The sequence below is a fragment of the Hydra viridissima genome, unplaced genomic scaffold (genome assembly GCF_058129835.1).
Source record: "Hydra viridissima isolate aposymbiotic clone 2 unplaced genomic scaffold, HvirCarnegie_v1 scaffold_2, whole genome shotgun sequence".
Classification (NCBI taxonomy): domain Eukaryota; kingdom Metazoa; phylum Cnidaria; class Hydrozoa; order Anthoathecata; family Hydridae; genus Hydra; species Hydra viridissima.
In genome coordinates, this window is record NW_028324301.1 from 10,106,174 (window position 1) to 10,308,672 (window position 202,499).

At 28.8% G+C, this 202,499-nt stretch overlaps 19 protein-coding genes and 2 long non-coding RNA genes across 47 annotated transcripts; 11 read left to right on the forward strand and 10 right to left on the reverse strand.

Moving 5' to 3' along the window:
• Nucleotides 1–6,199: 6,199 nt before the first annotated feature.
• LOC145180197 (isoleucine--tRNA ligase, cytoplasmic-like) lies at nucleotides 6,200–22,290 on the reverse strand. Of its 2 annotated transcripts, XM_090077772.1 has the most exons (35): nucleotides 21,860–22,290; nucleotides 21,284–21,359; nucleotides 20,822–20,902; nucleotides 20,602–20,634; nucleotides 18,516–18,602; nucleotides 18,227–18,309; nucleotides 17,688–17,739; nucleotides 16,938–17,022; nucleotides 16,678–16,806; nucleotides 16,347–16,434; nucleotides 15,946–16,006; nucleotides 15,648–15,746; nucleotides 15,417–15,539; nucleotides 15,157–15,248; nucleotides 14,869–14,967; nucleotides 14,627–14,753; nucleotides 14,073–14,146; nucleotides 13,879–13,968; nucleotides 13,540–13,644; nucleotides 12,955–13,041; nucleotides 12,647–12,730; nucleotides 12,242–12,386; nucleotides 11,988–12,108; nucleotides 11,455–11,546; nucleotides 11,176–11,375; nucleotides 10,081–10,183; nucleotides 8,244–8,327; nucleotides 7,969–8,104; nucleotides 7,787–7,872; nucleotides 7,603–7,665; nucleotides 7,371–7,466; nucleotides 7,079–7,270; nucleotides 6,614–6,814; nucleotides 6,427–6,490; nucleotides 6,200–6,326 (listed from the first exon to the last, which is right to left on the reverse strand). In XM_090077772.1, the coding sequence occupies exons 1-35, from the start codon at nucleotides 22,057–22,059 to the stop codon at nucleotides 6,262–6,264; spliced, it is 3,603 nt and encodes a 1,200-aa protein (XP_089933898.1). In that variant the 5' UTR covers nucleotides 22,060–22,290; the 3' UTR covers nucleotides 6,200–6,261. The 2 variants fall into 2 exon arrangements, with proteins under 2 accessions (XP_089933898.1, XP_089933899.1); XM_090077773.1 differs by lacking the exon at nucleotides 21,860–22,290 and having other exon boundaries at nucleotides 18,804–20,634; nucleotides 21,284–21,343.
• A 2,757-nt stretch (nucleotides 22,291–25,047) lies between these two features.
• LOC145186791 (neutral alpha-glucosidase AB-like) lies at nucleotides 25,048–37,375 on the forward strand. 7 transcript variants are annotated; one of them, XM_090079515.1, is made up of 19 exons: nucleotides 25,048–27,108; nucleotides 27,295–27,336; nucleotides 27,520–27,756; nucleotides 27,930–28,151; nucleotides 28,573–28,636; nucleotides 28,720–28,777; nucleotides 28,951–29,047; nucleotides 29,282–29,612; nucleotides 29,774–30,196; nucleotides 30,354–30,594; nucleotides 30,683–30,784; nucleotides 31,395–31,453; nucleotides 32,997–33,181; nucleotides 33,376–33,437; nucleotides 33,773–33,846; nucleotides 34,127–34,204; nucleotides 36,390–36,512; nucleotides 36,770–36,891; nucleotides 37,007–37,375. In XM_090079515.1, the coding sequence occupies exons 1-19, from the start codon at nucleotides 27,050–27,052 to the stop codon at nucleotides 37,215–37,217; spliced, it is 2,790 nt and encodes a 929-aa protein (XP_089935641.1). In that variant the 5' UTR covers nucleotides 25,048–27,049; the 3' UTR covers nucleotides 37,218–37,375. The 7 variants fall into 7 exon arrangements, 4 of the variants coding, with proteins under 4 accessions (XP_089935641.1, XP_089935642.1, XP_089935643.1 ...); XM_090079516.1 differs by having other exon boundaries at nucleotides 28,954–29,047; XR_016450022.1 differs by lacking the exons at nucleotides 36,390–36,512; nucleotides 36,770–36,891; nucleotides 37,007–37,375 and having other exon boundaries at nucleotides 33,025–33,181.
• A 14,607-nt stretch (nucleotides 37,376–51,982) lies between these two features.
• On the forward strand, nucleotides 51,983–61,521 carry LOC145195238 (calcium uptake protein 3, mitochondrial-like). 2 transcript variants are annotated; one of them, XR_016450278.1, is made up of 15 exons: nucleotides 51,983–52,399; nucleotides 52,694–52,938; nucleotides 53,757–53,791; nucleotides 53,925–54,003; nucleotides 54,191–54,238; nucleotides 54,355–54,437; nucleotides 54,537–54,575; nucleotides 54,679–54,776; nucleotides 54,860–54,899; nucleotides 57,226–57,363; nucleotides 57,739–57,847; nucleotides 58,143–58,232; nucleotides 59,871–59,938; nucleotides 60,094–60,237; nucleotides 61,383–61,521. XR_016450278.1 is itself a non-coding variant. In XM_090080479.1 (14 exons), the coding sequence occupies exons 1-14, from the start codon at nucleotides 52,242–52,244 to the stop codon at nucleotides 60,166–60,168; spliced, it is 1,305 nt and encodes a 434-aa protein (XP_089936605.1). In that variant the 5' UTR covers nucleotides 51,983–52,241; the 3' UTR covers nucleotides 60,169–60,344. The 2 variants fall into 2 exon arrangements, 1 of the variants encoding a protein (XP_089936605.1); XM_090080479.1 differs by lacking the exon at nucleotides 61,383–61,521 and having other exon boundaries at nucleotides 60,094–60,344.
• LOC145182731 (inositol polyphosphate-4-phosphatase type I A-like) lies at nucleotides 61,370–81,307 on the forward strand. 3 transcript variants are annotated; one of them, XM_090080476.1, is made up of 33 exons: nucleotides 61,370–61,549; nucleotides 62,967–63,031; nucleotides 63,653–63,737; nucleotides 63,861–63,951; nucleotides 64,502–64,565; nucleotides 64,734–64,772; nucleotides 64,910–64,994; nucleotides 65,094–65,209; nucleotides 69,037–69,147; nucleotides 69,330–69,409; nucleotides 69,527–69,572; nucleotides 71,959–71,997; nucleotides 72,130–72,158; nucleotides 72,249–72,296; nucleotides 72,505–72,579; nucleotides 72,705–72,762; nucleotides 72,873–72,978; nucleotides 73,105–73,209; nucleotides 73,287–73,407; nucleotides 73,602–73,657; nucleotides 73,759–73,880; nucleotides 73,983–74,130; nucleotides 74,386–74,474; nucleotides 74,560–74,620; nucleotides 74,740–74,915; nucleotides 78,370–78,493; nucleotides 78,614–78,681; nucleotides 79,260–79,306; nucleotides 79,523–79,663; nucleotides 79,788–79,885; nucleotides 80,309–80,421; nucleotides 80,518–80,672; nucleotides 80,796–81,307. In XM_090080476.1, exons 1-33 carry the CDS (start codon nucleotides 61,426–61,428, stop codon nucleotides 80,929–80,931), a joined length of 3,021 nt encoding a protein of 1,006 aa, XP_089936602.1. In that variant the 5' UTR covers nucleotides 61,370–61,425; the 3' UTR covers nucleotides 80,932–81,307. The 3 variants fall into 3 exon arrangements, with proteins under 3 accessions (XP_089936602.1, XP_089936603.1, XP_089936604.1); XM_090080478.1 differs by having other exon boundaries at nucleotides 61,509–62,228; XM_090080477.1 differs by lacking the exon at nucleotides 80,796–81,307 and having other exon boundaries at nucleotides 80,309–80,429; nucleotides 80,518–80,643.
• A 276-nt stretch (nucleotides 81,308–81,583) lies between these two features.
• Nucleotides 81,584–88,790, forward strand: LOC145182775 (vacuolar protein-sorting-associated protein 36-like). 2 transcript variants are annotated; one of them, XM_090080482.1, is made up of 14 exons: nucleotides 81,584–81,740; nucleotides 82,257–82,325; nucleotides 82,967–82,998; nucleotides 83,097–83,211; nucleotides 83,316–83,402; nucleotides 85,018–85,134; nucleotides 85,295–85,372; nucleotides 86,152–86,207; nucleotides 86,368–86,446; nucleotides 86,547–86,612; nucleotides 87,550–87,614; nucleotides 87,701–87,785; nucleotides 88,130–88,206; nucleotides 88,325–88,790. In XM_090080482.1, the coding sequence occupies exons 1-14, from the start codon at nucleotides 81,606–81,608 to the stop codon at nucleotides 88,419–88,421; spliced, it is 1,158 nt and encodes a 385-aa protein (XP_089936608.1). In that variant the 5' UTR covers nucleotides 81,584–81,605; the 3' UTR covers nucleotides 88,422–88,790. The 2 variants fall into 2 exon arrangements, with proteins under 2 accessions (XP_089936608.1, XP_089936607.1); XM_090080481.1 differs by having other exon boundaries at nucleotides 81,593–81,740; nucleotides 82,928–82,998.
• Nucleotides 88,791–88,933: 143 nt separating this feature from the next.
• LOC145182755 (maternal embryonic leucine zipper kinase-like) lies at nucleotides 88,934–98,608 on the forward strand. Its single transcript, XM_090080480.1, has 23 exons — nucleotides 88,934–89,139; nucleotides 89,229–89,278; nucleotides 89,360–89,401; nucleotides 89,520–89,636; nucleotides 89,825–89,878; nucleotides 92,878–92,967; nucleotides 93,146–93,172; nucleotides 93,302–93,401; nucleotides 93,494–93,528; nucleotides 93,932–94,030; nucleotides 94,123–94,159; nucleotides 94,371–94,402; nucleotides 95,370–95,462; nucleotides 95,628–95,714; nucleotides 95,993–96,114; nucleotides 96,263–96,284; nucleotides 96,384–96,675; nucleotides 96,758–96,809; nucleotides 97,232–97,340; nucleotides 97,516–97,572; nucleotides 97,646–97,767; nucleotides 97,962–98,050; nucleotides 98,135–98,608. The coding sequence occupies exons 1-23, from the start codon at nucleotides 89,046–89,048 to the stop codon at nucleotides 98,215–98,217; spliced, it is 1,905 nt and encodes a 634-aa protein (XP_089936606.1). The 5' UTR covers nucleotides 88,934–89,045; the 3' UTR covers nucleotides 98,218–98,608.
• A 3,715-nt stretch (nucleotides 98,609–102,323) lies between these two features.
• LOC145189420 (uncharacterized) lies at nucleotides 102,324–109,978 on the reverse strand. 4 transcript variants are annotated; one of them, XM_090079687.1, is made up of 5 exons: nucleotides 109,772–109,895; nucleotides 108,984–109,210; nucleotides 106,072–106,209; nucleotides 105,713–105,895; nucleotides 102,324–103,561 (listed from the first exon to the last, which is right to left on the reverse strand). In XM_090079687.1, exons 2-5 carry the CDS (start codon nucleotides 109,189–109,191, stop codon nucleotides 102,384–102,386), a joined length of 1,707 nt encoding a protein of 568 aa, XP_089935813.1. In that variant the 5' UTR covers nucleotides 109,192–109,210; nucleotides 109,772–109,895; the 3' UTR covers nucleotides 102,324–102,383. The 4 variants fall into 4 exon arrangements, with proteins under 4 accessions (XP_089935813.1, XP_089935814.1, XP_089935815.1 ...); XM_090079688.1 differs by lacking the exon at nucleotides 108,984–109,210 and having other exon boundaries at nucleotides 109,772–109,978; XM_090079689.1 differs by lacking the exon at nucleotides 108,984–109,210 and having other exon boundaries at nucleotides 106,072–107,513; nucleotides 109,772–109,911.
• A 1,749-nt stretch (nucleotides 109,979–111,727) lies between these two features.
• Nucleotides 111,728–112,876, reverse strand: LOC149891838 (uncharacterized). Its single transcript, XM_090078012.1, has one exon. The coding sequence runs from the start codon at nucleotides 112,874–112,876 to the stop codon at nucleotides 111,728–111,730; it is 1,149 nt and encodes a 382-aa protein (XP_089934138.1).
• An 88-nt stretch (nucleotides 112,877–112,964) lies between these two features.
• On the reverse strand, nucleotides 112,965–114,677 carry LOC149891839 (zinc finger MYM-type protein 1-like). The gene is made up of 2 exons (XM_090078013.1): nucleotides 114,305–114,677; nucleotides 112,965–114,124 (listed from the first exon to the last, which is right to left on the reverse strand). The coding sequence occupies exons 1-2, from the start codon at nucleotides 114,675–114,677 to the stop codon at nucleotides 112,965–112,967; spliced, it is 1,533 nt and encodes a 510-aa protein (XP_089934139.1).
• Nucleotides 114,678–116,393: 1,716 nt separating this feature from the next.
• On the forward strand, nucleotides 116,394–124,915 carry LOC149891840 (uncharacterized). Of its 2 annotated transcripts, none has more exons than XR_016449798.1 (2): nucleotides 116,394–116,832; nucleotides 124,757–124,915. It is a non-coding gene; the product is annotated as an uncharacterized LOC149891840 (long non-coding RNA). The 2 variants fall into 2 exon arrangements; XR_016449797.1 differs by lacking the exon at nucleotides 116,394–116,832 and adding an exon at nucleotides 124,326–124,497.
• LOC149891841 (uncharacterized) lies at nucleotides 119,295–121,213 on the forward strand. The gene has a single exon (XM_090078693.1). The coding sequence runs from the start codon at nucleotides 120,362–120,364 to the stop codon at nucleotides 120,989–120,991; it is 630 nt and encodes a 209-aa protein (XP_089934819.1). The 5' UTR covers nucleotides 119,295–120,361; the 3' UTR covers nucleotides 120,992–121,213.
• On the reverse strand, nucleotides 121,784–124,044 carry LOC149891842 (uncharacterized). 2 transcript variants are annotated; one of them, XM_090078691.1, is made up of 2 exons: nucleotides 123,291–124,044; nucleotides 121,784–123,187 (listed from the first exon to the last, which is right to left on the reverse strand). In XM_090078691.1, exon 2 carries the CDS (start codon nucleotides 123,090–123,092, stop codon nucleotides 121,800–121,802), a length of 1,293 nt encoding a protein of 430 aa, XP_089934817.1. In that variant the 5' UTR covers nucleotides 123,093–123,187; nucleotides 123,291–124,044; the 3' UTR covers nucleotides 121,784–121,799. The 2 variants fall into 2 exon arrangements, with proteins under 2 accessions (XP_089934817.1, XP_089934818.1); XM_090078692.1 differs by lacking the exon at nucleotides 123,291–124,044 and having other exon boundaries at nucleotides 121,784–123,270.
• A 1,312-nt stretch (nucleotides 124,916–126,227) lies between the features above and the next one.
• On the forward strand, nucleotides 126,228–135,494 carry LOC149891843 (uncharacterized). Of its 3 annotated transcripts, none has more exons than XM_090078694.1 (4): nucleotides 126,228–126,807; nucleotides 128,790–128,927; nucleotides 129,372–129,554; nucleotides 134,256–135,494. In XM_090078694.1, the coding sequence occupies exons 1-4, from the start codon at nucleotides 126,345–126,347 to the stop codon at nucleotides 135,431–135,433; spliced, it is 1,962 nt and encodes a 653-aa protein (XP_089934820.1). In that variant the 5' UTR covers nucleotides 126,228–126,344; the 3' UTR covers nucleotides 135,434–135,494. The 3 variants fall into 3 exon arrangements, with proteins under 3 accessions (XP_089934820.1, XP_089934822.1, XP_089934821.1); XM_090078696.1 differs by lacking the exon at nucleotides 134,256–135,494 and adding an exon at nucleotides 130,416–130,553 and having other exon boundaries at nucleotides 126,292–126,807; XM_090078695.1 differs by lacking the exon at nucleotides 126,228–126,807 and adding an exon at nucleotides 127,091–128,303.
• Nucleotides 135,495–141,343: 5,849 nt separating this feature from the next.
• LOC149891844 (uncharacterized) lies at nucleotides 141,344–144,970 on the reverse strand. Of its 5 annotated transcripts, none has more exons than XR_016449767.1 (5): nucleotides 144,308–144,961; nucleotides 143,328–143,423; nucleotides 142,070–142,327; nucleotides 141,852–141,951; nucleotides 141,344–141,680 (listed from the first exon to the last, which is right to left on the reverse strand). XR_016449767.1 is itself a non-coding variant. In XM_090078523.1 (4 exons), exons 1-4 carry the CDS (start codon nucleotides 144,360–144,362, stop codon nucleotides 141,923–141,925), a joined length of 435 nt encoding a protein of 144 aa, XP_089934649.1. In that variant the 5' UTR covers nucleotides 144,363–144,962; the 3' UTR covers nucleotides 141,344–141,922. The 5 variants fall into 5 exon arrangements, 2 of the variants coding, with proteins under 2 accessions (XP_089934649.1, XP_089934648.1); XR_016449766.1 differs by having other exon boundaries at nucleotides 141,344–141,723; XR_016449768.1 differs by having other exon boundaries at nucleotides 141,344–141,951; nucleotides 142,070–142,353; nucleotides 144,308–144,970.
• A 1,548-nt stretch (nucleotides 144,971–146,518) lies between these two features.
• LOC145182765 (V-type proton ATPase subunit S1-like) lies at nucleotides 146,519–154,416 on the forward strand. Its single transcript, XM_090078524.1, has 7 exons — nucleotides 146,519–146,745; nucleotides 148,959–149,076; nucleotides 149,477–149,839; nucleotides 150,512–150,753; nucleotides 152,048–152,092; nucleotides 153,096–153,321; nucleotides 153,715–154,416. The coding sequence occupies exons 1-7, from the start codon at nucleotides 146,618–146,620 to the stop codon at nucleotides 153,922–153,924; spliced, it is 1,332 nt and encodes a 443-aa protein (XP_089934650.1). The 5' UTR covers nucleotides 146,519–146,617; the 3' UTR covers nucleotides 153,925–154,416.
• Nucleotides 154,417–158,172: 3,756 nt separating this feature from the next.
• On the forward strand, nucleotides 158,173–170,554 carry LOC145191743 (centrosomal protein of 95 kDa-like). Of its 2 annotated transcripts, XM_090077703.1 has the most exons (19): nucleotides 158,173–158,211; nucleotides 158,926–158,983; nucleotides 159,091–159,219; nucleotides 159,476–159,733; nucleotides 159,819–159,928; nucleotides 160,241–160,395; nucleotides 160,774–160,810; nucleotides 160,891–161,086; nucleotides 162,853–163,140; nucleotides 163,283–163,338; nucleotides 163,568–163,748; nucleotides 163,864–163,968; nucleotides 164,057–164,256; nucleotides 164,406–164,577; nucleotides 164,732–164,970; nucleotides 165,096–165,248; nucleotides 165,326–165,459; nucleotides 165,571–165,655; nucleotides 170,121–170,554. In XM_090077703.1, the coding sequence occupies exons 2-19, from the start codon at nucleotides 158,953–158,955 to the stop codon at nucleotides 170,286–170,288; spliced, it is 2,697 nt and encodes an 898-aa protein (XP_089933829.1). In that variant the 5' UTR covers nucleotides 158,173–158,211; nucleotides 158,926–158,952; the 3' UTR covers nucleotides 170,289–170,554. The 2 variants fall into 2 exon arrangements, with proteins under 2 accessions (XP_089933829.1, XP_089933830.1); XM_090077704.1 differs by lacking the exons at nucleotides 158,173–158,211; nucleotides 165,096–165,248; nucleotides 165,326–165,459; nucleotides 165,571–165,655; nucleotides 170,121–170,554 and adding an exon at nucleotides 158,229–158,661 and having other exon boundaries at nucleotides 164,406–164,581; nucleotides 164,732–164,884.
• On the reverse strand, nucleotides 167,139–169,409 carry LOC149891845 (uncharacterized). Of its 2 annotated transcripts, XM_090080365.1 has the most exons (2): nucleotides 168,646–169,409; nucleotides 167,139–168,542 (listed from the first exon to the last, which is right to left on the reverse strand). In XM_090080365.1, exon 2 carries the CDS (start codon nucleotides 168,445–168,447, stop codon nucleotides 167,155–167,157), a length of 1,293 nt encoding a protein of 430 aa, XP_089936491.1. In that variant the 5' UTR covers nucleotides 168,448–168,542; nucleotides 168,646–169,409; the 3' UTR covers nucleotides 167,139–167,154. The 2 variants fall into 2 exon arrangements, with proteins under 2 accessions (XP_089936491.1, XP_089936492.1); XM_090080366.1 differs by lacking the exon at nucleotides 168,646–169,409 and having other exon boundaries at nucleotides 167,139–168,625.
• Nucleotides 170,555–171,176: 622 nt separating the features above from the next.
• On the forward strand, nucleotides 171,177–173,467 carry LOC145196942 (methyltransferase-like protein 27). Its single transcript, XM_080073731.2, has 2 exons — nucleotides 171,177–171,595; nucleotides 171,837–173,467. Exons 1-2 carry the CDS (start codon nucleotides 171,247–171,249, stop codon nucleotides 172,154–172,156), a joined length of 669 nt encoding a protein of 222 aa, XP_079929857.2. The 5' UTR covers nucleotides 171,177–171,246; the 3' UTR covers nucleotides 172,157–173,467.
• Nucleotides 173,468–173,570: 103 nt separating this feature from the next.
• On the reverse strand, nucleotides 173,571–187,253 carry LOC145182724 (leucine--tRNA ligase, cytoplasmic-like). The gene is made up of 28 exons (XM_090079018.1): nucleotides 187,091–187,253; nucleotides 185,530–185,637; nucleotides 183,913–183,932; nucleotides 182,634–182,721; nucleotides 182,423–182,503; nucleotides 182,143–182,232; nucleotides 181,885–181,976; nucleotides 181,713–181,788; nucleotides 180,273–180,385; nucleotides 180,108–180,171; nucleotides 179,140–179,207; nucleotides 178,961–179,057; nucleotides 178,654–178,873; nucleotides 178,196–178,545; nucleotides 178,026–178,111; nucleotides 176,910–176,975; nucleotides 176,627–176,709; nucleotides 176,390–176,528; nucleotides 176,213–176,305; nucleotides 175,849–176,093; nucleotides 175,537–175,649; nucleotides 175,358–175,428; nucleotides 175,069–175,231; nucleotides 174,868–174,936; nucleotides 174,558–174,692; nucleotides 174,005–174,223; nucleotides 173,821–173,925; nucleotides 173,571–173,720 (listed from the first exon to the last, which is right to left on the reverse strand). Exons 1-28 carry the CDS (start codon nucleotides 187,190–187,192, stop codon nucleotides 173,622–173,624), a joined length of 3,255 nt encoding a protein of 1,084 aa, XP_089935144.1. The 5' UTR covers nucleotides 187,193–187,253; the 3' UTR covers nucleotides 173,571–173,621.
• Nucleotides 187,254–189,618: 2,365 nt separating this feature from the next.
• On the reverse strand, nucleotides 189,619–192,309 carry LOC149891846 (uncharacterized). Of its 3 annotated transcripts, XR_016450330.1 has the most exons (4): nucleotides 191,761–192,117; nucleotides 190,811–190,952; nucleotides 190,040–190,155; nucleotides 189,619–189,814 (listed from the first exon to the last, which is right to left on the reverse strand). It is a non-coding gene; the product is annotated as an uncharacterized LOC149891846 (long non-coding RNA). The 3 variants fall into 3 exon arrangements; XR_016450332.1 differs by lacking the exons at nucleotides 190,811–190,952; nucleotides 191,761–192,117 and adding an exon at nucleotides 192,139–192,309; XR_016450331.1 differs by lacking the exon at nucleotides 190,811–190,952 and having other exon boundaries at nucleotides 191,761–192,101.
• Nucleotides 192,310–193,376: 1,067 nt separating this feature from the next.
• On the reverse strand, nucleotides 193,377–197,596 carry LOC145194017 (nuclear receptor subfamily 2 group C member 2-like). Its single transcript, XM_090079212.1, has 4 exons — nucleotides 197,396–197,596; nucleotides 196,448–196,827; nucleotides 195,436–196,308; nucleotides 193,377–193,771 (listed from the first exon to the last, which is right to left on the reverse strand). Exons 1-4 carry the CDS (start codon nucleotides 197,431–197,433, stop codon nucleotides 193,530–193,532), a joined length of 1,533 nt encoding a protein of 510 aa, XP_089935338.1. The 5' UTR covers nucleotides 197,434–197,596; the 3' UTR covers nucleotides 193,377–193,529.
• Nucleotides 197,597–202,499: the final 4,903 nt, after the last annotated feature.

Here is a 202,499-nt window from a genome sequence, read left to right on the forward strand (position 1 = left end):
CCAAAAAATTATTTCACATTTCGTAGATTAAATTTTTAATTTATACATCAATTATTAGAGATTTTTTAGAGTATGATAAAGTAACAAAATAATTTTTTCTGTGTGGAATTTTTTGCATGTAATTTCTTTTGATTTTAGGTCTTGGATATTTAAAAAACTATTTAAAAAAAATATAAAGCCAGCTTAAAATTATATATAACCATATTTAAAATATAATTCGCACTTCAAATATGGTTTTTAAGATCAAAAGATGGCATTTCAAAAATCTTTATTTGGTGTAAAAAAAAAACAAAAAACAAACAATAGAAACAAAAATCAATTTATTTATAAAAGTATTATAAATATTACCATTTCAGATTTGAAAGAAATTTGGTATTGTAAAATTTAAGGTTTATCTTGAAGAAATATATTTTAATTAACGATTGGCTTAAAATCTAAAAAAAAATTAACAACGTTTAAAATATAATTTTGTTATAACCGAGAGATAATTTCTTTCTTTGATTTTATATTTGGCCACTAATGACGCAACCGCAAACAACAATAAAAGCAGTATTTTTGATTCCATTACGCGTTTGATTCTTTTTATTTTACTTAAATAATTATTATTATTAAGCTTTAATTCTTGAGAAAAAATTTAAAGTAACTTATACAGCAGAAATTTTGGAAAACGCCATCAGTTCAAAAATAAGAAGTTATCCATAAAAAAAACCTCATGAGAAAAAATGGGGCTGTAGAGATGAGCCAAAATTGGAATTCCAAATTCTCGATGCTGCCTATGAAATTATAAAACTATCAAAAGAGCCTATACGGGAATTCAAAAATAACTTCTTTCATTCCAACAGTTGTTCAATCCATTTAGATCTCGTTATCCAGATGATAGAGATCTCTCGATGATAGTGTAGGAACTCCTCAAGTTGTTTATAGACAGAACCCAAATGTAATTTGATGTTAATTCTCATTATGATGGCGAATAAAGCTACATTTTTGTAGCTTTATTGGCTATCGAACTTAAGATTAAAAAAACAACGAAGTTAATTTTTTTTTTTAGAACGAAATTGTTTCAGTCTTTTATTGGTAAAATTCTGTTTTATTAAATGTTTTTTTAAATGTTCCCACGTTTAAGTTTTGTTAAATTTTAGAGTTTTAGCAAACTGTGACACATTAGTCAATACGTGTATGACTCAATTTTATTCAAAAATAGCAACGTAATAAGCAGTTAAATCTTTGCCAGTCTTCGCCACAACCACTTACTATCAGTCGCCATCGTTGATAATTGCCTTTTAACTTTTTATAAATCATTATACAACACTGTTTTTTGTTTTAAAATTAATTAAAGAAAAAATTAAAGCATATATTTGAATAGTTATAGTATATTTTTAAATTAAATAATTAAATAGTAGTTGTCGTCGTCGTATAGAAATATATTTTTTTATCTTTTGATTAATAATATGTTAATTTTCTATTTTCAGACTTTCTTAACAGGTTTTGAACAATTTTAAAACCAATTTTACATTTAATACTTGGTGCCAGGCTACTAAATTTAAACTTGCAACTTATTTAAACTTCAAATATTTTATTTAAATAATCAAATTAAAGTTGAATAAAAAAAGATGTAGCACATCTAGAATGGCTGATAGAGATGGAAATACTGAAGAAGATATAGCGTCGGGTGTTGCGGATGTAAAGAGATAAGCTTAAACTATCTTTGCCTTTACGGAATGTCTTAAAACTACTTAAACTATATTTGCCTTTACGGAAATAAAAAATAAAGTTTGTATCTTCCTAGTCAGTAACAACTTATAGCAAAGGTTACTAGATAATAGTAACCTTTAACCTTTTTAACCTAATAACCATTGCTATAAGTTCTTACTGACTAGGAAGATACATACTTTATTTGTGATTTTTTCGCGTTTTAAGAAGCGCAACTGGTGCATCAAAGCATTATGGCATTCCAAGAACAACCTTGAGAGACAAGATTTGTGGAAAAGCGCCTATGGTCTAAAAAAAGGACCCCTGCATTTTTTTGACCGAAGCTGAGGAGCAAGTGTTGGTTAACTATATAATCAATGCACAAAGGAGAGCTCATCCGGTCACCTAACACCATCATGTCTTTTTTGTCCCGTCTATAGTCAGATGAACGTTTGATGGGGAAAAAAAACAGGAATAGGACTAGACCTTATCAATTTGGTAGATCAGGGTCATTAAAACCTGGAGATAAATGGTAATGTGTCACAACAAGCAATTAAACAGTGGTTTGCGGACATTAGAAGCTACTTGGTGGAGAAAGACTATTTAGATATCCTATATGAACCCACGCGCAATTTTAACTTTGATGAGCCCAGGTTTCAATTTTCACCTAAAGCTGAAAAAGTCTTGGCTGAAAGAGGATCAAAAAAAATTTCCTTAAGCCAAGGTAGCTAAGGGTTATATAAATCACAAAGTTCTCTTTTTATACAACGCTTTTTACCAGTGGCTGACATAAAAATACCAAAAGAAAAGTTATTGTTTGGACCAACAAACATGAAAGTTGGATACAATTTTATTTAGTGAAGACGCCAGCAGATTTACAAATAATTTTTATCCTCAGTCCAACTAATAACACTCATTTCATCCAGCCACTCAACGTACAACGCTTTCCGCCTTCCCAATCCTAATGAATTTTTATCCTCAGTCCAACTAATAACACTCATTTCATGCAGCCACTCAACGTACAACGCTTTCCGCCTTCCCAATCCTAATGAATAATTTCCAAAAGAAAATTTCACAGGCTAACCAATGGTGACAAAAAGGAAGCTAATGTTATCAGCTAAACCTTAGGATAAGCTTAAAAAGAAAAAGCCAGTTGTGTAATACACTTCTGATTCTGGTAAAAACATATTTAATTTAACTAAAGTCTAACTACCTATCTGTTCTTTTATAACGTAACATGAAAATATCTAGAGCTTCAGGCTAGCCCAAGCCTATCAATTATATGCATTATTGACATAAAATTTGTTAATTAAATTAATCTTTATTTTTCAGGTGATACGATGTCATTGAGCAGGTACAACAAAGATTGAGCTGGTGAAACTACATGAGTAAGGATTAAAACCAAATTTCTAGGTGTAAAGCATACAAATGTAAAAGTTTTTTTTTTAGATATCATTTTTTTTTTGTTTGTTTTTATAAACTTTAAATATATTCAAGTTAAAAAACGTCTGAAAGAATATATTTAAAAAAAACAAAAAACGTATAGGCAAACACTGGCGGAAGTTCAAATACGTGGTAGGCAAACATAGGGAACACCCAAGTGGCCGCCGTTTTTGCTTTTCGTGGGCTATACCTCTCTTATTTTTTATCGGAGGTCATTCGTCCTAAGGGCATCGTAAAGAGCAATCTTTTCTCTATATGATCAAACTTCAAGATAAATAATTTATCAAAAAGCGAGTGAGAAAATAATTTTTGTATCGGACTAGGTCGAAAAAATCGGCAAACATTGGGTGTGTTTACCCTATTATCGTAACCCTAGCAGTAGCGGATCCAGGAAAAATATTGCCTGTAGCAAAAGTAAAACCAGAGAACCACAGCAACAGTGGCGTAGCTAAGTAACGGAGGGCCTTTTTTTTTTTTTTTTTTTCCCTAAGATATAGATACCCTTCAAAAATTTAAAAAGTTTTGCAGGCAAAAATTGTTTAATTCGGCGGTGTTACAAAATTTAATCTGATCTATTAAAGAATGATTGTTTGCTTTTAACGCTTGATACAGCTCCATTTCTTTCATTAAAAAAGTTTATAAACCATATATAAAGTAATTTTAATTCAACCAAATACAATTTTGGTTTTTTGCTACACTTGCTACAGGTTCTCGGTTAATGACTTTTAGTTCTCATATAAGACCTCCTTGTTAATAAAAAGGTGATACTAAATATGTATTCAATATTATAAATGCACGGGGGTAAGCTTAGAGTTGTTTGAAAACATGACAAACAGGATTTTGCTACAGTTGCAACATAATTTGACATTTTATTTCACTCCCAGTCAAAATTAAGTAGCTACGCTGCAAAATGTTTGACATTCTTACAAAACTTTACATGAGAGACAAAACCCTATATAATTGATCATGAGAGACAAAACTCTATAAAAACTCGGGTTTTTTTTAGCGAAAATTTTATTTTTCGATTTAGTAAGATTAGTTAAGCTACGACAGCGGCCAAAATTTGATCTAAAATTTTTCTGTTATTTTACATAAAAATATTTATTTTTTATATATGTGTGTAGAAAATAATAATAGGGGTTTAAAGTTTAACAAATGTACAATAATATCAATGACCAAAGTAATTCTAATTAGAGGTAACCATTTTTTCCATTTAACATAATATTAAATATATTAAAACTGCAAGGATTATTCTCCACACTCAATATATTACCGCTCAAAAAGTCCACCTTCTTTTTATGTGAATTCCATCAGTTTTATTTAAATTAAGAATACTGAACATGTTCACATTATTTTTGGTCAATTATCACTATCATTAAATACATGACAATTATTTAAGATAAAGTTGTAACAGGTCATGATGCACAACATAAGGTAAAATCATTAGCAAGCATTTTGTTTGGTAATGAATTATATAATTGAATTTTTTTGAAAAAAAAAAAAAAATAAAACTTTTAATCTTAAAAAAACAATAATTACCATGCCATGACTAATTTGTTACTAACAACTTAAATAATCTTATCAATTTAAAAATCATATATTTATATAAGTATTAATATATTATAAGTGCATTTATTATTATCATTTATTTTTATGTTTATATTAATAAAATTATATGTATATAATCTTATCATATATATATATATATATATATATATATATATATATATATATATATATATATATATATATATATAATGTTAGTGTAACTATATATAAGCTACTAAATATACTTTATAAAACTTAGAAAGTGTAAAGTAATGAAGGAATTTAGAGGAAACTCAGATGTTCACTGTTTGATCTTCATCTGTAATAAATTTATGTAATAAATTCATCTAGTGTAGATAAATAAAGAGGAGTAATATATTTCGTCAGGTTAGAATTATTCTGTTCTATCTCCCATTTTAAACGTTGGGAGAAAATGAATTGTTAATTTTACTAAGTAATGATCACTTTTAAAATACATTTTATTTAAAAAAAAATTTTTTCTAAATAGTTTCTTTTAACATAAGTCATTTTAAAAATAAGTTATTTTTTAAAAAAGTAATTCTAAAATTTTAAGTAATCTTTACTTATAGAAAAAAATCAAAAACTTTCTTTCAACGTTTAAAACGGGAGATAAAACGAAATAATTCTAACCTGACGATTTGCTTAACATTGACAAATTTAGATTAAAAGCTGGAAGTCCATGTTTTGAAAATAACTTCCTGCAACGCGGATTAAAGAGATTTCTCATCAGGAGCTTTTTACAAAATTTAAGTTAAAAATGGTTCATTTCTGGAACCGATAACAAATTTCTAATTGTTCTTTTCCAAACAAATTATTAGCTTTCTCCGGTAGATGGAAACTGTTTAAATCAAATGGAAAGTTACCAAAAATAAAAACTCTTGTCTTTTAATTATGTTTCCATGAACAATATATTGGTTACTGTTTATCAACTTTGATATTTCACTCTAGGAAATAAACTTAACGATGAATGAAGTGAAATTGCTCACAAACAGCTCAGCAACCTTCTTTATCATAATTGGTTTACTAAAAAGCTGTATTGGTTTTAATCCGTGCATGCTCAATATAAGTGTGGATAAATCACAAACTGAGGGAACAAAGGTACTGGATTAAATGATAGAGTAATGATCTAATAAATAGCCATGTTAGTCATGTCAGCCATTATACAAAGTTATTAACAAATTTTAAACATTTCTTTTTTTTCTTTCGTAAAGTGGAGTAATTAAGTAAGAAGACAATATTCGAAAAGTGATTTTTCATATAAATAAAATACTAAATAAATCCAGTTCAAAATTGCTGTATTTTCCCTATTTTAGCTGTATTTCCCACCTAATTTCAACGAAAACTAATTAAATTTAAATCTCATATATATGTAAAAAAAAACCTAAAGAGTTTTGTGTTTTATATTAATGGGTTTATAAATTTTGCGACTATAATGTGATAAAATATTAATGCAATTGGATATTTCAAGCACTTAAAACTAAAGTATAAAATAAACTTGTTTTTAAATAGTTATTTCGTAGCACCTAAATATAATTATAGATAAATAAGAGCCAGGAAGTTTCATTTGGTCAATTTTCCTACGTACAGGGTCTTCCCATGGTATTGAGTTAAAGGTTCTTTAACATCTAAATAGTTATCAAGAATAGTAATAATATCGATTCGTTTGTGTTTGTACTATTTAAATGCTAAAAGATTTTTCTGAAAAAATTATCAGACATTATTTACCTTCTATGAGATTAGCACTAGGCGATACCTTAGATATTCCTTGAAGACCAAATATGTTACCAATCTTAAATAAATTTATTTGAGAGAAATATGTTACCAATCTTAAATAAATTTATTTGAGAGAAATGTTTAATTTAAGAAATTTAAAACACTATTGTGAATTGTAAAACCAACAGCAACAACATACCTGTTTTATCATTTCACTTTTAGTGAGGAAAAAAGTGTTGCAAGGGTTTTCTAATAATAACGTTGCGCGACTGGATTTTGCGTTTTCTTCAAAACTATTCACTAATTCTAAGTTGATAAATCTACAATAAGGTTCTTGTTGATTTAAATTTTCCTTTTGTCGGCCACGTAAAATTTTTAAATGGAGTTTAGCTCCTTTGCACTAAATGAAAAAACCTTTTGAGGTAGATTAATTTTAAAATGCACAAATAATAATAATAATAATAATAATAATAATAATAATAATAATAATAATAATAATAATAATAATAATAATAATAATAATAATAATAATAATAATAATGATAATAATAATAATAATAATAATAATAATAATAATAATAATAATAATAATAATAATAATAATAATAATAATAATAATAATAATAATAATAATAATAATAATAATAATAATAGAAACACCTACGTCAACCACTTCATTTATGATTTCTTCCAGTCCTGAGGGTCCTGGTGCTAGAAGAACAGGCTGTTTAATACTATCAACCATATACTCTAAGTGTGAGTTAGCAACAAAACGTAGTTTGTCAAACGCGGAAGTGTCTTTATCAGCTATTATTTCCAAAACAATCGTAATCTCTTCAGTCGGAACGAGACCTGCCTGTAATATAATCAAAATTATTTTATTTGCAAAACTTTTTAAAAATAATCTGCAAATAACGCTCCTGTAAATACTCAGAATAGAAAAAGATATTGCAAACCTTTTTTCGGAGCTTTTGCATTCTATTAATAACTTCTCTTGCTATCCCTTCATCAAGCATTGATTCATCGGGTGTAGTATCTAACAGAACAACTACCTAAAAAACATTTTAAAATTTAATTAGGACTTTTGACCTCTTCAACTTGCCTTTCACAACAACTTTCACAGCAACTAGTAAAAAGCATCTGAATTTGTTCAAATTTAACAGACAGTATTAAAAATATTCTACTGACCTCTCCATCAGAATGGGGTTCAAACATATGGGATGTTTTGTTATTACTAAATGAGTAGTTGATCTGAAAGAAGTATTTTAATACTGCATAAAACTGTATAGTGTCATTTCACATTTTCAAAAATGGTTAATAGAACAAAATACTTTATAATAGATACAAATCAAGTTTTGTCAAAGAAACAGACCTTAACTTCATTTTCAAATAACTCATGGCCAGCAACAAAAAGTTTACCAACAGTTTTAAAGGCTTTAAGCTCATCTTCTGTAACATCTGCAAAAAGATTTTATGCTCAATTTAGAAAATCTTAATAGACAACATAAAACAGATAACAAATTCTAAAAGTAGTATATAATGGATATGTTATACCATTTATGGCTTCTTGAACTTTCTTAAAATCTTGCTTTAAACGCTTGCCAAGAAGTTGAAAGTCTAAATCAGCCTTAAGTCGAAGTCCAAATAATTCCTTTTCGTTTGAAGTCGTTACTGTCTTGACGTTAAGTTCCTATTGTTAAGTAGATTTAAATTAGACAATTATACCCCTAAAATATTTAATGTTATGGCTTTGCCTATTCTCTACTATAATTCTCTTGTTTATTTGTGTAAAAATAACTCATTTTATAAACCTATTGGGTAAATAATACCTCACGAATATATTGTTGTAGTGACAAAATATCTTGCACATATTCTTTCTCACTATGGAGTATTACAATCGATGGAAGCGGATACTGAATCAAAAAAATATGTAGCTTACTCAAACATTCTGAGAAATTCCAACAAAAAATAAAAATTCAAAAAAATAAAATAGTTGAACATTTGTACACCAGCTAATTTTCTATACATTAGTTTCAAACTTACTAATCATAAGAGCTTAGTTTTTAAATTCTTGAATAGATTTTTAAATAAAAAAATATTTATCATTAAAAAAAAAAAAAAAATCAATATAGAATTCATATTCTTAATTGAAAACCATTTCTATTGCTGTTACAATTACTTAGGCTGTCTAATTTCATAAGTTTCTTGTTAGAAATCCCTAAATTTGAGTAATATCTACCAAAGGTACTTAAAATATGTTGTTTTTTATAAGCATAGTAAATGTTACATCTAGACACTCACTTTTCAATATAAACATTCCAATTTATAATTTTTTTTTCTTTAAACTTAAAATACTTTGTTTAATTAAATAAACATTCCAAGGAATATCATAATAACTAATTGGAAGAACCATTAGATTATTTAAACTTAATTTTATGTTTTAAGAATCTTTGGTACCTGAAGATTTCATGCTAAATATTAGATGAAATTCTAATTTTAAATATAATATTATCAGAAGATACATTAGTGATGCACTGGATATGGCTTTTTCTATTTAACATCCAGCCAGATAAAAAATGGCCAGCCAGATAAAAAATGGAAAAAGCCAAATCTGATTCATCTTTTTGAAACTGAAGTGGAAATAGTTGTTGTTATTGTATTAAAAAGTAATTTACTGTAAATTAAAAGTATGAATAGATTTGGCATGAGGATTTATCCAAATTTGTGTTAAAACTATTTTCCTCAAAAATTGGAGTTAATTCCTTTTGGTTCAAACAGTCAATAGGGAAAATGAGATAGAAACGAAGAATCAATATTAAAATTATTCAAACCTTTCTATAAAAAAAAGTAAAAATACAGAACTTACAGAAGAGTTTTTGATGTGATAAAAAGTAAAGAAAGTCAAAAAATATTAACTAGAAAAGAATGTAATTAAAAAGTAATAAAATTTTGGATGTAATACATATATCTTTATTACAATACAATTTATTGCATAAACATCAGTCAGATATGGCTAGCTTAGTATATAGCATTATTTTTTTTTTTTTATTTTTAAGCTAACTAGTGAATGTCTTGTTTATTGATGATCCAAACTAGTCAAAAGTATGGGAACAGCAGCCATTTTTAACTTAAACCCTATGGAATATGGATACAAAAAAAAAAAAGGATTAGTAAACTATTGAAAATATTACAGTTATAATATAATATACAATTATTATTACGATTATAATATACAATTAACAGAATGCATTTATTTAATGTCTATATTAAAAAAAAAAAAAAATTTGGAGTAAGTGAAATATTATTTTATTAATATTAATAATATTGTAGCTGTTATTATGCTTCTACAATTTATCTCAAATTTTCTGTTGGTTTGTAGTAAAGAGTTGCTCCTCATCCAATTTGATTTCAGCTGAAAAGTCACATTGCATGAGAAGCAACTCTTTAGTTTTTGCTAATTTAAACTAAAACATCCAACTATTTTACAATTTTTGCAAATTTAATTTTCCAAAAATTTTATCTATTAAGATTTAAAATTTTTTGAATCCCCTTTCCTTAATACAAATAATAAATACTGAAAATTATATAAAAAAATGTCGAATGTATGCAAAATTATTTTTTGTGAGAATCTAAAAAACATCAAAAATGCTTAAAGATAATAATTACTTTTAAGGGCAATGTTTTCCTGTCTCTAGTAACTCTTCCCAACTCTATAACAGTTTGCATTCGAGACACAGCTCGCTCAACATCCAAGAAAATCAGATCTTCTCTGAAAAGAAAAAAATGTGGTTTGAAAATTTTGAAAAAACTTTGAAAACAAAATTTAATTTCATAGTTTTAAAAAAAGTTTCATTCATTTATTTAAGTTTTGAACCAACTCTAAATAAACTTTACCCATACTTTCTTCAGCTGGGGATATTTAACTTCTAATACAATCTTACAAAAAATCCAATTAAGTTTGTATTTTGTGCACACAAAAAATTTAGTCTTCTTGGGGATCTAATAGTTAAAATCTTTAACCTTCTTTAACCGAACTGTACAAGCATTATTCTCAATATCAGGTAAATAACTTGGAAGGTCATAAGACAGTTTAATAATATGCAAGTCTTTAAACCTGATTTCAACATCTTTCAGTAGACTGTTATTTTTTCCTATATGAGCTTTTGCATTTCATAGAATAAAACTAACGATTTCTAACACTATTGATATAAATATTTTATTCTCCATTGGTGTAATAATACTTTGCACTGTTGTAGCATCTAATTTTTTGCTAATTGATCAAAAATGACTCCATTCACTTTTATAGCTAACTTTGATGAGTTTAATTCTATTTTATCTGTAATCTAGATTTAATGGGTATTCTTTGGAGTGTGTGCTATGACAAGACAAGAATTGTTTGTCTTGTTATAAGCAAGAGATTTTCTGTAAAATAGACACAGTTTATCTGTTTTTCATCTAACTTTTTTCTAAATCTTCTTTTTCTATCTTTAGGTAATTAATATTGTCTTGATGTATAGCAGCCTTTTTGTGGCAATCTGCAATAATTTGAGATAACCTATATAATTTTAAATAGGTTTAATTTAGTTAACCTTGTACTAGGCTAATTCAAACAGCTGCAGCTTAGTCATCCTTAGATTTCACTATTTAGGACTTAAGGAATTAAAAAGAAAATACAAAATGAAAATACTTCAGGTTATTTAAAGCTTAACAGGTTATCTAAAAGGTTATTGAAAGATAATTTTAAAATTTAAAAAAACTCACCTAGGTTGCGGTAGCATTAAATAATGTACACTTTCTTTTGTTTTTGGATCAATGCCATCTTCAATGAGAAATTCTTTAAGATTCAGATACATATGTTCTGTTAAGTATGGAGTATATGGAGCCATTACTCGTACCATAGTATACACAACATTAAATAATGTCTGCAGAGCTTGCAAGCCATCTGTAGTTCCAGTCTCACCCTAAACAAAGTAATTCATCAGTAACATTTGTAATTGAAATATTCTGTTAAATTTTTCTTAGTAAATCATAAAAACATACCTTCAACCGCTTCCTGTTTGAACGAACATACCAATTAGTTAAATTATCAATGAATTTCATCAAGCGTGGAACAACAGTGTATAAGCGATAGGCTATCAATAAGGAATTGAAAAGCAATTACAATTAATACCACTTTGAATGGCTAACATTTGTAACAATAGCTTACTTAGTTATTCTCTTTTGATTGATACTGAAAACCAATAACCATTATAAAAAGATATTCTTTGATCTTATAACTTGTTTGATGCTATTAGATATCCTGAGAATTAAACTTTACAGAAACAGAAAAGAATTCTGCAAAGATGTAATACACATAAGTCAATAAACAAAGGTCTATGCTTAAAGTGTTTTAATTTGAAACTAGATAAAGTGTTTAAGAAATTTGTGTACTGTAACTCTATTACAGCAGCATGAAAAATTTATTAAAAATTTTCAAATGAGAGCAGTTCTCAAAAATAATATATACTTTTTATAAAACCATGTTGTGGAATACCAAAGCAACATTAAATCATGAATTATTATAAGATATGTACCTGCCATTTCTTGCTTAATAAAAAGTAGCAAGCTCTGTGTAAAAGATATAATCCAGCGATCCATTATGTTTTCTGAACGCTCAACTTTTGAAGGATCAAAAACAAATTTAAAATTGTGATCCTACAAAAAAAAGAGAAAAAATTTCATTAATAAAGTAATTATTATTGAAATAAATGCGCTACTTATGTACTGGAATCAATAACATTAACTGATTTCATTATTCAAATTTGAGTGGAATAATGAATAAGCATACTTTTTCTTGAACTCGTATATTCTGCATTAAAAATCTATAGGCATTAAACCAAGGCAAAAATACATCTTTGATAATATCTCGTACTCCTTCTTCTCGAAACTTTAGAGTCTCACCACGAACAACAGGGGAATTAATAAGATACAACCTAAAAATGACTATGCTAAATAAACACCACTCACTAAAAAAACATTCAAATTTTAAAATTACTCTCTAAAAGTATAAGGGTAACAAATTTATATTAAAAAGATTTTCTCTTGTGTGAACATCAAAATATTTTGCTTTTAGTAAAAATTTTATTTTTACTTAAACTTATTGTAATAAAACTCCATACATTTAGAGCCAAAATATGCTATATCCAATCATAATAAAATTTTCAAAGATCCACAAAAAATGTAAAAAACTTACCTTAGTGCATCAGCACCATATTTATCAATGACTGATATAGGATCAGGGTAATTCTTCTTTCGCTTACTCATCTTCTCTCCATCTCTTATTAGAAAATCCAAAGCAATTTATACAAACACATGCTCATCAATTTATATATTTTATATGCAAACATGCAAACATGCAAACATATAAAACATGTATACATGTAAAAAATGCTACATATTAAAGTTTAATTTAATTATAAAGATAAAGTTATGCTTGAACACTAGTATTATAATCAAAGGATTTTAAAAAGTAAACAGAAAATAAAAAAAAAAAAAAAATACTTTGCTAAAACAAGGCCATTGACTATGAGATTTTTGAAAGGTGGCTTGTCGAACAAATGAGTGGATATAACTAACAAAGTGTAAAACCTAAAACAAAAATTTATATGAAGTTAAAGGTAATTGCATAAAATTCATTTAATTGAATACAAAAAATAAATTTACTCTAATTTTCACAAACATTCTGAATTTATAAAATTGTCAACTTTTTTTAGTTCAAAACTTGAAGACTATTATGCCCCCAGCATTTACTAACATATACCAATTTGAGAACAAGACAAATACTGCTCAGCTATTTCTACCATACTGAAATAAAATCATTATAAAAATTTTAAAATGTATAACTTATAGAACACAAAATAAGTCTATCTGAAATCTATAATATTTTTAGAAAAGTCATAATCTAAACTTTTTGGACACAATATTTTTCCTGGTGTTTTAATAAGGAAAAATGAATTGTAAAGAATTTTGTAATATATATACATATATTCACACTTTCTATTTTGATTAGAAAAATATTTTCTTTTTTTTTTTTAATTATGCATTAAATGATAACATAAATACTTATAAAATATTTGAAACACATACCAACCACGAGTCTGATCAACTCCTTCTGCTATAAAATCTGCAGGAAAAGACTGTTCAAATTCATCTTTATTTTCAAAAGGATAATGTGCTTGAGCATATGGCATACTAAGAGAAAGGAAAAAAAAAAAAAAAAAAAAAAGGAACAGTATTTTAACATAAATTGTAATTATGTTAATTTACTATATTTTTAAGCATTGTTTTAACATTTGAAAGTTTCAAACTACTTCTTCAGAGAACTTTTATTTAGAGAACAAAAGAATTTTTTTTTTTTTAATTAAAAACAATTTAAAAGTAAAGTTATTTTTCAAATAATTCATAAAAATCTTATGATTTAATTACCTGCCACTTTCAAACCAGCAATCAAATACTTCTGGAACTCTTTTTAATGTTCGATTGCCTTTTGAAGATGGTATTGTTATGCCATCAACACTAAAAAAAGTTAAACTATTCTGTTGAAAATAGAGAATTACTTTAACTTTAACAATGGAAATTTTTTTCATTTAAGTATTTAACATTTTGTATAAAAGGCCTACTTCTCTCTATGAAGATCTGTTATTTGCACACCAGAAAGCGCATGAAGCTCTTCAACTGAACCAACACAAATCACCTAAACAGAGTTTTAGACCTAAAACTTAACAAGAACTTTAAAAACTATCTTATATAACATCAATGGTCATAGTAAATTCATTGGGTTGGATATAACTTAACTTTTACAGAACAAAAAAATAATATTTTCATATTGACAATATGGGAAATACTGTATTCATTTATTATTTATTTAGATTTCTTTACATGGCAATGTCAAACTTTCACATTCTAATAAGTGAATATAAATAGTAAAGGAAGAACTTTTTTTCATAGCAAGGTTAAATGCTACCACTATCATTTTATGTCTAACCTAACTAAATTTTTTTCTAACTTAATGGTTTCAATCAGACATCTAATTGGGAAAAATTCTTCAGAAGAAATAATTCTTCTATAGTAAAGAGAGTTATTTTCCCATAAAATAGTATTTTTCCCTTGGAATTTTTTCAAACAACTTCCTATATTTTTGATAAACTTAAAAAACAAACTAACAATTAATTACCTCATCAAAGTCATCACTTGCCCACAATGGTATGGGAGTTCCCCAGTAGCGGTTTCTAGATACATTCCAATCACGTGCATTCTCAAGCCAATTGTGAAAGCGCTTTTCTTTGACAAATTCTGGAACCCTGAAAAGGTAAATGAGTTTTTTAAAAAAATTTCTTTTAATGAAAAAATAAAAAAATTAAATTCTAAACTTTTAAAAATTTGTTTATCTAAACATATTTGAAAATAAAATCTAACCAATAGGATTCTTGATTATTTTTCAATAAATTTGGAATAATATTCTCAACACGAATGAACCATCCTGGGACAGCCTTGTATATAAGAGGTGTATCTGATCTAAAAATAATTTATTAAAAAAATGATAAACCAAGCAATTAAAATTGGAATAAATTTCATCATAAAAGAAAAAGGAACTTATTGTATGGCAATAAGCACCCCAAGCTCCTGATGATAAAAATACTGCACTGTTTTAACTAGTCAATACACAAATGAATTTACCAAATTTAAATTTAAAAAAAGGTAAACCTCCAACAGAATGGATAACTGTGCTTCAGAGTACCTTGGTGAACCAATCGACCATTTTCTTTCAGCTTTTTTGCTATTAATTTATCTGCATCCTACAAATGTCAGTTTATATATTTAAGAAAGTAAAAAAAACTGGATTTTGCTTTTCTTAAAACTAATCATTTTTACTTCAAATACTTTCGAAATAATTTATAATTACTTTAATTTATTGATTACCTTAACATATTTATGTTTTACTGTTATGAAAAACAATAAATTACCTTAACATATATGTTTTTGAAATCTTCAACTTCTTCTGTAAAAATTCCTGATTCATTCACTGGACATGGCAGTCTACCACCACGCTTTAAGATACCACTTTCCAAACAAACACGGTAATCATCCTATTTATTAACCAAAAATATCATAGATAAATTAATTATACAAGAAATTTGCTTTCAAAAAAAATTTTTTTCTAAAAAAAAAAGCTCTTGAAAAACTTATATTCATACCTCACCAAATGCAGGTGCAGAGTGTACAACCCCTGTTCCACTATCATTTGTCACATAGCTATCAACAAGTATTTTGAAAGCTCCATCCGTTAATTTTAACTAATGAAAGTTATTTTTTTTAAAGAAAAAGTTTCTAATGAACTAAACATTTGAAATTATTTATGAACAATATTTATTATATTGAAAAATATATATATATATATGCTGAAAATATTTCACAAAAAACTCCATTGACCATTTTTGTAACTAAAGTTTCATATCATCCAACATGAGTGATTTAAGACAAACTGTTATTTACCTTTTCAAAATATGGAAATAGAGGCATGTAGGTCTTTCCCATTAAATCTCTTCCAGGGAACCTTTTAACAAAAGTGGGAGCATAAAAAAACATAAAGGGTTGAACATTGTGATGCAACACAACATCAACACATGAATTTACCCAGAAAAATATTTTTGGTAATTAAAATAATTCTATTTAACAGGGCTTTTTTGCTTCATTTTAATTATAGCATTGAAATTCATAGTATATCTTTGAGAACAGGAATCAAATATTGCTCATCAAATTGCACATATCCTTAACAAAATATATAATATATAAAGAAACAACAATAATAAAAAAAATCAGTGCCTAAAATATTCTAACTAGTGTATTAAAAAATTATACTAAATATACAAAAGTATATTACATAAAAACCTTACTTGTCAATGATTGTATACTCTGTCTCATTCTTGAACAGAGCTTCAAGGCGATCTTCCATCATAATGTAAACTTTTTCTGTTGACTTATCTACAAAGAAATAATAAGCAAATGTTCCTGATTTCTAATTTAGATTCATTTAAATAACAAACCAAATTAAATAATATATAATTATACTATTATTATCTTATGTAAGACAATATTACATTAGTTTATCTTTAAGTGAGAATTTAAAATAAAGAATATATTCTAATAGATGGGAAAAACCTCACATGGTTAACTATGCAATAAAAAATGTAAGAGCATAATGAAACTTGAAAATTTGATTGATACCTTTAACTTTTACATAGGTGTAATCTGGATTCACAACAAGAGCCAAATTACTAGGCAATGTCCAGGGTGTGGTTGTCCAAGCTATCATACTAACATCTGGTGATTCATCCAATGGGAAACTTGCAATAACTAAGAAAATTGTAAATAGAATATCAAGTATCAATATATTAGTTCTATCATTATTATTTTTACGTAAATAAATTCTGTGATATATAATTTGTAAATGCTTCCTTAACATGTAATTCAAATAAAAAATTTACTTGTTGGATCCACAACATCTTTATAGTTTTGGTTTGCTTCAAAGTTAGAGAGTGGAGTGTTGCACTTAGTTGAATAGGGCATAACCTGAATTCATATCACAAGTATTTCAAGAATTCTTAAGATAAAAGCAGTAAAACAAAAGCTTTCAAAACAAACTTTGATAAGGTGGATTTATACAAGCTGATTGATTGTTCATGTCAAGTTTTTGGCAGAATCAGGACTTAAAAAACCACCAGAGTTTTGAGTAAAATTTCTCTAAACCATTCTAATTTTACAGAAAAATAAATAATGGAACTAAAGATATTCTTACTACAAAATCATGCATTATCTAATTTTGATAAAAAGAAATTAAAAAACTTGTGCTTGAATTAAAAACAGTGAAATTTTTAAAATATCATCTACAACGAGAAATTTTAATTTAAGCATTAGGATTTTAGCTTTCCTTATTTATAAAAATAACAGTTTCAAACAAAAAGCATTTATTTTAAGGAAAGCTGATATTTTTAAAAGTTTTGGAGAAACAAAAATAGCAAACTAATCAAACAAATACACTGACAAATTAATGCTTTTTTCCTAATAATCACTAATCAGTGCATACTTATGGAAACATGGATAACTTAATAGTATAGAAATTTGAAACCACAGAATTGAAATGAAACATTTTAAGAAATAACACAACACTTTTTGAGTAAATTAATCCTATTTTCAAATAAATGTAAAATTACTGCTAAGGGTAAATATCAACTGACTCTGAATCCTCTGTAGACCATTCCTTTTTCATAAAGTTGCTTAAAAACCCACCTAAAGAGAAATAGAGAACAATATAAATAAAAAATAGTCATAAAAGATTATTTCATTGATTTTATCTTTAACTATATACTTAGACATAATTAAAACCATGCCTCCATTTTCTCCAAATATAAGCTAAATTTTTTTATACCAGTTATTTACAAGAAAAATTACTGTTTTTAAAATTTACAATTGGGATCAGTCTGGTAACAAACAATGACAAAATTAAGTTCTTCATATTTTGGTAAGCTGTTGTTTTGATTCTGTAGTCAAATTGTTTAGTTTCCAGCATATATTATTTTAAATAAATTAGATATTAGACATTATTCTTAAACACACAAAATAAATTACTTTTAATTCTATATCAAAAATATATATTTCAAAAACATAGGGAACAATATAAACTACAATAACTAATACTTTTTGGAGTTGGTTTTAAAACAGGAAAAATAGTTTTCAACTCATTTTAAACAAATGCTAAAAGCAAAACAATCTTTACCAAACTGATTCCATAAAGGTTGGATATAAAGTTTTATAATCATTTTCAAAATCTATCCAACGACCAAGACGACCAACCACATGCTAAAAGTAAAAGCATAAAACTGAATAAAAAAAATATAAGTCAACCTTTCTAATAACTATATTAAAAGTTTTTCCTCTCTTAATATGAAATATTTATCTACTACTTATTAATCATAATACTTATCAATGAAAAATCTTGTTTATTTATTTATTTCAAAAAAGCTTCATTTGCATCCCATCTTAATTCTATTGTAGTAAGACTTTACCTCCCATTCCTGTGCATATCGCATAACAATTGCTCTGCACTCTCTATTGTAAGCTGCTATACCCATTTTTTGAACATCCTCAGGACCCTAAACCAGAAAGAAATAATCAAATGTGTCATTTGAATCATTTCTGTGTGATTTTTAAATCTAAGAAAAATTAGGTGTATCATTTTAAGAATTAAAATTAAATTAATTTGTCACCAATGATAATGGTATTTGCACCAAAAGGCTGTTCTATGAATTAATATTGATTTTTGTTGACATTTATGAATCATTTATGTGCTTTACCTTTTTTCCAAATGATTTGTGAAAATGCGATGAAATTGATTACTAATTAGCTGCAAAATTTTCAAATTGTAGTAGTATATAATATGGTCCCCTAAATAAACCATTGTATATAAGTTACCAGATATTTCAGAAGAGAGATTTCATGAAGTTTCTCTAATTTTACAGAAATTTCTCATCTAAATCATGCAACCTAACACAATTAATATTTCAATTGAAAATGTTAATGATGGCAAGTAAATATTATCCCCTGTAATCCTAATCAACAAAGTTATTCAACAAAACATTTTTCTTGCTGATGTCAGCATAAAAATAACTTAATCACAAATATCTAAAATGGGACAAAGATGCAAGTTACTGTTATCCTTTCTTTACAACATAACTTAAAAAAAAGGCCACAACACAAAATCAGGTAAGATTTGCTTAAGATATAAATCTCAAAAAAATTTCTTTATATGATAAACCAATAAACTTCTCAATCCAAAAAATATTTACTTACAGTATTTATTGAATTAAATGTGGAATTTATGGTTAGCTGTTGAATGGAAGTGATGTAAGAGATAAGAAGATAAGAAAACTTTATCTTTTATCATATTTAATCAGTGAACAAAGTAAACCCTATTAGCTGTAATGTTGTTAATAGGGAAACAAATGCCATATATTAACTGTCTTTCCCAGACGCTAAAAAAAAAACATCTCTACAAAACCAACTAATTTATGTTTTAATAAAAAAAATCAGAAAATATTGTAGCATATCTGTCTATTACTTTTAATAGAAATTTCAGATATTAGAGGTAAAAAAGACTTTTAATTTTAAGAATTGAGATAATGGAAAATATTATAAAAAAACAACATTTTAAATTAGCTTCTACTCCATCCCACTCTCAAATCTGTTTTTAATGGTTTACAAAGGTTGTATGAAAATGTTAATGCTGAAAAGTTTAGTCATTTATTTGGGTTTTTGGTGATTTTGAGAAAATTGAAAGTTAATAAAAAAAAAAAAAAAAAGATAAAAACCAGTCAGCAAAGCAAATAAGTGGCAGATGAAATCAAGCTGAGGATGCAAACCAGTAATGAGGACATTAGTATATGGGGCTACTTTATTTTTAGTGGAGTCAGTTTGTGTTATATTTATAAAGGTTAAATTAACTTATACTCTTACAATGAGTTGCTATAGAAGTACACAATTCCATTAAAAACTATCAGGATGCACAGTCTAATTTAGGATGCTTTAATCATGCTACCCTGATACTTTTACAGCTTACCTAGTCAAACCATGGATGGAAAAAAATGATTCAATTTCTATGCCTGGGGCAGCTCAATCACCAAATTTAAATTCGTTTGACTCTATTTGGGATTGAAAAAGCAAACGATTAATCAAGATCTTCATAGACTTGATTCATAGCCTTTAGCAAAAACTATTGAAACTAATACAAATAAGAAAAACCTTGCAAAAAAGCAGGTGAGGCTATTTAAAATACAAATATTGCAGCTTTTTATTGTTTCTTTTTTTTTTGTCATTATTATTTACTTTGCACCAAATTTTAACAAAATAGTTTTAATATGATATTTTGTTGTAAGAAGGATAAAATATACTAAACAAAAAACCTTTTTACTACATTTAAAAAATTTTCAACAAAAATACTTTAATGTACCTTTTTTTTGTAAAGCACATTATACAATAAAACTTAATTTATAATAGTATTACAATTAAAACAGCAATAAATTAAGAAAAACACAACTGGAAGAGAGAGAAAAAAAAAACTTAAGTAACTGAAGCTTTAAATTTAGAAAAACAAACCTTTATTCCAAGTTTTTGATCGATTTCAAATTCCTATAAAAATATATATATATTTAATGCCAAAACAAAATCTACACTGAAAATTAAATATATATATATATATTTTGCTGCCCAACTAAGACATTTAGCTTAAGGGTAATTTTATGAAAAAATTAAAATATAGGAATTACTTTTAGGTGCAAACCAACTCAATAAAATCTAATAATAGGAATAAACTTACTACTGGTAAACCATGGCAATCCCAACCAAACCTCCTTTCTACATGAAATCCTGATTGGTGAGCATAGCGTGTTACAACATCCTAGAAAATTTCTGAAAAGTTAATCCTTAGCATTGAACAAATTTAATTCCCTTATTTCATAAAATTCACTTTCTTAAATAAAAATTATATTCAACCAAGCTGATTGCAAATAAGTATAAAACAACATTTGGGTAAAAGCAATAAATCACCTTTGAAAAAAAATGTCAGTTTTCCTGAAGAAAATTTTTTTGCCATTGAATAAAGCAAAAAAACTTTCTTCAAAGAATTATGATTTTTTTTTAGTATGTTATAAAATAAATCGTAATACATAAGTAATAAATCAAAATTTTAGTAATATTAGAGAAGCAACTTTTGTTCAATTAAAGGAAATTGTCATTTTAACTGCAAAAAAACTTTCTTAGCTAAAATTAATTTAAGTACCTTTATTGATCCAGCCAGTATATGCCCATAATGAGGAAGTCCAGTGGCAAAAGGAGGCCCATCATAAAAAGTGTATCTATAAAAAAATTAAAACCAGTAATTCTAATTTTAAAAGCATATATATATATATATATATATATATATATATATATATATATATATATATATATATATATATATATATATATATATATATATATATATATATATAATATTATGGCTAACAAAAATAAAAAATAAAAAACTAAAAACAAAAACAGAAAGTTATTTATGTTAAATAAAAAGAAAAGGCAAACTTATTTCAAAAAAAGGTATTAATAACATTATTAACTATTATTATTAAAATTATTAAGTGCTGTAAATTTTTTGATGAACTTTTTTTGTAAATGCATTTAGAACATTTAACATCAATCATGTAAATATGCAACCTCTGTAGAAAATTTATGGCAATAAAACATTATAAAAATTTAAAATTTTTACTCTTAAAAATCTCAATGGGTTAATTTGACATATAGACATGTTACAAATGTTCTTATTGATTAAAGGTAAATAAAGCCCAAATATAAATAGATTTACCTTGGTTTACCCTCAGACAGCTTTAAAGAGGTTTTGAAGGCATCAACTTTCTTCCAATATTCTAGAATTTTTTCTTCTTCCTTGGGGAAATTATGCGTTTCTCCGGGTGGATTGGTCATTTTTCTGGACAATTTTAAAACAGATGTAAAATTAAGAAATGGAAAAAGACTGGTCTTTTTACGAGTGAAAGCACATAGCATTTCACTTTAACGTTATTTCGTCACCCGTACTCGTGGTATTTCGTCACTCAGATTTTATGTATCTTTTTCTATTTTTTAATACATTTTTTAATGATACCATCATTATATCAAAACTAAACCGCAAACAAATATTTGAACAAGAAAGGAACAAAGAATTTGTTTAAAGTTTTACAGTTTTTCTGTTTTTATTTTTATTATTGATTCTAATAATAAAAATATATGAAAAACTGTACTTTTTAACGCATCAAGTTCAGAAAATCGTGAATGTTAAAGATTAGTTTCCACTGGAAGTTTAACGCATTGTGTGATCAATCGCATGTGGTTGATTAAATTGCCGTCAAACAATAGATTAATGAGAGATAGGGTTGAATTGAATATTTAAGAATAATATTATCGAATGATTTCTTTACGGATAACAAATTTACCACATAACAGTACCACCGATGGTACTAAACCCAGTTGCTAATTTTATCCCTTTTGTGTATTTCGTAATACTAGTACAGGGCCACAAAACACTTTTTAAAGTGTGGGGACCATGTTTTAAAGTGATATATGGTACAAAGTTTAGATTTTCATTCCTCATTAGCGCGTTTAATATTCTCGTCTACATCTATGTTAAATTCTAGATTTTCTTCAACATTATCTACATTTAAATATTATTCTTTTAAATCATTAATTTTATCTGATTCCATATCAGATGAGTTTTCACAATCACAATTATAAACTGCTCATAAACTTTATCTGGTAAGGTCAAATGTTTCCTGTTTTCAGTCTTCTAGTTAACTAAATTTAACTAATTAGGAGGTCTGGAGTATGCATAGCTCGAATAAATACATCAAATAAATTACATTCTCAGCTTTTTTTCTTCGCATGGTCTTTAAAATCAAGTTTATAAATTCTATCAAGACTCAGGTGCGTTTTCTCCCATGAAACCAAGTGTAACTGGCGAGCTGATGATACTTTTTGAAAAGTCTACTTGAGAAACTTCCCTGTGATATTTATATCAACTATATTTTATTAAACTGTAGCATAAAAAATTAATACTAAATATAACCCTGCATTAAAAACTTATCAAAAAGGTATTTAAAATCTAACTTCAATAAACTATTAATTCTGTCATGTTCAATTATATTCAAGCAAGTACCCCTCCTGCTGGTGTGAATTTACACAGAGAATTTTTTCACCAGAGGAGTCTCAAGAATATTTGAAAGTCTTAAATATAGATGCTAAATATATAGATGCAGCTGTTTTATGGTAGTCGCTATGCAGGGAATAAGTGCAAAAACTTTTTAAAGAATATTCAAATCCTTCAAAGGATGGCTGAAAATTCACGCACATTTCAAGCCTTTGTTGAAACTTTCAGGTTTTTTTAAAAGCGTTTTTAGTTCATGTTTTGAACAAGTTAGGTGACATTCCTGGGAAAAGTCCAACAGTTCAAGAACTCATGCCTCTTTTTGCCAATCACGCTGATTCGTTTCATGTACCAGAATTCATTGAACGTCATGACACTTAGCTTCAGTGATTATTCATGTTCAAGATCACTGGAGAAAATACAAAAAAAAGAAAAAAAAAAAAATCCTATCTAGATGTTGGATCCACGCTTTTGCAGAGCATTGTCAACTTCAACAGCAAACATTTGTGAAGTTATTGAAGACACTTTAACGATAAATTACAAGAATAACGAATAATAACAAGATATAATAGAATTAAAACACACCTAATGTTGGTGTTATTCAATGACAAGAATATATTATAATGTTAATTTACTTTTCTTTTCGGTTTAAAATCAAAAGTTTTTGTTAAACTGGGGTTTGTAATCCCGTACTATACTTAAAATCCCGGGATTTCGGGATTACATTTACCTATTTCCGGGATCTCGGGATCCCGGGATTTTTAAATACCTGTTCTTGAAAGATTTTAACACATTATTTTAGTAAAACTTTAAGAAAATTAATCACACATTCAAAGTATGTTTAGAAAAAACTATTGATTACATTACAAGGAGATTCTTTGGTTTTTTAACATTATACATGCATAATTATTAAATCATAAAGAGCTCGTTATTTTTATAGATAAAATATACATATGTAATTATTTTTGATTAATTTTAAAATACGTTTTGAGGGAGCAGAGCACATACAACCATTCGTCGCCCAGACGACTTCTTATTTTTATTGCAAAATGTTCGGCCGCAGAAAAAGCACGTTTAGATTCTGCTCTGGTAGGCTTAAAAGTCATTAAAAAATCATTCGCTCCTTGCAAAAAATCACTACGTGTTCCTCCATTTTCAAACAACAGCATTTCTTTTTTTGAATTTTCACTGACAAAGTCTCACATCGAATTGGTATGCGAGGCTTTTTTTTACAGCTTTATTAAGTTTGTCTAATATTCTTTTGCTCTTGAAGAGCAAAAGAAATAGGTTCAGATGGAGAGTCAGAAGAATCAAAAACAATTTCGAGTAGTGCCTCATTTAAAAAAGAAAGTTCAACTTCAGATTTAGACTCATAAGCTGTTAATTATGTAGCTGGATTTGAAGCGTTTAGCCTTTCGAGTAACTCAATTTACTATTGTTCTGTTTAATTTACTGTTAGAAAATTTTCTGTTCAAATAGCCAGCAATTTTAATTTAGTTAAAACTAATACTATAAAATAGTCACAAACAGATAACGTCTATTCGACATAAAAATTGTAAGAAACTTGAGTAAATGCGACTAAACACCAACAAATGTTAAAAGTGCCATTGCAATTCAATTTTATTATTATAATAAATATAATGCCGTTATTCAAAAACATAATTGCAAGAATTTCGAATTTGTAAAGTTCGAATTTGATTGCAATTGAACGAAAAAAAGTAATTCTGGAATTTTCAATATGAAAATAGTCAAATCTCAACCGAAGAACTTTTAATTTAAAAATGTTCAACCGAAAACGATTTAAAAAAAAAATCCCGGGATTAAATGCTTAATCCCGGGATTTAGGGATTGTTAAAAACCGCGGAATCCCAATCTTAAAAGTTGAATATTTTTCTTGGACAAAGCTAAAAGATTTTGATATTTTGCATAGTTACTCTACCATTTGTGTATATTCACACCTCCAAAGGGTTTTATCACTGTATAAATTAAGCCTGACATTTACAGACAATGTGCAAAGGGTTTTCTTCGCCTTGAACACTTTAATCGCCTTTAACAAAATAGATTTAGTATAATATTTTGTGAGAAGGATAAACTTGATTTTTACAGACTTGTGAAACCGTTTTTCTTTACTTTTAAAAATCGTAATTTTTTTAAACCGTTTTGTCATTTTTGATTCGTTAAACAAAAATAAACGTGGGTTTTGTTTATATTTCACTTTCGCAAACTGTTTTGTGAACTAATGAAATGGAGTTTTATATCTATTAACTAGTTGTTTTTTTTCCGGTGTTTTTCTCCAACGTTCAAATTATGATCAGGCATTTTTCTGTGTTCAGATTTTGGTCTTTTATCCCATAAATTTAAAAAACTAGAATTTTGAATTTTGTGTTTATCCACCTTAATAAGACAATGTTTTAATATCTTCCACTAAAAAATTGAGCATAATAGCTCTGATTCCTTATAGATCTAAATCATACACTAAATACTTTATGTTCTGTAAGAGTTTCTCTGAAATATATTCTTCAAGATTTTATCCAGTTGTTCTACATCTATATAGTAATTTCTATGGTCGTGAGTGCTCATCTATGCCTGCATGTGTCTATTTTCTAAAATGAATTGGCTTCGTTTGATTAATTTTGGCAGAAGTCAAATAACTTAACTTTTATTTTTTTACTGTAGCTTTCTAGACATACAAAGTAAATAGCAAATATATATAGTTTTTGTGAAGACAAAGAATTACAAGTTTATCTAGATAATAAATAATTTTCCAATAGAAACTTGAATATGGTACATTACTTCTGGAGTGCTTGATCCCTTAACTGATTCTCACTTCTAGTGTTTTTAAGGTTGTTGTTGTAAATTGAATTTGATATATTACACATTAGACTCTCCATGTTGTCTCTCTATGCTGTTCATCAACGGAGCAACATGGAGAAGCTTTTTGTTAGGCAGTCATGTAAACATTATTTGTGAGATAATAAAACCAAACAAAGTATTCATTTGTAAATTTGCAAGAAATATATACAATTGAAAATGGTTTAAAAATTTGAGATGGCAAGCTCTCTTACAGTGATGAGAGTTTTACATCATCAAATAAAATAATGTTATTTGAGGAAAGAGCTTAATCACTCTTGTAAACCTAGAATTCAGTTGAAAGAGTATTTCAGTAATAGCGTCAATCATTAGTAGATGTAAAAAGTGCATTTATACTGTAGCAGAATCTGAATTAGAAAAACTTATTACAAAGTAAAATTAGTATTTTGGTTTTATTAAAATTACACACAACTAAGTTGGTGATAACTATCTTCATTAAATAAAAATGCTGCAGTGTGTTTAAAACAAAAAGTTATTTATGGATATTTTGAGTTAGGAAAGTTTTTTATTTAACATTTAGTTTGTAGCATTTATGTTTTAATGAATCTGTACTAAGCATATGCCTGGAAGCCTAGTTTTCAGTTCAAATGTTTGTTTTTTACAAAAATTTACTAGATACAATTTTAGAGTTGAATTGTTCTAGAGCCAAGAAGTGTTTACAAAACATCAGAATATAAACAAATCCATTACAGATGTCCCACATTAATAACTGCAGTGAAACAGTAATATGTAAAAATAATTCAAGAAATTTAAAGCAGACAAACATGCAACCCTTGAGTTTGTTTCAAAAAATTAAAATTTGTGCCTAGCATAACTTATTATTATGTTTACAATAAGTTTTAAAAATCTCATGTCAGTAAATGTGGAATATGTTTAAAAAATGAAAAAAAATTAAATCTAATTTTCTGAATCTAAAACAATAAGTTTGCATGTCATTTAATAAGACCCATTAATGTTTCAGTAATTGTTGAGTTGCTTCTTCATAGAATGATTAGTAAATGCAGCTCAAAGCATTCCAAGAAAAAGTTAGTAGAACTGCGTAAAAGGTATATAAAAGCATTTTATTTTCTGTTAAAGTAAAATATTTACTTAAGATGAAAGTTAATATCTAATAAAAGTTTTGTTAATTTTGAATTGAGTTTCAAACACTTTAGCAACTTCTAAACTTTATTATTCAGTCTTAACTTATGTTGTTAATTTTCTATTAAGTGTTATTACTTTTTATACATCAGGTTTCCTCAATTTAAATTTTGGGAAGATTCTATATATTATAGGTTAGTGAATATAGCTAATATAAATTATATACATTAGCTAGGAATATTTATAATTCTAATTTAAAGTTATTTTAATCTTAATATTTTTTAGTTAAAGAAAAAAGGTGTTTATTAGTTAATACTTTTAATGTATGTGTTAGGTATGTAAATATGTTATAAAATATTCCTTTTTTCTCTACCTAGACCACAGAGGTTGTCACCTCCTGCTGTGTCTTTGTATAATATTTTATGGAATTCAGTTCATTTAGAAGATGGTCATTTTTTCTGTAAAGTTCACAACTCTTCAACCTGTGATGTATTTGATCTTCAAATTGATTTTATTGAAAAAGATATTGCACGTGTATTTTTTGAGGAATCTAAGTCTGTAAATCGATACTTGGTGAAAGATTCTCTTCTTAAAGAACCAACTTTATTTTCTTGGTAATTTTTTCAAAATTCTTTTACATCTTAAGCTTCTGATACTCTGAAGCAAAGTTAATTACCTTATTCTTAAGTAATTAACGTTATTATTCTTAAGTTAATATTCTTTTAAAATTAGGATCATATCCTAAGTTATTTTGATATATTTTTGATATAAATATGCTTATTTGTAGTGTAAAAAGATGTGTAGGAAAAAAAGTGAATTATCATTATGAAAATATTAACAAAGAAGATGTTGACGAAGTTGAAAATGTTGATTTCTGTATTGATGCTGGTACATATTATGTATCTATTAATTTTCTCCCACTGGTGATCCAGTTTTTTTCTAATGATCATTTACCAATATTGGTTATTAATGAAAGAGGTTTACTAAATTTTGGATGTGGAAAGCCATAGTAAGGGAAGTTTTCTAGTATGTAAAAATTTTTATGTGAATTTAAAAAACATTTTTTCAGGACTTAAGCTTAGACTAACCTGAACTTAATAAACAAGCAGCTATTCAAGCTTTTTACTATTTTTGCTAAATATTACTTCATCTTATGATGCAAACTCGATTCATCCTCCTAATATTAAATTTAAAGCAAGGTGTTTGAGTTTAGTTTCATCATACAAAACACAATTAGTTTAGCTTTATTATAAAACTATTGAGAAAAAAATTATTTTCTTATAATTCCTAAATAATAATAATTATATTTTTTCTAAATGATTTTTATACTAAAAAGAAATTTAGATTTTAGTTATTATCATGTGCTTCTACCATTTTTGTTTATTTAGTTTCGTTTTATTTAATATGAATAGTAATTATATATCTTTTAGTCAAAACCTGCCAGCCTATTTGCGTGATGAAGGATATGTACAAATTGAAAATGAAGATTTTGTTGTGAGATATACTTTTTATATACACTGGTTATAATGATAAATTAGGCAGAAAGTATTAGGCTGTCCATATTGTTTGATTTTAAGGAAACAATAAGCGATGATGAAGTGAAAAACAAAAAGTTTCAAGACCAAATGCCAAATGGTAAATTATTTTAGGAAACTATTTACAAATGATATTTATTTATTCAAAGCAGAGTTATGTTTGTTTTTTTAAAAATAATTACAAAAAATTATTCTATTATGTGCTCACAATTTGATTTCTTTAAGTTCAAAAAGTTAGGTTGATTATTTTTTTTGTGTTTGACTTTATTTAAGGAGACTGCTCCATTGGATTGGATGTCACATTTATGATGTCAGAACATGTCTTTGGTATTCCTGAACATGCGGATAGTTTTCATCTTAAAGATACAAGGTTTTTTATTTGTTGATTTTTAAAAGTTGAACTTTTAAAGTATTTCAGTAAATGTCCACATTAAAACTCTTTTAAAGGACATTAAAAATTCAAGGTACCAGAAATACTTGTATAAAGTTATTTGCCATTGTTATATGTGGTCTTATTAACTTCTAAAATATTCTCTAATCTAAAAATTGCCAAATCAGTTTTTTTCTTTTCTTAGAAATACTTAATGTGTTTACAATTTACCAGGAATTGTGATCCTTACCGGTTATTCAACTCTGATGTTTTTGCATATGATCTTGACAACCCTATGGCTTTATATGGTTCTATACCTTACATGATATCATCTGGCAATAACCAATCTGCAGCTATTTTTTGGAATAATTCATCTGAAACTTGGATAGATGTTGAAATTAATCAGAAGAAAGTTGCATCAAAAAGTAAAGATACAGTGTCTAATGTAAAAACTCATTGGGTTTCAGAATCTGGTGTTATAGATTTGTTTGTATTACTGGGACCAAGCATTGATCATGTTGCAAAACAGTATGCTAGTCTGACAGGATTGCCAACATTACCACCAGTAATATTTGTCATTATTAGTATTATTTGCTCCTAGTTAGTTTAATTGTAATTAATATTTGTATGGTAAAATATCCTTTTTTGGCAGATAACGTTTTTTAAAAATTTTACTGCAAACAAAAGTATTGTGAAAATCTTTATGAATTATTTACTTCTTTATAGTTGTTTGCATTAGGTTATCATCAATGTCGATGGAACTATGAAAATGAAATTGATGTTGCAAATGTAGATGCAGGTTTTGACAAACATGACATACCATATGACTGTTTATGGCTAGATATTGAACACACAGATCAAAAAAAGTATATGACTTGGTGTCCTATTTCTTTTCCTAATCCTGAGAACATGATTAATAAACTTGCAGCAAAAGGTAGAAAAATGGTTACAATAATTGATCCACATATGTCACGTGATTTGACCTATTCTTTTCATAACGAATGCACTGCAAATCAGTTTTATATTAAAAACCAAAATGGTGGGGATTATATTGGTGACTGTTGGCCAGGTATTTCGTCCTGGATAGACTTTTTAAATCCAAAAGCTAGAGAATGGTGGTCTGATAAATTCATGCTTGATGCTTATAAGGTAAAGATATAAAATAAAATAATTGTAATAGTAGCCCACATCATGATAATACTATCATAATATTGTTGTTTTTATTTTTTTTATTAAGTTGCTCTTGCATTTTGAACAAGGAATTTCTTTAAATTATTTGTTATCTTTTATGTCTTGTTGTATAAAGGGTTCGTCACTAGACTTGATGACATGGAATGATATGAATGAACCAGCTGTTTTTAATGGTCCAGAAAATTCAATTCATCGACATGCATTACATTTTGATAACACTGAGCATCGAGATGTTCACAATTTGTATGGAATGATGTTTCATAAAGCAACTTATGAAGGTCATTTAAAACGCAGTTATGGCAAGTTACGACCATTTGTTTTATCAAGGTCATTTTTTGCAGGCTCTCAAAGATATGGTGAGTATGAAAATCATTTTTTTGATTTTTATTGGAATTTTCTTTTGAAGTTACTTTTGTATTAGAAATATATAATTTTTTCATTAAGGTCCCATTTGGACTGGTGATAATCGGTCAACATGGTTAGATTTGAAGGCATCAATACCAATGTTGCTGTCATTAAATATAGCAGGAATTTCTTTTGTTGGAGGTTCTCATTTTTTATCTTTTATTAACTTTAGATAATCTAAAATAACTAGTGAAGATTTTTAGGTTTAAGAATTCTAATTACTAGCTGACATTTTTTTAGTGTACTAGGTTGCATCACCAAAAAAAAAGTTATTTAAGAGAGTGATCTTAGCATTTATTTTATATATTTTTATTTGAAAAAGATGGTATCAGGATTTTTTTAAAACTTAAATGTCTGTGGGGTAGAACCCACCAAAAATATTGTCTTTTAAATTTGCTGAAAAAACACTCTTTAAGATTGTATTTAAACTCTTTAAACTCAACTTCCCCCCCCTAACTTTTGTAATACAAAAAAACTACCCTTTTTACTTAGATAATCTTTACTTAAGTTGAATAAATGTTATATTTCACATAAATCCAAAACTTAAAAACTCAGTACATTTTTAAAAAATACATAAATAACAGGCTGTTTAAATAGACAAGATTGATTTTTAATTATTTACCTATAATGTGCAAGTTTAATTTTATATAACTTACTATGTGTTTAAACTTTATTAAGTAGCACACAATGCTTTCTGATGGTAGTTATTGAATTGCTTTTTTTTGTATATTATCATAAACATGTTTTTTAGCTGATGTTGGTGGTTTTCAAGGAGACCCTGAACCAGAATTACTTATTCGCTGGTATCAAGTAAATTTAATTTTTCAGTTTAAGTTCTTGGATATATCTTTTAATATCTCTTTTACTATATACATAAATAAATGTCAAGCTGTTAGTGGCTATCAACATAGTAATAGGTTGGGTCACATTTGCTTTTGCTCTATTCCCCATATAGACCATTTTAGCCAATGTTTTTTATTTTTAAAAGTAATTAGAGGATGGTCAATTTTAAACAATTAATGTTGCAATGTAAGAAACAAGAAATAATGTAAAATTTAGCTTAAGTTCACTGAATATATATATTAGTTATTTTGAGACTCTTTTTAACAGATGCTTTTATGGCTCTGAATAAGTTTTCCAATGAGTGCTGACAACCTGCAAGAGGTATTGCTTTTGCTTTTTGTCTTTTTTATGTAAGCGTTGAAGGTCTGGACTAATAGAACTCCTCTCTCTGCACAGTCATTAACTTCATTCATCTGCATGACAGTGCCAAGATGCCTGAAAAATACAATAAGTGTCTTTTGAAGGCTTCTATTGCTGCATCTCTAACAACATTATTGCATATAATCATTCAAAATTCTCAACAATCTTGAGTGGGGTTCTCTATGGGGTTCTTTCTGCCAAGCAAGCTTCATGCCAAAATTCTCAAATAAATAGAGCAACAAGCAGGTAAAACAAAATGATATTGGTAAAAGCTTTTTTCAAGAGCAACCAGCAGTTGTTGCTCTGAAAGAAGTCTGGAGCATTTCAACTCTTTGGTTGATTTTCCAATTAATCCTACACTAGTAGAACTTCTAATTGTTGGAGATTTAGCTGTTTTTACCTAAAAAATAAACCAGCAACCATTGTCTATTGTTTACCAATTCTATTTATGTTAAAGAAAACTTCTGGTTCATCCAAACATTTGAAAAAAATTGTGTAATGAATAATTGAAATAGCCTACTACTACTACTAGTCTACTACAGAATTATAACTCATAGTTTAACAATAGCAACTTTCACTTTGAACAATCAGTACATAAACATTTAATTCAATTTTAAAAATATCATTTACCTGGGAAACTTGGAAGAATTCAAATTTGAGACAACTGTGTGTGATATGATTAAAAAGTTAATAATTGACTTGAATAGGCATATTAGTAACAATGGAGATTTATTACAAACAATCAACCATGATAGGAAGTGAAAGCAGCTAAAGTTGACTTTAAGTCTAAGTAAGCAAAAAAAATTGCAATATAAATAATATACTTCTTTTTGAAATCTTATTTTACAATTTACTGTATTTCATTTATTACAGAATTGTTAACCATTTATTTCACATGAAATGAAATTAAAAAATGAAATAAAGTTAGGTAACCAAAAAAAAAAAATTTTAAATTGCATATTTTTTAGTCTTTGCTAAAATTGTTTAACTTTATGGCACCTTTAAATATTAATGAATCTCATTTTTGGTTTAAGAGCTCATGTATAGAAACAAGGATGATTAGGACCCAGATTGATATTGATAAAAAAACTCAAAAACAGTAGTTTGGGCTAATCTTATCAGTATAATAGTATGTAGGCTTTTGCTCTAGGCTGCTGCATTTCAACCTTTTTTTCGAGGACATGCAAATCGTGGAACTAGGCGTCGGGAACCATGGCTTTTCGATAAAAAGACAGTTCAATTGATCAGAGCAGCTATTCTGAGGCGCTATGCAATTCTACCCTATATTTATACGCAAATGTGGTTGTGTCATAAAAATGGGGCAGCCTTGATGAGGTACAACTACTATTTAGCTTGAGCAATTAGGTTAGTAACTATTTTATCTGTTCACAGAATGTGGCCTCAAAGTATAAAAGTATTCATAAAATATTGATTCCAATTTTTTATGAATAATTTTGTATACTTTATCTTTTATCTTCCATTTTTATATACTTTATCTTTTTTTTCTTTTCTTTTTTGTACTTTAACAGACCAATATGGATGGATTTTCCAGCAAGTGGTTTATTTAATGTTGAGGATCAGTACCTATTTGGTATGTTTTAAACATTGTATTAGGATTCATTTTTTAAATATTACTTAGATCTATCAGTAGGTCTTTCCAATTCTGTTCTTTATTATATTGTAGCATTATTCTGTACTTGAATAGGTTCCATGAGTTGTTTTTAAATTTTATTGACTTGGTGTTTTATTTTAAGACTTATGTTATCTTATATTTGTTACAAAGTAGCGATAAAAAGCATATATATTTTTTTTCAGTTAAGTTGATGGTATCATTTTAAATATTGATTTAAAGAAGATACAACAAGAATTTAACTCTTGTTGAAGTACATTTAAATATCATTTATACCTGTTAAACCTTTGTTTTAGGTCGTGATCTTCTTGTAAAACCTGTTACAGAGTGTGGTCAAATTGGTACAAAGATAATTTTGCCAAAACAAGAAGTATTTTTTTATTTTATTGATGACATTCATGTTCACATTTTGTTTAAGAATCAACCTTTTTTGACTTAAAAAAACGAAAAACACTTTTAAATGTGGTAAAAGTGTTTTGAGAATTGAATTTTATAACTGATTGGAAATAAGTGAATTTAAAATATTTGTTTTACAAACAAAATCATGCATAGATAGAATCTTAAAACTCAAAATGAAATAAAATTTTAAAAATAATTTACTATTTTCTTCATTCATTTATTTATTCATTTTAAGAAACAATTTTTACTAGGTTTGGTATGATATGGATACATTTAAAAAAGCATCAAATGATAAGTCTTTAGTGTATCTTTCTACACCACTTCATAAGGTAAGATATTTTCTAATTATCTAAAAACATTCAACAAGTAAAAAAAAGTTAACTGAATATCTGGTAAAGCTATAACACTACTGACTTTAATTAAAACTTACCATTGTTTTATATAGCTTTATATTCAATTTTTATATTCAATATATTTTTAAAATGTAATATTTAGTTTACTGTAACAATTGAGCCATATAAAATTTCAAACTTAGTGTTTTTCTTGCAAATTTAACAAGTATTTTAAATGTTTTAAGAATTTCATTTTTATTTTGAGAAGTTAAGTTCTGCATATTAAAAATTCCTTTCAAAAACTGATCAACTTTTTTTGTCTTTTTGGCCTTTAACAATAATTAGACCAAACTTTGAAGATAGTTTTGATGATTAGTCAAATAAAGGGTGATTGTGATCAATTTTATTTGTAAAAATTTATTTCAGACTTTGTCCCTCTAAGCAATTTACTTTTTGAGAAATGTAGAAACCATTTGTCATGGGATTTTGAAAACACTTTAACACTTGATTCAATGTAAAGTGTAGTTATATTTAGCTTGACAAAAAATTCTCAAAATGACCTCTAAAACAAAATCCTACTAGTATTCCTCAAAATAACATAATCTTCCCTTTTTATAAGATACTTTATGTTTAAAACTTGAAAAAATTTTTTTAAATTTTCAAATTTAAGTTTTTTTCTTCCTTAATCTTGTTAACTGTAATGTAAATTCATTCTAAGAACAAACCTCTGAAAATAACTATAATGGGATATTGATCAAATGATGAATTTTTATATGTAAATTAAAAAATAATAACTCATTTTGGGAAATATTGAGCAACCTTCCTATCCACCTCCCCTCCCTCCCTCCCTCCAATGAAAAAAACGTGTTCTATGTAATATTCTAATCTATTTTTAAAAAAATAATCAATTAGTCCAAAGAAATTTTATGAGTCAAAATAATTTGTAAAAGAGGTTTCTCATTACAATATTTGTAAAGTTTTTACACTTCACTTACCATATTGATTTAATCTTGTAATTGAGATTGTAGACAGCTCCTTAGTCCAAAGTTTTTAAGCATTTTATGCTCTTTAGTATTTTCTTTTAAAACAGTAGAAAAAAATATTTCTTAGGCTTATGAATCATATTCCTGATTCTTGAACCAATTATCAGACCATGTATGTGGTATAAATATGCAGAGTACAAATAATAGTTTGTGTCTTTTAGGTAGCAACATGAATGTTAAAAGTGTAAATATTGCTTCTATAATCCCATATTTGGAAGAGTTTGAGAAGTACACACTGGAATTCCAAAGGAATTTTATTTTAGGAAATGTTTTTTTCTCATAAAAACAAGAACCAAACCCTGGAAACTAAAACTTTAAATTATTATGTTAACACTAACTCAAACAGACTAGATCCAAATATTAGAGTAGGTCCAAAGATTAGAATAGATCCAAAGATTAGAGTACAAAGTACATACAAAGTTTTTTTGAACAAACTGTGCTTATTCCAAACCTAGCAACACCTTTAGCAACACCATTAAGCTAAGCCTTCTATACTTTTGTCATGAATTTAGAAATGCTATACCACCTATCCTACTTTACTTTCCTGAACAAAATAAAAACATTCCATTAATAAGAAAAAAAATTAAAGAAATGAAACTATTTCAATGGGGGAGGGTGTAGTAGTAAGTAATTAAAACTAAGTAAAAAGTAAAACTTGAGTTAAAATCAAAGAAAATTTGTAAAAGTGTCCTTTGAGTAGTCCTATTTCTATAGTAATAAGAAATTAGATTAGTTCTGTATTGTAATATACTACAGAAAGACCAAATGCCATACTTTTTATCTGGGGGTAACTTTTTTAAGATTTGAGCAAAAAGAACATTATTTTCTTCCAGGAAACTATGTTCATCTCTTAATTACAAAGGGGCATGTAAGTAAAAATGTCATCAACCATAATACTTTCTTCTAAAGTATTATTTCAAATGTATTTGACTTCTTGCCTTAAGTTTTTATGATATCATCTATGATTGGTTGTCTTGATAAGTTATCTTGTTACCATGGTTGTTTGTCTTTGATAACTTCATTTTACTTTTTCTTTAATAGACCCCCGTTTTTTTCTTTAATAGATCTTTGTTTTTTTTCTGTGATAGATCCCTGTTTTTTTTTTTCTTTAATAGACCCCCGTTTTTTTTCTTCAATAGATTCCTGTTTTCTTACGTGGCGGTTCAATAGTACCTGTTAAAGAACGAGTTCGTAGCTGCTCTATGAAAATGGAAAATGATCCGCTAACGTTAATTATTGCCTTCAGATCCATAAAGTCTAAGGTATATTTGGGTTGTATAAAAGATTTTTTTTTTTTTTTTACTTTTTATATCTACATCGTCAATTGTAAATTTCATTTTGAACTATTTTTTAATTTCAATTTTAAGGACTATACTTAATGTTATGTAAGTGAGAATTATTTGATATATAAAGCTTCTCTTGGTTGTTTAAATCTTACAACTATAATGGTTTTTATCATAAAAAACATATAAGTACTACTAACATAATGAACTGATTGTAATAACTTTTTCACTCGCAGGTTATATCTAAAGGATTGGTGTATATTGATGATGGTAGTTCAACAGAGCACGAGCAAGGCAAATATGCTGTTTTCACTTGCAGTATGATGACCTCCAAAACGTCCAAATATTCCATCAAATGGTTTGTTTTTTAAGTCTTATAATGAATGTTTACGAAACAATTTGTTGTTCCTTGAATATATATTAAAAGAAAAAATGAAAATATTTAAAAATTGATTATTTCTTTACAAATTTAGGAGAAAAACAGAAGGTAGTGAGACTTTTCAACCTCATGTTGGTATTGAACGCATTATTGTTTTAGGCGCATCGGCTCCTAGCAGATGCTTTTTATTAGACAACGGTGTCGAGCGTGTTTTAGATTTTTCATTTAGCAACAATAATTGTTTTTATGTCATAAAGAAAGTTGTAAATACGATAAACATTGATTTCAATATATATATTGAGTAAAAAAAGGGTCGAGAAAGGCAATAAATTAGATTTTAAATTATTTTTTTACAATGAATTTTTTTTATGGTCAATGTGTATTTAAAAGTTAAAAAGGGTTAATAATTAGAAGGGGTTTATTAACCAAAAACGAGGTTCTTATAAGAAATTTTACTTAGAAACCATTCGCCATTCTTTTGTTAAACTTAACTAGCTAATACTCTAAAACTTCGTTTGAAGTCTCCATAGAGCCGTTTTTCCGAAGAACGTGTTCCATTAATGAGTAATAAAATTAATTTAAATACTGAAATTGATAATTAAAAATTTGTCTTTTTCATGCGACTAATGGGGAAAAAATGTGAAAAATCGTTTTTGTCGATTTTTAAATGGTTGATTGCCTCTTCTACTTCTCAACTCTTCAATTGCGTGTGTATATCTTTTATAGCATTTTTGTCACTTTTTCTACCTAGAGGTTCCTTTTTATTTTTTACCTAAAAGTACCCTTTTTTGAATTTTCGTTTTTTTCTCTCTCAAAAAGAGTTGCAAAATATCGATTTGATTTTATTTGTTTTTTGTTGTTTGTTTTTTTTTTCAAGAATTGTTTAAAAATCTTGGTATGTTTTCCGAAAAAATGCGTTACAGTGTGTACTATTTGTAATAAATCTTTTTAAATTTGAATTTTTTTTGATAAAGAAGTTTAATTTATTACTAAAAAAATACCAAACTTTAGCTTTCCACCATTACGGTTACAGATATCAGACTGCTTTGACCCAGACCTTTTTAGGTAAATTGCTTTTAGCTTCACAACACATTTTGATACTTTTTTTCTTAATTCCTTTAGACTTATGGTCAACAAGTATGAAATTTGGTGACAGTATTTGAAAGTTTTGATTTAAAAAAAAAATCCATCTAAAATTCACGTTTTAAAAATGTATAAAATATATTTCCATTAAATACATAGAGTATAAATAAAAACTAAATAAAAGTAAAATAAAAACTTTTCGAAACTTGAGGTGCACAATTAAGTTTTAAGTAATCCTAAGTTATTAAAACTAATTTTTTTAAAAAAGTTCACTATAAAAAAAACATTTGACGGGATTAATAACCATGATTGTATTAATCTCTGAGTGATTACTTGTTCTCTTACATCTCTGCAAAAGAGTACTGAATGATGATGTAGTTTCTCTATAACCTGTTTAAAAAAAAAAATTCAAAGGGAAGGGTTGTGACGCTTAACAAATATGGTATTTGAAAAAAAAAAATTAAAAAAACGCGGAGGAAAGAGACTTTAAAACGTTCAATTTTTTCAGGATATTTCAAAACCATGCATTCACAAAAGCAACAAACTTTAATCATAATCTAACCGTAGCCACTCAACAATATACAGCCAAATTTTTGAAAAAGGTTGTAAAAGATTAAAACGCATAAAAGTTGGTGCGTAGCGTAGGTGGGAAAACATCAAAGATCAAAATTATATGGGCAACTGATCTTCCTTTTTTACATTTTTGAGTGTTAATTGATCTTTCATATTTTGTGTCATGGAATTACGATTATACCGAAAATTGCTATAATGTTAATTTAAGTTTCCACGATAAACGTGATAAACAGAATAAAATATAAAACCGTCGAACAGTCTCGAAATGGATATTTTTTGTTTCTACATGATTTTTAGTTAACACAGAAACACAAGTTTAGAGAGTTTTAAAATAGGTAACCGAGGCATCCCATTTTTTAGTTTGCCCTAAAGATGCTTGCTTTAGGCTTATTATAAATAGAACAGCGTCTAAACAACAGATGGCTTTTTTTTTTCGTTTTTTTTTTTTTTTTTTTTTTTATCAAAATGTGTTATGTTTTTGATAAAAACATCTACATAAAGGCAAAAACACCAAGTTTTTGATTTTTTAAAGTTCATTCAAGCTCATAAAGTTTTTAGAAGTGTTCCAGGAAGAGCAGAAAGCAAAAAATCCTCCCGGTGATCAATCTTAAGATTCCTTCTTTGTAGGGATGGCAATCCCGGGATCCCGGGATCCCGAAATCCCGGGATTCCGTATAAATTGTTGATCCCGTAATCCCGGGATTTTTCACAAAAATTTCCCGGGATTTCGGGAATGTAATAAAAAAAGTAAAGATAAATAGGGATTAAGCTATTAACTTATTCGTACATCATAAAGTGTCTAGTAAATGTAGCCTTTGGTAAAATACTTGTTACATAGCTGTTTATTCTCTTTGCAATATTTTAATTAGTTTAATTTCGAACTTTCGGCTTCATTTTAATTACAAATCGTCGCACGAGAATTAGAGGGTTCTATCTGCTTTTTTTTATATTTTAAGAATTTATTGATAAAAGCTGTAATTAACAATTAGTAATAAAAACAAGTTTAAAATTATAGAAATAATATTATCAGTTTGATTATGAAACATAAATAACGAAAAAAAGATGTATAGTTTTAATTATAAAAAATGACAGGACTAAAACATTTTAACTGAGATAAATTGATAGTTAAATTTTCACAACAACAAAAAAAATTAGAGCCCAATACTTCTTATGCAACGAAATGTATGCGTGATTCTAAAAAATTCTTCAACTATTCAAAGTGTTTTTTTGCAATTTTACAGTAACAGATTCAGTTTGAATTATAGATCTGATAAAGAAACGTAAATTGAAATAGTTTAAGAACTTTAGAAATTTAAAAAAAATTAGTACTTAAGTAAATATTTTTAACCTATAACCTATAAGGGTAGAAAGTGTAACTGGGTTTTTATGCTTAAAAAATCGAACGCGATTAAACGACGAAAAGATTGTCGCTTTCAGTTTTTTAAAGTGGTACTTTCAAAAATAAATAAAATTCTTGTATATTCATTTATATTCATATTATTTTTAATTATCATTTTTATTATATTGTGCTTTTTAATGAATTGTTTTATAATTTTAGTAACTTAGGTTCATTAGTAAATGAACTATTTTAGTTAACTAAAAAATGAAAAATGAATAATTTATTGTTAATATAATTATATTATCAATAAATTAATCATTTTTCAGCGTTTGATGATTACTTTGTTCTTCACATACTTCACCGCAAATGATTGTTTCTGTTTTTTATCAAATCCCGGGATTTCCCGGGATTTCCCGGGGATAAATTACTCAACCCCGAAATCCCGGGATTTAGAATGTCCGGGATTTTGCCATCCCTACTTCTTTGTTCAAATGTCACTTTTCTGAAGAAAACACCATTCAAGCTTTGTGTTTCATGTATCAAAAATGATTGTACTAAATAGAGAAAGCTTAAGAAAGCAAATAATATTAAGACAAAGAATTTATAGCAAATTTGGCTTGTTTGGATAATTTTTGACCTGATACTATTTCTGGAATTTCCTGTAAATAAGGTTATTTTCCTTTGCTGACTTTCTCATATAAACACTCATAAGTAAAACAGATAACTCATAACTTATTTATATAGCAAGTGACAAAATAAAAATCTGCCAGTTTTTCTTGTTTTTTATGTTAAAAGAAGTACAAAGAACTTGATTTTTAGGAACAGAAAGTAATGAATGGAGAAAAAGGGTATGTTTGGGGATGTAAACTGTTTTAATTCATAAAGAAGTGATACAAAAGGAGTAGTTGCAACAATTATGCCAAAGTCAGACAGTTTCTTACTCAAATATACTACAGCTGCTAGCACTGTTCTAAATGTTAAAGCTGTCATTCTGATAACTAAAGTTGTTCAGAAACCATTTTTATAACTAATGTGCCAACATCTCAAACAAAACTCCACATAAAAATTGCTTTGAAAGCATCACAGGAAAAAAAAAATTCACTAGATTTGATTAAAATCATAATGCTTGATAGACAATAATTTCAATTAGTTTCTGCGGCTAAAGCTAAAAAGCTTTAGAACAGAGAACAAATTGAGAAAAGCCCTTAGTCAAAAATATGTGAAAGATTGGTTAGAAGATTGTAAAAACATTCTGTTACCTCTAGTGGTGAAAGGTTCAATATTAGGAACAATAGCACTTACTGTCTAATTGATCCATCTCAGATACCAAGTAATGAATATTACAGTTCTGTCGGTGATGGTCAGGTTGATTGTAAAGCCAAAACAAAGTGAACAAGATATATAAAATATACAATTCTTATATTATGAATACTTGGATAAAGATTTTGAAGAAAGTAGCCGAGAAAAGTGGTGCTAATTTGTTTACTCATTTCAAGGAGAACGTGTATAATGGTGGCTATTAAAGCCTTTTGTTCGATATAAATCTTATAAACATTGTTGTGTTCTTTGTATTGCAAAAAAAAAAAAGATTTATTATTTCTTAAAGCTCTTATTTTATGTACCTTTGAACATCGCGCAGTTAAATTTTGACCATGATTTTGAGAAAAAAAATCACAAAATATTTTTTAATTTTTGTTAAAGTAATAAACTTCATCCAAGTAATTTTAAAACTATGATTGCTTCTAGCTTATAAGCAGTCTCTAAGTTACCAATCAACGAGCCACTTATTTAAATTATCTATTGTACACGTATTAATCGTATGAATATGAAATTTTTTTATTTGACAAACATGAACTCTTTTTGTTTAATTTTGTAGCTATAAGATAAGAAAATCACTAAGCGCAATTTTTCTTTTTTTTAAATTCTTTATTATAGTTTTCAAAATGATTAATAAAAAAAATCTCTCACAGCAGTTTGAATCAATTACAAAATCACACCACACCGTATTACTCGTAACTCAATCCCGTCCATTTCTTTAGCTCACGTTTTTGTAGAAGTATTTTTTTCCCGTATTTGCCAGGTTTCAGGTTTACGCTTTGGTTAAATGGAACTCATTTTGTTTGGAGATTTCCTTAACATGCAACTGAAAGTTTGTGGTTTTAACGGAAATTGGTGGAAGCTAGATCACACTCAACGAAATTTTTTATTTTGAAAATTGTTTATCATTAAAAAAGATTATGCTTTATATTAAATCACACGAATTACTTTTTTTGCTAAAAATGCCAGTATACATAAGAAATATCCATTTTTCGACTCATAACTTGAACTGCTTTTCAATGGCTCGCGAACAGTTGGTACACCGACTGGTGGAATACTACCAGCGCCAGAACCTTCAACAGGAGACTTCTTAAACTCATTAACATTGATCTCGTCATTCTCGTTTATGTAATTTTCGTCGAAAGAAAACTCCGAAAAATCATCCTCAGCGACGTATTTCATTAAAAGTATTCCAAAGACTAATGACATTATACATAACCTGGCCATTTTTGTTGTCGTGTTAAGTAAGTAACTTGTTAAATAAGTATACAAGCCGAGCTATCTACGCATGCGTCATATTACGATTACTTATTTAACGACTATACGTGTTATATAGGTTGTTCGTTAAAAAAGTAAACATTTGAACTATCTGTACACGTGTTGTATTAAAAACAGACAGCTATTTACATATCGTTCGGAAATGTTAAACTGCGCATGCGATATTTTTCGTTATCAGAAGCTATCATTTAATGTTTCATTTTTTAGATAACAATTTCAATATAAGTTCTCTCTTAAACTTAGCTCGTTCTTCAACAAAAAATTTTACGAGTTCTTGCTTAAATTCCTTGACATCAGGTTTTCCAACTGTCGAACGCTTTTTGAACGTTGAATAGGAATTCTATTAAAATTGGTATCTTTTTGTGAGTTTGGGGAGACCGGGGCTAGTTGGCTACAGTTTTAGTTTTTGAGCTATCTGCATTTCTGGGTGAATTTTTTTGAAGATATCAAACTGCAATTTAAAAGAATATGAATTTGGCAAGCTTGTTCAAGTGTCAAACATCATAAAAAAATATTGTGAAAAAAAATATCCAAAACAAAAAAAAATATGTGCCAACTTACCTCGGCCCGGGGTAAGTTGCCTATACTCTCAGGGTAAGTTGGCTCACCATATGAAAAGAGACAAGTTTAGTAACGTTAAGCATCTATTAAAAGTACATCTTTTTTTATGAAAAATCTTGATAATTTTTATCCAATCATTTTTTTTTTTACCTTAACTTTTTTTGTCCTTAACTCGATCGAATAGATTTTCCTTCTATAAAAAATAGCATCAACAGCATTTTTTGTAACATTTTTAGAATTTACAAGTTTGTCTACTTATCTTTTATAATTTCGCATTTCTATAGATCTTCAGTGTTATATAACTTAAGTGAATTTACGACCAATGCAAAAAAATGTAAGTTTTGGTTACAGGGGTAAGTTGACTCGTTACGTAAAACATGTTTGCCAACTAGCTCCGCGATCATTGTGCCAACTAACCCCAAAAGCTTTTTGCTGACAAAATGGCCTATAAATCCCCTAAAACGCAAAATATTGAGAAACTTAAAATGTGACTAGTTAGAATTAACCATACAACACTTACATCTATTCGAGTTTACTTGTAGCTAATGCGAATGCTTTTCAAAATTGAAAAAGTAATGTAGTTACCAAATTTACAAAATAAGTAAAAAAATACAAAGTTCGCTATAAATTCTATACGCATGCGCTCATAGCCCTGATACTACACTGAAAGATGAATTAGGTAAGTAGAAAGGTTCGATGTAAATTTTGGAAATTTTTGGTGGAAAATTCCAAAGTTAAACGTAGTGTGTCAACTTACCCCTGTAGCCAACTAGCCTATAGCTTAAATATACATAGATAATAGGAAACTTAAACTTTAGATTGAACAGCACGAGTTTGCGTAGAATCATTCTGATTTTTTCGCAGGAACAGTTTGGCAGAAGTAAAACTATTTATCTACTTTTCAGAAAATCGAGCTTTGTAAAGACATACGAGGTTCACTCCACAGCGGTATCACCTAAATATCACATGTTAGAAAAACTATATGTGAGCTAAATTTAGATTTCTGTTTCTTTCTGTGTAAATTGTTTTAATTTAAAACGGTGTTAAAGCAACACCACAGTTTACATATTCACCCAATTGCTTTATATAAAAAATTTGAAATAAAATCTTTAATTTTATTTCAAACTTTTTATATAAAGTGAATATATTCATATATATCCATCTCAATACAAAAATAGCTTATTAAAGCTAGCCCGTGTTAAAAATGTTATTCAAAAAATATTTTTCCAGAATATGGGCGCCATTTTTGCTTGAGATCAAGAATGACATTCTGTTTCTATCTTATATATACATCGAGTACAGGAAGTTGAAAAGCCATCAATCAAAACTTAAAAAAACTAAATTGCTTAGATATTCTTTCCTCTTGTTTAAATGCAGACATTAATCTTAAGACAGTGCTTTTTGAAACTCCAAACAATTCTGCCGTTTCTGTAGCACTACGCCTACCATATGAGAATCAACAATTGTCCTCTTTTGAAATCTGACAAGTCCATCATGATTCTAATTTTTTTATTCCTTACTTATGATATGAACCAGGGCCAACAGCCGGTGAGCTGTTGTTCCGACTCCGACTCCTTAATTTTATCATGGACCGACTCCGACTCCGACTCCGACTCCGACTCCGACTCCGACTCCGACTCCTTCATAAGTAACCAATTTTTAACAACAAATTTACTGTAGTAAAATGTTAACATTGGCTATTTCATCACCATGGTACAAATAATCCACCACTTAGTGGTTTAAACATTATTTATTAGAAAATAATTTCTGAATAAACAACTTTTCTAAACTCTTGTTATGCAATAAACTCTGATGTAGTCACTAATAAATTTATGAATTTGTCAAAATCATGTTTGAAATATTGTCAGTTGGACAGAAAGAACTTGTTCTTCTTTAAGTTCATATTCTTGAAGAATCTTTTCCACCAAGACCTGGAGAAATTCATTGGTGCCTTCCAGTTGTTGCAAACTGCAATTCCCATTATGTCTGGATATCCTACAGCTATCAGAGCATCACGGGACTTTTTTATCAACTGGAGGGCTAGAGTTTGATACTTGTGCTTTAGACTGACAGAACATAAAATTTTAATGAGTAACATCTATAAAATCCATATTAAAATTATGAAACTTTGAAAGATTTTTTTTAAGCTAGATCGGAGTCGGTACAATTTTCCGACTGCGACTCCGACTCCACTACTCCGACTCCGACTCCACAGCCCTGAACAAAAAACTAGCAGAAATAATTCATATTCATGGTTTTAAATGCATCACAAGAAAAAACTCGAATGATAATCAATTATTATTCTCTTGTCTGCATTTACAAAAATGATCACAATTAAAAAAAAAAAAAGCACACCTTTTTATGTCTAACATAACAAAAAAATCTCTTTCTCAATATATTTCAGGTAATGTTGCCTTATATCATTATGTCTCCATAGAATTAAACTTGGATCAATATAATTACATAAAGCTGTTGCATTTGTAATTGCGAAAAGACCACAATCGCTTCCATTTTTTTGTGTTTAACAATTCATTACTTCACAGTTAAAAAATTGTTTGTTCGACAATTCAAGTAGGAACATGCAGCTGTGTGCACTAATAAAGGCACATCATCTTTATTTGAACTATCAAAATCTGAATCAAGTACTGGACACACTTTGAATGTAAACCAATATCGGAGGACACATTACTTAAAAGTATTCGATGTGATTTTCTAACACTTACTATTTGCACAAAAAGATAACTTTCTAAATGAATATACCTGAGTTAAAAGAACTAAAAATACATGAAATTTGAAACTCAAATTTTTATGAGAAACTGAAATGAAAGCAAAATATGTGCAACTTCAATCAAGATATCATCTGGCTAGCCCGATGGGTTTGTTAAAATATTTTAGGCCTCATCTTTTGTGTTGTTAGCATAGAGCTAAAATTGCTGACAACAGAAATTGCATAATAAACTTCAGCAAATTCGATCTTCTTCATCCACTTTTTTAATGATACAAAATCAGATTCAGCACTTTTTAAAACACAATCAACTGGCTTCTCTTTTGAAACAAATAACATTTTGTTACTATTTTAATTGCTATTTTTCTCAAAATTAATGCATACCAAAAAACTGAAAATTCTTAGCGTGCTTCCGAAACGCTACTTCAAACTAAAACCTTTCTTAATTGTCAGAAACGCTATTTTTTTACGTTTAAAAGCTTAGGTACTTTTTTAACGTTGAGTTTTAGGATTCTCGTTTTTGAGCGTTGCAGCGTGTCTACGCATGCGCAAGACTGTTTATCTACTTATTTAATGTAACACCTTCGTTAAACTTTATTTGCTTATTGTTGCTACATCGTATTTACACGACTTTTTTTTTAGTAGTGCTTTTCATCTTTGAAGTAGAATTCACGCTTTTGTTAGATTTTTTTTACCACATCCTCTGAGCTTATAGTAAATATACTCGAAAAGTAAAAAAATCAAAAGAGAGATAATTTTAAATAGGATATTATTTCGAGAGTCACAGTTGCATATTTTTTTTGTTCATTAAGAAAAGTTCGTTAAGAAAAGTTAGTTAAGAGTTAAGAAAAGTTTAAGCTATACAATGAGTATTCTTCATTGGTCGCATTATAAGAGATTTTAATGAATGCAATTATTTAATTTATTTCTTGTTAGTTAGTTAAAAATCTAAGCCACCTTAAGTCCAACCAAAGATCACATTCATAGACTGGATTGTTTCATTTAAAATATAAAGATTGTAGAGTATAGAATATATTAGGTTATGCATACATGTATATGTACTGTAGTAGTCTGTTTAAGTATTTGAAAATCAATTTGTAAATTGATTTTGCAAGTAAATTATTTTGCAAGTAAACAGTTCAAAGTTATCGCTGTACTTACGTAGAATAGAGATCCCAAATGAATAATCAATTTTTCTAAATTGCTAAATGCATAAGTTTTAAAGTTGCAAGAGGATGAAAACATCAGTTCTGTAGTGTGACAATATTTTGTAAGTTTGAATTAATCTAAGTATGAAGTTTAAATATTAATAACTCGATAAAAAAAAAAAAATCTACTAAATTCCATAAAAACACTTTCTCAAAATATTTTTGTTTTTTTTAATTAAACAAAAGCATTCATAGAAATATAATTTTTTATAAATCTGTCAGTTCCAGAACAGATCCAAACTTTATGAAACAAAAATATTGGCATGAAGTTTGCTTTCGTAATATAACATTTTCAGTTTGTTTTTTATGGAATTGTCAGCGTTGTCTAATGGTCCCATAATTTATTGTTTGCTGCTGTTCTTGTTCAATTTTAGTTTATTTTTCGTTTTGTGTAAGATTTTTCTATCAAACACTTTTTAAGTCAAAAAATCAAAAAATACTGGTACTGATAAAATTATTGAAGAATGGATTAATAGCATATTTGTTCTGTATGTAACTTATTCCATCGTCATCTACCAGATTACTTACAAAAATCATACCATAATAATAGTAAACGCAAAAGTATTTTGATTGAAACACTAACCCATTTAATGTCTTCAACAGCGTATTGTTATACACAAACTTCCCTTTTGAATACTAGGGGAAAGGTGCCTATGATGGCATAGCGCCTATGATGGCATACTGGTCATATTTCCATAAATATTGGTTTTGGTGTATAAGTGATTAGACCAACACGTGTATATTAGTAATTCATTACTTCTGGTGAAAATTCGTCCTTCTGTCGTAAGTAATGCTTTTGTAATCAACAAACATAAATTTTCGCATGTGGTGTTGTAGTTTTAATGCCCTCAAATATTTAGGATTACGATTTTATTATACATCATACAGAAGTGAAATTTTCATGCATTTCATCTGCAGGATTTATACATTTATTAGAATACCTTTTTTAGTGCTATGTGTAGAATAAGGTAGACACAGCTTGTTTTAATAAATATAGTGACTCTTTCCTATGATGGCATACCGAGGAGTTACCATCATAGGAATGTCTGCAAAATGAGTTGAAAAAAATGCCTGAAATAAATTTTAATGCGCATAAAAAGGTGATCAGGCTAAGAACAAAAATGAAATACAAGAGTTTGAGAAACCAACACATTTATAAATGAGATCTCCCCCATCAGTAGCTTCCACATGCATTGGATCTTCTGTTTCAACGAAAGGATAAGATCTAGTATACAAAGTTGTGTCCAGTGCCTTTAGCAACCCCTAAAATTGAATTGAAAAGGGCAGGAAAACGTGGAAAAACTGGACCTCTGAATACCACACCGGATATTCAAGAATTAAAAGATAAGGCAAAAGAAAAAGATAACAAAGAAAAGGAAAATTTTGTTAGAAAAACAAAAAGAAAGACGACTGTTGAAGAAAAATGCTGCAGTGAGGAGATTAAAGGAAGTAATAATATAATGAATTTCGAATCTGATACAGCATTTTTGTATTGTTATGAACTTTATTTGCTGTCTTGCTCTGAAGAACCATGGATTTGTTGTCAAAAATGCAGATCTTGGTGTCATTGTTTATGTGCAGGCATAAAGAGAAGTAGAAAAAAATTTATATGTGAACTATGCTTATAGACCAAATATTTATGTTTGATTTTCTTTTTTTGATAAGTTGTGTTTCCATTAATAAAAAACAAAAAAGTTCTTGTTTGTCTAATTTCTTTAAAGTGTGCCATCATAGGAGCTGTTTGTTGCCTATGATGGCATACTTGTATTTTTTTTTTTAATGGTATAAACTTATAAAAAAGCAAAATAGTAAAAATTCTGAGGTTCATTATTATTCTGCATGCTAGAGGGAATACACCCATGTCAAAAATTATTTTTTAAGCTTTCAGGTAATGACTCAGAGAAACGTTAAAGTTAAGTATGCCATCATAGGCACCTTTCCCCTATGTCCAATTATTTCTTAAGCAAAAATATTTGATAATTTTTATAATTATAATAGTTTTTAAATTTACAAAGCATAATAATAATTTTTGATTTTAAAAAGTTTTCGTTTGGAATTAGGAACACGTGTTCCGAACGTACACATCAAATCTAAAAAAATGGCATTCAATTTAAAAAAGTAAATAATTTATGCTAGCGTAGACCTCTAGCTTAGAGTTAGGTAAAACAAATTTTAAAATTTAAAATTACTTTTGTTTTAATGTAAGGGTATAACATTGTGTTAGTGCAGAGTGTGGATTATCTATTTATTAGATCCTGTCTTCCTTTTTTTTTTTAATCAGTTAAAAAAAAAACCACAGTTAAAATATCATTTCTTTTTAAGTTGGAGCCAATGTCACTAATGAACTGTACAAGTTCAACTATAAGCCTCTCCGTTACTTGGCTTATTGCTCTGGGCCTACCAACACCAGCAGCTCCATTTATTATTTTTACTCTGCAAAAAATAGTTGTTTTAGGAATATTACAGCATAAAGCGGCTTCTGAATATAACATCTTCTTATTATTGATAGCCTCATACAGAGTTTAATTTTTCTTTCGCGATCTTTATTTTTTTTTTAAACTTTGACATTTTTTTTTATTAACAAACGTTAAGATAAACAAGATGTTTATAAATTCAATAAAAAGGTTAAAAGCGTTTATGAGTTTCTAAGTTAACGTTGTTAAAATACTTTTGTTAAATACAGGTGTTAATTACTTGCACGTAAAAACGCTTACTTTTGCAAAAAAAAGTGCATTCCAAAATCTGTTCCGAATTTGGGAAATATTTTAATTATGCAGAAAAGTACTGTTTTTAAGATATCTTACTTTAGCAGTCTTGTAGAATTTTTGACTTTTTTTTCAGATAAATAATCACCATCAAATTCTACATCGAGCAGTACGCAATTTAAATTGTCTTTTTTTTTTTTAAGTCGGTTTTATGTTGTTGGTTTTTCAGGGTTTTAAAAAGTGTTTTGCTTGCAATTAAAAAATTTAATGGTATCAATATATATTTTGAAAATATATTTTCATATTCTCATTACCCTAGTCTTCCAATTTGTTAATCAGTTTTCCTTTAAAAAATAAAAGATGCAACAATAAGTGAGCTAAAGATATACGTAATTAGGGGGTGTTCGGAATTAGGGAAATCTACGGTGTTATCTTGTTATTTTTACACCTCTTCAAGAAATAAACTACGGTTGCTGGCCACTCACATAAAAGAAGGGATCAAACGAATACCCTTTTTAAATGAGGGTGAAAAAGACAGTCTAAGAATTTTTTTTTACTCCGACTAATGCATACTAATATAAAGATACCCAGTGGGCATGCGTCGTCCGCACGACGTCCCACGGACGTGCTAAGGACGTCTGGACGTCTAACGGACGTCTTATGGACGTCGCGCGGACGACGCATGCCCACTGGGTAAACGATGAAAGCAGAAAGTGGTCATCTATATTTGTTAGGTAATTAATTTTAGCAGTCTTGTAGATTTGGAAAGCTCACAAAGGAAAAAAAAGTTAAACACATTAATGTTAGCACCAGAGATCAAAATCTTTGCGCAGTGCGGTGTGTGTACTACGAGATTGAAGCACTTTGTTTTTAAAAAATAAATTTAAAAAAATTATGTTTTCAAAATTGTCTCAGTAGAAGAACCAATAATCAACAGTAATCAATATAACAAGTCAGACTATTAACTTTACCAAAGTTTTAGAAAATAAACTAAATGGCATACTTAGTTTAATTTACTTTGAATTAAAATAACCTAAAGATAAAAAAAACAACCAATTTCATACATTTTAGGTTCATACAGTAATAACCTAAAATGCACGAAATCTAAAATATATCATCAGGTTAGAATTATTTTGTTATATCTCCCAATTTAAACGTTGGGAGAAAATGAGCTATTAATTTTAGTAAGTAATAATTACTTTTAAAATACATTTTATTTTTTAATGCTTTTCTAAATAATTTCTTTAAACATAAATTATTTCAAGTAAAAGTTTTTATTTCTTTAAATATCAATACAAAAACTTTAATTTTTACTTGGAAAAAAAAATCAATAACTTTTTCAACGTTTAAAATGGGAGAACAAAATAATTATAACCTGACGATATATTAACTTCCGTAGAGCAACAATTACAAACAGTTAGCGTAGTATTAAAAAAAACAAACTATAACTAATTAATTACATATATATATATATATATATATATATATATATATATATATATATATATATATATATATAATAGTCCTAATTGTTTTTGATCAACAAGAACTGTTTGTTACTAATGGAAGTGTTTTCTGTTCAAATAACACAAACCTATAGGGAAGCTGTTATAAAATAAAAATTTTCTTGCTCATTCAAAAGCGTTCTCTGAATAGTTAAAAAGCTATTTCGTATTTATATAAACTCAATACTTTTGCTAACATGTAAATTCAAACTCCAAAAAAGCAGTTAATGGCTTGATTGAAAAAAAGCCTAATGTTATTATTTTTTAATTAACGTCGTTTTCTTTGGAAACAGAAAAAGAAAGTTTTTTTTTAAATTTCTTTTTTAAGCGTTTGCTATATAAACGTAAAACATTAGGAAATTAACCGAGGTAGATAAAATATGTACATTCCTCAGAGGATGAACACCCATGCCTTACCCATATGCGACAAAAAGACTCAAAAATTTTACGTTTTTAAATTGATCATCATTATATTCTTTTGTTATGTTTTTAGACTTAGATTGATGTTCATTTGATAACGAAGATATGAATTGAATGATTTTTGTAAATTATATTAAAAAATATTTCAATCTCATAAATAAAAAAAGTTATTCTCGCCCCAATATGTTCCAACCGAGATCCGTGTGTTTCATATTTAAAATAAGAAACTATTATTGTATCAGTGTAAATATGTGTAATTGTTGTAGCAACGCCAATTTCAGAACATCTACGATAGGAAACCCCGGCATTAATTAGATGAAAAATGACCGTTTTTATTTCGATTTCCCGTAAACGTTATTAACAAATTTACAAGCGTTATATACGATATTATTCGAATTAAGATTTCTAAGCTGAATTTAACACATAACTGAACACTACATTGCTATAATACAGGAAGCCTTCATACTTAAATTTTTTTAAAACAGCAAACCGATTTAACAAAGTTAAAGAAGGTAGATCAAATAATCAAAAAATAAATACTTAGATGAAATAATAAAAACATTTTCCTATTTGCCGAATTTGCATTCAAAAATTTTTGGTAACATTGACTTTAATATGAAGATGGCTGCGCATCGACTGTCAACAAATCTTTTTACTTACTTAAAGAACAAAAACTTTTTAAAAAGTATACCATTTGTTGTTCATAAAACGTTTACCAATGCCATCAAAGCCAGCGAAAATACACCAGCATTATTGAGATTTGCTTTTCAACGGTATTTACGACACATTTATATTTACTTAGATGTGTGTGTGTGTGTTTGTGTGTGTGTGTGTGTGTGTGTGTGTGTGTGTGTGTGTGTGTGTGTGTGTGTGTGTGTGTGTATGTGTGTGTGTATGTATGTATGTATGTATGCAAACGTGTTTTTCATGCTATACAGTGATAAATGGTATGCATTGCAATAAAATACATGTATATTCATATAAGATCAAGTAGTGCAATTCTACCTAAATTACTTTACACAAGATTAAAGGTGTTTTATTTACTTGTATAAGAAATTTTCTTCTAGACATGGAGATTTTTTTTATCGGTACTTTGTTATTGGCTCAGCTGGTTTAACTTGGATATTGATAAGTGGTAACTGTAACATAAGTACAATACAAGCACAGTCTAAGGTTGATGATCAAAAAAATACCATTGGAATGTCTCGCAGAGAAAGTCGATTCAATGAGTTTGCTTCATGTGAATACAAAGGCCAAGTTGTTATGACTCCTTTTGATTTTATTGAATCTCTGATGGAGAATAAACCAAAGCGTAATTTTATTTCTTTATTAAATCATGTTTAATATTTTTTATTGGCTAAAATTAAAGAAAATGTTTAGGTTTTTTTTAAATGCTAAAATTAAAGAAAGAGAGTAAAATAAAAAAAAAATCAGTATATTTTTGTTAAAATTTAATTAATTACATAAAAAATTTCAAATTGTTATTACTGTAAAATGAAATATTAAAATAAATATATATTCAATTTGGATGCAAAGTATCATTTAACAACTTGTTTAGAAGTGTGTAAAAAAATGTGTTATAATATCCAAAAGAAAAAATACGTTTGAATGTATATACAACTGATTACATGATGAGGATTTTTTTTACGTTAAAGACAAGTATATGACATTCTACATGACATCATCATACACCTATTTTTCAATATAATTTTGTAGAATTAGGTTTATCAAAAGCAAAAATTTTATAAATTAGATAATATATTGTATTTAAACATAAAATTAATGTATAACAGTCTCAGTAACATACAGTATCACGTTATTTAAAAAACAAAAAATGAAAGTGCTATTAAATTCACAATCCTGATGCTTTTTGCTTTCATTAGGATTTTTAGGATGGATTAAAGCATTCTGAATATGCTTTTAAAAATGTTTTGGAAATGGCAATAATTTTAGCTGAAACATCAATTACTTTAGTTAAAAATATCAAATACTTTTAACTGAAGTATTTGATATTTTTCAATACATTTTTCATTAGTTTTCAAATTATTCCAAATGAGTAACTCATTTATTACAACAAGCCACACAATGTGGCTTTTTTTTTTACCATATAATCTCTTAATCTTTTTTTAGTTTCAAGAAGTTCAAAGATTCGCTTAACAGAAAAGGTGCTAAGATTCATTATATCATTATCAAATTATGAAGTAAATTATATAGTTTATAAAAGTGAATAGAGATTAAACAATGTTTTTTTTTTAGCATAGTGTTTAAAAAAAGATTTAAAAGATCTTTTTTTTTTAGGACATCAAAGCACTGAATAGAAATACTCCAGGGATTTCAAAAGGATCTCCTAATTTCTTCAGAGATTTGGATCAGAATGGTTATTATTTATGATATTTTACAGATTTATTATAAGTTTAAATTTAGTCAGTTTGATATATCAAGAAAATATTTTTTAAATGATATTTTGAGCACTCCTATTTCTGTTCTATTTACTTTCAAAGCATAGTAGTGCTATTAGCATGACAGTGTTAGTACTTTTCAAAAACCAAAAATTTGTTCCATAGGAATTATCACCTATTCAGAGTATATTTTTCTTGTCACAATTTTAACAAGTAAGTCAAATACTTTTTTATAGTATTTAATTCTTAAAAATCAATTACAATTTCATTAAATTTTTTTTTTGTCATAAATGACATTAAATTTCATTTTTCTACTATATTTTTTAAAGAGTCATATGCTGGTTTGAGTATAGCCATGAAAATGATTGATGTTAATGATGACAAAGAAATTACCCTTGAAGAATTTCAAAAGGTATACTAAGTTAATATTAAGAAAAATAGAGTTTCTTTTTTATTTGATTTAGCTGTTTGTATTTTTACCATTCATATACCTTACTTGTATAAACTTTAGATTGTTAAAATGATTGACAAGTCTTCCCACAATCATTTGGTAAGATTCCTTTTTAAAAAATATCAAAATTAATTTTTATCCAATCTGATATTTACTGAGAAGTTTTTATGATCTAAATTTATTGGTTCGCAATATTTTTTAGCAAAAAAATGAGATTACAGAGTTACGGCAAACAACATTGCTTTTACATCTGTTTGGAAAAAAAGGGGATCAAGTTGTCACATTTGATAGATTTTTTAAGTATGTATTTTTTTTGGTTCAGTATTATTTATTATATGATTTATATATGCATCAGTATGATAGCCACCATTTATTCATTCCAGGTTCATGGATGATTTGCAAACTGAAGTTTTAGAGCTAGAAGTAAGTTTATATTTTATTATGGTACTGTAATATATACTGGTTCATGTTCCAAATATCCAATGATTATTTGTTTATGTGGCAAAATAATTTGAAATTTGATCATATCCGCATGTACCAAAGATCTGGGTACTATACCTTAATTTTGCCCTTTGAGATTATCTGCATATAGTGATTATAAAAATTAGCATTATAGTGGTTGAAAACATTAAAGATCATTTCATTGTGCATCTACAGCTGAGTTATATGTGATCAACTAGATGATATATATCAGTGTAGCAAAATTGACAAGTTCTCTCAAATTATTAATTTGTAGCTGGTGGAAAACCATGAATCTGTTCCTTGAAATGACAGGTTTTAATAGAGTAGATGAACTTTGCCATCCATCATGTCCCTTAAGTATGAAAAATTCAAGATAATCATCTATGCAAATTTCTATTTTCAGAATAAGCTATAATGTACTATCTTTGAAATGTTCAACAAAGGCCTTTGAAATCTCAGTTGATGGGAATAATTGGGATAGTCAATCTGATGGACAAGTCTTAAGGAGCTCTAAATGCTCCTAATATCTTAAAAGAGAGTGGTGTTAAAGGGAGTTGCATTAAAGTTCTCACTTACATGGTGATAGAAAGCAGTCCATTAAAGGGGCATACTATATTTTTGATGAATGGTTATGCTTGCAGTCAATAGATGCCCTATATTTAAAGCCAATTGTTCGTTTACATGTCCATGGCTTCAACAAGTCTGTAAAGATGTAATCAAAAGTTTGACCTATCCATAAGAAGGTACGTCAATAATTAACCTCATTGTAAGTTCCCATTAAAATGACAATCCTTCCTGTACTAAGTGCTTGTTTAGCAAAAACGATTACTTGAAATTCAAAGAAATTGCTTATAGTTTTGGATAAACCATTAATTCTCAAAATTTGTTGTGGTTTGCCTTGCAACTTTATGCCTGGATTTATCTGTAGATGAATACAGTTCTGATACCTTTGATATGTCACCAACTGCTTCCTATATGACTGTTGAAATTTTATTGGCCTGCGGTGGTGAAAAGCGATTCACAAAAATTTTTGCAACCAAAATCTAAATTTTTTTCAAATATTTTTTGCAAGTTGAACTTTAAAAAAAATGGTTTTGACAAAAATTCCTTTTTGAATTCACAATCAATTTATGCTAACTTTAAAAACAAAATAATAAGTTTGAAGGAGCACCCCTAACCTTAATTCATCTTTAAAAAATTAAAAAATTTTCAAATTGTAACCTTTAATAATCTGAATAATTTTAATTTATACTATTCTGCTTGTGCAGAACCTTGATTTTTTCAGAGGCTTTTAAGTGCAAAGTAACTTTTTCTTGTTATGGCGTAACTTATGGGAAAGGTTTTGGAACCTAAAAATCAAAAATTTTGTATAAGACATTGAACGATGAGAATTGTAAATCTAGATTTTTTAAAATTGCATACAGAGTTTTATAAATTCTCTTCCTTATCCCATTTTAAGCTATGTAAATAGTGTCATGTGGTATTGATGCTAGTATTCCTTTAAGCTTGCAGTGATGGGTTTTAGGGGCTGATGTGGAGTTTTTGCTCCCCTCATTAAAGATTATTGTCCCATTAATATCATCATTACACTACTCTTGGTCTCAATGCTAATAACATCCTTGGTAGATGCACTTGCTAATTATTTTGACTGTCTCAGACTACTTGCTTTTCTCAGTCAGCTGATTTTAGCATTAACATCACTGAGTTTTAAGACTTTTTTATACCAACTTTGTAATCATAGGAGTATTTGCCTTAAAAAAAGAGTCTAACCTTAATGAGACTAATTTTGGTTATTCATGTCAAATGTGATTTAAAATAAACTCTTCATCTAACTAATAACACCTGACTTAAAGTTGTTAGATAACATCCAATTATCATTGCATACCCTTGAATGATCTTGTTACTAAGATCAAAATTTATTGATCTTTAGATAAAAGAAGAACTTTGTTTAGCTAGCAGGTATAGAATCAGTGAAACAAGTGTTGATGATCTTTGAAGACAAAATATTTCAAAATAATATAGAAAAGATTATTATTTTAAAATATAACAGATAATTTGGTTAAAGGAGACTAACCTCTTCCAATTTCTGGTCAACCACAAAAATATGGGAGAAATTGGAGATAGAGCCCCAAAATAAATTTAGTGATATAAATTCTTAAAAGCTCTTTTAACAACCACTCCAACATTTATAGAAAAAGGAAATGTCATTTCTTTGAAAGTTTAAAAAATAGATTATACAATAAGCTATAAATAATGTTTTTGACATTTAATTAAATTTTTATCATAGTTTAATGAATACTCAAAAGGTGTAAAGCGGATATCAGAGATTGAGTTTGCAAAAATTCTTCTTCGCAATACTACCCTCACATCTGCTGAATATTCTCAGTATATCACTCGACTTGAATCAAGAATCCAACTTGTAAAAGTAAGGTTTAACTTGCTATAATGCATTTTAGAAGTGATGGTTCCTAATATTATAGTTTGAAATATTCAATGATAGATATTGAAGAATTTCCTAATTACCTTTTTTATGTTATTATTGTTGATATTGATGTGATGGTGTTTGTCATAAAAACAGTGTGATTTGATCATGTTCATAATCATAATGTTTATGAGATTATATGATGAGATAATATAACTTAGTTTGCAATTTCCACTTTTAATCAAGCTTTCTTAAGAAGTTGTGGATTTGGAAACCTCCCTTTTTTATACAATTTTATCTGTTTAAACAATGCAATTCCTTATGACAACAAATTGTTTTGATTGCATATGTTAAAAGCTTAAAAAATTTCTTTTTCAGGGCATTTCAATGAATCAGTTTAAATCATTCCATAAGTTTTTAAGCAATTTTGAAGACTTTGTCATTGTTGTAAGCATGACAAATATGATGAATCATCCAATTGATAAAGGTAGGTGTTTTTTAGTTTTGAAACTTTTGGACATTGTCTCTTTCAAAAATTAGTTTTGCATATTTTCTCTAATCTTTTTAATGTAACATCTGTTTAAAATTAGCTTTGCATGTTTTCTCTAATTTTTTTGTTGTAACACTTAATGTTTTAATTTTATGCATGTACAAATTATTTAGTTGCGGTTTTATAAAAAAAATCTGAAAAATTCCCTGTTCTAACTTTTTGATTCAAATTTTTCTCTATTAATTCTTCAAACTTAAAGTGAGTTCATTTCAAATTAGAATTTGTTTTTTAGAACTGTTTACACGCACAGTCAAAGTTACAACTGGCGAAGATCCTGACCCTTATGTAGTAGATGTTGTATTTAATCTATTCGATGAAGATGGTTAGCAATTTTTTATCAGGATTAATATAGCTTGAAATTTTTCTTGAATCAAAACACAATTTTAAAACTTTTTTTTAAGTATTAAATGCTTAAAGATTTTGATAATTTATTACTAAATTATTTCATTTATTACCTCAATTACAATAATTAAGCCCTAATACTTATATTTCTAGTTTTATTATTTTGTTACAACAGTTTGTATTAAGTTGTTGTGATGAAGTTGTAATAAAGTCAGAAGCTTGTAAATATAATGAACAGCTTCCACATTTTTGTATCTTTATAACACCTGATAACTAAAAAACGAGACAAAATTTAAATCAATTTATGTATGCTATTCATAATCATGCAATTGAAATAAAATAGTATATTTATAGGGAATTTAAAACTCTATTAAAATTATAATATAGTTTTAAAATATTAATCAAAATGGCTCCGTATAAAACAAGTTTGCAAGAAGACCTAAGAAAACGCATTTGCCAATTTAGAAATTCGCATCTGGAAAAGCCAAAAATCTTCACAGTAAAAGACTCCTAGATGATGGATCATCGAAAGCGACCATATTTCGTGCTCTAGGACGAGTAGACAATAATTTTGGCTATCAACGAAAAAAAGGAAGCGGTCCAAAGGCAAAAAAAATGGACAAAAAGCACATAGACCAATTGAAAAAAGCATTTGATTATCATCACGGTGTTTCACAACGTCAAGTAGCTCGAAGACTCGATTGTGACCAATTGTATATATCTAAAATTCTTAAAAACAAGACAAATATTAGATATTTCAAGAAGAAAAAGATTCTGCATCGAAGTGAAAGCCAACTAGCTCTAATCAAACCTTTGTGTCGGCATAGATATCGCAATTTTAGGAATTTTGATTTTGTCTTGGATGACTAATCATATTTCACAAATGCGAATACAACATTGGCTGGCAACGATGGCTTCTATTCTAGCGACATGTCATCTACAACTAGCGACGTCAAATTCAAAAGAAAGAAGAAGTACGAGGAAAAGGTGCTAGTCTCTTTGATTATATCGCCCAAAGGGACTTCAAAACCAATGTTTTTTGAAAGTGGCCAGGCAATCAACAAACAAGCATACATCGAATGTCTCAGCAAGCGGTTAATACCCTTCATTGATGAACATTATAAAAATGAAGAGTACTTGTTCTGGCCAGATTTAGCTAGCTTGCACTATGCAAATGAAGTGGTTTCTTTTCTCGATGTCAATAGCATCAAATACCTACCAAAGGTAAAAAATCCACCCAATGTACCAGAAGCTCTACCGATTAAGGACTTTTGGGGTCAGTTAAAACGCTTAGTCTACGAGGATAATTGGCAAGCAACAAGCATTCCTCAACTCCAACGGCGTTTCGTGAATTGTCTCTACAAAATGGATCCGGAAGTGGCAAAACATTATGCCTCAATGACTTCAGTTCGTCTAGGTCGAATTGCTTTTAATGATGTTATTGAAAACCAATAAATACTTTTTTTTAAATATCATATAGTTGTTTATAAATTTATTTTAAATTAAATTAAATTTGGTAGCTATGTAACTATGGCTATAATAACAATTTTAAAGTTGTCTCATTTTTTAGTCATCAGGTGTTACTTTAGTTTTTTTATTTTTTAATTTCTTTTTATAGGGGATGGCAAGCTAAGTCAAAATGAGTTTATTGGAATAATGAAGGATCGTTTAAAACGTGGTTTTGGGGTATGTCTAATTAAACTTTTTTATCGATATGTATTTCATTGAAAAATGAGTTAAAAAAGGTCAGGAGTTTTTTTTTGTAATATTTGGGTAATGATTTAAAAGAAAGGTGATACATGGTTTATATATTTTTGAATAAATTTTTTTTTTTTTTGTAGAAATTTCCCAACCCAACTGGCTTTGATGGTTTTAAAAGCTGTTTAAAGAAAGAAATGATGAAACCCTTTGATTGAGTAGATATTACAAGAATGGATTGCGTAATTCATGACATTTGTAGCAGCTTTAATTCTTCAAGTGAAAATGTAATTTTAATTGTAATTTTTCTTTCATGCTTTTATTTTTAGGCTCAAAATTTTTAAAACTTTTTTAATGAAGAAAAAAAACAAAGATTGAAATTTAGTTAGGCTTGAAATATCTTTCGATTGAATTTTTCCTTAAAACTGTTTTAATTTTTATATTATATATATAGGAGTTGTATATTTATATTTGATAATTTTTTCAAAAATATAAAAATGCTTTTTCTTTTCTGGCTTAATGATACCACTAAAAAGAGTTGCAAAGTAGTTTTAGTAGGGTTTTTCATCCAACTGTTAAGATTTCTTGTATTATATATTTAGAATTTTATTTATAGCTGATGTACAATGTCTGCAGTTATATAGTGGATGCAAAAAATACCTTTTTTTTTAATTCATGAAAAACAACTTTTCATAATAAGTTGCGTTTTTCTTCTTAAAACGATAAACATAATACTTTCAAAATTCCAGTAGTTCTTTGGTCATTTTGTTATGAAATTAAAATATCTACAAACAAAAATTAAAACTTATTTTTAGCATAAAGTAATTTTTTTTTTTATACCAAGCACCTTAATTTATGTCCAATCTTATGAATTAAAGATTCATTTTAACTATTTTGGTACAAAATATAAAACTGCCTTGATTCAAACTGTTAGGCAGTCAACTTTGAAAACTAAATTATAAAGTTCACCATTTTTTCTTTTAAGACCAAAAGAAATTTTTTTTTAAATTTGAAGGAATTACGTTAATAATGATTAATCACAAAATAATAACAAAAAAGAAATTGTTATAATAAATAATCCTTTTTTGTTGTTGTTGTTCATTCATTAACTTTTTTTTTGGTATTTAAACTTATTTACTGTTATTTGAACACAGAGAAAAAAGTCCACATTGTCCAAAAAAAAAAAAACCAAATATTTTTAAAGCAAACTTTTTTTTTGAAGAATGTGGGATCATTCTTAATTTTACTAATCTAAGTCTATAACATTACTTTGAAATTTGTCACTAAACTACTTGTACCAGTTATCAACTTTCTATCCAGATTTGAATATTAATTTTTTTTTCTAGAAAGGCATAATTATAAGTGATGTTTATCAACTATCTGTTGTTAATATACTCAATTTAGTTTTAAATGTTTTGCAGGTTGTTTTTAGATGTTAATTAGTAATAATCAGTTTGAACAAACTAAGAAGTAGGATGCCGTTTCGTTTCAACAACAAAGATTTAGCAGTTACTGCGGTACAGAGTTCAAGTCTATTTGTTAAGGAGGGTATCTTGTGGTTCAAAGAAAAAGAGAGCAAGCGTTTTAATAAAGTTGAAAGTATGTTTTCTTTGAGCGGTCTTTAAACAATACTTTTTTTTAATCTCTAGTGCCATGGCCTACTTAAATACATGGTTTACTGCTTAAAAATCCAAAGGATAATTGGACAGTTTTACAGTGACACAATAAATATTGAATTTTTTTTTTCTGTTTAAGAATTCTCAAATTTTATAAAAATGTTTGTAATAATTGAATAAATATGTTGTTTTTCTGACTTCAAATGTTCAGACACATAAAAGAAATGCTCTTATTAGCTGAACTTTTCACTTTTTTGCACATTACAGTAACTCTTTTCATTTTTTAACATACGTTTACTCCATATTTCCCATGTCTGACATAAAAATAAAGGAGTAACCTCCATCTATTCTCTGCATCCACAGAATGAACCTTGTTGTTTAAAAATGTTTTTTTTTATTCAACAATGCATGAGAAAAACTTTTCTCAATGGAATAAAAGAAGGAAGTAAAGATGGCTTAAAAAATAACTCCCTATCTGTATTGGTTGTTGATGTAGGGTATTTTGTAAAATCCCATATATTATGTTTACTTTTTTTTTTACATATATATTTTTCTTCTGAAATATATTTTTCTTCTAAAATGCCTTATCCAGAGGACTCAGATGGTTTCCATTTATCTCTATTTGCAGACTTGATCAACCAGTCACATAAATCTACTTGAAGGTAAATTAAATACTGCTTTAGTTATGAAACCCTCTTCATTATCAGTGATTTTTTTCTTATTATTAGCATTTTATTATTTTTTTTTTGTATTTTAATCTAACCAGTTATATTTAAACACAAAAATAAAATTTATTTATGTTCCATTAACCATTGTTATAATCCATTAGAAACTTTCAAAAATTAGATCAAATTCAAAAACTGGCCCACTATTTTTTGTCCTTTTAAGGAAACCTTTTACTTAAGTAGGTCATGGCTTTTACTATAATAGAGATTATCCTGTATTTTTAGTTTCATGTATGTGTTTGTGAATTTGGATAAAAAGAATAATAAAACAAAGTTATCAATAAAATTCCTTTTTTCATAAATGATCTGTTAGATACAGTGCTAGCTATTTCAATATAGATTAAAGTTTTCTTTTTGTAATGAAATTGCTAGCATGTAACAAATTATCCATGAAAATATTTTACATTTCTTGCTTCTGAAATCTAAACCTAAACTAAACCTAATAGTTAGAGGAAAAGATGATCTTAACTTTTGACAATACTCAAAAAAATATCATTTTGATTTGTATTATATCTAAATTTCAGAAGCCTCATAATATTTGCAGACACTGTAAAGTAACATTGGCGTTTTAAAGTTATAAATTGATTTAAAAGGCTTGGTTGATATTTTACTATATATATTTTACTATAAATATAGTTGTATAAAAGGATAATTTTCTTGTTTCTCTGTGTGTAGATTACACTGAAAGATTTGTTAGACTTCGTGGCAATTTACTATTCTATTTTAAAAACAAGGAAAAGGTAAACTTCATTCATCTTTTAAAAAGAGGAAGAATCTTCTTCTCCCATGTACTATAAATTATTTTTATCATCTCAGGAATCATAAATTAATTTTTAGTGTTCAAATCATTGTAGTAGCATCTTTATGATGAATACCAGCAACAGCACATCTTTTCCCATTAAAAATTTTATGGTGGCTGATTAAGCTTTTAAAAGCAAATCAGCTCTGTTAGCTCTCTGTATCCCATGCCTTTTTTAATTAACACATCCAAATCATAGAGTTTATTTTGGACTGGTAATGGATTATTTTATTTATTTATGTGTTTTCTAAGTCTGTTTTTATTAATTTTTGTACTAAATTTTGCACAATATTTATTAAATATACACAATTTCATTAATTCTCAATAACGTTATTTGGAGAATTTTTACAGTCTTAATGAAATTTTCATGACAGAAATATTTTTTTAAAAATAGTTTAATTCATAAAAAGAGTTAATTCTTTATTAACTTACCCATAGAAAACTCTTGCCGAAGCTCTGCGCATATTTTTCTTAGTGTTTATCTAAAATAGTATTATTTTAGACATTTTTCATTTTAAAATAGTTTATCTTGAATAAGTGCAAAAAATTAACCTTTTTTTAGAACTCTGAATGTTCAGGTGTAATAGTATTAGAAAGATATAATATTGTAGAAGATACCTCTTGCTCAATCTATGGTTTTACAATTGGTATGGCTTGTATTTATGATATATTATGGGATTTCTATAGTAATAGTTTTTAGTAATTAATTTAGTTAACCTTTGTATTTAATTTCTTAAACTCTTTCTGATTGATGATATCTTACATTACAGAGTTTGATGAACCTGAAGAGCAGAGGTATGAATTTGGTGCAACATCTAAAGCAGATCTTGATGAATGGCTGGCGTTTCTTAAATCTGCAAGGTATTAAAAATTCTATTCTTTTTTAAAAATTACATTTCATCTCTGGTTTTCTATTTTAATCTCCCAAGATTTTTAAAGTTGCAATAACTTTAAAAAAAAAAAAAAAGGTTCTGCAAACGTTACCCCAAAAACCTAATTCTAACATGGCCATTAAGAGAAATAAGTGGAATGTATTAGTGACTACTGGATTCAAATGCAGAGAGTACTTACCTTCAGTGCTATTATTTAGCATTAACAATCTATTCATTAAAACATACCATGAGCATTATGCATTGTAGCATTGTATACCTCTGTAATTTGCTAAAATACAGATTCCTTCTTGTCAATAGTGTCATATATATAACGATCTCAAATGTACTTCCAAATCTGTAATCTCTTAAATGTATTCAATGCTTTGTTTTAAATACTACCTGAGATTAATTAGTTTGGATTGGATTGGAATGGGTTAATTAGCATAGAATTTTTAAAATTAAACTTAAGTTCAAATCTCTAACTTTTTCGAAACAAATGTTTAAAATTTCTTAAGAAGACTTTTTCACATTTTTTTCAGCTATGAAAAGTTACACAAAACTATGCTTGAGTTACGGCATGAAATACTTTCCAAAACTGGTCAGGTAAGAATATGGAATCATTTATAATTTATCATTGTGCATACAAACAGCCTATAGCATATTTTGATTTGTTAAATGATGGATTTCAAATGTTTGTCTATGTTAGTTATCAAATTATTGTCTATGCAAAAAGTTTAATTGTAAAACTTAAAGATAATTTTGTTCCTTAAGGATCCTTTGCCAGATTATCATCCAAGATTAGGATGTAAAGTAAGTGTAAAATCTTTAAAATAGTTTTTGTTTGATTTTCCGCATTTCATTTATGATGAGAAAAAAAAATCTTGAATATGTTTTTATCTGCAAACTGAGTGATTGTTTTTAAAATTTTTTAACATTTTTTATGTAAGGCTGCAGATATGGACAATCAAAAAGAGAATTTATTTGTACCAAGTGATAATCAGGATGACAATATTATTATGGAAATGTGTATAGGTATTAGTATAAAGAAAGGAGCCATAGCATATGGCTTCTTTTTTAAATGTAAAGTTAATATGATATTATATTTAATCATTAAGAATTAATCATCAATAGCTTGTACAAACCTGACATCTAGCAGTGAAACAGCTCCTGCTACAATGGTGAAATTATTTACAATGGAGCCTCCTTCTATTGAATGGGTGAAGCATTCCCAAACTGAAGTTTGTGAGGTATTTATATATATTTACACACACACATACACACATGTACAATACACACACTCTGTATACACACAAAGCTATATATATATATTAGGGAAAGGAAATATTTAGGTTTTTTCTAAAACCGGTTTTTCAAATAAACTGCCATTTTCAATGTTTTAAAAACCGGTTTTCTGGTTTTCTAGTGTATCTTCTTATTATGTATATTTCAGGGAAACAACAGCATCAAAAACATAAATATATATAGCAACAATGTCATATACGTACATTGAATACAATTGAGCAGCAAACAAATAAGTCTTTTTATGGTTATTTTTACGTTTCTTTAGACAATAAGCATGTAAAAAACATAAAGCATTGAGTGTTTCATCATTTAACCTTGACCTTAGTTTAGTGACAAATAGACCACTTGCAGAAAATGACCTTTCAGCCTCCACACTTGTTGCTTGGATTGACTTCAAAGCTGTGTACAACAAATCTAAGTTGCTAGTTCATTTTTTTTGTAAGCTCAAATACTGCCATTTCTTTGAGCATTAGTTTGGAAGTTGATTCTATTTTTTGTTTCTTTGGTGAAACCCATTTGACTGTCTTTCTAATGGAGAACTCGAGCTCTTCTGACAAGGAAGTAAATTGCTGTACTTGTTCCTGACTAGTTTCATTATCTGACAAGTTTTCCTCATCTATAGACTCACTTCTCTTTTGCTCAAACAAACGATTAAAGAAACTTGATGCAGTAGTAGCAATTGGATTTCTCTTTGGCATGGAATTTTTGAAAATTTCATGAGTTGCTCCATTAATGACATCAGGATTATTCAGATATTTAACTAAGTTTACTAATATAGCATTCCTCCTCTCGATGACTCTTTTAGTAAATGAGTCAACTAGCTCTTGACTAAAGGTGTTTTTCTGGCTTTTTAGATGCTTGAAAATGAACTTCAGAATGCCATCAGATGAGAGCAAGTTCGAATCTCTTCTGCAAAGTGCTTCAGCACCAACCTTGATTGGTTCTAAAGCATTTACTAGATTTTGTAAGGTGGAAAATTCAGACTCAGAAATCATAATATCGCTTGATAACTCAATCAGTGACATAGAATACATTTCTTAAGGGTAACAAATCTTGAAATCATATCTAATAAGCTGTCCCAACGTGTCTTAGAGTCTAAGATTAGCTGCAGCTCCTTTCCAAACTCAGACTAGACATGCTTTTGCAGAATCATGTCATTTTTAACTGGAGACTTTCGAAACAATCTGACACATTTTCTGACCTTGTTGATGAGTTCTGTGACATCCTCTCTGATGATTGGAAGAGCTGATGCACCTGCTTCTGCTGAAACTTCTAATCCTTCTTTCTCATCGCTGTCATCATCTTCTTGGTCCTCTTCTAGATTAGTGTCTTGCTCAGGTGTGCCATTATCTTCTTTCCTAGACTGTCTATATAGAACATCACAGACAGCCAAGTGGATTCCATGTGCAAAGCAGAGCTGATGGTCTAGTAAAATTGAGCTACCAAATTTTTTCATTACAGCAGCTCCGTCTGTGGTTACTGCAACAATATCACAGGCAAAACGTAGTCCAAATTCTTTCAGTTTCTTGTCAACAGTTACACAAAATTTCTCTGCTGGCATAGACCCATGTACCCTGATTATTCCAAGGTTCCAATAATTACCTTCCATATGAACATTTATGTTCATATATCTTCTGTTTCTGGATGAAGTATTCTCATCAAGGGTTAAGCTAAATTTGTGACTAACAAGCTTATTTTCTACAAATTGCTGCTGATAAGTTTTCTTGATATCTTCATAATGTTTCATCAGCAGAGCCTTAATCGATTTAGCATCTTTGGGCAATTTGTATGTATCTATTTTGTATATATCTTTGGGCAAGAGCTGTTCTCAAACATTGACTAGTTGAGAAAACACGAAAGGGCAGCCCATCACATGAAATAAGCTCAGCCAAAACAACATCAACAGGGTCCTTTATCTTAAAAAACGAATCAATAGGTTGATGACTTCGAGTTTCCTCTCAGGAGTAACAACTGCAACAAATGTGATGTTGTGCTTTGTCATCAGGTGGTTCCTCATGGAGCTTGTGGTTCCTCCTTTGCACTTAATTTCTTGGTCGCAGAGCTTGCACTTGGCCAATTCAAGCTCTTTTGAGTGCAAAAAGTGCTTCCAAACTGGTGTGTTATCCTTGTGGACTTCAGAAAACAACATTTTTGTTTTTGTGAAAATTTGTTTCACTTTTTTACATCACAAATTGCAGGAACTTACTGTAAAAGTTCGAATGGAAGCAAATTGAAAGTTTTCATTAATTTTCTTGAGCAACTTCACATCAAGAAAAGTGGTTTAGAATTGCCAAATAACCAAGTAAATTTTGTACAAAAGATATACAGTATAATCTCTCTAATTCGAATCTCTTTAGTTCGAAAATCTCCATAATTCGATTAAATGTAAAGTCACCGTGAAATGAGCAAAAGAAAAGTCATCTTTCTATAATTCGAAAATTTCTCTAATTCGAACTTTTATTTTTCCCCATAAAGTTCGAATTAGAGAGATTGTACTGTATATCCAAAAACCGGTTTTGAAAATAACATTTTCGGTTTTCGATTTCCAAGAATTTTACGGTTTCCGGAAACCGGTTTTCCTTTCCCTAATATATATATAGCTTTGTATATATATTATGCTATATATATATATATGTATATATACACACAGACATAATGAAAAAAGCGTTACAAACGAAAAAACCATTAAAAATGTTGTTAAAAAAGAATTGTTCTTATTAATGGCTTCCAATTAGTCTTTACTATCAAATGACGCAAACATGTATTTATATGCCTACACTTACCAGCTCTTATTTTTTGTTTAATAAATTTACGCCCCTATAGATGGTGATTTCAGTTTTTTCATTTAAGCATATGGTGCATCTTCTTGTGGTTGATTGGTAAGGTTGGCATTTTCTGATTATACTCTATTTAACTATTGGTTTATCATTCTTTTCTTTTATGCGCCACACTTCTCAGATAGTTCTGTGCCATTTTTATACCTTGCAGTATTAAACAACTTAATTTGGTTTGTATATCATAACTTAAAAGGTGGTTCACTTATGCCAATATATACTTTATCTAAATAGTTCAGAAGGTTGGAAGAAAAAACAGCTTCGTATAATGTGTTTTCAGTCAGGCAAAGTTGATTTAGGGGACAATCCAACCTGCTGATACAGTTACAGGATTTCTTATTTTGATCTGCAATTTTGTTGATGATTTTGTGATTATGCCCGTTTATTATAGATTTTAAATTCGAAATGCAACTATAACTAACTTTTAAAGTGTTTCTGTTGAATATTTTGCTCAAAATATGCTTTGTTGGAAAATGCTTGTCTACAAATCAAGAAATGATTTGCCAACTAATACAAATTCCTTAAACATTTTTGTAATTCTTTTCTTAACTCTTTCTGATTCTGGAGCACTTAACCATTGTCTCTGTAAATGCCTATAAAATCTTTATTATATATATATATATTTATGTGTGTGTGTATTCTATATACATATATACTATATATATACACTATATATATATACAAAGAATCCCCAAACTGAAGTTTGTGAGGTATATATATGTATGTATATATACCTCACAAACTTCATCTCTTGGTGATGAGAGAAATTGCTATATGGAAATCTCTTGGTGATGAGAGAAATTGCTATATGGCTACTATGGGTTCACAAGGTCAGCTGCTGTGGGAGGGCCCAAAAATCTCTGAAGTGTTACTAATTATGTTATAATGTTAAAACTAAATATTATTGTGTTGGTAATTTTTTTCTTTTTGTTATGTAGGAATCTTTTGAGCCTAATTTTTTCAAAACATTAACGCTTGCATCAAAATTCCAGCCAATTACCCGTCTAAAATTTGTTGTATTCGATGTTATAAGTAAATCAAAGAATGATGTAAGTTTTTTATAAAAAAAAAATCTTTAGAAATGACTTTTGAAATTAGTTTTAACTGTCTTATTATATTGCTTGTCTTCACTTTTATGCTGCTGTTAAATCTTCGAAAAAATTTTTTCTTTTAATTTATCTGATAATTTGTATTTTTATAATATATATAATTAAATTTCTATGCTATTGAGGTTGTACCAATTGGAAGTGCTGTTTGTACTATTCAAGAGATTCAACAAGCCAAAAACTGTCAGACAACATTGAAAATAATGTATATCAAATTGTTATCTATATCTTTTGGAGCTGTATATGAAAATATTTAATTGTTAGAATAAGTTTTATTATAAAGCTATTATTTTTTTTATAGACTTGAAGTTTTTATTTTTAGGAATATGGATATACCTTCTGGTACTATTAAAATTCAAGGTTGGATGGTATGCAAGTTAAAAGTTATATTTGATCTTACTGATCATCAAAATTAAAGTTCAGTTCCCAGAAAAATATAAATTAATTTTTAAATTCAAAAATATTAAAACCAAAAAAATTTTTTTAGGAATTCATGAAAAATCACATTTCAAATTATTGAAATCTTTTAAAAAAAGATTTTTTCTGATCTTAACATCTTGATCCTTTAAAAATGTCCCAAATTTCTGCATTTAAATATTTCTTGACATTATTCTGTATATCAAACAATACATAAAAAATTTAACAAAAAAAATTCAAATAAAAGTAAGAACTATAAGGCTGCTATTTCCCATTGTTTCCAGTTATCTTAGATGTTTTCTTAATCTAACTTCTAGTTGATGGTAATTTTATTTTTTGGCTATTCAATTTGCTGCAGACCTTTTATATCATGATTTGTCAATTTTAAATCAACTCACAAATTGAAAAGAAAAATACTTTTTATGCAATCAACTTTTTTTGGTTATATATGACATCCATACATAACTTTTTTTGGTTATATATGACATCCAATGGAAAAATGAAACAACTTAAAAAAAAAGTAAATAATTTGAGGACCACCCCAGTAAACAATCTTCTCAAATGTTTTGTATAGTTTGGGTTCTTCCTCCAGCCTTTCTCACCATCCACAACTGTTTAAAGTCTAGATGGACAGACTAGAGCCTGCCCAGTCTAGTATCGAATTCCTGAAAGTAGTATTGTTTCAACTAAGGCTACAAAATAGTAACATTTTTAAAAGCTATGTAAAACATCAAACCATTCACCTTTCAGTTTAATGAACTCTTGAATGCGGTGTTCTACAATGTAAGATAATACAGGAGATGTAACACCTGGTTTTCTGTAGCTTTGTGAGAACTTCTTAATAACTTCAATGTAGAAGTTTGATGTTTGTTTTTCAAAAGACATTTAAAATCTGTACATAATTAGCTGTTGAGATTGCTAGGTCACTGAAGGGCTTTAATGTGTTTGAGGTAGTCTCTAGTATCCAACCAACTTTTGTAATTTTACAAAAGTGTGGGTTGAGAAAGTAACCTTTTGCAAACAGTCAAAAAATGTACTTAACATCCTCTAGCAAAGAGTATTCTAGATATATGTCAATCTGAAGAATTCTATAGCTTTTGTTAATAATAGGTAGTAAAGACACTGGAATCTTGATAAATGGAATCATTGGTAGATCTGTTAGTTCTTTCACATGTGTTCATGGTTAAGAACACATGTGAAAGATCTAACAGATCTACCAACAAGATCCCATTTGTGCCAAAACTGTTTTTGGCAACTAACATTAAAAGAATTTTAGCTGTGCTGCAGCCAATTTTTAAAAGCCATTTTTAGAAATCCCAGAGAAATCCTGAGGTATTATGATTATATATTGTAGTAAAAATACATGTCAAAGAGAATTACCCTTTGATACATTCATACATTATGGTTTTTTTTTGTTTTTTTTTTAAAGCACTAAATGCAAATTTTAATGAAAATATTACCACCAATTAATCACTTCTTACAAACCTCAAAACAAAACTTGCTTCTGCTTATTAAATTATATGAATTAATATTAAATATTTCTTTTCACAGCATATTATTTTCACAGCATTTTATTAGCAATCGTCACTAAGTTTGTTAGGTTTAAAGTTTTATAATATCATCAGTTTTAAAAAAAAACTAAGTATTAATTTTGCATTTTGGAGATAACAAAGATATACATGCAAGAAACTCATTACATATACACCAAGTTTACTTCTCGTTATAGGTACTAATAATTTTTCACATCACAGATATAATTACTTAACAGCGTTTAACTCTATTTTCATCAAAACTGTGCTAAGTGACTTTTACCTCAAAAGCACCAATATGTTCTATATCCAAATTCCAGAATATGATCAATTAATTATCTTGCACTTTAATAAGAGGAAAATTGTAAAAAACAGTTCAATACTTATAATTTTTTAAATTTATTATCTTTAGTTTTATATATTTATATAAAATAAATTTTACATATGAAGTTTATTTTACCTCTATTCTTTTTAAACAATGTTACTTGCAGTAAAGTTTTACATATTTGTACTCATCCCAGACAAGTCTTTAGATTCAGCTTACTTGACAGAATTCTTTTGTGGTTCATATTCTCCACTTACATTGTATTAAGTCTTAATATTGAATTTTTTTCTTTTTTTAACAATAAGAATAGAAAAAGTTTCGGAATTGGTGATCCTGATTGTTTGTACTGAAGTTTGGTTTTGATGATCTTCTGACTAGTTATTTTATAATTGATATGAATTTTCAAGTTGGTTTTTTTATTAAAATTTTTGAATCTATAAAAATATATTCTTAATTACAACACAAAAATGTGATTATCTTTAGAGAGAAAATGGCAGTTACTCTGGCACCATGTCAGAAAATGTATGTTAACAATTTTTAAATTTTGTATTTATAAAAGGTATGTTCTCTATATTCTGAAATATATTTAAATTTAAAAATAAGCTATTTGAATTTTCTTAATTTGTGTCACTAATATCTAACTTTTTGTTTAAGCTTAAAGATGAGCTTTTTGAGCGTCCTAAGTGAGTTTAACTTTTTTTTTCATTACATTTTGCATATGACTTAAAAAGTGGCTAGATTAAATCATGCAATAAACATTTTTTAAATCTTAGAACTTATGTCACAAATGTTATTCAAAGAAGTTTCTATGCTCCTACAAAGTAATATATTATTATTCAATCTTTATTAATTTAGTTTCAATTTATAAAATTAAGGAAATTGAATCTCTTTTGTTTCTTTAGTTAACTTAATGAGATTATTTTACTATGATGTGTAAAAATCTTATCTCATTTCTTGTTATTGTTATTAAATACTATATTTTCTTTTTATGAGTAATGGTTTCTCAGTTTATTCTAAAAAATTTTTTAGGACTGGAAATGATCTAAAATTTCAGGAATTTTTAGCAGAAAGCTTACTCTGTTTCAAAATACCTTGCATACTTTTGTAAGTGTGCAAAATATTTTTATGCATTTATTTTTAGCAAGTAAGCTTTTTAAATGATTTTATTAATAGAATTTGATATGGAATTCTCATTATAATAAAGTGTGTTATTCCAATTTTTTTTACAGAAATCTTTTTATTTCGGAAGAAAAAGAATCTGTATTAGAGTTGCATGGGATTGGTCAGGTTAATTGTTTTTAAATATTCAAATATTTGAATTTCAAATTATTAAATGCATTCATTTTTCAGAACAGGTTGAGTTTGTATATAACTTTTCAAGTTGTCTTAACATATAGCTTCAATCTGAATGGGAGAAGATAAAAGAGCATGTAGTCCAGTACAACCATTTTGATTTGGTTCAACGATATTCAATCAGTTTGGCAGATTTATGTCAATTTGAAGGTAAATAAGTTGGAAGAAATGTTTTATGGAAAGTTAAGTTGAACTTTTTAAAAATTAAAATATTTCTTTTTTGACAAAAATTTTGTGCTGTACTTTAAACCTTTAAAATGTTAACTTTTTATACAGATGTCAATTTCAAACGAAGTATAGATAAGGGAAAAAAAGAGCTAGAATTTATACCAACAAATTTGCATATTCACAGGCTATGTGTCAAAGAGGATAATGCTAAAGGTAAGATGTGCTTAGTGATGAATTAAAGGATTCCAATCAAGCGGTTTTTAGCTATAAAAATAAGAGCTTTTTTCCAGAATTTTTCTATGATGTTGTTACCGTTGGTGCTCCAACAGCTCATTCCTTAAAATACAAATCTGGTGGTTTAAGAAGAATGATTGAAAATACAGACGAAAATACTCGTAAAGTTCTTGAAGGGTAAAGTAGTTCTTTTTTTTTATATAGGCTGTCTTTTTCCAAAACTTTTTAAAAAACACTGAAAATTGTTCTTAACTTACAAGTTCTATTACTTTAAAAGAGTATAAGTAAACTGTTAACAATCTACCTTAACAAGATTGTAAAACATCTACTGACCTTGAAAGCAGGTAATTGTTTGTAATGCTATTATTTAGATTTGGTCAAGATGAAAAGAGAAAAGCAAGTTATTTAAAAGCTGTCCATGCAAAAGGTAAAGTTTGCACACAAAAAGGACTCCATTTATAAAACTTAGCCTTGATATAGCAGAGCGAATGTTATATTCAGGGAATATCTATTTTCAATTCTTTCTAGATGTTTTAAGAAGATTAAAAATTGACATAATGTCTCAGATCAATCTTTTAAAATTTGTTATTGAAACAAATAGTGATGATCTTTCAAAGTTTAAAAGCTGCATCAATATACTTTCTTCAAAGGTTGATATTAAGTTGCATTAATTTCATAATTTATTTTTTTATTTGTAATTTTCTGAAGCTTTTTTTTGTCTTTTTTTTAAAATATTCATGTTATTGCTTTAGATTGATGAACTACTTGCATTAAATTCAACATTGTTTGTGCAAGATTCCACAGCTCAACTTCTGAGAGCAAGAACTAGTGGACCAGAGTTGCGTATCAAATCTATGACAATCTCCACCAATATTGATAATGTTTCATTGAGTGAAATTAGTTAGTTTCCTATTTTGTATATATTTTCTTAAACAATGCTTTTAATAACATTTTTAAAAAAAAATTATTAAAAGTTATTTCTTTGCTGTTATTTATAAGCCTAAAAAGATCTGTAACCTCATGATTTATTTTAATCCGAATGCAAATGCAAAAAATAAAACAAAAGTTTGCAGATTTTATTTGAAAAAAAGTTTATATTACAGTAATATCAGTTTTATTTTTAGTGTAAAATCAGATTTTTTCTTTTTTTTAAAGAATGGCAATGGTCTGGTACAGAATTTAAACCATTAAATAAACCATGTCCTGTAAATGCAGAATTTAAACCAGTAAATAAATCATGTGCTGTAAGTGATGTTTTCATTTTTGCTACTTCATTAATTACAAAGATCTAGCTTCATTTATATTTGAAGTTTTTAAAATTAACTTTAGGCTTTAGATGACAATAAAGATTGTGATACCTTAGAGAAGTTTGTTTCAACAATTAATTCTGGTAAATAAACCAAGCTTCATAAAGTTTATAATGTTATAAATTTATAAATGTACTGATATTTTTGATGTAAAGCATACAGATTTTTATCTAAAAATTTCTCATATTTTTGATTCTTATAGGCATAAGTTCAGAAATAAATGCTTCTTGTGGACAACTTGATACCATAACTTCATCAGTGATATCTCTTATAAATAAAATCAATGTAATAATGCGCTTTATCCAAATGCAAGATGAAGCTCAAAATGTTGGACTTGTTGAACTTCGATATCGTAGAGACATAGTCTTTTCTCAAACAGTATGTTTTTCAATATTTTTTGTTCTTAGTTTTTATCTTTTTTAATCACTGACAAGACCACTGAATGTGGTCTGATTTAAAAACAAAAGGAATTTGGTACACAGTTGAACAAAAATCCTTTTTAATTAAGATATTTTATGATTTTTTAATTATAGCATTTCTCTTAAGTGAAATTTTGAGGAACATTAAATAAAAATAGATTATGCTGTAATCTAATTAAAGGCTGTTATCTTTTGAGATAATAGCCGTTAACTGCAATTTTTTACAGTTAAAAGCTGTTATCTTAAAAGATATTTTTACTGTAAGTTCTTGATATCTTTGCCTTCACTAGTGCTTCTCTGAGATATCAGTCAATATACAAGTGGTGCTTCTTTTTGGAAATAATTTCTTGAGGGGGAGCTTTAGGATAAGGGCCAATAAGAGTAGCTGATATGTATTGTAAAGACTTAACCAAAAGTTGTTACTGAGCTAAGGAACTAGTGGAGCTATTAATATAAAATGAACTGAAGAAGATAGTGTTGATTGATTTGGAGGTATCAAATGGACTTTAGTTATAGGAAAAACTCAAAAGGGTACTAAAGACTGAATCAAAGTTGCAGACAAAACTGGTAATCAAGAAAACATTGATGTTATAAGCTGCAACATGGATTGTTGTAAAATGGTGCGATGGGGCAAAACTGTCAAAGAAACAGTATAAGTATTTTCAATATCTATAGAATGTATTGATGCTTGACTCTCATTTAAGATGCTTTATGAAATGTTTCAAGTATGGTTTAAAATTTGCAGTTATTGCTCTTTCTGATGGATGAGCATTTTTATCACATTTTTTATCTTTTTTTTTTTTATCACATTTACAACATGAACTTGAGGAAATATGACTGGTGTTAAAAATTTACCAATTGTATTAATTATATAGCATGCTGTAACAAGTATGCGATGTTCTACTAATGTTTTTTGACTAACTTGTTTTGTACCTTTTTCTGCAATGATTTTACTTGCTAAAGGTGCTTGTTACACCTGTTTCATTAAAATTGTAAATTTGACGAGGTTAAAAATCACTCAAGTATGGTATACAAGTTGTTTTAAAATGCTTCAAGACAATAACTTTCTGTTGGATTTTTAGTTATTAATGTTTAAGAATATTTGTATATTTAGGGCTTTAATATTTTTGCTCAACTGTTTTTCATGTTCAACTGAGTACCCCTTTCCCCTGTGTTTACTAAATATATTCTATCATGACCAAGATTCTAAATCTTCACATGTTTCTAAAAATTTTAATATTTTAACTTTTCTTTAAAGTTTTTCTTATTACATGTTTATAAATAAATATTATTAAGTTTTTTTTATTACATTTTAATAAATATATATTATAAATTTTTTTGTTATTACATATTTATAAATAGATATTATTTTTTAATTACATGTTAATGTATGTATATATATATATATATATATATACACACACACACACACACACAGTGCTTTTAGAAAGTATTAGCACATTCATATTTTTTTACCTAAAGCAGAATTACTAATTGTTAAATATATAAAAGATATTTCTTTATTATCATCTTGAATTCAATTAGAATACAATAAGAGTGATAAAAACAATATTAATAAAATGTGCAAAAGTATTAGTGCACTTACAGGTTTTCTAAGAAAGTTTAACATTTTATGTGACCACCTTTGTTTTTAAGGCATGCCAAGACTCTACGCGGCATTGAATCTATAAGTTTTCTGATTAATTCTTGTGGCATGGTATTCCACAACTCTTGCATTTGCGTTTTGAGCTGCACCAAGTTAATGGGTTGCTTTTTTGTAATTTGCAGTCCATCCAACTCCAAAGATTCTCAATAGGATTTAAATCAGGTGAGCGAGCGGGCCAAGGCATTAGATTCAATTGTTTTTCTTCCATTCTTTATTGAGCGTGCTGTGTGGCAAGGAGCGTTATCTTGTTGAAATTGCCAGGTGGAGTCAGCCTTGAAAATGTCCATTGATGGCTTTAAATAATCTTCTAATATCTCTCTTTATCGATGTCGATTAAGGCAACCAGTGTAAAGATGCATCAGTCAATTGCTAGATCCAGCAATTCAATCCCAAATGCCAAAATGAACCTCCTCCTCCTTGAACTCTTGACATGATAAATGAGGATAACATTTTTTGTTTTTGTATCTCCTCACAACAACCCTTTTCTTGCAATTGATAAGTTCAAAATTTGACTAATCCCAGAAAATTACTTTTCTCAATTGCTCTACAGTTCATGTAGCTCTCTCTTTGCACCATTTTCTTTGTTTGAGATGGTCTTTGATACTTAATAGTGGCATCTTTGTTGCAAGGTATGAATTGAGATATTTTTCCTTCATAAGCTTGCTAATTGTTGATTAGCTAACTTGATGTGCACCCAACGCTGTATTCAGGTCTAAGGCGATTGCGGCTATGCTCATGTTTGAGTTGTATCTGGCAAGCATAATTGCTTTATTTTCGTCCCTTTCTGACATTTTTTTGGGATGACCAGAGCAACTTTTGTCTTTGACTGTTCCAAACTCATAGTTTTTGAGTGTTGTTCTAACGCTGCATTCACTGATTTTAAGTTGATGTCCGATTTCTCGATTGCTGAGACCACTTTTGTTCAGGCCAACAACTTGCCACTGTGTCAATTGATATGCTCCTTAAACCCATATTTTTGATGTTGCAATTTTAAAGTTTTAACTAACTGTATTTCAAATGATATTTCTGCCACTTCAATTTATTCTTCTTACATTTTTTATTGACTATTATTAATTAGCAGAAAGTTTTTAACAAAAATTAACCAAAAAATTTTTTTTCAAAGGAATTAAATGAGTGTGCTAATACATTTTAAATGAGTGCGCTAATATTTTTGCATGCTTAATTTCAGACATTTTCCAAGTAGTCATTAAACCTTTAATTAACTCATAAAAAAAACAAGCTGATTGACAATATTTTTCATTATAATTAAATTTAATTGGTTTTACCTTTCATTTTAAAAAAAACTAGTTCAAAGTTAAAATTACTTTACAATTTATATTGATTTGAAGTTGTCTATAATAAAAAGATTATGAGTGCGCTAATACTTTCTGGGAGCACTGTATATATATATATATATATATATATATATATATATATATATATATATATATATATATATATATATATATATATATATATATATATATATATATATATATATATATATATACACAAATATACTATTTGCTCTATAAAATATTTTTAAAAAAATATGTATTTAATCAAGCAGTTATTTATTTTTATATAAGATTTCAATGGTATTAGCAGTTATTATCAGCATTAATGTTTTAGGGAGTTTAACCAAATTTTAGTGGTCATGCTATTACTTTTTTTTTTTATGAAATGAGGTTTTTGTGATATGAGAATTTAAATCAATGTATTGAAAAAGAATACTATTTTATTATAGTTGACTTCAGTAGTGGCAGGTTTTGTGGTAATGCTATCTCAACAGATCAATAATGCTCAGTTCTTAGACCAACTTTTGAAAGTGGGACTTTTGATCCACTTTGAGAGTCTTCTTTCAACTTATGGTATGGAATTTTAAACACAGTTTTTTTTTACTGTTTATTTTATAATATATATATATTTTATTTATTAATATATATTTTTGAATTTAAGAATTCCAAATAAAGCATATAAAATTTTTTAAGGGGATGAAATGGGGATGATTGAAGATATGTATATTGGAGTGACTGACCTGAAAGAAGCCAAATTTAAGGTGATTTACTAAATGTTTAATTTCCTGATGTTGAGTTAGGTCATGATTTGTACAGAAAAAAGCATTCACAGTTAATATTAAATAAAACTATAAAATGTGAATTTTTTTCAAGCTTTTATGAAATGTTTGTCTGAATTTCATGTTCAATTTTTAAACTTTTTCTATCTGATTTTTTATAATTAAAAAACAAAAAAGTTTTAAAAGCATATATTACTTAACAAAATAAAAGCAATTGAATTAATCATGAAAAAATGCTACTAGATTTCATTGAATAAAATGTTGTAGTTGGCACAAAAATGTACCTGAATGAACATTATATTTGGGTATTTTTGTTAAAAAGGATGCCTTTTCAAAATCCAGAACTCCTAAAGGAATCATCAAGGAATTATATCAGGAAAACATGCTTCTATTCAGAGTTAATTTTAAAGCTGAGGATGGTCATGTTGAATGAAAGTTTCCTAGAATTTTTATGGAAAAATTTAGTATTAATGATATTTTTTCAAAAAACAATAAGTTAATTACATAGTTTATGCTAAATACATTCTCTTTATAAAAAAATCTTTCCAAAACTGTTTTAGATAATTTGTTCTGATTCCAGTTCATTTCCTTCTATCAGTGGAAATAGGTAAATTGTTTTAGCTATACTTTTTATTTGTTTGAGTTTTACTTTTATCTTAAAAGATATTATTTTACTATTTAACATACCTGAAATAGCTTGTTAAAACAAACCTGAAATAAAATGTAGAAATAAGTTTGACATCAAATGGTTTTTGCTTTTCCTAATGTCACAAAATTAAACAAATTTTCCAAGAAAAATCTTTGAAGATATTTTGTTTTATAGATCAACCATTGTTGTTGAAATTCCATTTAAGTCAAAGCAGTTTAAACTATTACCAAAGGGCATACAAGATGGTTGTACAATCACTTTGCATCCTGTAATGTTTAGTATTGGAATTAATGAGTCTGCAACTTTGGCTGAAAAGTAAGATAAATCCACTGTTTTTTTTTTTTCTTAAGCAGAAGATAGTAATAAAATTGGTAATTAAAAAATAAGTTGCTGAATTATTAAATACAGGTTCATGAATTTTTCTTTTCATCAATAACAGGTTTGGCGATACTTCATTACAAGAAGATATAAACAGAAATAGTTGCAATGTATTACAGACATACTACCATTCTTTTAATCAATCGTATCCAAATTACGGTAAATGTCTTTATTAAACAATTCAATTTAAAAATTCCACTTTCATTTATCATGGCTCCATTCCATTTAGAGGATATCAAATATCTTTGAGCAAATAAAATTTAAGTAGAATGTTGGTTGTGTATATTTAGTTTTATGTTTTTTTTAGTGGAAATTTTAGGTTCTGTCAGGAATGCGTAATGCTTTTAAGTTAAGCTCTCCGATCAACTGGAGTTGTGCACACAAAAACTATAATTGTTTTTTTTGTGCAGAATCTTACTTATATTGCACACATAAGGTTTATATTTTTAACGCAAACATTAATAATGAAGTTTGATTATCAACCAACATATTTTTTTGCTTACAATATTTATGTATCAGTTATAGTTAAAAAAAGGTCCCCTTCTATGAAAACGGCTATCAATAAAATTTTTTCTATTTTAGTTAGAAGTCGATCTGCTACAAGTGCTTCATTGGGGACATTACTAGATAACCTCATCTCTTCATCAAGTAACAAAAAAAGTAAAAATTATGAAGTACTTCTTATATCAGAAGAGGTATAGATGCAAGTAGATTATTTGATTTTTAAATTATTTTTAGTATTATAAAGAATTAACCACTAGTTTATGATGCTCATTAATAATGACTTTCAGTTATGCTGGCGTATGAATGGCTTGCGTTTGACATGCTGTAAAAGTGCAAAAGATAGAACATCTATGGCTGTCACATTGGAAATGGTTAAAACTTTAGAAAGAGAGCATGATATGAATGAAAATGTGTTTAACAAAGTGTTAAGCAGTGTTCGAAGGTGGCTGTTTGTATATTTTTATAAATTTTGCTGACTGGCTTGTGTTTTTTTTTAATGTTATGCTTTATACTTATTTGCTAAGCAAAAAAGTTACGTATGGATGAGTTTTATTGAATTTTTTAGTCAAGGTGTTCGTCTCATCAACTCATACAAGAATGTTGGATTGCCAAAATATGCTTTTAATAAGGTACAAGTAAGAGCACTTCCTTTTGTCTACAGACCTCCTGAAGGAACTATAGGAAAGTATCTGCAAACATAATGTACATTTATTGCTATTGAAGACCATTAGAATGAAATTCTAGAGAATTCTTTGCTATTGTTGAACATCTAAATCAAATTAATGAGAGTTCAGCAAATTCAACAGGTCTTCTTTAGTATTCTATACAAACAGTACTTGATGCTACAAATAATATTTGTTGTAGATAGTCACTTTTTTATTATTTTCTCCAGATAACATGTTTTTCTCATTTTGTTATTGTGTTGCATGCCTGTAATTTAATTACGAGGATTAATTTTCTGAGTAAAACTAAAATAAACCTTTGGTATAGCAATTTTTTCAAATTTTCATTTTGCTTGATTATAGCACCCTTTATGTCCTTGTAAATATTTTTAATGATAAATTTTTTTTTATCTTGTATTCTTTTTTTTTTTTTTTTTTTTTTACGTCTGAAACCAGCTTTTTATCATTCAGTTGAATAAGATCTTTCAAATAAAATACCTATAAACTTTTACTTAAGACCTTAAGTTGAAATTCTATTGAGTATTTATATAATATTATATAATTTGATAATATAGTAATATGTAATATAGTATTATATAATTTGAATCAAAGTTGCAAAGTTATGGGTTTTTTATATTTTCAATTTTGCATAATAAATTTTAGCTTCCCCTAAATATTTGTATATTGAAGAAAAATTACTTAAGTATAAAATAATGTTTACACTTTTTACACTTAAGTTTTATATACTAAACAAAATGGATAGGTTTTATTGGCTGCAAGAAAAAGATGTTAATGAGAGAAATGTGCTTATTCAGAATAATGTTCGTATTTATGATGGAGATGAAAAGGTGAGTTGTTTTAAAAACTTTTTGATTATTGTTTTTTAAATTTTTTCTTTACATTTTCATTATCTTTAAAGGATTAAGACTATTGTTTTTTTAGTTTTATCACATTTCTTAGGATTTTGTTCTAGCATAAAACAAGCAAATTCCACATTACTATATTAAAGACAGTAATAATTCAAATTACATTTAGAAAAAATTTCTTGTGATTTTGATATGAAGGAGTAAATTAAGTTTTTTCCTTCCTTTTAGAAGTAAAAATTAGTTTTTAATTCAGTATTTTATAAATTTTTTTCTGTCTATATTAAGTATTCTTAAAGCATTTTAAGGGTGTAAAAAAACTTTGTCTGTGTAGTTTTAACTCATGTTATAAACATACAAAATTATATTCATTTTGTGTCTTAGTTTCTCTTATTTATTTCAAAAAATCTTTTTTGTCTTAATTACAAATAATCTATTGCTTTTTACAATAACAATGGACTATTATTTGTAAACATTTGCATGACAACATTATTTTCTCAGACAACGTTTGATAATGGTGAATTGACTTTGACTAATTTAAAACTCATTTGGAAAGATTTATTGCAAAAGGTGTGTGAAATTATTTTAAACTCTTTTTTTTTTTTTTTTTAGGATCCAATTTGTTTTATTGTGTGTATTCATTTTTTTTATTTTGAATAAATTCTACAATAGATAATCTACAAAGAGATATTTAAATAATATATAATTTCTTTGTGGTTTTTACATGAGTTCTATAAAAATTCTATAGTTCAGAATAAACCTTTTAAAGTTACTTTTTAAAAAATTGAATCATTAAAAAATGGACTGGATCACTGAATATTTCGCAATGCTTCAACTTTGATCTTAAAATGGAAGATGTAATTGTATATTGTTTGTACAGGGGAAGACCCACAGTTGTCCACTTTTTCTACTTTTGAGGAAAATGGAATTTTATGTTTAAAGACTTCCGTAGTCTTTAATGTTAAACGTTTTTAAACAGCTTGATATTGCCTGCTAATGGTGGTTTTTTGCCTGGATGTTGTCAGAAGTAATAGGTAAACACCAGTGTATGATGAAAAAGTTGCAAATGCATAACATTTGTGAAATTTGGACATCTGTGGTTTTTCCTGTCTAGTCTTTTAATGTCTGGTATCATAAAGATGGAGTACCTAGATTTTTTTAAATGCTTGCAGGAAAGAGTTCTGGCTCTTGATTTATCTTTAGTTCAAAAGATTGAAAGTGAGAGTGGCTCTTTGTTTAAAAGGTAAAATTTTTAATATGATTTTTATAGAAAATTCACCATCTTTCTGTAAATGGGTTACTTATTTATTTATTTATTTTTTTTCTACATTTAAAAATCAGTCCAAAGGTGTTAGTTCATCTCAATACTTCTTTAAAGAATAAACCTGCCGGACCAAAACAAAAAAATCAACATAACTATGTTAAACTCTCTTTTCGTTCAGGTGGAAATGAACAGGTATTATGCTATTCCCTATATATGATTATAAAAATATTTTTTTGAATGTTATTTGCTTAAAAAAAAAACTTCTCTTTTTCCACTTTTGTTATCTTCTTTTATAGTTTATAAAAGCTTTCAAAAATGTACTGTCTTCAAAAGAGTGGGAAATATTGAATGCTGCAATTGAAAAACCAAAAGAACCAGTAGAGGTACTAATTAATTTTTTGAAATAGTATATGAGTTTATAATCAAAATCTTATGAGTTTATAATCAAATTATATTAAATAATTTAAAATAATTTAATTATAAACTCATAAGAAAGTTTCATTAAAACTTTAGTTCATCATTCTGGAAAGATGTAACAAAAGATTTGGAAGTAAAGAATATAATTAATCATGGATTTTTATATTGCAGAATCCATATGATTAATTATATTCTTTATTTCTAAACTTGATGATCACAAAAACATCTGCAATGTTTAATTTAATTTGTCTCATTTCAACATGACAATATGTAATGTTCTATTTATATTTGTTAGACTCAGAGTTTCTAGTTTTCAGAAAACACAAAAAGAATTTCTATTAAATATTTAAAAATGAAGGTGAACAAAAAAACAAAGATGAATGCCAAATACATGTGTGTGAGTTTAATTTGGAAAATATAAATCCTGGAAAAATATAGATGGTAAAGAATTTCCAAGCTGAAAATATTCCAAGAAGAACAACTTATGACATAATTAAACTTGCTGAAAACAACTTTGGGCATGAGAGAAAGTGATAGAAGTAACTGTTTACCTTTTTGATCATCAAGATGGTAATTCTCAAAGGAAACTAGCTCGTAAACTCAGTATTTTGCAATCATATGTGAATAAATTACTTAAAGGCTATAAAAAGTCAAAAATTCTGAAGCAAGATAATCAAATGTTGCTGTAGACTGCCAAAATTACTGGGACTTTGAATGGATCATTGATGATGAATTGTATTTCACCTTATGTCACAGTTCAATTAATGGAAATACCTATTTTTACTCAAGTAATACTTTATTGATTCCATCAAATATTAAATACAGTAAAAAAAAAAAAAGTTTCTAGAAAAAATACTAGTCTGGATTGCAATTTTGTCAAAGATAACTCTAAATTTTATTTTTGAGAATCAGGTAATTCCGTGTTTGTCTTTTAACCAATTTTTGTATTTGGAGTATTGTATTCAAAAGAGACTCATCCTGTTTATAGAAGAGCATCATCATATTGAAAAATTTGTGTTCTGGTCAGATCTTGCATCTTCTCATTATGCCAAAATGTATTAGACTATCTAAAGGCTAAAAAGATTGAAATTGTACCAAAAAAAGATAATCTGTCAAATCTACCAGAATGCAGGCCAAATGAAAACTTTTAGCCAATACTGAAAGGACTCGTTTACAAGAATAATTGGAAAGCAAAAACACTCCAATAGCAAAAAGAAAGAATTGTCTGACCAAAGTTGACTTCAATATCATCCAAGAAATGGTAGGACGCACTAACAGTTTAATTGACCATGTCAGATGAAGTGGAGTGATAGAATCAAATTAAATATTGTATTAAATGAAATAAAAAATTCCCTATAAAATACTTTTTTTACTTTTAAAAAGTATAAAAAATAAGGAAATTATGATTCTTTAAAATTTGTGCAGATTTTTAGTGATCACCCATTATTAAATTTTAGTAATTTTCAGCAAATTGTATTGAATTATCAATCATAATGAGTTAAAATGTTTTAAACAGGTTGTGAGGTTTTCCTTAATTTGTCTTTTTTTAAAATTCTTTATGCAGCAGTTCATGTTTACTAGATTTCACATCGGCATGTGGGTATTGTAGGAATTGAACGTAAAATCCAAGAAAAGTATGATAAAACTGATGAGAATGTTGCACAAGCGTTTAAAGATCTTGATGCGCTAATTGAAAAGGTGAAAAAAAAAAATTATTTTGATATCATTGAAACATTTCTAAACATTTTGCTAATAGTCTTTTATTAGTAGTTTTTTTTAACTATAATTTATTTTTAAAAAAATTTCTTTTGCAATTTTGCTTTACATATTTTCAAAGCTTAAAAAAATAAAAATTTAGGCAAAAGATATGGTTGCTATAGCTGATAAATTCTCCAAAAAGTTACAAGAAAAAGAAGTCAGTATAACAGATGATGAGGTAAAAATATTTCTGAAGGATGTACATTTAAAATCAATCTAGCAATTTTGATTAAAATTTATTGATAAAATGAATTTCAAAATTTAATTAGAAAAACTATTTCTTCTCTATCATTAAAATGGTTAATACCCTAGTTATGGTTAATATAGTGGTTAATACCCTAAGTTATTTAAAAATGCTCTAATGCTTTTCGCTAATCACTTTTTTTCATTAAGAGCTGACTATTCAGAAATTTAGTGAATCAGATTGTATCAAAAGTTCATGCAGATTTTTTTTTTATCAGCAAAGAAGCATAGTTAAAATTTTAAGTAGAAATTTACATTGCTCAAAGCATATTTTTAGTTGGTGTAAGAAAGGTAAAGTTCATGAAAGTTAAAAGATGTGTTTAATTTCACTACCATTTTTAAACTGGCAATGAAATAAAATAGGACCATTTTTAAACTGGCAATGAAATAAAATAGGACCATTTTTAAACTAGCAATGAAATAAAATAGGACATCCATATATATGTTTACAAATCTGTTTTTTTTTTTAAAAAAAAAGTTTTTACAAAGAAATGCTTTAAACAAATATTTTGTGTGAAAGATTTTTGAAGATATTTTGTAAAAGCTAAAAATTTTAGATCAATCACAAAAATGTGAAATCAATCATAGTTAATAATAATTGTGCCAATTTTTAAAATATAGGAAGATCTTTTTCTTTTATTTTTGCTTTCTACAATAATTGCAGATTTTGAAAATAAAACTTTAAAGTAGTTTTTTTGTAAATTGATTTTCTAGACTATAGCATTCAAGTCATATTTACTTAGCATGGGAATTGAAAATCCAGTGACCAGGTATTATTCTAATATTTCAAACATTTAATTTTATAATTGTTATTCAAATAAAATATTTAGAACATTACTCACAAAAATTATAATGAAGATTTTAGTAAACATGATGTAAAAAAACTACGAATGTTCCAAATAGTTTTTTTTTATTGTAAATTGTTTTTAGAGAGACACATGGCTCTGGAGTTCGATATCATGTGGAACTAGCCAAACAACTAGCTTCTTTTCTGCAAAACATTATTGAAGTATACAATTTTGATTTAATATTTTATTTTATCTTCGCTTACAAAATTGCCTTATTTTTCCAACTTTGTTCTTTTTTTACAATTTTATTATTTATTATAGGATTCAGGAGGAGTGATGACTTTATCAGATGTGTTTTGCAGATTCAATCGTGCTCGTGGCATGGAGGTTTATTTTTCCTATAAACTTGTTTTATTTCTGTTCTGTAATGAATTTCATAATGTTCTTTGATATTGCAACAGTTTTACAATTTCCAAAACTTGTATTGCTATGCTTTCAATATTTTTATTCCTGTGTTTAAACACACTTCATAACAAACTAAGATATATTCAGTGTTATCATTTTTCAAGTCACATCCCATTTGAATGTGTCCAAGACTGTAGATTGATCGTCTTCCTATATATAAGTTTGTGGTGTGATTTTACATCTGTGGTATTTTATTTATCCATGGTATATTCATGGTATGTAAAAAATATGTAGATTTCAGAGAAGACAACAACAGGTCATTTATAGTACCTAAGTGAACAATTTGTCAGCTCAGTTCTCTTCAGTTCTAAGGTAGCATCTGAAACAAAACAATCAATACTCGAGGCATTTGAAAAACCATTTAAAAAAGGCTTGATGGCAAAAGCGTTTGTGATAACCTTCACATGATGAATCTTGATGATTTTGTGTTCAAAAGAATTCTTTAATTTGCTAGACATTGCAGTACTATTGCAGTACTTGCTGCAAATGGTGGAAAGCCATTGCCACAAATTTACAGGCATGTGCAAAACTTCTGTACTGTGTACACACACTCACACACGCACACACACACACACACACACACACACACACACACACACACACACACACACACACACACACACACACACACTATACATATTAGATATTAGCATGCAGTTATAATATCTTTATGAGCAATAATTAAAGTATTTTTGCTAGCTAAAGTTTGATTAAATCAAATACTGAATAAATGCAACTGGCAAGAAACTTATAATTTGACCTTATAATATGAAAGACCAAAAGGTTTTTCATAAGTTTTGTCACATTTATAGAAAATCATAAATTTTTATTTGAGAAAATATTTTTTCTTCTGTTGCAGCTTGTTTCCCCTGAAGATCTGGTAAATGCAGCCAAGATGATGGAATCCTTAAAAATAAATATGAGGTATGTTTTTTATGATGAAAAAGTTAAAAAAAATTTTTTTTTATTTTATAGTTTCTGTTTTAAATTTTAATCAATTAATTTTTTAGACTTCATAAGTTTGAAAGTGGAGTTCTTGTTATACAATCAATGAGTCACACTGAAGAAGAAATTATTGCTTCAACAGCTAATAAAGTACTTGCAAATATTTTTTAATGTAAAAGATATCTTTATTGCATTAAACTGTATACACAACCTTTTATATAGTATTGCTATTATTATTGATGATGCTGTTGCTGTTCTTGTTATTATTATTCTCATTATTTTTGCTGTTGTGGTTGTTGCTATTATTGTTATTGTTGTTGTTTTTATTGAAGTTGTTGTTGTTAATATTATTATTATTTTTATTATTATTACTACTTGTATTAATATTATTCTTATTAACTATTGTTTTTACTATTTGAAAGTTGTCTTATAATTGCTAATATGTTTTCTTAAAAAGGATGAATTAACAAATTGTTTTCTATAACCACCTATAGGTAAAAGATGTAGGTTCATTAACATCGGAAGAGTTTGCTCGGCTTATTGGAATTGCATTAACTTTAGCAAAAGAGAGGTTTGTTAATATGTTTTTTTGTAAATGTAAAGAAGCAAGTGTTAATTTTCTTTATCAAATCCTAATTATGTTTATAGTTTGATTTCAACGTTTATAAACATGCTTTTTTTCTTGTTAGATTGCTATTGGCAGAAAAAGCTGGTTATCTTTGCAGAGATGATTCTGTGGAAGGGTTAAGATTTTTTCCTAACAGGTTTGTCAGGATAGAAACCTGACTCCCCTTTCAAATTGTTCTATAGCAAAATTAATTTTCACTCACAAGAGCATCAGGTGAAGTGCATCAAGTATTTACTTAACTTTAAAAAGGATGACATGATGTTACAGAAGAATCAACTATAAATCATGTGAAATTAAAAAAGAATCAAGCTAAAGATCAGACAAACAAAACATAATTAAACATAGGATTTAAAAATCAGATGAAAGTTTATAAAAGTTATCTTTTCTTGTGGTATTGTAATTTCAATTTTATGGTTTACTATTAGTTTTAATCTCCACTATTTTCTGTTTATACTTGATTTAAAAATTGTATTTATTTAGTATTTTATAACGTAGAGGTTATTCTTGATTGACATTTATGTAATAAATCTTCTTTTATTTTACTTTTCTGAAATGTTTTATGGCTAGAAAAGTCAATGCTTATGAGCATAACTAATAATTCATCTTTTCCAATGCTCTAGTATTTTTCTTCAATTTTTCAGTCAAACCCAAACTATTATGAATATTTTTGCAATATGAACTGCTAACATGTGTTTTGATTTTAGTTAAATAACTATATTTTGCCTTTTGAACTTTTACATATATGTATAATTATAAATCATTAAGCGCTTTTTGTTGGAGTCATGGCTCGTCAGGAGAAATTGCAATCATTTGCTGTTAGTCTTCCGCAAGAATTATCCTGTTACTATGAAGATAAAAAGAAGGAGCTTGGACAAGGTGAAATGTTGTTTAAATCTTTATTAAAAAGACTTTCTTTATTAAAAAGTAGGAAACACATAAAAGCTTTTTGCTATTTCTTTTTAAAGGAGGGTTTGCTAAAGTTATTCTTGCAGAGCATGTTGTCACAAAGGAGAAGGTTTTCATATTATTATTTTTTTAATATTATATCTGTTAATTTACCTATAAAAGTCTTAATAGCTATAATATATTTGTGCAGGTAGCTATAAAGGTGATGAGTAAGAAGCTTCTTTCAGAAAAGGTAACTGGTTAAGAGTTTTTACATTTAGTGTTGGATTTTTTTGAAAAATTTTGTTTGAGATTCTTGTCAATGCACATGATCAGTGTCTGACTTAAGTCTTAATTTTTTTTTCTTTAAGGATGACTTACATCGTGCATACAATGAAGTTTATGCACTAAAGAATTTAATTCATCCACATATATGTCAGCTGTATCAAGTATTTGAAAACAAAGAATACATTTACCTTGTTCTTGAGGTTCAGTTTTTCATTATTTTTGCAAAGGTTTCATCATTTTATTTTTGCATAGGTTTCATCATTTTTTTAGCAGAGTTTAAAAACCTTGAAGTTACAATCAATATTTTTGTTTTATTGGTACTTAAAAAAATGAAAATATCGATTGTAAATATGAAAGACTTTCCTTAGCTTTTTATTTAACATTTTAGTATTGTCCTGGTGGTGAGTTATTTGATTACATAGTTGCACAAAAACGATTACAAGTGAGTTTGTTTTTTTTGTTTTCTTAAATATTTAAAAACATTTTTTAATGCTAATTGTTTTGTCAGTAAATCTATAATTAACCTTCAATCTATACTTAAGATATGAAACTTCCACTCTTTTTTACAGTCTTTAATAGTTTTCCAAATATTTTTGATGCAAAGAATGTTTATTTCTCCATTTCTTATTAATCTTATTAATTTAATTCTATGCAGTATGAAGAAATATTGATAAAAGTTTTTCAAGGATGCAAGGCTTTCAAATTAGGGAATGTCTGAGTCTTGATAGGAACCGAACGAGACCCAACCCGAATAGGTATCAGACACTGATAAAAAATAGTTTCATTGGACTCTGATTACCCAAACAGGTATTACCAGATAATGCTGATAAGATCAGGTAGTTGAAATTTTTCATACCCAACCCGTATCAATCTTTCGGGTAATCTAAATTATCAGTAAAGTTATTGATCCTATCAGTTCCCAAACCCGATTACCCGTTAAAAAAATAATTCCCAAATGGTTCTGTTGGGTATTCTGTGAAAGAGATCCATTTTGTTAAAAGATAATTTATGTTTCTAAAGAAATTAATATTATTATGTTTATATTCCAATTAATAATTAAAAATTATTAAGTGGAGTATAACCATAATAATCTCAATTTTTACATTTTCTATTGGCCTTTTGGTAGTTAAAGAAAATTTAGTATATTTCCTCATGCTATTCATGCAATCTGGTTAGCAAAATTACTGCATCTCACCCTTTTTCTGAAATGCTTGACTTTGATTGGTTGTTACGAAAAATTCAATGTAAGGCAAAACCAGAAATAAGCGATTTTAAAGCATCATTGTGTGTTTCCAGAATTGTTTCCCTATCAGTTTCTTGAAATGACATTAGGAAGGTTTGAAATTAAAATCGGATATGCGTAAGAGTAAAACATTTCGAAAATGTTTGCTAGCCAGTCAAGTGTTTTGTCATCACAAGGTCTAGGCAATATTGATACTGAAAATGAAGAAGGAATTAAACATGAAAAAGAAAACCCTAAAACATCTTCAGATCCAGATGACCTGCCTCCAAATGAAGGCAAAGTCAAAAAACTTGGTAATACATTGCCAATTTATTTAACTTCTTTGTTTAGTGCCTGTAAATTTTACACAGGGTACTACTTGCCTCCAAGCATTGCTTAAAATTGCAAAGATTCCAGGCAAGTCATCTATCTGGTTGCCAACTACTTGAACCCTTGTTACAAATGTGAGTGAAAAATCATTTTAAAATATTATTAGTCAAAAGTTGCAATGTAACTGGCTGTAGTCTATTTTTGTGCCAATTCCCGATCCACCATTAGATGTGTCGCTTGTCAAAAGTTGCATCTAAAGTTGCAAATATAAGTGTTACAAAAGATCTGAAGTAATGCAATCAGTTCAATCAGAATAATTCCAAAAATGCAAATAGTTGTAAGTATTAGGACACAAACTCAGTAAATATTGGTTAAAGTATGAATAAGTTTGACTATCTGCCCTTAAAGTCAGTCTTTTTCCCCATAAAAGTCAGACTTTTTTGATTTTTTCTTATATTTTTCAGATCAATTTGTTATGTGCTTGAAAGCCAAGTTCAAACAAACTAAATTCAGTCTCCAGAATTTGGCCAAGGATCCTGAAGAAGCTAACAAAGAGTTCTTGTCAAATTTGTTTGGCAAAAGTGGAGAAGACACTGATATTGAACAATTCCCTATTAACGACAGCTTTCAGCACTCACAATTTGGAAGCTTCTTTTTGAGCTTTATCCAGTAAAAGAAGCAGAAGAACAGCACAGTTGGATTGAAAGGAGAACTTTTTACCTATGAAAATGATGTTGTGGCAGTTTCTGCATGGATGGGAAAGTCAATGCTGTTCTGGGTGACAAAATGGAATGTCTATCCAATTCTTTCCAAGACTGCCTTTGTTATTCTGAGGATTCCTGCAAATTCAGCATCCTCAGAGTGCTTGTCCAGTACTGCCAGCCTAACAGTTACAAAGAAATTGCATGGATCCTCTTAAGGTTGAAAAGCTTCTCTTCATCAAATGCAACTACTCTCAGTTTGAGAGAAAAATGCTGCTCAAATTCTGCTCAGAAACCAAAAACTCTTCATCAATTCCAAATGAGGAGCCGGATGATGACATCTAGGAAGCCCATTTTTGATGCAATTAATGTTATGGAAATGTATGATGTTGAAGAAGACAAAGAATTTCTTTCAATATATTTCATGCTAAGAAACTTATGAAAACAAACAGTACATCTCCAAATTTTAAATGTTTATTTTGTAATCAGTGTTAGGTAAAAATCCAAAGGTGAAAATTCTATATTTGCCAGTGTTTTTTTTCTATGATGTTAAGAAAGTTAACTTTTGGTACCAAAACTGCATTTATTTGCACATCATTTAACCTGTTTCATTTACTCATGTTGTTTAATTAACTGTAGAATTTAGTTTAGTAATTTTTTTAAATTTTAGTTTATACATTTCACAGACTCTTCCAATTATGCTAATATTACCTTGAGCAATAACTCGTAGTAAATTATTGTGACTTTTAGTGATTTTTGCAATTTTTAAAAATACTTTACTTATTTCCGGGACCCAAACGGTGATAAAGCTAAAAACCATACAGGTTCGGGTTTTCGGTTATTAAAAAATTAAATTCTCAAACAGGTACCCAATAATTTATTGTTTAGAGTTCCTTAGCTGTCGTTGCTCAATAACCCATTCGATCATTATTTCGGGCTATTGGCTATTTAACAATGTATACCTGGATGGGTTCAGGACCGGAAAAATCTTTTGAAATTATCCGTTCGGCCGCCAAATGAGACCTGATGACATTCCCTATTTCAAATCTCTATTTTATTTTTTCACTTTTAAAAAAACCTACTTTTTACTAGAAACATTCTCAAAATAATTTAAATAATTTGTTTATACAATAGGAGAGAATAATGCTCCAAAAGGGGGATGTGTGCTTCTAACAAGTTCTTCTTTAGGAAAAAGAAGCTCAGCATCTGTTTCTTCAGATAATCTCAGCTGTTGCATACATCCATGGACAAGGCTATGCACATAGAGATCTTAAACCAGTATGTCTTTCACTTTTAATTCAGATTCGAAGTTCCGTTTTAACATACATAATAAAAAAGTGTAGATAGTATAGTATGTTCTATTTTCTAAAAGTTTACACATAATTTTACGCTGAACTGATTTTTTGTCAATTTAAATTTCATCACTAATCAATTCTTTTTTTTTTTTTTTAAACAGGAAAATATGCTTTTAGATGAAAATCAGGTATTTTTTTTATGGATTTGTTTATAAATTTGCTTTATCAGTGATTGTCAGGCACTAGAAAAATATTTTTAGTGTACAGTTGTATTACAAAAATCTACAAAATGGCAATTTTTTTGTTGTTTTATTTAGAACATAAAGATAATTGACTTTGGACTTGCTGCAAAGCCAGGCAGAGGTTTATCAACACCTCTAAAAACAAGAGCTGGCTCTGCATTGTATGCTTCTCCAGGTATATAAATTTTCTATAATTTTAAATTTAACAAATTTTTTTATGTACCTAAATGAATTTTTTTTGAATATTTTTATTTGATTCTTCTTAAGAGCTTATATCTGGTGCTCCTTATTATGGAAATGAGGTTGGTTCAATATCCTTTCTAATCTGTTTTTCATGAAGTTCTTTTTTCATTCTAATACTTAAGTCTGAAGCAAAATTTTTATTATTGGAGTTTAGCAGTCCTTGACTGCCCAGTTTTTTTCAAACTTGGTTGGGTTAAACATTTTAAATGTTACTTAAGTGTCTTGTAGGTGTGTCAACTACAAAAAATATTAATCAAATTAAGTCTGTTTCTAAGACATATTAATATAGTTTTAAGAAAGTCTTTTTGTTGTTGTCGATTAAAACATTAATTTGAAAACTATAAATTTAGTTTATGTTTGAATGTTTTGCATACATGCAAATGTTTTATAGATTTAAAATTATTCAATCAAAAAAAACTCTAATATGTAGATTTTATAAAACTTAGTTTGATGATTTTTTAGACTGACATTTGGAGTTTAGGAGTAGTTCTGTATGCCTTGTTATGTGGATTCCTTCCATTTGATCAAAAGTCAACAGAAGAGTTATATAAACGAATTAAGGTAAACAATTTATAAAAGACTTGTTTTCAAATTTTTTTTTTTTGCTTTTTTAAAATCCTTACATATGTGCAATAATGGCTTTTCTTATCTAGAAAGGTGTGTTTGCTATACCAAACTGGTTATCAACAGGTTTGAATTAACTTTCTTACTAATAATTTGTATAACAGAACTTAAAAACCAATTCAATCATTTTATTTTTTCATATTTCTCTAGTTTACATAAGTATTTGCTGTGTAAATTTAAAGTTGTATTTAAGATTGGCTTGTCTTTTTTTTAAAAGGTTCATCTTTATTTAGAGATAATGAAAATATCATAAGTTTGATTTTGTTATTAAATTTAGAAGCAGTATCTTTGTTGAAAAGCATGATGGAGGTTATACTTATAATTTTTTTAAGGCTGCTCCTAATAAGATAGTTACAAGATAATTACAGTGCGTTTCAAAAGTTTAGTAATTTTAAAAAATTGTGAAACAAATTTGTTAAACATTTCTTTAGACAATATTTAAGACAGAGTAACTATCTACCTGACTACAAATCACAATATAGCTCGAGTTGCACACAACTGTTTATGTAGGGATTATGACTTTTTAGTGGCTCTTTTGCTGAACTTCATGGCGTTTCAAAGTAAACCTGTTGTAAACTAAACTTGCAAACTTGTAAGCCTCTAAAGAAACCTAAAGCAACTTAAAATGGCTGGACATAATGATTTATGTTTTTTTTTCCAACTTGGATAAGAATGCCATCAAGTTCAACAAGCATTACAAGATCACCTTCTTTATTAAAATACACAGAGACTTTTATAGAAAATAATGCTAAATGTTAGACTGCTTAACTACAAAACTTTGTAATATTTTTTTGGCTTCAAAAATTCACTAAGGCTTAACCCCATAGAGAATCTATGAGGTTATGCCTCTTGGTAGAGATAAAACAATTGATGAGTATTAACAGATACAAAGAGTTTGGTTGCTATAAATCACTCCAGAGTTTTTCAAAAATCTTCTGTTCTATGCCAAAAAGAATGGTTTCTTCCTCAAGAATTCAGGATGTCTATGTAAATCTTAAATTTGGTGAATTCTTTTCTTTTTCTATAATTTATGTTGATATTTGCACTCATATGGCAAGTACTTCTTTTCAATGACTTTTTCATAAAATTACCTTTTAAAAAAATTTGCTAAACTTTTGAAACGCAATGTATTTTTAAACTTTAATTGATATAGATTTCTTGTTTGTCATAGGTATAATTGCTCGTCATCGTTTTGATAGACCTGTAATTCTTTTATCCTAATCTATCCTTTTGATAGATTCGTAATTGTTTTAATAGATCCATCGTATTTTGACAGGTTCGGCGTCAGGAACGTATTAAAATAAAAGATATTCTCTCACATGAGTGGTTAGTTCATGTCTCTGAAAAAAAAATTCAACCTGATTTACAAGTATTCCGTTTTCCTTTTACCTTATTTGGTTTTCTTAAAGTTCAGAAACTGTAACGAAGAAGTTCACAAATTATACTCTCAACGAAAAGCTTCTTGAAATCGAGTATTTGACGCTGTAGTAAATAATATCAGTTGAAACTGAAGTTTCTAGAACTTTTTTTTTAGTTAAAAAAGCTGAAAAAACCCATCATAGAGTTGATAGCCACATACTATGGTTGGTCAAAATCACAAACAAAGGAAAATGTTTCTCAGGTACGGTTTTATAGCTGCCGTCTTGCATTCAATATTCGAATTGTATGAGAAATATTTATGCAAGTAAGTATTTTCTAGTTTCATGGGAATGATTTTATGTTGATTTTTATTTTCTTTCCAACTAAAGGCAAATGTACAAAAATTACAAAAATTATTAAGGTTGAAGGTTGAGTTATTTTAAGAATTACGTCATTTTTCTTCCTTGGGAAATTTCTTACATTGCACTATTTAAATGTATGGCATAACTTCTAACTTGCTAAACTAAATTTATTGTTTAGTTCAAGTATGACCACCTTACAGCACTTTATCTTATTTTGTGTAATTTGAAAGACAGCCGTTTGCTGAAATTTGTCAATTCTCTTCCATGCAATATGATTTCAGATGAAAAAAAAAGGCATAGGTACGTTTCATTGAAAAGAAACTTTTACAAAGTTATTTTACATAATTGCAATATTTTTTACATAATTGCAATATTTTTTACATAATTGCAATATTTTTTACATAATTGCAATATTTTTTCTTTTATATGAAATTTTGTTTTTCTTTAGCTTGCTGAACAGCCTCCAAACGGTAAAAAAATAGAAACTTTAAAAATGAAAAGTGATAGGAAAATTTTCGTTTACTGAGCCAAGTTGTCTCAAAATACAAGTTTTTAAAATTCAATTTTAGAACAAGAATTCAAACGATAGTATCTTTGAAACTCAAACTTCCCCAAGTGAGCTTCCTGGTCCACGTGAGAAAAGAGCAAGTACTCTGCCGGATCTAGTTGATTTCATTGACAATTCTAGAATCATTGAGAAGCAAAAAGATCATCTTTTGCCTATAAAACAGAGGACAAAGACTTTTAATTCTACAGCTGACATTCAGAAGATCGCTAAAACTTCTAAAGCAAACAATAAAGTTCAACTAGAGAAAAAACATATCGCTCAAGCTATTTATCCAATATTAGGACGTCTAAAAGGTAATTATGAGAGGGATTTTTTTTATTTTGGTTGTTTAAACGAATTTCAACAAAATAAATTTAAAACTCTTGTCTTTATCAGCTGAAAATCGAGAATCAACAAAAGGAAAACCCAACGTCGATAAGTCAAAACGGTATAAAGTTTTTGCTCTTGATACTTGCTTTGTGCTAAGTTTGTCCTACTGGCTGGGTTCTTAGTTTGGGAAAGATTTTTCATGACGCTCGCAATTCTGCGATATTTGCAATTAGGCACGAAGTAATGAGTGTCAGTTTTGATGCCTTATTTTTTTGAAAATAATTTCTTTTGCGAATGATTTTTTTTATAAAGATTTTGCGAGCGCCGTTAGAATTAGCGCATGAGTTGCGAGCAAGCAGCGTTAAATATGTCGTTTATGTTCTGCCCGATTAAATGTGCGGTTTATGTTCTGTCCGGTTGCATCAAATCCTTGAATTTTTATTTTTAATGAAGGTATCTGTTTACTTAATTTTTTTCATATAAACCTTAAAAAATCACTGCAAGCTTTACTTTTTTGTTTAACTATGATATCCTCCTCAGCTTGACCAGTTCTTGCATCGATGGGTTGGACACCATAAATAGTGAAGATGAAGAGGTAAAGAAACGGCTAAAAGAGAATTTGCGTTTAAGGGCTTCTTCGATAAAAGACGTATGTTGTGTTTTTGACTTTAATTTCTTCTCGTTATAGCCCGTTTTAAAAGCACTTGAAAATTTCAAAGGTTTAAATCGTGCTATTTAGAAGAATCTATTAAAAATTTGCTTTTTTATATAAAATTGAATTTGCTGTTCTTTTATATTCACCGATTGTAAATTTGTATTTTTAGTTCACCAACAGACTTTCTGGTTTGTTCAAACAAGAAATTAAGCCTCGGAGAGTAAAGGTGCCTTTAATTATTATTATTTTTTTAAAGTGTGACGCAATAGCCCGTGACATGCAACTCTTTCTATTTAAAGGCTATTTATCACGTTGAAAACACATCGACGTTGTCGGCAGACGATGTCCGTGTTGAAATTGAAAGGGTGCTACAAATCTTGTGTGTTGAAGGAAAGCTTTCTTCTTTCTCAAATACAGATAGGTAAATTAGATTTTTGCTTTAAGGATCTGTCGAAAATACCGCTTAAAGCGGCCACTAAACGATGCCGGCATTTAATAATTAACATAAAATAATATTTAGTACAAAAATCATCACGTCACTTTTTATTGTTTGTTCGTCGTACAAGTGTTAATTTTAAGCAAAATAACAAGTTCTAAAAAATTTTTTCCTTGTAGATATCTGTTCAAGTGTAAATCTGGTACTGAGAAGAAAACTGTCTTTGAATTAGAAATTTGCAGAATTCCTTTTATGGATAGTGTAGTCGGTAAGAGAAAATTTTAATATCCTTTCAGATATAAGTTTATTTTTTTCTATATACTTTCTCTATATATACCACTATTATCTCTAGGCATACGCAGAAAGCGATTAAAGGGTGACGTCTGGCAATACAAAGAAATAATTGAAGAGGTGTTATCTATGATTAGGATATAAAAACTGTTTTTACAGGTTTAAATTTTTACATGCGTAAATTGACAGTTTTTTAAAATGGCTTCTATCGAATTCTACATGAAGTGAATATCACCATTTTGCCTCATTTCCTTTTAAAAAAAAAATTTTTTTAAAGCTATTTTAAGAATATCGATTCTATCTGCTGTGTATATTTCATTGCTATAAAATTTAAAACCCGAATTTAGAGGTATTTTAAAAATCGGTGAAGGTTGTATAATACAGCAAGTTTGATAAATATTTAATATATTATCGAAATTATTTTTTGCATATTTAGAGATAAAATTATTTTGTAATATATAATACGCGTCTTAAAAAAAAATTTTATAATTCGAATATTAGAGAATTTTATAGTTAATATATCTTCCAATCTCAATGATGTTTAATTTTTTTTCGATTCTTATCCGTCACTCGCAAATTTCACGATACTTCCGCACCTCTCGCAAATTTTTAAGCTGGAAAACAGGAAATCATTTTTGCTGTTGCTACTGATAATATTATTATTAATTGTTCACATTTAAAAAGTATTATTATGAAAATTTCATAACTGTAATATTATTGAGTTATTAACAATCCAACAAATGCTTGGCAAGTCCATCAAGTTGCTTTCAACCTCATCTACATATCAGGTTGTTTTCTGCAGGACCAGGCCTTAAAAGTCAGTGGTTCTTAAACCTATAAATAAACGATAGCAAAAAATAAGAGTACATCGAGTGCAGTTTCAGAAAACTTAGAATTTTGCTTATCAATCAACAAGCAACCTAATATTTTAAACAAAAATAATATGGCATTGTTTAGAAGATGCACCATTTCTTTTGCTTTGATGTTAAACAGCTGTTGATCCAATCATAGTTCGGTATATTCGCATTTAAAAATAACTCGCGTAAACATGATGCTTGTGTCTCAAACATACTTGATTCTTATTTCTTCCATATTTTTTAAAAAATTTTCCTTTTTTATTATTGTTATTGTATGCAATTATAAAACAAACTTGTAATCAAATCAGTTTTTTATTTTCAGCTGACAGGTGACAGCACACAGGCAGAGTTTAGTTGACAAGTGCCATTTTTCAGCGGACAAAACAAGTGCAACTTTTTTGGTTTGTTTCATTTTCTTTTTGGTTTGTTTCAAGTTTTTTAATGATTAAAGGAATTATCCAGAAGTTTCCAGAAGCATGCAGAAGCTTCCAGAAGTTTCCAGAAGAAGCATCTGGAAGCATCCAGTAGCATCCAGAAATATTTATTATTTTTATAACTTCAAGTGCAAAAATGGCTCCCGACAGTCTTGGATTGGAACTAAGAAAGAAAATTATTGGCGATTACGTAAGTGGAATGTCACAAAAAAGTATTTGTGATAAATATCGCGTGAAAAAATGGACCGTATCAAGACTATGTTCCAAATATCGTTCTACGGAGAAGTTGGCAGCAGATAACAAAGGTGGAAGACCGCGTTCCACCAGTTCTAGAGAGGATTCTATGATCGTCAGATCTATCAAGAAGGATCCCTGGATATCATCAGTCGAGATACAAAAGCAATTAGAGCTGCCTGAATCGGACCGAACAATCAGACGACGTGCTGTTGAAGCCGGATTGTTTTCTCAACGCCCTGCAAAGAAACCGCTGATTTCACTAAAAAACCAGAAGAAAAGACTCCTGTTTGCTACATCTCATATTGACTGGAATGTACAGAAATGGCGAACTGTCTTGTTCAGTGATGAATCGAAGTTCAACATCATTGGGAGCGATGGCATTTGCTGTGTACGTCGACCGGCCGGAAAACGCCTCGATTTACGTTACTGCCATAAGACCGTGAAGCATGGTGGAAGCAATGTAATGGTCTGGGGGTGTTTTTCTGCTAACGGTCTAGGTCCAATACATCGAAACAATGGAATAATGGACCGTTTCATGTATAAAAATATCGTGAAAGATGTTATGTTACCTCATGCTGAATGGAATATGCCAATAAAATGGGTTTTTCAGCAAGACAACGATCCGAAACACACTGCAAAAGTAGTCAAGCAGTGGTTTCAAGACAACCACCGATCGGTGATGGATTGGCCGCCTCAATCTCCGGATCTCAACCCTATTGAGAACCTGTGGGAGATCTTTAACCGCAGAATTAATCGTGAAGGTGTTCGTAATAAGGATCAACTGTTTGAACAAATCCAAAAGGCCTGGGCAGCGATTCCACAAAGTTTCATTGATCACCTAATCGAATCTATACCTCGAAGATGCAAGGCTGTGATCGACAACAAAGGATTCGCCACGAAATATTGATAGAGAAATACAGCTTGGTCAACATTTTGTCGAGTTGCACTTGTTTTGTCCAGAAGGAAATCAACTTTTTTTAATACTTTTGATTAATTTATTAATTTTCGTGTACAAATAATGAACTTTGTGATGAATAAAGCTTGAAGAACTTTGTCTCTAAACAGTTACATAGTTATTTCTCTAAATTGAAAAAATGCAGCACTTTTATATAAAGAAACTAAATTAGCATTATTTGGTTGCAAATGTCCTGTCCAATGCTTAAATTTTTTTTTGAAAGAAATCCCCTCATACTTTTGGGGTAGTTAAATTTGCTGCAATAGAATCTGTATTTTGCCAGAGCATATATTTATAATTGGATCTGTATTGTGCCAGAACATGTTATATTCAGTATGACAATAGTGATGCATGCAAGTAAAAATGGTTTCCTTCAGAAAAGGATTAAAAAAAGCTCGAATGTTCTAGAAACGTTTTATGAAGAAAAAATTTGATAAATATTTGACTGATTCAATATGCTGATGACATGAGCATCGGCTTTAGATAATTATCTAAAAACGAAGCATTTATAGTATTTATTTATTGTACTTATTCTTCAATGATTCCACTTTTAAAGCTGAAGAAAATATTTAGAAAGTGAAACAAGCATGACATTTTTGAAAATTATTTGAAAAATCAAAAAAATATATCAAGTATTATTTGTTAGAAAGTTATTATATGTAAAAGAGTCAGATTGTTCCGATCGTCCGAGTCAAATGCAAAAAGCAAGAATCAAGCTGAGTTTCAATTATATTTAGGTAGCCCAACCTTTCAAGGCTGAGAAATTTATTTGGAAAAACAAGTTTTAATTCTGAGAATAGATTAGAGTCGTAAAGGCGATTTTTGAATTCACAAGTTAAGACCATTCGATAATTATCACAAATAGCTTGTTTCATAAAATTGTATCAAAACACTGTGGTATTAGTGAAGGGAAGTTTTCTCAAAAATTTACTCAAACACACAAAAAAAGTTCTCAAATCAATATTTAAAATGGTTGTTCGACTTACAGCCTTCGTCGTTAATGATCCTCGATATTGTTCCCAGGATTTTGGGAATCCGGGAACTACATATATATATATATATATATATATATATATATATATATATATATATATATATATATATATATATATATATATATATATATATATATATATATATATATATAATAGGGACGATATTAATTTCAATTCAATCTTCATTGGACCTTAAATCGATTACACCTATAGTTCCCTATCATGTTTCAGCATCTTTTTACTAATAGTCAAGATTGAACTAACATCAGTTAATTCGTTTTAACTTTTAAAGCAATATAAAATGTTACTTTGTCAATTGAGTGTTAAGCTAGCATCAATTTATTATCGATTTATTATCAAGTCTCGACGATTTATCCTAAGACTTAACAATCATAAGTGTTAATTTTATTTGCGAATATAAAATCGCTCCAATCGTGCTGCCAAGTCTCTCCTTAAAACCTAGGGTGGTTTTAAAATAATACATTTCTTCAAAAAATGAACAGACGCCAAACTGCAGCATAAAATATTTGCAATCTGTAAGCTTCATTCCAGCGAAAAAAAGCTCTTTGACGGCCTTTTTATTCATCACCATTAAGCATTTTAAACAAAATTTGTTTAAATGAGTTTCTACGAACCCGTCAACAACGTCTGTAATGATTATTACCAAAGCTTGATCTCCTAACTTTTTATCACAAGCCAACACATGCAACTCATCATTATTCTACCCTGCAAACATTTAAACTTAATACCTCATAAAAAAAGAGCAAAATGCTTCAAGCAGATAAGTTAAAAAATTTTAAAAATCTCTTTACAAAAAGAAGAGTTTTAAAAATTAGATGCAAAAACAATATGGGCGTAAGTCAGGAAACTCGTTCATTATGCAACGAGGTTGATTGCCATAAAGATTTATTCTGCTAATGCTTCTATCAACAACTATTGAATTATCGGGTAAAATATCAGCATTTGCTTCAAAAGCTCCGTTACTTGGATAAACGGTGAAAACAATTTCGAAATATTGTTTGGCTACAATTGTGCTGTCATAGACAATGTCGCACGAGTCACAAATACTGTTTTTTTGTGTTTTTATAAACTGACTAACTTCGTTTCTAGGAGTTTTTAAGCCTGCCGATTTAATAGTACCAACGCTTAACCTTGCACAAAGACCTACAGCTTTTTTGTTCTCACTTATCAGCCGATTCAAATAGTCTACTACTGCTTGGGCAACTTTTTTTACCCTGGCGTCTGTTACAGGAACGTTTTTGTAGTTTAAACACGGACACCAATGATCTTTAACACCAGAGTTCTCACAGCTTCTAACTGCAGGATCGATATTGGTAAACAGACTCTGACCAATAAATGTCTTATTTGGGTAATCTGGGTAACTCAACATGTGTTGCAACGTTGCATAAACATCAAAATGATTGGTTAAAACGTTCGAGTTGTTTTTTAAAGCTGTGAACATCTGCGAGTGTTTATACTTAAAACTCGGAGGCAAGGTAATTGAAAAAAACGGTAGCCTCTCCTCTAACTTACCTTGCGTTGTTGCGCGGAAATCAGCAACGCGTGAACCATGATCTCCGAATATTATTAATACGGTATGATTGACTCTAGCGGGAGATTTAAAAAAGTTTATTACATCCAAAATGTCATCATCAATTACCTGTAACCTATTAAAATCGTCGTGTGCAATAGCTGAGTTTATAACCAAAGCCAGCTTTGGTATGTCTTCGTAAGTTCTCACAAACGTTTTAAGGAGTTCGCTGTTACATTCGACATCACATTTAAGCGATGGTGTCTGAGCCAACCAAAAGGGACGGAGATACCACGATGTTGGTGGATGAGTGAATCCATTTAAACGATAATGAAATGTACTCCATATTGGATTATCTTCACTAAACATTGTGACATAACCTGCTTTGTGGAGATCTTTGAAAATGAAATTGAATTGGTCACAAGTACCGGATTTGGTAAAACCTCGTCTTGTTTCTGGAAGGTCTTCTTCATGTTCGCCTAAAAAATAAAAAGTTAAGGCTTTAAAAACTTCAAACCAGCGACAATTAATTGGACATACACCTTAAAAGGATTTTTATCAAAAGAGAAAATGACATTTACAAATGTTACAAAATTTTAACTGAGGCCTCTTCCGATATACTTTTAATAAGATAATGGATCGTAAACCTATAATTTCTACAAAGGATTGTGTGATTGTATTAATCAGCTAAATTACGCTCGATAGCCTAGTTTCAATGAATTGATAACAAATGATTATTTAAAGTTCGGTTAGGGAGTGAGCGCAATGTAATTGTGGTATTAGTATTTTGGAAGCGTTAAATACTTAACTACATTAGAACCTTTTCCCCTCTTTCTACTCATACACCCAACGCTCTTCAATGCGTCAAAAGTGGCTGAATATCAAATCTTAATTTTTTTTGGAGCCAAATAAATATATCGGAGATTAAAATCTTTACATCAGTCATTTCGCGATGCATATTTCCGTATTTACAAACAGGTGCTAAATACAATTAGTTATGATTAATTAAGAGGAACTTTTTATAATAAATAATATGGTTCTTTTTTTGATGTTTTTTTTTTTTTTTTCATTGTAAATAATTTAAATAAAGTTTTTATGTTTTAAAGAGTCCCAATTTATTTTCAATTTTATGATTTACTTTTTTTATTTTTTATGTTTGTTAAGCTCAAACGTCCATAAGAAATCAACCAATTACCAGTCCACCAATTTTCAGAAAAATAAATATCCGAATCCAACATTAGATTTTTCAGAATATTTAATTACAATAAAACATCCACGAAAATTTCTTAAATAACAAATCTAAATACAAACAGCGCCCTCACAACTATACGTATGTAGTACTCACAACTGTATAAAGTTTTGCTACGTTGTTCAGACATCAATACAAACTTGAAAAGTGACACAATTTAAAAATGAGACAAAAAAAACTCATAAGAATGCTTGCAAAGATGAGAAAAGGAAATCAATGAAGAAGGATCAGTTTTCTATTCTTTTTTTTTTTTTGAGTGTGTAGGTCCTAATGGCACTATTTTTTTTTTTTTTTTTTTTTCAGATGTCATTAAATTTGTATTCTTTAAAAAAAATTAAATTTTTTATTAAACGAAAACGTGTAATAATAAATTTAACTTTTTATACCCAAAGTTTGAGCTTCAAAGTTACTTTTTAGTAAGAAATAACTGGTCAAAATTATTTTTCCTAAGAATTACAAAATCCTTTAACCCTAAAAACAGAAGTATTTCAGAAATCAAAATCCTTTAAAATAAATAGGAGTTTTTTTCCGTCAAAGAATTTATGATCTACGTTTTCGGACGTAAAGGACGCTAAAGTCGTGATATTATCGTAGAAACTATTGAAGTGGTAAGGTTAAGAAACACGTTCAACTCACAACTATTGTTTAAACAGTACATCAAAACGAGAATTTAAAAGACATCTTGACCAGTTAACAAAACAAATGAACTTTGCGTTCGGTAGATTAGCTCTCTTTTGTAAATACTTATTTTGGTTTTATATAAGTAGCCTGAACTTTGCATGTCATAGCTACTTTCATACTGGATTGAAATTATTTCATCAAGTTGTATTGTCCTAATTTTCCTCATATATAAATCAATTTTACAATAAATTAAAAATGGCCAAATTTGAACTTACACTGTTTTTGAACTCACTAATTTGAATGAAGTTCAACATATCTGATTGTTATTTCTTCCACACTATAGTGTTTGTTTGTATCCATAATCCAGTTTTATGTATGTAAGTAGCTATGGCTTGTAGTGCACTACAAGCCATAGCTCCTTACATACATAAAACTGGATTGAACTGACCAAGATAATAACCCTTGGTAAGGAAAATTTCTTCACTAAATAAAACTCTATTAATGTTTAGTAACGAGTTTTCTGTCACTAATTTATTAAAACAAAAACTATTATTTAGATCATCACGTTATAGTTGGAGTGTAGATCAAACTTTGGAGGCAACATTCGTCAGCATTTTCTACATAAATTGGTATAATTCGATAGACTAAATTTTTCTTCTTCAGAAATTTTTTTTCTTGTTAAAAAAAAAACTTATCTGACAGACTGCCTAAAAAAAATCGGTATGTAAAAATAGAAGACAGTAAAATAAATGCATCAGACCTATGAGAATTGCAGCTAGCTGTGCAGTTGTACCATCACCAACTATAGTGTGCCCATTTAAGATAATAGTATCTTCGTCGTTTAAAAGCTGAGGCATTGTCTTGATCAGCTGGCGGTGAAAGTTTGCATTAGATTGAGAATCGATCATTAGAAACACAACATCTAAACCTAAACCTTTGACATCTGAAACAAAAAATCAAATGAAACATTCAGAAAAAAAATTTTAAGTCTCAAATATCTTTTCTGATGCAATAAATGTGAATTCACATTTATATGATGTCACTCACAGACACCTTATTAAATGTCAGTTTGAAAGTTAATCGTTACCTTCAAATTTTTTAATGAGTTGTTGTGCTCACCTTTTCTGTTTAATGTAGTTTTCTTGATCGCTATTTGTGATCGGTTACTGACATGAGCATGAAACTCTACGTGATAAAAACCATTTCTAAACATTTCAACTCGAATGAAATCATGCTCCAACTTAAGTTTGAAAATACCTGAATAAAGATGTGAATAGTAAAAACGTATTAAAAAAAGGTTTTTCAAATGATTTTTAACTGGTATTTTATAAGTATCAGCATTTCACTACTTTCGGTGCGTGTGTATATATGTATATAAGAATTCCGGTAATTAAAACTTACTGTAATAAAAATCATAGATTCGTAAAAAGAAGTAGGGGAACATGGGGTAAGATGACGAATGGGGCAAGATGAAAACATATTGTTATCTTCAAAACTCAACTAAATATGAAATCTGACTGTAGCTGAGAGGGAAGTAGATTACATCTACTAGATTTATTTATGTTTTCTTTATGAATATTATTTTCGGAATCAAAGATAATTATTAAAAAGGTTTTTCCTATATTAAGGAAAAAAAAAAATTTATCCACTTGAATTTCATTTACTTCATCATTACATCACCAGCAAAAGGTAAGCAAGAATTTCTCATTCAGTTTGTTCAATTTGCAAGCCATAAAAGTAGTATTAAGCTATGATAACTTGTTTATGTAGAGTTCTGAGTCATTTTGAAGATTAAGTAGCCTAGGGGTAAGATGAACGCGGCAAGATGACTCGTTTGTCGTTTCGCCAAAGTACATGTTTTACCCTAAACCTGTACGGTAGTAACTTTTGTGTAGCTAAGTCATTATTAGATTGCTTTATTATGCATTAAAATATTTTGTTTGACATTTGCTTTATTTTATTGTGTTGGAATTTGCTATGAACTAATTAGTAGACTTTTTTGCATAGCCCTATATAAATATATAGTTTATTTGTTTAAAAAATTACATAACCGTTTGTATTACATATCTTATTAACTAGAATTTATGATATCGTGTTAATTGAGAAGGTAACGTATAATGGATTTTACTTTTTTTAAAGTCGTTATCTTGCCCCGCATACGGGGCAAGATGATAATTTGAGGTAACTTTGGTTAATGAGTTTTTTCTATTCTATTTTTAATTTTTATATGGGTTTTTTTTTATACATTTGTGACGCATAATAATTTTTTTCCACTTTTTGATAAAGTTTTACTTATTGAAACATTTATTGAATAAGATATAAGTGCTTTTCAAAACGTTGATCATCTTGCCCCATGTTCCCCTACTAAAAACAATAAATACTAAAAAATCCTTTTCCGAATATAAACAACGTTCTTGTAAAAAGGTCAGGAACCAAAATTTTTCTTTAAACAAAATCAATTAATGGTCTCGCTTAAATCTAAGCAAACTACTCCCTTTTTCCGTCACCAGTATGTCTCAGTTCCCATCATTACTTCCAAGCCTTCTCCACAACATCCCAGTCTAATCAGCGAATTAAAATATTCATAAACTTATTTTTTGGAGTAAACTTCGCAAAAGAAGAATTTCGACATACATTACACCTTCTCAAGAGAACTAAAGACGTTAGTAAAGAATTCAATAACACTTTGTTGTATGAAAAAACGAATATTTTAGAAACTGTGCCCTAAACACAGCTAGATAAGAATATAAAAACCCTAAAACAAGTTAATTATAATTTTTTGGTAAGAATAATGTAAATACACTGCGTAGATTGATTGGTCTGTTAAACTACTTTAAAGAGATTTCTCCTCAACGTCTCTTACAAGAAAAACAGAAACGAAGTGTTTAGAATTAAGCAAAGAATAAAATTAAATTTCGTCAAAATGGTCAAACACAATTTCCACCACAAAATTTATGAAAATGATTAATTCTTTATAAATTAAGTAATAGCGAAAATATTACTATCAAAAGCGCGACTTGAAAACCTTTAAGTTTTTTATTACTTAATTTAAATTTTTCAATAAATTTATAACTTATGCTGAATGGTAGTCAAATGTAAGTGCTCGTTCATTTCCGATACGAAGTTCAACTGAGATGTACAACTTCCTCAATCAATAGTAAAATTCCGAGCAAACCCAGAAAATTGAGCAAGTTTGTAAAATTTAAATCACGTCACGTACAAAAACACACATGGCACTAAATTAAAATTGATGAACACTTGTTAATTAAAACAAAAATACCCTGAAAAAAAAAAGTGCCTCTAAAAATATTTTTATCCTATTGAAAACTTTCAACAACTGTCAAAAATTACCCAGGGTTCTGGTTACAAAAGATGCTCGATATGTTCATCCACAAGCTTTCTGTAATCTCCATTTACTAATCCTGATCGATGACCTTAACAATAATAATCCTGATCGATGACCTTTCTGATATCGTTTACCATGTTTTACAACTTTGAGGAATTTCCAAACATAGAAAAAAAGATTGACTCATGCTTTGAACTTTAATGCAACAACTCTATAAACCTTTGTTTCTTGAAATAAAAATGAACATGTGTAAACCTATCGAGTCCTAATGAAGTAAAATTCTCCAGATTTGTGAAAGTGAAGTTTGAAATTACGAAAAAATATTTCTTGCACATATTTTTTTGTGTCAATTTGTAATTGTGACAAAAGTTTTTGTGAAAAAAATAGTTTTTGTAATTCTGACCTTTTTGACTTATTATTAGTTCTTGCAAACGTGTTCGAAGCTCTGTCCAAAACAGCCAATTTGTAACTCTGACAACGCATTTGCTTAGATTCTGACGGCTTGGTGCGGAGGTTTTTATGAGCGCCTGAACTCAACCATGCAAAAGCGTGTTATTTTGCCAATCATTTTGTATGAAGAATAAATCTAATTACCGAGTTGTTTTTTGTTTTTTTTTAAACGAAACGTTAAAAAAATATAATACCACTAAAAGTGGAGCTTTGTATTTGCAATAAAACATTTTACCTTTCTCATTGCGCTTCAAATAAATAGGTTCTGACAACTCTACAGCAAAATCTTCGTTTATGTAATTGTAGCTAGGTTTGTGCCTGTAAATATAGTAGACTTTAAGCGTAGAGATATGATCTTTGCTCAATGGCTGCAAAAGGAACCATCCCTCTTTGGTAATTCTTCCGTAACGAATTTTTGAGCATGTCATCAAACGAGTTTCCATAAAGTGCAATATATCTGAACTAAACGCATTAAGAGATGGTATTACGCACGCGTTTGAATTGCTTTTGGGTCTTTGTGAGTGGTTAAAATATTGCATCATTAAATTTTCACGAAGAAGAAACCAGTTGTCAGGTTTTATTCTTTTGAATATACTTTGATTTATCAAAACGGTAGAAACAAAGACCACAAAAACTGTAACAGATGTCCATAATTTAAAACTTCTTGCCCGAAATTTTATTCCGAATAGTACATTTTTCATAGTTATTTGCTTTGTTAAAACTCAAAATAAAAAAAATGAAAGAAATGTTTAAACAGCAGCCATTTTATCGATGGGTGGTGTAATGGAATGTGACATTAAAATAAATGAAGTGTTAAACTAAAAGCATTTAAAACCTTTTTATTTTCATATCGCTAACTTCTAATTTTTTGTTAAATTTAATTTGAATTAAATTAAAAAAAAAAAAAAGTTTTCGATAATTAAATATAAGGCAAATCTAATTCTTTATTTTAATTTTATTGAAAATATTATATAATTCACTATATGATAAATCTTCGTTTATTAGATAGCGCTTCGAAGTTACCTTAAACTATAAAGACGCAATCCACGTTGTGTTTTTGAAGCTTCTCTTTTTTGTCTTCTCGAGAATTAAAAAATTCTTGCTTCGTGCTAAATTGATAATATCAGCTGGAAAAAATGAAATGAGTCTCGATCATCCGACTTGCTTTTAGCAATTTTATTTGCTATTTATGGGATTTCAAATAGCAAAAAAAAAAAAAAAAAAAACGGTGCCAAAATGGTTTTAAAAATTGAGTATAAAGGTTTTTATTTTATCTTGATAAAAACATCTGTTTTTCAGTTAATCAAGTGAACTAATGATAGACACAATCTCATTTGGTTTTTACTCAAAAATTCATTTAACACGAAATCAAAACAATTGATGTTTTGTGAATAAGTCACTTCAGTTCTCTTTGTTTTTTTTTTTTTGCTATTGTTTATTTTACTAAGCGATGCAAATAGGACTGTAAAATCATTACGTTTTTTCCACAAGCCATGATGATGGCTGGTTTCCTCTCTCAATAAAATTCAACATTTTTTAAATTCCTGCCACCGACAGCTTTGATTTTAAGATTTCTTTATAAATAACATATGTTAAAAAATATTACTCATTTTACACGAAATGAGCCTTTGCAACTTCTCAAAACCCCTAAGTATCCAGACTCGTCAATCGGATGAAAAAGGCCTAGGACAACTTATTCTTGTAGACCTTTTGAGTCCAAGGACCGCTATAAGGCTGGGGTTGGCGGTAGGGTGACTTTTTAATCACTATTTTTGCTTCAGAATTTTTTTTTTATGAGCTAAATTTTAATTTTAGTTTTTATTGTGTGGTTAAGAAGTTTGTAAAAGAAGAAAACGTAATATATGAAATATTTATAACGCTTTTCTCCTAAATAAAAGTAGTATATTTACAAATTCATCTATTTACAAAAAACACAGTAATCGACAAAGGTCTTGTGAAAAAAAGCATGAAATGTTTTTTATTTTATCACTCCAACCGGAGGGCCTCATCCAGCATGAGGCCCTGAGCAAAATCCCCACCAGCCAGAGGAGAAAGAAAGGAAAGGTCCTCCCTCCCTCTTCTTGAAAGGGTCTGTATGCATCATTTAGACAACTCTTTGTAGATAATATATTTTTTAAAACACGAATGGTATAAACATAAATTATACTAAACACTTGTGATAAGCATAATTCAAATTTGTACTCTACATGTTTTTTATTTGTATTCCACAGTAAGTACGACAAAAATATGTTTGAGTGTCGTCATGAAAACTTATAACCCAATTTTTTGTACTTGTTAAACGCGCTGAACTATATACTGGTCGGACAGAAACTGACACAAGTGTAAATAATCCCTTAAGAATTACGACGGTTACAAGAACATGAATTAAATAGCTAAATTTCTACGAAAAATGAACGCCATAAAATAAGGTTATTTAAAAAAAAATAATAATAAAGCAAAGAAATACTGACCTTTTGCAGTTGAAGGAAAAAGTTAATAAATAAAATAAGCAGTGGCGTTGCGTGAGAAAATTCCAGGGGGGGGGGGGGGAGAGACCTTATTTTTCCCAACTGCTTAACATAGTTTTCACAACTTTTTTTTATAATTTAAGAATTCAAAAAATCAATTTTTGTCCTATTTACAAAATCTACTGATTGTTATACTACATTGCACTCACTCTCATGAATTGCCAATTATCAGTATTTATTGACTTCTTTTAACAAAACATAGCTTCCTTTACATTTATACAAAATATTCAATTCAAAAAACGTCTAAAGGTTTTACCCATTCATAGTGAAACTGTATCAGTCCAAAAAAATGTTACAATTTACAAATCCAATAAACTTTACAAACCATTTTGGCAGCATATATAGCAGTTTAAAATTTTACGGAAATGAATTAGTACAAAGGAATATGGAAAATATTATTTTATTTCAAAACTTATACGCACAATATTTTATCATCACTATCATTTTTTGTCTACTGTTTGATTTTAATATGACGTTTCTTCAATTGAACCCATCGTTTAACAAGATGTTCGGGGTTAACTCCTTTACAAAGTTCTTTTTCGCACTTTAGTAGCATGAGGCTATCCAATCTCTCGTCACTCATTGTTGTTCTCAGATGTGATTTTACAATCTTGAGTTGACTGAATGAACGCTCATTTGATGCTACACCATAAGCAGCTGTGATTACAAAAATGCATAGTTTATGGGCTTGTTTCAGTATATCCTTTAACTTCACAACATGGTACAAAATGTCTTGCAGCGTCTTAGCTGGTGTTCTTGATGACTTAAAATCTTCATGACCTTCTTCTAAGCAGATATCTATCAAAATTTCCATCTGGCTTTTCAGCACATGAACGTCTGGAATATGGTCCTTGTATCCAGGAGGAAAAAGTTTGTTTGCTTTTGTTAAGTTTTCAATACTCAAATTATCCTTATTTAAAGGAAAACTAAAAATTTTGGTGATAGGGGCAAATATTTCCTTTAATGCTGCCGAGTTTTCTGTTAAACCCATGGCTAGAGAGTCTATGACCTCTTTGAATTCTTTCCGGTAAAAAGCTTTCATCTCCATTGCTATTAATCTATGGTGTCGTTCGTAATCATTTTCTGCATCAATGTGTAATTTCCTAGAAAATATTACTGCACTTTCAATCAAATTATTCATAGCATCTGTATCGTTACTGATATTTTGTATGTTCTTGGCAGTACTTTCAATTACATTTATACTGTCGATAACATTGAAGTTTGGACTTTCTAAGATTTCTGTTAATATTTTTATCTTCTCAATGATATTCTTCATGAAGAAAAGAGTAATAATGAAATCAAAAGTTGTTACTTTTTTCAGAAGTCCCATTGCCTTAGTTCTTGTGTTAGTATCAAAAATCTTATTATTTGAGATGCTCTGAAGAAGATCAACAACCTTCTCTAAACACTGATTTAAAGCCTTAACAGATTTTGCTCGTGCGGTCCATCTTGTTCTAGACAGGTTTACAAGCTGTAGTGCACTGTCAATGTCTTCCAGTTTTTCTTTTAAATGACTAAATCTTTTTGTGCTTGACGTGAAGAAAACATGCAACTGTTCGAGGACATTAAACAATTCTCGTATTAAAGTATTAACATGCATGAATTCAATCGATTTTTTTTTTTTTTTTTTTCAATCGATTTTTTTTTTTTTTTTTTAATGGGTTTTTTTTTTTTTTTTCGATCGATTTTTAATCACTTGTTATTATCTTGATTTTATGACATAACCAACTTTCAAACACTGCTCTTGAACATGCATTGCATGCATGTTCAAGAGCAGTGTTTGTTCTGTGGTCTTGACAAGGTATGTAGGGTACATTATGGCCAACTTCTTCTGTTATATACTTTTGTACTCCTTTAAATTGTCCAGACATTGAACTCGCGTAATCATACGACTGAAAAGCCATCTTTGATGTGTCAATGCCTTCTTTATGTAAAGAATATAAAATTAGCTCAGCCATCCCTTTTCCAGTCTTATCAGTGCATTCAACGGATTTCAAAAGCCTTTCCCGAATCTCACCGTTTTCACTGGCTGTTCTCACAACTATACTCATTATGTCCTTATGTGACATATCGGGAGTAGTGTCGGCCATCACGGAAAAAAAATTGGAGCTATTAATTTCTTCTATGATCTTTCCCTTTAATTCAGTTGCAATTAAACTAATCATTTCATTTTGAGACGATGGACTTGTGTATGTAACTCTATATGGACGAAGGGCTCTATCTTCAATCCAGGCTTTTAGTGTGGGATTGTGGCAAGAGATAAGATTCACTACTGCAACAAAGTTACCTTGATTAGCACTGTCCAATTCCCTAAACGCTAGCCCTTGGCTTCCTAAAGTCTTGCATGTATCAATAAGAATTTCAACAGTTTTTCTATTCTGTACCTCTATTTTTTGCTCTTCTATAAGAGCAAGTCTATTGGATTTATCAATAAGGTGATCTATATGACCTTTTTTCATAAGAAAGTGACAGTATTCACTTAATGCAACTTTATGTGCTTGAGAGGTAAAGTGTGCCTGAAGCTTTCCAAGTTTTTCTTTCCCATAGCTTTTCATCTTGGACCAAGATCTTACCCCAACATTTATCCAAGCATCTTCAGTTTTTCCCTTCTTTCCAAATACCTTAGGGAAAAGCCGGCAGACAAAACAAAATGTGGCATCCTTCTGGGTACTGTATTCTAAATGTTCAAACTCTTTGTACCACTGGGGATTAAATCTATTTTTACCGTCACTTGAGAAACTAGCAAGTTTTGGTTGGTGTGGTCCTAACTGGATTAAATACGATTTTTGATTATCCGTAATTGTATGTGGACATAATCCTGGGTCATGGATTATCAATGCTGATGAATCTGATTTGTCAATTATAATACTTTGAGCTTTGATATCGAGTTTTCTTAAAAAAGCATTTCCCATTTTCAAAACATTTTTTGACATTTCCACCACAGAACTTGTTGCATTTACAATTTCAATCGCAGCGAATTTTTCATTTACTAATTCTTCTTTACAGTATTTTTTATAAATGTCATTACAATCTTTAAGATTATCTATTAAAACACCCAAATTCCCCATGAGCAAAGTCCAACTTGTTGTTTCACTGCTTACTTCAGAAGTATCCAAGTTAATAATATTCATGTCATCCTTTTCATCTCGGTCAGGAAACTGGTTTAAATGATCTGATTTAGAATTTAGTTCTATAAGTTTCTCTGCTTGTTCCTGGACTACAACATAACCTGAGTTTTCCCCTTTTGCATCATTATCTTGAATTTTTGAACTTGCATCCTCTTCAAATTTTTTATCAGAAGATGTTGATGTTTCAATTATTATCAAGTCTAACTTTGTATGTTCACTACTTTGTATTTCATCATCCACTTCGACATCATCACCAGCATTCTGATGTACCATTTTTCGTTTTTTTGAAGCTAAGGAGGCTAGAAAAGGATTCTCTGGGGCTCCCACTGTTTGTATATGAACCTTTCTACCACCATGAACGGATCTTTCATGACTGGTTTTATAGTCGTTATTAAATACTGCTTTGCATACGCAACATTGTAATTTATATCTTTTGCTTTTCATAGTTAGTGCTGGAAAACAAATGCAGATACTATAATTTACCGTAATTTTTAACTGATTTAATGTTTATAAAAGTTATCACTCTTAATAAGTGTGATAACTTTTATAAACATTAAATAAGACAAATGTTGAAATCAATTCATGGAAACAAATATTCACATTTCAAAGTAGAAAGTATGAAAAAAAAAAAAGAATAACTGCTTTTAGTCAAACATACAGAATAAACTTTCAGCTGCCATTTTTATTGTTGATAACAAAAAAAAAGTAGCGCGAAAAAAAAAACAACGTGGAAATCAAAAGGGCTTTTCTTTATGAATTCACAATTTATTTCGTCTTGTGGAAAACAGCCATAAGTCGTTTAATAAACGTAAAGTTTATTTGTCCAAGTCAAAAAAGAATTAGATCTTTGATGGATTTTTGCAAACATTTTAATTTTATTTAACTAGAAAATATTTTTTGATTTTATCACCGATTTCCCAACTGTCCCAACTCTCGGCAAGGAAATTCCCAACTTTTCTCTTTTTTAGATTTTGGGAGGGGGACACTCCCCCCTACCCCCTCCAAGGCGACGCCCCTGAAAATAAGTAAGAAATAAATCAAAAATTCTTCAGATAAATTCTTAAAGAAATATCTACTGCAAGTTATCATTTTCATTGAAGTTAATTTTTATTGATCACTAAACTTCAAACTTAAAAACTTTAAAATACTTTGTACATGGTTAATATACCAAGTAAAAAGTATTCCAACACATTAGCTGTATAAAATAACAACATTTAAAAGCATATCAATTTTTCCTTTAAGCTTAAGATCTCAAGTGTCAACCATTTTTTAAGAAATAAAACCAGAACGAAAAAGTAAAACACTTGATATATCTAGCAACAACGTCCATCAAGTGAATCAAAGAGAAAGCTCTTGTAGATTAAAATCCAACTGAAATATAGGAGCATTTTTTAAAAAATGCTTCAAATATCAGCTTGATGTAAAACTTGCATTGATGATTGAATGCTCGTGAATTCTTATGAAACAAACTTTATGCAGTGTTTATTGGATTTGAATATGGTTTTTTAAATATGCTATTGAAAGGAAAAAGCTCTCAGAAAACACAAATTTTTGGTTCATCTACTTTTATTTTTTCAAACAGTCTTTCGAAAAAAAAAAAAACCGCATTTTTTAAACAAAAGGCGTGAAGTTTCTAATAAAATTCAGCATCGTTAAAATTTTTCTTGATCTCAAAAAGTTTTACAAATTTTTTGTTCTTTTAAGATTAATTTCTGAACAACTCGAAGATTGTTTTTACTCATTCTCTTGATTCGACTTGAAACTGTGTTTTCCCATCGACTTCTCAAATTTATTTCCTTCGACTTTCCTCATCGCCAGTCACATTGAGGAACTTTTGTATCATCATGTATGACCACTACTTCATTAACTAACAATTTCTTGGTATCTGAATTGTTAGTTTTGCAATGAACTTGATATTGTCTTAATTCATTTAGGTTGGTGGTAGAAAATCTTTTCCAAAACTGAAATATAACTGTATTTAAATACTGCATTCGCCTCAAAGTGCTATCAGGTGTTCTTACTTGTTCTATTTGCTGCGTATTTTGCGTCCGTACATTATATGGTAAGGCGTACACAGCGGGCTAATAGAAGCCGAAGAGCAAAAGTTTTATCGTCCCGATTTTTTTGCGTGATAATTAAGTTACACGGTAAACTGAACGTGGAAAAGCAAAAATCAAAATAATTCATATGACATCTTTTTGAAATGTTCGACTTTAAACAGCTCCATTCAAAAAGGTTTCAACAAAATAATGATATTTTATAACAAAATATATTTACCGAGGAATTAGTTAAATTTACTGTTGATCAATGACCTTGTTGGCTTTAGCATGACTGACTCTCGCCCACTTCTGATTCTTCACATGATGCTAAGTTATATCTGCATTGTGGACAAAGCTTTTCACCTGGTACTATGAATTCGCCTTTATTTGTAAGTGACTTTGCTATATCCAAGTTAATTTCTTGAAGACTGGCTGTAAAATAATACGAACCTGCAATATCTATAAAAAAAAATGTTTAAAAAAAGATATCTAAAGCTGAAAGATTGTTTGATGCCTAATTGTTAAACTTTAAAAGGTTAACTAAAATAAGCAGTAAATGCAAATTTGAGAAAAGAAAAAAGAACTGCTGTAAATACTTTTCCTAGCTTTATTATGAGCATCAAATGTATTGCAGCCAGTGATATTTTCATTAACGTGAAGTAAAATAAGAAGTAAAAATAATTGATTTCGTTAATGTGAATAAAAACTAATATTAGGAATTATCTGAAGGACGAAAACTGAAATAGAATTGAATGTAAGCATCAAAAAACGAAAATAGGAATAGAATTAAGAATTATTACCGAACAAAAATTATTGAATATTAAACAAATTTTAATACGATAGTTTTTTTTTTTAATTTGACAATTAATTTACAAATTTTACATACTTGCTTTAAAATTGGCGCACATGTTAGACCATAACGATTATATTTGGAATGATTACAGAATGTATCATTGGACCACAAAACTGGTCACGTGCTTGCCATTACGTTAACTATAAACTTTTTCAAAAAAATTAGTGTCGTTAAGACTACTAATTGCTGTAAAATTTGATAGAAGTAAAATATAAACTGAATTAGTAACTGAAATAAGAAGTAAAGTTATTGAAATCATAAGAACTGAACTAAAATTTATTTCATCAGAACTGATTCAAAACAAGTAAAATTAAAACTAGAAATTAGATTAATGCTACAAGAACTAAGTAAAAATGGAAATTGAAATTATATTTAGAACTTAAATATCACTGATTGCAGCATTGTGTTACTTTAATTGCATAGTGCTTCAAATAAACATATTTATGATGGGGACAATTTGTTGATTTGACATTGATAACTGATAGCCCAGTCCTCCTCATAAACATTTCTCTGACATCATCAGAAAGGTCTTCAAGATACTCAATTTCAATTAAGGGTGTGTACGTTATCAGATGACATTCACCTCCTAGTTGAATTCCAATCGAGCACCTGTTTACTGATCAAAAATGATCAAATACCAAGTTTAAGCCAATATCTTCCACTATAACTTGAATCAATCAGGAAAAGGTACCACTAAATTGTCCATAATGGAGAACATCGGCCCAAAAAATGGGATTTTCAGTCTTATGTTCAAAAAAGCACATCTTTGTAATGTTCAAAATAGCACATCTTTGTAATATTTCAAAATAGCACATCTTTGTTTCAAAAGACCAAAACGATCTTTAATTTTAAGATGGTTTAACAATTTTCTTTTTTATCTGAAAAAATTCAAGCCCATGAGAGTTGGGCAACTCCAGGAATTAGTGAACGTATAACCCATGGTAAAAAAATGGAAAATTTGTCTTCGCCATTTTAAAATCAAGAAAAGACTGAAAAGCTTTTTTATATGTTATTTTCTCTGCATATTTGGATTCAGCACATTTGTTTTCGCCCACTAGAATTTAAATTATTCAAAAAAAGATGATGCTTTAAATTCCATCATGGCAGACATGGACAAAAAGTATGGGATTTTAGACTAAATTTCAAAACATCATAACTTTTGAACCATTTGGAGTTGCTCAAATTTTGCATTTTTTATGTTTCATTGATAAGAACCACTGATTATAAATTTAATGGAAATCTGAGGGGGGTGGGTAGAATGACTTCCCTACGTTTACATGGAATTACTCTCAAGTAAAATATTTTTTATAAACCATAAAGCAACTTTTTGATACTTACGGATTATTACCATCGTTACTAATTTAATAATTGACTCAAAATGATTCATTTAGGTGAATTGAAATGTTTTTGTTTTTTTTTTCTTTTATCTTTATTTTGCACTTTGTCAATCCAAAATTGTTAAAAATGTCTACCACTGTGTTTTATTTTAAGCATTTTTATTCGACAGTTTAAGATAAGTTTAATAAAAAAAAAAAAAAATTAAAAAAAAATAAAAGGTTTTTAAAAGTAATTTAACGCTCTAAAAGTACTTTATGGTACTTAAAGGTAACGATTTAAAAAATCATTTTTAGCGCGCTTATTTAAGTTAGCTTAGTTAGACGCGTAAGATTTTCATTTATGCAAGTTTAAACAACTGTTCATGATATTTGGTAAGACAAGCCCAAGTTATAAAATTTGTACAGCAAATCTTCCTCACCCGCAAAATTTCGTCTATGCGTTATCTTTATTTTAATACCGATATATTTCGATACTAAATGGTACATTTAGTATCGAAATATATCGGTATTAAAATACCGATAATTTATGTAAATATATCGGTATTAAAAGACCGATCTTTTTTAGTTTTTTTCAAATCATATAAGTTTTTATTTGTGTATTTTCCCGCGATTTTAACAGTAGTTCTGTAGAAAATATTTTAGCGATTTATTCAATATTTTAGCGATCATACGTATATTTTGAAAATCATGAAAACGGCACTTTTGTCGAAGGAAAATGCCCGCAAAAAAATCTACAAAAACAAGGACCACAAACACCACAGAACTTTAAAAGCATCTCAAAGCAACTCATTTAGCCATCATTTTGGAGATTGAGCAAACAAGAGAACCCAGTGGACACCCGATGTCAATCTAACATTGGAATTCAGTTAGATTGTCATCGACGACGTCAACTGACAAAATCTTAAGTTGAATCGATGTCAGATGTTTGACATTAGTTATTCCATGTTATTTCGATGTCAGTCTTTGATCGGTTGCAAGCATTTTAATTTCCCGCCAATATGAAAATTCAACTCATTTCTGCGCAACGGAAACAGTTATAAAATCAAGCAAAGTTCGTTAAAAGAAGTTTGGTTGGTTTAGTTTTTAGGTTTTATTGTTACTAAATCGCACTTTCAAGGGTGCTTTTTTCAAAATGTATATTTATTATTCAAAAGAATCACATATAGGATATAACAGTAGCTAAAGGATATAACAGTAGTAGATGGTAGCTATAGGATAAAGCAGTAGTAGATGGTAGCTAAAGGCCTTACCTACCACTGGTAGTACCTGTACCGGTCACATAGTTAGCTTTACTAAAGATAAGTGAAGCACTAATACTACGATCATATTTGTTTTATGGTTTTAACATTTAGATGTCCTACATAAATAATTGGAGAGCTCACAATCACCAACTTAACCAGTTAGTAAGTATTGCCTTACAATTTGAAAATGATGATCTGGATTCTGTTGATCTTAGTAAATCTCCGAGATCAGATATAGATGATATTTATAATGGAATTGGGAGTAGATTAAGTGATTGTATTTATTCATTTATATCAGATGTTGGCAAATCTGCTATAAGTGATCAACATAGGGTGTCTGTATCAAAAAAAAAAAATTCTTTCTGAAGAGTTAGCTTTATGGGTCACTCACAATAAATGTAAGCATGTATCTTTTGATGAACTTCTGCAAATTCTCTTCAATAATGGTCACAACGATTTACCTAAAGACAGCCGAACACTATTAAAAATGCCACGTTATGTAAACACTTTACCTGTAAGTGGAGGTGAATATCTCTATCTAGGTATCTTAAATAGGATAACAAGACTATTGGAATCTGTAACAGGAGATATAATGTCTTTAAGTCAGATACATTTAAGAATTAATATTGATGGTCTTCCTTTATTTAAAAGTAGCAATACACAATTATGGTCAATACTTGGTTCATTTCATGACTTTAAACCGTTTATTATAGCAGTTTACTGTGGCACCAAAAAACCAGATCCTGTTCATGAGTTTTTGAATGATTTTTTAGTAGAATACAAAAATTTAAAAGCAACTGGATTTAACTACAATGGTCAATCATATGAAGTGGATATCAAATATTTTTGTTGTGATGCTCCAGTTAGGCAGATGTTGAAATGTATTAAGTCCCACAATGGATATGATTCCTGTGAAAGACGCTCAGTCCATGGTGTATATGTAGAAAACCGAGTTGTATTTCAAGAACTGAACTGTCCCTTGAGAAATGATATTAGCTTTTCCCAAGGTAATTACCCAGGTCATCAGTTTAAGAGAAGGATACTTCTTGGTTACGATATTTCTTGTGTTCAGAATTTCTTACTTGACTATGCATCTAGTTATGTTAGGTGTTGTTAAGCGGTTACTGTTTTCATCAACAAACTATTCTACAAAATGGATCTGGGGCTGCTGATAAGTCAGCTGAAAATGTTCCTGATTTTTTTATTTTACAAACAAATAAAAAAATGGTCTGTTTTTTAACTTTGAAATGAGCTGTTTTTTAAAATTTGAAATGAGCTGTAGATAAACAATCTTACTTGCTTAGGGTAAATAAATTACTTAATCAACTTGTTCCTAGAATTTCAGTATTTTTTTTTAAAATTATTTATCGCCTTCAATGAGTAAACTATAATTTAAAAAATGTCAAATATATAGTTTAATGGGTTATATTTATGTAAGTATTTAATACGTTATATTTATATAGGTAGCTCATCTTTCACTGTTGTAAAAAATGACCAAAAACTACTTTGAGCTGACCCGAGAAAACTGCTTTGATAGGGTGAAACTACAATGTTTCCTGACTCCAAAAATGTAAAATTTGAAATCTAACTATTTCGTCCGAGAAAATAATTTCGATTTTTAGTTTTTAGTGCTTTGCACAATAGGGCGAAATGACAGCTTTTCAAATTTTGCATTTTTACAGCATTCAAAAACTCTTCAAAATAAGCATTTATTACTCCAAAACATAACTGTCTAAAATTCACTTGAATAATAGTTTATTCTGACACAACTGATATAGTTTTTCATTAACAAGATGGAAATAATAAACACTTTCTTAAATGATTCTTTTAGTTATTCTAAGCCAAAACACAAAAACAACCTCTTGATTCTAAACACATAAAGAGCAAATGGTACAAAAAGTAAATTCTTCTCAATATTTGATTCTTCACAAATGCTTGCTGTTGTAGTCCACAACACATGAAAGAAGCCTCTTTGCATACTCAGGATGATTGCGGTCTCTTTTGTATCTCTGCCAATGTGAGCTGAAATTATGATGCATTGATTCTGTTGTCTGCTCACTAAAGATCCCCAAGGGAGCCCTTTTGATCTCAATGAATTGCTTCACATGGAAGAAAACAGCATGAACTTTTGGAGTCACACTGATGTTCATGATTGCCAAATATGAGTCTCTGAAGCGATCAATTTTTTCAGAAAAGTCATCCTCCAGAACCATACCAAAACATGCTGTCACCACAGACTTAAACTTTCGAAGGGCATCAATGATTCCAAAGACTTGAAAAGCAGACTCAGTCTCTGCAATTCTTTGAAGGAGGTCAAGATTGCTGAGAAGCTTGTGACAGGCATTCCCTGCAAACTGCCCACCATGGTATGGTTCTTGTTGAATGTGGAGAGCTGAGGGCCACTTGACAACATTGGGCCAAACTTCTGTCATGGCTTTGTACATGTGATTGACCACACCAAGGAGAAGATGGAGTTCCATTGGTGGTATGAGCTCCAAGATGAGTTTGTTTTCCGAACCAGATAGCAAAGGTTCATGCACTACATTGCCAAAAGATCTTGCCTTTTTGATATCACCACCAGACTTAGCAAACTCTTGATAACAGGCAACAAGTGAGCCTAGTGTCCTCAAAGATCCTGATTGAGAAAGATGCTTTGATTCTGTGTTGCACCAAGAGCAAGGGTGAGTACTTGCATGGCTCTGAAGGCCACAAAGGATGTTGGCAAGTTTCATGTCGCATGAGACAACAAAGTTGACTTTGTCTAACTTGATTAAAGACAAGATCTGCCTCACATTTTCAAGGTTTTCTGGTAGTCCTTCTGATAAAGCCACAAGCATTTGACGCTTTACACTACTGTCTTTGGCAGTCCTCTGAGTTAAAAGTTTTTTCCGTGGTGGTGACCTTGAATCACAGTGAGAATCCAACTCCATGATGCCAAGAGAAACTTTCAGAAATCCTCCACCTCCATCAATTCCCAACTTGACAATATGATTCTGGAAAACTCTTCGAGAAAGCAGGACTTCATTCAAAAGCTCGGCAAGATCCTTGCAATGCACAACCACAAAGTCAGTGGAGTTACTCTCTGATAAAACTTGGATGCTGGTTTGAGTAAAAAACTCAGACAACTGTTTGCCAATGGCTTCAAACTTAGCTAGAAAACTAGTCTCCACAATCTTGGTGTCACTGACTCTGTTGATGGTTGATGCCAATTTCTTCATGCCAAGGTTGGACAGTCCTGTGTTTAGCTGAACTTGTACAAGATCTTCAGTTTTGATGCTGGGTTCAGGAAAAAGAGCTCTTGCACTTGAGCTTCCTAAAAATGAAATTATATTAACACTTTTTGTAATTTTAAGTTTTAAAATTAAAGGTATTCCCTCTGAACCTGCCATCTTTATATGTATATGTAAAAGTATCACCTGTTTTAACTCTAAGTGGTGGGCCGCCTTTAGGATGCGATATTTTGGCAGTACCACCAGGTGTGGAAGGTTTAGTAGAGATGACTTGAGTAGCTATTTGCTCTGCAGCGAGTGGATCAGCTGTAGCTAGCTGCTTGAGATTCTCTCTAAAAGTGAATGGAGTGCACTGATGTGGCAGACCTCTTCCAACTAGACTCAAAAATCACCACATCTTTGAGGGGTACAATCTTCCACAGGTTTAGAATAGTCCACTGGGCTCTTCTCATTCAACTTCAAATGTCCAACTTGACAAATAAGACAGTTGCAACCTTGATCTCTTGTTGGTGGTCTAACTTTTATAGATGAGAAAGGAAACAAAGGTGGCAGGTTAACATCTTTTCCTTCATCTTTTCTCCGAAGAATTGTTCGACATGAGTCACAAATGCCTCTTGGCACTCTGGTATCAGTCAAATCAAGACTTGTATGGTAATGTTTGAGGATCTTTTCAACAAGGAACTGTGTCAACTCTCGAGAGCACTTCTTCAGACACAAGACACAGACAGATTTCCGACAATCTTCATGATTTTTTGAAAAATTTGGCATTTTGAAATTTTTCTCACACAACTGATAAGTGAAACACTTTAAATAAACATGTTCACTGCCAATTCCCGGAATTTTTAGCATATTTACAATTTTGATGCAACAAAATGTTTATAATATAGTTCAACCATGAAATTGTAGGTAAAATTTTATCTTCTGAGTTAAAATAAATGCAAATTATACTTGCTATATAGACTGTTATGTTTTAGAGTAATAAATGCTAATTTTGGAGAGTTTTTGAATGCTGTAAAAATGCAAAATTTGAAAAGCTGTCATTTCGCCCTATTGTGCAAAGTACTAAAAACTAAAAATCAAAATTATTTTCTTGGACGAAATAGTTAGATTTCAAATTTTACATTTTTGGAGTCAGGAAACATTGTAGTTTCACCCTATCAAAGCGGTTTTCTCGGGTCAGCTCAAAGTAGTTTTTGGTCATTTTTTACAACAGTGCTTTCAAAGGTTGGTAGGATTTCTTTAAAAGATAATCTTAAAAACATAATGGAAAGGTAATTTTAAAGTGATGATGAAATTCAACATGAAAGGGACCAACTGCAATGATGAGAAAAAAGAGTGACAGTAACAGAAAAGCAAACCTTTGAAAAATTAAATCTTCTCGAACTTATTATAGGTAAAAAAAATTTCCTAATTTTAAAAGAAAATTGACATTTGAAAATGATCACTACAAAGAACGTTTTAAGTAATAGTTTTAAGTATTATTATTTAATATATAATATTAGCAATATATTAATCAACCGTTTCTTGACAAACTTGGAATTATCATAGAAACTCTTCAGGGACTCCAACTGTCATATGTTTATTTTTATAAATTCATCTTTACAACTTTTATCGTAATATATAGTTAACATATACTATATCTTTATGTTTAGCTATTGTTATAGCAGCAAAGGGAAGAAATGGCTTAGCAATTGCGGAAATAAAATGCGAAGTTCGAAAGATCTTAAGATACGCCCCTGACAAAGTTGACGTTGAAGAGGGTGGACGTCATTTAAAAATAGGAAGTTTTTAAAAATATAATTTCCTTATAATTGTTTGTTATTCTTTCTAATTTACCCCTACATATTCATATAACGCTCTATCAAAATATTAATTCGTACACATTTATATTTTGATAGAGCGATATGAATATATAAGAATTAACGATAATACTCAAAATAAGCCTGCATGTATCTATGTATGTGTATACAAAAGATTTTTTCCTAAATTTGACAAAAAATTAAATAAAGTTGAATAAACATCGCTCGAAGGTGACATCGTATTTACATCGAAATGTTGACGTCGTTTTAACTTAATTAGTTAGACGTCGACCAACATTTCCATTTCCAACCTAAATCCAACGTCATTTCAACGTAAAAGTCAACGTTGATCCAACACTGTTCCGACGTAGCTTTGCCCACTGGGAACTTCAGATTAAGTTTTCGACGAGTTGGAGCATGTATACGACAGCGGCGACGAGAATGAACAGCAACGTGGCGGCAAAACTCTAGTAGTGTTTGGTCGAATGATCAAGAATTAACAGTGTTTTTGTAATAACGTTAAAGCATATTGTTAACATGCCTCAACACTATTTCAAGGTATTTAACAATACTTAATAATTTAAAACAAAGCAAGGCACATTAACAGTATCATTAGATACTTAACGATAATTCCGATTCATAGCTGCTATCTTTATAATTTTTTAGGGCTTTTATAAATTATTCGCTTTACGATCTGAACAAATTGCGCTTCTAACCCATACTTAATAAACCACGCTTCTCCTTAAATTGTCATAAAAAGAAATATTTTAATTATTCGAAAAAAAGTACGAAATTGAAGTTCATCAAAAACAAAGTTTTTAACAAATTTTTTGAATCAGAATATAACATAAAAATAAAGACCAAAAAAAAATCTATCTTTTTAAAAATTATGAATTTATAAACGTACCCAAATGCGTCAAAACGTGTCCAAAGGTATATAATGGTGATCCTCTCGTTATCGTTTGACAATTTTTGAAAATCTAACTCTGATTGTATGATGAACGAACATGGTGACTCGATAATCATATATAATATGGTGACTCGATGATCATAGAATTAAAAAAAGAGAAAATTCCAATCATTTAACTTTTATTATACCAGACATTGTTAAAGTATTTGATGTCAACATTAGTAACATTTATCAGCCTCTCGAAGAAGAATAAAAATGCTGGACCCTTAATTAGTGACTAAAGTTACTTTGTAAATCTTCTATATTTATTAAATTTGTAAGAAATTTTTATTCAAACAGAATTTTTAATTGTTAAGATGTTTGTTTAACAGTTAGTTTCTATTGCGTTAAGTCTCCATTGTGACAAGCTTGCACGCGTTTTCTATTTTTTAAAATAGAATTGTAAGAGCTTGACTTGTAATATGAGAAAACCACATTTTTCAATTTTTTTTTTTTTTTTAATTGTAAAGACGTTGTTAAAATAAAACTAAGATGAGATTTCGAATAAGATTTAAATTTTTAAGTTTGAAACTATGGACCTCTGTTCTAATTATTGCAGCTTTTTTTATTGGATTCTTTTATTGTTGCTTTACTACGGCCTTTTTAACTAAAAAAGAAGTCAACTGGTTAACTTTACGGAAGGATTTTATGACGAAATACTTTACTAACTCACAAAGATCCAGAAGTAATTCAAACGTGTGCGTTATACCATCTCTTAATGCGTTTAGTCCAGACATATTACACTTTATGCAAACTCATTCTATTTCATGTTCTATGGTTCGTTATGGTAGAATTACCGAAGAGGGATGGTTTGTTCTGCAGACATCGGGCAAAGGCTTGTTTTCTACAGTTCAAATACGTTACATTTACAGACACAACTCTGACAACAGATACATAAACGAAGATTTTGATGTGAAGTTATCAAATCCTATTCGTTTAGAAAGCGATGAAAAAGGTTAACTTTGCATTTTTCTTGAGGAATTTTTTTGGAGTTTAAGGTTTTTAACGATTATTTAACTTCAAATAGCAATTTTTCGGAAAATAATTTTTTTTTGCTAGAAAATGCGTGGAAATATTTGAAAATGGTTGAAGTTGTTTGACTGGCGCATAAAAAGCTTTAATTATCATTCCCGATTACGTTGTTATTAGTTTTGCTTGTAAACAGATTCAACTTGTTTATTTTGTCTAAATAAATTATGAAAGCCTTTACTCCATTCCTCATATTTTATACATTACAGGAAACAACAGTTTTACTCACTTTCAAATCAAACGCATGGAAACACATTAACAAAGAAAAAGCGTGAATAAACTTTGTGGAAAATCAAAAATTTTCAAGTTCTCCAGCTGAAAATTGAAACGCAAAAAAACCGACAACAAAAGCTGTGACAGAATTACAAAATCCGAAGATTTCAACTATTTTCGAAAGCAAGTGATTCGAAGACTTAAAGCACTTTAAAAATTTAGTTTCAATACCTTTGTTAACTGCTAGAAGAAAAAAATAGAAGAAAGACTTTCTAAAAAAAAATCACAAACAAGCAATACAGCTAGTAAAAACGTTTGGTGTGAAGAATGGTTTTATAAACAACATCAACCATAAAGGGTCAAGTGGAAAACTTTTTTCTATTACATTCGATGAGTACACTAAGGAAAACCGAAGGAGCATAAATATCAAAATTTATCTAAAGAACAAGCACGGGAATTGTCGAGCTTCTGGATCTCTGCCGGCCGAATAAACGGCAAAAATTTTCACTGAAAAAGTTACAAAATTGAAGACAATTTTGTCTTCTCAGCTACGGATCAAGTTCCCACAAAGCTTAAGTTTGGAAAATTTATTCCAATTGAACATCTAACTTATTACACTCACGGGATGCATTAATCCACACACAGGAGCAAGTGAGATACAAGGATGAAAACAACAGCGATGAATCTGATACTGAGATATCTATTTTTGAACTTCCATCTTCGAAAACCAGAATAGATCATCTCTCACTATCACTGCAACCAGTTACATCTTGCAACATTTTTCTGTCCCAGTGTTCAGAAAGTGGAACATTTTTTACGAAACTTTGTTTGATTCACTTTTCACCATTTTTCAACGTAAAGCACTCTTTTGCTTCTTTAACAAACTCTTACTCAAAGCAAAGACCAGGGTTTTTAACTCCAAAGCAAAGACCAGGGTTTTTAACTCCAAAGCAAAGACCAGGGTTTTTAACTCCAAAGCAAAGACCAGGGTTTTTAACTCCAAAGCAAAGACCAGGGTTTTTAACTCCAAAGCAAAGACCAGGGTTTTTAACTCCATAGGCAATAACAGTTGATGATACCGCTTACGATTACCTGTATGTATTCTGTCAAATGTAGTTGTCAGATCAGGTGAAGCAACTGTTATTTTCTGTTTTGAGACTCCCCTGATCGAAGGCGTGGGTACTCGCGATGTACTTCCTTGTAAGATGGGTTAGTATAGTAAAACCTCTCCTAAGTTTTTCGTTTTCTGATTTCCTTTGGATGTGTTAGTTCATGAACAGCGCCTAAATAATTTCTTTGATATTGAAAAAAAACCATTTTTACCTTCCTGCTAACAACATTTGCCAGGCATTCATGTATAGAATCGAAGAAGTCATTCAAGCATTCTCTAAATACCATTTCACTTTCTTTTTGTGGTAGTATTTTTTACTTTTCAGATTTTTCAGTGCTCTTTATCTATCTTGTAATTTCACGATTTGTGTAACGGTGTTTGGTTTGGTTGGAATAATTTCCTCTCAATTGTTTCCCATTTTTAGTAGTAAGATATAAGATACGTCGTAGAACTTCTACAATTTAATTACTTTAAGTTGGTGTCCTATAATAAATAATTCTGCTTAACTTCATGAATCCTGTTTAACTTTTTAAATCGATGAATTCTGTTTAACTTCTAAAATTTCAACGTATTTTTCTGTTTAGGTGTCTTCAAGCATAAGTTGGAAGATGATTTTATTCGAGTTGAAATGTATAGAAGCGGTTTTTATCACGTAGAGTTTCATGCTCATATTACCTCACGTTCACAAGAAGCATTTAGGGAAACTGCGTTAAAGCGACATGGTAAGTAACAGCTCCTAATGAATGTTTACTAACTACAAGCCATTCTTGATTGGGAGAGAAAAAAAACTCCATCAACTTGCGATGCACAAAAAAAGTATCTGAGGTTCTAATTTTCTTATATCTTACATGTTTGTTTACTTACTTTTAATTGGCCGTTAAAATTTTAAACAATATGTGATGCAATTAAAGTGATAGCCTGAAAAAGAATTAGACACGAGTTTATCACCGAGCCCCGTTTATGTGTAAAAGCAAAAAAAGTAATTGTAAGGACATCAAGAATGTTAAAGTTTACAACAAGAAAAACTTAAAGAAATTTCAAAAAAAAAGTCTTTGGGTGTATTTTTTATCCTCATCTTGTTTTAAATGTAAGCATACAACTTTGCGTATACACATTTATATACATTTTATATGCATTTTACATATACAACATTTCTCTTGTTTTAGTTGTGAAAGGTTTAGGGTTGGATGTTGTATTGCTAATGATTGATTCTCAATCTAATGCAAACTTTCATCGACAGCTGATCAAGACTATGCCTCAGCTTTTAAACGATGAAGACACTATAATCCTAAACGGGCACACTATTGTTGGTGACGGAACAACAGCACAGCTAGCTGCGATTCTCTTAGGTTTGACGTATTTTCTTTTCTGCTGATTATTTTGCTGTTTATTAACTTTGAAATAAGTTTCTCTTTTATCAGGATTCATAAAAGTAAAATTGAAACATGTTTCTTTTTTCTTTGTGAAAATAAAACTTTGATGGCACAATTAGAATAGCTGTAAGTTAGAATAGCTGTAAGTTAGAATAGCTGTAAGTTAGAATAGCTGTAAGTTAGAATAGCTGTAAGTTAGAATAGCTGTAAGTTAGAATAGCTGTAAGTTAGAATAGCTGTAAGTTAGAATAGCTGTAAGTTAGAATAGCTGTAAGTTAGAATAGCTGTAAGTTAGAATAGCTGTAAGTTAGAATAGCTGTAAGTTAGAATAGCTGTAAGTTAGAATAGCTGTAAGTTAGAATAGCTGTAAGTTAGAATAGCTGTAAGTTAGAATAGCTGTAAGTTAGAATAGCTGTAAGTTAGAATAGCTGTAAGTTAGAATAGCTGTAAGTTAGAATAGCTGTAAGTTAGAATAGCTGTAAGTTAGAATAGCTGTAAGTTAGAATAGCTGTAAGTTAGAATAGCTGTAATCGAACAGGTCAACTTTGCCATACTGATTTTTTCCTTTATATGTCAAAATTCAGTTTCACTTAAAACAAAGCTCTTGTTAAAAGTAAGATATGCTGAAAATTTCAGACAAACCCCTCTAGTGATTCTCTTGCAATTGCGGCTGAGATTTTAAAAACCTCCAACTAAGAAGACACAAAATGTGAAAAAAAGTTTAAAATTTACAAATATACAAAATATTGCATATGTGAATTTAATTGAAATTAAAAACTTCATACTTTTTACTTTGCTTTTCTAAGGTTTTGTCATTTTTCTTCTTTTTTTTTTCAGCTCTTAATATTTGATGATGCAATTTGTTGCATGAGTTTATTCGATAGATAGACCATTTAATGCAGATTTTATCTATATTGGTCGAATTGTTTTAAAAAATTGTTCAAAGCAGTGTAACAACCTGGACTTATGTTCCGTTTTTCATTTATTGGGATCGACGATTTCATCCGAATGTTAAAATTCGCCACTGCGTAAACTTCAGGACTGTCAATAAAACAAATTTTGTATTCCGTATACGATCCCAAATTTTTTCATTGAAGGACTCGTTTGCATTTATTGCTTTACCGTGATGACATTTTCAAATTTCATCTACTTTAATGAGCTACTCAAACACAGGTCGATCTAGCATAAAATTTCTAAGGGAAGACCATGACCAGCGCTATGCACTTTGTCGCTGTTGAATCTACACCAACTACTTGCACTCTTTGGGCAATGTAGTTTGTGCCAGTTGGTAACTTTTAATGATACAACATGGAAAAGAGTGGCAAGCGCTGGTGATTTCATGATAGCTAAATCACCAGTATTCTGTCTAAGTGCCACAGTAAAAAAATTTTGCAGTCTATTAATTATTGAATCCTTCAATCTCCCAAAACCACCAAGTTCTATCATTTTTTTTTTTTTTCTTTCGATTTCCACTTTTGGGTTCCAATAGTGCCTAACACGTTCCAATTAAGTCATTTGAGTGTCATGATAAACATCTTTGGGACTATTACAGCTTTTGTTATCTCCGTCGTCCAAAAAAATTACCCAATTTAATGTTTTTTAATCAATCGTTGGAAAATGCGATTCGCTTCTTCTCTCTCCGTGCCACTTGAAAAATCAATAAACTTCATTTTACAAATATTAAAGTTTCCACTGGGCATAAACAGTAGAATCTCTTTAAGCATGATTCTAATTTAAGGAGCATCCCCTGCATACTCGATCACTTTAGAATCAAAAACTTTTCCACTGTCGGTTGAGAGTACTGCAAACACACCATCCAATCAAGATAATCATATACGCTGCTACGTGGCATCATTTGATACTCCGATATTCAAAATCCCGTCATCATTTGACATTGTTGTCATAAATCAGCCACAGCATCAGCTATTTTTCCCTGTGCGACTTCCTCAGTAATATTTGCTATTTTCAAAACAAGTTTATGATTTTTTAGACCATTGGCTTTAGCATGTTAATGAGTTTCATATATCTTTGAATTCCAGAACGTTCTATTCCAAGAGTTCTCATTGTGTATACTATTCGTTTATATCAAAGCTTTCTTTTTTACAGATTAATTTAAAGTGTAAAAGTCATTTTCTGATCTCCATTTTGAACAAATAGCTGAAAGTTTACAAGCAAGTCCTCGCTTTTTGCTTTTGTTTTCGATAATTTGCTAAAGACCTATGGAAACAAGTTGGGCAGCTCAAAGCGCTTAAAAATTAGACGAAATTGAACAGTCAATTATTTTATAATCTGTCACATCTTTGTTTTTGATACGGACTTATTTTTGTCATATTGAAATGAAAAGAGCTTCAACCTTATGAAAAGAGGAGCTCGATGAAACAAAAACGTCGACTCGATTATTTACAGAAGATTCAATATCAGAACTTAAAAAAGGGCAATTTACAATTCAACTGTCATGTAACACGTTTCCATTAAAAATCTACCTTTACATGTTTATAAAAAAAAAAAATTTCTGCTAATAAAATGCAATAACAAATGAGCTGAATCTTAACAAAAACGAGAAAGGTCTAATAAGAAAACTTTTTATGGATAACCACAATGAGTTTTGAAACCCTAAACATTAAAATATCTAAAACAGGTATAAAAAAAAAAAATAATAATTTTTGGAAAGTTTCCAGGGGAAAGTATATCCCTTATTTATTTGAAAAAATTAGTTTTGCTTAGAGACCATTTAATTGTTTTATTATGGTTTTTTAGATGAACTTAAATAAGATAAACTAGTTTTTTAAGATCATACTTGAAAGTGTATTATCCTAATAAAGTTAATGAACTTTTTAAAAAGTAGAGATTAAAAAGTATTAAAAAAAATTTATACTATTCTTTTATATTTAATGACAGAATGTGGTTAGTAAAAAAAATAGATAAAAAAAACTAACAAAAACATTAAAAATGCTAAAAATAATAAAACTAATAAAAATAACAAAAACAATAAAATCATAAAAACAATAAAAAAATATAAATATAACAAAAATAAAACTTATAAAAAAAAAAATGCTAAAAAATAATAAATAAAAAAATGTAAACAAAAAAAATAAATAAATATAACAAAAATAATGAAACCACACAAACAATAATTATTAAAATAATTAAACTAACAAAAACAGTAAAAATATTAAAAATATCAAAATTAAATATCAGTGCTTAAAATGACATTTAAAAAATTTTAGCGGAAGGGATATTGGGATTAGGTTTTTTTTTTTAATGGAATTTTTATAGGACTTGAATAGTTTTTATTTATAGATGCAATTTTTTTAAAAAAACACATTTCTCACTAAGGGTTTGGTTTAGAGCAGCAGTTACTGTCCAAGGCGTTGAACATTAAAAGCTTAAAGTTCGGAATGAATCTAAAGTCAGATTTAGGAAATAAATAAAATACAATTTTTTGATCATTGTTGCTATGAATTTCAAGACAGTCTGGTTGAATAGAAGTGTCAAAAAGATTTTATTGGCTGAAAAAATTACTTTTAAATATATTGGCAACAATATTAAAATTCACGATAAAATAAAAATGGCAGCATAGTTAAATGATATCTTTTTTAATCTTGGTGTTTTAAATCATCTCTAAATACTTGATAATTTTATCAATAAAATAAACTAAAATTATTTTAAAAACAAGTGGAATAAATAAAAAGTGAATGAAAAGTCTTTCAACATTTCAAAATAAAGAGCGCTAAAAATTGATAAAATTAGCGTGATGGTAGTTAAATCTGCTTTTGAAATCATTTTATCTTCTATATCATGTTATCAATTTTACTTTAAGAACAGTTAATGTTCCTGATCAATTAAAAACTACTTGCGTTGATGTTTAAGACAGCTGATGACTAAAGTATCTCAAATTATGTAATTTCTTTTTCATTTTTGACCGCGTCAAAAGTTTACTTAGAGCACAAATAGGTCTAACTGTGAACAAAGTTTAACGATTTTTTCGTAACACTCGAAGAGTTTTTGGGAGACGATGCTCAATGGGCAGACACAATTTTGGGAAAATAATCCAAATAAAAACTTGGGTTTTTTAGTGCATTACCAACCCTTTCTTTGAGCCCGAACACCTTTTTAAGGGAGTATATAGGGACGTTATAAATATAAAAGCTTCATTTCAATTCTTTAATTGTTACCTCTCCTAATATTTTAACACCTTTGTTCTACGTTCTCACACTGATCAGTGCCGTACTTTGATGTGATGGATGATTTATACGTTTGTAACGCATGTCAAAACCACCTTCTATTTCTTAATTGTTTATACGTCCATGAGAACGTCTAAATTAACGATAGTTCTTTGCTATTAATATAATTTTTCTGTTATCAATGCAATTTCTCCTTAAGTGAAATTTTAAAATCCATAAAAGATGCAAGATGATGCCTATGATCAAAACCTTATTACTTCAAATCTCTTCCTGTTGATATTAAGAAATGATTCAGTAATTTATTTGTCGAAAAAAAATTTATACAAATTCTAAGAAGTATTGTTGTTATTACAACGGTCACTTTGGTTGTTAAGGCTCCTAAAAATGTCTTGATTAGAAAAATAATTAATTGTCTAAATTTAAGTGGCGTTCATGCAAAAATGGAGGCGTTTACAAAAAGTAAAATATAATCATTTAACTTTTTACTTTTCAGGCGAACATGAAGAAGACCTTCCAGAAACAAGACGAGGTTTTACCAAATCCGGTACTTGTGACCAATTCAATTTCATTTTCAAAGATCTCCACAAAGCAGGTTATGTCACAATGTTTAGTGAAGATAATCCAATATGGAGTACATTTCATTATCGTTTAAATGGATTCACTCATCCACCAACATCGTGGTATCTCCGTCCCTTTTGGTTGGCTCAGACACCATCGCTTAAATGTGATGTCGAATGTAACAGCGAACTCCTTAAAACGTTTGTGAGAACTTACGAAGACATACCAAAGCTGGCTTTGGTTATAAACTCAGCTATTGCACACGACGATTTTAATATGTTACAGGTAATTGATGATGACATTTTGGATGTAATAAACTTTTTTAAATCTCCCGCTAGAGTCAATCATACCGTATTAATAATATTCGGAGATCACGGTTCACGCGTTGCTGATTTCCGCGCAACAACGCAAGGTAAGTTAGAGGAGAGGCTACCGTTTTTTTCAATTACCTTGCCTCCGAGTTTTAAGTATAAACACTCGCAGATGTTCACAGCTTTAAAAAACAACTCGAACGTTTTAACCAATCATTTTGATGTTTATGCAACGTTGCAACACATGTTGAGTTACCCAGATTACCCAAATAAGACATTTATTGGTCAGAGTCTGTTTACCAATATCGATCCTGCAGTTAGAAGCTGTGAGAACTCTGGTGTTAAAGATCATTGGTGTCCGTGTTTAAACTACAAAAACGTTCCTGTAACAGACGCCAGGGTAAAAAAAGTTGCCCAAGCAGTAGTAGACTATTTGAATCGGCTGATAAGTGAGAACAAAAAAGCTGTAGGTCTTTGTGCAAGGTTAAGCGTTGGTACTATTAAATCGGCAGGCTTAAAAACTCCTAGAAACGAAGTTAGTCAGTTTATAAAAACAAAAAAAAACAGTATCTGTGACTCGTGCGACATTGTCTATGACAGCACAATTGTAGCCAAACAATATTTCGAAATTGTTTTCACCGTTTATCCAAGTAACGGAGCTTTTGAAGCAAATGCTGATATTTTACCCGATAATTCAATAGTTGTTGATAGAAGCATTAGCAGAATAAATCTTTATGGCAATCAACCTCGTTGTATAATGAACGAGTTTCCTGACCTACGTCCGTACTGTTATTGCTTGTGATTTTTACATCATGTCATTCATTGTAATTAGATTTTAGAAATACTTAGAAAATTGTTTATGACATCTTTTGTTCAGTTTAAGTTAATTCTTATGTTAAGCCACATATCGGTAAAGTCACAGCCAACTACTTTAGGTCAGGAATTATAAGTGAAAAATGGTTAATTAAGCATTGTGTACGTGCACTGAATATTATGAAAGAAATGCCTACAGCAAACACAAAAGTATATTTTTCTTCATTGCTTTATCTGTCTAAAAAGTGCATTATGACCTAGGGGTTATTTTTGTCAAAAGATCGGTCAAAAATAGCTGTTAAGTAAAGCGTATTTTTGGGGTTAAAAACGCACTTTTTCTGTCCATTTTCAAGTTTTTCCAATATCTCAGTAACTACCATGCTTGATACTTGGAATTTTGGATTGTTGTAAAGTGTTTACTACTGTTTACTATAGATAGAAAATAAATTCTTTACTCAGTCAAGTTCTAACCAAATTATAAAACTTTTAATTCATCAGAACTATTTCAAAAAATTAAAAAAAAACTGAAACGACCTTCTAGACTGTTAGTTTTTAATTCTTTTTAAAATTTGTTTCAATTGAAGTAAATGGTAACAGCTCATAAAAATCATGAAGTTTACAATTAATTATCAAATTGACATAATTTATCATATGATTGTGAGTTCACAATTATTGCAAAAGAAGAGATATTTGAGACTTCAAATTTTTTTCCTGAATGTTTCATACATTTAATTTTTTGTTTCAGATATCAAAGGTTAAGGTGTAGATTTTGTGTTTCTAATGATCGATTCTCAATCTAATGCAAACTTTCACCGCCAGCTGATCAAGACAATGCCTCAGCTTTTAAACGACGAAGATACTATTATCTTAAATGGGCACTCTATAGTTGGTGATGGTACAACTGCACAGCTAGCTTCAATTATAATAGTTCTTATGCACTTATTTTGCTGTCGGCTATTTTTACATATCGATTTTTTTTAGGCAGTCTGTCAGATAAGTTTTTTTTAATAAGTAAAGTTATCTGCAGATGAAAAGTTTTTTCTGTTAAGTTAGGGGAAAGGTGCCTATGATGGCATACTTAACTTCACCGTTTCTCTGAGTCATTCCCTGAAAACTAAAAAAATAATTTTTGACATGGGTATACTCCCTTTAGCATGCAGAATAATAATGAACCTCAGAATTTTTACTATTTTGCTTTTTTATAAGTTTATACCATTAAAAAAAAATACAAGTATGCCATCATAGGCAACTAACTGCTCCTATGATGGCACACTTTAAATAAAATAGACAAACAAGAATGGTTTTTGTTTTTTATTAATCGAAACACAAATTATCAAAAAAACAAAGTTAATAATAAATATTTGGTCTATAAGCATAGTTCACATATAAATTTTTTTCTACTTCTATTTATGCCTACATATAAAAAATGACACCAAGATCTGCGTTTTTGACAACAAATCCATGGATCTTTAGAGTAAGACATCGTATAAAGTTCATAACAATACAAAAATGCTGTATCAGATTCGAAATTCATTTTATTATTTCTTCCTTTAATCTCCTCACTGTAGTATTTTTCTTCAACAGTTGTCTTTCTTTTTGTTTTTCTAACAAACTTTTCCTTTTCTTTGTTATGTTGGATATCCGGTGTGGTATTCAGAGGTCCAGTTTTTCCACGTTTTCGTGCCCTTTTAAATTCGATTTTAGGGATTGCTAAAGACACCGGACACTACTTTTGTATAACAGATCTTATCCTTTCGTTGAAACAGAAGATCCAATCTATATGGAAGCTTCTGATGGGGGAGATTTCATTTCCAAATGTGTTGGTTTCTGAAACTCTTGTATTTCATCTTTGTTCTTAGCTTGATCACCTTTTTATGAGCATAAAAATTTGTTCCAGGCATTTTTTTCAATTCCTTTTGCAGACTTTCCTATCTTGGCAACTCCTCGGTATGCCATCATAGGAAAGAGTCACCATATTTATTAAAACAAGCTGTGTCTACCTTATTCTACACATAGCATTAAAATAAGTATTCTAATAAATGTACAAAGCCTGCAGATGAAATGCATGAAAATTTTACTTCTGTATGATATATAATAAAATCGTAATCCTGAATATATGAGGGCATTAAAACTACAACACCACATGCGAAAATTTATGTTCGTTGATTACAAAAGCATTATTTATGACAGAGGGACGAATTTTTACCAGAAGTAATGAATTACTAATATGCACATGTTGGTCTAATCACTTATGCAACAAAACTAATATTTTTGGAAATATGACCAGTATGCCATCATAGGCGCTATGCCATCATAGGCACCTTTCCCCTATTTCAATTTATGGAGAAAATACTGGCACAAGTTGCATCCAATGTTTGATCTGAACAGTAAATATCTAACAAATGTGGCTTTTGTTTTAGTGACGGAAAATCTGTAGTGTTTAGTGAAGAAAGTTTCCTTAGTGCTAATTAATCAATAGCTATTAGTGGCTATTATTATTATTAGTTACTATTAGTTATTATTAGTTATTATTAGTTATTATTAGTTATTATTAGTTATTATTAGTTATTATTAGTTATTATTAGTTATTATTAGTTATTATTAGTTATTACTAGTTATAATAAGTTATTATTAGTTGTTATTAGTTATTATCAGTTATTATTAGTTATTATTAGTTGTTATTAGTTATTATTAGTTATTATTAGTTATTATTCGTTATCTTTTTAAAAATCATTATAAAAATTAACTTTGAAAACTTTTCCAGCGCGATCTCAACTTGAATTAACAATACAAAAATAGCAATCTTGAACATAATCTATCGGTTCTCTTTTTCCCTCCTTATTACCATGCTTAAAACAAATAAAAATATCACAAGCAACAACAAGTATTAAAAGTAAATTTTTTAAAGTTTAAATTGACCAAAATAGTCTACTTACCTTATTTAGTGCTTTTGCTTGATGCCAATCTCGGGCATGCCGTTTTTCATTTTTCTTTAGCTCTTAATGCCATTTGGCCCTACCGTCATTGTGGTGAACACTTTATACTTGATAAATGAATATCTAACATAATGGAATTTATTTATGGTCTTTTGACTGCAGTTTGTGTTTTAAGCAGTATTGATATAAAAAGTAATAAGATAATTGAAAGTTAAAAATATCCTCAGATTAAGTTGCAAGTGGCATATACAATTTCATATGCTGATTTGTGATAGGTTATTAATCTTTTAAGTATTTTTTGAAATGTAATTATTATTGATATAGTATACTTCGATTGATTTGCAAATACAAAGAGTTTACAGTATATTTATATATTATACAGATTCTGTACGTACAAATTCCATGACAAAGGAAGCCAAAAACACTGAAATTGACTCAGCAATAAAAACATGGCTGCGTGTTTCATCTGATAGAGGTGGAGGTCGTAAAAGGCGAGAGGAAACCAAGGAAGAGTTGCCTGGGATAAATGCGGAAGATTTTTTTTTAGCAATATTTATGAAGCTTCGATAAAATTCCCATTTTTTATGTTTGAGGGATGCATACTGATGCCTCCGTTTCATTTAAAAAAAGGTCTCGTGAAGCAATTGTTAAAGATTTTGTCAAAATTCTGATATTTTATAGAATAATAACGAAGAGCTTTAACCAATGGCTTTGTCGGAAAACAAATGAATAAAAACAATGGCCATTGACAAATTTTCACACCATCATAACACTTGTGTAAAGCCAAACTTTAGACAACATTAAAGGCTTGGTTCATGGTTTTCAAATAAAGCAAACCAGACAATTACAAATTTTTTCCACTATTTCATCAAATGTTGAACTTCATTGAAATTAGTGAGTTCAAAAACAGTGTAAGTCCAAGTTTGGCTTTTTTTAATTAATTCTAAAATTGATTTAAATATGAAGAAAAATAAGATTTAGGACAATACAATTTGATGAAATAATTTCAATCCAGTTTTTACGTATGAGAGTAGCTATGACATGCAAAGTTCAGGTTGCTTATATAAAACCAAAATAAGTATTTATAAAAGAGAGCTAATGAACGCAAAGTTGATTTGTTTTGTTGACTGGTCAAGATCTCTTTTAAATTCTCATTTTGATGTACTGTTTAAACAATAGTTATGTATCGAACTTGTTTAATAACCTTACCACTTCAATATTTTATATGATAATAGGACAACTTTAGTGTCCTTTACGTCTAAAGATGTAAATTAAAGCTACAAATTTAACTTCTTTGACGGAAAAAAATATCTATTTGGTTTAAAGCATTTTGATTTCTAAAATCCTTCTATTTTGAGGATTAAAGGATTTAGTGATACGTTGAAAAACTCTTTTGACCGATAGGTAATTTCTTATGAAAAACCTGCACGAAAATAACTTTTAAACTTTGTGCATAAATATATATTGGTGATCAGTTTTGACCAATCAAATATTTGGTCTAATCTTCCAAAAGTTCTCCGTGTGACTGTCTTAGAACTGTCGAATTATAGGTCTTTACTTTAAATTATCCCAGAGATGCTCTATTGGGAAAAAATCTTGTGGAGGCAAGTCGTGTTCTAGAAATCTGAAATAAAATGTGGTGTTATTACGATAGAAAAAAAAAAAAAAAAAAAAAAATGAATGGAATATTGATCCTTCTTCAATGATTTTCTTTTTCGTCATTGCAAGGACTTATAGAAATTTTTTTTTTAACAAGAGAGCAAATTTTTCCAATATTTTCAATTTAAGTACTTCAAAAGTAAACATCTGAAGATTAAAAATCTTTGAAAACAAAAATTGAAGAGGATGTTAAATTTTTGTTGCTTAAACCAAGAAGTTTTTAAGAAAAAAATGAACAAAAGCTTCTATGGGAAGTCATCGGCCCTATTACCAGCCCTATAAATCTGCTACTATTTGAAAGCTTGCTTAAAACATCGGCAAAAGACAATATTTTGCCAGCAAATATATTATCTTTTATGACCGAAGCTTTGGTCGCACATTACTTATTTTTTCCAAAACTGCAGGCACAAATGTTTTCAGCCATCGGGATTTTTCCTTTGGCATTAACTGTTTTATAACAGTTTTTGAAGATTCCATTTTTATGATAAATATGCCGTGAAAAAAGCATGTTTCTACATTTATCTGTTGGTAGATAAATTTGAGCCTGCACTAGTGGAATCCTCTGCTGTAAAACCATGGCATAATCCAATTGTTTTTAAAGCATCAAAATTTTTGAGATTTGATGATTTGAGAGTTTTATTTTTTTTAAAAATACTATTAGTTTTAATTTTATCATTTTTCTTACTTTGCCATTTTTCATATTTGTATTGACATCAGAATAGATTAATAAAATATATAGAAATTGCATAAATTTCTAACACTTGTGACGGTGCTGTTTAAATTTAAATTAGTCTAACTATTTAAGAAACTTTCGTGATTGTTTTATAATTAGTCAATATGGCTTATCAAAAAGAGTAAATTTTTTTTGTAAAGATGAGAGGAGGTTCGTGCCTCAGTATTCTTTTACTTATTTAACTTTAATTTTTGAAGGCGCTAATGCCACCTTCCAAGGTCAAAGTAGACTAATTTTTTATTTTTTGTTTGTTTTTTTAGGCTTTCGGTTTTTTTTTTGTGAGATAAGAGGGAAATGGTTGTAAAATAATTTAAATTAGAAGAAAAATGCAAACTTTAGAAGAAAAAAAAAGTTTATGGTTTTATTTAGTTATATAATTTCATTTGTAGACTTGATTCTATCTTTTGGAGGAATAGGAACTACAAATTTGTAGCCATGAGCTAATTGTAGGTTAAGATAAAAAATCCTAGGTTTATTCTTCGTTCTTGGGGCACAATTTAAGTTAACCTTTTGGTTTGCATAAACTGGGTTCAACCACAACCTGTTTTCTACATTTTAAACTTTGAAAAGATTTTAAAAGCGAAAAGGATGTTTTTATACACAGTATTTACATTAAAAGTTTAAATTACAGAAGTGAAATTTTACATTATCGAGGTTAAAAAACAGTCGCTTAAAATTTATTGCATTGGTTTATGAATATGGATTATTTGTGGTTCGTTGTTATGCAGATCGTTCGCATTCGTTGTTATGCAGATCGTTCGCATTCGGAAACATGGAAGAAACATTGTTCTCGCACAAACTGGTGAAAAAGTAACGCTGATTAACAATCCTCTCTTCAGCAAAAATGGAACTTTTAATCTCACTATAAAAGTTCAGTTCCAGTGATAGGACTAGTGAACTACTGGGAACTAGTAAATATCAACGTAGAAAATAGGACTAGTGAACACCAAACTAGTGAACAACAAAAAGTGACAGATAGAACAGTGGTTTAGAACGTTACAGATATGTAAAGTGTTTGGAAAATGAGGGCATTTGTTAACTAAAAAGAGGTCGCTGAAATCAAGTAAAATTGTTCTCACTAAATTTTTTTTCGTCTTTCAACTTAACCAAAACTGTCCACAACATATAAATAACAAATAGCTTTCGGAGTTTATAAATTCCGCAAGGCATCACTAAGACCTAAAAATATAATGAACCAACTAGTTTAATAGGTTAGCTTAACAAAGAACTATAAAAATGCATATTATTTACGGGTAACAAAAATAGTGACATGAAAAAAGATACAATTGTTACTAACTTTTCTCTATAGAATCTACCGTTGTGTTTTCAATTTTCAGCTGCTTGATCAGAGCCGTTGTCTTCAGAAGTGTAATGCTTTTAAGACTTCTTAAAGTACAGTTTACATTTAGAAGACATTCATTATAAATATTCTGGTTAAAAGGTTTTGAAGCTTGCTTTTTACATGCGCTAAACTCTTTTATCTTTCTCGAAAAAAGGGTGTTTTTATCATCCAAGAAACTAATTGCTTTTTGTAGTTTTTCCACGTAACGCTCACCTGAAGAAACATACTCCCTCCTACAACTACACCACGATATACAACTACAACACGATACATATCTACAACACGATTACAACCACAAAATAATATACAGCTACAACACGATATACAAATATGATATATTTAGGGTTGCCAATACTAAAATATATTTATTAAACTAAAAATCTCGGTATTTTCAGTTGCTTTTTAAAACCAAATGTAGCTTTTTCATTACCATTTTTTGTAAAACTTTTCTTTTAAAAAAAAAAAATATACATTTTGCCAGTTTTATTTTTGATTTCTGATGTTTTATCGTTAAAGTTGATATGTACACGTGGGTTTAATTTAGGTACAGTTAAAAAAACAAGTTGTCGGCTCTCTAATCTTGCTTAAAAGTTCGATGTATAGTTTTATTTAAATGTTATGATTTACTTTATAATTGACATATTGTTCTCTCTGTATGAGATCTTACGATATATTTTTCGACAAGGTCTTTGCTTCCACTTTGAAAATAGAAAAAATCTTCGCTTTTTTTTTTCAGATTTTATGTAAATAGAAAAGTAGAAAAAATTAAAGAACAAGAACTGGGTTTTTCACTGATTATCATGCAGTGCATGATAAAAACAAAAAAATGTTTTTCACGGTAAAAATCAAGTTTAAGCTACTGTTAAGGTGATATGTCTATTCTAATTTTATAAGTTCCATTCATACATAGAAAACTATTGCCTATTTTATTTTTTTTGGACGGGGGAGGAGGAAGGAGAACTAGGCACAAATGATCTAATACCGAGATAGTTGGAAAAAGTTAATGAAAAATATTCATCTTGATAACTAATACGGGAATATTTGTATTGGTAAGTATCGGCAGCCCTAATAAAATGAAACTATAATACTAAGTATGACAATTATCACATTAAATCAGAAAAAACAAAATATGCATTAAAAAAATTTTTTTTCAAAATTTTTTAAAATAATTTCTTTTTCTTTCTTATATATATATACTTAAGGTAATTGTCACCTGTGAAAACTTGAGATATATCTTTCTTTGTCCAATGTAAAAAGAATGTTTGTTTGTCACTTGTATTTAGTTTACAGCTGCAATTAGGTAAAACTACTGAAAAAAGAGAATATCATATTTCCCTAATGCAAAAGTTTGAAGTTTTGGGGATAAAAAAGAATTTTAGATTTTGGAGATAATTAGAAATGAATAAGATAGATCCGGTTTTAAAATTGAAACTGTTTAAAGCAAAATTAGCATTATTATTATGTTTTCGCTATTATTATCATCATCATCATCATCATCATCATCATCATCATCATCATCATCATCATCATCATCATCATCATCATCATCATCATCATTATTATTATTATTATTATTTGTATTATTATTATTATTTTTATTATTATTATTATTATTATTATTTGTATTATTATTATTATTTTTATTATTATTATTATTATTATTATTATTTTTATTATTATTATTATTATTACTATTATTATTATTATTATTATTATTATTATTATTATTATTACCATTATAGTTATTGTTATTATTTTTATCATTGTTATTATTTTTGCGTTAACTATTAATGATATAACCTTCAAGCAACCACTTCTTCTTTCTTCTTTAACTTTTTATTTAATTTTTTTTTGTTAAAAAAATATTTGCCTGATTATAATCTGTTACAATTTCGGTATATATGTTATTGTATTTTTAAGTTATCTAGTTATTAATCCAGTTATTTTGATAAATAACGAAAATATTTAATTATTTTTCATATTAAGACGGAAACAAAGAAGATGCAACTTCACATTCTTATTTAAGGAATAGTTATAGCCTACACATATTTTTAAATGCAATTGTAGATAGCTAAGTGAAGCTGATCTCTAACTCCAACTGGTCTTTGAACTTCATATTTTTACATAAAATATTTTGTTTGTTTACCAAATTAAATTTGAATATAAAGAGTATCTGTTTTAAAAAATTCTTACCTTGTGTGTACACGTATTTAAAATGAACAAGAATAAAAAGAAGGTGTAGCTTCATTTTTCTTTTGTTTTACAAAGCCTAATAAATATCTTTTCTAGAGTAAAATGTCATCAATAATATTTATGACCTGTTTCGTCTAATATAACTAAACTCAATCTTTCTTATTACATGTCAAGTAGTTATCCTGTAAATTGTTAATTTTAATCTTTCTGCTAATTTACATTAAGCTTATAACGGATATTTGGTATTGATATACCTTTTATGTTTGAATTAAATTTATAAGCTACACTTGTGTCAACCGAAAATCAAGTTTTTATAAAATAAATAATACTGAGTTGAGGCCCAAAAAAAGGTTTTTAAAAAAATTTACAGTACAAAGTTATATTCCATCTTAAACAGGATGAAAATTAAAGTAGGAAGTTTTACTTCACCTTAAACATGAAGAAATTTAGAGTGCAAAGTTATATTTCATCTGAAACAGGATGAAATAAGTGTTCAAGAACAAGAGGTTTTTAATTCAGATTTGTTAAATTTAATATAACTGAAGATCTTTTTTTTTTTCTTTGCTAAAATCTTGTTTGTAATAATGGTTTTAATCATCTTATCCATCCTTCGAGTATATTATTTGTAGTGAATGAGCGAAATCCGGATTTTAGACGAAATTGATATTGGCCGAAACTGAATTGGTCCAGTAATTCAACCGAGACCGAAATTTCCGCAAATATTCTACCAACACCGATACCGAAAACCGAACTTTTTACAAAATAGAAGAATTATTTAATTAATGATTATATTTCAGTAAACTATGTTTTGTAACGAAAGTCTGAAAAGTTTTCTTTTCAGAACAACACTTTTTTATGTTGGCTTCATATTGGATGACTTCATGTTGGATGGCTTGATGTTGAATAGCCTCAAGCTGGATGACAATAAAGTTTCTTTTGTTTTTTAAAAAATCTCTAGTAGTTGGAGATATTTTGATAAAAGAAAGAAATAGGTTATCATCAAGAAGTACCCCATTTCACCACCTGCATTGGTAAATGTAGGTGGTGAAGTAAGGTACTTTTTGGCAATCTTTTCAAAGGATTATTAAACTATTTTTTTAAACTTAAATTTCACGGGATTTTCTCATAATTCTTCCAGAATGTAAAACCAAGTGAATTAAGAATTTTTCAAGTAATTGTGCTGACCACTCACCAGTTTTATTTTAGCTGTTATTTATCTCGTGTTTGAATTGAGGTTTGAATTGTTAATTGAAAAGAAAAAGTCCTTCAACTATTGGTTCAGCTGTAAAAAACTTTTTTAGTTGTTTTTGATTGTAAAGTTGTGCTGATTCTGTCCAAAGCCTATTTTTCCCGATGGAAGTGCTCCTGGAGATCCGTAAAAGTATTTCTTGTATCCTAATCTAGGAGAGTTGCTTGAGAGCAATGCTCAGTTATATCTATTTAAGCAAACGAATTTTCATTTCCAACTTCATGTTTTAATAGGAAATATACTTTCTTGATGAGTAGCTGATGAAAAAGTTTGCCGCTAAATATTAGGCCGAACATAAACGTAAAAAAATCATTTTTGTTTAATTGTAATTAACTAATTGTATAGGTTCTTATACGTAACTAGCTATATAATTTCTGTGCAAAAACTCAGTGGGTGATGTGACGAGTGCGCTGATGACGAGTTGGTGACGTATCGAGTGTATGGCGGGTGAGCAGGTAGTGCGAATGGTGTATGGGTGCTTAGAGTAAATTTTGGGTGTGTATGCACCATAAAAGACTTGGTATCCATTTGCTCTATAGAACGGTATCTTGTAGTTGTCTTGTGGTTGTCTTGTGGTTGTCTTGTGGTTGTCTTGTGGTTGTCTTGTGGTTGTCTTGTGGTTGTCTTGTGGTTGTCTTTAGAGCTCATAATCCGGGAACAGTCTTAATTATCTTGATAATTCCTTTCGGTTTTCAGGAACAGATTTGTTAATCATAACCCGTATTCCATATAATTTAAACGACTTTGATACGTTTCTTTTTAACATTTAAATAAAAAACATATAACAAACCTCATTTCGTCACTTCTATTCGCCTTTAAAACATATTCATCACAAAAATCAAAGGTTAACCTGTTAGTTTTCCCTTTTGCAAAGCGCATTGAAACTAATCTTGTTTTACCTGTTTGATTGTCCGTAACTGTTCTAAAGTTGTCAGATGACCTGATTTATTATTGTATTGTCTTCATTTCGTTGGTTTTGTGTAAATCCAGTGACACGTTATTTCTTGATCAATGGTGCGTTGAACGATCTTTTTTTTGCTCTTGAATTAAGTAACCCAATAATGGCAGCAAGGAAGCACAACAAAATGTGGGGTTTGAATTTGGTGCTAGTTTTTACTTTTGCAATTGTTCAATTATCGGAAGGAAATTATCTATCTACACCTGTAATGATTTGGAGAAATAGCAGGAGGTATATAAAATTGATAAATGCTTGAAATTCACATATTCTGTGATAAAATATAGTATTTAAAAATAGGTGTATTTTAATTTATTATGTAAGTGATGTAATTAAAAAGATGCATATTCGAAAAAAAAGTGCTATCTAATCAGTTTTATACCTTTAGTGTTTTTGATATAAGATTTTATTTCTTATTATTATCTAGTAAAAAAATCATTACCTAAATGAGAGAAAAATTAATTCTATAAACATCAACTAAAAAGGTAGTAATTAAGTAGTTACTAAATTTATCTGTTTATGTTCTCCAACTTCTGTTATACTTTTGTTAAGTAATTATTCTTGTATGCTTAAATAGTTTGTTGTAAAAAATTTCTTAGTTCTCCCTCAAGCATTTTACAAAATTAAGTTAACTAGCTGCATGATTAAGTCATGCCAGTTAAGTTTAGATTATTAGTCAAAGTTTTCTTAAGTTACTTTTAAAGCTTCACTAAACAAGAATTTAAAAATGTTAAGTATATGTAAAATCAAATATAAAAAAGTGATATATATGTTGTATGTTAAATTAAAGATTGTATTTGTTATAAAGAATGCTACTTTTTTTTTTGTTTTTTTTGTTTTTGTTTTTTAAGAATTAATATTTTGAGATCTTTTGATAAATTATCATTAATATATCTTCATGCATATACACTATTCAAAATTTAAGTCTCTATTAACAGTATTATTATTTTTTACATTTCCTAATTTTAAAAAACTTCTTTAATTCATGATAAATTTCTTTTTTGGTATTTTTAAAAAATCTTAAATGGATTTCTGAACAAATTCCTAATGTTTAAATATCCTTAATTTTCAAACCACGATGAATTGGACAATTTGAGAAATTTGCTTGTCTCAGTCTATATAGATATTTGGTTAAAAAAAGTTTAAGATCCGTTTCTAAGGGTAACATTTTTCAAAATTTTTTGATGATTTTACATGAAATGACCTGATACTTATTCTTCTAGTAATATTAAATAATTGTATTTAACAATGGTATTTGACCAAACAACAGGTACTGAAAATATGTTAATTGTTACAAATTATTATCTAACTTTAAACGCCAAGCTTGGGATTCTTGTATATATGAATGTGTACTTTTATACATACATTTATTACGTTTATTAATACAAGAAACAAAAGTTCTTTGTATTTAACCAGTAGTTATCAGTACTCTGTCATTACTTATATTGAAACTCTTTTTCGTGGCAAATCTCACTTAATTGATGAAAAATATCTTTAAACAGTTTAAAATCTGGACACTTATCACATTAATGAACCATGTATTGTTTGTAACACATTGTTGTTTGACCTAAAAGAAAATCAATCATACTCAATGAACATGGTGTCCTGTTTCAAAATTAAAACATTTCTCAAAACTTATAACTTTATTTTCTCCATGTAAAAAGATGACAGTTATTTATACATTAATTTTTACCTCAGTTGTAAGTTACATTTTATTAATGCAAGTGGTTATTCTGCAATTTCTTTTTATGAAGTTATCAAAACTATTTAAGAAGACTTCTATAAAAAAAAAAAGTATGTGAAAAAAAAGGACAACATTTAGATATTTCTATTTAAGCTCTCTAATGAATTTATGATACAATTTTAAATTCAAAGGTATCTGTTTATTTTTGAAATGTTCTAAGTTTCATAGGTATTCTTGTATCCAAATCTATTATGAAACAAATTCTCAGGCTTCTTTTGCACACTAAACAGAGACCAAGGACAAAACAGTTGTTAAAAGTAGCAGAATTTAATTGTGTAAAGCAGATTTGAATCAAGATATTCGTATTCTTAAAACTGAAACTTTGGAACTAATATATATTTATATCTTTAAAAACTTAAAGATTAATATTGGAACCGTTTGGAGTTGAAAGTTTAAGGAGATTCATATTTTATTTCAATTTTCTAGTGTTGTAACAATCTGCAAAACTTAAGAAAAGATTGCCTTGTATGCTTGCTATGGAATATCCCTACTATAAGTTACTTCTTAGTTAAAGTGAAATAATTTTTTTTTGCCTATAATTCATTTATCATGAATGATTTTTTTTTTGAAAATTGTAGTTTTCAAGTTGTTGTTGTGTTTTATTCTTTCTTTTACTAAAAAAGAAAATGTTGTAATTTTTTGGTTTTTACTTATGGATAAGCAATCTCTTTTTTCAGATTTACAAATTTTTTATATTTTCAAGGTTTGGTGCTGACAATGTTTTAGCCGGACATTCATTTAAAGCATCAGATGTATTTGAAAAATATGTTCAACCAGAATTGAAAGAACTGAACATTGTTTTAGTGTTTGTACAAGATGAAGTAAGTCTTAATAAAAGTTAATCTTTTTAAAAAAGTTAAATATTTTCATAACTTAATGTGCTTTATTGAGGCTGTAATAAACTAATTATAGATAAATGGCTATTTCATTTTTCTTAAAAGAAACCGTTTCAATCGGTTTTCATTATTTCTGTTAAAAGAATATGTACCTTTTAATAAATGAAAAAAATGTTTTAAGCCTAATAACTGGGCGTCATCTAAGAACATAGCAAAAGTAAATACCTTTTCTCTGTCAAAGCTTAAATGGCAGCTTCTATAAACCACTAGACTCATTTTAAGAAGATTTCTACTGGTCTAACTTAGGTTTCTTTATCAGATTACATTTTTTGAACTTTTATCCATCACAGATCTCTTTTGTAATTGACTTTCTTTTAAATTTTAGCTGAGTATGGATGATTTTACAAAGTATCCTGAATCATTTAACTACTTAAAGTATGCTATTGAACACTTTAGTCCACTTTTATTGCCCTCTGTATCTCAGGATAAGCAAGGTGTTGATAAACTAATTCAAAATTATGCAGGTCAAAATTTAGAAGAGGTTTTCTCTTCTGATCTATCAGATTGGAAGTTTGACTTACAATCCAAAACACTTGTCTATATATTTCATTTGGAGCCGGTTAATGGAGCTGAGTCAAAGAAAGAAGTATTTTCTCAAAACAACAATCATATTAAAAAGATTATTAGTGCCGTTGAAGAAGCCAAAAAGCATTATACAGTTGTTTTTACCTCACAACACCCATCACAGGTATATTTTATAAAAATTGTTGTGAGAATAATTCGTCCTACAGCAATTATTATTGGTTTTCTTTTTATAAACTTTGTAATCTAGAAATTAAAAAAAAAAAAAATGATTGTTACTTTTTTTTTTCTTTTTTGCTTGCATTAAAGTCTTTTTTAATATATTGCAGTCAAAAACCATTTTCAATTTTCATGTCATCCCTTTTCAAATTTACTATAAACTTAAATTTATAGTTATGTTGTTATAACAAGCTAATCAAATTAATTGAAAGGCAAAAGACTTTAAAATACAAAATGGAGACATTTAACAACAGTCATAAAAAGTTTAAAAACTAACAAGTTCAAAATGAATATTTTTAATTGAAAACTCTGCTCAAGTCAAAACTTTTTTTGACTTGAGCAGAGTTATAAGGTGTATAGTTATATATGGTTATTGAATTTGTAGCAGCAGTTTGTATAAAATGTCAATTTTTCAAATTCACCTAAGTATTTCAATTGGTCATTTAAGGTTCTGATTTAATTCTGATTATAAATCCTGCTCAGGTTTCTATTTGGTTAACAAATTTGTTTAGCTTTTCATTCATTGCAAAATTGGTTAAAAAGTGCTATTCATAATTTACTGTTTAATTGTTTAGTATGTTTTAAAAAACAAAATCATAAGCTTCTATATTGTGTTTAGTTCATTTCAAATGTTTTGAACATGGAACAGACATCAGGATCTTCTATTAGTTCTCGTCACTTGTTAGGTCTAGATTCAGCCAATGGATCTGTTCAAACTATTACTAATGGCACCTTGTTCAATAATACTTGCGTGTATCTGTATGCTTCAAGCATAAAGTTTGGCCCACCAACTAATCTTACTGAATTTATTACATCAAATTGGAGTGTTAGTGGTTTATGCTTCAATGGTACTAATAACAGGTAGGTTATTGTAAGTTTGTTTTTCATTATCTAAAATGTTTTATATTTTTCACAGTACTCTGTATTTTATTTTAGTAATAAAAAGTTTAATTAGTTTTTAGAAAAGAATGTTATCTTTTGAATAAGTAATCAATTTTGAATTATTTTTTTGGCTACATATAGCTTTAATAATGATTAAAACTTTAGGCACTTAAGATTTGCAATATATTCTTTAAAAGTGAAATAAGTAAAAATGAGAATTTCTTAAAAGTTCTGTTTGTATTTTACTAAGCAAAAAAAATTAAATATTTACATACATATACATGGTTTAACTTAATCTTTAAAGTTAAAATAAGTAACCAATAAAAAGAAAAAGGGCTGCTCATTTAGCCCTTTTTCTAATGGAACTGAAAAGCTTTTGACAGTATTTGATTGATAAGCTGTTAAATGGCTCTTCCAAAACTCCAAACAAAGAGATTTGAGTAATACATAAGATTTGGTCAGTTTTCACTCCAGTACTGTCCTTAGATTTTCAATTGGTCAAATCAGGCAATTAAACAGGTCACTGGAGCACCCAATTTTTTTTCTTTAAACTAACCAGTTACTGTTTTCACTTTGTAATATGAGGCATTGTCTTGCTGGAGCATCCATTTAGGGTCTTTGAAAAAAAATGTGCTCATTTGGAATTAAACACTTCTCAAGTATCTCTATATATTTATATTGATCTATTCATATAGAAAGGTTAGGCCCAGGGCCTACTAAGTCTCCTTAATTGCTGTGTAGGAGTGTGACTATAAAAAGTTTAATTATGGTGTTTTAGGACAATAACTCTTTACTGATTATGCTATAATTTGGTTAATCACTAAATACTATTCCTTTTAGCTCATTTGTCGTTTTTGAGTTCTCTATGCAAATGTTGAATTGTTTTATTCCATCTGTTAGTTTTAGAATTTTCTGGTAGCAATTAGAAGCATAGCTTTTAGTCAAATAATCCTCTCTTTATTGTCTGTCTTGATAATATTTTTTTTACATCTTTAATGGTTTTTTTTTTGTTTTTTTTAAATATTAATAAAAAAAAAAATCCATCATACTTAATTTTGTTTTTTTATCTTCTATTCAATATGTTTTAGTTGATATGCAACAAAATTATTGAAAAAGGAAAAAATATTGCAATTTGAATCTTAAGAGTGCTAATCTTTTGATATGCATCATGTATAACACTCCAGCACTGTTTTGCAATTTATGTAAAAGACTGTATAAAAATCTTCACTCTTTAATCATGAGAATTTTGCTGATTTTTTGTGTGTCTTTTTAGTATTATCTTGGAGACCAAGAAGAATGGGGACAGTTTTAAAATGGAGTAAGTTAATGTCTAAAATTATATTCTTCTGATTTTTAAGATAGAACTGCTTGTTGATTTTCATTTACAACTTGTAACTTTTATAATAGCATTTCATAACTTTTAAAAGCATTTAGTAGAAATTGTACACATCATAATCAGATGACCATTATAGTAAAGGTAAGCATAGCTACTGCTATTGCAGTTGTAGCAGTTGTACAGGACTCCAGAATCCATAAGCAAGAAATTTTTAAAATGTGACCCACATGTTAAAAAAAAGTTAAAGAACAAAGATTTAAGTTAATACTTTATTTAAAAATTCATAAGTTTACTTTAGAAAATAAATTAAATTTCATACTTCTTTGTCATACTCATACTCTGCCAGGGTTTTAAACTTTCAATTGACTAGGTATGTTTATGATGGAAACCTTATTTTAACTGTACTTTTATGTCACCAACATATATGATAACAACTTATTGTCTAAACTGTAAAGCTATTTCCTTGTCGATCATTTCCTTTTATGTGAAATGAAAATCATAATGTCAATATAGTGAATCTGACCAATTATGCAGTGATTGAAGACAATTTGAGATCTTAAGACAATTTGAAATCATTTGTTATATCACTCACATAGAATCAGCAAGCTCCTTTTGAGTCTGACATGAATTTTGGTTCAAAAACACCTCCAACTCAACAATTTGAAACTTTACTGGCCTCCCTTTGTGATTATTTTCCCCATTTGCTTCACACAGTAATTGATATCCATAAACTCCACCTTTCAAATTAACTCAAAAAAGCTTCCTGCAAATTGTTTAGGCACAAAGAAAGTATGTTGTTTATATTTCAACTACATGATACATGCTGATTTTTAGCAGGAGATGATGGCGCTTTAACATGAATATAGTTACAAGATGGTCCAATGTGACTTAATGCTAATTCATCTTTTGTAAATCCCTCAAAACTCATTTGTACCTCCAATATTTAAATCATTTAATGATTTTAAGATGTGTATTTCCTTTCTAGAATTCAATTTGGCTTTGAAGACCAGTCATTGTATTGGACATGTTTGAATATAACAGTTGATGCTACAATTAATGGAACTTCCAATACTACTATATTTCCTTGTGCTTATTCTTACTTCGCAAACGATTCATATTACCCTGTTCGTGCACCTATTCAGTTTTCATACACATGTACAGACATAAAGTTCATAAGTCCAGATTTCATATTAGCAATTGCTGATTTGCAGGTTAGGTCATAGCAGTTTTTACAAAATATGTTTAATTATTCTATAAAGTTTATCTTTAAAGTTGGTTTTAAAAATGAACTTTTGGTTTTGTGATGTTTGTAATTTACATGATTTTTTTTTTTCTTTTACTTGCACTAATCTGAATTCTAAGTTTTCTCATAGTAAAAAGAGCACATACTGTAATTTGATTTCGTTTAAACTTTTGAATAAGTCAGTTACAAATCTATGCAAATGGGTGTTACAACATATAGTATTTAAATTCTCAATTAGCAGCAAAAAATGAGTTTTTAAGTTCTCTATAGAAAATACAATAAATAGTTAAATAGTTTTTAATTGGCTATTATGAATGCTAATTTACATTCATTAACACAATATAAACCTTTTTTATTTTAGTTGGAACCTGGGATGAGCAGCATTCATTTTTTTTCTACTGATTATAGTTGCACAGGTTTCTTCACGCTTGAAATCCTTACTGGACTTATGACTATTTTTGTCATGATTCTTGGACTTATTGTTGGAATAGGAATGATTTCTGCGATTCAAACGCAGGATCGTTTTGACGATCCAAAAGGTAAAACCATATCAGTACCGCTGACAGAGTAGAGATGTAAATGTTCTTGTTAGGAGGTTTATGCGGCCTAAAACTTGCTGTTTCAAATGATTTTCTTAATACTTTTATACGTTGAAATTTTTATTCTAAAAAAATATTGCGCACTTGTCTAGAAAATAAAACCAAAAAAAAAATTGTTTTTGAAAATCTTTAATTTATTAACAATATTTAAAAGAAATTTTGTTTTAAATATTTTTTTAATGCTGTTCTTTGTTATATACATACTGGCTGCTAGGACGCCTAAAAATTAACATAATAGTTTTATCTTCATACCGGCCCATAAGGTATTATCAGAGATAGAAAGTATAACGGAGTAAATCTTTATTATGAAGTTATATTCTGCTAAGGGTGAAACGATTTTTTTCTCATATTTCATCAAAAGCTTAATTTTTTTTTTTGTTGAATATTTTGTAATACCTTTGAGTTAATTTACTTTATGTATGGTAATTAGTTTTGAAATACACAAAGTTCTCTCCACTTTTAAAGAGTGTGATCTATATTTGAAGGAAATTTTTCGATACTCAACCAACTGTAATCAGCATCAATTGTAAAAATTTTTATTTTAATTGTCAAAATCTTTTTATTCAAAAAACAATAACTTTTTTTTTTGGACAGTAATGAGGCACATTTATTGGTAAGTTGAAAATTACAAATATAAGTAAAACCTAATCCTTGTTAAAAAAAACTTTTGTGACGTCAGTCAGTGCAAACAATTTAAACCATTGGCTGGGTTAATTGTAATTATAATTCATCCCATTCATCAAATATGTCTTGGCTGTTTTTATATATTTGTAAAAAATTACCAAGGAGTTGTAAGAGCTGTTTTTATTCAGATATTTGTTAGGGTTGGTTTTATGTTTGTTTTACCTTCAGAGTGTGAACGTTTGTTTTATCAAATGGTGTTCACTAATGGCTTGTGTAATGATAAACTTGTTGACTCCCAATACCTGAGATTAGCATAAAGCTTTAACAATCAAATCTTGATGCAAATAATAATAATATGCTATCTCTTGATATGAAATATGTTTATAAATAAAATTCACTGGTCCTTCTCTTTTTTAATAATAAATTTTCCAAGTATATATCTCAAATATACTCTTTCAATGCTTTACAAAAACAAATAGTAAAGCGCAACCAAGTTCTATTCAAAATATCCTCACTAAAATCTTTGGAACTCAATCCTATGTCTATCTTTGTTGTAACTACTCCCAACATAAGTTCCCTCTTAAAGTTTGCATCCTTAAAACCTTCTCTTTTAAAATATGAAGGCAAAATATTAAAATATTCTCAACCCTTTCTTATGAACTTGTGTTTATAATATCATTGTTTTCCTTCCTCACAAAAGTGAAGATAAAAGTTTATTCTGGTACTGAATGAGTATTTAAATAACTCAGCGTTTTTCATACGATACAACTTGTTTAAGAAATATACTTCTTATTTACTTGTGTAACCATAAGAAATTATATACGTTTTTTTATTAGAGTTAAAACCAAAAGAGAACCTTTATATAAGAAAGCAAACTGCCCAGTAAAAAGCCTAAGCTTTATTTTAAAAACAAAATGCTGAACGGTTTTACTGAACTCAAGCGTACGAGAACAAAATGGAAAACAGCGCAAATGCAATAAAAGTATGAAAATAATCAGTGATGGAAACACTACTGGGGAGCTGCTATTTAAAGGCTTATCGCTATTCCACAAGATAAAGAAGAGGCTTCTTGTAACAGCTCTAGCAAAAATAAAAATGTTGCCAGAACTGAAATCTTTTTTAAAACTGAAGAAGAAAATGCATCGGATGGTTTTTTAGTTCAAATGGTAGCGAAGAATGGTTAGGTTTTTATACTAATAGATTTAAAACAGAAGAAAAACGAAATTTCTAGATGGTCAACATCAATTTAATCAATAGAAATGGATTGCAATACTAAAATTAACTTGATTAATCAATTAACAATACTGATCAAGTCAACGTAGAGGACCATTTTCATGAAAGCGATATAACACGAAATTATAAATGAGCCTAAAACAATTTGAGGCTCTTTGTTGTTAAAGGATTTCGTACATTTAAAAATAACATCTTTTTTAGAACTTACTCCTAAAACACTGACTTAAGTTATAATTTTTGCACATTTTCATAAATGTTATTTTGTAAATTCTCTTTATCGGCAAATAAAAGATAAACAAAACATTTACTCTTTAAAAAAAGCTACTCTAAAAAATATTTACTGCTTTAACCTCGACAAAATTTGCAGTTAAAAGTTTACGTTGCGAAGATTCAATTTTTTAAAAACCAGATATTACGCTAAAGTTCATTTGACATGAGGTTGCATAAAAAGCATCGCTAAACATTACACTAAAAACTGCGCTAAAATGCTGAGTTTATGAAAGGCTCACGAAATTTTTAGACATTAGATTTTTTGCACCACTTGTATACGAGATTTAGCCAACTAAATATAATATTTGCAATACAAATAATGGTTAAGTTGAACATTTTGGTGATCAATACACGAATATTGACGTAGCAAATTTATCCAACAAAGACATCGTAGAGTTGTTATAAAAATTCCTGTTCAGAGCAGCCTCTAACAAAGCAGGAAAAATTGCACAAAAATTTCATTACCTACCCCCTCACTCTTCCTCCCCTCCCACCATAGTATGGGCGCAAAAATGAGTTTTATCCGAAAATTTATTTTAAGAAAAATCACTATTCTTGAATAAGAAAATATTAATCTGCGCAAAAATAGTTGTTTTTCGAATAATTAGTTTACAAAAGAATAATAGTTTTTCGAATAAAAGCCTTTAGAATGTTTTCGATGCTTTTGTGGTATATTTCGCGAACTAAAAAAAATTTCGACGCTTTTCGATGCTTTCGTGGTAATTTTGCGAAGTAAAAAAAGTCCTAATTAAAAATAATTATTAATCTTAACGTATATTACCAATAAATAATGGACTGAATGATGTAATGATAAAAATGTGTTTTATTCTTAAACATATGTGTATGAGTTTATTGGCCTACTTCTACTAGCCGGAGTGTTTCATTCTAAAACCCAAACCATAAAAGAGCTTTGGAGAATTACAGATGGTATAATTATTTTTTCTGCCTCAATACAACAAGATTGATTTATTGATTTGAGACGATGTATTCAATTTGATTAGAGAGAAACTAGAAATGAAAGGGGTTTTGACGACAAACTTGCACCTCTTCGAAATATAATGGAAATGTTTAGTACTGTAGAAGCAACTATAATCCAACTCTATATCTTATCACTGATGAGCAACTAGTTACATTTAGAGGATGTTATCCTTTTTAGTTGTTTATGCCGTTGTGAGTTCTTGTTTTTTCTGTTTTCAGAACGATTCTACTACTGTTTCTTATGTCCTAAAGAAAAAAAAAGCTCTCATGTTATTATCAATCTTTCATAACAGTAACGAAATTGGTATTGATCAAAATAAAAGATCACGCATCGTACTGGATACACGCATCGTATTGGATGTTACTATCCTTGAATTGATCGCAATCTGCTCGATCAATACAAGGACAGTAGATTAAAAGATGTTATTTGTGTTCTCGTGTAAGTGACAGAAAAACTTGCTTGCAATGTGTTTCATGCTATCATTCAGTTTGCAAGGCTTATAGCATGATTGTGTGCAACAGTTGTCTTGTTTAGGAGAAAATGTTTTAATGTTTCCTTTTTTTTTTAAGTTTAAAAATTTTTTTTTAAAAACTTATAGAAAAAAAGATTGTTGATGTCAAATAAACAATTAACTTTAATAAAAATACAAAGATATTTTTTAGTTAGAATAGTTTTATACCCCAGCCATTCATAACGTAACTTTTTATTGCCGTCCTTTATGGGTTAAAAAAGACCCGGGTATTCCTGCTAGTCAGACACAAACGAGCTTTAAAACATGTCATTCTTTCGAAACATGTGGCTCTTATTTAAAAATGTGATTCATGCATATGAATGTGAACTTTATAACAGAATAAATGACTACTTTTAATAAAATTTCGTTTTAAATATTTTGCTAAATTATTTTGAAAATTTTGCTTTTATGTTTAGAATAACAAAAATAAACTTTCACCCACTATGTTTTTTTAATATGAGCACTTTTAGTTATTTTACAGTTTATGGTGTTACATAATCATTAAAAACTTTTTTAATTGATCTATAAAATCTGTAAAAAATATTTTAGTCAACGAAGTAAAAATCCAGCTAAAACTGGGTAAGAGCGTTGAGAAGCGCCCGGAGGTTTCCAAGTGATGTCGGAAACGTTTCTTACTTGTCTGTAGGTCTTCAATTCGAAAATTTTGACGGTTACAAAATTTTTTCAAAACTTGTATACCGTGGTGTGACCTAACAAAGTCCTATGCTTTAAGAAAGTCCTAATTTAAGAAATGAAAAATTTCGTATATATAAAATAAACATTTAAAGAAAAAATTTTTTTAACTAACTAGATATCTAGTTAAAATAACTAAGTTATTTTCCCCAAATGTTTTTGTTATATATACGAAATAAGACTTTGTTAGGTCGCAGCACGGTTTATTAAGACGGTTATTAAATATTTTAAAATTTTCTTTGCAACGAAAATTTAGTTTTGGTTCTTCTAAAAACTTTAAAAAAACCAGGATTATTTGAAAAACAGAGGTTGAGCACAGAGCTTCAGTAATCGGGATTTCCCGCCTAAAAGTGCTCACATGAGTCCCATGAGCAAATATTCATTCAGTCACAAAAATCTGTAAAAATATTAAAATAGTATTTAAATCAAATATATATATACATACATATATATATATATATATATATATATATATATATATATATATATATATATATATATATATATATATATATATATATATATATATATATATATATATATATATATATATAATTGACTTAAAGTTAAGTTTTATTAAATAGTCTATATAGTGTGTATACATATACTCTACCCAAAACCAAAAATTCTGGAAAAATTATCAAAAAACATTTTTCACCTTAGAAAACATTTTTTAAAAAGAAAAACAAGATGGAAAATAATTCGAATAATGATACTGGTGGTAAGAAAGTAATATTTTTTTTGAAAAATTTTTAAATGAAATATTGTTTTTATACACATGCCAGTATAAAAGTCCATTTTATGTTAACCATACTGTATGTTTTGCAGATGTGATTCGTGTGGCTAATAGCATTATTGAAAAACTTAATATTTCACCTGATATTGTGACAATTAGTCAGTGTGGTCATTTATTTTTTGTGCAAGTTTATGAATCCATATTAGGTGAAAAACCTCCTGGTAAGTTTTTAAATATATTTAAAAAAATTTAACTTTAAAAAGTTCCTTATGAAATACTTAAATTCTTATAATTTTTTAAGAAGTTTAGCATTTTATATAAAACGTACATATTAAATTGTTATTTTCAGTTAAATAAAATGTCTAAGTTTATTTACAAACTAATACCTCATGATAAATGTATATAAGTCAAGTGTTTAGTTTGTCTCAAAAGATTCGTTAGAAAGAAGCTTTTAAAGAAATTTTTTATTTCTGCTAGGACTAAACTCTTCTCCTGAGAGCATTGAAGATCAGATTCATAATGTACAAGTAGTTGTTGATTCACTTGCAACAGATGTTCTTGGTATGGATCTCTCACATATTGATGTCCAGGGTATTGTTCAGCAAGACAGAGTTCAAGTGAAAAACCTATTGGAAGTATTTGATGGTTTGTTGGATTGTTTATTGGAAGAATTGGATGAGGAGCATATAAATAATGAGCATGAAATGAGTCAAAGTGAAAAACAAACTCAAAAAGGTTTATTTTTTACATGTTTCATAAAATGGACAGTGATTGGCTGGAATCTTTTGATTGCTATAATTTTTTTTACTGTTTTTATAAGATATTCTTCAACTCCCATCATCTCGTAAGAATGATTATTACATTTCGTCAGAAGATCATGAAACATTATCAGATACAGTGTTTCAAGAAGATGCTGAAGAAACAAAAAAAGTAAGCTTTTTTTTTAAAAAAATAATGGGTTTTAAGTTATGAAAGCTTTTCTTACAAAACTGTAGGTAATATAAAATTATAGGGTTAAAAGCTCCAAGTGTTTCTATTACATTAAGAGCATTAAGTTTAGAAAACTGTTAAGTAGAATGATTTTATCAAATTTATAGTAACATCCTTTTGTATATAAACTTTAGAAGAAAAAAAACATTTTTAACAAAGTTTTCTAATTCTACAAAATAAATTTTAAAGGTTTTTTTTTTTTTTTGAAAAATAAATTTACTTGTCTTACTTTGTCAGCCATTATATTGTTAGCCTCTATCAAAACAAGTTTCGTCTTTGAAAGCATTTGTAAAAGAAACATCTAGTGCATGCAGCTTTGGAAACTCATATTCTTGGTTAAAGAATGGAGAATCCACAAATGAACTTATAAATGAAAACAGTCAAGAGCAGCATATTATTGATGAAAGGTGAGGATTGTCTTGGTGATTTAACTCAGTATTGTGAACTTAATTTCATACAATAGCTAAGCTGTTGTATGAAATTAAGTTCACAACTATTATGAAATTAACTTCACAACAATAATTTTTGATTAGGCATGTATTTTACACAATTTGTCTGCTGTTTCCTAAATCTGATATTTCTTAAACAAATTTTATGTAAAATATTTACCAGAATGCTGATAAAGTCTAAAAATATAGTAAAAGTTGACAAATTTACAAAGTTGACCTTTTATAGTGTAATTTTTTTGACCTTTTCTGTTGTAGATATGTAACTCTTTACATATTACATTTTTATATTTGTACCACATGTAATAATAATTATCCAATTTTTAATCTTTCCTTTAGTCATAAAAAAAGTACAGAAAACTATGGAGGTGATCAAGTAAGATTTTTGTTTTATTAAAATTTTCGAATATAGATATTTCGGATGAAGTTTTTTTTGTTTTGTTTTTGTTTTGACAGAAAGCTTCTTCTTCTACTCAGTGGTCTTCCATATTAAATAAAACCTCTGCCTGTGAATCCGTATCTTCTGAAATTAAAGAAATTGGTATCAGACCAAGAAAACCATTGGGTGTTGAGAAAAAGAAGCTTCATAAAGAGAAAAACAATGTTCAGCTGCATAGTCATACACATCACCATTATCATCATAAAGCAAATAGTAAGTTTATTATCTAGTTTTGATAGTAATATTAGTACAATATTAATATGATAATATGATGAAAGTAAATATTTTTTTACAGTTTTGTTTTATACAAGTGAGTCTAAAAATTATTCTTCCACCCTTGTTTTTACTTTCTCATTTTTTTCCTTTTAAAAGTAGATTGATGCGACATGATAGTGCATGATGTATAGTACATATATATATACTTTCAGCTTTATATCTGTTTCTCTTCTGTTGTTATAGAAAACTCTATGGATATATCACGGTTTTTAGTAACGAAAAATTGTTCTTCCACTTTACAAAAAAAATATTCTTGTTTGAAGATGTGTAAAAGAAACTTGATGCTTTCATCAAAATAGTCTCGAATGTTCTTCTAGAAGGTTCTGGGAAAATATTTTTACTATAAGTAGAATTTTTGTTGTTGAATTTACTAAGTTTATCTAATGGCTCCCGAAAAGAAGGAACATAGTAATGGTATGAGATACCTGGTAATAAAACATTACCAGAATGGTGACTCGAAATGTGATATAGCATCAAAAACATTGCTTACTTGATCTACAGTGGAATATATTATCAAAAAGTACAAAATGACAAAATGCATAGGGAATCTTTTTGGACATAGTCAAAAATGAAAAACAACAGCAACAACAGATTGGTTAATCCAATGTAAACTCAAACTTAATTTGAGGAAATCAGCTTTGATAGTGAAGACAAAAATTGAAAATGAGCTGGAAATTTTACTTCATGTCAAAACCATTCTTAAAAGAGCACATGAGCGCAGATTATTTGGCCAGGTAGCTTGCAAGAAGCCATATGTGAATAAGTGTAGTCAGTTAAAATGACTCAGATTTGCCAAAGAAATGCTCAATAAATCTCTGGAATATTGGGACAGGGTTATCTGGTCTGACAAATCAAAATTTAATATTTTCTACTCCGATGGCAAAGTTATGGTTTGGAGAATGCTGCAAAAAGACTTTAAACCCAACTGCACAGTGCCAACAATGAAGCATGGTGGTAATTTGGCAATGATCTGGGGTTGTTTTATGCAACAAGGAGTTGGTAACTTATGTATTTTGGATTGGATAATGGACAGATTTTATTACCATGATATTCTTGAAAGAAATTTATTGCCATCGATTGAGCAATTTTTGTTGCAAGCTCAATGTATCTTTATGCATGACAATGATCCTAAACATACCTCCAAATTAATCAAAGACTGTTTAAAGGAAAACAAAATTGAAATGATGCCTTGGCCACCTTATTCACCAGACTTCAACCCGATCGAAAATTTATGGAATGAATTGGAATGGCAAGTGAAAAAATATCAACCAAAGAATAAACAAGAATTAGAGTCTCTTTTGAAACAAGAATGGTATCAAATCGATTTACCTGTACTTCAAAAGCTTGTAGAATCTGTTCCAAATAGCCTATATCAATCTATCAAAATTAAAGGCTATGCAACTAAATATTAGAAAATGTTGTTTAGTTTTTTTTTTTAGAAAATAAAATTATTTTCTTAAATTGGGCAAATAATTTTTCATTACTAAAAACCGTGATCTATTCATAGAGTTTTTGATAACAAGAGAGGAGAAACAGATATAAAGCTGAAAGTATATATGTACTATACATCATGTACTATTGTGTTGCATCAATCAAAGTTCTCAACTCTTCTTCTAAAGGAAAAAAACGAGAAAATAAAAACAAGTACAGTGTGTGGAGGAATAATTTTTTGACTCACTGTAATTTCTTTTTATTGTTTTTAGATTCTTTTGATTCATACTCAAGCTCTTCAATTTCAACTGTTGGCCTAAAGCCTTGTGAAACGTATGAAATGAGTTTAGATTCTTTAATCCAGGAAAATGAATATGATGATACATTGTCATCTGACCTGCAAACTTTCAATAAGACTTCTACAAATCAAAAAGTGTCTAAAAAAATTCAAACATCTTCCTCAATTCTAGTTGACTCTGCTGTTCAGACAGAGCCCAGAGTTGCCCATAGTAATTTGCAAAAAAATATCACTCTTTCAGACAATCTTCATTTACTGCTAGGTTGTTTGTTTTGTAAATATTTTTTATTCTGTTTAGAATGGATAGTACTTGCCCCTCTATCTTCAATAGTGTTCTACTTTCTTACTGTTATTTCTATTCTGATTCATGGTATTATTTTTTACTTAAATATTTTTTTGTTAAGATGCTGACACAAATATTCGTTTAAAGAGCCTTTCTGAAGTTCATGATAGATTAAAAGTAAAATTTTTGATTCATAATCTCCTCTTTATTCTCTGTTTAGATTTATGCTAATAAACTAAACAAATCTCTTTTTGATGATAAAAAAATTGCTAGTTTTAACATCTGTATTTCCAGTTTTTTGAGTTCTAGTAATCTTAGTGTATCATTAAAGGAGAACTAACAATAATAGTAAAATCTGTCAAATAATTTCTGTTATCCTAATAGTCTTAGAGATAATGTGTTTTAGAAACTGAGAAATCATTTTCCCCAGCATTCAGAGGACCGTTTACATTTTAAAGATAAAAATAATCAACCTGCTGAGCGTAAAAGTAACTTAAAGTCTGTCAATCAAAAAAAAGAAAGCTCCAAAGTGTCTTTTGCATTCAAAGCTCATCATCCTTGTGCATCCTTAAGTGATACAGAAATAAGTAAGAATTAAGTTTTTAATTTTAAGATTCTCATTGCTATTTCATGATTTTCTTAATGATGAATGATAATTGATAATGATTACAATAAAGATTGTCATTTTTTCAAATATTTTAGGATATTCACCAACACAGAATGTTAAAGTAAGAAAGGTTAAAATTAAAGACCCACTTAAAGAAAAAATTGAGGAGCGTTTACAAAAAAAAAAATACTTTTTTGAAAGTATGCTTTTTTCTTTTCTTTTTATTCAAAGATTATTTTCTTTATTATTTAAATACTTAATTTTCCTGCAAGTTTATTTTTTTTTTAGAAAATGCAATTCCCAGCATTACTAGTGGTGAAGAAACTCCAGAAAATATTTATGATTCATTTTTCAAGCGTGAGAAAGTATTTCAAAATATTCCAAATAAATATATAGAGGAGAAAGAAAACCAAACAAACCAACATGAGCACTTACTGAAGAGCATTCACAAACAAACTAATCATCAACTTACAAAAAAAAGGAAAAAGGTTTCAGCTTTTCTTGTGTATTCACCATGAATGTGGATTAATTTATTTCTGAAACATTTGCTTGTGTATTCACCATGAAAGTCAATTAATTTATTTCTGAACCAGAGATAGTTTTGATTTTTTAAATTAATTATGAATCATTTCTTAAGGGAGAAGAAGTTGCGGAAACAACAACAAAGCAAACTAAACATGCTTCAACACGAAATAAATTTGCTTATCGATTAGCAAATGTCTATGCTCATCAGCCTGTTAGTAAAACAAAATCTAGAAAAAGAAGTGCTTCTGCAAGTCCTGTTCGTCAAAGAAAACTTAAAGACAGTTGTAGGTTTAGAAATATGCTTAACATCAAATTTTATCAAAAATAAAATGTATATTTGTTTGCATGTATATTTGTTGCTTGTATGTTAGTATTTTAAAAATTAAGTAACATATACTACAATATGCTAAAAAGTGTACATGTGATACTTATATTTAGTGATTTTGCCTGAAACTGAAATTCTCCCGATAATGGAGGAAGAATTTCCCTTTCTTCCTTTATCGCCACATGCTGTAAAGTTAATGTGGAGGAAGCAAATGCTTCAGTTAAGCAATAACTGCAAAATCAACAAAGATTACAAAAACACAAAAATGCAAAAATCTATTGAGGAAGCCCAGTGCAAGCAGGAAGCATTGTCAAAGCTTCTTCGTAAAGAGACTGAGCAAAAGAAAAGATTGGTATTGTCTATTGAAACTTTTATGACTGTTAGTGTATCCTAATCTTTACACTTTATTGAATGACTGTTTCATCATTCAAGTGAGTTTATAATACAATTTTATAACTTTAACATTTTATTACTCAGAGAGAGCACAAAGAGATGCAAGAAAAAGAGTTACAAGTGAGAAGAAAATTACAAGATAGACGCCAGTCTTCAGCTCGTGCACGCAGATATTATGATGAGTATGTTGTTATGAATAGAGCTCGAATGTTGAAGAGAGATATTAAGGAGGAGAAGGTAAATTTTTTTTGTAAATTTCCTTTCAAGCCTGGCTATCATTATCAAAGTTTTTATGAAAAAATTATTCTCTGTAGATGTTCAAAGATTTATTTCAAGATGGTCTTGATTTACAAAAACAGCGAATTCAAGAGATGAGAAAATATGCCAAAGAAATAAAAGAAAAAAAGGAAATCAAACAGCGAAATGAAATCGAATCTCTTGAGAATTAGTATCTTTTCATCAGTTTCTAATTTTTTGTTTTTTTTTGTTTGTTTTACTTTGATTATTATAATAACAAAGAGTCTTAAGCGTAAGATTGGTCCTTTACCTCAAATTACAGCTATCGTGATCAGTTCAGTATGCTGGCTGAAACAATTTCGAAGGAGAATGATGAACTTGAAGTGAGACAAAAAGCACAAATAAATGTGAGTTTAAGCTGTTTACAAAAAGCCATCCAATATATATATATATATATATATATATATATATATATATATATATATATATATATATATATATATATATATATATATATATATATATATATATAAAATCAAAAGAAATTATTTATATACGTATTATATTAATATTCTCTCTTTTTATCTCTTCCGTCATGTATGATACATTTAAGCATATATTTATATGTATGATTATAAGTATGATTTGTGTTTAAATAACTTTTTCTTCGATATCTCTTCATTTCGTAAATTTTCCGTTTTTTTTTTTGTTTTTAAAAATGGTTTTGATAGTGTGAATGGGGTACTATTAGAAGCAAAAAAACTAACTTATTAAAAGTCTCTAAACTCATTCAAAACTATAATAACAAAGTACAAGTTTTAAGTTTTATAGAGGGTTATCTCTCATAGAAACTACCGTTTATCAGTATAATTCATGCTTCACCTATAAATTTCGTCTTCTCTGAAGACTCGGTTCATGGTTTATTCAAATTAAAGCATACTTTGAATTACACTCTCGTTAATTTGTGATGCATATTAAATCTATATTCGCTAAATTATTTTACAATATTGATATAAAATTAAATATATTAATATTAGTTCAAATTACTTGTAAATTGAATTGCGTATAACGTAACAACGTAAATTTACAAAATGTGTAAATCAATTCTTTTTTTCCTTTTTTCTTTTTATGTCAATATCTTACTCTATGGATGAAAAATCTTACATTAGCTCAATCTATTCCAGAGCTTGAAGTTATAGATGTTGGTGACCATAACATGCAACAAATCATGTTGAAAAATTCCGCATCTCATAAAAAAAAAAAAAAGTCGATCATTTTTATAACAAAGAGAAGCAAAAGTGCTTCTCTCTGTTACAAAAGTCAACATACTTAATATCATGTTTTACAGCCATTTCTTTTCTCAAAAACGACGGCTGTGCAGTTCTATCGCGTTCTAAGGATGAAAGTTCTTTATTTTTCTACTAAGATTAAATATTCAATCATCTTGTTACTTCATTCACTGTTGTAAAAAATGACCAAAAACTACTTTGAGCTGACCCGAGAAAACTGCTTTGATAGGGTGAAACTACAATGTTTCCTGACTCCAAAAATGTAAAATTTGAAATCTAACTATTTCGTCCGAGAAAATAATTTCGATTTTTAGTTTTTAGTGCTTTGCACAATAGGGCGAAATGACAGCTTTTCAAATTTTGCATTTTTACAGCATTCAAAAACTCTTCAAAATAAGCATTTATTACTCCAAAACATAACTGTCTAAAATTCACTTGAATAATAGTTTATTCTGACACAACTGATATAGTTTTTCATTAACAAGATGGAAATAATAAACACTTTCTTAAATGATTCTTTTAGTTATTCTAAGCCAAAACACAAAAACAACCTCTTGATTCTAAACACATAAAGAGCAAATGGTACAAAAAGTAAATTCTTCTCAATATTTGATTCTTCACAAATGCTTGCTGTTGTAGTCCACAACACATGAAAGAAGCCTCTTTGCATACTCAGGATGATTGCGGTCTCTTTTGTATCTCTGCCAATGTGAGCTGAAATTATGATGCATTGATTCTGTTGTCTGCTCACTAAAGATCCCCAAGGGAGCCCTTTTGATCTCAATGAATTGCTTCACATGGAAGAAAACAGCATGAACTTTTGGAGTCACACTGATGTTCATGATTGCCAAATATGAGTCTCTGAAGCGATCAATTTTTTCAGAAAAGTCATCCTCCAGAACCATACCAAAACATGCTGTCACCACAGACTTAAACTTTCGAAGGGCATCAATGATTCCAAAGACTTGAAAAGCAGACTCAGTCTCTGCAATTCTTTGAAGGAGGTCAAGATTGCTGAGAAGCTTGTGACAGGCATTCCCTGCAAACTGCCCACCATGGTATGGTTCTTGTTGAATGTGGAGAGCTGAGGGCCACTTGACAACATTGGGCCAAACTTCTGTCATGGCTTTGTACATGTGATTGACCACACCAAGGAGAAGATGGAGTTCCATTGGTGGTATGAGCTCCAAGATGAGTTTGTTTTCCGAACCAGATAGCAAAGGTTCATGCACTACATTGCCAAAAGATCTTGCCTTTTTGATATCACCACCAGACTTAGCAAACTCTTGATAACAGGCAACAAGTGAGCCTAGTGTCCTCAAAGATCCTGATTGAGAAAGATGCTTTGATTCTGTGTTGCACCAAGAGCAAGGGTGAGTACTTGCATGGCTCTGAAGGCCACAAAGGATGTTGGCAAGTTTCATGTCGCATGAGACAACAAAGTTGACTTTGTCTAACTTGATTAAAGACAAGATCTGCCTCACATTTTCAAGGTTTTCTGGTAGTCCTTCTGATAAAGCCACAAGCATTTGACGCTTTACACTACTGTCTTTGGCAGTCCTCTGAGTTAAAAGTTTTTTCCGTGGTGGTGACCTTGAATCACAGTGAGAATCCAACTCCATGATGCCAAGAGAAACTTTCAGAAATCCTCCACCTCCATCAATTCCCAACTTGACAATATGATTCTGGAAAACTCTTCGAGAAAGCAGGACTTCATTCAAAAGCTCGGCAAGATCCTTGCAATGCACAACCACAAAGTCAGTGGAGTTACTCTCTGATAAAACTTGGATGCTGGTTTGAGTAAAAAACTCAGACAACTGTTTGCCAATGGCTTCAAACTTAGCTAGAAAACTAGTCTCCACAATCTTGGTGTCACTGACTCTGTTGATGGTTGATGCCAATTTCTTCATGCCAAGGTTGGACAGTCCTGTGTTTAGCTGAACTTGTACAAGATCTTCAGTTTTGATGCTGGGTTCAGGAAAAAGAGCTCTTGCACTTGAGCTTCCTAAAAATGAAATTATATTAACACTTTTTGTAATTTTAAGTTTTAAAATTAAAGGTATTCCCTCTGAACCTGCCATCTTTATATGTATATGTAAAAGTATCACCTGTTTTAACTCTAAGTGGTGGGCCGCCTTTAGGATGCGATATTTTGGCAGTACCACCAGGTGTGGAAGGTTTAGTAGAGATGACTTGAGTAGCTATTTGCTCTGCAGCGAGTGGATCAGCTGTAGCTAGCTGCTTGAGATTCTCTCTAAAAGTGAATGGAGTGCACTGATGTGGCAGACCTCTTCCAACTAGACTCAAAAATCACCACATCTTTGATGGGTACAATCTTCCACAGGTTTAGAATAGTCCACTGGGCTCTTCTCATTCAACTTCAAATGTCCAACTTGACAAATAAGACAGTTGCAACCTTGATCTCTTGTTGGTGGTCTAACTTTTATAGATGAGAAAGGAAACAAAGGTGGCAGGTTAACATCTTTTCCTTCATCTTTTCTCCGAAGAATTGTTCGACATGAGTCACAAATGCCTCTTGGCACTCTGGTATCAGTCAAATCAAGACTTGTATGGTAATGCTTGAGGATCTTTTCAACAAGGAACTGTGTCAACTCTCGAGAGCACTTCTTCAGACACAAGACACAGACAGATTTCCGACAATCTTCATGATTTTTTGAAAAATTTGGCATTTTGAAATTTTTCTCACACAACTGATAAGTGAAACACTTTAAATAAACATGTTCACTGCCAATTCCCGGAATTTTTAGCTTATTTACAATTTTGATGCAACAAAATGTTTATAATATAGTTCAACCATGAAATTGTAGGTAAAATTTTATCTTCTGAGTTAAAATAAATGCAAATTATACTTGCTATATAGACTGTTATGTTTTAGAGTAATAAATGCTAATTTTGGAGAGTTTTTGAATGCTGTAAAAATGCAAAATTTGAAAAGCTGTCATTTTGCCCTATTGTGCAAAGTACTAAAAACTAAAAATCAAAATTATTTTCTTGGACGAAATAGTTAGATTTCAAATTTTACATTTTTGGAGTCAAGAAACATTGTAGTTTCACCCTATCAAAGCGGTTTTCTCGGGTCAGCTCAAAGTAGTTTTTGGTCATTTTTTACAACAGTGCATTTGAATGCATTTTTTGACATAACAGAAGCTTTTATGAAAAAAAAGTTATGTACGACTGTAACGCATGCTTACTCAAAAATTTTTTTCCCAAAATGGCAGGATGACGCTAAAGCGTGTTCCTCACGGTGGCAAACCACCGATGCCCTGGTGGTTTGTCACGTCTCGGAAAATCTGGGACAAATTATCTTAATCTATAGATACAGACGAAAATCGGCGGAATCTATTGAAAAATTATTTCAGCCGAAACTATAAATGAAACCAAAAAAATGCAATCACTACACTGGGACCATGATCACCACCTCCAGTACATAAATAACCTTTTGAACAAGTTTTGTCGAATTTCTTTACGTTTTTTACTAGCGCATTTGTGGTTTTTGTTATACCAATTTACGGTTATAACCACTGAAATAGTTTGTTATTTTGTCAAGCTTATTTTCTTGCAGGTATTACGTAGAATGCGAACAGAAATGCGCAAACGAATGGAGAGAGAGTTAAAAGTCGTACAATCTCAGCTGACAAATGATGATGATGCAATTTTTTTTCGACAGTTAGACGCTGATAATTTAAGAAAACAATTTCAACTGTCAATGTATAAAGGTGGTGTAATGTGAATATGCGCCCTGAGTTCTCAAAATTCATTTACGAATTTCTTTTTCGTTTTAAAAAAAAAAAATTGCTTTTAATTCTCACATTATGCTTTTATTATTTTATAGTTTTGCTCGATAAGTAGATATCAACAAAATTTTCGCATATTTTTTATTATTTTATAGTTTTGCTCGATAAGTATATATCAACAACAAAAAAAGTTAATCCTTGATTTCCTATGTGTATCTGTATATATGAAGAGAAGTGATTGTAAATAAGTGAATTTCAAATACCATAATTTTTTCAGTATTTATTTTTATTTAACTGCTTAACCAAAAAACATCACTCAAAAGTATGAAGATAACTGGTTTTTGTTACCCCTCCACCCCATCCCTCACCCCACCTCCTTATTCCTTTTCCTCCTTTTATTTTAAAAAACTTAAAATGAGCCAGTTCCTCGAGTAACTACGGGGCGTGATAGTAAAAGTTTAAAATTTAATACATTTCCTACCAATCGTTTTTGTTAATGTTGTTTTGTAAAACCCCGAACGTGAATGAGTTGGTCATGTTAGCCTAACTGTATGAAAGAAGAGGAAGAAATGCATGATTAACTTATTTAAATTCATCACTAACTTTTGTTGGAAAAAAATTTTCTAATTAGTTCCTTAATATCACAAAATTAAAATTTTAAAATTGTTTTAATTTTCACTTGGATAAAATTGATCGGTGTTTTCGGATGCTTTCTAAACCCATTACAACTTCCATCTTCCCACGCAAGATTTCCTTTTCATTGATACTTTTTGTGGTTTTTTTTGTGAACATGTGAAAAAAGTTTGACGGGTTAATTACTTTAACAACCTTAAATAAAAAAGCGTTCACCAAAAAACAAAAAACAATATCTGTGTTGCATCTACGAAAAAAAAGTTTCGGATAATTTGTATTTAGTATTAACAATCGTTGAAAGAAATAATTACGTGAAAGAGCATGGCATATTTCAAGTTAAAAGAATATCAAGAAATTTTGGTTAGTTTAAAAAACTCAACTTTGCAGAGTACAATTGATATATATTCAAAAATAGCAGAGGACTATGACGAAATCAATAAAGTTATGGCTGAAAGCTTTCCTTGTCCAAATGAATTACTAACTCGTCGATTAAAAAATCAATTCAATGATAAAGTTTCAGAATTATTGTTGCTAGATATAGGTTCGGGCACAGGATTTCTTGGAGAGGTGTTAGCAAAACATGGGTTCAAAAATATACACGCATTGGATGCTTCTGAGAAAATGATTGAAAAATCCAAGTCAAAGAATGTTTATTCGAAATATTTCAATGGTTTGATTTTATTTTCTACTTATTATTATATTATTACATTTGTTATATGATTTACATTTTCTTCGTGTATTTGTTTTAGTTAATTTGTATGTTATAAATTTAGGAAATTAGGTGTTGTTCAATAGTGTTTTGATAGATTTTATTTTAGTTTCTAATTATTGATTTGAAGAACATCGGAATAAAATTAAGTCATAGAGCTAAAGACAGCTTTACAAAACGAACATTCTACTTTTTCTTTCAGTTACGATTCAAGACTCTGCTACAACTGCAATTGGCTGCGACTCTTCTTATGATGCAGTGGTTTCTGTAGGTGCATTTTTAGAAAATCATGTACCTCTAGAGTCTTTAAGAGTTATTACAAAAGTGGTTAGGCCAGGAGGTTATATAATATTTACACTATATGACCCAAACCTTAAAACTAATTTCATGCAAACATTTGATTCTTTAATGAAAGAAAATAAACTTGAATTACTGTCAATATCATCCGAACCTTACAAAAGAGACATTCTAGCAGAATGCAAGCTTGTCAATGCATTCATGTGCTTTTTTAGAGTAAAATAATTGACATTTTCTCCTGCTTAATGGCTCTTTAAAAGAAAGTGAACTCTCATGAATTTGATTCTGCTCTCTTCGTTGTAATATTGTGTCATAATTATGAAAGTTCCAACGTTTCACATTAGATTAAAATATATAATATATACAGATTAGTTTAATTGCTGTAACGAGTTTGCAGTGCGAATCTGAAGTTAGTCTAGCAATCAAGCTGGATACTCGAGTTTTTTTTTTTTTATCAATTTTTAACTAGAAAAAAGTATTAGCATAATTAATGTTTTATTAGAAGCGTTTCAAAATTTCCTTTCTTTGCGCAATAACTATGTAAAGAGGCTTTCGGTTAGAGCATTTTTTTTTGCATATTTTACCTTAAGCGCAAATGTTAATTTTTCATTTAGTAATTATACATTAAATTTCATTACAGTTCTAATAATTTGTTACTTTTAAAATAATCAAATATTCTCTAGTAAATTATAGACTATTTTCATGTGAACACTTTAGTTTGTGTAGATGAGGCTTTATTTCCTTATTATTAGAAAATATTTTTAAACATAGCAAAGAAATGAGTAAAAATTAACCGATAATTAAAACTTTTAAATATTGTGATTATAAGTGAAATTTTTTTAAAAACTGTCATTTTGTCTTTAATACCTTATTAAAAAAGTAAATTACAAAACTAATAGTTGCTATTTAAACGGGAAATTACAAGTATGTTTAAATAAATGTGTTTAAGAAGTGACAAGAGTGAATCAATTTACCTCAAGTAAGTTGAGGGAACTTGAGAAAGAATTACCAGGTTTGAGACAAGAAAACTTTGCTTCGCTGAGTCAAATAAATTTATCTTAGTAGAGAAAATATTTCGTCAATGAAATGCAAAACATTTTAAGATTTTCCAAAAATGCGGCAACTTAAACGTAGAAATCGATTTGTTTCTTTTTGTGATGCGGCATTATCAAGAGTTTGTAGGTTGGATTATTTTAGCTTTTATCAGTTTTAAAGCGCTTAATTTTAAGTGCATAAAACTGATTTCCATTTTAACTTTTATCAGTTTTAAAGCGCCTTAATTTTATATTTTAAGTTATTAATTTTCTAGCTGAAAGATTAATCTTACAATCAAACGCTTTCCTGACTATTCGAAAAATGTTCATATCAATCGTCAAGACTCTGAAACAAACTAATACTATGAACCACTTATAAAATCCTACCAAAAAATTCCTTCCAAATATATATTTTTTGGTGGGATTTGAAACATTTGCATTTTAATTTTTACAGCAGGGGAAAATGTGAAACTTGAAGACTTTTCAATACCAATTCTTTAACACAACCATTTTTTTAGGTTTCATATCTTCTTTCTGTTTCCATGCTTTACATTTGCTCATGTTAAATGTGCTTTACAAATTGTTAACATAAAAAAAACTTACTATGAAATTATTAAAGTTTTTTATAAGTGAGTAAAACAAAATGCATTTATAAATTAATTGATTACAAACACAGAATAAGGTCTTCCAGGAAGGCACTCCTCTTGAATCTTAGGTTCCGCTTCAGAAGACGGTTTAATGTCTATCTTTTCCAACTAAATATTAAATCATTTCGTTTAGGCAAAAAAGTAATGGGTCAAATCTTATGTCATGTGTAAAGCCAGCAATCGTCTATAGAAATTCTAATAAACTTACCTCAATCGATTTAAGTAAATAAGCCAAATTTTCGCAAAGTACAGCGGTTTCGTCAAACGGAACAGTGAGATCCATTGCTGAAATACCTTCTTTGAGTACACGCTCCTACAATCCAACATGTTAAATAAAATAAAAAAATCTGTAAAAGGGAAAAATTAAATGACAAATTAAATCATAAGTTAACCTTGACATAGGCAACGAAAGGCATGAGTTTCTTCATGTGTTTTTTAATCAGTTCATCATCTTTAAAGAGGGCCATAACTTCCTTGTTATCTGGGAAAGCGTTGTTATTTGCCTCATATAATTTCCGAAGTGTAACCAACACGGCTTTTTGCCATGGGGGATACTCTTTTGCAACGTAAACAACAGCACTATTGGGCTTCGCTAGGTCATGACTTCCTTTCTGAGAGGAAAGTAAAAAAAATTTATTTACCGTATATGTCGGTGTATAAGTTAAGACGTTTAGCTGTTTAGTTTTAAAACGTCAGACAAAAACATTTAGCTACTACTTTTCGTTAAAAATAGGGAGTCAATTTATGGAACAGGTCGACTTATACATCAGTATATACAGTAACAAATTCGAAAAAAAAAATTACAAAATTTTACACAAATGAAAACTTATTCAACTGAACATGACAATAACGCTATGTGACATGAAGTAATACTGTGACACGACAAAGTTGTAACATAGTGACATGACGAATACAATTACGATCTAGTAACAAAGGTTAGAATACCTTTCGAGTAGTTAACATATTTTTTAGTCTTAAGCGAAATTCACGACTAGAATCCATTAAATATTGTGATGATGTTAACAAACTATTGTCAACTTCCGCAGATTCTGGCCAAGATGCATTTAAAATGCTTCCATCCTTAAATAAGAATCATAAAATCAGAAATTTTCAAACGGATTTGCTAAAAAATACCTTCAGCTTTTCATATGGATAAAGCTTTAATAGCCTTCGAAGAAATAACATTATGCATTAAAATGCAATAAAATAGAGCAGATTTATAATATACGCTACTTAGATAAACAAATTTACAAACCTTTCCTAGAAGATGCCAAATATGTTCGCATATGTGCGGACAAATCGGTGACAATAACAAAGCCTGAATCTAAATTATTTACAAATAACTTTAGATATAGAAAGCACATTTTTCTATTTTAAGAAAACTATAGGCGAAAAATTTGGGAGTCATGTTTAACCACATTTCACTTAATAATACAAAACTATAATATCTAGCTACCTCAATGTATTTAAGAACAAGGTCTTTGTGCATTTTATCTAGTGAGAGCTCTCTGTATTTATCACGAGAGACTTGCAATTCAAAAAAAGCAACTTTCAGAGCTTCCCTGAATAATAATTTTTCAAACGCTTTCTCAGCTTTATTGATTGCCAAGTACATTTCACTAAAAAAAGAAACTGTATATTTTAAACGGTATACTATATGGTATGTTGTTGAAGTGTGACTTTAATACCAGCAATTCTAAAAAGCTATGTTAAAATTACAAAAAGATTTTAAAAAATCAACTTACTGCTGGAAAACTTTGTCATTGAAATTGTTAAGTGAACCTGATCTCAAGCTGTCTTGATTTTCTATCATTTCCTATTAAAATGAATGAATTGAATTTGATTTTCTATACAAATAAAAATATGAAAAAAATCAACCCTGAATAAATAAGAAATATGGTTCTAAACAAGAAAGCTAACAGACCTTTGTCCATTCTACTAAGGTAAACAATCTTAGTATAGCAGCATCAGCAGTCTTTTCAACAAAATTTGCATCTTCAATAGAATCTCCAGCATCTGCAAGTGCAAGCCTCATACCTACATTAAGAAAAATAAAACAAAGTAAGGCAATCAAAAAATAATTTAAACAGTTACTTGAAATAGTGATTACAAACTTCTCAGGATTCAAGCTAATAAATATAAAATAAATGTTGAAGGTTTAGCAAACTCCTAAAATAAATTTTTACATTTTTAATGTAAGTTTTACTTAACAAGATAAACCATAAAAATTATTTACCATCAGCGGAGAACTTTTTGATTGCATGCTCTAATGTCAAGAAATTGCCAGTAGATTTAGACATTTTCTCAGAATTTAAAAGAAGATGACCATTAGCTCGTACACTCTTAGGCCATTTTTCTTGTTGGTTAGCCCAGACAGCAACATGATTGTATAAGAAATAAGTTAGATGATTAGGGATTAAATCTTTCCCAGAAACACGCAAGTCCAGTGGATACCAATATTCAAACTCTTGCCGTAGTTTTCTGAAGAACAAAAAGGTTTTTATGGTTGAGGAAATGAGTACAGAAATTAGGATTGGAATAATACCATCAATATCAAGAGTAATAGAAAATTTCTAAGATAAAAAATTGAGTAAACTTACTTAAGATTATCTGGATCAATTTGTGTACTGGAAGGAATAGGACAATCTTTAAAAAATATGTAATCCCAAACTTCTTCTGTAAGTTGGTCTGCTCTAATAGTTTACAGAATTATTAAAAACTAATTTAAAAACTGATAATATTTTTAGGCTCAGTAATTATTTCAATCAAACATTTACCTTATATTAGACGGTCCAACAACTGATCCATTTATCTGACCACCCTGGAGTAAATGAGCTACAGTATAGTATGCCATGTAAATTGTAGAATCAGATAGAGATTCTATTAAATATTTTTCATCCCAAGGAATTTTACTGCCTAAAATTCGAGAAGATTTTTTTACATGAAAAAATATTGGTATTGAATACTTTAAATTGCAAAACAAAATTGTTTGTTGCATAAGATAATAAAAATACCTAAACCATATGAGCGAGAACATGCATGCTCATGTAACCATTCTAGTGTTGCCACAAAGTTATGCTTTGTTTCATCTGAAAATCTTTGTAAGAAATTCTTTCATGAATTAAACTTTTAAACATTAAAAACCAAAACACAAAAATAAAAACTCTATTAACTGAAAGTGACAGTTTACAAACTTTTACAAAAAAAAAAAAAAATTAATATTTTGCATTTTTAAAAAGTTTACAAAAACATGTATAGAGAACATTTTAAATAAGATTAAATAATTGCATAACATACGTCTCTAAACGATTCAACAATTCTTTTGTTTTATTCTTCCACTCTTCTTCACCATAATCTAAATACCTGAATCAAAATTAAATCTAAATAAATACCAAAACTGAATTAAAATTAAATTTAAATAAATGCCTAAATTTGATTAAAATGTCCAGCAAGAAAAAACAACGATTTTTTTCTTGCTGGACAATTTAATTTTTTTCCAAAGATTAAAAAGAAGTATTTAATTAATTAACATGTGCAGAATGCAGAGTAGTGAATACACAATAGGTTTCACTAAAAAATTTCATGCAACAAAAAGGAGTGCAATAAAATTTCCCACAAATATTGAATTGTTGGCACAAATTGGCATACTAAATGTAATACCAACACATGTTGAGTGATTATCTGAAACTCATGTACTAATTATTAAAACTTATTTATAATAATATCAAGTGGTGCATACAATACCAAGGGATTGCTTTTTTATCTTTGATAATTTTGTGTATTCAGTTCCTCTAAGGATTAACTGTGGACACATCAAATATTTAAGTGGAATGTTAAAAACATTGACTAAAGGTAAGAAATGAAATATTTGTTACTGGCAGTAACAAATTGTACTACACTGATGCAATAGCCACAGCAGCATCAAGAAGATAAGCTCTAACTCTTGACCTTAAAAATCAGTTTGAGCTTACTGCTACTGAGAAGAGAAAAGCATGACAGCCATTAGCCTAAGTATCCGCCTAACCTATGGTCAACATATAAAAGAATAACTGTTAGTCAACAGAACTACACTAAACAACCAAAAGCAACCATAAATCAATGACCCAGTAGAGAGCAATCCTACAAATCTTAAAAAACAAAAACTTTTTCAGAGAAAATATAAATTTCTAATAACAAAAATTTGGACCAACCTAGTAGTAAGTACATCAATTAATTAATGAAAGAAGTAAATACAGACAATCATAACAGAATTATTGAGGAGCTTTTGGTATAAAGTTTATATTTTCTGTATCACAATTTGGTATTTTTGAAAAGATATCCGTTTCAGAATTTCTGTAAGTTTTTGGTAGAGTATTAAGTTAAAAATGAATTTAAAAACGAAACTTTAAATCTGATAACAATATAAAAACAAACCACTGGTCACAAAGTGCTACAATGCATTCATCACCAGATCTTGATACAACTTTTTTTTCTGGCTCTAAATACTTTAAAGCTGTACCCTAAAGGATATGTAAAGAAGAACAATTTTAATAAAAATAAAAACAATTACATTTATAAGAAAGTGTAAAAACTTTTTTTTTTACCTCTTCGAACATTTTATTTTGCACAAGTTTCTTAACATCTTGCACTCTCTGGTTTTTGTAATCTTCAACCAGCATAATACCATCATAAAAACCTTTTTTGTAAGTTAGTTCTTTTGCATCAGCCAGTTGCTTAGTGTCATTTTGGCTATTTACTTTAAACATATCACAAGCAACAATGGCAGGAAGATTACCAAGTTCAGGTACTTCAATAATTGGGATTGGTTCATAGGGCAAAACCATTTCATCTGTTATATTATACTTTTTGCGAAAAGGTTCTTTTTTTTTAAGATCTCTGAGAGCAGCATAGTCATCAGGAGCATCTGATGGAACTGAAGTTACAACCCCAGTGCCTGAAATCAAAAGTCCAAAAAATTAATTTACATATATATATATAAAGATAGTTTACAGTAACTAATTTATAATTATTTTAACCTATAACAAGTAAAAAATTGTGCTACCTTTGTCTGATTTTATGGTTAACATAGGCAGAGTATAGATGACCTTATTTGATGTTAATGGTGCATTTAATGCTATTCCCATTATATCCATCCCTAATAACTGTAATAGAATATCTACATGGTTATCTTTTTGAGTTAAGCCTTGGTAAGCCATATTTTTTGCAGCTCTCTCTGTGCTTATATAAACCTCATTTTCAGTTGATGATGCAAATGCAATATACTAAACATAGTTGTGAATTTAGGTTAAAAATTACAATGCAGACAAAAAAGTTGTTTATAAAACAGTTTTGAAATAAAATTGACAAACTTCTATTTCTGGATGAATCCAGCAGTTTGTTTGCCCATACATTGTTTCAGGTCTCAGTGTAGCAGCAACTAGGAAAACTTTCTTGCCCTCTAAAGTACTTTAAACACAAGGATTTACAAGAAATGTTGCACAATACTCAAGATTAATGAAAAGAACAAAGATCCTTTATCTAAACTTACCTCAAACTTTGTGGGAGTGGCTCAACAACTTGCATTTTAATCAAAGTGTACTCTTGAGGTGCTACACCCTATAAAAGAAATTTTTACTAAACTTTACACATATTCTACTTGGTACATGATGGTCAGCCTCTACATGAATTTTTCGAAGCTTACTCCTTTATTTCTGATAATATAGAACAAGTTTAAACCACCAGGTGCATACCATTGTGTCAGGTGGTTTGCAAAACATATATATTTGTAAATTTAAATTGTTCACATATAAAAGTATTTTTCTTCAGAAATAAGTTTAGGCTGATATCAGACTTAACAACTTAAATTTAAACTTAAAGTTACAATTTATGCTTCACTTGGCACACCATGAGTTCCTTACCAGCTGTATCTTGTGTTTGAAAAATCATTGATTTTTGTTATTGATCTTTATAAAATCAGGTGAAAATTTAATTATTATTTTGTCTGTTTTATCTCAAGTCATTGGATTTAATTGATAACACTTGCTCACAATAAAAACTAAAAATGGGACTGCATTATCATAGATTTTAGTGTTTAAACAATATTGTGACTGTTTCTAGAAGTATATGGTAGTTTATACTATCTAGCTAAAGTACCTTTGTACATCCTCTTTATGTAACGTGTATTGAGTAGTAACTTAAAATTGAATAATCAAGCTGTGCTTTTACATAGCTTAGTATGAGTATCCTCATATGGTTCTCATCTTTTTAAACATATTTAATGGATCTTACATGATTCATTACAAAGCAATTCATGCCTTTTTTAAAGAAACTTTTGTTTTTTTGTGTATGGATACTGTGTCAAAAAATATTTAGAATTAGTTGAAGAAAGATATATCATTCACATAAAAAAATAAATTGACAGTTTTATAAATTAACAATTTATAAAAAATTTAAATGTAGTAGTTCGATTGTTGACTGCACAAACATAACAAACAAAAAAACAGAAAAAGAAATTACTTCTCCTGATAAACGATCATGATCCATGCAAGGTTGGTTGTCAAGAGTTGAATAGATTGTATACCTTGATACAACAATAAATAGTGTTACTTTCTTGATTGTACATTTGTAAATGCATGAGTGTGCAAATATTTTCTGAATTTTTTGCAATAGAAAATTTTTTACCTCTTTCCAAATTTGATTTTTCCTAGACTTTTAAGTTTGTTAAAATGCCATTTAGCAAATGAATCGTAATAGGGGTTGGCATCAGTTGTAATAAATGATCTCCTCCAATCCACCTTTTAACAATAAAACTGTTTATTAAATAGCAGTCTTCATAAAGTTAAATATTTTATATATGTACAAAATTACAGTACTACTATTTAATTTATAAATAGTTATCGATCACATTATGTAACTAAAAAATTTTGTACCATTCAATTTTTGTATATTTTTCTAATGATTTGATCATGCTGAGTTCAAAACTAAAAAATCTTTTCTGCAAAATTAAGTTGATATTTGAGCATCCTTTCTTGTATGACTAACCACATTGGTAAAAGTGTTTTAAAAAGTTAGGAATAAGCTAAAGTAGTGACATCATCTCCTTAAAGAATTTTTTTTTTTTTTTGTTAATAGATATCAGTTTGAATTCTATTAACAAAATTTTTTTCATATGCTATCTAATACTTTAGCATAAGAAAGTTAAGGAAATTGACACAGTATATAATAAAACTACTTTCCCAATAGGATACAGTGCTTTTATTGACTGATTTGCTAAAAGTTTGATGCACAGTAGTGTAAATAGAATTTGTGATCAACAACCCGAGGATAGAGATTTATTATAGTACTTCTTTTGCAAAATTTGTCTTGTGTATCAATTTTGAAATTCAAACAAATATCCCAATATTTTCAGCAGATTCAGAACTTCTTTAGAAGGTTTGAGAAAAGGTAAATTTTCATTATGTGGAGTTCTTCCCAGTTTCTAGGCACTGTAAAAGGCAAAGATTTACTGGTACCTTTAAGCCATTCTTCTGATTACTCTGCATGAAATACCAATAATATTGGGTGTCCAGCTTACACTTTAGTCAACTAAAGTAAAATTTATGCATTCTTGCAATTACTGTTTAATAAAATAACATTTTGGCTGAAAATGGTGAATATGATGGAAACACATAAACAAAAGCTATCAAATCACTAAGTTTGTCATAGGCATAACCATATTAATTCAAAAGACTTCTCATTAAAATAGAATTTCTGCTTTTATTAGGTTTTAGCATTTCTGATTAAAAAATTAGCATAGAAAATATACAAAAATTATTTAAAATCAAGTGGTACAAATTTTTGTTACATGGTATAATGTGTTCTAGAATGTCTCTTTTTCTGAAGTGTACAAAACTGAATTTAACAATTCTTAACAGTACATCAAGCCAATTATGTAATAAAGTGAGAATAGTTTTAGTTGCTTGTTTAAAATGGAACATAATTGATAAGTTGGTGGTTTATATAACTAAATAAAACTAAACAAAAAATTGGAGCAAATAAAACATTCTTTTTGATGATAGATTTAAAAAAAAAATTGATTTAAAGAAAATAAATCTTGATTTGAATTAGACAATTTAAACTTACTTTTAACCCCATAGATTTTAAGTCTTTAATGGCTAGAGGTGGAAAATATTCCAACCAGAAATCAGGTTCAGAAAAACTAAAAATAACTTTAGTTTAATACAATTTTTAATCCAATTATGTTGGAAATAAACAAAAAACATTAATTTCATAAAGAAATTGAAATGCTAATTACTTTTTAATTAAGTCATCAGGTATATCAAGTGCTTGCATGATCTGCCATTGATATGTTAACCCACCGGTCTTAGCTGCAACTTTACTTTTCAACTTTACATAATAAAAATACTTGTAATTATTTAAATTTGTAGAGATCAATTTCTTAGTTAAACTAGCATACAAATACTTAGTTAAACTAGCATACAAATACATATAATGAAACTTGTATAACAACTACAAAATAATCTTTGAAAAAATTCACTAAAAATAAACAAACATTGCTTATGTCTTTTTTCTCTGCTTCACTTGGAAAAACAGGCGGACAGCCATAATCCTCTATTTCTCTCTTCAACTTATCAGCACATGCCTGCATGATTAAAGAAAACATTTTTATGACAGCATGATTATATACTATTTCATTAGAATGAAAATTAAGATTACAATCATTAACAAAATAGTTTGAAATTACAGCAAGATTTTTTTTGTAAAAAATTGACTTAAAAATAAATTTTTAAAAACAAAAAGCTTTGATTATATCCAGATAAAAAAATATTTACCTTAATAGGCATTCCTGTGCAATGAAAACCAAATGGGAATAAACATCTTTTGCCTTTCAGTCTTTGGAATCCCACTGCAAACTAAAATTGTTATTTTATTTTATCTTTATTATGATTAAAATAAATAATTTGTGTATACAGATGCAGGATTATTCATTTATTTAGAAATCAATTTTTAGTTAACTATAACAACATATCTAAAATAAAATACCTCTGCCTTAGAAATAGTGAAGGTGTGACCCAGGTGAAGTTTACCATTCATATAAGGATATGGAAAGGAAACCATATACTTCCCAGTACTAAAAAAAATAACTTTAATGCTTAAAAAGAAAAATTAATGACAGGACATTTATTTAAAACTTATAATTTAAATACTTATTCAAATTATTTAATAATAAATCATATTAAATTATTAAATTATTTATTATTCAATAAAAAAGAATGTTATCTATCATTTTAATGTTTATTAAGGTTCTGAGTTTTAATTTTTTTCAAAATATTGATATGGAGGAAAGTCAAAATGGCCTTACTAGATGAATAAAATGCATAGGGGAGAATCAAAATGATTATTTGACGCCACAGAAGTCAGTACAGGTCACAAAAATGGTGTTGTTACAAGACTACAAAGACAGTTCAGACAAAAGGGTATTGAGGAACTTATTGGTTGTTACCACTACATTCTTGACCCAACTCTTTGGTACTTGTTGGACGTTTTGGCAGGATATGAGGACTTACAAAAATAACTTTTGCAGAGAGAAGGAAAAATGCCCTCAATTACAATGAAATAAACTGCCCTCCCTTTGTAGTGCAAGGTGGAATGCACAGGGAATCTTTGCATTTATAGACCTTTTTTTTCCTTCGAAAATGGAGAAATCAGCTCTAAATTACCTGTTAATTCACTGCAACTGCAAGTTAAAGGCAAGGTTTTCAAATCTGGCAATACTTTAACAGCAAGTTCATAAATAAAAAAATAATTCAGAAATAAAAAAAAAAAAATTCTGATAAATTACTATGTGCTATGATGACAGTTTCTAAAAAATGACTTAAAATACATCCAATTAATCTTGTAATGATTATTTACACTACAACACCAGGTTAAGTGTTGGAATTTCTTTCACAATTAAAATGAAAGTCATTTCTGAAAATTATAAGCAAAAGTTCATAGCTTATCACCATAGGCTTTTAAATTTAAAAAATAACATAACATTAATATTTATGTTTCAAAAATTCATTAAAAATCTGTAGAAAATATTAAATGAGTTCCAATCTCAAAGTCATGTTTTATGTTGAGAATGGTTTCTTGCTAGGTTATAGTTATTTCTTTTGGAACAACACATTTCTTACATACACATCATGTTTTATAAAATATGAGCAATATTGGGAGTTTATATGAATCAACTATAGTTAATGTGGTAATTGAGATCTTATTCATACTGCACCTATTAAAACATAACAAAATTAGGATTATACATAGAGAAAATAAAAGCTACCTTCCATTATCTGCAGCAGGCTATAAAAAAACAAATTTGATTAAACAAAAGCAAGAAACTAATTATCATTATTGCATATACAAATATACTATTTTAAATAAACAAACAACAACAAAAAAAATCAATACCCAAAATAATTTTTGATTACTGAACATGTTTTAAAAAAAGTAAGGACCATTTACAGTTTTTTGTTTAAAGCTTATTTAAATATCGTAAAATAAAAACTAAAGAAGATGATGAAATAAACTTTTTTATATTTTACAAAAATTGTTATTTAAAAAATTTCACATGAGGATTTTATAAAATAAACATATAATTATATTTTTAAATGTTATAGTACCTAATAAAGAATGTCAATAAAAAAAAAATTGCAAGAAATCAAAATTGGTGCAACAAAAATAAACATCAAAATTAGTATTAAAAATATTCTCCTTAGTTTTTTGCAAGTGAAGCAACTCTTTTAAATTGCTTTAACAAATTTGTCACTAAATTCAGTTGAAAATCTTCAGAAAATCATAACCAGCTCTTCTTTTAGGTTATTACTTATGGACTTTATTTGAACCTTGACTTATTCTCTGTCCATTTATTTACTATATTTTTTTCCATTGAAGCTTTGACTGGGCAAGCTGTGTGGGCAAGAGCAATACCTTGTTGAAATTTCTATAATTTCAATGCTCAATATAGGTGTTTTGCTAGATTCAATCTACATATATATTACACAAAACTAATTAAATATAATTAAAGCAGGTCCAAACACCATCACTCCTACCGCTACATTACAACCTTGGCATGACAAAGAGATAGCTAAACTTTTTAGATTTAAATCTTTTAAAAAGAACTTTGCTTTTCTAATTAATTACATCAAATTTACTTTTATAACTGAAAATTACTAGCTTTTACTTACAAAAGGCCATGGCATTTTAACATCTTAATCCTGCAAGCCTATCCCTGGCCATAAGCATGGGTTTTCTAATGGCTGAATGAACAAAAGTGTTCCCGTGCTTTTTTGACCTTTTAGATCTTTGATGGCGTTGGATATCACCTATTGTTTTAAATACTTAAAGAGTATTTATGACACAGATCTTTAAAAATAAAAATCTACTAGCTAATTCTCTGTTGCTAATCCTAGAGCATCCTTCATGCTAATTATTGGCCTTTAAATATGGTAACTTTTTTATGTTTTTCACTTTTTTTTTTTTCATAATACTCAAAAACAATATTAATGCACCTCAGTGTATGTATAATAATGAGGTAACTATTGTATAAATTGAGGTAAGTTTTTTGACTTATAGTAAATAGCTTAAAACCTCAACCATATCTATTATTGGACATATGCATTTTTATTATTGAGTATATGATACTCTAAACATCTTTAATAACTGGTTGGTATTTATTGGCAATCAGAAAACTTTTCAAGCCCTGTAAATATCTAAATACTATATATATCTAAATATTATACATATCTAAATATTATACCTATCTAAATATTGTACAAATCAAAAATATTATATAAATCAGAAATCAACCTTAAAAACATATGGCTAAAGAAAAAGAATTATACATAAATTACATATGAATAAAATATGGATAAATAAAGGATATATTAGAAAACTATACATGAATAGAATCCACTTCAAACACTTTATTGTCACTCCATTGTTTTTGAACTTTCAACTCGATTTCCAATAAAGAATTTAATTTGATGTTACTTTTTCTCTCCAATTCCTAAAATAATTAATATTTATTGCAAGAATATTAAATACATAGTTAATAATATTTATAGTAATGTCTTTTTCTAGTAACAAGATTTAATAGCTGTTAAGTGGACTCTAGAAATCTATTTAATATCATTAACTTAAACCAAATTTTATAAAATGATTTTTTCTTGAATTAGTACATTTAGGCAACACTCATATTGTTTTGATAATTTGATTAAACAGGGTTTTACCTAGATAACGAGTCCTTTGAATAACTAGTATACTTGTTATCAACAAACAGAAATACATTTCACCAGATTAAAAATTGAAATTAAAATAATACTTGATGATTACTTATTGAGTAATTAACTAAGAATTATAACTAATTAATTCTAAATTATCACTGTCTTCTTTTTTACACTTACACAAACTATTATGAGATCATAAAATATATACCAGATTATTTTTTTAAATATGTCTTGCTATATGCATTTATATAAAGGGTTAGTATACAGCATGTTTCTTATCAAGAAAAAATAATTCTGAAAAATCTTAGCCTTTTTACAAATCTCTCAAAATAACTTAAAAATAGTTTATTCTATAAAAAAAAATATTTAAGTTTAGAAGAAAATTAACTGGTTTTTAAGTAACCAGTTGTTTTATATATATATATATATATATATATATATATATATATATATATATATATATATATATATATATATATATATATATATATATATATATATAACAACCTGCATTTTTTAATTGTTTCAAAATATTCAGCATTTAATCTAAGGAGCTCATTGAGTAATTCATTTAATGATGTACTACAAGTGATTGTGAAAACAAAATCAATGAGAAAATTTTTTTAATGATTTTATCTATTTCACCATGAGAAATTTTTATTTCACAAAATTTAATTCAAAATCTGGGCAGTGACACTAGGATATAAGCCAATCAGCCTAACACTGATATTTCTTTTTAAAAATCTTGATAAATGAATTTGTTTAAACAACTAAAAATTAACTTTAAGGGTTTGAGCTTTATAAGATGAAAGATTTTTTTTTTTTTTAAATATGTATAAATTTGAAACTGGTGAAGGATGGAATGAAGATATCAGCTGTGAAAATAATTTGAATATTGTATACCAAGTAAAAGTGGTTAATTATATGAGAAAATAGGATTTATGTTAATCATATACATTTCAATCATAACTAAAAATAATGCAAAAAGGAGTATCCCATTTAGGTGATAAATGAATTAAGATCTCAACTTTCAAATAGAAACAAGCAAGTTGTAAAATAACAAAGGTCAAAAATTAAATCATGTTAGCCTACAGGACTTCAGGATGATGTAGCAATAATACTACGTGAAAAACTTTTAGTCAGTTAGACACGCTAATGAATATATATTATGTTGAGTATATTGATGATTTAGACATACACACTAAATCTATAGATGTTAGATGTTTCACTTACTGACATGTTTGAAAAATCACAATTTTTGAACAATCTTTTACATTGAGAGGGGACACTATTTCTCCTTATCAGACTTCTATAGAGTGAAGTCCAGTATTTCATCCGCCGCAGCTACCGTAACATGAGTGCCATGTTAGATCATGGTTTCACTTTTTATTAATTAGGCCACGTGAAAAGGAAATATTAAAAACAAGAATTTCTAGGGTCGGGATTCACCAACATAATTCCGGATTAAAGCAAGACAGATTTGGGGCAGCAGCTACTTCAGTCTCTTCACATTTTGAATTTATTTTTTCCTCAGAATAGCGCGTTTTTCCTTGTTTTTTTTTTTTTTTTTCGTCTTAAAAGTATTTTAAATCTCTACCCTTTTGACATTAAAGATACTTTGATTGTCAATTTTAGAAGCTCCCATTCATATTTCAATAAAAATTCACATATGTAGTTGAGAAGAAGAAGAAAATATCATTAATGGTAGGAAAAGAGTAAATATCAATAAAAATATTAAGACTAATCTATTTTTATAATCAGCAACCTACACCTGATAGCTCAATTTTTGCAGCATCCTATGAAGTAGGAATTTAACAGCAGAGCGAGATTTCAACTTCAGGAGAGATACTATTGTCTGGGTTTGATGATTTTCTAAAATTAGCTATTCCGAAACATGAAAATCCTATCAGTGGTGTAACCACCATGGTGTTTATAAGAATTTTATTCAATGCATAAAAAAACCCTTTTCAACTTTTCTTGACACTACTTCGGGTGAAAAAAAAAACAAACCACTCCACAGGAGTGGTTTGATACGTCTATCTTAGGAGGAATCAAGGATGTTAGCCGCAAGAGATGTTAAATGATGCAATGAAATTCTTTTAAAAGATGAAACTACTATTCAAGACTCTAAAAAACACAAGCATATGATGATACGTCTTTTATGAGTGAAAATGTAATAGACTTCAAGCAAAAGCGGCAAAAATCAAAATTTTTGCTTATAGGGATTTGTTGCACAAGACATTTAATAAATCTAAAAGAAGAGAACGCTGTAGAATGCTCTCACTGCCCATTACATTTTTTTTGGAATTCCTTAGAGAAATTTTTTTTTTCTTCACAATATCAACACGACAGCATTATGAAATATTTTTTAGTTTGTTAAATTGGTGAATATTTAAAAATCTGTGCTTAAGAGTTTCTAATAAAAAGGTAATTGGAACTTTTATGAAAAAATTTGAGCCACTGAACTTACTCCTAGAGAAAAATTCCATATATGTGTGCTATTTCCCAGTTATTAATCAAAATTTCATGAATGGGTGCTATTTACCAGTTATCAATCAATTTATATATTAATTAGATAAAAATTTTACAGGAAAAGTGGCGACCGGAGAGTTAGCCCCACCCTTGCACTCTTGAATACTTGTAGTTGAGTTTCTAAAGATCGCAATCAAAGAGAGACTTTCAACAAGATAAATTTGTGGTTGATCAGTTACTCAAAAGTAATAAAAGTAAGTGAAGCTACTTAGCTTTCTGGTTATTGAAATAACAAGAAAACAAAGCAACTTCACTGAAAATGATACATACCTTTCTTTTGTATATATATATATATATATATATATATATATATATATATATATATATATATATATATATATATATATATATATATATATATATATATATATATATATATATATATATATATATATATATATAGATTAGCTTGCTCTGTTGAATTAAGATTATCTTCAACTTCATCAAATGAATTTATTTTTAAAAATGCTACTCCACCTTACGAAGAGGCTTTAAAAAAAGCAGGCTATAAATGTAAACTCAATTATCAAATCCATCATTAATTCGCACAACCAAAATGTTTTACATAGCCAAAGAAGCATATCAACAAATACCTGCAACTGTATCAACAAAACCGCTTGTCCATTAAATAATCAATGTTTGTTAAGTAATATCGTTTATCAAGCTATTGTGAGTTCCGAAAATCCTGAACTCAAAGAAAAAGTTTATTTTGGCATTAGCGAGACACCATTTAAGCCAAGATACGGAAACCATTTAAAATCTTTTAACAGGGTCAGGTATAAGAATAATTCCGAGCTTTCGAAGGAAATTTGGAACTTCAAAGAAAAAGCCATTACATCTATTGTAAAGTGGAGAATTTCAACATTCTGATAAGTTCCGACATTCTGATAAGTTCCTCCTATCCTCTTTTGGTACTGAAGACTAAACGAGTGCGTCTTTTGTTCATTACGCCAGAATTCGTTCTATCGTGATGTTGATTCCCCAGTGGGCAAAGCGACGTCGGAACAACGTCGGATCGACGTCGGAGCTGACGTCGGATCGATGTCGGATTTACGTTGGAAATGGAAAGGTTGGGCGACGTCGAAAAAAAGACATCGGGTGATGTCAGAATTACGATGTCATTCAACGTCGAGCGATGTTAAACCAGCGTCGGAACGACGTCAGATTACTGATGTAAAGACGATGTCATTAAGTGGTAGAGCGATGTTAAACCAACATAATAAATACAATTAAAAAATAGCACATATTTTCTGGCGTAAAAGCATTCATTACAAAAAACAACTTTCTATTTTGCATCAGTATCTTTCTGGACACGCCCAATGATAAGCTTGTAAACTTTTAACTTTTCAAAACTTTGTTTATCCATTTTTTTTGCGTTTAGTCTCTTTCATATTAAAACAAGCCATAACTTTGTGCGACATCAGACTATAAAAAGAAAGAAAAAATTTTAAAATGATGAAAAAATAATTTTAAGAGTATATATATTTGAGTTCTTTGTTGTGGAGGAAGCCTATTTCCCAATATGACAAGTCCAGCTCGCCATCGATGTATGGGGGATATTGCAGTCATTTTATTGGTTGTATCCATATCATCATCAAAATATATTGATAAATAAATATTCTTAATTATCAAATATGCAAGGAAACTTACATCAATTCTCATGGTTTACCCAATATCTTCTTTAATAACAGTAATGGTCTGTCTCTGATTTCTGGTTCTCAAATGAAGTGTGTATTCATTCTCTGTATCAGACTCTGAAGTTGATTCTGAAAACAAAAGATATTGTTTTTGGAATCAATATATTGATAAATAAATATTCTTAACTATCAAATATGCATGTCAGTAGCACACTCAGGTCTCCAAATATTTCATAACCAGTGAGAACTTCTGACTTTTTAAAAATGTTTCTGCTCATGCAAGGTAAAAAAAATTTTTTTCAAAAATTCAAAACGTACTTTAAAATAACTCATAAATAGCCATTTTTTTAGTCTGCATAAAAGAAATTGTTAACAAAATTAACACCATGAACTACAATAGCATAGACAAATAAAACTTTATAAACTTGAAAGTTACTCTACCATTAATACGCTTTGACAAATTTTTGTGTTTGTTATTATGTTGCACAGTTTTTATGGTTGTTGTGATGTTGATTTGATAAGACTTGAGGGATGTATTGAATTATTTTTTTATTAGGATGACGAATAACTTAACAAAACAACATTAATATCACGTAACAAAATTCTTATATATTTTAATATGTATTCTAAAGTCTACCCTCTTATTTACAAAGTCATTCACAAACTTAGATCCCTTAACTGTACCAACTGGTTATTATTTTATCATTATTTTTGTATTAGGATCAACTCACCCTAATACAATAATAATGATATTTATTAATATTAATAAATAATGATCAATTACTACTGTTAGCTGACTCAGAACAAAGAGATTCAACTTCATTGTTAACAAATTGTACATTGTCATCAGAATCATTTCGCAGAGCATCATTAATTAGATTATTGACTTGTTGATTTTGGGCTCCCCAATTATTAATGTAAGACATCTAAAGAATAATGTTAATAGCTGTTGAAAAAGTTATAGATTGTGATATCGATCCATTTTTGAATATTCATGTTTATCCCACTGTGTGCCTATCCAAAAAAATTAACATGGAAACAAGAAAGTGGGACAAGATCATGGAAACAACAGAGACAAGATCTGTAAAGCATGATGAAACTGTTAATACATCTAACAAAGTGTATATTGGGGTATCTGAAGAAGAATGGAAATAAAGATGTGCAAACCACAAACATTTATTCACAAAAAGCTCAAATAATGTATTTTTTACCTGATGATTGCAATAAGCATGAAACTTAAAGTAGTAAACATTATGTAGTTTTATTTTAAATTTATCACATTAAATAAAATATATTACTCTGATTTTATTCATTTAGCACTCTTGTTGAATTTACACATACAAATAACCTTAAAAACAGTACAGTAATGAATTAATAAAAAAAATTCAGATAAATATTTTTTACTAATTTAAATATACATGCATACATACATACATACATACATACATACATACATACATACATACATACATACATACATACATACATACATACATACATACATACATACATACATACATACATACATGCATACATACATACATACATACATACATACATACATACATACATACATACATACATACATACATACATACATACATACATACATACATACATACATACATACATACATACATACATACATACATACATACATACATACATACATACATACATACATACATCTTTTAAAGTCACAATTAATTAAATCAAGTAAAAAAATAAACTAACTTTCGCTTGCCATAAAGAGCATGCGTTTTATGGTTTGTCAATATGTTATGGCTGTCAATAAAGTCTTAGTGTTAAATTTATATCTTCCCGGTAAATTTATTTTTTCCAATAATAATTATTTTTCCGGTAGAATAACTACTTTTTTCCAATAAGATGTTTATTTTCCGGTATTCAAACTTCCAGTTCAAAAAATAAACATTTAGAGAAAAAAATAAACATTTAGAGAAAAAAATAAACATTTAGAGAAAAAATAAACATTTAGAGAAAAAAATTTAGTTATTTTATCTAACTAAATATCTAGTTAAAATAACAAAGTTATTTTCCGCAAATGTTTCTTTTATATATACGAAATTTGTCATTTCTTAAATTAGGACTTACTTAAAGCATAGTACTTTGTTAGGTCACACCACGGTATGTAAATTTTATTTATTTGTAAAATTGTCGATTTACGTCGTATTTATGTCAAAAGACATCGCACGATGTCAGAACAACGTTGGTAAGACAACGTCGTTTTGACGTCGTTATCGCGACGTTATAACAACGTTGTAATAAGTCGGTTGACATCGCCGATGAAAATCCAACGTAAACCCGACGTCGGTTTGACATCGCGTGCCCACTGGGTCGTTTTTAAACGATTTTTTTACGTTTTTAATTTGTAATTAATAGCTGATGATTGCCGTAAGGCACGAAACATTAAGTACTATATATATATATATATATATATATATATATATATATATATATATATATATATATATATATATATATATATATATACTTTTTGCTCTATTATTGTAATATTGAGCACTCTTTTACGCAGTGGCGGCGTTAGGGTAGGGCATGGTTGGGCGATGGCCTAGGGCGCCGAATATAAAGGGGCGAAATTTAGCCTTTTTTTGTATGGGGTTTAATTGAGCTAGGGGCGCCGTAGAAATCTCGCTCAGGACGCTGGTAGTGCTAAAACCGGCACTGCTTTTACGTACAACAGCTTTGTATTATTTTGATATAATACATAACCCATCAGCATAAAAAATCAATATATATATATATATATATATATATATATATATATATATATATATATATATATATATATATATATATATATATATATACATACATAAATATACATATATATACAAAATATTTCTAGTTTTTATTAACTTTTCGAAGTTTTTTTGTTTATTTTAACTATCAAAGAGACAGTATTTAATATTTAAGAAAAACTTAAATGTCCAAAAAATGCTTTCAAATTTTAAGTAGTTTCAGAATTTCAAAAGTAAAAAAAATGGCCCTTTTCATGCTCTCAAGCCAACCGCCACAAGCCACACTTTTTATTTTGATGTTTTAGTCTACTAATTGATTTTTGTAGCTTTTTAAAATATATTTTAGGTTGAATTATAAAAAGCATGTAAAAAAAAAAAAAAGATTTTTTCGTTTGTGTTTAAAACAAGAAACAAATTTGTGATAATTTTGCGAAATATTATGTTAAAGACTGAAATAGGTTTGAAGAAAGGGAAGTGTTAGAGAGATGTCTTGGGCAACTTTATTTTTTAACCAAGGATATTTTATAACAGGGGTCCATTTGACATTCGTAAGGAGAATAAACTACACAATTTTAATCTTCTATTTTTTCATTACAAATTGACAATGGAATAAATGACTGTAAAAAGATGTTTAAAATATTTTCTAAATCAATTAAAAATCTTTCAAATTAGTAATAGAATGTTGTTTAGAACTATTCATTTGAAATTGATATCTGATAAAAATTATGTTAATAACTTTTGTATGATAAACTCAATTGTAGTTTCACGTAATATGGGCACAAAAAAAGTGTCCGTAATTTCAGTTTTATGTACATTATTTACGCTTTCCAAAACGCATATAATTCTCTCTCGAATATTCTCGGCAATTTCACTGTATTGTAATTCACTAATGATATATTCCAGCTCCTCCTGCGCTTGGCCTCTTGTATGAGAAACGGTTTTTTTTTCAACAAGTCCAGGAGTATCTAAATGAAGAAAAAGGTACTAATTGCAACAGCCTTGAAACTTTTCTTTTTTTTTTGGTTTCAAGGGTCATTCTGTAAACAACCTAAAAACTTTTCATATTGCTACCTTTTGCTCTCTACTACTTCGTACAAACCAATCATTTAGTTGGAATTTCCCAAAATGTTAGTGTGAAATTCTTAATACTTTTGAAACTTTCTAACTGATTGGCTAGTTTTGCTTTTAGCTAAAAACCACCATCTTGGATTTCAATTTTTTGCCAATAAAATAGGTTCTATTTTTAATCAGGAGGAAAAGAATTGAAACAAACGGTCTTCTGATACTGGAAATTCAATAGCATGGGCTAGAAATTTCTGAAAAAATTTTAATGGATCAAAATGTGTATTTTTAGATGGTTGTAACGAGCATGCGTTAGGTTCCTTCTGGATCTTATTTACCCATGTGGATAGGGTTTGTTATGGCTAACATAACTTGCCAAATTCTCTTGATGCCTAAACCAATCAGAACTAAGTTTCCGTTTATGTAAATCACTTTATTGCAAAGATATTGGAGCTTAATTGCAATAAAAAGTTTATTTGTTCCGATTTTTGTCATATTTGATGATTTTCAGTTTTTATGTTGTCTTAATTCTTAATAGTTTGGCTTTCTTTATTTTCCAACCAAACTCACTATTGGTTTAATCTCTAATTTAATTTGCCAGTGATCTAAGAAACTTTTTTTTTTTTTTCTATAGAAAGATTGAGTGACACATTTTTTAAAGATAAAAACATCAGATATATAATCAAAAAAACAGGTTTTAACCATATTGCCGGAACTCCGCTGGTATGCTGTTGTGTAACTTTGTTGAAATCGCATCATCAAACATAAACAAGGTAATTTGTCAAACCAGAAAATAAAATAGAAAAAAATCTGATTTATTACATGTTGTAAAAAAATTTTATCAAGACAATGAGTTCGCCAATGACGTTTGCCAGTTAAAAAAGAATTTTGTATGTTTTGCTGAAATACATCAAAAAACGGCTGATGTTATGTAACCTTTGTAGACTGTATTACCGATTTATGAAATTACATGCAAATTGTAAAATAAGCTTTTCAAAGCTTTGGAGTCTAATGCAAATATAGTGCGGCAACCGGTGGTGCTAATGGAACACATTTTGTGTGCTTATGTACTTTTCACCAAAATAGTAAAACTCCTTGTTAATACATTAAATGTAAATTAAAAAAACGCAGTGAGAAAGATAATGCGCAATTTATTTAGCCATAAGTGCATTATCCATAAATACTCGCAGTGTATAGATGTTGAGACACTATAGAACGATTTTGATCTTTTATCACTAGAATGATTGCATCAAATGAACATAAAGGAAATCTCATTACAGCTATCAATCAATTAAATACCCGTTCCTACATATCCAAAAGTAAAAGAAAGTTATTTAAAAGAAAAAGCTTAAAGTATAACGAGTGCATTGCTCTCAAAAACTTTAATGACAAAGTTACATTATCTAAATATTAGTCGTTTTGGTGCGGAAGTGTGACGTAAAGCCGGTTAGCCGGTAAATTCAACTTTAGATAATGTCTTTTAAAATCATGAATGGATTATCAAAGGATGATGAATATCACGATGAAAATGATGAACCAGCAATTTTATTAATAAACTAAAGAGTACCTGAATCAAACAGAGTGATTATCTTCATGTAGTCGTAAATGTCTTTTGAAGTTTTTAAATTCAGATTTCCATTCAAAATTACTTCTTTAAGCTTGGTAAAGGTTTCCCAATTTAGCACTGACTTGACGCCATCTTGGTTATTGTTAGCTAAGAAGAGCAATGTAGAAATAGGGAACATTGAAGAGCACTGTGCCATTCCAAGTATAAAAAGTGAGTACCATTTGTCAATTAGTAAATTTAGTTGATCAACTTTGTTAAGTTTGCGGAATGCGGCTAAGCATTGAACCCAGTCGACTGTAACAAAAAGTAATCTTGTTGAGATCTCGTACAAATACCCAACATCTGTGGTGGGAATAGACGGGGCTTCAATACAGAAATCTTTAATTCGTCTATTTTTTAATGTTAAGTAAGGATACTCTATTTTATTTTGAACATCACCGTTTTTAAATCTTTCTATCGGACGTCCTTCGTCATCTTTTTTTATCATATTTTGTGATGAAAAATTTATCTCTGAACTATCGTTTGAACTTGGGTTTTGGTATGTCACCTCATAGGTTAATTTTTCTTCAATCTTTTCATTTACTTGATTAGTATTATCATTTGGAGAGTTAGTTCTTCTAAAAGTTGAAACGTTTGAAATTTTTTCTTTGGAAATGTTGTAATTTGAATTTGGTTCTTGTTCAGTACACTGAAAATGCACACCTCTTGTGATTGGCTCTTTCAGCTGCTTGGAAGTCAAGTTATTTGATTTTTCCTCTTCGCTTTCCTCAGAACTTGTAAGATAATCAAGGCCTACTGTTTTATTCTTCAACCCCAATCCATCTTTAAAAGCATTTATTCCCAGAGCAGCCGGCTTCCGTTCACATTGAACTGCTAAATAAAAATATTGATTCGTAAAGATTCACTAAATATGCTTTTAGAGTTTGACTTATAAGAATTTCTATAAAATAAGTTGATTGATCACATCGTAATCTTTAAAGAAACTTTATCAATGACAAAATGCTAGGTCTACCTTCTTTTCTCATCCCGACTTTTAAGCATTTCTTCAAGCGACATGCTTTGCATCTGGTTCTTTGATCTTTGTGTACAAGACATTTTCCATATGCTGGACACACATACTTAACGTTTTTTCGGACACTCCTTCTAAAAAAGTTTTTGCAACCTTCACAAGAGTTTACCTTGTAATGCTTTCCTGTTGAACGATCACTGCAAACGGCACAATAAATGATCTTACAGTCGTTATCTAAGAAACCTTTTTCGTGCTGATCTTTAATTGAATTTTGTATTGTTGGATCCATTGTTGGGCGTATGCAATCAAAAGATGTATCAAACGTTTTTTCTTTTGGAACATTGTTAGGACTTTTATAATCAATAGTTAGGCTCCTTGTGTTCCTAAAAAAAAAAATAGAGATCACTTTGCCACGACGATTGAATCGCAAAAAATGCGTTACGAAAAAGGATCTTGAACCATTTTTGTATTATGTTGATCTAAATTTTAACTTTTGTGGAAATACAAATGTAATTTTGTGTAAAATTATATTTCAGTCATGTTGTTGCAATCTTTAATTGAGTCTTCAATGAATTATTATAGATCGCCTAATTGTTATAAAAACGTTTCACGGATCTTAAGTTTATTAAATATTTTGAAAGGACATATTATTGTTCTGGTGTACACTTTGCACCATTCTTTCTGGAAAGGTTTTAATTTTTTTTTTGGCTTGTTGGTTTAAAAAGTTATTAAAAAATTCACAATTAGAATAAAAACGCACTCAAGAAGATTTATATTTGGATTTAATAATATTAGAATTTACGTTAAGAAAAAGAAGGAAGGGAGAAATTAGCTAAAAGTTATCAGAGAAGTAAATCAGTTTTAAAAAGGAAGGAAAAAATTAGCTAAAAATTATCAGAGAAATAAATCAGTTTTAAAAAGACCAAAAAGACATTAACAAAAATTGCCAACCTAAATTTACTTCCATCTTCCTGTTGAACAGACGCCATTCTTTCTTTTCAGCAAACGTTAAAAACGATAATACTATTATTCACATTTCCGTTACAGAACATGAGTGTGCACTCAACCTTTAATTTATAACTTTTCAAGAGCTGCAGATCAGAGGTGAACTTAAAATTACGTTCGTATCTTAAACACTTGCGGCCTAAGAACGTTCTGTATAATTACGACATGGTAGTTGCTTTGCGCAATACGGAAGTGAGGAAGAGTTTGCTTTCAGGAAGCATTTCGCTTGTCGCTGCGATTTCTAAAAAAAATAACACCTTATTGCATTTTTCAATTGCGTCTTTCATTGTCTTTTACTTTGAAGCTCTTTTTAAGGGTATAAATTTATGTGTATAATTATATAACTTTATGTGTTTTTACCAAAAAGTGATGAGACTGTTTTAAATTATTCGAAACTTAATTCTCCTTTACAAACAAAACAGCTTTCTCAAAAACCTCTTTCTTTTAGTGAAGAAATATAAAGATTATAGTAAAGCTAAATCTTTTTTCTTACTCTCTTTGTAAGTAAATTTTCTTTTGAGAATTTGTAACTAATCATAGTTAATAATAGAAAGAAAAGTAATAGATTTAGTGCACCTTGAGACTTGCTCTCTAAATCTTAAGGTGAACGGGTGCATTTTCTTATTTTTATCATCGGATTAGTTTACAATCAACACGCATTTAGTTTTCCGCCGTCGTATCGGTGCGAAGTTCTTTATTTTTAGCTCTCTATAAACCTCTTCTTTTTAAAATTTTTAGCGTGAAAGTTTAGATTGCAAGAAATATTTAAGTCTTAATAAACAACGATTAAATGAACAGATTTAAACTTAGGTTCCTGAAACGATATAAGTAAACATTTTTTCAGTGCTTAACAACCTCATTTTTGTTATGTCAACACCTTCGTCTTTTTCCACTTGAACTAAACCTTTCATTTACCTCAATTATTATGTATGTAAATTGTTTTCTTTTTTATTTGTTGCTAGTTTTTTTTATTAATGAGCTGTTTAAGCTGCATTATTGTCTGTCAAATAAGTAAATATATATATGTCCAATCATATTTACTAGTTATTTTTATTGACATGATAACATTTTTTAGTCTAATTGGGAGCAGATATTAAAAAGCAAACAAGATAGGGAGCAGCTAAAAACAAGAGCAACTCCAGGTGCTAATGTTCTATTATTGATAATACGTCAGGTGAGAATTATTTTGCATCTCCCTTTGTAAACGTTGGGAGAAAATTGATTACTAACGTTAATAAGTAATGATTATTTTCAAAACAACAGTTTAGTTAATATAGTTTTCTTTAAAAAACAATTTAAAATATTAAATAGATCATATGTCATTTATTACTATAAAAACTAATGTTAAAATTTTAAGTAATTATTACTTTTAGAGAATAAATAATAACTTTCTTCCAACATTTAAAATGAGAGTACAAAATATTTCTCACCTGGCGAATAGCTGGATGCTAGATGATAAGCTTTTTGTTAGTTTACAGTGAACGGTATTCTTAGAGTGATATTTTTTTTAATCGTTTACTATTCATGCTACTTTAGTGCTTTTGCTCAGCATAAATTACACAAATCATGTATTAATTGATAACTAACGATGTATCTGTGGTGGAGGGTGGATAGTTGTGAAAAAATGCGAAAAAATATCAAATTTTTTTCATTTTTAACTTAGCAGTTAAAACAGACATTTTTTTTCAAACACTGTGTAGAAAATTTCATTTCTTAAAACTTGAAGAGGAAGATAATATTACCCATAAAGATTTTGAATTCACCAATCGTTCAAAATCTTTCTGAGGTTTAATTTTTTTTATGTAAGTTGCTTCTTGTCAGTTATTTTGTTAGTTTAATAACTCTTAACATGTCCCAAATATCCCCACATAGAAATATATCCATACATATATGTATATCCATTCATATATATATATACACACACATACATGCATACATGCATAATACATGCATACATACATACATACATACATACATACATACACACACACACACACACACACACACACACACACACACACACACACACACACACACACACACACACACACACACACACACACACATATATATACATATATATATATATATATATATATATATATATATATATATATATATATATATATACATATATATATATATTTTTATAAACTAGCTTAAAAAAAAAAGTTTTTCAAATGTCTATAAAATCTACAAAGTTAAGAATTATTTTTGGTATATTAGTTAACTATTTTATCATGCTTTATCATGCTGTTTTAATCTTTTTTTAATTTTCAGATATCATATATAAAAAATTAAAAAACGTTCGAATAATGACGGAGTTTTCAGATTTCAAAAGAGGATAAATGTCGGTACTCGTATGGGAGGCGCTAGTGATATAGAAACGGCAGAATTGGAGTTTCAACAAGTACTGTCTCGAGAGTATTTGAGCAGGAGGGAAAAATATCTAAACAAAACTCCGTAAGAAAGATAAATCTCTCTCAAAGGGGCCGTCGGACTTTAACACATATTGTAAAACTAAATCATCACACTAAGGCATCTAAAATTGCAGCACAATTTAATGACCAGTTCGAAAATCCATTCTCAACCAAAATTGTGCGCCTTGAGTTACATAAAGCCAGTTTTCACGGAAGAACAGCAATAATAAAACCTGTTATTTCAAAGAGTAATGTTTCAAAGCGTCTAGAGTTGCGCATAAAGCTTCAAAATTGGCCATCGGAACAATCAAAGAATGTCGTTTTCTCTTATAAATTGTCCTTTACCTTATTTTCTACCATCGGCTGTGTATGTGTGTTGAGACAACCAAAAGACACGATTATATCATGGTAATCAAATCTTTAAACACTCACTGTAACCTAATATGATAAATTTTTCAAAAATTTCGAACAAATATGATAGGTGCTTTTGGTATTACTACCTTAACCAAAAACTTGGTATATTATATATAATAGATCTATTAATTTGGGGCAAACGCGAATGAACATTCTTTCCAACCCAATAGGTATCAAATGAACACTGTAATTTCAATATGATTATTAAATGACCATATATGCTTCTTTGAAATAAAGGATTTAAAAAAATACAGTGTAATACATTTAGCCAACACAAAAATTATTTCCAGCCTTGAACTAAATTACCTTTTTAGGACTGTATTTAACTTTATCGACCAAATGCCCTCTCTTCTTTTTAAGGAAAAAAAACCAAATGAAGTTCACTTCATATGTCTTCAATTGTACAACAAATTCTGCAATTGTGCTTTTCGCTATTTTCCTTTTTCCTTAGTTTTTTAAATAAAATAAAGTAGCGAGGGAAAAGATACATTCAAGTAGCTGTTTATAAATCTAATAGAATTATTCTAAGTTGTTGTCAGTCACAAACTAAAAAATATACTTCTTCCTCCTCACCTTGCCTATCAAACTCAACACTATCTTCCAATATTAACAAATCAGTCAGAAAAGTTGAAACTAAATATGCTTCTTGAATCCAGTTTGCACTGGTGTATTCCCTTTTTTATTGCATCTATTCTAATTAATTACTCCTTTTGTTTTTTTTGTCTGATTGATCCCTAAATTAGTTAGTAAGTTGTCTAAACTATTTCAGAAGAAAGAGATGCACTTATCACAGCTCTTGTTGTGCATCCTTTTGAGTATACTTTAAGTCATTTCCTTTGAATACAGTATCTTTTGGCTTTTTACTTAAACAAAATTTATTTACTTTATGTTAAAACTAATTATAAATATATTCTATACTCCAGTTGACCTTAACACTCCAAAAAAAAGGTACTTTAGAAAAAAACTGGTCATTCGTCTTTACATTTTTAACAAAGAAAGTAATATTTAAACTTTTTTAGTTAAAGTTCTAATGTTCTTTATGCCAAAAGAAACGAGAGGAAATGTAAATATTTTATTCCATTGTTGTTTCATAAAATAGGAAGTTAGTATAACAAATTTTAGGGTTAATTTCAAAATTTGAAGTTGCTGTCATTTGTTAGAAACTTTAAGTTTTTTTATTAATGCAGACAACAAGTTAATCTAAATCGTCAGCTTTGGCTTGAATCTCCTTTTGAACTTCAATCTTATCTGGTGCAGCAAGATCAGATTCAGTGACATTCAGAAAAGTTGCAATCTTGTATAATTTCTTTCTCTATATCATCTTCAATCTTCATTTCGTCCACTTCTGATTTTTCACCTGATGCTAACTTATATCTGCATTGTGGACAAAGCTTTTCACCTGGTGCTGTGAATTTGTCTTTACTGCATAGTGACTTTGCTGCATCCAAATTGATTTCATGAAGATTGATTGTGAAATAACATGAATCCGTAATATCTATTTTAAAAAAATGTTTAAAAAAGACATCTAAAGCTAAAATAAGCTGTAAATGCAAGTTTGAGAAAAAAAGAACTGCTTTAAAACCTTTCCTAGCTTTTTTATGAGCATTAATTAGATTACTGCTACTCTGTGTTACTTCGGTTGCATAGCGCCTCAAATGTGCATGCTTATGATGGAGAAAAGTTGTTGATTTGACATTGATTATTTATAGCCCAGTTCTCCACCTTAAAATTTCTCTATCATCATCAGGAAGGTCTTTAAAATATTCAATTCCAAGCAAGGGTGGAATTGAGTATTTTAAAGACCATAACCTTTGCTTTCATGCAGTCATGGCAAAGTTCTTAAAATTAGAGGTCTGTTTTGTCCTGAGGCCCAACACACAGACCTCGATCGCCTCCCGGTAACGGCTCGGTCTGGATTTTCTGATCCTTTAGAATTAATACTTACTTGATAAAGTCATATTTACTATAATATATAACACATATAACACAGGGTTGTGATTAATCCATAAATAGGTTGAGTCTCTTAGAAATCTTTTCAAGCTCTATATAGTAACTAAGTTTTTAGGGAAAAGTTACTTCTTAGTTTTCTTTTTGCAAAAATATTCTGAAAGTTACGGCTGTTGGGTATTTGCAATAACTTTTGCTACAGAGATCTTGAATAGTAAGTCGACATGAAGGCAACATACAACTTATTGCTTCAAAATGGAAAAGCAAAT

Bases quoted from the DNA above. Each gene is read 5' to 3' on its own strand.
- LOC145180197 (XM_090077772.1), bottom strand. From the start codon at position 22,059: ATGCTATGTGCTTTCACTCGTAAAAAGACCAGTCTTTTTCCATTTCTT. The intron at 18,310-18,515 runs GTAAAGTCTTAC...TTTTACTTTTAG, and splicing joins GATATGCACAGGAATGGGAG to CATGTGGTTGGTCGTCTTGG. The intron at 16,435-16,677 runs GTATCAATCAAA...ATTTCTTTGTAG, and splicing joins CACCTATGTAAAAGTTAAAG to ATAAGTCAACAGAAAAAGTT.
- LOC145182731 (XM_090080476.1), top strand. From the start codon at position 61,426: ATGCCGTTTCGTTTCAACAACAAAGATTTAGCAGTTACTGCGGTACAG. The intron at 63,032-63,652 runs GTAAACTTCATT...ACCTTTTTTTAG, and splicing joins ATTTTAAAAACAAGGAAAAG to AACTCTGAATGTTCAGGTGT. The intron at 80,673-80,795 runs GTGGCTGTTTGT...TGAATTTTTTAG, and splicing joins GTGTTAAGCAGTGTTCGAAG to TCAAGGTGTTCGTCTCATCA.
- LOC145189420 (XM_090079686.1), bottom strand. From the start codon at position 109,449: ATGAAAAATGTACTATTCGGAATAAAATTTCGGGCAAGAAGTTTTAAA. The intron at 105,896-106,071 runs GTGAGCACAACA...TTTTTGTTTCAG, and splicing joins AACTACATTAAACAGAAAAG to ATGTCAAAGGTTTAGGTTTA. The intron at 103,562-105,712 runs GTCTGATGCATT...TTTATTTTTTAG, and splicing joins GCTAGCTGCAATTCTCATAG to GCGAACATGAAGAAGACCTT.
- LOC145196942 (XM_080073731.2), top strand. From the start codon at position 171,247: ATGGCATATTTCAAGTTAAAAGAATATCAAGAAATTTTGGTTAGTTTA. The intron at 171,596-171,836 runs GTTTGATTTTAT...TTTTTCTTTCAG, and splicing joins TTATTCGAAATATTTCAATG to TTACGATTCAAGACTCTGCT.
- LOC149891844 (XM_090078522.1), bottom strand. From the start codon at position 144,362: ATGAAGCTACACCTTCTTTTTATTCTTGTTCATTTTAAATACGTGTAC. The intron at 143,424-144,307 runs GTAAGAATTTTT...CTCTTTTTTCAG, and splicing joins TAAATACGTGTACACACAAG to TAGTTTTACCTAATTGCAGC. The intron at 141,952-142,069 runs GTTAGTAACAAT...TTATATTTTTAG, and splicing joins GGTAGATTCTATAGAGAAAA to GTCTTAGTGATGCCTTGCGG.
- LOC145186791 (XM_090079515.1), top strand. From the start codon at position 27,050: ATGATTAGTAAATGCAGCTCAAAGCATTCCAAGAAAAAGTTAGTAGAA. The intron at 28,637-28,719 runs GTGAGATATACT...TTTGATTTTAAG, and splicing joins TTGAAAATGAAGATTTTGTT to GAAACAATAAGCGATGATGA. The intron at 29,048-29,281 runs GTTTTTTATTTG...ACAATTTACCAG, and splicing joins TTTCATCTTAAAGATACAAG to GAATTGTGATCCTTACCGGT.
- LOC149891845 (XM_090080366.1), bottom strand. From the start codon at position 168,618: ATGGCAGGTTCAGAGGGAATACCTTTAATTTTAAAACTTAAAATTACA.
- LOC145194017 (XM_090079212.1), bottom strand. From the start codon at position 197,433: ATGGCGTCTGTTCAACAGGAAGATGGAAGTAAATTTAG. The intron at 196,828-197,395 runs GTTGGCAATTTT...TTTTTTTTTTAG, and splicing joins GAAGATGGAAGTAAATTTAG to GAACACAAGGAGCCTAACTA. The intron at 193,772-195,435 runs GTACTCTTTAGT...TTCTTCATTTAG, and splicing joins AATCACTCTGTTTGATTCAG to ATACTCCTGGACTTGTTGAA.
- LOC145182724 (XM_090079018.1), bottom strand. From the start codon at position 187,192: ATGAAATACTGGACTTCACTCTATAGAAGTCTGATAAGGAGAAATAGT. The intron at 179,208-180,107 runs GTAATTTCTTTT...TTTCTTTTATAG, and splicing joins ATGATCGTTTATCAGGAGAA to GGTGTAGCACCTCAAGAGTA. The intron at 178,874-178,960 runs GTTTGTCAATTT...AACTATGTTTAG, and splicing joins GGATTCATCCAGAAATAGAA to TATATTGCATTTGCATCATC.
- LOC145182765 (XM_090078524.1), top strand. From the start codon at position 146,618: ATGGCAGCAAGGAAGCACAACAAAATGTGGGGTTTGAATTTGGTGCTA. The intron at 149,077-149,476 runs GTAAGTCTTAAT...TTTAAATTTTAG, and splicing joins TAGTGTTTGTACAAGATGAA to CTGAGTATGGATGATTTTAC. The intron at 149,840-150,511 runs GTATATTTTATA...TATTGTGTTTAG, and splicing joins CCTCACAACACCCATCACAG to TTCATTTCAAATGTTTTGAA.
- LOC149891839 (XM_090078013.1), bottom strand. From the start codon at position 114,677: ATGGTACATCAGAATGCTGGTGATGATGTCGAAGTGGATGATGAAATA. The intron at 114,125-114,304 runs GTAATGACATTT...TTGACAAATCAG, and splicing joins AATAGATAATCTTAAAGATT to ATTCATCAGCATTGATAATC.
- LOC145182755 (XM_090080480.1), top strand. From the start codon at position 89,046: ATGGCTCGTCAGGAGAAATTGCAATCATTTGCTGTTAGTCTTCCGCAA. The intron at 89,402-89,519 runs GTAACTGGTTAA...TTTTTCTTTAAG, and splicing joins AGAAGCTTCTTTCAGAAAAG to GATGACTTACATCGTGCATA. The intron at 96,676-96,757 runs GTAATTATGAGA...TGTCTTTATCAG, and splicing joins AATATTAGGACGTCTAAAAG to CTGAAAATCGAGAATCAACA.
- LOC145182775 (XM_090080481.1), top strand. From the start codon at position 81,606: ATGTTTACACTTTTTACACTTAAGTTTTATATACTAAACAAAATGGAT. The intron at 82,999-83,096 runs GTAAAATTTTTA...TTTAAAAATCAG, and splicing joins AGTGGCTCTTTGTTTAAAAG to TCCAAAGGTGTTAGTTCATC. The intron at 86,208-86,367 runs GTATTATTCTAA...AATTGTTTTTAG, and splicing joins ATTGAAAATCCAGTGACCAG to AGAGACACATGGCTCTGGAG.
- LOC149891842 (XM_090078692.1), bottom strand. From the start codon at position 123,263: ATGGCAGGTTCAGAGGGAATACCTTTAATTTTAAAACTTAAAATTACA.
- LOC149891843 (XM_090078694.1), top strand. From the start codon at position 126,345: ATGAGATTTCGAATAAGATTTAAATTTTTAAGTTTGAAACTATGGACC. The intron at 128,928-129,371 runs GTAAGTAACAGC...CTCTTGTTTTAG, and splicing joins AACTGCGTTAAAGCGACATG to TTGTGAAAGGTTTAGGGTTG. The intron at 129,555-134,255 runs GTTTGACGTATT...TTTACTTTTCAG, and splicing joins GCTAGCTGCGATTCTCTTAG to GCGAACATGAAGAAGACCTT.
- LOC145195238 (XM_090080479.1), top strand. From the start codon at position 52,242: ATGAAGATGGCTGCGCATCGACTGTCAACAAATCTTTTTACTTACTTA. The intron at 54,777-54,859 runs GTATGTATTTTT...TATTCATTCCAG, and splicing joins ACATTTGATAGATTTTTTAA to GTTCATGGATGATTTGCAAA. The intron at 58,233-59,870 runs GTTAGCAATTTT...TTCTTTTTATAG, and splicing joins TAATCTATTCGATGAAGATG to GGGATGGCAAGCTAAGTCAA.
- LOC149891841 (XM_090078693.1), top strand. From the start codon at position 120,362: ATGCCACGTTATGTAAACACTTTACCTGTAAGTGGAGGTGAATATCTC.
- LOC145191743 (XM_090077703.1), top strand. From the start codon at position 158,953: ATGGAAAATAATTCGAATAATGATACTGGTG. The intron at 161,087-162,852 runs GTAAGTTTATTA...TATTGTTTTTAG, and splicing joins TTATCATCATAAAGCAAATA to ATTCTTTTGATTCATACTCA. The intron at 164,257-164,405 runs GTTTCAGCTTTT...TCATTTCTTAAG, and splicing joins TTACAAAAAAAAGGAAAAAG to GGAGAAGAAGTTGCGGAAAC.
- LOC149891838 (XM_090078012.1), bottom strand. From the start codon at position 112,876: ATGCATGTTAATACTTTAATACGAGAATTGTTTAATGTCCTCGAACAG.